Below are 242,845 nucleotides of genomic sequence, written 5' to 3'. Positions count from 1 at the left end.
AAAAACTACTTTAAAGTTCATATGGAACCAAAAAAGAGCCCGCATTGCCAAGTCAATCCCAAGCCAAAAAAACAAAGCTGGAGGCATCACGCTACCTGACTTCAAACTATACTACAACGCAACAGTAACCAAAACAGCATGGTACTGGTACCAAAACAGGGATATAGACCAATGGAACAGAACAGAGCCCTCAGAAATAATACCACACATCTACAACCATCTGATCTTTGACAAACCCAACAAAAACAAGCAATGGGGAAATGATTCCCTATTTAATAAATGGTGCTGGGAAAACTGGCTAGCCATATGTAGAAAGTTGAAACTGGATCCCTTCCTTACACCTTATACAAAAATTAATTCAAGATGGATTAAAGACTTAAATGTTAGACCTAAAACCATAAAAACCCTAGAAGAAAACCTAGGCAATACCATTCATGACATAGGCATGGGCAAGGACTTCATGTCTAAAACACCAAAAGCAATGGCAACAAAAGCCAAAATTCACAAATGGGATCTAATTAAACTAAAGAGCTTCTGCACAGCAAAAGAAACTACCATCAGAGTGAACAGGCAACCTACAGAATGGGAGAAAATGTTTGCAATCTACTCATCTGACAAAGGGCTAATATCCAGAATCTACAAAGAACTCAAACAAATTTACAAGAAAAAAACAACCCCATCAAAAAGTGGGTGAAGAATATGAACAGACACTTCTCAAAAGAAGACATTTATGCAGCCAACAGACACGTGAAAAAATGCTCACCATCACTGGGCATCAGAGAAATGCAAATCAAAACCTCAATGAGATACTATCTGACACCAGTTACAATGGCGATCATTAACAAGTCAGGAAACAACAGGTGCTGGAGAGGATGTGGAGAAATAGGAACACTTTTACACTGTTGGTGGGACTGTAAACTAGTTCAACCATTGTGGAAGACAGTGTGGCGATTCCTCAAGGTTCTAGAACTAGAAACACCATTTGACCCAGCCATCCCATTACTGGGGTATATACCCAAAGGATTATAAATCATGCTGCTATAAAGGCACATGCACACGTATGTTTATTACGGCACTATTCACAATAGCAAGACTTGGAACCAACCCAAATGTCCATCAATGATAGACTGGATTAAGAAAATGTGGCACATATACACCATGGAATACTATGCAGCCATAAAAAAGGATGAGTTCATGTCCTTTGTAGGGACATGGATGAAGCTGGAAACCATCATTCTCAGCAAACTGTCGCAAGGACAGAAAACCAAACACCGCATATTCTCACTCATAGGTGGGAATTGAACAGTGAGAACACTTGGACACAGGAAGGGGAACACCACACACCGGGGCCTGTCGTGGGGTGAGGGGAGGGGGGAGGGATAGCATTAGGAAATATACCTAATGTAAATGATGAGTTAATGGGTGCAGCACACCAACATGACACATGTATATATATGTAACAAACCTGCACATTGTGCACATGTACCCTAGAACTTAAAGTATAATTAAAAAAAAAAAAAGCATCAAACCACATATAAGGAAATCTCCATGAGACTAACAATGAATTTCTCAGCAGAATCTTTGTAGGTCAGGAGAGAAAGGAATAAAATAGTCAAAGTACTGAGAGAAAAAAAAAAAACTGTCAAGCAAGAATCCTGTGTCCAGCAAAGGTATCCTTGAAAAATGAAGGGAAAGTAGTCTTTCTCAGAAAAACAAAAACGGAGATAATTCATTACCACTAGACTAGCCCCAGAAGAAATATTTAAGGGAGCCCTACACCAGGAAACAAAAGGACAACATCTACCATCATGAAAACTTAACAAAAGTAGTAAAACTCACTGGTAGAGCAGATACACAAAACAGGAATAGGAATGTTGTTATTCTAAAAAAAAAACCAAAAAAAACCCACCAGATCATAAAAGAAAGTAAAAGAAGAATAAAGGAAGAAATGATATTCAGAACAATCAGAAAACAACAAAATGACAGGAAGTCCTCACCTATTAATAACAAGCTGGAATGTCAAAATTGAAGCTCCTGCAACTAAAAGATATAGACTGGCTGAATGGCTAACAAAAACAAGACCCAGATATATGCTGTCTACATGAAACTCATCTCACCTATAAAGACACATAAACTGAAAATGAAGGGATGGAAAAAAATACCTCATGCAAACAAACCAAAAGCATGCAGGAGTAGCTACACTTATATCAAAGGAAAGTTTAAGTCAAAAAAAGTGAGACAAAATTATAATAAAGGAATCAATTAGGCAAAAGGATATAACAATTGTAAATATCTATGCACCCAACATCAGAAAACAAAATAAATAAAACAAATATTATTAGAGCTGAAAAGAGAGGCTAATACAACAATAGTTGGGGATTTCACCACTCCCACATTCATCATGGAAGAGATTATCTAGACAGAAATTCAAGAAACATTGGATTTAAACTGCACTTTAGACCAAATGGATCTAACATTTAGAGAACATTTCATGCAACAGCAGCAGAAAATAAATTCTTCTCATGAACACATGGAACATTCTCCAGGATGGACCATATGTTAGGCCATAAAACAAGCCTCAAGAAAGTTTTAAAAATGGAAATCATATCAAGTATCTTCTAAGACCACAGTAAAAATTAGGAATCAACAACAGGAACTTTGGGAACAAATATGTGGAAATTAAACAACATACACCTGAATAACCAATGGGTCAATGTAAAAATTAAGAAAGAAAGTAAAAATTCTTGAAACAAATGAAAATGGAAAAACATACCAAAACCTTTGTGACACAGAAAAAGCAATGCTAAGAGGGAAGTTTATAGCAATTAACATCTGTCTATACCTGAAAAGTAGAAAGATATTGAGTAAACAACCTAAAAAATCCACCTCAAAAAACTAGAAAAGCAAGAATAAACTAAACCTAAAATTAGTAAAAGGAAAGAAAGAATAAAGAGCAAAGCAAAGCAAAATGAAATAGAAACTGAAAAAAACAATACAAAGAATCAACAAAATGAAAAATTGGTTCTTTGAAAATATAAACTCAATCAATAAACCACCAGCTAGTCTAACCAAGAAAAAGAGGATCCAAACAAATAAAATCAGAAGTAAAAAAAGAGACATGACTGGTCGCGGTGGCTGACACCTGTAATCCCAGCACTTTGGGAGGCTGAGAGGCAGGCAGATCACTTGAGGTCGGGAGTTTGATACCAGCCTGACCAACATGGAGAAACCCTGTCTCTACTAAAAATACAAAATTAGCCAGGTATGGTGGCACATGCTTGTAATCCCAGCTACTCAGGAGACTGAGGTAGGAGAATTGCTTGAACCCGGGAGGCAGAGGTTGTGGTGAGCCGAGACTGCGCCATTGCACTCCAGCTTGGGCAACAGGAGCAAAACTTCGTCTAAAAAAAAAAAAATTACAACGGATACAACAGAAATACAAAAGATCATTAGAGACAATTATGAGCAACTATAAAATAACAAAAATGGAAAACCTACTGGAAATATATACATTCCTGGACACATGTAACCTACCAACATTGAACCAGGAAGAAATAGAAAACTCAAAGATACCAATAACAAGTAATAAGATTGAAGCAGTAATAAAAAACTCTCCCAATACAGAAAAGCGCAGAACCAGATTTACTGCTAAATTCTAACAAACTTTTAAAGAAGAAATAACAGTGGCTTTGCAGGTGTCACCACTGGGAGCCCCGTATTATCACCCATGATCAACCCCACCATATTCTTTGACATCACTGTCGATGGTGAGCCCTTGAGGTGTGTCTCCTTTGAGCCTTTTGCAGACAGGTTTCCAAAGACAGCAGAAAACTTTCATACTCTGAGCACTGGAGAGAAAGGATTTGGTTATAAGGGTTCCTGCTTTCAGAGAATTATTCCAGGGTTTATGTGTCAGGGTGGTGACTTCACATGCCATAATGGCACTGGTAGCAAGTCCATCTACAGGGAGAAATTTGATGATGATAACTTCATCCTAATGCATACAGGTCCTGGCATCTTGTCCATGGCAAAGGCTGGATCCAACACAAACAGTTCCCAGTTTTTCATCTGCACTGCCAAGACTGAGTGGTTGGATGGCAAGCATGTGGTCTTTGGCAAGGTGAAAGAAGGCATTAATGGCCAGGCATGGTGGCTCACACCTGTAATCCCAGCACTTTGGGAGGCTGAGGTGGGTGGATCACGAGGTCAGGAGATTGAGACCATCCTGACTAACAAGGTGAAGCCCTGTCTCTACTAAAAATACAAAAAAAAAAATTAGGCAGGTGTGGTGGCAGGCACCTGTAGTCCCAGCTACATGGGAAGCTGAAGCGGGAGAATAGCGTGAACGTGGGAGGCAGAGCTTGCAGTGAGTTGAGATCACATGACTGCACTCCAGCCTGGGCGACAGAGCAAGACTCTGTCTCAAAAACAAAAACAAAAACAAAAACAAAAAAAAAGAAGGCATGAATATTTGTTGAGGCCATGGGGGACTCTGGGTCCTGGAATGGCAAGACCCGCAAGAAGATCACCACTGCTGATTGTGGACCACTCTAATAAGTTTGACTTGTGTTTTATCTTTTTGGTGTTGTTTTGTTTTGTTTTGTTTGAGATGGAGTCTCACCCTGTCACCAGGCTGGAGTACAGTGGTGCAATCTCGGCTCACTGCAACCTCCAACTCCCTGGTTCAAGAAATTCTCCTGCCTCAGCCTCCCAAGTAGCTGGGATTACAGACACACACCACCACACCCAGCTAATATTTGTATTTTTAGTAGCAACGAGGTTTCACCATGTTGGCCAGGATAGTCTTGATCTCCTGACCTCGTGATCCACCCCCCTTGGCCTCCCAAAGTGCTGGGATTACAGGCATGAGCCACTGTGCCCAGCCAACTTGTATTTTATCTTAAACACCAGACCATTCCTTCTGTAGCTCAAGAGAGCACCCCTCCACCCCATTTGCTCACAGTATCCTATAATCTTTGTGCTCTCGCTGCATTTACCTTTGGGTTCCATGTTTTCCTTGTTCCCCTCCATGCCTAGCTGGATTCCAGAGTTAAGTTTATGATTATGAAATAAAAATTAAATCACACACAAAAAAACACCAACTTTTATCAAACTATTCCAAAAAATTGAAGAGGGAGGAATTCTTCTTAACTCATTCTGTGATGCCAGCATTACCCTGATACAAAACTAGACATAACCAAACGAAAAATAAAACTACAGGCCAATATCCTTGATGAAAATAAATGCAAAAATCCTTAACAAAATGCTAGCAAACTGAATCCAGCAACACATCAAAAAGATAATACGATGATCCAATGGGATTTATCCCAGGGATGCAAGGATGGTTTGACATACACAAATCAATAAACATGATACATCATTTCCAACAGAATGAAGGACAAAAACCATATGATCTTCATATTAGTCCATTTTCACACTGCTATAAATAAACCTGAGACTGGGTAATTTATAAAGGAAAGAGGTGTAATTAACTCACTGTTCCACGTGGCTGAGGAGGCCTATGGAAACTTACAAGCATGGTAGAAGGCAAAGGGAAAGCAAGAAGCTCTTCACATGGCAACAGGAGAGAGAAGTGCAAGCAGGGGAAATGCCAGATGCTTATAAAACCATCAAGTCTCATGAGAACTCACTATCATGAGAACAACATGGAGGAATCTGCCCCCATGATCCAATCACCTCCCTCCCTCAACACGTGGGAATTACAGGTCCCTCCCTCAACATGTGGGGATTATAATTCAAGATGAGATTTGGGTGGGGACATAGAGCCAAATCATATTAATCTTCTCAATAGATGCAGCAATCACATTTGCTAAAATTAAACATCATTTCATGATAAAAACAAATTTGGCATAGAGGGAACATACCTCAGTGTAATAAAAGCCATATATGACAAACACAGCTAACATCATACTGAAGAGGGAAAAGCTCAAAGCCTTTCTTCTAAGAACTGGAACCAAAGTTGCCCACTTTCACCTCTACTAATCAATATATAGTACTGGAAGTCCTAGCCAGAACAATCAGATAACAGAAATTTTAAAAAGGCCTCCAAATTGGAAAAGAGGAAGTTAAATTGTCCCTCTTTGCATATGAATTGACCTTATATTTTAAAAACCTGAAGACTCCAGCAAAAAGCTCTTAGAACTGATAAATGAATTCAGTAAAGTTATAGGATACAAAATCAACATTAAAAATCAGTGGTGTTTCTATCCACCAACAATGAACTAGCTGAAAAAGAAATCAAGAAAGCAATCCCATTTACAATCACCATCCCCCCTCCCAAAATACCTAGGAATATATATACACACACACACATACACACACACACACACACACACACACACATATGGAGATAAAAGACCTCTACAAGGAAAACTATGAAACACTGATAAAAAGAAATTGTAGAGGACACAAACAAATGGAAAGACATCTCATGCTCATGGATTGGAAGAATTAACATTGTTAAAATGACCATGCTATGCAAAACCATCTGCAGATTCAATGCAATCCCTATCAAAATGCCAATCACACTCTTCACAGAAATAGAAAAAACAATCCTATAATTCATATGGAACCACAAAAGATCCCAAGTAGCTGAAACAATACTGAGCAAAGAAACAAAACTGGCCAGACATGGTATCTCATGCCTGTAATCCTAACACTTTGAATGGCTGAGGCAGGAGGATCACCTGAGCTGAGGAGTTCAAGACCAGCCTGGCCAACATAGTAAGACCCTCATCTCCACACACACACACAAAAATTAAAATTAGTGTGGTGGCATGCATCTGTAGTCCCAGCTACTCAGGAGGGCGAGGTGGGAGGATCATTTGAACCCAGGAGGTCAAGGCTGCACTGAGCTGTGATCATACTACTGCACTCCAGCCTGGGTGACAGAATGAAACTCTGCCTTAAAAAAAAAAAAAAGCTGGTGGTATCACTCTGCTCGAGTTCAAAATATACTACAAACCTATAGTAATTAAAACAGTAGCCAGGCATGGTGGCTTATGCCTGTAATCCCAGCACTTTGGGAGACCAAGGTGGGCAGATCACGAGGTCAGGAGATCAAGACCATCCTGGCTAACATGGTGAAACCCTGTCTCTAATAAAAATACGAGAAATTAGCCAGGCGTGGTGGCATGGCCTGTAGTCCCAGCTACTCGGGAAGCTGAGGAAGAAGAATCACTTGAACCCGGTAGGTGGAGGTTGCGTGGGCCAAGATCATGCCAGTGCACTCCAGGCTGGGTGACAGAGCAAGATTCCGCCTCAAAAAAAAAAAAAAAAACAAAAACCGAGCATGGTGCTGGTATAAAAACAGACATATAGACCCATGAAACATAATAGAGAATCTAGAAATAATTCCACATGTTGACAGCCAACTGATTTTTGACAAAGGTGCCATGAACATACATGGGAAAAAGGATCCCTCTTCAATAAATGGTACTGGGAAAACCGGATATCCATATGCAGAAGAATGAATGTAGGCCCCCTAATTCTCACTGTGTACAACAGTAAAGAGTTGGATTAAGGAGTTAAACATAAGACCTGAAACTAGCCAAGTGTGGTGACTCACACCTGTAATCAGGCAGGAGCATCGCTTCAGCCAAGGAGTTCTAGACTAGCCTAGGCAACATAGTGAGACATTGTCTCTGCAAACAAACAACAACAAAAACACCTGAAACTATAAAACTACTACAAGAAAACATAGGGCAAAGTCATATAGTCTTTTCCTAGACTGAACTCCTGGGCTCAAGTCATCCTCCTGCCTTGGCCTCCCAATGTTAACCCCACAAGAGATTGTTTATACAGCCACAATTTATTTAGATCTATGTCCGTTTTTACCATTGCTGCTTTTCATCCTTTCTCTTGAAGTTTTAAATTTTCATCTGAAATAATTTTTTCTTCTTAGACCAAAGAATATACTTTAATATTTCCTTTGGTTGGTCTGCTCTGGATGAATTTCCTCAACTTTATTTTGCCTGGTAATAAACAGTAGTTTTGCTGGGTATAGATATTTAGTTAGTTGTTTTTCAGCACTTTAAAGGTATTTTTCCATTGTCTTCTTGCTTCTGTCATTTCTATGGAAAAGTTAGCCTTATGTTTTGGTGTGTGTTTTTTCCACTAGCCCCTTTTTTTTTTTTTTTTTTGAGGCAGAATCTCCCTCTGTCGCCCAGGCTGGAGTGCAGTGGTGCCATCTTGGCTTACTGCAAGCTCTGCCTCCCGGGTTCATGCCATCTCCTGCCTCAGCCTCCCGAGTAGCTGGGACTACAGGCGCCCGCCACCACACCCGGCTAATTTTTTGTATTTTTAGTAGAGATGGGGTTTCACCATGTTAGCCAGGATGGTCTCGATCTCCTGACCTCGTGATCCGCCCACCTCGGCCTCCCAAAGTGCTGGGATTACAGGCGTGAGCCACCATGCCCGGCCTCCCACTGGCCACTTTTAATGATTTTCTTGTTGTCTTTGGTTTTTAGCAGTTTTACTATGATAGGCCTAGAGATGGTTTTCTGTGTCTTCTTCCTGGTTAGTGTTTGCAGGGCTCAAATCTGTAGCTTGATGCTTTTCATCATTTGGGAAATTCCAAGGCATTATCTCTTTAAACCTTTTTCTGCATCATTCTTTCTTCTTTGGAACTATAATTACACATGCTTTTAACTATATAGTCTATATTTACTGCTGTCTTCTCTATAATCTCTTGTATTTTTCTTATATATATTTGTCTCACCTATATTCCAGTTTACTATTTCTCTGATTTTGAGTTCTTAGTTTCACTATTGTACTTTTTGACTCTATAGTTTCTGTTTCTTTTCAGTTCTGCTATGCACTTTTTCAAATTTTCCTATTTCATGCTGATATTCTCAGACTTATTTTTTTTTTGAATCATCTTGAACATTTTAAACATAGAAACGGGCCGGGCGCGGTGGCTCACGCCTGTAATCCCAGCACTTTGGGAGGCCGAGGCGGGCGGATCACGAGGTCAGGAGATCGAGACCATCCTGGCTAACATGGTGAAACCCCGTCTCTACTAAAAAATACAAAAAAAATTAGCCAGGCGTGGTGGTGGGCGCCGGTAGTCCCAGCTACTCGGAAGGCTGAGGCAGGAGAATGGCGTGAACCCGGGAGGCGGAGCTTGCAGTGAGCCGAGATCGCGCGACTGCACTCCAGCCTGGGCGACAGAGCGAGACTCCGTCGCAAAAAAAAAAAAAAAAAAAAAGAAAGAAAGAAAAAAAGAACCAAACAAACATAGTTACATTAAGCTGTACATCTAATTAACTATTAATTTACAACCTATGTGTCTGTTTCTATTATTTCTGCTGACCCTATTTGTGTTGTCCTGTCTCATTTGCTTGCACGTTTATTTATTTATGTTGGATAATTACATCCGTGATAACTCTAATTTCAAGGACAGATAAACTATTTATTCTTATCCCTTAAGTACTGTTCTTTGGGGGTTCCTGCCCAAAATGTGGAAGTTTTGCTAGAGTATCCCAACCTTGGCATTCCCTTACCCTAATTTTTGTCTCCCCATCCCTTCAAGGCTGTTATAAGTACTGCTTAGACTCTTGACCTCCTGTTCTGGAATAAATAAACATTTCCAGGGTTAAGTGGTTCCAAATGCTTGGCTCATCTCTCTGGTTTTCCATCCTCTGCTACATCTTGGCTTAGATTGTCTTTTTAGCTTTATGATACCTTCAAGACTTTTTATATTTTGGCTTTTTTTTTTTTTAATGGAGTTTTGCTCTTGTCGCCCAGGCTGGAGTGCAATGGTGCCATCTCAGCTTATTGCAACCTCTGCTTCCTGGGTTCAAGAGATTCTCTTGCCTCAGCCTCCCAAGTAGCTGGATTACAGGTGCCCGCCACCATGCCCAGCTAATTTTTGTATTTTTAGTAGAGACGGGGTTTCGCCATGTTGACCAGGCTGGTCTCGAACTCCTGCTCTCAGGTGATCCGCCCGCCTCAGCCTCCCGAAGTGCTGAGATTACAGGCGTGAGCCACCACATCCAGCCTATTTTGGCCTTTTTTTTTTTTTTTTTTTTTTTTTGCAAGAGTTGTCAGCATTACCTTTTCCATCTTTTCTCTTACTCCCACTAACTATTCACCCACTTTAATATGGCTTCTGTCTCATTTCATTGAGCCTGATTTTGTTCATTTTCTCACCAACATCCTCCATGATGCCAAATCTAATAGATACATTTCGGTTCTCATGCTTGTCTCCTCTCAGCAGCAATTTGACACAGTTAACTATTCCTGTTTTATGCTTTCTTGCCTTGCCTTCTATTCTTAGGGTTTTCTACCATCTCAAAACACTTTTCTTTTTTCTTTCTCTTTTTTTTGAGACGGAGTTTCACTCTTGTTGCCCAGGCTGGAGTGCAATGGCGCGATCTCGGCTCACTGCAATCTCCACCTCCCGGTCAAAAACTCATTTCCTTTTCAATGTTTCACTAAGTCTTTCTCCTTTATCCAATTTTAATCTTTTTTTTTTTTTGCTTCTTATAAACAATTTTATGTAAATGCATAAATGTGATAACTGCTTATTTTTTAAGTGAAACCTTTTTTTTCTTGAATTTTGGATACTCCCCACCTCTCTCAATCAATCCCACTCCCATTCCTACTAGGCGACTCACGTCATTATACTTGTTTGCAACCTCTATTTCTCTCCATGCTTGTATAATCATATACAGAAAGAAAATCTGTAAAGACACACATACATACATTAGATAGGATGCTCTGCCATTGTTTTATAAAATTGTACTATATTATTTCTTGACTCAAAAATACTTCCTGGAAACCTCTCCAATTCATTCTTCTGAATGGCTGAGTTGTAACTCATGATGTATAATAATTTATTCAATCATTTATCTGTAGATGGGCATTTACAATTTCCAGTTTCTTTTCTCTCCCACTATGAACAATGCTGCAATAAACGTCCTTGTATATATCCTTATATACCAACACTAACACCTTTATTCTCATGGAATAGATTCCCAAGAGAAGAAGATATGTGGGGCATATTTTTTAAAACTTTATTGTAAGTACATTTTAAAATCTTTATTGTAAGTACATTTTAAAATCTTTATTGAAGTTTAACATTCTTTTAGAACATAACATAAAGATAAAAATCATATAGGAATATAGCTTATTTTTCACAAACTGAATTGTCTTTGTGACCAGCACCCAGATCAAAAATAGAAAATTACCAGTCTCAGAAGTTCCTTTCACACCACCTTCTAGTTACTAACTCCCCTGTAAAGTGCGCATTTTGTGAACTTCAAAGACTATATATATATTAGGTTTTGCCTGTTTTTATAAAATGGAATTTTATAAAATTCCTACTTTATCAAATGGAATGTTTAATACTGTCAGATTGGTTTCCTAAGAACTTTTAATACCTATTTTCACCATCAAAGTGTGAGGTGGGTACTCTTTCTACCACATCTTAGACAAAAATATATCATTGCTTCTTTTTTTTCTTTTTCTGCTGGTTTCATTGTTAAAATAATTTCCCTAACTACTAATTAACTTATTTTAAAAATTTGTTGGCTCTTTGGATTTCCTCTTCTATTTCTATGATTTGTCCATTTTGTGATTAGCGTGGCTTATCAATTTGTAAGAGCCCTTTATATGTATGTTGGCTCTTTTTATCTACATTGCAAACATTTTCCCCAAATCTATTGTTTGTATACTGGCTTTTTTAATGGTATATTTTGCCATACAAAATTCCTAGTCAAATATGTTTGTCTTTTGTTTTATAACTTCCAAATTTCCTGACTTAATTAAGGCTTCTGTTGGCCTTAGCCAGTCAGAAATGTTGTAGCTCTTTGGGGTTTAATTTTAAGTTCCCTTTCTACTTTCTTTACAAGCTCTCTAGTTGATCTTACCCATTTCCATAGCTTTAAATCTCCCGCATGTGCTCATGATGTCCACATGTATATCTCCAGCCCAGCCCTCTCCTTTGAGCTGCAGTAATATGAATCTCACTGCCTACCATCTATGAGGGGTATGCTAGGTCCTGGAGGAGACAGTGGTATGTGGTCCCTACCCTCATAACTCACTAAAGGAAGTAGGTACTATGTGTTAAATTGAAGGGATGCCTGGGAGACTTGATATATTGCATATTTCATATTGCTGTAAGGGAAAGGCAACAAAGGATTAGTTCTGTGATATATGTAGAACTACTAAAAATCTATTAGAAATTGTCAAACAACTCAACAGAAAAATAAGCAAAAGAAACAAAAAGACAATTCTCAGAAAAGGAAACCTGAATCGACAATAAACATGTAAGATACTAAAAAAATAAAATGAGAAAACAAAATGAGAAAAAATAAGATTAAAATGCAATATTGTTTAAACCCTCAGATTGGCAAAACTTTAAAAGCCTGACCGTATATCAAGTGTGGTGAAACTATTAGGAAAAGAAAACTCTACTGCTGGCCAAAGTATACAACAGCACAACTGCCCTGGAGGGCAGTCTGGCAAATATATAATAGTATTGAAGATGCACCCTTTGATTTAGCAATTCTGCTCCTCAATAGACCTGGAACAGTGCTTCTAAATCTTTGATGTACAAATCACCACGGGGGTCTTGTTAAAACACAGATTCTCCTTCAATAGGCCTGGGGAAGAACCCGCGATTCTTAATTTCTAACAAGCTCCCAGGTGATGTCATTGCTGTTGGTACAGGGGCACACTTAAAATACCAAGGCCCAAGAGAAACTCTTGAACATAAACTCAAGGGACATACACCAAAGATGTTCATTAGAGCCACTGATGTATTGATGATCATCTGAAAACTAGGGATATGTGCAGCTAAATTTGTGTGGTTGAATGCAAAAGTTAAAGAAACTGGAGATACACATACCAACCTAGATCAAAAAACATTGTTGAGTGGGGGAAAACCATGATGTAGGAAGGATACACAGAATGTGATAACATTTAAATTTTAAAATAATACTGTACTTTTTTGATATATATCAAAAGTAAAATAATACAAACTTGCACATGGGAATGATAAATATCAAATACACATTAGTGATTAGTTGCACAAGGGAGGGGAAGGGAACAGGGAGGGTATATGGGTATTCAGTTGCATTGGTAATGCTTTAGTTATTAAACTGGGTAATAGGCACACCTAGTTTAATAATACAGCTGGTATATTTTCTATTTTTTGTACATCTGAAATATCTAATTAAATAACTAAGACAAGTAATAGCCTCAAGTTTTAAGGTGAGGAAACTGAGGCTCAAGAACTTAACTTGCTGTGCCAAACTTCAGCTCTAGGCTATACTCTTTCCACATTATTATGCCACTTTGAATTAATAAAATGAAACAAACGTGGACTTGCCATGTCAAAGGCAAGACTCTCTTCCTGGGGTTGGTCTCCATAAAGACGGAATCAAACTGTACTCGCAAGTGTTTGCTTAGGTACACGACAACCACTGCAAATCACGGATTTTGACCTCTAATAACTACAGTTCAAAGACCAATGCCTAAAAATAATTGCTTTGCTTTTGGACATGACACAAAATATTTTTCTAGCAGATAAAATATGGCCATTAAAAGAAGACTTTTACTCAAGAAAAATGAAAACAAACCACAACCCCCAAATCCATGAAAGCAAACCCAAATGTGAGTTTAACAAGCCTCAGAGTCCCTGTTAGATTGTTTCCTGGTCTTCCAATGGCATTGAAGCAAAACTAGGGGGTGGAATGGGAAGACCAGGGAGGTTTTTTGGTAAAAATCTTTTATAAACTTAAATTTTTGTTTTGTTTTGTAGAGACAGGGTCTCACTATGTTGCTCAGGCTGGTCTTGAACTCTTGGACTCAAGCAATCCTACTGTCTCAGCCTTCCAAAATGTTGGGATTAGAGGCATAAGCCACCAGCCTAGCCTTGTAAACGTTTTTGTAAAGGTAGTACGCTGAGCTGCCAGTGGTAAAGACTTCAAAATAAAATAAAAGGTGTTAGAAGAAGGAAGGAGTCAAGGCTTTTCAATACACCCACCCTGCCGCCCTGCAACCCTGCATATTGTCTGCCAGGTCCTGGCCTCTCCAAAACGTCTTCTCTCACTGCTCTCCTGCCCCTCAATTTCTCCTTCCTGCTGTTAGAACCTGGTTCTGCCTCTGTTCTGCCCCTGTTCTGCCCAAAATCTCTTCAAAATATGTTAATGACAGGGAGATGATAGTAGTAAAGGGCCTAAGTCTTAGTATCAGAAAAACCTGAATTTAAAATCCTATGCCACAAATGAGCAACTCACTCAGCCTGAGACAGTCTATCTAGACCAGTGCTGTCCAACAGAACTTGGTGTGGTGACAGAAATGTTCTATATACTGTCTGGTATGATAGCCACTAGCCACACGTGACTGTTGAGCACTTGAAGTGTAGCTAGCGTGACTGAGAAACTGAATTTTTTATTGTACTTAATTTTAATTAACTTAAGTAGCCATGTGACTAGTGGCAACCATATTGGACAGAGCAAGTGAAAAAAATGGAGACTACCCCTTCACACAGAAGATCAGCAGTGATAACAGATGTGAAATGCCCCAACGTGGTCTACTATTAAACTATATCCTGCCTTGAAAGACTTTCAGAGTATTGAAATGACCAACCCTCAGGCACTTAATGTACTGACTTTGCTGGTCTTTGTAAGTATGCCTGCACAGGCCGATTCAGTCACAGAAGCACTAACACTGGCGCCACATCCAGGCACAGATACGCAACTCTGACTTTTTAAATACTGCCTGAGGAAGCACTTGATACAATCTGGTATAAAGGAGTTTGCTTCTTTTCCTTTTGGTTTATGTCTTCACCATGTTAATTAAACAAAACAACTACATTTTCAGAAACCCACATTTTAAATTAAATTCTTGCGACACCATCTGAAGTTTCCTTATGTTTCCAAATAAAAAAATGTTTCTCATTTTCTTCAGTTAAACTAATTGTATCATTATGTACCAACTGCTTTAAACTAGAGAGAAAACCTATCTGCACAGGTTAAAAACACATAAAGACTTACCCATACATATAAACACAAATCAAGCAGATTTTTTTAAAAGTATTTATTATAGTAAAGGTTACTGTTGTAAAACATTAGTGACTTTGGTCCATATCTTATTTGCCATTTGTCTTTAAAACATTTTACATTATTTGCATCATAAATTGTAATTTTTATGACTATACATAATTGGTTTTTTTCCTGACCCTTGGAATGTTACAGTTTCATGTAACTTTTTAAAAAATTAAAACACTGCAGACTAAATGTACTGATAAGTACATACTGAACACATTTAATTACCACAGTAATTAAAAAGTCCTGATCTTTACTTCTTAAGATTAAAATTCATTAACTTGCAATCTCTGGGATTTCTCTATTATCCACAATGAGAGTATGAATAATCCCTTCTTTCCGCTTCCCACTACTGACAGCCTTTATGTAACAGTCATGGTTCCCGATACTGAAGTGAGTTTCAGTCCCATCATCTACAAACTCACCCTGGAGCAACAAAAGAAGAAGGGATTAGTGGTGCAGAAACATTTATCTCTGTCTAGAGCATTCACACCATCTAAAAGTACTAGTAGTACAATAAAATAATGTATTAGTTAAACAATAAGCTTTGAAAAACAAAGTCTAAAGCTTGTACTTAGATGCTTTTACATTTCTGTTATGAATTGAAAGTTTCCTTTTTATAACCCCTACAATCCTTAAGAATCTTAAATTCTTGGGGGAGGAATATAAACCTCACGGCTATGTGTCTATAACATGTTTTCAAAAATAAAAATGATAAATATGACATTTATTAGTTATTTATAATATACCTCAAGTGATCTACCCACCTCAGCCTCCCACAGTGCTGGGATTACAGGTGTGAGCCACTGCATCCAGCCAGGGATGGAGTGTTCTTAGCCACTCTGAAAATTTGATTCCTCCAGGTATAAGGTGGCTTACAATAAAATATACATATAACAAAACCAAACACCACTAAATCTATACCTGTTCTGTTCAATACAGTAGCCACTGGCCACATGTGGCTATTGGGCACTTGAAATTGACTAGTCTGAAAATAGATATGCTGTTTAAATATAAAATAGACACTGGATTTAGAAGACCTAGTATGAAACAAAAAAAATGTATAAAATAACTTTTTATACTGATTACATGTTAAATAATATTTTTGGTATATTGATTTAAATCAAATATAATATTTAATTTCACCTAAATTTTTTTCAAATATGGATACTAGATAAATTAAAATTACACATGAAGGTCCTATCTGTGCCTCATATTATACTTTGATTGAGTAGCAGTGATCTAGAGTAAAAAGATTAGCACCAGGTAGCACAGAGAAGGAAGGAAGGAAGAAGAGGCTTAGAGGATAAAAAAAAGATTTATGCCAGAAAGCAAAGAAACTGAAAATCAGACTTAAATCCCCTGGCTATTAGCTTCCTGGCAGCCGAAGTAGATAGAACAAGGCCCCCCAGTTGACAATACCAAGCCAAAGAAGGCACAGGATGCCTCAGGGAGAGAAGCCTTTTCCTAGCTCTGGGAAGGATGTGGCCCGTGGCTCCTTATGGGAGGTGTGCTGAATACCACAAGCATGTCTTTGGGTGCAGTGTGTTCTTGTCCCCATTTTTAATATTGAGCCTTGAAAAAAGACTTCGGAACAAAGGGCAAGGGTTAGGTAATATAATCTATATAAGTAGCTTCTTGGCAATTGGACAAATATATAATTTTGGCACGATGCTTTGAGATAAAAAGGAGAAAATAAGCTGTAACTCACAGGCAACAAGATGAGTTTGTTGTGGGTACGTACAGTACTGGGGAAGGCTGCCTAGATATGGAGCTGCCCAAACTGCCCTGCAAACTAGGTTGTAGTTACAATGAGAAGGCAATTGTGTTATAAAGAGCTATTTTCCAAACACATGTAGTTTCCTGTTAATTACTACAAAACAAAGACATGTGGATGAATATTATTTTCACCTTTTTACAACCACAACAACATTCCTTGTGTATGTGTGTGACAGGGTCTTGCTCTTGCCACCCAGGCTGGAGTACAGGGGTACAACTGTAGTTCATTGCAGCCTTGAACTCCTGGGCTCAAGCAGTCCTCCTGCCTCAGCCTCCTGAGCAGCAGGGACCAGGAACACACCACCATACACAGCTAACTTAAAAAAAAAATTTATAGAGATAGGGTCTCATCATGTTGCCCAGGGTGGTCATGAGCTCCTGGCCTCAAGTGATCCTCCCATCTCGGCCTCCCAAAGTTATAACTGCATTTTTTTTTTTTTTTTTTTGAGACAGGGTCTCACATTCTGTTACCGAGGCTGGAGTGCTGTGGTGCAACCTTGGCTCACTGCAGCCTCAATCTCCCTGGGCTCAGGTAATTCTTCCACCTCAGCCTCCCGAGTAGCTGGGACTACAGGCATGTGCCACCATGCTCTACTAATTTTTGTATTTTTAGTAGAGACGGGTTTCACCATGTCGCCCAGACTAGTCTCTAACTCCTAGGTTCAAGCAATCTGCCCGCCTCAGCCTCCCAAAGTGCTGGGATTACATGCATGAGTCACCTCGCCCAGTACAACCATATTCTTAATACCATAAAACAGCATTCTCTTTCCATGTGCACTGGAGAATTTCTTCAGTGTGGGAGGAAATGAGATTCAAAGGTGCTGATTCCCTTATCTAGAGAATTCCAGGGTAGGAAAAAAGAACAGGAAGAGCCACCAGGTATGGCACTGGGCACACAGTAGGTATCTGATCCATGTTAGTGGTAACTGGAGTTTTTCCAAACGGGGCCATAAAACACTGAAGCACTCTCCAAGTCTCTCTGCATAAAAGAAGTCTCTATCAGTAGATTTAACCCAGAGAGCAGCTCAAGCACTCAATTTTGAGTGACCCCAAATTAAATTCTTCAGGACTCAGAAACAGAAAAGCATTCATCTTTGTAACTTTTAAATTTCAATTTATTGATTAATTTTTTTAGAGATGGGTCTCACTATGTTGCTCAGGCTGGCCTAAAACTCCTAGGCTCAAGGGTTCCTCTCACGTCAGCCTCCCAAGTAGGAAGCCACTACAGACCTGTGCTACCACATGTGGCTTCATCTTTGTAATTTTTGATTTCTGGCTTTGTCACCTCCTCAGAAACAACTATCAGACCAAGTAGGTTCTAGGTGGTCTTCTGAATGAATTAATCCCAGACCTCCTTTCCTCCAACTACCAAAAGCACCTTTTCTCACTGTCTTAAACCTATACTATACAAATGAGATAAAAGCAACTACAACATGCAAAATGTGACCAGAGAAGAGGGCTTCCGATGATCTCTAGCCCTGATGTTCACTTCTGGAGCCAGCAGGAAAGGTGGGTCCCAGGGATAGCACTCCCTGCTTGGCCCGCAGACCCCGTAAGACATGGGGATTACCACCCAGTGATTTCGGCTCCTAGTCCCACACTTTCTGTTTCCCACTCTCTCCCCTGTGTACACTACTACTGTTTCATTCCTGCTTGAAATTCACTCCTACATTCATCCCATCCACAGCCATAGTAATCCAAGCACCTGACAGCAAAAGCCAAACACACTGGAGTCTATCTAGATGGGGATTTCAGTGTGCCTGGCCACAGTGACTGGGGTAGCCTCTTTCTCCTCGCATTGGCACTGCTGGTCTAAAATTCCACTTGTCCTCTGGGGTTCGTGAGAGTGCCCTTTCCTGTTCGTCTACCTTCACGTCATCTGATATTGTATCACTCATTTTACAAAAATCTCGCTTTCAGAAAAGAACCATCTGCTTTGAGTGTATGGTATAAAGCATTCCTAAAGTGTGATCTGTGGACCAGTAGCATTAGCAGCACCTAGGGAAATGTTAGAATTAGCATTTTAACAAGATCCCAGGCAATTTCTGTGCATGCAAGTTTGAGAAGCAGTGATAACGCACCACTTCAAATGGATCAACACAAGAGGACACCAACCTTTGGGGATATAATTTTTTAACTAGGGGCTCTTTTTAGGTATTTTACTTGCTAGGTATTTTACTGGTATTTTACTTGCTATGCTAGAGCCTGGTCCAGGACAGGAAAGGGAGAGTATGAAGCTGGTGCCAGCTAAGAACATAAGTTGTTTCCAAACTCATGGTACCAGGCACCATCTGGCAAAGGTTTTCAGAATCTGGAGTCAGGAGTACTTAATCCCTTTTTTGTTTTTATCAAGAGGGCTTTGGTTCATTATAAAATCTCTATAATTAGGAAATGCAGCAACAATTCAATGGTAACTTAGACACATGGCACTTAGAGTCATCAAATAGTCAACTTACCGCTGTCTCCAATTTTTTACCATTGCACCATACGTCCATAGTATCTTTTTCTGTAAAAGTAACATAAAAACTTTAAGTTATAATTCTGTGATTTAAAGATAAAGTTAACTTTTCCTATTTATTACTTTAGGAAAGGATTGATATACCAGATCTCTAAAACTCCATTAATATTCCAAAACCCAACACTTTTTCATGGCTTTCATGGCTTGGAGACTCTCCTAAAATTTGAAGAAGCTGTGTTTGTGTTTTGTTCATAAAACTATAATGAAACAAAACAATCTTTTAAGAGAAAGTTAAGGTCCTAATACAAATTGATGAAGCCTTATGAAACAAAATGAATCCAAAGGACAATCTTTAAAGAAGGATGCATACAGGCCGGGCGCGGTGGCTCACACCTGTAACCTCAGCACTTTGGGAGACTGAGGCAGACGGATCACGAGGTCAGGAGATCGAGACCATCCTGGCTAACACGGTGAAACCCCATCTCTACTAAAAATACAAAAATTAGCCGGGCATGGTGGTGGGTGCCTGTAGTCCCAGCTACTTGGGAGGCTGAGGCAGGAGAATGGTGTGAACCTGGGAGGTGGAGCTTGCAGTGAGCCGAGATCGCACCATTGCACTCCAGCCTCGGCAACAGAGCAAGACCCCATCTCAAAAAGATAAATAAAATAAATTAATAAATAAAAAAGAAGGATGCATACAGATGAATGTGAGGAGGGACCTTTCCATACAAAATGCCCTTCAATATTGACCAGATGACTCCCCTGCCTCCCACACTCACCCAACTGGATGATGGCACAGAGATCACTGAAAGCAGCTGCCATGGGGTTTATATAGAACAGACAGCATGTCCGCTTTAGAAATCTAGTCCAGCTTCTTACTAGGTAGTACAATAATGTCTATTCCTTTTCATAATGGTTTCAGTTTAGAGAAAAATTACTGGATTACAAGTAAAAAATAGGTATAGCTGGTGGACTGCACACTAAGGAACAATATGGAACAAAATGCTGCCCCGACACACTTAAATGGATCAATTAACTTGCCCTAGCTCACCTCAGGGTGGAGGAGTCCCCAGAGCCCCTTGCAAATGTTAGTGTCCTGAGGAGTAGCAGGAGAGAAGACTACACTAATCAAGAAGCCGGAAGTTGAGCTTCGGGTATTATAGTGAAGAAGAGAAGGAAGTATGGCCTGTATGTACACAAGGAGTCCGGGGGTCAGGTTTGAGGCGCCAGTCCAGGGTCTGACTGCCTGGCCATCTGCTCCAGGAGCACAGTCTAAAGGGGGTTCTTTCCCTCCCCATACCTTGAGATGGGAGCCTCACTTAGAGATGGGAGAAAAGCCTTTGAGGTGTGCTAGATGGAAAAAGAGAAAGCCAGAGGGGTCCAGGAGATATGCACAGGGGTCACCTCACTGGCAGCCTTCGTAGAAAGCTGCTACATCACAGGTGCAGGTAAACTCAACTTGTCCCAAGACATGATCAGTGCACACAGTGCTATGATAAACCACGATGATGGTGGAAACTGGTATTTTACTTGCTATGCTTACTGAACATGTACGTGTACTCAGAGTTTCTACAATAGCGTATTAGCATGCCTCTGAAGAACACTACTAATCCAGAAGCCCTAAAAGAAAATGTATTAAATTTTGACTACATAAAAGTAAAAAAAAAAGGCCGGGCACGGTGGCTCATGCCTGTAATCCCAGCACTTTGGGAGGCCGAGGCAGGCAAATCACAAGGTCAGGAGTTCAAGACCAGTCTGGCCAACATGGTGAAACCCCATCTCTACTAAAAATACAAAAAATTAGCTGGACGTAGTGGCGGGCACCTGTAATCCCAGCTACTTGTGAGGCTGAGGCAGGAGAATTGCTTGAACCTGGGAGGCAGAGGTTGCAGTGAGCCAAAATTGCACCACTGCACTCCAGCCTGGGCGACAGAGTGAGATCCTGTCTTGGAAAAAAAAAAAAGTAAAAAAGCCACAGCACAATTGAAGAAAAATGTACACACATTAGCAAAGTCATGTAATAAATGACAAACTCGGAAAAAAATATGTCAAACTCACAGCATGAACAAAGGACTAAACTTACTAATGTGAAGACTATGAGAAATCAAGGAGAAAAAAACCAACAACCAAAAGAAAATGGGGCAAAGGGCATGAACAGGCATCATGAGAAAGGAAATACAAAAGAAACTTAAAACTAAGATGCTCAACCTCACTTTTGAAAAAGACAAAAACAATCCTGAAATACCATTGCTTCACCTAGCAGAATGCCAAAACATCCAAAAGTTTGGCTACATGTTCTGCTGGAGAACCTGGGGAAAACAGCTAACGGGGGTACAAAATGGTAAAAGTACCATGGAAGGCAAATAGGCAAAATCTATTAAGATGACAAATACAATTAGTCTTTGACCCAGAAGAAAAGAAGTCCTACTTTCCGACTTCCAGAAATGTATACTAATATAATATGTGTCCTGTTCCAAGAGGCATGCAAACAAAGCTATTCATGCAGCATTGCTTCTAACAGCAAAAGATTAGAAACAGCTCAAGTGTTCATCAGTTGGGAATGAGCTAAATACACCATTTACTATTGAAATTTACTCTGCAGCTATAAAAAATATGAAAAAGTTCTTTAGGTTCTGATATAAAAGGATCTTCGGAATATAATAAGTGAATAAGCAAGATGCTTTTATGTGATAAGACAGAATATGTGTATTCGCTTGAATCTGAATAAAGAAACACTAGAGCAACACTAAATGGTTATCTTGATGGGGGAACATGGCAGATGGGAACAGGGATGGAAGCCAAGACTTTTCAATGTGTCTTTTAATAGCATTTTGATTTCTGAATCTTGAGTATGTAACCTATTCAAAACGGTATGTTAATAAAAGGACATATCTAGCTGATAAAATTTCAAATCTATTATGACTCAGCAATGGATTTAGTGACTCATGGGAGGTGCTGCTGCATGTTCATCTTGGAGCATCTCCTCTTTACCTGCCTGCAGATTCCCTCAGCCGCATGAACAATAGCTAGGGACTTCCCAGGTGAGTCCTGAGCAGGTTATGTTCTGTAAATGCTATCAGAGAAGAGAAACTTTTCAGAACAGAAAGAGAATTTCCTTCCAACGTGAAGTTTCATATGTACTTTCCTCCTGCCAGCTTTATTTTCCTCCCATGGTATTCAGTGGTGTGGAGACTACAAGAGCTAAGAATGCTAACCAACCCTGTTTTCATTGCCCTTATATGCCTCACATTTTTGGGGTGGTGAAAAAAAATGCACATGATCTTTGAGGTCAGGTCTCAGCATCACTCTTTACTAGCAGTACCCTTTGGCAAGTCACCACCACTCTGAGCTTCCATTTCCTCAGGGGCAAATGAAGATGATACCACTTTTCCCATAGGCTGTTATAAGGGTTAGGAATAATTATATAAAGTGCCTAGTATAGTATCTGGCACATAATATGACCTCAGTAAATCATAATGTTTTGTTATTCAAAGCTTTTTTGTGGCCTTGCTCTAATTTCTCAATATAAAATTTAGCAAGTCATATAATATTGTTATTTGAAACTTGCCACATAACATATAAAAGTGAATTTTACCAGGAGACTCTAGATAAGCCCATTCTTTGCCCATGAGTAGTAATAATCGCCACAAATAATATTTTTAAATTATTATCAATTTTTTTTTGAGACAGAGTCTTGCTTGGTTGCCCAGGCTGGAGTGCAGTGGCGCAATCTCAGCTCACTGCAACCTCCGCCTCCCAGGCTCAAGCAATTCTCCTGCCTCAGCCTCCCAAGTAGCTGGGATTACAGGTGCCCGCCACCACGCCCAGCTAATTTTTGTATTTTTAGTAGAGATGGGGTTTCACCATGTTGGTCAGGCTGGTCTCGAACTCCTGACCTCAAGTGATCCTTGGCCTCCCACAGTGCTGGGATTACAGGTGTGAGCTACCACGCCCAGCCAAATTATTATAATTTTGAGGCAGGGTCTCACTCTGTCATCCATGATGGAATGCAGTAGCGCAATTTAGCTCACTGCAACCTTGAACCCCTAGGCTCAAGTGATCCTCTCGCCTCAGCCTCCCAAGTAGTTGGGACTACAGGCATGTGCCACTACACTCAGCTAATTTTTAAATATTTTGAAGAGACGAGGTCTCCCTATGTTGCCCAGGCTGGTCTTGAACTCCTGGGCTTAAGCGATCCTCCCACTTTGGCCTCCCAAAGTGCTGGGATTACGGGTGTGAGCCACTGCATCTGGCTGACAAATAATATTTTGAAAGAATTCACAATGTGAGAAACAGTGTTAAGTACTTTACATGTACTAAATCAATTCAACTTCACTCATATCACAACTCTGTGAGGGAGTTACATTATCCCCATTTTACACATGAGGAAACCAAGGTTCGGAGGTTAAGTCATTTGCCCATCACACAGCTCTGATCCTGGAGCCTGCATTCTTCATAACTAATCTGTAAAATGTAGGCTGTAGTCCGCATAGTCCAAAGTTTGATGGATCTTGGAAGCAGAAGTGCAAGCAATATCAATAACATATGCAATTTTGCCTTTACCTCAGTAAACAACTCTGGTCCCTTGTCCCTTTCAAACAGCAAAAGGGACAAGTTTGGGCTGAACTCTGTCTCATTTCCAGGCTCATGAGGGATTGCAAATGGATAGAGAAGAGTATAAAAGCAGACAAGGAGTAAAAGGAGAAAAATAGATTTTTTAAAGACCCGAAATAATTCACAAGTAGATAAGCAGGCCCCTGGACATTTAAAAAAGAACTAACTGTATGCTAGGCATAGCTCAGGTAGTCTCTTCCATTTCTCCTAGGAAAAGTTAATATCAATTGTATTACAAGTTGGCAAAGCAGCTGACTGAGTACCTAAAATTAATTTAAAGGCCTGGTTTCATCATCTGTTAAAGTCTCATATGTTCAAGTGTGTTGACACTAATCATCATCCTTTTAAAAACTAAAATTTCCATTATTAATGAGATCCAGTGGTTCTAAAACTTTATCGCAGGTTGAGTAACTACGTTCCTAAACATATCACTATGAAATTTGGAAATATAAGGGATAAGATGAGCTCCCAAAACCTTCTGGAAAGAAAAAAATGAGATTCAGATTGGCACAAAACTTTTCATTTAAAACAATGGAGAACAGAAGCTACTGGAATAAGGGTTTCAAAAATTCTGAGAGAAAGTGAGTTTGAAATTAAAACTCTGTACTGAACAAAACGATCCACCTAGCATGAGGATCAAAGTAATGTTTATTTCTTAGACACTCTTTATCAGGAGATTACCTAAGGATATATTCCAGTAAACAAAGATGAAAGCAGGAGTTGTGGGGTTCAATAACTGGAAGAACAAAAGAGTTCCATGAAAGAAAGCCTAGGGTGGCCACAAAGCAGCAGACTTGGATACTTAGAACAGGAGGGCAACGGACTCCCAAGAATATTGTTGTTAAAAATGAAAAGAAGGGTGGGCACAGCTGCTCACACCTGTAATCCCAGCACTTTTGGAGGCTGAGGCAGGAGGATCACTTGAGCCCAGGAGCTCGAGATTAGCCTGGGCAACATGGCGAGACCCTGTCTCTACAAAAAATTTTTTTAAAGTTAGCCTGGCATGGTGACATGGACCTGTGGTTCCAGCTACTCGGGAGGCTGAGGCTGGAGGATCACTTGAGCCCAGGAGGACAAGGCTGCAGTGAGCCATGTTCATGCACACCACTGCATTCCAGCCTGGGCGACAAAGTGAGACTCTGTCTCAAAAACATAAAAAAATGAAAAGAATTCCAAGCAATAGAGAACATGAGTAAAACTGCTAACAGACGTAGGAATATGGGCAAAGAAAAGATATATACCTGCTTCCCATAAGAAAAGAGAAACCCAAACAGGAAAGCCTGGAAAAACAAACAAAAAAACTCTTCAAAAAGTCCTAGACTTTGATAATTTTGATCTGATGCAGTCCTAAGCCTATTGTTATCTAGGAAAATATTGTTATCTAGGAAAATATTGCTTTCTTACTGATAAATCCTAAATTTCCTGATAAATACCTAAATTGGTATTACTGATAATACCTAAATTTCCTGATAAATACCTAAATTGGAAATTTAGGTATATCTTAAATATACCTTTAAGATATATTTATAAAGAGAAATACCAAATAATACCAAAATCTACATCAATATTACTTTTTTTTTTTTTGAGATGGAGTCTTGCTTTTTTTGAGACTGGAATGCAGTGGTGCGATCTCGGCTCATTGCAATCTCCGCCTCCTGGATTCGAGTGATTCCCCTGCCTCAGCCTCCCAAGTGTAGCTGGGATTACAGGCATGTGCCACTATGTCCTGCTAATTTTTGTATTTTTAGTAGAGACAGGGTTTCACCATGTTGGCCAGGCTGGTCTCAAACTCCTGACCTCAGGTGATCCACCCGCCTCAGCCTACCAAAGTGCTGGGATTACAAGCATGAGTCACTGCGCCTGGCAATATTACATTTTTTTAAAACCTAAATTTATAATCCTCAAATCCATCACTATAAAACCTGGCTTAAGATATCTTATATATAAAATGGTGGATTAAATGAATGCTTCATTTACTCAGCACACATTAGAAATACACCTGCTGGACAATATACACACCTGCTAGACAATCCCAAGCAGATGGGAAACAAAAAGTTTTTTTAATGTTTTTAAACAAATGAAATACACCTGCACTTACACTCCCTCTTGTTTTCAAACCTCCATAGAAGGTCTGAATAGTTACAGGAATTAAACAGACATTATTAAAAAAAAAAAAAAAAAGTTCTGCGGAAACAGGACTAACTTACCCAAAACAATTCTAAAGTTCTCACCATCCATGTGTAATACCCAAGTATTGGTGGTTTTTGATCTGTTCTCCATATACTTCTTGAGACTTTTCCCATTAATTTCCAGAGTATATTCATACGCAAAACCACTGATAGCGTCTATATTTATGGTCGCTTTTGTCTTTGCAGCTCCAACATAGAATGTTTCTTTGCCCACTAATTTGAACATCCACTCTTTTCTTATCTCTTCCTACATAATAAAATAGAAAAATATAAAACAAATGGAAGAAAAATTGATATCTAATTTTAGAAATAACATAAAGTGAACAAAGGCAATGCCATTTAGGTATAATTTTATTGCCGGGAGTGGTGGCTCATGCCTGAAATCTCAGCGCTTTGGGAGGCTGAGGCGGGTGGATCACGAGGTCAGGAGTTTGAGACCAGCCTGGCCAACAGTGAAACCCCGTCTCTACTAAAAATACAAAAAATTAGCAGGGCGTAATGGCAGGTGCCTGTAATCCCAGCTACTTGGGAGGCTGAGGCAGGAGAATCGCTTAAACACAGGAGGCGGAGGTTGTGGTGAGCTGAGACTGCGCCACTGCGCTCCAGCCTGGGTGACAGAGTGAGACTCCATCTCAAAAAAAAGAAAAAAAAAAGATGTAATTTTATTAATTTATGATGCCAAGGTTTTAGAAAATAAAAGCATTTTAAGTTTAAATATTACATGCTATATTCCATGAATTCTATAACTATGTTTGCTTTACACAGCAAAATGATACAGATAAAAAACATGACTACAAGAAAAAAAAGCCCTGAATTCACATATGAAGATGCTACTTTAACAAAATCAAGTTTCTCTATATATCATATTTTACAAAGTAACATATTTTCTTCCTACCTTTCCATCTACATATACTACTCGTTTGCCTGATGTAGTCCCATGTTCAAATTCAATCTTGTGGACTCCGTCACTTAAAGCAACATCCCAAACAGCTACGAGATCTGTCATTTTTTCTAGGCTGTAAGGAGGGCTAAAGGAATAAAATAAAGCAATTATAGTAGGCCAAAATACTAATTAAATAACCAATTAATCCTTCCAAGATGAAAATATTAGATTAAAACCTCTAAAATGTCAAAATATTAAAGTGACAGTACCTAAGAAATTCTACTCACAGTACATGTAACTATTTTCTCCCTCTTATTCACTCTTCCTTTAAGATACAACTACTATATATGGGTACATAGTCCGATTACTTCTAAAAAAAAGCCACCTTAATATTAATAGGATTAAGAATGTATCAGTTTATCCTGGTCAGTACTCTAGGTTAGGCTACAGTATAGTGCATGGAAAGGTCAGTAAAAAGTCTTTATTCTTCTCCCACCACCTCCCATGTAAAAACCATGGTATTTAATTTTATTTCTCTTTTTCAGGTCTAATCACTCTAAAACAAGAACTCTCCAAACCTCCCATACTTAAACTCATACTAGGGATTTGTTTTAACAAAAAGGTTCTAATTTATTATACTAAGACAGAAAAAAGTCATGGAAGAAATGCCCTATAATAAAGATAAAAATAATTTTTAAATGTTATGAAAAATATTCTTGGCATTATTACAGGAAATCTTATTTTAAAAAAATAAAGGACTTTGGGCTGGGTGCAGGGGCTCATGCCTGTAATCCCAGCACTTTGGGAGACCGAGGTGGACAGATTACTTGAGCCCAGGAGTTCCAGACAAGCCTGGACAACATGGTGAAACCCTGTCTCTATAAACATATTAGTCACACATGATGGCGCATGCCTGGAGTCCCAGCTACTTGGGATGCTGAGGTGAGAGAGCCACCTTAGCCCAGGAGGTTGAGGCTGCAGTGAGCCATGATTGCACCACCACGTTCCAGCCCAGGTGAAAGAGTGAGACTGTCTCAAAAATAAGAAATAAATAAAGGATTTTGGTTTGTCAGAGATTTCTGGCATATACTTCAACATATAGTTTTGATGTTAATATATCCTATGTGAATGACATAATACATATATAATATCTAATTAATATTTTGATATTGGTGTATCTTTTTAGCTTTGACAGAAGTATCATTTATTACAGTAATAATAATCATAGCTAACAGCTATTAAGTGATAACTATGTGCCAGTCATTGTTCTAAGAGCTTTAAATATATTAACTCACAGAATCACCATGAGATGGCTACTATTAGTATCCTTATTTTACAGATGAGGCTCAGAGAGGCTAAGGGTTTACCTAAGGTCACAATGACATTAAGTGGCAGAGGTAGGATTTAAACCTAGGATTCTGGCTCCAAAGCCTGTTCTCTTAACTACATCTTCCTCTTTGTTCACCCTAATCTCCTCTGTATGCTCTAAACTGAAGATGGTAAATGGATTTTATATCATTTTGAAGTGGTTGCCAAGAATTCTGTGCTGACAGAAATGAGGAGACCTCACATCGAGGCTCTACTGAAATGGATGCCATGTTACTGGTGGCTACCTCCACGCCAGGTATTTACTACTCCTGCTCTAAATCATACAAAAGCAAAACCATGTATTCTGCAATTTTACAAAATGTATTCTTAACAGAGTATCTTGGATAAATCACTCTTTTGAATGATAACAATCTTGAAAATGTCAAAGGCTAGTTTACTGAAATATAAGACATTTACCTTTCATCATCTTCAAAGATAGGACTGTCATCTCCAGATGCCATGGTTGGCAAAAACAGTCTTTAATCCAATTAGCAGCCAGGAAAGAAAAAAGCAGAATTGCAGCAAAGAAAGATTGAAAGCAACAATGATGACATCTACAAAGGGTTTTTCTAATTTTGCAATCCATTTATTAAATTACGTGGAGTTTCGGATGAAACAGCTTCTACATAAAATAGAATTGCAATCTTTAATTTTCAGAGAAAGATGTTACATCATGCAAATCAGTCAGTCATATTTTTCCCTGTTATGGATTTATAATTTCTTAAAGGCATACTTTATCAAAACTAAAGAACAAACTCTCCTTTGTTGCAAGTGTTATAGCATATCAGAGCTGCAAGAGACCTAAGAGATCCTCTGGGTCCTATGCTTCTCAAATTGAAGCGCAAGAAGCCCCAAGGCTATGAGTCAGGCAATACATCAAACTCCAGGACAAACACAATGTATCTTCTGGGAGCATCAATGTTAAAGTGGCAACTAATTTAAAATGTAATCTTTACTTTAGAAGGCTACACGATGGTGGAACATAACTTTCAAAATCTTTGTTTAGATAACTTCAAAGAACTGATGAGTTTGCAAGAAGCAGACAGGGATATGCTGGTCTGCCCTCAAAGAGTGAACTTAATTTATCCCCTCACTTAAGCCCATTTAATTTACTAGTGCCAATGATGAATCCACAAAAGTTATGTGGCTTGCTCATGTAACTGGCAGGATTCAACCCAGAACTAGAGCCCAGTACTATGCAATGAACTAAACAGTAACTGGGTTGCAGTGTTAATTAAGCTGTACTAAAATCAGAAGTGCACACAAATTCACATGCATAGGAAACCCTCACATTTGAAGATTTGGGATTAACAGTTTCACTCCTGCCAAAGTATCCTAAATTCAACTATTTTTTGCTTCCAAGATCTATCCTAGTTTAGCCCTTTCCTTAATTAGTGCCTGTTTCCTACAGATGCTCAAGAATGCTCTCTCCTGGTTAAAAATGGGAGACTGCTAATCCTTTCTGTCTGGAAACAGCCAGAAGTCACAAATTATTAAAAAGTTTTTTGTTTGTTTTTGAGACAAAGCCTCACTCTGTCCCCCAAGCTGGAGTGCAGTGGCATGATCTTGGCTCACTGCAACTTCTGCCTCCTGGGTTCAGGCAGTTCATATGTCTCAGCCTCTTGAGTAGCTGGGACTACAAGTGCATGCCACCACATCCGGCTAATTTTTTGTATTTTTAGTAGAGATGGGGTTTTGCCATGTTGGTCAGACTGGTCTCGAACTCCTGGTCTCAAGTGATCCACCTGCCTCGGCCTCCCAAAGTGCTGGGATTACAGGCATGAGCCACCACATACCCAGCCAAAAAGATATTAAAGAAGAAATTAGCACTCATAAAAGCAATCCAACGGGCCAGAAAAGCCAAGGATTTTAGAATAAAAACTAGATAAATATTTGTACCTTAAATAAATCTCTCTTTTATAAAATTAGCACCACACAAATTTGTGAACTTTTCTACTCTTAAGGATTATCCCCTATGAAACCAGAGGGTATCCTACAACAATAAAAACAAAAAGAATACATAGCAATATAATAAGCCAGCCAGGCATGGTGGCATGCACCTGTAATCCCAGCTACTGGGGAGGCTGAGGTAGGAGGATCGCTTGAGCCTAGGAGTTAGAAGCTGCAGTGAGTGGCTGCAGTGATCATGCCACTGCACTCCAGCCTGGACGACAGAGTGAGACCCTGTCTCAAAACAGGTATCTATATATATACTATATATAATATATAGTTACTATATACACTATATATACTAAATATACTATATATAATATAGTATATATAGTATCTATATTTATTATCTAATTAGATATCTAATTAGATCTATATAGATATAGATAATATATAGATATATACTACATATAAATAGTATGTATGTCCAAAATAATAATATATATTATACATAGTATATATAATAGACAGATACTATATACATACATATATACACACACACACATACATGTATATACACAATGTAATTATATGTACTCCAGCCTGGGCGACAGAGTGAGACCCTGTCTCAAAACATATATATATATAATATATATAGATATGATATATAGATCTATTATAGATAGATAGATAGTATAAGATAGTATAATTATATGTACTCCAGCCTGGGTGACAGATATAGATAGACAGATAGGTAGATAGGTAGATAGATAGAGATATATATAGATATACATATCTGTTTTGAGACAGGGTCTCACTCTGTTGCCCAGTCTGGAGTATATATAAATACTATATATATATTTATATACATATTATATTTATTATATATACATATTATATATAATATATATATTATACATACATATAATATAAAAAATAAGCCAAACAGCATAATATAAACTTTGATAAGGCATCCTTTGTAAATCAGAATGTATTTAAGGGTGCTACTCAAGTTTTGCTCTTCAATTTTCAGAGACTCTAGAAGGTTCAGTAATGTAGGCATTCAAACCTAAAACAATTGCTCTGTTTTCTATTATAAGGCATTCCAAATACTACTAAATCACACTAAGATACAACATCTTAATTATAATACCTTTTCATGGAGAAGTATAAAAGGCAATACCACCAATTATAAGAAAGATTGGAAATCATGATCACATTAAAACATTTTTTCTTCTCTAAACTATGAACAATCATTCAGGCATTCAACAATTATTTAAGGACTACCTAAAAAATAGCAATTTTTAATTCTCCAATAATTAAAAGTATACATGACAGGAGAGAATTATAAACAAAGATAAGAGTAAGTACTGAAGCAATTATCTGGCAAATTTGAAGCATTCTAATTCTACTTATATAACTATATATCAAAATTGATGTTTCTTCTTAAACAAAGTTACAAATCAATATAAAATTTGTTACTCTGCCTGTTTGTCTCTGATTAAATAAAATGCTGTTTTAATACAAAGTTAGTAATATTTCAATTTTCTTGTTCATGCTATCCATTATTTTAAGCAAAACACTAAAAAAACTTTTTATAAATGGTTAATAATTAAAAAATATTTTTATAATTACTCCTTGGAGTGTGCATGGTGGCTCATCCCTGTAATCCCCGCACTTCGGGAGGCTGAGACAGGAGAATCATTTGAAGCCAGGAACTCGAGACCAGCCGGGTCAACATAGTGACACCAAAAAGAATTAGCTGGGTGTGGTGGCATGTGCCTATAGTCCCAGCTACTCGGGAGGCGGGAGGATCGCTCGATTCCAGGGGTTTGAGACTGCAGTGAGCCATGACCATGCCACTGCACTCTAACCTGGCCAACAGAGCAAGACCCTGTTCCAGAAGCAAAAAACAACAACAAAACAAACAAAAGAAATTATTCTTTGGAACATTAAAAGTATATTCAGCTTATAAAAGGCTGAAATACTTCAAATTTTGTACCATTTTAAAAGGTAGAGATTAACTTTAAAAACTGCTTTCTATGCAAGGATTAAAGTGACCACTATCTTATAACAACAGCCTTAGCCAAAATATGAGAGAGTCCTACAATTTTCAGCACTGGAAAACAAAAAACAATAAAATCACCTGGTCTAGCCTCTCTCCTTCATTATGGGGAAATCAATAACACATATCCCTCCAAGTGCCATCTCCACTGCCAGTCCTGGGTTCTTATTACCTATCCAACTTTCTAACAAAGCTGTAGAGGGTGCCAATAATGCACACAGAGCAAAGAAGACTTTTCAAATGATCTTACCACAAACAATAATTCCCATCAACAAATCCTATCTAATGTTTAAGAAAAATGTCCAAAATCAACTCTGCCTCCTGCTTTTGGGCTTCTTTCCTATCTCCTATCCCAGCAGTTTCACTAGTCTTATGACCTCTGTCACTTTACACATTCCATTCCAATCTCACCACTTTAAAATTTAATTGAAATTGCTCTTCTGGCTCAAAAGCAGGAGAGCACACATAGAAAACACTCTTAATAGCCACAAATGCAACAGGTTAAAAGACTGACATCTGTTTTTTGGCCATTCATATCAGGGAAAATCATTAAAAACCACTAGTCAACTCATCAAATGCACGTAAAAATATGCCCACTAGTGAGTCTTTAGGGAAACATGAAATAAAATAGAGATTTAGGTTAGAGGTCTGAAAGGAAGTAAACATGAATAATTATTCTTAAAGGCACTAAAGCACAGAGATCAATGTTTACTTAAACAGACTTTAAGATACTTTGGACCATCAGCTGACTTTTCATTTTGAGAATATCCTCACACAAAAGTCAACTTACTTCCTCCGTAACTGGTGATTCTCTGGATGGTCTATACAAAGTAATATCAGAATGAGCAAATGGAATCCATTAACTCAACAAATAGTTAAATGCCCACCAAATGTTCTGAAAGCACTCCAAAGTCAAATACAGATGGTCCCCGGCTTACAATGGTTTGACTTAATGATTTTCCGACTTTAAGATGGTGCAAAAGAGATACGTGTTTGGTAGGAACCATACTTTGAGTACCCATACAACCATTCACTTTCACTACAGTACAAAAAATTACATGAGACAGCCAACACTTCATTGTAATGTAGGCTTTGTGTTAGATGATTTTGCCCAACTGTGGGCTAAGGTAAGTATTCTGAGGACACTTAAGGTAGGCATGATGTTTGATAGGTTAGGTGTACTAAACGCATTTTCGACTTATAATATTTTCAACTTGTAATGGGTTTATTGGGATATAACCCCATCACAAGTCAAGAAGCATCTGTACATGTTTTTGTTTTTGTTTTGAGATAGGGTCTTGTTCTGCTGCCCAGGCTGGAGTGCAGTGGTATACTCAATGCTCACTGCAGCCTCAACCTCCTGGGCCCAAAGGATCCTCCCACCTTAGCCTCCAAAGTAGCTGGGACCATAGGCATGTGCCACAACACCCAGCTAATTTTGTAATTTTTTGTGAAGATGAGGTTTCACCATGTTGCCCCAGCTGGTCTCAAACTCCTGAGCTCAAGTGATCCTCCCACCTCAGCCACCCAAAGTGCTGGGATTACAGGCATAAGCCACCATGCTCAGCCTGAAGAAAATGTTTCTGTCCTTGAAGAATTTGAGAGTTCAGAAATAAATCCACATATCTGTGGCCAAATGATTTTTGACAAGGGTGCCAACTCTAACTGGTGGGGAAAGAATAGTCTCTTCAACAGATGTTATGGGGAAAACTAGATTTTCATACACAAGAGAATTAAGTTGAACCTCACCTATCTCACACCATATACAAAAGTTATCTCAATGATCTAAATATAAGAGCTAAAGCCACAAAACTCTTAGAAGAAAACATAGAGGTAAATCCTCATGACCTTGGATTTGGCAATGGATTCTTAGACAAGACACCAAAAGGATAGCAGCAAAAGAAAAAGACAGATAAATTGAACTTCATCAAAAGTTAAAACTGACTGGGTGTGGTGGCTCACACCCACATTCCCAGCAATTTGGGAGGCCAAGGTGGGAGGATTGCTTGAGCCCAGGAGTTCAAGACCAGCCTGGGCAACATAGGGAGACCCCATCTCTACAAAAAAATTTAAAAACTAGCCAGGCATGGTGGTGCATGCCTGTAGTCCCAGCTACATGGGAGGCTGAAGTGGGAGGATCACTTAAGCCTGAGAGGTCAAGGCTGCAGGCGAGCTGTGATTGCACCACTGCACTCCACCCTTGGCAACAGAATAGACCCTGTCTCAAAAAAACAAAAACAAACTAAAATTTTTGTGCATCAAAGGACATTATCTAGAAAGTGAAACGACAAGGATGAGAGAAAATATTTGGAAATCATACATCTGATAGAGGTTTCATATTCTGAATATATAAAGAACTCTACTGCTCAAAAACACAAAAGACAACCCAATTTAAAAATGGGCAAAGGGGCCGGGTGCAGTGGCTCACACCTGTAATCCCAGCAATTTGGGAGGCCGAGGCGGGTGGATCACCTGAGGTCAGGAGTCCGAGACCAGCCTGGCCAACGTGGAGAAACCCCGTTTCTACTAAAAATACAAAAAATTAGCCGGGTGTGGTGGCAGGCACCTGTAATCCCAGCTAGCTACTCGGGAGGCTGAGGCAGGAGAATCGCTTGAACCCAGGAGGCGGAGGCTGCAGTAAACCAAGATCGCGCCAATGCACTCCAGCCTGGGCAACAAGAGCAAAAGTCTGTTTCCAGAAAAAAAAAAAAGGCAAAGGACTTCAACAGACATTATTCTAAAGAAGACATACAAATGGTCAATAAGCATATGAAAAGATGCTAAACAACATTAATCACGAGAGAAACGCAAATCAAAACAACAATGAAATACAACTTCACATCTACTAGGATGGCTATACTAAAAATAAACAGAAAATAATCAGTGTTGGCAAGGATGTGGAAAAACTGGAATCCTTCTACATTGCTAGTGGGACTGTAAAATGGTGAAGTTGTCATACAAAATGATATGACAGTTCCTCAAAACCTAAACAGAGAATTACTATATGACCTAGCAATTCTGCTGCTAGGAATACACTCAAAAAGTTTTGAAATCAGCCACTCAGACACCTGTATACTATTGTTCACTGTAGCATTTTCCAATAGCCAAAAGATGAAAACAACCCAAGTTGTCCATCAACATAAGAATAAACAAAATGCGGTAAATACACTCGATCTTAGCCAAAAGCCTGAGAAGTGATAAAATGCATATATATACAAAGGATATTCCTTTTTATTCTGCCGAAATAAGGAGTGATATTTTGACATATGCTATAACATGGATGAACTATGAAAACTTTACGCTAACTGAAATAGCCAGACAAGGCCGGGCACGGTGGCTCACGCCTGTAATCCCAGCACTTTGGGAGGCCGAGGCGGGCGGATCACAAGGTCAGGAGTTCGAGACCATCCTGGCTAACACAGTGAAACCCCGTCTCTACTAAAAATACAAAAAAATTAGCCGGGCGTGGTGGCGGGCGCCTGTAGTCTCAGCTACTCAAGAGGCTGAAGCAGGAGAATAGCATGAACCCGGGAGGCAGAGCTTGCAGTGAGCTGAGATCACACAACTGCACTCCAGCCTGGGTGACAGAGTGAGACTCCATCTCAGAAAAAAAAAAAAAAAAAAAAAGAAATAGCCAGACAAAAAATGACAAATATGATTCCACTTATATAAAATACCCAGAATAGGGACATTCATAGAGGCAGAAAGCAGATTAGATGTTCCCTGGGAATGGGGGAAGGGAACAAGGAGAAGTCTCAGTCTCTTTCGTGCTGCTACAAAGGAATACCCGAGGTTGCGTAATTTATAAAGAAAAAAGGTTTATTTAGCTCATGATTCTGATGTCTGGAGAAGCTCAAGATTGGGCATCTGCATTTGGTGAGGGCCTCAAGTTGCTTCTACTCATGGCAGAAGGCAAAGGAGAGCTGGCTGTGTAGAGAGCACGTGACCAGAGAGAAAGCAGGAGAGAGAGCGGGGAGGTACAGGCTCTTTTTATCAAACAGCTCTAGTGAGAACTGATAGAGCAAGAACCCGTTCACCTCCAAGGGAGGGCATTAATGTATTCACTGGAGATCAGCCCCCATGACCCAAACACCTCCCATTAGGCCCCACTTCCCAATACTGCCACACTGGGGATCAAATTTCAACATGAGATTTGGTAAGGACAAATATCCAAACCATAGCAGAGAGTTATTGCTTAATGGTTACTGTGTTTCTGTTTAAGGTATTGAAAAGTTTGGCAAATAGACAGTGACAATGATCGCACACTATTGTGAATGTACTTAATGCCCCTGAATTGTACACTAAAAAATTGTTAAAATGGCAAATCTATGTTGTATATATTTTACCACTTCAAAAAGTTAATTATATAAGAAAGAATTTGTATACTTTAAATGGGTGAATTATATGGTATGTGAGTTATATTTCAGTAACGTTGTTAAAAAAAAAAAACAAAAAAAGAAAAAAAATGCAGGTGTCCTGGCTGTAGTGTTTCTTGGGATGCAACTGCACCTGTAACCAAAAGATGATAACATCTGTCCTTGTCCCCAATTTCCACTTCACTCAGAAATATCTGTCACATAGATCTCTAAGTTACAAATTCAATTTAATAAACACATGTCATATTCTAAGTTCATCCAGCATACCAATAGTTATTGGGTACTTATGTACCAGGCTCTGGGCAGGGCACTAACCTCAGAGTGGGAGAGTCTGGAGAGACCAAGAGATGATTATACCACAACAATGGGAGTGTCCTTATAAAGGGAAGTAGCATAGGATAGAATGGGCCATAGAGGAAGGGTCCTAGCTCTGCCAAAGAAGGCTTTGGTTTAAAACTTTGGAGAAAGTGGCCAGGCGCGATGGCTCACACCCCGTAATCCCAGCACTTTGGGAGGTCAAGGAGGTTGGATCACTTGAGGTCAATAGTTCAAGCCAGCCTGGACAAAACGGTGAAATCCTGTCTTTGCAAAAATAGAAAAATTTGCCGGGCATGGTAGCGCACGTCTGTAAATCCCAGCTACTCTGGAGGCTGAGGCACAAGAATCGCTTGAACCCGGGAGGCAGAGGTTGCAGTGAGCTGAGATCATGCCACTGCACTCCAGCCTGGGCGACAGAGGGAGATTCTGTCTGAAAAATTCTGAAAAATAAAAAAATGAACCTTGGGAGCAAGAAGTTAATCCACTGTTGTTTTTAAACTCTTATGCATGTACTTAATTTTCAAGATTCTATGACCAAACTGGAAAATGATAAATACAAAAAAACTCTCCATTTTTGGAAATATTTTATTAAAATGTAAATTTAAAAACATGAAAAACCATATTCCACTTACTTTCACTGATGGAGATGATGCCAAGCACTTGAAATTTTTTACATGTCTTCAAAGAAAGCTTTTTGAATATCTCATACTTACCCATCAATCTTTCAAAATCCCTTCCCTAGCAACCCAACACCTAAGTTTCAGAGCATGACTTAAACACCAACATGTTGCCACTGTTCATCTAATCCACCTGAATTTTGCCTTAACTTAGGTTTATTCTTATTGGGGACTGAAATAGTTCGTTCAAGATAAACCGAAGTCAGTTTAAAAATTACTAGATGATAGTAGTTACTAAGATGCTCATAGTTCCCTTTTCAGCAAAAGTTCCCAAGTAGGGCCAGCCAATAATGCAAGTCACACTCAAGTGTTGACATCTTCATCTCTGGGCCGGCCCCTTATGAAGTGAAGGGGGTCTCCAGTAAAATCACTCACGAAGCTCCTCGAGCCAAGTATTCCCAAATGCTACTTACTGGAGGTACAAAAATGAGAATAACTTTTTTGAGGGCCATTTCACAATGTATAACAGAAGCCTTGTGGTATAGACCGTGGATTCTATCTTGTTTTAGAACGAATCTTGTGGGATTCATTCTACACAAATGATCATACTCAAAAACCCAGATGCAACGGTGCTCAATGAATTACTTTTTGCAATAACTAAAAACTGAAAACCACTTGTATGGTCACCATGAGGGAGAAACCACATTTAGTAAATCACAGTCCAAAGCCATGCCAGGAGTCAGGGATGGATGAGGTAGTCAACCTGACACACAGGAATGTACAGTCGAGAGAGAGAGAGAGCGAGAGAGAGAGAGAGAGAGAGAGAGAGGAGAGAGAGAGGGAGAGAAAGAGAAAGAGAGAGAGAGCGCGCGTTTCAGCACTTTATGATGCAGGTTCTGTAAAAACAAGCCCCGCTCAATATTACAAGGAAAAACCGTCTGGAAGAAAATACATCCTCATGTTAACCCAGCTTGTCTCTGGGGAGCAGCGGCACGGCTGCTTTGCTTGCTTCCTTGCTTTCTGTTCCACGTTTTCGACAGTGACAAGTATTATCTTTAGAGGTCGCGAACAGGCCAGAGGAGGGTGCGGCAGGTCGCGGGGCAGGGCTTCGCTAGGCAGGGACGCCCCCGCACCGCCCCGGGCTGGCCCCGCGCCCCGCGCCCCGCGCCCCGCCGCACCTCCACTTTTGCCGGCGGTGAGCGGGAGCCGGGTCCCGCCCCGAGGTCTGGGATCACCGGCGGGCCGGCTGGAAGCGTCCGGAACTCACCCAGCGCCTCACCCGTCTGGGTCTCACCGACCTCGCAGACACCGCCCGCCGCCGCCGCCGCCGCCGCCGCCCAGAGATGGCCGCCGCCGGCGCAGCAGGGCCGAGAGCGTGGGGACGCCGGGGGGCTGCGTGCAGGGGTTTCCAGGGTGCGGAGCGGGCGGGCCCGAGGCGTCCAGGCGGGCGCAGGCGCGACCCGGACCCCACCCGGTCTGCTGCCTCACCTGTGCTCTGTGGGCCGCCGGAGGCTTTGGGGGAGGTTTCACCAAACAACGGGTTGGTTCCGACTCGGCTACGTAGGCCGCGTGGCCTTGCTCCCCTGGCCGAGAAACAGGCGCAGACGGCGCGGAGGTTGAAAGCTCTGCAGGCGCGAGTACCAAACGCGCCGACTGTTTGTCGCGCCTCTCAGGTCCCCTGGGGCGCCCAGCGCAGGAGGCCACCCCTCCCGCCGCCACGGACCCAACCCCGGTCCTCTGCCTTAGCCGAAGGCCGCACCCGCCGCGCACAGGCCTTCCTCTGCCCCAACCCAGGACATCACCAGGTCCCGCAGTGCGTCCGGTCTTCCCGCCAGCAAGCGTGGGTAGGAGCCGGCCGCTGGCTCCGCGCTGGGCTAGACGGTGGGGACAACCTGGCGGGCAAAAACAGCCCTGTGCCTGCTCTGCAGCTATGGGGAAGGGAAACCTGTTCATGGCAGCAGTGGCATTCGCTCCTTAAAACCTCTTTATGGAGTCTCATTCCTTTTTTAAAGACCGAAACTACTTAAGGTGGGCATGAAGCCCCCATGTGTGATCTAGCCCCTGCCTGCTTGGCTTCATTTAGGTCCTTAAAGGATGCAGGTTTCTTCTCACCCAAGGCCTCTGCAAATGCTCTTCTCTCTGCCTGGACACTCCTCACCTCTTCCCTGTTGTGAGTGTTCTTTATATATCATTCTTAGATTACACTATCCTGGCCCGTAAGACTTGCAGCATTGCTGGGTGTGGTGGCTCATACCTGTTATCACGGCATTTTGGGAGGCAGAGTGGCGGATCTCTTGAGTCCAGGAGTTCAAAACCAGCCTGGGCAACATGGTAAAAAATAAAAATAAAAATAAATAAAAAATAAAGAGAGAGAGAGAGAATGAGAAAGAAGGAAACAAAATAATTAGCGGCTCAGGCCTGTAATCCCAGCTACTTGGGATGCTGAGGTGGGAGAATTGCTTGGGCCCTGAAGGGAGGTAGAAGCTGCAGTGAGCTGTGATTGCACCACTACACTCCAGCCTGGGCAACAGAGCGAGACCCTGTTTCATTAAAAAAAAACACACACACACAAAAAAACAGCCGGGCTCAGTGGCTCACGCCTGTAATCCCAGCACTTTGGGAGGCTGAGGCAGTCATGGCAAAACCCCGTCTCTACTAAAAATACAAAACTTAGAGGGGCGTGGTGGTGCATGCCTGTAGTCCCAACTACTTGGGAGGCTGAAGCAGGAGAATCGCTTCAACCTGGGAGGTGGAGGTTGGAGTGAGCTGAGATTGAGCTACTGCACTCCAGCCTGGGCGAAGAGCAAGACTCTGTCTCAAAAAAAAACAGCCAGGCACGATGGCTCATACCTGTAATCCCAGCACTCTGGGAGGCCAGGGTGTGCGGATTGCCTGCGGTCAGGAGTTTGAGACCAGCCTGGCCAACGTGGTGAAACCCTATCTCTACTAAAAATACAAAAATTAGCCGGGCGTGGTGGCATGCGTCTGTAATCCCAGCTACTCAGGAGGCTGAGGCAGGAGAATCACTTGACCTCGGGAGGTGGTGGTTGCAGTGAACTGAGATCGCCTCACTGTACTGCAGCCTGAGCCACAGAGTGATACTTCATCTCGAAAACAAAAACAAAAAAACACAAAGATTGGAGCACCAGGGATTCTTCTTCCTAGCCCCTTTCAGGGTGTGCAATAATTTGTATAATTTTTGCTTAATGTGTAACTGAACAGTAGACTGAGATCCATGAAGGCAGAGACCGTGGCTGCTTGGCTCTCATTCTTGTATGTCTCACATCTGCACCGTGCTGGCCCATGTTAGCTCTGGTAAATATTTATTAAATGAATGAATGAATGAAGAGCAGGCCTGGATAGTGTCTTAGGTGGCCTTGATTTTCAATTTAAGGAGGAGACAGTGTTGCCTACAGAGAGCGAGAAAAGTTGTTGAGTGGGCCATGTGAGGAGCAGTGAGTGGTCCCTGTGGAGAGTAGGCCCGGTCACAGAATAGAGACAAGTGAAGGGATTTTGGAGGGTTTTGAGGGCCCAGCATATTTGGGGGCTGCTATGGTTTGAATGCTGATATCTCCCCAAAATTCATATGTTGAAACCTAAGCCCCAACACATTCATATTAACAGGATGGGTCCTTTGTGGGGGAAATTAGTGCCCTTGTGAAAGAGGCTTGAGGGACCCTGTTTGATCCTTCTGCCATGTGTGGATGCTCTGAGAAGGCACCATGTTTGAAGCAGAGAACAAGCCCTCAGCAGACTGTGACTCTGCTGGAGCCTTGATCTTGGATGTCCCAGCCTCCAGAACTGTGAGCAGTACAATTCTACTGTTTATAAATTACCCAGTCTAAGTTGTTGTATTTTTGTTGTTGTTTTTTTTTTGAGACAGGGTTTTACTCCAGGCTGGAGCGCAGCGCAGCGGCATGATCACAGCTCACTACAGCCATGGTCCATGTCCTGGGCTCAAGCGATCCTGCTACCTCAGCCTCTAAAGGAGCTGGGACTATAGCTACATGCCACCACACCCGGCTAATATTTTAAAATTTTTTTATACAGACAGGTTCCCACTATGTTGCCCAGGCTGGTCTCAAATTCCTGGGCTCAAGCAGTTCTCCAACCTTGGCCTCCCAAAGTGCTGGGATTACAGGCATGAGCAACTGCACCTAGCCTTTCTGCTCCTCCTCCTCCTTCTTCCTTCTTCCTTCTTCTTCCTCTTCCTCTTTTTCTTCTTCTTCTTCTTTTTTGAGTATTTTTATCGTTGTTGTTGTTTGAGATGGAGTCTCACTCTGTCACCCAGGCTGGAGTGCACTGGCATGATCTTGGCTCACTGCAACCTCCACCTCCCGGGTTCAAGCAATTCTTCTGCCTCAGCCTCCTGAGTAGCTGGGACTACAGGCGCACGCCACCACACCCAGCTAATTTTTATATTTTTAGTAGAGATGGGGTTTTGCCATGTTGGCCAGGCTGGTCTCGAACTCCTGACCTCAGGTGATGCACCCACCTCGGCCTCTCAAAGTGCTGGAATTACAGGTGTGAGCCACCACACCTGGCCTTTTCAAGTATTTTGTTACAGCATTTTGTTACAACAGCCAAAATGGACTTAAGATAGGGACATCTAGGCCCTATTGTGTAATTTCTTTCTGCATCTTTATGTTAATGTAAAGAAGGACTGTTTCATCTTTGGGGTTTGTAGGATAGATGCAGTTTTTAGGTGCTAAGCAAATATGTGAGAGAAAGTAGTTAAGAGACAGTGGGGAACAACCTACTGATGAGGTTAACCAGTCTGCAAAGTGATAAACGCTGATTACTAAGCGAATTATGATACAAGGATTCTACTTAGTGAGCACTGCTTTCTTGTTTGCTACCCTTTACTGAAAGCTGCTGAAGACAAAGACTTCATATTTATATTTTCTTTTACAGCAGTGTTGTTTGTTTGTTTTTTGTCTTTTTTTTTTTTTTTTTTAAGACAAAAGTTTCATTCTGTCACCCAGGCTGGAGTGCAGTGGCATGATCATAACTCACTGCAGCCTCAAACTTCTGGTCTCAAGCAATCCTCCTGCTTCAGCCTCCTAAGTTGCTGGGATTATAGACATGAACCACCAACCTGAGCTGCTGCAGCAGTGTTTTGAACAGAGAGTTTGCAATAAATGATTGTTGAAATAATGAATTGGGGGGAAAGGTAAAAGGCTCCAGAGTGGAAATTCCCAGAGACGAGAAACAGCTAGCTGATTTCTCCTAGTCTTTATTTCTTCTGAGAAACAATCCTGAGTTGCTGGGCTAGAACCAGGAAACCCTGGTTGGGGAGCAGCTCAAAGACATTATTGAATGAAGGATATTTTCTTAAAAACTTGAAGAATCTGGATATCTTTTACAAGACCAATAAGGTGTAATTTATTAAATGCTTGTTATGTGACTTATATGCCATTGCCTCTAGTTCTCACAATAGCCCAATGATTCTATTTACCTCCTTTTACAAAAAGACCCAAAGCCCTTCAGAAGTTGCAGGGCCAAGATGGGGAGCCAGGCCTGTGGGATTGGAAAAGTTTATGTTAACAGAGCCTGTTATTAGAAAAGTATTGATTGTGCTTGAAGAAAAATCTGGACCTACTCTTAGAGGCCTTGGGAACCCCTCTGCCCAGGGGTTTCAGAGTACAGCAGAGTCTGGCCTGCCCATGAGGTACACCTGACTCTGCCCAGAATAGGGAAGGCAGTCCACGATTCCTCTATTGGCTTGTTCTGTGCCACTGTTTCCTCTCTAGGCATAGTTTCTGGGGTACCTGGAATTGAGGAACATACCAGTTTGGGCTGCACTTTCCACCTACCTATCCTACAAGCCCAGGACATCTGAGGTAGTATATCAGTTCATTTTCACGCTGCTGATAAAGACATACTCGAAACTGGGAACAAAAAGAGGTTTAATTACACTTACAGTTCCATATGGCTGGGGAGGCCTCAGAATGATGGCAAGAGGTGAAAGGGCACTTACATGGTGGTGGCAAGAGAAAATGAGGAAGAAGCAAAAGCAGAAACCCCTGATAAACCCATCAGATCTCATGAGACTTACTCACTATCATGAGAATAGCATGGGAAAGACCAGCCTCCATGATTCAATTACCTCCCCCTAGGTCCTTCCCACAACACATCAAAATTCTGGGAGACATGATTCAGTTGAGATGTGAACGGGGACACAGACAAACCATATCATTCCACCCCTGGCACCTCCAAATCTTATGTCCTCACATTTCAAAGTCAATTATGCCTTCCCAACAGTTCCCCAAAGTCTTAATTAATTTCAGCATTAACCCAAAAGTCCAGTCCAAAGTCTCATCTGAGACAAGGCAGTCCCGTCCGCCTATGAGCCTGTAAAATCAAAAGCAAGCAGCCAAGCATGGTGGCTTACGCCTGTAATCCCAGCAGTTTGGGAGGCCGAGGTGGGTGGATCACCTGAGGTCAGGAGTTCGAGACCAGCCTGGCCAACATGGTGAAACCCTGTCTCTACTAAAAATACAAAAATCAGCCAGGCAGGGTGGTGGGCACCTGTAGTCCCAGCTACTCTGGAAGCTGAGGCAGGAAAATCACTTGAACCTGGGAGGCGGAGGTTGCAGTGAGCCGAGATCACATCACTGCACTCCAGCCTGGGCAACAGAGCGAGACTCCATCTCAAAAAAAAAAAAAATTGACTGCCCTACTAGATTTCAGACTTGCACAGGCCCTGTAACGCCTTTGTTTTGGCCAATTTCTCTCATTTGGAACGGCTGTACTTACCCAATACCTGTACCGCCATCACTGTATCTAGGAAGTAACTAGCTTGCTTTTGATTTTTTTTTTTTTTTTTTTTTTGAGATGGAGTCTCGCCCTGTCACCCAGGCTGGAGTGCAATGGCATGATCTCGGCTTACTGTAACTTCCACCTCCTGGGTTCAAGCAATTCTCCCGCTCCAGCCTCCTGAGTAGCTGGGACTACAGGCACCCACCACCATGCCCAGCTAATTTTTGTATTTTTAGTAGAGACAGGGTTTTGCCATGTTGGCCAGGCTGGTCTCGAACTCCTGAGCTCAGGTGATCTGCCCACCTCGGCCTCCCAAAGTGCTGGGATTACTGGTGTGAGCCACCGCGCCCAGCCTGGGCTGTCAAATTTTAAAGCTCCAAAATGATCTCCTTTGACTCCAGGTCTCATATCCAGGTCAGGCTGATGCAAAAGGTGGGTTCCCATGGTCTTGGGTAGCTCCACCCCTGTGGCTTTGCAGGTACAGTCTACCTCCCAGCTGCTTTCGTGGCTGGCATTGAGTGTGGCTTTCCAGGCTCACGGTGCAAGCTGTCAATGGATCTACCATTCTGGGGTCTGGAGGACAGTGGCCCTTTTCTCACAGCTCCACTAGGCAGTGCCCCAGTAGGGACCCTGTGTGGGGGCTTCCACCCCACATTTCCCTTCTGCACTGCCCTAGCAGAGGTTCTCCATGAGGGCCCCGTCCCTGCAGCAAACTTTTGCCTGGACATCCAGGTGTTTCCATACATCTTCTGAAATCTAGGTGGGGTTCCCAAACCTCACTTCTCGACTTCTGTGCACCCACAGGTGCAACACCACGTGGAAGCTGCTAAGGTTTGGGGCTTCCACCCTCTGAAGCCACACCCCGAGGTCTATGTTGGCCTCTTTCAGCCATGGCTGGAGCAGCTGGGACACAGTGTACCAAGTCCCTAGACTGCAAACAGCATAGGGACCTTGGGCCCAGCCCATGAAACCACTTTTTCCTCCTGGGCCTCTGGGCCTGTGATGGGAGGGACTGTTGTGAAGGTCTCTGACATGGCCTGGAGACATTTTCCCCATGGTCTTGGGGATTAACATTAGGCTCCTTGCTACTTACGCAAATTTCTGCAGCTGGCTTGAATTTCTCCTCAGCAAATGGGCTTTTCTTTTCTGCTGCATCAGCAGGCTGCAAATTTTCTGAACTTTTATGCTCTGTTTCCCTTTTGAAATGGAATGCTTTTAACAGCACCCAAGTGACATTTTGAATGCTTTGCTGCTTAGAAATTTCTCCCACCAGATACCCTAAATCATCTCTTTCAAGTTCAAAGTTCCACAAATTTCTAGGGCAGGGGCAAAATGCCACCAGTCTCTTTGCTAAAACATAACAAGAGTCACCTTTGCTGCAGTTCCCAACAAGTTCCTCATCTCCATCTGAGACCACCTCAGCGTGGACCCTATTGTTCATATCACTATCAGCATTTTTGTTGAAGCCATTCAACAAATTTCCAGGAGGTTCCAAACTTTCCCACATCCAAAGTGTTCCAACCTCTGCCTGTTACCCAGTTCCAAAGTCGCTTCCACATTTTCGGGTATCTTTTCAGCAACATCCCACTCTACTGGTACCAGTTTACTGTATTAGTTCATTTTCATGCTGCTGATAAAGACATACCCGAAACTGGGAACAAAAAGAGGTTTAATTGGACTTACAGTTCCACATGGCAGGGGAGGCCTCAGAATCATGGGGGGAGGCAAAAGGTACTTCTTACATGGCAACAGCAAGAGAAAATGAGGAAGAAGCAAAAGCAGAAACCCCTGATAAACCCGTCAGATCTCGTGAGACTTATTCACTATCATGAGAATAGCACAGCAAAGACTGGTCTCCATGATTCAATTACCTCCCACTAGGTCCCTCCCACAACATGTGGAAATTCTGGAAGATATACTTCAGTTGAGATTTGAATGGAGACACAGCCAAACCATATCAGGTAGGAATAGTAACTTATTACCTGACAGGCAGGACTGTTAATGGAGAGAAACAAAGTCTGAACAGAACATTGTCGAAGGTATTGAACTTGAATATAAAATATACCTGTTCAGGCTGATCCTGTTTTTGAAGGTGATCTCACTCTCACATTGTTACCTTGTTTCCCAGGAAGTACCTAGATGCTGTTCTGACTTCATAAACTGCCTGTCAGCAACATCCCCATAGACACCACTGATTTATTTTAAGAGAGCAGCTAAGGCCGGGTGCGGTGGCTCATGCCTGTAATCCTAGCACTTTGGGAGGCCGAGGTGGGTAGATCACCTGAGGTCAGGAGTTCGAGAACAGCCTGGCCAACATGGAGAAACCCCATCTCTACTAAAAATACAAAATTAGCCAGGCGTGGTGGCACATGCCTGTAATCCCAGCTACTCAGGAGGCTGAGGCGGGAGAATCGCTTGAACCCAGGAGGCGGAGGTTGCGGTGAGCCGAGATCGCACCATTGCACTCTAGCCTGGGCAACAAGAGCAACTCCGTCTCAAAAAATAAAAATAAAAAAAGAGAGCAGCTAAAAGCACTTTCATTCACAATAGTCCATGTTTTCATTGGTCCTCCTTTTGAAAAGGGAATTGTTAATGGATTGACTGATTTTCTTTCTTTCTCTCTCTCTCCCTTTCTCCCAACCTCCTCCTTCTCTTCCTCTTTTTCTTTCTTCTTTCTACTTCCTTTCTTCTTCCCCTCTCCTTCTTTTTCTTTTCCTCCTCCCCCTCCTCCCTCCTTCTCCTCCTCCTCCTCCTTCTTTTTCCTTTCTTCTTCTTCTTTTCTTCCTCTTCTTCACAGGCTGTATTGCTTAGGCTAGTCTTGAATTCCTGGACTCAAGCAATCCTCCTGCCTCTGCCTCCCGAGTAGTGGGACTGTAGGCATGCACCACCTCCCTTAGCGTGGTTGATTTTCTGAGCTTACTTTTTAAACAGCATGGAGACCAAAATAAAAAGGAAAAGTTAATCTGATATCTACAAATTTAACATTTTCCATGTGCCCTTCTAGCATTGGTCTAGCATGACTGTTGGCTATGTGTTCAAGGAAGAGGCATTAGCACTTCAGAAACAAGCCCCAGGGCCCAGGATTCTGGCTGCTGCGCCCGCCTTAGAGGGTTGTGTGACAGAACCAGTGCCAGTAACCACAGTCTCCCAGTGCTGGCCAGGCTGCCGCTGCTTAGGCACTTCTCTCTCAGCACAAAGAGGCTGTGGCTCTCTCTACAAAAATACGGAAAGGGAACAAGCAGCCAAGTAAGGTGATTGTGTAGAACTTCAGACCAGAAAAGCTTGGACAATTTCAGGAGAAAATAGGTACTGGTCTGAGTTATCTGGAGACTGGAATTTATAGTACAGCCTTAATTAGAGCAAGAGGCAAAGGAAGGCAGTACAGACACGTGTTCCAACTGGTCAAGACCTTTTTTTTTTTTTTTTTGAGACAGTCTCATTCTATCACCCAGGCTGGAGTGCAGTGGTGTGATCTCGGCTCATTGCAACCTCAGCCTCCCAGGTTCAAGTGATTCTTCTATCTCAGCCTCCCGAGTAGCTGGGATTACAGGCACGCACCACCACGCCAGGCTAATTTTTTTTTTTTTTTTTGAGACGGAGTCTCGCTGTCACCCAGGCTGGAGTGCTATGGTGCGATCTCGGCTCACTGCAGGCTCCACCCCCCGGGTTCACACCATTCTCCTGCCTCAGCCTCCCGAGTAGCTGGGGCTACAGGTGCCCGCCACCTCGCCTGGCTAATTTTTTGTATTTTTAGTAGAGACGGGGTTTCACCATGTTAGCCAGGATGATCTCGATCTCCTGACCTCGTGATCCGCCCGCCTCGGCCTCCCAAAGTGCTGGGATTACAGGCATGAGCCATTGCGCCCAGCCATAATCTTTGTATTTTTAGTAGAAACGAGGTTTCACCATGTTGGCCAGGCTAGTCTTGAACTCCTGACCTCAAGTGATCTGCCTGCCTTGGCCTCCCAAGTGCTGGGATTACAGGTGTGAGCCACTGCACTCGGTCTGGTCAAGACTTTTAACATTTTCTATCTTGTTTGAGAAATTTTAAAGCTATAGAAAAATACAGCAAATAATACACATATTCCTGCCTCCCAGAATTGACCATCATTAAATATTGACTTAGTATTAAAATTTTAATAGAAGAAAATCTCAATACTATTACTCTTTTCTCCTTCCAAAAGGCCAATATTCCCTTGAGTTTGGTGTGTAGACTGTGTTAGACTTCCTAGTATAAATTATAGCCTTCATTAGCTGTTAAAACAGATCTTTTAATCTGTGTGTTTCTTCCAAGTCCACAGTCTATAATTTTATATACATGAATAAATGTTCATGATATTCTCCTGCTTTTAAAAATTATTTAAGTGGGTTGGACACAGGGGCTCATGCCTGTAATCCCAGTGCTTTGGGAGGCTGAGGTGGGAGGACTACTTGAGGCCAGGAGTTTGAGACCAGTCTGGGCAACACAGTGAGACCATGTCTCTGAAAGAAATATATAGCTTTAAATGGTACCATTAATGGCAACTGGGAATTTGTTTGGCAGTAAGAGAGGATTATAGGGAGCTCATCCTTTGGAATTCATATCACTTTCATCATTATATTTACTCAGTACTTATTGGTCATCTGTTATATGGCAGGTGCTGTGGCAGGGAATACAACAGTGAACAACACTGATCATTTCTCCCACTCATGACACTTACATTCTAGTGGAGGAGGTAGTCACAAAAATATGTACAAATAAACTGTGGTAGCCATTCTTCAAGATGGGCCCCAGGGATCCCCACTTCATGGTATTCATCTCCTTGTGTAGTCCTCTCACATTTTACCAGGGTTGGTCTATGTGACCAGTAGCATATGGCAGAAGTAGTGATATGTAACTTCTGAGATTAGGTTATAAAAAAGACTGCAGTTTCTGTTTTAGTTGCTCACATGCTGTCTTGGGCTGTGTACTCTGTGGGAAGCTGCCATGTTATGAGGACACTAAGGCAGCCTGGGGAAAGGCCCACTTGAGGAGGAATGAACTGAGGCTTGCCAATAACCTCATGAGTGAGTTTGAATGTGAATCCTTTAGCCCCACCTGAACCTTGAGATGACAGTAGCCCAGACCAAAAGGTTGACTGAAACCCCATGAAAGATCTTGTCCAGACCATCCAGCTAAGCCCTACTGTATTCCTGACCCACAGAAACATTGTGATGATAAATGTTTATTTTAAGCTGCTATGTTTTAGGGTAATTTTTATGTACCAATAGATAACTAATACACAGACATTAGCAATAATGACATTAGCAATAACTAATACACAGTAAATAATTGCAAATTGCAATAAATGCATATACCAATCTGATGGTAAAGCAGATGTCTATCACAAGAAGTGATATGGTCAAGTGATTAATGACATAGGCTTTGGAGCCTGAATGCCTAGGTTCAGATCCTGGCTTTGCCATATACTAGTGTATGACCTTGGCAAATCATTTCAAAATTTTTTGGCTTCTATTTCCTAACTTGCTCGTTTGTAAAACAGATAATAACAGTACTTATATTAAGGTTGTTGTGAAGATTCAACAAGTTAGAAAATGAAAGTGATTAGCGCAGAGCCTAGCACATTTTAAGTGCCCAATTAACATAACTATTGTTATTCTGTATAGATTATTGAGCATTTGTCATTAATATATTTGCCTGAGCTGTTTGCCTATTGTCCTTCACATTGGAAAATGACTACTGAAGGTGAATGCTCTGAATAAATTTGACTCAAATTTAACAATGTAGTTCTGAAGGAAGAGAAAGACCCTCTCATATTATTTTATATTGTTTTATACTGAGTACCTGTTTTAAGAAAAAACAACAAGGAAGTAAAACCAAAGACAGGCAGCCCGGTGCCAGGCCCGAAACCAGGCCTGGGCCTGCCTGGCCTAAACCCAGTAGTTAAAAATCAACTCATAACTTAGAAACTGATGTTATTCATAGATTCCAGACATTGTATAGAAGAACATTGTGAAATTCCCTGCCCTGTTCTATTTCTCTCTGACCACCAGTGCATGCAGTCCCTGTCACGTACTCCCTGCTTGCTCAAATCAATCATGACCCTTTCATGTGAAATCTTTAGTGTTGTGAGCCCTTAAAAGGGACAGAAATTGTGCACTCAGGAGCTAGGATTTTAAGGCAGTAGCTTGCCGATGCTCCCAGCTGAATAAAGCCCTTCCTTATACAACTCGGTATCTGAGAGGTTTTGTCTGTGGTTTGTCCTGCTACAGTTTAAAGCTGTGTTTAGCACCTACTGTGCACCAAGGAAGTATGCTAGCTGCAGGATGAAGTTTAGTAAGACGTGGTTCATGTTCCCAGGAGTTCAAATTCTCGTGGAAAAGGCAGAAACAAATGTATTCATGTAATAAAGGAATCTAAGTCTAAAAAACTTATGAGTTGAAGAATCTTTGAGAATTCATCATGAATTACCATTTACATATGATATACTCATGTTTTTCTAGGGAGAAATATGACAGTTCTATACCCAGAAGAAAATTTGAGAATCAGTTTAGAAGTTGAGAAATTAGGCCGGGCGCGGTGGCTCACGCCTGTAATCCCAGCACTTTGGGAGGCCGAAGCAGGTGGATCACGAGGTCAGGAGATTGATACCATCCTGGCTAACACGGTGAAACCCCCAAAAATAACCCCCCCAAAAAAATTAGCCAGGCGTGGTGGCAGGCGCCTGTAGTCACAGCTACTCCGGAGGCTGAGGCAGGAGAATGGCGTGAACTGGGGGGCGGAGCTTGCAGTGAGCCATGATCACGCCACTGCACTCCAGCCTGGGCAAGAGCGAGACTCCTGTCTCAAAAAAAAAAAAAAAAAAAAAAAAGAAGTTGAGAAATAAAAGATGTGTTTTAACTGCTAATGAAGGTTATAATTTATACTAGGAAGTCAAAGTACAGGGGAAAGCAGAAAGCTGAAATGATGACATGCTTGGCTTTCAGCTTAAGTGTCACTTCGTCAGAGAGGCCTTCTCCATAGCCCCTCTTCTCTTCTTTAATATCACTTATTATATTAATAATATATACTTAATTGCATTTGTTTCATATTTTCTCCCCAGTCAGACTATAAGATCCACGAAGGCAGGAATCACAACTGGGCCTACTTACTATTGTAAACTCCCCCACTTATAAATCTGACTCAGCATCTAGTTGAATCCCTGGTACACAACAGGTGCTTAACAAAATTTTTTTTGTTTTGCTCTTGTTGCCCAGGCTAGAGTGCAATGGTGCGATCTCGGCTCACCGCAACCTCTGCCTCCCAGGTGCAAGTGATTCTCCTGCCTCAGCCTCCTAAGTAGCTGGGATTACAGGCATATGCCACCACGCCTGGCTAATTTTGTATTTTTAGTAGAGATGGCGTTTCTCCATGTTGGCCAGGCTGTTCTTGAACTCCTGACCTCAGGTGATCCACCCACCTCGGCCTCCCAAAGTGCTGGGATTACAGGCGTGAGCCACTGTGCCCGGCCAACACATTTTTATAAATGAATGAATGTTAAATGAATGTTTAGAATTATTAGAATTCTATTGGGTCGATGAGGCCCATAGAAAACTCTTGAGACCAATGTAGCAGGATTCTCAGTGAAAGACTAAATTTGTGTGCAGGGATGTTTTCCTTCTCTAGCAAAGAGAGGTGCTGGAAAGGCTTTCATGGTCCATAAGAAGGGAATTGTTTTGGAGGGCAGTGCTATAGCACCTCTTCCCCTCCATTCACCACATAAAAAATTCAGTTAGAAAATAGAGAGGAATCAGCCTTCTTGTGCTTCGAAGACTGTGAAAGATACTGGTGATCATCCATCTAGCATCCATTTTCCTCTTCTCCTTTACAGGTCTCCAGTTTTATTCAAATAGCCATGTCTCCACCTTGCAACTCATGTGACTCAAAGAGCACTGACACTATTGCCAATTCCAATTGTCGTAGCTCCTTTTCACTTCTGGAACCCAGGCTTAAGCTGTCTGTACATTTCCCAGGCAGTTACTGGTAAAGAGGAAGAGTGTGTGCCTGTGTGACCTTATTGGCTCAAAAAACCAGAAGGAAAGGTTTTAGATGAAAAAGAAAGTATGTGGTCCTGATTTCTCCAAGTAGACATCTGGAAAATCACGTTAGTATGAATTTGAAGTCTGCCCTTTTTTCACAACAAAGCAGAGACTAATAGCAACTGGGTCCTTGTTAACTTGCTTAGCCACTGAATTAATCAAAGTCTCCCTTGCCTCTGAGCTTTCTGTTATGCGAGATAAGCAACTTCCTTATTTTTTAGGAAGACAAGTTAGCTCAGATTTTATATCACGTGCATGCAAAATAATCATAACTGACTCAAAGATGTTTGGCCTCTACAATTAGGGCAGCCATGCTCAGAAGAGTATGCAAGCGCACCCTATTATCTTGGAAAAGGGAAGCACTGAGACTATTAGCATTTTCAGAACTGAAAACGCAATCTGCTAACCATCGTTAGAGTGAATATCCAGGTATGGAAAGCACAGTGGGTAGGCGTAGGTTGGGGTAGGGACATGTTTGCATGGGGCAAACACAGAGATCTAACTTAAGTGTAGTCCCAGCTGCCTGGAAGAAGGCTAAGAAGGGTCTGAAAGTATTGAGCTCCAAGAGCCCTTGGATCTCCTGATGAGAGACCCTTGGCTGATGCCCTAGATGGGACATCCCTGTTGGCTACTGTGGGACCTGCATCATTTGACTGCAACACAGTCTGTTGCAACATTTGACTGTAACACAGACCTACATCATTTGACTGATTTGAAAAGACAAGTTGTCAACAGCGACACCATGTGGCTATAAGATACAATGACAATGGTGGACGGTTACAGCCTCAGGTAGGGCCTGACGCTTCGTCGAGATGTGGAAAAATGCTGAATGGGAAGATGAAATGTCATCAACAAATATTTATTGGGGTCCTCCAAATGTCAGCTGCTACAGTGGTCATTCAGGTCTGGAACATCGAGAACACGCTGACCCGTACCCCAGCAAGAGCTCGTAGTCGCGGCGGGGTAGGGGGCGAGAGAGAGAGAGAGGGCAGTCTCTGGTGGCCAGGTAACCCAGGCTTCACTTTCACCCACGGCCACAAGTATTTCTGACGTCTTCCGGGCAAATAAGGCTCCATGTAAGTGACAGGGCACCTAAAGAGTGCGTTGGAAGCGCCAGCGTGCCCGCGACCAGCACATCTCACCGACGCCTTCGTTTGCGGTAAGCCCCGCCCCCCGTAGTGAGCCAACCGGAGGGCGCGGGGCGGACCCAGCTGCCCGGTGAGGCTGGAGAGAATCGTTTGGGGACATTCGCAGGCCAAAGAGGGGCTGGCCCTCGATGCGCTCGGGCTCGATTGGCCGCCCTCCCCCGGCGGGGGTAACGGTCGCGGAGGCGGGGCCTGACGTAGCTGATCCCAGCCTAGCCTGGCCGGGCTGGCTGCTGGTGGGAGGCGGCGACTGAGTAAGGTGAGTGGCGTTCGGGGCTCTCAGAGGCGTCGGCGTGAGCCCCTTCCCGGCGTACCCCGGACTTGACCTCACCTGGGCCTAAAAGTGGTCAGACTGACCCTTGTCAGGGAGGAGCCGTCTGGGACAGGGTCGCGCCAATTAAAGATTCCTGCGTAAGGCTTTGGGGATCGGACAAACCTGCGTCTAGTCCCAGCTCCCCAGGCTTTGTGTTCTTTGGCTTCTCCTTTAATGTCTCAGCGCCTCCGATTCTTTATTTGTATACTAAAGCTGGTAATTCTTGCCTTACAAGGTGGTTGTGAGGGTTAAATGAGGCAGTAAGAATAAAGCTTAGAATCACATCGGGCACAGACTCGATTTAAGCTGTAGGTAATTACTCCATCCCCCAGAATCGACCCGGGCTGAAGCGCTAGTTTTGTGTCAAACAACCGCGAAGGTTGTTTGGGGAGTGAGGACTCGGAGCAGAAGGGGGCGATTAGGCGAATAGCACAGGTGAGTATCGCTTTCTCCGGTTTATTAACCTCATTCCGGATTCAGGGGACCTCTAACTTTATACAGGGCCTAATAGGAGTCTTTCAAGGTGAAAAATGCCAGAAGGCTAAGTCACCTGTAACAGAGAGACCAATCAGAGTTTCCTTTTTTACTGCCACTTTGTTTTTCAATCAATGATATTAAACAGGCCGGGCGCAGTGGCTCACGCCTGTAATCTCAGCACTTTGGGAGGCCGAGGTGGGCGGATCACCTGAGGTCAGGAGTTCGAGACCACCCTGGCCAACATGATGAAACCACGTCTCTACTAAAAATACAAAAAATAGCTGGGCATGGTGGTGTGCGCCTGTAATCCCAGCTACTCGGGCGGCTGAGGCAAGAGAATCGCTTGAACTCGGGAGGCGGAGGTTGCTGTGAGCCGAGATCGCGCCACTGCACTCCAGCCTGGGTGACGGAGCGAGACTCTGTCTCAAAAATATATGTATAATATATTAAACTCTGTGCAGGCATTACCCATATTGGTTTCAAGCCTCGGCATGAGTTTTGTACTTTAAATATTGCCAAGTAGACTCTGGCCTCCCCTGCCCCGCTTTTTGGGGAAGAGGTGGCTGACTTGGAGTTTTCCCTACAGCTTTTGCTTCAAAGCAGGGTTCTGCCCCTTCATGTCACCTCTCCTGAGACAGAATGATTTGGTTGAGATGACATTCCATTTTAACTCTTTTCTATTTGGGGTAGGTTCAGCTCTTTCTTAGGAACATTAAACAGCAAGTTGGGATATTTTTAGAATGGAGCTTTTGCGTTTAATAAGGAATAGAGACTTCGAAAGGGTTACATGTTCATTTATTGCAGTAATTTGAAGTATATACTTTTGAAGATGCTTACAGATTTTGGTGTGATTCAGTTGAGAAGGAACACTTATTGACCATGGTTTATTGTCAGCTCCCCTCCCCCATCCCAAATGGTGAAAAAATAATTAAATTTTAAGATATGGAGCATGTTACAAGGGGCTTCAGACCTATAAAGGGCAATTTGGCTGAAAGACTCGGGAAACCTAGAAAGTGCCAGAAGATACAATTATGTTTTTGCTTTTCTATGCTTGGCTTACTGTGCCATGTACAAATCAACTTCTACCCTCCGACTCCTACCCCCACAATCTTAATTTTAAGTGTGTTATGACACTAATTAAAGCTGTAGCTTCTGTTTTGGCCCTAGAAAGCATTTGGTCTCTTCCTGTGACTTTAAAAGTTCCAGACCTTTGTCCTGTCACAGCCTGTAGTGGGGAAAAGGCTGCTGCAAACTATTGGCCCGTTTATTTCACAGAATGGACCTCTGAAAAGGAGGGCTTGGTCACAGGTGCAAATGAGGAGTAGTTTTGTTCCTGTGTTTGCTTTTGTGATCAGTGGTAGTTTGTCTGAGGATGCTTCAGTTTAGTATCCTTGCAAATGAGAATATCCTACCTGTGGAGCCAGAAGTCAGAATTGATGATAGATGATGATAGATTTGGATACCCAGCTAAATGTTTTAACAAGGTAGGGAGAGGAAAGATAAGAAGGAGAGAGAAGAGAAGGGAAGAGGCATACGATGGTGAGCTGGGAAGGCCATTAGCAGTTACTTCAGTTGTGCCTGCTTTATCTATGATTACCAGTAGCTTGGATGCCTGCTCTGGGAGTAACACAAGACCATTCTTATCAGGAGGTTGAACATTTCAAGATTTTGTTCTTTTTATCTTTTTGAAACCTAGATGAAGATCCAGTTTCAGACATGAGACTCGTTGGGTGATCATTTCATTGAGATCAACCTGAATGACCAGGTGTAAAGTGCAAGAGTAATATGCTATGACTGAGGTATGTCTAATGTAACGGATGACTCCAGATGTTGGGAGGTCGTGGAAAAAAATCTGATATTTATTGAGTACTATACTAGGTTCATTACATATATTTCCTTTTGACTTCCTGATAATCCTATCAGGTAGATATTTTACAACTCAGCAAAGAAGCTGAAGCTCAGAGAGGTTAAGTACCTACTTAAGATAACACAGAAAGCTGATCACCAACTCTAATCACAGTCTCCATCCTCCTGTGTGCCAGGCAATGCTTTATGTTCTTTCTATATTAACTCTCCTAATCTTTAACTCGTGAGCTGAGTACTTTTATTATCCTCATTTTATGATGAGGAAATTGAAGCACACAGAGATTAGTACTGTACTCTCCTGGCTGTGTGGCAGAATCCATGATTTGAACCCAGACAGTCTGGCTACAGAGCTCTGCAGGTTGAGTATCCCTTATCTGCAATGCTTGAAACTATGTTTTGGACTTTTAGATTAAAAAAAAAATTGCAATATTTGTATATACATGAGGTATCTTGTTTAGAGTTGGGTAACTCTAAACACAAAATTCATTTATTGTTTCATATACAGCTTATACACACAGCCTAAAGCTAATTTTATACGTTTTTAATAGTTTTATGCATGAAATGAAGTTTTGACTGTGACCTGTCACATAAGGTCAGGTGTGGAATTTTCTACTTGTGGTGTCAAGTTGGTGCTCAAAAAGTTTTGGATTTTGGAGCATTTTGGATTTCAAATATTCATATTAGGAACGTTCAACCTGTACCAGCTTTCTTTTGGTTAGGTTAGCATTTCCTTTACTTTTCTATTTTTGTTATTTAACAAAATCTTTTTATCGTAAAATGAAATTTTTGTTATAAATCACATACCAAATGTATAGCTTAATAAATTATTGCAGGACCATACCATTCAGGTATGCCAGATCCCTTCCATTACCCTATCCCAGTCAAAACTCCTGTGTTCACATTTAGTCGCCATTCTTCTGGGTTTTATAGTTTTGTAGTAATCACTTCCCTGTTTTTTTTTTTTTTATTTATTTATGAGATGGGAGTCTCACTTTGTTGTCCAGGCTGGAGTGCAGTGGTGCGATCTCAGCTCTCTGCAACCTCTGTCTCCTGGGTTCAAGTGATTCTCCTGCCTCAGCCTCCTAAGTAGCTGGGATTACAGGCACACACCACCAGGATCGGCTATTTTTTTTTTTAGTATTTTTAGTAGAAACGGGGTATCACCATGTTGGCCAAGCTGCACTGTGAGCCTGGCCTCCTAGTTTTTGATAGCTTCCTTGTTATATAATATATTGAACAATTCCTATCACAGATACGAAATCAGCCATTTCTTTAAAATGCCCGGGTTTCATTTAGAGGGAAATAATATTTCAGTTACAGTCGGAATGCTAAAGATCCTGAGTTAGTCACTGTTTCAGGCATTTCAGTAGACAGAGCTAGGATACCTATATCTATCTATAGACACACATGTTAAAAGATACCTAATGTATTCTACTTCCAGTCTTCAGATTGAGACTACAGAGCTTTTACTTAACAACTTCTCTATCACAAGTGTAATTCCTTTTTTCCATACTGAGAATCATGATTCTCAAGAATATAGGAGAAAATGGAATATTCCATATTTACTCATTATTCTGTATTATACATATGACAGTATCAGAACTATATTTCTAAAATCACCATCAGTATGATTACTGAAAAATATTAAACCTTTTTTTTGCTTATGTTCTTCCTATTTTTTCTTCTCTCTCTGTTTTAACAGTTGTGCTTTATCTGCATTGTCAGAGTATATAGCCATTTCATGTTCTACTTTTTCCCTCTTAGCCTATTAGTTTTATTAATATATTTAATGTTTACCACCAGTGTTTATGCTGAGGTCTCTCTAGGCATTTTGGCTACCTGAAGCTAATACATTGTTAGATTCCTCAGGAAGTAATATTGTCTGACTTCTTATATATTGATCAAAGTTTATTCTTTTTATACTTCAAAGTCAATTTTGCAGATATAAAGTCTTTGGCTCACAGTTCTTTTCCTTGAATTTCTTAAATACATTACTCCTTTTTCTTCTGGAATAAAGTATTGGTATCAAAGTCAGATTATTATCTAATTTTTCTTCTTATAAGTCATGTGGGTTTTTTTCTTGTGGATAACCAAATAATTTGTTTTCTTTTTTTCTTTTTGAGATACAGTCTTACTCTGTCACCCTGGCTGTAGTGCAGTGGTATGATCTTGGCTCACTGCAGCCTCCACCTCCTGGGTTCAAGCAGTCCTCCCACCTCAGCCTCCTGAGTAGCTAGGACTACAGGTGTATGCTGCCACACCCAGCTATTTTTTTTTTTTTTTTTTTTGTTTTTGAGAGACAGGGTTTTGCCAAGTTGCCCAGGCTGGTCATGAACCCAGGCTCAAGTGATCCACCTGCCTCAGCCTCCCAAGGTGCTGGGATTACAGGCATGAGCCATTACGCCCAGCCAAATTTTTTCTTTTTCATTAAAGTCTGGTAATAATATTAGAATATATCACTGTGTTGGTTGTTTTGGGTCAGTATTCTCAGGTACTTCATGTTTTCTTTCCATTTGTAGTTTCAAATCTTTTTTTAAATTTCAGGAAAACTTTATTTTTAAAACAGCTTTATTGTGATATATTTAATATACAATAAGCTGCACGTATATAGTATAAAATATAAGTTTTGACTTACATATACACCTATGAAACCACCCCAATCAGGATTGTCAATATATCCATCATCCCCCCAAATTCCCTTGTTCTCGTTAATAGTCTTTGTGTCTAGCCTCCAATTCTCTCAGCAACCACTGATCTGCTTTCTATCACCACAGTTGGTTTTCATTTTCCAGAGTTTTATATAAATGGAATGTTATAGTATGTACTATTTTATGGCTGGCTTTCAGCGTAATTATTTTGACATTTATCCATGTTGCACATATTCTTTTTTATTGCTGAGGGGTATTCTATCCAATGGGTATACCACAGTTTGTGTGTCTGTTCACCTGCTACTGGACATTGGAGTTGTTTCCAGTTTCTGGCTATTATAGATAAAGCTCTTATGAACATTTGTGTACAGTCTTTGTGTGGACATAATGCTTTCATTTCTCTTGGGTAAATTCTAGGAATGGCATGACTGGGTCTTATGGTAAGTGCTTATTAACCTTTTAAGAAATAGCCAAAGTGATTTACAAAGTGGTTGTACTAGTTTAAATTCCCATCAGCAGTATATGAGAGTTCTAGTTCCCTCACATCCTCGAAAACACTTGGTATAGTCATTCTTAGCCATTCTAATATGTGTAGTGGTGTCACATCATGTGTTTGAATTTGCATTTCCCTCCTGACTAACAATGTTTAGCATCTTTTTATGTGCCTAGCTGCCATCTGTATGTCTTCTTTTGTGAAATGTCTGTTGAAATTTTTTGACCATTTTTAAGTTCGGTTGTTTACTTTTTGTTGATGTTAACTTCCTTACTGAGTTTTGAGAGTTCCCTATATATTCTGGATATGAAACTTTTCTGATGCCTGACTATTTTCTCTGAGTATGTGGTTTCTCTTTTCATTCTCAGAATGGTATATTTTAAAGAGCAGACATTATTTTTATGAAGCCCCATTTGTTCTTGAATTGTATCATGCTTTTGGTGTCATATCATAGACATGTTTGCCTAACCCAAGGCCATACAGTTTTTCTGTTTTTCTAGACATGTTGTGATTTTAAGTTTTAGATTTATGTCATTCGTTTTAATTTTTTTCTATATGGTGTGAGATATGGCTGAAAGTCCTTTTTCTTTCTTTCTTTCTTTTTTTTGTATATGGCCATCCCATTGTTCTAGCATCATTTATTGAAAAAAAACTATCATTTTTCCTGCTAAATTACCTTCATATCTTTGGTGAAAATTAGTTGTCCATATATGTATGAGTCTGTTTCTGGAATCTATTTTGTTTCATTAATCTGTTTGTCTATCTTGAGATCAATGCTATATTGTCTTGATTACTATAGCTTTATAAACCTTGAAATGATATAGTATTAGTCCTTCAACTTTGTTCTTCTTTTTCATTCATTCATTTATTAATTTAGAGATAGGGTCTTGCTTTGTCACCCAGCCTAGAGTGCAGTGGCACAATCATAGCTCACTGATTAAACTCCTGGGTTCAAGTTGTCTTCCCACCTCAGCCGCCTAAGTAGTGAGGACTACAGGTTCATGCCACAATGCCTGGCTAATCTTTTTTTTTTTTTTTTTGTAGAGATGGGGTGTTGCTATGTTGCCCAGTCTGGTCTTGAACTCCTGGGCCTCAAACCATCCTCCTGCCTCAGCCTCCTAAAGTGCTGGGATTACAGGTGTGAGCCACCATGGCCAGCCTGTTCTTTTTCAAAGTTGTTTTGTCTATTATAGGTCTTTTGCAGCTCTGTATGAATTTTAAAATCAGGAAAGTTTCCTGAATTATAGTTTTTTAAATTGGTTCTGTTGTTTTAGTTTTCTTTTTCAATTACCACTACTATTATGTGTATGTTTGAGCTTCTTTGCCTGTCTTTGTCATTTTCATATTTCTTCTTCATTTCTTTTTAATTTTTAAAATTGTTTTCCTTTTAATCTCTATTTCTCTTAAGGCATTGTCTGTAGTCTTTACTTATTCATTTTCCTTCTTTAATCTTCATTTCAGAAATAATTAGTTTTTAAAAGTTACTAATTTCTAGATTCTGTCAGCTCATTTCCAAGTTTTTCTTATTTCTAATTATGTTGTTCATGTCTTACAGAGTTTTACATGTATTTTAGTTTGTTTTAATATAGAGGTTATAGTTCCTATCTGTTTTGTGAGCATGTCTTTCTAGTATATTTTTCTTGTCTGTAGAGATATTCTCTTTTTTAATATGAACTTTTACAATTTAAAAATTTTTTAATTTCATGGGTGCACAGATGTGTATGTTTATGGGTTACATGGGATATTTTGATACAGGCATATAATATATAATAATCATATCAGGGTAAATGAGGTATCCACCATCTTAAGCATTTATCCTTTGTGTTAGAAACAATCCAATTATTCTCTTTTAGTTACTTAAAAGTGTGCAATTATATTATTATTGAATATAGTCAACCCATTGTGCTGGCAAATACTAGATCTTATTCTTTTTTTCTATTTTTTTGTACCCATTGACCATCCCCTCTTCCTCTCAGCCCACCTGTTACTCTTCCCAGCCTTTGGTAACCATCCTTCTACTCTCTGTCTCCATGAGTTCAATTGTTTTGATTTTTGGATCCCACAAATAAATGAGAACATGTGATGTTTGTCTTTCTGTGCCTGGCTTATTTCACTTAAAATAATGACTTCCAGTTCCATCCGTGTTGTTGCAAATGACAGGATCTCATTCTTTTTTTATGGCTGAGTAGTACTCCATTTACGTATATGTACCAGATCTTCTTTATCCATTTGTCTGTCAATGGACACTTGGGTTGCTTCCAAATCTTGGCTTTTGTGAATAATGCTGCAGTAAACATGAGAGTGCAGATATCTCTTTAATATGCTGATTCCCTACCAAAAATATAAAAAATTGGCTGGTGTGGTGGCATGTGCCTATAATCCCAGCTACTCAGGAGGCTGAGGCAGGAGAATCGCTTGAACCTGGGAGACGGAGGTTGCAGTGAGCTGAGACTGTGCCACTGCACTCCAGCCTGGGCAACAGAGTAAGACTCAAAAAAAAAAAAAAAAGTTATTTGAGATCCTTATACATCCTGGCTACTAACCCTCGTCAGATTTGTAGTTTACAAATATTTTCTCCCATTCTGTAGGTCGTCTCTTCACTTTGTTGTTTCCTTTGCTGTGCAGAAGCTTTTTAACTCAATGTGATCCCACCTGTCAATTTTTGCTTTGGTTGCCTGTGCTTGTGGTATATTACTCAAGAAATCTTTGCCCAATCCAATGTCCTGGAGAGTTTCCCCAAGTTTTTTGTAGTACTTTCATAGTTTGAGGGCTTAGATTTAAGTCTTGATTTATTTTTATTTGATTTTTGTATATGGTGAGAGATAGGGGTCTAGTTCCATTCTTCTGCATATGGATATCCATTTTCCCAGCACCATTCATTGAAGAAACTTTTCTTTCCCCAATGTTTGTTCTTGGCACCTTTGTCAATAATGAGTTCACTGTCAGTATATGGATTTGTTTCTGGGTTTTCTGTTCTGTTCCATTGGTCTATGTGTCTGTTTTGGTGGCAGTAGTATGCTGTTTTAGTTAATATAGCCCTGTAATATAATTTGAAGTCAGTTAATGTGATTCCTCCAGTTTTATTCTTTTTGCTCAGGATAGCTTTGGCTATTCTGGGTCTTTTGTGGTTTAAATTTTAGGATTATTTTGTCTATTTCTGTGAAGAATGTCATTGGTATTTTGCTAGGCATTTGCATTGAATCTGTAGATTGCTTTGAGTAGTATAGATATTTTAACAATATTGATTGTTTCAATCTATGAACATGGAATATCTTCATTTTTTGTGGCCTCTTCAATTTCTGTCATCAGTATTTTATAATTTTCATTGTAGAGATGTTTTACTTCATTGGTTCAGTTAATTCCTAGGTGTTTAATTTTCTTTGTGGCTATTGTAAATGGGATTACTGTTTTGATTTCTTTTTCAGATTGTCATTGTTGGTTTATAGAAATGCTACTGATTTTTCTAAGCTGATTTTGTGTCTTGCAGCTTTACTGAATTTGTTTACCAGTTCAAATAGCTTTTTGGTGGAGTCTTCAGGTTTTTCCAAATATAAGATCATATCACCTGCAAACAAGGATAATTTGATTTCAAATTTTGATGCCCTTTTTTTCCTTTCTCTTGTCTAACTGCTAGCTAGAGCAATTCCAGTCCTTTTTCATCTCTAGCTAGAGCAATTCTAGTCCTAACTAGAGCAATTCCAGTCCTTTTTCATCTCTGATTTTATTTGAATCTTTTTTCCTTCATTAGTCTGGCTAAAGGTTTGTCAATTTTTTATCCTTGTTCCGTTCTAGATCTTAGAGGAAAGGCTTTCAGTTTTTCCTGATTCAGTGTGATACTGCCTGTGGGTCTGTCATACATGGCTTTTATTATGTGGAGGTATGTTCCTTTTATACCTAGTTTTTTTAGGGTTTTTTTTAAAATCATGAAGGAATGTTGAATTTTATCAAGTGCTTTTTCAGTATCAATTGAAATGATCATATGGTTTTTGTCTTTCAGTCTGTTGATAATGGTGTATCACATTGATTGATTTATATATGTTGAATCATCCTTGCATCCCTGGGATAAATCCCACTTGTTCATGATGAATGATCTTTTTAATGTGTTGTTGAATTTGGTTTGCTAGTATTTTGTTGAGGATTTTTGCATCAATATTAATCAGGGATATTGGCCTGTAGGTTTTTCTCTCTCTCTCTCTTTTTTTTTTTTGATATGTGTTTGTCTGGTTTTGGTATCAGGGTAATACTGGCTTCATAGAATGAGTTTGGAGGTATTCCCTCCTCTTCCATTCTTCAGAATAGTTTGGGTAGGGTTGGTGTTAGTTCTTTAAATGTTTGGTAGAATTCAGCAGTGAAGCCATGGAGTCCGAGGCTTTTCTTTGCTGGAGGACTTTTTATTATAGCTTCAATGTTGTTATTGGTCTGTTCAGGTTTTGGATTTCTTTATCGTTCAATCTTAGGTTGTATGTGTCTAGGAATTTATCCATTTCTTGTAGATTTTCTAGTTTATTGGTATATAGTTGCTCCTAGTAGGCTCTTATGATCCTTTGTATTTCTGCAGTATTGGTTGTAATGTCTCGTTTTTCATCTCTGATTTTGAGTCGTTTCTTTTTTCTTCATTAGTCTGGCTAAGGGTTTATAAGTTTTCTACATCTTTTCAAAAAACCAACTTTTTGTTTCATTGTTCTTATGTCTTATTTGTTTCAATTTCATATTTCTGCTGTAATCTTTATTATTTCTTCTACTTTCAGTTTGGTTTGCTCTTGCTTTTCTAGTTCTAGTTCATTAGGTTGTTTATTTGAAGTTTTTCTTTTTAATATAGGCACTTAAAGCTATAAATTTCTCTCAGTACTGTTTTCACTGTATCCCATAGGTTTTGGTATGTTCTGTTTCCATTATCGTTTGTTTCAAGACATTTTTCAGTTTCCTTCTTAATCTCTTCATTGACCCACTGATGATTCAGGAGCCTATTGATTGATTTCCATATGTTTGAATAGTTTCCAAAATTCCTCTTGTTATTGATTTCTAGTTTTATTCCATTGTGGTCAGGGAAGATACTTTATATTATTCCAGTTTGTTTTTAATGTTTTAACATTTGTTTTGTGGCCTAACCTATGGTCCATCCTTGGGAATGAGGAGAAGAATGTGTATTCTTCAGCCATTGGATGAAACGTCTGTAAATATCTGTTAGGTCCATTTGTTCTATAGTGCAGATTAAGTCAGATGATTCTTTGTTGATTTTATGTCTGGATGATCTGTCTGATGAAAGTGTGGTGTTGAAGTCTTCAACTATTATTGTATTGAGATTTATCTCTCTCTTGAGCTCTAATAATATTTGCTTTATATATCAGGGTACTCCAGTGTTGGGTGTATAATATTTACAATTGTTACGTACTCTTGCTGAATTGACCTGTTTATCATTATATAATGACCTTGTTTGTCTCTTCTTGCAGTTTTTGTCTTAAAATCTCTTTTGTCTGATATAAGTATAGCTACTCGTGCTATACTGGATTCATTGGCCTGTAATATCCTTTTCCATTTCTTAATTTTCAGTCTATATGTGTCTTTATAGGTGAAGTGTATTTCAGTTCGGTCACTCTAGTGTTTTGATTGTAGAGTTTAGTCCATTTATGTTCAATGTTATTGACAAATAGGGACTTACTACTGTCATTTTGTTGTTCTGGTTGTTTTGTGGTCTTCTTTTTTCCTTCTTTCCTATCTTCTTTTAGTGAAGGTGATTTTTCTCAGGTGGTATGTTTTAATTTCTTGCTTCTTATTTTTTGTGTATCCATTGTATGTTTTTGGATGTAAGGTCACCTTGAGGCTTGAAAATACTATCTTATAATCCATTATCTTATTTATTTATTTATTTATTTTTATTTTTATTTTTTTGAGATGGAGTCTAGTTCTGTCACCCAGGCTGGAGTGCAGTGGCGTGATTATGGCTCACTGAAACCTCCGGCTTCTGGGTTCAAGTGATTCTCCTGCCTCAGCCTCCCGAGTAGCTGGGACTACAGGCACACACCACCATGCCCAGAGAATTTTTATATTTTTAGTAGAGATGGGGTTTCACTATATTGGCCAGGCTGGTCTTGAACACGACCTTGTGATCTGCCTGCCTCAGCCTCCCAAAGTGCTGGGATTAAAGGCCACCATGCCCGGCTCATTGTTTTATTTTTTATTTTTAAATTTTTTGAGATGGAGTCTCGCTCTGTCACCTAGGCTGGAGTTCAGTGGCGCTATCCTGGCTCACTGCAACCTCCACCTCCCAGATTCAAGCGATTCTCCTGCCTCAGCCTCCCGAGTAGCTGGGACTATGGGCATGTGCCACCACGCCTGGCTGATTTTTGTATTTTTAGTAGATACAGGGTTTCACCATCTTGGCCAGGCTGGTCTTGAACTCCTGACCTCGTGATCCACCCACCTCGGCCTCCCGAAGTGCTGAGATTACAGGCATGAGCCACCATGCCCGGCCTCTGTGTACTTTTTATTACCCGTGAGTTTTGTACCTTCAAATAATTTCTGCTCATTAACGTCCTTTTCTTTCAGATTAAAAAAACTCCCTTTAGCGTTTCTGGTAGGCCAGGTCTGGTGTTGATGAAATTCCTCAGCTTTTGTTTGTCTGGGAACAAACTTATTGCTCATTCATGTTTGAAGGATTCTAGGATAAAAGTTTTTTTTGCTTCAGCATTTTAAATATGTCATGCCACTCTTGGCCTATACAGTTTACACTGAGATGTCTTCTGCCAGATGTATTGGAGCTCCATTGTATATTATTTGTTTCTTTTCTCTTTCTGCTTACAGAATTTTTTTTTTCTTGACCTTGGGAGCTTATTAAATGCCTTGAGGTAGTCTCCTTGGGTTAAATTGGCTTGGTTTTCTACATCTGTCTTGTACTTGAATATTGATATCTTTCTCTGGGTTTAGGAAGTTCTCTGTTATCCCTTTGAATACACTTTCTTTCTTTCCCTTTTCTTTTTTTTTTTTTTTTTGGGACAAGTTTCACTCTTGTCACCCTGACTCAGGTGCGATCTCGGGTCACTGCAACATTCACCTCCCGGGTTCAGGTGATTCTCGTGCCTCAGTCTCCCGCATACCTGGGATTACATGCGTGTGCCACTGCACCTGGCTAATTTTGTATTTTTAGTAGAGACAGGGTTTCACCACGTTGGCCAGGCTGGTCTTGAACTCCTGACTACAGGTGATCCACCCATCTTCGCCTCTCAAAGTGCTGGGATTACAGGCGTGAGCCACTGCGCCCTGCCTGAATAACCTTTCTACCCCTGTCTCTCTCTACTTCCTCTTTAAGGCCAATAACTCTTAGATTTGCCCTTTTGAAGCTTATTGTCTAGATCTTATAGGCATGATTCATTCTTTTTTCTTTTCTTTTGTTTTTTTTTTTTTTTTTTGAGATGGAGTCTCACTGTGTCGCCCAGTCTGGAGTGCAGTGGTGGGATCTTGGCTCACTGCAACCTCCACCTCCTGGGTTCAAGCGATTCTGCCTCAGCCTCCCGAGTAGCTGGGATTACTGGCACACGCCACCACGCCCAGCTAATTTTAATTTTTGTATTTTTAGTAGAGATGGGGTTTTACCATATTGGTCAGCCTGGTCTCGAACTCCTGACCTTAGGTGATCCACCTGCCTTGGCCTCCCAAAGTGTTGGGATTACAGGCATGAGCCACCGTGCCCGGCCTGTTTTTTATTCTTTTTTCTCTTGTCTCCTCTGACCATGTATTTTCAGATAGCCTGTGTTCAGGCTTACTGATTCTTCTGCTTAATCAATTATGCTATGAAGAGGTCTGATGCATTCTTCATTATGTCAGTTGCATTTCTCACACTCAGAATTTCTGCTTGACTTTAAAAATTATTTCAGTTTCTTTGTTAAATTTGTCTAATAGGATCATGAATTCCTTCTCTGTGTCATCTTGAATTTCTTTGAGTTTCCTCAAAACAGCTATTTTGAATTCTGTCTGAAAGGTTACATATCTCTGTCTGTCTGGGATTGGTCCCTGGTGTCTTATTTAGTTTGTTTGGTGAGGTCATGTTCTCCTGGATGGTCTTGATACTTGTAGATGTTTGTTGGTGTCTGGGCATTGAAGAATTAGGTATTTATTGTAGTCTTTGTAGTCTGGGCTTGTTTGTACCCATCCTCCTTGGGAAGACTTTCCAGAGACTTGAGTGTTGTGATCAGAGTTTTTGGTCACTGCAGCTATATATCTGAGTTACGGGATACCCCAAGCTCAGTAATGCTGTGGTTTTTGCAGACTTGTAGAGTTACCACCTTGCTGGTCTTGGACAAGATCTGGAATAATTCTGTGGATTACCAGGCAGAGACTCTTGTCTTCCATTGCTTTCTCTGAAACAAATGGAGTCTCTCTGTGCTGAGCTGCCTGGAACTGGGGGAGGGGTGACACAGGCATCCCTGTGGCCAGCCCCACTGGGACTGTACTCGGTCTGGCCAGGGCCTGGAATCAGAATCCTTGGAAACCTACCTGGTGCTCTATTCTACTGAGGCTGAGCTGGTGCCACAACCATGAGAAAAGGTTCTTCCCATTTTTCCCTCCCCTTTCCCCAGGCAGAGAAGTCTCCACTTGTCTACCGCCACCACAGACCCATAGGGAGTACTGCCAGGGTACCACCTAGGTTCACTTAAGGCCCAAGGCTCTTTAGTCAGCTGGTGAACGCTACCAGGCCTGGGACTCACCTTTCAGGGCAGTGGCTTCTCCTCTGGCCCAGAGTAGGTCCAGAGAAGCTAAGAGCCAAAGCCTGGAATTGGGAACCCCAAGAGCTTTCTTAGTGCTCTTCCCCAGTTTGGTCAAGTTGGTATCTAAGCTCAAGAAAGTCTTCTTTACTCTTCCATCTACTTTTCTCAAGCAGAAGGGGTCTGTCCTCATAGCCACCACAGCTGTGAATGTGCTGGATCACACCTGAAGCCAGCATGTCTGAGTCTCACCCAATGCCCATGGCATATACTACCTGGTTCCTGCTGCTGATTATTCAGTGCCCAAGGGCTCTTTAATCAGCAGATGATGAATCCTGCCAGGACTGGGTCCTTCCCTCCAAGGCAATGGGCTCCTTTCTGGCCAAGGATGTGTCTAGAAATGTTGTTTGGGAGCTAGCGTCTGGAATGGGGGCCTCATAACTCTGCTCAATGCCCTATCCTACTGTGGCTGAGCTGGTATCCGAGTTGCAAGACAAAGTCCTCTTTACTCTTCCCTCTTGTCTTCTCAAGCAGAAGGAAAGGTTTACTTTTGGAACTGCAAGCTGCTCTGCCTGGGGTTGGGGGAGGGGTGATGCAAGCGCTCCTTTAGTTGCCCTGGCTGTTGTCTCACTAGGTCACATGCCCCTCAAGAGCACTGGCTCTGAGCCTAGCATAGCACTAGGATTTGCCTTGGAGTTGCAGTCCTTGTGGCCTATTCGAGTTTATTTAGGACCCCAGAGCACTTTAACTCACGTTGGCAAGGCTTGCTGAAACTCAAGTTCTGACTACTAGGATGGGTGATTCCCCTCTGGCTAAGACTGGTCTAAATGATCCCTCCAGTGGGTTGAGTTCTTCCTGGTGTTGTTGGTACTGCCTTTCAATGCAAAGTTCCACAGTCATTGCACTTTACTTCCCCCAAGTGCACAGATTCTCTCTCTGCGCCACATGGCTGGCCGTTACCTGGTGATTGGGGGGGAATGGTATTGGCAATTTATACATGTCTTTCCTACCCTCTTTGGTGCCTCTTTCAGCCATATGAAGTTAAAACCAGTTACTGTGATTGCTCACCTGATTTTTGGCTCTTATGAAGGTGCTTTTTTGTAAAGATAGTTCTTAAATTTGGTGTTCCTGTTGGGAGGACAATCGGTGGAGGCTTCTGTTCAGTCATCTTGCTCCGCCTTCAATATTAACTTTTGATGGGGTTAGACCTCAGTGCTTTTCTTTGCTCACTTTTATATAAAATTAGTTTTTCTGAACTTTTATAATGGTTGAGAGTTCAGGAAAGCTTTTCTAACATCTTGGACTTCTAATATTTTTGTGTAGTGTTTGAAAATATGGCAGTTTGTTTTCTGAGACTTCCTCCTTCTATTTTCTTCCCTATTTTGGTGTGGATCTTCCCTTCTCTCTTATCCTTATCTTGCTCAATTTTGATTCTATTCCCAAAAGTGTCTTCTCCTCATGGGCTCTGTCATGGAACTGTAACACGTCCATTTTGAGTGTTCACAGGGTTCCAGCATCTTCTGTTTTTCTTCTAGGAAAGGGTAAAACCCCTTCTGGTTTCACTTCCTGTTTCATGTTAGTGCCATAGTGAATATTAGCAATACCAATGAATTAGGGAGTTCTCTCATTCTCATAACCATCAGATACTGCCTGTAGCTTTTTTTTTCTTCCGGCACAGATGCTGGTACCATGCAGCTTTTATGGCCGTTAGTGGTTTGCCCTTCCCCACTTATATTTTAGTGTTCGTGAGAATAACTTTTCTTTCACCAGCTTTTGATATAAATAGTTAGCTCTCTATATCTGCGAGTTTTGTATCCACAGATTCAACCGACTGCAGATTGAAACCTGCAGATAAGGAGGGCCAATGGTACTACACCATTTTATTGAAGGAACTTGCGCATCCATGGATTTTGGTACTTGCAGGTGGTTCTGAAACCAATCCCCTACGTATAGAGAAGACCTGCTATTGCTTTTGGGTTTTTAGCTTTGCTCTCTAGTTGCTTCTGTTTTAATGTGGGATGCAGAGATGAAAAAACTAGGCTGTGGCCATGCCATCTTCCCAGAATTGTTTCTTTATTCTCTTACTTTTAACTGCTTTAATGTTTTTATTTTAAATGGCTTTTTAGTGTTTTAGAAGTCTTTTTTCGCTTCAACAGCATATAGCTTGATTTTTAAAAATCTAGTTTGACAGTCTTTCTCTTTTAACTGGAGCCATTCATGATTAATGTAATTACTGATATGGATTTAAATCTACCATATTGTCAAGTACCATGTGCTTTTCTCTTTGTTTTACCTCTTGTCTGCTTATGTTTCTGTTCTTTTGGGTTTTAAAAATTTTTTTTATTTTTTCTGAGGCAGAGTCTCGCTCTGTCACCCAGGCTGGAGTGCAGTGGCACCATCTCGTCTCACTGCAACTTCCATCTCCTGGCTTCAAGTGATTCTCCTGTCTCAGCCTCCCAAGTAGCTGGGATTACAGGCGTGAGCCACCACACCCGGCTAATTTTTTATATTTTTAGTAAAGACAGGGTTTTGCCATGTTGGCCAGGCTAGTCTTGATCTCCTGACCTCGTGATCTGCCCACCTTGGCCTCCCAAAGTGCTGGGATTACAGGCATGAGCCACGGTGCCCGGCCCTTGGGTTTATTTATTTATGTATTTATTATACTTTAAGTTCTAGAGTATATGAGCACAGCGTGCAGGTTTGTTACATATGTATACATGTGCCATGTTGGTGGGCTGCACCCATTAACTTGTTGTTTACGTTAGGTATTTTTCCTAATGCTATCCCTCCGCCAGCCCCCCACCCCATGACAGGCCCTGGTGTGTGATGTTCCCCTTCCTGTGTCCAAGTGTTCTCATTGTTCAATTCCCACCTATGAGTGAGAACATGCAGTGTTTGGTTTTCTATCCTTGCGATAGTTTGCTCAGAATGATGGTTTCCAGCTTTATCCATGTCCCTACAAAGGACATGAACTCATTCTTTATGGCTGCATAGTATTCCATGGTGTATATGTGCCACATTTTCTTAATCCAGTCTATCATTGATAGACATTTGGGTTGGTTCCAAGATTCTGGTACGTTGTGTCTTTGTTCTCATTGGTTTCAAAGAACATCTTTATTTCTGCCTTCATTTTGTTATTTACACAGTAGTCATTCAGGAGCAGGTTGTTCAGTTTCCATGTAGTTGTGCGGTTTTGAGTGAGTTTCTTAATCCTGAGTTCTAATTTGATTGCACTGTGGTCTGAGAGACAGTTTGTTGTGATTTCTGTTCTTTTACATTTGCTGAGGAGTGCTTTACTTCCAACTATGTGGTCAATTTTTGAATAAGTGCGATGTGCTGCTCAGAAGAATGTATATTCTATTGATTTGGGGTGGAGAGTTCTATAGATGTCTATTAGGTCTGCTTGGTGCAGAGCTGAGTTCAAGTCCTGGATATCGTTGTTAACTTTCTGTCTTGTTGATCTGTCTAATACTGACAGTAGGGTGTTAAAGTCTCCTATTATTATTGTGTGAGAGTCTAAGTCTCTTTGTAGGTCTCTAAGGACTTGCTTTATGAATCTGGGTGCTCCTGTATTGGGTGCATATATATTTAGGATAGTTAGCTCTTGTTGAATTGATCCCTTTACCATTATGTAATGGCCTTCTTTGTCTCTTTTGATCTCTGTTGGTTTAAAATCTGTTTTATCAGAGACTAGGATTGCAACCCCTGCTTTTTTTTGCTTTCCATTTGCTTGGTAGATCTTCCTCCATCCCTTTATTTTGAGCCTATGTGTGTCTCTGCACGTGAGATGGGTCTCCCAAATACAGCACACTGATGGGTCTTGACTCTTTATCCAATTTGCCAGTCTGTGTCTTTTAATTGGAGCATTTAGCCCATTTACATTTAAGGTTAATATTGTTATGTGTGAATTTGATCCTGTCATTATGATGTTAGTTGGTTATTTTGACCATTAGTTGATGCAATTTCTTCCTAGCATTGATGGTCTTTACAATTTGGTATGTTTTTGCAGTGGCTGGTACTGGTTGTTCCTTTCCAGGTTTAGTGCTTCCTTCAGGAGCTCTTGTAAGGCAGGCCTGGTGGTGACACAATCTCTCAGCATTTGCTTGTCTGTAAAGGATTTTATTTCTCCTTCACTTATGAAGCTTAGTTTGGCTGGATATGAAATTCTGGACTGAAAATGATTTTCTTTAAGAATGTTGAATATTGGCCCCCACTCTCTTCTGGCTTGTAGGGTTTCAGCCAAGAGATCAGCTGTTAGTCTGATGGGCTTCCCTTTGTGGGTAACTCGACCTTTCTCTCTGGCTGCCCTTAACATTTTTTCCTTTGTTTCAACCTTGGTGAATCCGACAATTATGTGTCCTGGGGTTGCTCTTCTCGAGGAGTATCTTTGTGGTGTTCTCTGTATTTCCTGAATTTGAATGTTGGCCTGTCTTGCTAGGTTGGAGAAGTTCTCCTGGATAATATCCTGAGGAGTGTTTTCCAACTTGGTTCCATTCTCCCCCTCACTTTTGGGTACACCAATCAAACATAGATTTGGTCTTTTCACATAGTCCCATATTTCTTGGAGGCTTTGTTCGTTCCTTTTTACTCTTTTTTCTCTAAACTTCTCTTCTCGCTTCATTTCATTCATTTGATCTTCAATCACTGATACCCTTTCTGCCACTTGATCGAATCAGCTACTGAAGCTTGTGCATGTGTCATGTAGTTCTCGTGCCATGGTTTTCAGCTCCATCAGGTCATTTAAGGTCTTCTTTAAACTGTTTATTCTGGTAAGCTATTCATCTAATCTTTTTTCAAGGTTTTTAGCTTCCTTGTGATGGGTTTGAACATCCTCCTTTAGCTTGGAGAAGTTTGTTATTACCAACCTTCTGAAGCCTACTTCTGTCAACTAGTCAAAGTCATTCTCCATCCAGCTTTGTTCTGTTGCTGGTGAGGAGCTGCGATCCTTTGGAGGAGAAGAGGTGCTCTGATTTTTGGAATTTTCAGCTTTTCTGCTCTGGTTTCTCCCCATCTTTGTAGTTTTATCTTCCTTTGGTCTTTGATGATGGTGACCTACAGATGGGGTTTTGGTGTGGATGTCCTTTTTGTTAATGTTGATGCTATTCCTTTCTGTTTGTTAGTTTTCCTTCTAACAGTTAGGTCCCTCAGCTGCAGGTCTGTGGGAGTTTGCTGGAGGTCCACTCCAGACCCTGTTTGCCTGGGTATCGCCAGCAGAGGCTGCAGAACAGCAAATATTGCAGAACAGCAAATATTGCTGCCTGATCCTTCCTCTGAAATCTTCATCTCAGAGGGGCACCCGGCTGTATGAGGTGTCAGTCGGGCCCTACTGGGAGGCGTCTCCCAGTTAGGCTACACGGAGGTCAGGGACCCACTTGAGTAGGCAGTCTCAGAGCTCAAACACCATGCTGGGAGAACCACTGCTGTCTTCAGAGCTGTCAGACAGGGACGTTTAAGTCTGCAGAAGTTTCTGCTGCCTTTTGTTCAGCTATGCCCTGCCCCCAGAGGTGGAGTCTACAGAGGCAGGCAGGCCTCTTTGAGCTGCGGTGGGCTCCACCCAGTTCAAGCTTTCCTGCCGCTTTGTTTACCTACTCAAGCCTCAGCAATGGCAGATGCCCCTCCCTCAGCCAGGCTGCCAAGTTGCAGTTCAATCTTGGACTGCTGCGCTAGCAGTGAGCAAGGCTCCATGGGTGTGGGACCCACTGAGCCAGGCATGGGATATAATCTCCTGGTGTGCCATTTGCTGAGACCATTGGAAAAGCGCAGTATTTGGGTAGCAGTGTCTGGATTTTCCTGGTACAGTCTGTCACTGCTTCCTTTGGCTAGGAATGGGTAATCTCCCTACTCCTTGCACTTCCTGGGTGAGGCAATGCCCCACCCTGCTTCGGCTCGCCCTTTTTGGGCTGCACCCACTGTCCAACCAGTCCCAATGAGATGAACCAGGTGGAAATGCAGAAATCACCCGTCTTCTGCATCAATCACACTGGGAGCTGCAGACTGGAGCCTTTCATATTCGGCCATCTTGGACGCCCTTGAGTTTATTTTTAAAAATGCATCATTATAGTCTTGTTTTTCCCCTTTACTAGTTAGAAAATTATATACTTCTGTTCAATTCTTCAGTGGATGTCCTAGAAATTCTCAAGCATCCTTAACTTATACAAAAGCCCAGTGTTAACAGATACCTTTACCAGTGACCACCTCCATTGTAACAAACTTAGAACAGTGTTACTCCATTTACCCTACTCTCAGCTAACATATTTCTGTTACTGTGCATTTTAATTGTACATTTTATACTTCACAAGATCTCATTATGTAGTCTGTGTTTAGACTCGCCCATTTTTTTGCTCTATTTTTTCTACATCTCTGCTTTTCCATCAGGGAGTCTTCTGCATGAAGCAGCTTCTTTAGAATTTTTTTTACAGAGCAGATGCGATGAACTCTCTCAGATTTATTTTGTGTCATGTGTTTGAAAATATATTACTTTTGCCTTTGTTATTAATGTTTTCACTGGCTTTGGAATTTTAGATAAGCAATTATTTTCTTTCAGCACATTGAAGATATTAGTGTCTAGGTATGACTGACTTTTTTTTTCTTTTTTCTTTTTTTTTTTTTTACTCTATCCCAGTTGCAATATGTTGGGTTTCTAGAATGTGTGGATTTACGTCTTTCATTGATTCTCAAATTTTTCTTAGCCATTAGCTCTTCAAATGCTCCTTCTACTCCATTCTTTCCTCTGTTCTTGGGTACCAGTTATGCATTCTGTGGTGGGGGGTTGGACAGGACAGCGTGTATGTGTGTGTGTGCGGTATATGTGTAAAATCCCAGAATGCTTTATTTCCAGAGGAGAACATTATAAGATAGGGTTTATTCAAATGAGTCTTACAATCAGCTATCTAAGAAGTCACAAAGTTTTGATGCAGGAATGACCTCAATTGCCCTGCAAGAGTAGTGGATTCTTTTAAATATACTTTTCTTTAACTCCTTTTGCACTTTTTGTCTTTTTTCATTTAGGCAACTCAAATTTTTTAATTGCCAATTTCTGTTTCTTTTGATTCTACAAAAGTAACTATGTTTCCGGTAGCCCCTAAACCCCAGGATTCCAGTCAAGCATCAGACAGACTCATGACTGAAAAACAGGTAAACTTAAAATATTTTAAGACATTGCTTCTCAAAATATGTGCCAAAGAATGCTACATCTACAAACAGGAAAATTTGACTTTGAAAGGATTTTTTTCTCAAATAATTTTGGGAAATGCTGGGTTAAAGACTATGAAATGGTTTAATTACTCTAAGACTTCACAATATTAGTCTCCAGAGGGAGGATTAGGATACAGCATTTCATACATACTTAACACTAGTTTGATGAACATTTCATTAGACTAGTGTTCTGTAGCATGTACTTTGGAAAATGCCATTCCCAGCTATTTTCAGAATTTACAATTACTTTATCTTAAAATGTAAGAGGTATCAGGGAACAATATATATAAGTTAATCATTCAAAATATGTGACTTTATTATGTATAGAGCATTTTGCTTTTATGAGTTACAGTAGAAGTTCTGAGACACTAACTCAGCTTTTGGCTCCTAAAACAACATCAATGATAATTTTAGTTGTGTCTACCACGTAGTTAAACTCTGTGATCAGAAAGACTAAAGCATAAATGAGGGAAAAGTTATGAGTGGGAGGAGATGTAAAAAAAAGGAGGAAAAAGTCAACAGTCAAAAAGAAAGACTTGTTTGACTTTGAGAGTGTCTTTCAGGGTGATTCTGTTAGAGTCAGTTATCCAGATGGATGGGCTCCTTTTTATAGTTAGACCTTGTCCATTTGACAAGGAGCTGTCTGAAATATTGGCTCCAACTAGTCAGGTATGTTTTGATTTTTCTGTGACCCTAGTCATTATGAAAGTGATACTTAGGGGCCGGGCGCGGAGGCTCACGCCTGTAATTTCAGCACTTTGGGAGGCCAAGGCGGGTGGATCACGAGGTCAGGAGATCCAGACCAACCTGGCTAATACAGTGAAACCCCATCTCTACTAAAAATACAAAAAATTAGCTGGGTGTGGTGGTGGGCGCCTGTAGTCCCAGCTATTTGGGAGGCTGAGGCAGGAGAATGGCGTGAACCTGGGAGGCGGAGCTTGCAGTGAGCCAAGATCGCACCACTGCACTCCAGCCTAGGTGACAGAGCAAGACTCTGTCTCAAAAAGAAAAAAAAAAAAAAAAAAAAGAAAGTGATACTTAGAAGTGACTCACCTTTTCTTTAGTATCCAGTTATTGTAGCCTAGTTTACAACTGTTTATTCTGAGCAGGGCTTGGTTTGGCTTAGTTAAATCTAAAACCTTAGATTTATTTGATTCACTGAAATTACAAGATGTTTTTGTTGTTGTTGTTGGTTTTGTCCATTGAGGCCTACATATGAGTATTCTGTATAATGCAACAATTTGTGCTTATTTACATACTTCTAGTCTATTACTAATTTTGCTAGAAACAATAAATGTGTTTTTTGGATATTATATATGCATAAACATTTATACTTAAAACTGTTGAAGAAAAAGTTCTATTCTGAAAATGCAGGAAATTATATATGAGAGAATTTCTTCACTTTATATCTAAAGTTAACCCTTTCTTCTCTTTCTGTAATTGTAGCAGGAAGAAGCAGAATGGGAAAGCATAAATGTGCTATTGATGATGCATGGCTTAAAACCTTTGTCTCTAGTCAAAAGAACAGATCTCAAAGGTAATTAGATCCTATTCTTGCTGCTTAAGGTAAAAAGTTTATTTTTCCTTAAAAAATTTTTTTTGCCTTTTATTTTTACTATCTGTATTATATACTTTTTAAATGTAGATCTCATCATTTTTGACAAACAGTCATCACAAAGGATGAGACAGAATTTGAAATTGTTGGTGGAAGAAACATCACGTCAACAGAACATGATACAGGAGCTTATAGAAACTAATCAACAGCTTAGGTAAGAAAACGGAAAGATTTCTTTTGAATTGTTTGTATGCATTCTAAAAATAACTGCCTTGAAAACAATCTCGAAATTTAATTTCCCATTTTGATTAAATATTAAACTAAAAAATATTTTTGTAGGTAAAATTTTAATAGGTAAATCTTTTGGTAATAGCTTAGCATAGATGTTTAATGGTACCCTATATTTCTTCTATTAGTTTCTGTTGCAGGATGAGCATCTCAAATCTGAAAATCTGAAAGGCTCCAAAATTTGAAACTTTTTGAGCACCAACATGATGCTTAAAGGAAATGCTTATTGGAGCATTTTGGATTTTGGATTTTCAGATTTGAGATGCTTAACTAGTAAGTATGATGCAAATATTCCAAAATCTGAAAAAATCTGAAATATGAATCACTTCTGGTTCCAAGAATTTTGGATAAAGAGAATGCAAAGAAACTTTAGAAAGTCAATACATTCTTATATGGATATGTTTGGTAATTCTATTTATTTTTAATACTAAGGGAAGAAATTGTATGTCTATTAACTTAGAAATGAACTGCAGCTAGAGCAAAGCCGAGCAGCCAATCAAGAACAACGAGCTAATGACTTGGAACAAATTATGGAGAGTGTGAAATCCAAAATTGGTGAATTGGAGGATGAATCACTAAATAGGGCTTGCCAGCAACAGAATAAAATAAAAGATCTTCAAAAGGAGCAGAAAACTTTACAGGTACTGAGTTATGAATTCTTAGATGATGGTTAGTTAGTATTAAAACAGCTCATTATGGTCCCAGGTGACTTCCGTGTTGTTTGATTCAGTGGTTTTTACCTTTTTTGGCTTATCACTGCTACCTTGAAATTCTCTTCACTTGGTTTCTAGAATGTCCTCTTTGTTTCCCTCTGACCTCACTGATCATTCTCTAATTTCTTTTGCTGTTTTTTTTTTCTCATCTCCCTAACCTCTTAGTGTTGGAATTCCCCAGTGCTCAGTCCTTAGATCTTTTCTCTTTCTTATATACTCTGATGACCTTGGTGATGTCAATCTAATATAGGATCCAAAATTTGTATCTGTAGCCCAGTCCTCTCCCCGAATTCCAGACTCGTATCCAGCTGCTTACTTGATATCTCTACTGGATATCTAATAGGCATCTACAACTTTGTTTGTTTATTTATTTACTTTTTTGAGACAGCATCTGGCTCTGTCACCCAGGTTGGAGTGCAGTGGCGCAATCACGGCCCAGTGCAACCTCTGTGTCCTGTGCTCAAGTGATCCTTCCACCTCAGCCTCTGGAGTAGCTGGGACTACAGGTGCATGCCACCACGCCTGGCTAATTTTTATATTTTTTATAGAGACAGGCTTTTGCCATGTTACCTAGACTGGTCTCAAACTCCTGAGCTCAAGTGATCCGCCTGCCTCGGCCTCCCAAAGTGCTGGGATTACAGGTGTGTGGCACTGCACCTGGCTGGCATCTACAACTTTTTATGTCTAAAACTGAGTTCTTCTTATAGAAATGACAATTTTATAACATTAAATAATTAACTCCCTAATTTTAAAAAACTATTAAAATTTGGGTGTTTATTGTGATTAAAAGAAATGAATCTTATGCTGGTAACCGATGTTTAGTTGTGTGAGTTGTTTCTGATCTTTACTAACATTATATCATTATAAACACTGAGTCCTTATTTTAGTGGTTTTGCTGACACAACACTATATATACCTTTGCATATGTGAGTTCAGGCTATCCAAAAGGGAGCGGTATTCATCAGGCAGGGTCTGGAAGTCCCCTCAGTGTATGCTGGCAGTATTGGAAGGATGAGATGAGTTAGTATAAATTCCATGGAGTCCGAGAGAATTAACCAGAGATACTAGGGGGCTCTAGTATGAGGATAGAGGCAGTTGGTTCTGACCTTGTTTATGTGCCAGCTTGGGGCAGGCAGTACTAGAGCTGCTGGTATTGACCATAGTTTCAGAGAAGACATTGTCTGACAAACTCCTCTACCATTAGAATGCCATATTTTTAGGTTGGCTTTGTTTTTTGTTTTTTGTTTGTTTGTTTGTTTGTTTTAAGACAGAGTCTCACTCTGTTGCCCAGGCTGGTGTGCAGTGGTGTGATCTAGGCTCATGGCAACCTCCGCCTCCCGGGTTGAAGCGATTCTCCTGCCTCAGCCTCCCAAGTAGCTGGGACTACAGGCATGCACCACCACACCTGGCTAATTTTCTGTATTTTAGTAGAGATGGGGTTTCACTATCTTGGCCAGGCTGGTCTCGAACTCCTGACTTCGTGATCCACCCGCCTCAGCCTTCCAAAGTGCTGAGATTATAGGTGTGAGCCACTGCGCCCAGCCTAGGTTGGCTTTGTTAACAAGGTTGCTTTCCTCATCAATAGTATATTTATAAAATCTCTCTAAATGAAGGGGTATTTTGGAAATACTTTCTATATGCATTGGTTTTGACCTTGCTTTTAGATATAGGGCATGTGGAAATCTGAAGCTCTTTAAATCATTGACTTATTGGTGTGAAAAAGCAGCCATTAGAAGCTGTAAAGGTGCTGTGCCGGGTCTTTGGCTGAGTGAACAAGTTGAGAGCAGGAAGACCAGTGGTCTTTGTTGGGGGAAGATATTTATTTATCTTTCAAAGAGGTTGAGATGTAATTAATAACAACATTAAATTATTAGAAATACAAGGCTTACAAATTTACCAGGGTTTTAAGCACTTCAAAGAACAGATACATGAGAGTTCATTGATAAGGGGTGACTTGAATGTAATGCCATGTATTTTCTATCAAATAGTTTCATCTGTCATAAATGATTTATCATGCCTTTAGCTCTTTGTTCCAGGTCCCAAAGATTTGTCGTGTAGCTTATAAGTTGGTACAGAGAAGGTTTCATGCTTCAGTCACCCATAGAAGGGGAAAGGCAAATAGGATTGAGGAGTGGATACCTGGGGTTGGGGAAGGCTATCTGTGCTAATATGATCAACTGAAATTAGTTGTTTGTTTTTTTAAGTCTCTGATGGATACTTTATAGAGTGTCAACAGAAATCAGCAAACCCAAGGAATTGCTGCCCCTGAATGTTGCTAAGTTGCCTCATTTCTATTACATACTAGTCAAACATCTCATTCTATTATAGAGAAGGAAAAAACATTTTTACTTCTACGCTTTCAGATTCTCAGTCAGGACTCTGTAACAAAAAACTAACAAGTGAAAAACAAATTTATGAATATGTTTATATCATATATACATGGGAGAAACCTGTGGATGTTGGGCTTAAAGAGGTTGCTAGAAGTTGGACTTCTATAGCATCTTAACAACAGCCACCACCAATAAATTTTCAGAGAAGTGGCAAGACAAAGGAAAAGGACTTTGAGTCTCTAGGGAAGCAGATTGTGGGAAGGTAAATATATCAGGGACTAATGGAAGATAAGGGCTAGTCAGTAAACTTGGTTATGTAGAGTCCTCTAGTGCCACCTCTGGGCTACTAAGGATCCAGGGTTGTCACTGGATTAATTTCTGTACAGATTTATGTCCTCCTTTAGGCTAATAAAGGAAGGGCAGAGAGCTTTTCTTGTGTTATCATCTTAGTTGCCTTCAACTCAGAATAATCCTTATGTGAAAGTGGCATGTTTTGAGGTGTCAACTTCTTCTATTCTTCACCATACTAATCAATCTTTGCTTTCTTGAGAAGATCAAAGTGCCTGTGGAGAATAATTATTTCATAGTTTAAGACACATTCTTCTATTTTTGGTATACAGTTGTTTCCAATTTTAGAATGGTTTAGTGCTGCATGTTTTGTAGTTGGGAGAAAGGAAACATTGGTTTTGTATGTATATGTAAAGAGCTCAAGGAAATTTGCAAATGTTTGAGGTATATTGAAAGACTTTTGGGAAAATACAATTCAGTTGGCATGGGCTATTACTATAATTGATATTCAGTTTTTTTCATTCAGCATTATTTCAAGATTACCCATGTAGTTGCACATATCCATAGTTTATTCCTTTTTATTGCTGAGAAGTACTCCATTGTATGGATATATCACAGTTTGTTTATCCATTCATCTGTTGATGGACATTTTAGTTTCTAGTTTTTGGCTATTACAAAGAAAGCTCTTGTAAACTGTATGTTCAAATATTTGTGTGGACATATGCTTTCAGTTTTCTTGGGTAGATACCTAGAATTAGAATTCCTGAGTCATATGGTAAGTATACATTTAAGTTTTTTTTTTTTTATATATATACTTTAAGTTCTGGGGTACATGTGCAGAACATGCAGGTTTGTTGCATAGGTAAACATGTGCCATGGTGGTTTGCTGCACTCATCAACCCGTCATTTACATTAGGTATTTCTCCTAATGTTATCCCTCCCCTAGCCCCCAACCCCCCGACAGGCCCCAGTGTGTGATGTTCCCCTTGCTGTGTCCATGTGTTCTCATTGTTCAGCTCCCACATATAAGTGAGAACGTGCAGTGTTTGATTTTCCATTCTTGTGTTAGTTTGCTCAGAATGATGGTTTCCAGCTTCAAAGTACATGCACTCCTCCTTTTTCATGGCTGCATAGTATTCCATGATGTCTATGTGCTACATTTTCTTTATCCAGTCTATCATTGATGGGCATTTGAGTTAGTTGCAAGTTTTTGCTGTCATGAATAGTGCTGCAATAAATGTGTGCATGTGTCTTTATAGTAGAATTATTTATAATCCTTTGGGTATATACCAGTAATGGGATTACTGGGTCAAAGGGTATTTCTTCTGGTTCTAGATCCTTGAGGAATCGCCACACTGTCTTCCACAATGGTTGAACTACTTTACACCCCCACCAACAGTGTAAAAGTGTTCCTATTTCTCCACATCCTCTCCGGCATCTGTTATTTTCTGACTTTTTAATGGTCGCCATTCTAAATGGCGTGAGATGGTATCTCATTGTGATTTTGATTTGCATTTCTCTGATGACCAGTGATGATGAGCTTTCTTTCGTATGTGTGTTGGCCACATAAATGTCTTCTTTTGACAAGTGTCTGTTCATATCCTTCACCCACTTTTTGATGGGGTTGTTTGTTTTTTTCTTGTAAATTTGTTTAAATTCTTTGTAGATTCTGGATATTAGCCCTTTGTCAGATGAGTAGATTGCAAACATTTTCTCCCATTCTGTAGGTTGCCTGTTCACTCTGATGGTAGTTTCTTTTGCTGTGCAGAAGCTCTTTAGTTTAATTAGATCCCGCTTGTCCATTTGGCTTTTGTTGCCATTGCTTTTGGTGTTTTAGTCATGAAGTCTTAGCCCATTCCTATGTCCTCAGTGGTATTGCCTAGGTTTTCTTCTAGGGATTTTATGGTTTTAGGTCCTACGTTTAAGTATTTATTCCATCTTGAGTTAATTTTTGTATAAGGTGTAAGAAAGGGGTCCAGTTTCAGTTTTCTGCATGTGGCTAGCCAGTTTTCCCAACACTATTTATTAAATAGGGAATCCTTTCCCCATTGCTTGTTTTTGTCAGGTTTATCAAAGATCAGATGGTTATAGATGTGTGGTGTTATTTCTGTGGCCTCTGTTCTGTCCCATTGATCTATATATCTGTTTTGGTACCCGTACCATGCTGTTTTGGTTACTATAGCCTTGTACTATAGTTTGAAGTCAGGTAGTGTGTTGCCTCCAGCTTTTTGCTTAGAATTATCTTGGCTATGCAGGCTCTTTTTTGGTTCCATGTGAACTTTAAAGTAGTTTTTTTCCAGTTATCTGAAGAAAGTCAATGGTAGCTTGATGGGGATAGCATTGAATCTATAAATTACTTTGTGGAGTATGGCCATTTTCACGATATTGATTCTTCCTATCCATGAGCATGGAATGTTTTTCCATTTGTTTGTGTCCTCTCTTATTTCCTTGAGCAGTAGTTTGTAGTTCTCCTTGAAGAGGTCCTTCACATCTCTTGTAAATTGTATTCTTAGGTATTTAATTCTCCTTGTAGCAATTGTGAATGGGAGTTCACTCATGATTTGGCCCTGTTTGTCTATTATTGGTATATAGGAATGCTTGTGATTTTTGCACATTGATTTTGTATCCTGAGACTTTGCTGAAGTTGCTTATCAGCTTAAGGAGATTTTGGGCTGAGACAATGGGGTTTTCTAAATATACAATCATGTCATCTGCAAACAGAGACAATTTGACTTCCTCTTTTCCTATTTGAATACCCTTTATTTCTTTCTCTTGCCTGATTGCTCTGGCCAGAACTTCCAATACTATGTTGAATAGGAGTGGCTCTGGCCAGAACTTCCAATACTATGTTGAATAGGAGTGGTGAGAGAGGGCATCCTTGTTTTGTGCCGCTTTTCAAAGGGAGTGCTTCCAGTTTTTGCCCATTCAGTATGATATTGGGTGTGGGTTGTCATAAATAGCTCTTATTATTTTGAGATATGTTCGATCAATCCTCAGTTTATTGAGAGTTTTTAGCATGAAGGGCTGTTGAATTTTGTCAAAGGCCTTTTCTGCATCTATTGAGATAATCATGTGGTTTTTGTCTTTGGTTCTGTTTACATGATGGATTACGTTTATTGATTTGCATGTGTTGAACCAGCCTTGCATCCCAGGGATGAAGCCAACTTGCTCATGGTGGATAAGGTTTTTGATGTGCTGCTGGATTTGGTTTGCCAGTATTTTATTGAGGATTTTCACATCGATGTTCATCAGGGATATTGGCCTGCAATTTTCTTTTTTTATTGTGTCTCTGACAGGTTTTGGTATCAGGATGATGCTGGCCTCAGAAAATGAGTTAGGAAGGATTCCCTCATCTTCTATTGATTGGAATAGTTTCAGAAGGAAAGGTACCAGCTCCTCTTTGTACATCTAGTAGAATTCGCTGTGAATCCATTGGTCCTGGACTTTTTTTGGTTGGTAGGCTATTAATTACTGTCTCAATTTCAGAACTTGTTATTGGTCTATTTAGGGATTCGACTTCTTCCTGGTTTAGACTTGGGAGGGTGTATGTGTCCAGGAATTTATACATTTCTTCTAGATTTTCTAGTTTATTTGCATAGACATGTTTATAGTATTCTCTGATGGTAGTTTGTATTTCTGTGGGATCAGTGGGGATATCCCCTTTATCATTTTTTATTGCGTCTATTTGATTCCTCTCTCTTTTCTTCTTTATTAGTCTGGCTAGCGGTCTATCTATTTTGCTGATCTTTTCAAAAAACCAGCTCCTGGATTCATTGATTTTTTTGAAGAGTTTTTTGTGTCTCTAGCTCCTTCAGTTCTGCTGTAATCTTAGTTATTCCTTGACTTCTGCTAGTTTTTGAGTTTGTTTGCTCTTGCTTCTCTAGTTCTTTTAAATGTGATTTTAGGATGTCGATTTTAGATCTTTCCTGCTTTCTCTTGTGGGCACTTAGTGTTATAAATTTCCCTCTACACACTGCTTTAAATGTGTCCCAGAGATTCTGGTATGTTGTGTCTTTGTTCTTGTTGGTTTCAAAGAACATCTTTATTTCTGCGTTCATTTCGTTGTTTACCCAGTAGTCATTCAGGAGCAGGTTGTTCAGTTTCCATGTAGTTGAGCGGTTTTGAGTGAGTTTCTTTTTTTTTTTTTTTTTTTTTTTAATTTTAAATATAAATTTTATTATTACAATTTTGAATTAAAGCTATAGTAAAGTTTTAAAGGCTGACATACAGTGCGGAAACAGTTTTCTTGGGCCGCCAGCTTGAAGGGATAATCCGAGGTCCTTCCGCTGCCCATTTGAGTGACTGAGGGTTGATCACTTCCACCCATGTGAGTGAGGAGCAAGATGTTTGGAGGGAAGTCTCATTTTTCTCTAACAGCGTCTTTTTTCTTCATTTTTATATTCTCTTTATGTCTGGATCAAGGATCATATATCATGGATGCTGTATGCGATTTTGGAATGTTTCCTCTTTTTGAAATTTTAAGGCGGCAAAGCTGACATTCTGTCTTTTATTCATCCTCACAAGATGTGAAAGATTTTCTTTTTTTTTTTTTTTTTTTCTTTTATTATTATTATTATACTTTAGGTTTTATGGTACATGTGCGCAATGTGCAGGTAAGTTACATATGTATACATGTGCCATGCTGGTGCGCTGCACCCACCAACTCGTCATCTCGCATTAGGTATATCTCCCAATGCTATCCCTCCCCCCTCCCCCCACCCCACAACAGTCCCCAGAGTGTGATGTTCCCCTTCTTGTGTCCATGTGTTCTCATTGTTCAATTCCCACCTATGAGTGAGAATATGTGGTGTTTGGTTTTTTGTTCTTGCGATAGTTTACTGAGAATGATGATTTCCAATTTCATCCATGTCCCTACAAAGGACGTGAACTCATCATTTTTTATGGCTGCATAGTATTCCATGGTGTATATGTGCCACATTTTCTTAATCCAGCCTATCATTGTTGGACATTTGGGTTGGTTCCAAGTCTTTGCTATTGTGAATAATGCCGCAATAAACATACGTGTGCATGTGTCTTTATAGCAGCATGATGTATAGTCCTTTGGGTATATACCCAGTAATGGGATGGCTGGGTCGAATGGAATTTGTAGTTCTAGATCCCTGAGGAATCGCCACACTGACTTCCACAAGGGTTGAACTAGTTTACAGTCCCACCAACAGTGTAAAAGTGTTCCTATTTCTCCACATCCTCTCCAGCACCTGTTGTTTCCTGACTTTTGAATGATAGCCATTCTAACTGGTGTGAGATGGTATCTCATTGTGGTTTTGATTTGCATTTCTCTGATGGCCAGTGATGGTGAGCATTTTTTCATGTGTTTTTTGGCTGCATAAATCTCTTCTTTTGAGAAGTGTCTGTTCATGTCCTTCGCCCACTTTTTGATGGGGTTGTTTGTTTTTTTCTTGTAAATTTGTTGGAGTTCATTGTAGATTTTGGATATTAGCCCTTTGTCAGATGAGTAGGTTGCAAAAATTTTCTCCCATTTTGTAGGTTGCCTGTTCACTCTGATGGTAGTTTCTTTTGCTGTGCAGAAGCTCTTGAGTTTAATTAGATCCCATTTGTCAATTTTGGCTTTTGTTGCCATTGCTTTTGGTGTTTTAGACATGAAGTCCTTGCCCATGCCTATGTCCTGAATGGTAATGCCTAGGTTTTCTTCTAGGGTTTTTATGGTTTTAGGTCTAACATTTAAGTCTTTAATCCATCTTGAATTGATTTTTGTATAAGGTGTAAGGAAGGGATCCAGTTTCAGCTTTCTACATATGGCTAGCCAGTTTTCCCAGCACCATTTATTAAATAGGGAATCCTTTCCCCATTTCTTGTTTTTGTCAGGTTTGTCAAAGATCAGATACTTGTAGATATGTGGCATTATTTCTGACGGCTCTGTTCTGTTCCATTGATCTATATCTCTGTTTTGGTACCAGTACCATGCTGTTTTGGTTACTGTAGCCTTGTAGTATAGTTTGAAGTCAGGTAGTGTGATGCCTCCAGCTTTGTTCTTTTGGCTTAGGATTGACTTGGCGATGCGGGCTCTTTTTTGGTTCCATATGAACTTTAGAGTAGTTTTTTCCAATTCTGTGAAGAAAGTCATTGGTAGCTTGATGGGGATGGCATTGAATCTGTAAATTACCTTGGGAAGGATGGCCATTTTCATGATATTGATTCTTCCTACCCATGAGCATGGAATGTTCTTCCATCTGTTTGTATCCTCTTTTATTTCCTTGAGCAGTGGTTTGTAGTTCTCCTTGAAGAGGTCTTTCACATCCCTTGTAAGTTGGATTCCTAGGTATTTTATTCTCTTTGAAGCAATTGTGAATGGGAGTTCACTCATGATTTGGCTCTCTGTTTGTCTGTTATTGATGTACAAGAATGCTTGTGATTTTTGCACATTGATTTTGTATCCTGAGACTTTGCTGAAGTTGCTTATCAGCTTAAGGAGATTTTGGGCTGAGACAATGGGGTTTTCTAGATATACTATCATGTCATCTGCAAACAGGGACAATTTGACTTCCTCTTTTCCTAATTGAATACCCTTGATTTCCTTCTCCTGCCTAATTGCCCTGGCCAGAACTTCCAACACTATGTTGAATAGAAGTGGTGAGAGAGGGCATCCCTGTCTTGTGCCAGTTTTCAAAGGGAATGCTTCCAGTTTTTGCCCATTCAGTATGATATTGGCTGTGGGTTTGTCATAAATAGCTCTTATTATTTTGAGATACGTCCCATCAATTCCTAATTTATTGAGAGTTTTTAGCATGAAGGGTTGTTGAATTTTGTCAAAGGCCTTTTCTGCATCTATTGAGATAATCATGTGGTTTTTGTCTTTCGTTCTGTTTATATGCTGGATTACATTTATTGATTTGCGTATATTGAACCAGCCTTGCATCCCAGGGATGAAGCCCACTTGATCATGGTGGATAAGCTTTTTGATGTGCTGCTGGATTCTGTTTGCCAGTATTTTATTGAGGATTTTTGCATCAATGTTCATCAAGGATATTGGTCTAAAATTCTCTTTTTTTGTTGTGTCTCTGCCAGGCTTTGGTATGAGGATGATGCTGGCCTCATAAAATGAGTTAGGGAGGATTCCCTCTTTTTCTATTGATTGGAATAGTTTCAGAAGGAATGGTACCAGCTCCTCCTTGAACCTCTGGTAGAATTCGGCTGTGAACCCATCTGGTCCTGGACTTTTTTTGGTTGGTAAGCTATTGATTATTGCCACAATTTCAGCTCCTGTTATTGGTCTATTCAGAGATTCGACTTCTTCCTGGTTTAGTCTTGGGAGGGTGTATGTGTCGAGGAATTTATCCATTTCTTCCAGATTTTCTAGTTTATTTGCATAGAGGTGTTTGTAATATTCTCTGATGGTAGTTTGTATTTCTGTGGGATCGGTGGTGATATCCCCTTTATCATTTTTTATTGCATCTATTTGATTCTTCTCTCTTTTTTTCTTTATTAATCTTGCTAGCGGTCTATCAATTTTGTTGATCCTTTCAAAAAACCAGCTTCTGGATTCATTTATTTGTTGAAGGGTTTTTTGTGTCTCTATTTCCTTCAGTTCTGCTCTGATTTTAGTTATTTCTTGCCTTCTGCTAGCTTTTGAATGTGTTTGCTCTTGCTTTTCTAGTTCTTTTAATTGTGATGTTAGGGTGTCAATTTTGGATCTTTCCTGCTTTCTCTTGTGGGCATTTAGTGCTATAAATTTCCCTCTACACACTGCTTTGAATGCATCCCAGAGATTCTGGTATGTTGTGTCTTGGTTCTCGTTGGTTTCAAAGAACATCTTTATTTCTGCCTTCATTTCGTTATGTACCCAGTAGTCATTCAGGAGCAGGTTGTTCAGTTTCCATGTAGTTGAGCGGTTTTGAGTGAGATTCTTAATCCTGAGTTCTAGCTTGATTGCACTGTGATCTGAGAGACAGTTTGTTACAATTTCTGTTCTTTTACATTTATTGAGGAGAGCTTTACTTCCAAGTATATGGTCAATTTTGGAATAGGTGTGGTGTGGTGCTGAAAAAAATGTATATTCTGTTGATCTGGGGTGGAGAGTTCTGTAGATGTCTATTAGGTCTGCTTGGTGCAGAGCTGAGTTCAATTCCTGGGTATCCTTGTTGACTTTCTGTCTCGTTGATCTGTCTAATGTTGATAGTGGGGTGTTAAAGTCTCCCATTATTAATGTGTGGGAGTCTAAGTCTCTTTGTAGGTCACTCAGGACTTGCTTTATGAATCTGGGTGCTCCTGTATTGGGTGCATATATATTGAGGATAGTTAGCTCTTCTTGTTGAATTAATCCCTTTACCATTATGTAATGGCCTTCTTTGTCTCTTTTGATCTTTGTTGGTTTAAAGTCTGTTTTATCAGAGACTAGGATTGCAACCCCTGCCTTTTTTTGTTTTCCATTTGCTTGGTAGATCTTCCTCCATCCTTTGATTTTGAGCCTATGTGTGTCTCTGCACGTGAGATGGGTTTCCTGAATACAGCACACTGATGGGTCTTGAGTCTTTATCCAGTTTGCCAGTCTGTGTCTTTTAATTGGAGCATTTAGTCCATTTACATTTAAAGTTAATATTGTTATGTGTGAATTTGATCCTGTCATTATGATGTTAGCTGGATATTTTGCTCGTTAGTTGATGCAGTCTCTTCCTAGTCTCGATGTTCTTTACATTTCGGTATGATTTTGCAGTGGCTGGTACCGGTTGTGCCTTTCCATGTTTAGCGCTTCCTTCAGGAGCTCTTTTAGGGCAGGCCTGGTGGTGACAAAATCTCTCAGCATTTGCTTGTCTGTAAAGTATTTTATTTCTCCTTCACTTATGAAGCTTAGTTTGGCAGGATATGAAATTCTGGGTTGAAAATTCTTTTCTTTAAGAATGTTGAATATTGGCCCCCACTCTCTTCTGGCTTGTAGGGTTTCTGCCGAGAGATCCGCTGTTAGTCTGATGGGCTTCCCTTTGATGGTAACCCGACCTTTCTCTCTGGCTGCCCTTAACATTTTTTCCTTCATTTCAACTTTGGTGAATCTGACAATTATGTGTCTTGGAGTTGCTCTTCTCGACGAGTATCTTTGTGGCGTTCTCTGTATTTCCTGAATCTGAATGTTGGCCTGCCTTGCTAGATTGGGGAAGTTCTCCTGGATAATATCCTGCAGAGTGTTTTCCAACTTGTTTCCATTCTCCCCGTCACTTTCAGGTACACCAATCAGACGTAGATTTGGTCTTTTCACATAGTCCCACATTTCTTGGAGGCTTTGCTCGTTTCTTTTTATTCTTTTTTCTCTAAACTTCCCTTCTCGCTTCATTTCATTCATTTCATCTTCCAGGGCTGATACCCTTTCTTCCATTTGATCGCATCGGCTCCTGAGGCTTCTGCATTCTTCACGTAGTTCTTGAGCCTTGGTTTTCAGCTCCATCAGCTCCTTTAAGCACTTCTCTGTATTGGTTATTCTAGTTATACATTCTTCTAAATTTTTTTCAAAGTTTTCAACTTCTTTGCCTTTGGTTTGAATATCCTCCCGTAGCTCGGAGTAATTTGATCGTCTGAAGCCTTCTTCTCTCAGCTCGTCAAAGTCATTCTCCGTCCAGCTTTGTTCCGTTGCTGGTGAGGAACTGCGTTCCTTTGGAGGAGGAGAGGTACTCTGGTTTTTAGAGTTTCCAGTTTTTCTGCTCTGTTTTTTCCCCATCTTTGTGGTTTTATCTACTTTTGGTCTTTGATGATGGTGATGTACAGATGGGTTTTTGGTGTGGATGTCCTTTCTGTTAGTTTTCCTTCTAACAGACAGGACCCTCAGCTGCAGGTCTGTTGGAGTACCTGGCCGGCCGTGTGAGGTGTCAGTCTGCCCCTGCTGGGGGGTGCCTCCCAGTTAGGCTGCTCGGGGGTCAGGGGTCAGGGACCCACTTGAGGAGGCAGTCAGCCCGTTCTCAGATCTCCAGCTGTGTGCTGGGAGAACCACTGCTCTCCTCACAGCTGTCAGACAGGGACATTTAAGTCTGCAGAGGTTACTGCTGTCTTTTTGTTTGTCTGTGTCCTGCCCCCAGAGGTGGAGCCTACAGAGGCAGGCAGGCCTCCTTGAGCTGTGGTGGGCTCCACCCAGTTCAAGCTTCCAGGCTGCTTTGTTTACCTAAGCGAGCCTGGGCAATGGCGGGCGCCCCTCCCCCAGCCTGGCTGCCGACTTGCTGTTTGATCTCAGACTGCTGTGCTAGCAATCAGCGAGACTCCGTGGGCGTAGGACCCTCTGAGCCAGGTGCGGGCTATACTCTCCTGGGGCACCGTTTCCTAAGCCCGTCGGAAAAGCACAGTATTCGGGTGGGAGTGGCCCGATTTTCCAGGTGCCGTCTGTCACCCCTAGAAGGGGAACTCCCTGACCCCTTGCGCTTCCCGAGTGAGGCAATGCCTCGCCCCTGCTTCGGCTGGCGCACGGTGCGCTCACCCACTGACCTGCGCCCACCGTCTGGCACTCCCTAGTGAGATGAACACGGTACCTCAGATGGAAATGCAGAAATCACCCGTCTTCTGCGTCGCTCGCGCTGGGAGCTGTAGACCGGAGCTGTTCCTATTCGGCCATCTTGGCTCCTCCCCCCCGTCTGAGTGAGTTTCTTAATCCTTAGTTCTAATTTGATTGCACCGTGGTCTGAGAGACTGTTATGATTTCTGTTCTTTTGCATTTGCTGAGGAGTGTTTTACTTCCAATTATGTAGTCAATTTTAGAATAAGTGTGATGTGGTGCTGAGAATGTATATTCTGTTGATTTGGGGTGGAGAGTTCTATAGATGTCTATTAGGTCTGCATGGTCCAGAGCTGAGTTCAAGTCCTAAATATCCTTGTTAATTTTCTGTCTCATTAATCTGTCTAATATTGACAGTGGGGTGTTAAAGTCTCCCACTATTATTTTGTGGGAGTCTGAGTCTCTTTGTAGGTCTCTGAGAACTTTACTTTATGAATCTGGGTGCTCCTGTATTGGGTGCATATATATTTAGGATAGTTAGCTCTTGTTGTTGCACTGATCCCTTTACCATTATGCAATGCCCTTGTCTCTTTTGATCTTTGTTGGTTTAAAGTCTTTTTTATCAGAGACTAGGATTGCAACCCCTGCTTTTTTTTTGCTTTCCATTTACTTGGTAAATATTCCTCCATCCCTTTATTTTGAGCCCATGTGAGTCTTTGCAAGTGAGATGGGTCTCCTGAATACAGCACACTGATGGATCTTGACTCTATCTAATTTGCCAGTCTGTGTCTTTTAAGTGGGGTATTTATCCGTTTACATTTAAGGTTAATATTGTTACGTGTGAATTTGATTGTGTCATTATGATGGTAGCTGGTTATTTTGCCTGTTAGTTGCTGCAGTTTCTTCATAGTGTCGATGGTCTTTACAGTTCGGTATGATTTTGCAGTGGCTGGTACTGGTTGTTCCTTTCCATGTTTAGTGCTTCCTTCAGGAGCTCGTGTAAGGCAGGCCTGGTGGTGACAAAATTGCTCAGCATTTGTTTGTCTGTAAAGGATTTTATTTCTCCTTCACTTATGAAGCTTAGTTTGGCTAGATACGAAATTCTGGGTTGAAAATTTTTTAAGAATGTTGAATATTGGCCCCCACTCTCCTCTGGCTTGTAGGGTTTTTAGAGAGAGATCTGGTGTTAGTCTGATGGGCTTCCCTTTGTGGGTAACCCCGACCTTTTTCTCTGGCTGCCCTTAACATTTTTTCCTTCATTTCAACCTTGGTGAATCTGACGATCACGTGTCTTGGTGTTGCTCTTCTCAAGGACTATCTTTGTGGTCTCTGTTTTTTCTGAACTTGAATGTTGGCCTGTATTGCTAGGTTAGGGAAGTTCTACTGGATAGTATCCTAAAGAGTGTTTTCCAACTTGGTTCCATTCTCCTCGTCACTTTCAGGTACAACAATCAAACGTAGATTTGGTCTTTTCACATAGCCGCATATTTCTTGGAGGCTTTGTTCATTCCTTTTCATTCTTTTTTTTGTCTTTTAAAATTGAATTTTCTCTAATCTTGTTTTCTTGCTTTATTTCATTAAGTTGATCTTCAATCTCTGATATCCTTTCTTCTGCTTGATCAGTTCGGCTATTGATACTTGTGTATGCTTCACGAAGTTCTTTTTTTTTTTGAGACGGCGTCTTGCATTGTCGCCCAGGCCGGAGGGCAGTGGCACAATCTCGGCTCACTGCAAGCTCCATCTCCCAGGTTCACGCCATTCTCCTGCCTCAGCCTCCCAATAGCTGGGACTACAGGTGCCCGCTACCATGCCTGGCTAATTTTTTGTATTTTTAGTACAGACGGGGTTTCACTGTGTTAGCCAGGATGTCTTGATCTCCTGACCTCGTGATCCACCTGCCTTGGCCTCCCAAAGTGCTGGGATTACAGGGGTGAGCCACCGCACCCGGCCAGCTTCACGAAGTTCTTATGCTGTGTTTTTCAGCTCCATCAGGTTTTTTATGTTCTTCTCTAAACTGGTTATTCTAGTTAGCAATTTGTCTAACCTTTTTTCAAGGTTGTTAGCTTCCTTGCATTGGGTTAGAACATGCTCCTTTAGCTCAGAGGAATTTGTTATTACCCACCTTCTGAAGCCTACTTCTGTCAGTTCGTCAAACTCATTCTCCATCCAGTTTTGTTTCCTTGGTGGTGAGGAGTTGTGATCCTTCGGAGAAGAGGCGTTCTGGTTTTTGGAATTTTCAACATTTTTGTGCTGGTTTCTCCCCATCTTTGTAGATTTATCTACCTTTTGTCTTTGATATTGATGACCTTATGATGGGGTCTCTGAGTGGACATCCTTTTTGCTGATGTTGATGCTACTCCTTTATGTTTGTTAGTTTTCCTTCTAACAGTCAGGCCCCTCTGCTGCAGGTCTGCTGGAGTTTGCTGGAGGCCCACTCCAGACCCTGTTTGCCTGGGTATCACCAGCAGAGGTTGCAGAACAGCAAAGATTGCTGTCTGTTCCTTCCTCTGGAAGATTCATCCCAGAGGAGCACCTGCCAGATGCCAGCTGGAGCTCTCCTATATGAGGTATCTGTTGGCTCCTACTGGGAGGTGTCTCCCAATCAGGAGACACGGGGTTCAGTGATCCACTTGAGGAGGTAGTTTGACCTTTAGTAGAGCTTGAATGCTGTGGTGGGAGATCTGCTGCTCTCTTCAGAGCCGTCAGGCTAGGATGTTTAAGTATGCGATGCTGTGCCCACATCTGCCCCTTCCCCCAGGTGCTCTGTCCAGGGAGATGGGGGTTTTATCTCTAAGCCCCTGACTGGGGCTGCTGCCTTTTTTTCAGAGGTGCCCTGCCCAGAGAGGAGGAATCTAGAGAGGCAGTCTGGCCACAGCGGCCTTGCTGAGCTGTGGTAGGCTCCATCTAGTTCGAACTTCCGGGCGGCTTTGTTTATACTGTGAGAGTAAAACTGCCTACTCAAGCTTCAGCAGTGGTGGATGCCCCTCACCCCACCAAGCTCAAGTGTCCCAGGTTGACCTCAGACTGCTGTGCTGGCAGCGAGAATTTCAAGCCAGCATGTCTTAGCTTGCTGGGCTTCATGGGGGTGGGTCCCGCCTACCCAGACCTCTTGGCTCCCTGGCTTCAGTCCCCTTTCCAGGGGAGCTAACGGTTCTGTCTCACTGGTGTTCCAGGTGCCACTGGGGTATGAAAAAAAAAAAAAAAACTCCTGCAGCTAGCTCAGTGTCTGTCCAAATGGCCGCCCAGTTTTGTGATTGAAACCCAGGGCCCTGGTGGCATAGGCACTGGAGGGAATCTTCTGGTCTGCAGGTTGTGAAGACCGTGGGAAAAGCGCAGTATCTGGGCCAGAGTGCACTGTTCCTCACGGCACAGTCCCTCCCAGCTTCCCTTGGCTAGTAGAGCAAGTTCTCTGACCCCTTGTGTTTCCCGGGTGAGGCAACACTCCACCCTGCTTCGGTTCGCCCTCTGTGGGCTGCACCCACTGTCCAACCAATCCCAATTAGATGAACCTGGTACCTCAGTTGGAAAAGTAGAAATCACCTGCCTTCTGCGTCGATCTCACTGGGAGCTGCAGACTGGAGCTGTTCCTATTCAGCCATCTTGGCAGCAATCCTCACATTTAAGGTTTTAAGAAACTGTCAGACTTTTTCAAAGTAGCTCTATCATTTCACATTCTGACCAGTGTATGAGAATTCTAGTTTCTTTATGTCCTCATCAACACTTGGTATTTGTCACCTTAATTTTGATGAATATTTTCACTGGGTATAGAATTATAAGTTGGTAGTTACTTTCTTTCAGCATTTGAAAATATTCCATTGTCTCTTGGATTCATTGTTTCTGCTGAGAATTCAATTGTCAATCTATTTGCTGCTCCTTTGAAGGCAATTTATAATATCTCTGACTACCTTTAATATTTTTCTCCTTTTTTTTTTTTTTGTTTGTTTTTTGTTTTTGGTATAGAGTCTTGCTCTGTTGCCCAGGCTAGAGTGCAGTGCAAGTGATCCTCCCACCTCAGTCACCTGAGTAGCTGGGATTACAGGTGTGCACCCAGCTAATTTTTGTATGTTTAGTAGAGATGGGGTTTCACCAGGTTGGCCAGGCTGGTCTTGAACTCCTGGCCTCAAGTGATCTGCCAGCTCTGGCTGCCCAAAGTGCAGGGATTACAGGCGTGAGCCACCACGGCCAGCTTGTTTTTGTTTTAAAGCATTTTTACTTTGTGCCTAGGCAAATTTTCTTTTGATTTATCTTCCTTTGATTTTGCAGCATTTCTTGAATGTGTAGCTTGATGTCTTTCATCAGTTTGGGTACATTCTTAGCTATTATGTCTTCAAATATTGTTTCTGCCTCATTTTCTCTTTTCAATTTGCCCAGGAGTCCAATTCCATTAGTATTTATCATTGACTACCCTATGTCTTTCATGTTTATTCTTTATGTTTCTTCCTTTTGTCTTTTTTTTTTTTCTTTTATTATTATTATTATTATTATTATTATACTTTAGGTTTTATGGTACATGTGCGCAATGTGCAGGTAAGTTACATATGTATACATGTGCCATGCTGGTGCGCTGCACCCACCAACTCGTCATCTAGCATTAGGTATATCTCCCAATGCTATCCCTCCCCCCTCCCCCCACCCCACAACAGTCCCCAGAGTGTGATGTTCCCCTTCCTGTCTCCATGTGTTCTCATTGTTCAATTCCCACCTATGAGTGAGAATATGCAGTGTTTGGTTTTTTGTTCTTGCAATAGTTTACTGAGAATGATGATTTCCAATTTCATCCATGTCCCTACAAAGGACGTGAACTCATCATTTTTTATGGCTGCATAGTATACCATGGTGTATATGTGCCACATTTTCTTAATCCAGTCTATCATTGTTGGACATTTGGGTTGGTTCCAAGTCTTTGCTATTGTGAATAATGCCGCAATAAACATACGTGTGCATGTGTCTTTATAGCAGCATGATTTATAGTCCTTTGGGTATATACCCAGTAATGGGATGGCTGGGTCGAATGGAATTTCTAGTTCTAGATCCCTGAGGAATCGCCACACTGACTTCCACAAGGGTTGAACTAGTTTACAGTCCCACCAACAGTGTAAAAGTGTTCCTATTTCTCCACATCCTCTCCAGCACCTGTTGTTTCCTGACTTTTTAATGATTGCCATTCTAACTGGTGTGAGATGGTATCTCATTGTGGTTTTGATTTGCATTTCTCTGATGGCCAGTGACGGTGAGCATTTTTTCATGTGTTTTTTGGCTGCATAAATGTCTTCTTTTGAGAAGTGTCTGTTCATGTCCTTCGCCCACTTTTTGATGGGGTTGTTTGTTTTTTTCTTGTAAATTTGTTGGAGTTCATTGTAGATTCTGGATATTAGCCCTTTGTCAGATGAATAGGTTGCGAAAATTTTCTCCCATTTTGTAGGTTGCCTGTTCACTCTGATGGTAGTTTCTTTTGCTGTGCAGAAGCTCTTGAGTTTAATTAGATCCCATTTGTCAATTTTGGCTTTTGTTGCCATTGCTTTTGGTGTTTTAGACATGAAGTCCTTGCCCATGCCTATGTCCTGAATGGTAATGCCTAGGTTTTCTTCTAGGGTTTTTATGGTTTTAGGTCTAACATTTAAGTCTTTAATCCATCTTGAATTGATTTTTGTATAAGGTGTAAGGAAGGGATCCAGTTTCAGCTTTCTACATATGGCTAGCCAGTTTTCCCAGCACCATTTATTAAATAGGGAATCCTTTCCCCATTTCTTGTTTTTGTCAGGTTTGTCAAAGATCAGATACTTGTAGATATGTGGCATTATTTCTGACGGCTCTGTTCTGTTCCATTGATCTATATCTCTGTTTTGGTACCAGTACCATGCTGTTTTGGTTACTGTAGCCTTGTAGTATAGTTTGAAGTCAGGTAGTGTGATGCCTCCAGCTTTGTTCTTTTGGCTTAGGATTGACTTGGCGATGCGGGCTCTTTTTTGGTTCCATATGAACTTTAGAGTAGTTTTTTCCAATTCTGTGAAGAAAGTCATTGGTAGCTTGATGGGGATGGCATTGAATCTGTAAATTACCTTGGGAAGGATGGCCATTTTCATGATATTGATTCTTCCTACCCATGAGCATGGAATGTTCTTCCATCTGTTTGTATCCTCTTTTATTTCCTTGAGCAGTGGTTTGTAGTTCTCCTTGAAGAGGTCTTTCACATCCCTTGTAAGTTGGATTCCTAGGTATTTTATTCTCTTTGAAGCAATTGTGAATGGGAGTTCACTCATGATTTGGCTCTCTGTTTGTCTGTTATTGATGTATAAGAATGCTTGTGATTTTTGTACATTGATTTTGTATCCTGAGACTTTGCTGAAGTTGCTTATCAGCTTAAGGAGATTTTGGGCTGAGACAATGGGGTTTTCTAGATATACTATCATGTCATCTGCAAACAGGGACAATTTGACTTCCTCTTTTCCTAATTGAATACCCTTGATTTCCTTCTCCTGCCTAATTGCCCTGGCCAGAACTTCCAACACTATGTTGAATAGAAGTGGTGAGAGAGGGCATCCCTGTCTTGTGCCAGTTTTCAAAGGGAATGCTTCCAGTTTTTGCCCATTCAGTATGATATTGGCTGTGGGTTTGTCATAAATAGCTCTTATTATTTTGAGATACGTCCCATCAATTCCTAATTTATTGAGAGTTTTTAGCATGAAGGGTTGTTGAATTTTATCAAAGGCCTTTTCTGCATCTATTGAGATAATCATGTGGTTTTTGTCTTTCGTTCTGTTTATATGCTGGTTACATTTATTGATTTGCGTATATTGAACCAGCCTTGCATCCCAGGGATGAAGCCCACTTGATCATGGTGGATAAGCTTTTTGATGTGCTGCTGGATTCTGTTTGCCAGTATTTTATTGAGGATTTTTGCATCAATGTTCATCAAGGATATTGGTCTAAAATTCTCTTTTTTTGTTGTGTCTCTGCCAGGCTTTGGTATCAGGATGATGCTGGCCTCATAAAATGAATTAGGGAGGATTCCCTCTTTTTCTATTGATTGGAATAGTTTCAGAAGGAATGGTACCAGCTCCTCCTTGTACCTCTGGTAGAATTCGGCTGTGAATCCATCTGGACCTGGACTTTTTTTGGTTGGTAAGCTATTGATTATTGCCACAATTTCAGCTCCTGTTATTGGTCTATTCAGAGATTCAACTTCTTCCTGGTTTAGTCTTGGGAGGGTGTATGTGTCGAGGAATTTATCCATTTCTTCTAGATTTTCTAGTTTATTTGCATAGAGGTGTTTGTAATATTCTCTGATGGTAGTTTGTATTTCTGTGGGATCGGTGGTGATATCCCCTTTATCATTTTTTATTGCATCTATTTGATTCTTCTCTCTTTTTTTCTTTATTAATCTTGCTAGCGGTCTATCAATTTTGTTGATCCTTTCAAAAAACCAGCTTCTGGATTCATTTATTTTTTGAAGGGTTTTTTGTGTCTCTATTTCCTTCAATTCTGCTCTGATTTTAGTTATTTCTTACCTTCTGCTAGCTTTTGAATGTGTTTGCTCTTGCTTTTCTAGTTCTTTTAATTGTGATGTTAGGGTGTCAATTTTGGATCTTTCCTGCTTTCTCTTGTGGGCATTTAGTGCTATAAATTTCCCTCTACACACTGCTTTGAATGCATCCCAGAGATTCTGGTATGTTGTGTCTTGGTTCTCGTTGGTTTCAAAGAACATCTTTATTTCTGCCTTCATTTCGTTATGTACCCAGTAGTCATTCAGGAGCAGGTTGTTCAGTTTCCGCGTAGTTGAGCGGTTTTGAGTGAGATTCTTAATCCTGAGTTCTAGCTTGATTGCACTGTGATCTGAGAGACAGTTTGTTACAATTTCTGTTCTTTTACATTTATTGAGGAGAGCTTTACTTCCAAGTATATGGTCAGTTTTGGAATAGGTGTGGTGTGGTGCTGAAAAAAATGTATATTCTGTTGATTTGGGGTGGAGAGTTCTGTAGATGTCTATTAGGTCTGCTTGGTGCAGAGCTGAGTTCAATTCCTGGGTATCCTTGTTGACTTTCTGTCTCGTTGATCTGTCTAATGTTGATAGTGGGGTGTTAAAGTCTCCCATTATTAATGTGTGGGAGTCTAAGTCTCTTTGTAGGTCACTCAGGACTTGCTTTATGAATCTGGGTGCTCCTGTATTGGGTGCATATATATTGAGGATAGTTAGCTCTTCTTGTTGAATTAATCCCTTTACCATTATGTAATGGCCTTCTTTGTCTCTTTTGATCTTTGTTGGTTTAAAGTCTGTTTTATCAGAGACTAGGATTGCAACCCCTGCCTTTTTTTGTTTTCCATTTGCTTGGTAGATCTTCCTCCATCCTTTGATTTTGAGCCTATGTGTGTCTCTGCACGTGAGATGGGTTTCCTGAATACAGCACACTGATGGGTCTTGAGTCTTTATCCAGTTTGCCAGTCTGTGTCTTTTAATTGGAGCATTTAGTCCATTTACATTTAAAGTTAATATTGTTATGTGTGAATTTGATCCTGTCATTATGATGTTAGCTGGTTATTTTGCTCGTTAGTTGATGCAGTCTCTTCCTAGTCTCGATGTTCTTTACATTTCGGTATGATTTTGCAGTGGCTGGTACCGGTTGTGCCTTTCCATGTTTAGCGCTTCCTTCAGGAGCTCTTTTAGGGCAGGCCTGGTGGTGACAAAATCTCTCAGCATTTGCTTGTCTGTAAAGTATTTTATTTCTTCTTCACTTATGAAGCTTAGTTTGGCAGGATATGAAATTCTGGGTTGAAAATTCTTTTCTTTAAGAATGTTGAATATTGGCCCCCACTCTCTTCTGGCTTGTAGGGTTTCTGCCGAGAGATCCGCTGTTAGTCTGATGGGCTTCCCTTTGATGGTAACCCGACCTTTCTCTCTGGCTGCCCTTAACATTTTTTCCTTCATTTCAACTTTGGTGAATCTGACAATTATGTGTCTTGGGGTTGCTCTTCTCGAGGAGTATCTTTGTGGCATTCTCTGTATTTCCTGAATCTGAATGTTGGCCTGCCTTGCTAGATTGGGGAAGTTCTCCTGGATAATATCCTGCAGAGTGTTTTCCAACTTGTTTCCATTCTCCCCGTCACTTTCAGGTACACCAATCAGACGTAGATTTGGTCTTTTCACATAGTCCCACATTTCTTGGAGGCTTTGCTCGTTTCTTTTTATTCTTTTTTCTCTAAACTTCCCTTCTCGCTTCATTTCATTCATTTCATCTTCCAGGGCTGATACCCTTTCTTCCATTTGATCGCATCGGCTCCTGAGGCTTCTGCATTCTTCACGTAGTTGTCGTGCCTTGGTTTTCAGCTCCATCAGCTCCTTTAAGCACTTCTCTGTATTGGTTATTCTAGTTATACATTCTTCTAAATTTTTTTCAAAGTTTTCAACTTCTTTGCCTTTGGTTTGAATATCCTCCCGTAGCTCGGAGTAATTTGATCGTCTGAAGCCTTCTTCTCTCAGCTCGTCAAAGTCATTCTCCGTCCAGCTTTGTTCCGTTGCTGGTGAGGAACTGCGTTCCTTTGGAGGAGGAGAGGTACTCTGGTTTTTAGAGTTTCCAGTTTTTCTGCTCTGTTTTTTCCCCATCTTTGTGGTTTTATCTACTTTTGGTCTTTGATGATGGTGATGTAAGATGGGTTTTTGGTGTGGATGTCCTTTCTGTTAGTTTTCCTTCTAACAGACAGAACCCTCAGCTGCAGGTCTGTTGGAGTACCTGGCCGGCCGTGTGAGGTGTCAATCTGCCCCTGCTGGGGGGTGCCTCCCAGTTAGGCTGCTCGGGGGTCAGGGGTCAGGGACCCACTTGAGGAGGCAGTCAGCCCGTTCTCAGATCTCCAGCTGCGTGCTGGGAGAACCACTGCTCTCCTCACAGCTGTCAGACAGGGACATTTAAGTCTGCAGAGGTTACTGCTGTCTTTTTGTTTGTCTGTGTCCTGCCCCCAGAGGTGGAGCCTACAGAGGCAGGCAGGCCTCCTTGAGCTGTGGTGGGCTCCACCCAGTTCAAGCTTCCAGGCTGCTTTGTTTACCTAAGCGAGCCTGGGCAATGGCGGGCGCCCCTCCCCCAGCCTGGCTGCCGACTTGCTGTTTGATCTCAGACTGCTGTGCTAGCAATCAGCGAGACTCCGTGGGCGTAGGACCCTCTGAGCCAGGTGCGGGCTATACTCTCCTGGGGCACCGTTTCCTAAGCCCGTCGGAAAAGCACAGTATTCGGGTGGGAGTGGCCCGATTTTCCAGGTGCCGTCTGTCACCCCTGGAAGGGGAACTCCCTGACCCCTTGCGCTTCCCGAGTGAGGCAATGCCTCGCCCCTGCTTCGGCTGGCGCACAGTGCGCTCACCGACTGACCTGCGCCCACTGTCTGGCACTCCCTAGTGAGATGAACACGGTACCTCAGATGGAAATGCAGAAATCACCCGTCTTCTGCGTCGCTCGCGCTGGGAGCTATAGACCGGAGTTGTTCCTATTCGGCCATCTTGGCTCCTCGACACGCCTTTTGTCTTTTGATACTTTATTCTGGATATTTTCTTTTGGTTATTGTATTTTTCAGTTTTAGAATTTCTAGTGTCTTTGCTTTGGTTTCCAGGTTTCTACTGAAATTATCTGTTTTGTGTCTCTGAATATACTAAATTCACTTATTTTAAAATCTGTGTCTGATTTTGGGAACAAGATAGAGGTGGTAGTTGCATAATATTGTGAATGTCCTAAATGCTGCTGAATTGTTCACTTTAAAATGGTTAATTTTATGTTATGTGAACTTCACCTCAATTTTTAGAAGTCAGCATGTCTGATAATTTGACTCTCTGGTTCTCAGTGGATTACTTTTTATAGCCTGCTGTTTTTGTAGGTCTCCTTTTGTGCTGTTTTTACTCCTGGTGTGCCTGGTTGTTTTTTACTGAGTGCTGAGCTTTGTATAGGAACAGTTGTAGAAATAAGTTGAGATCTACTGTGGTGTTATTTTACCCTAGAGGTAATCATGATTGCTTCTGGTAGACATCTAGGTGTACTAGTAATCTGGGATCATCTTAATCCAGCTTTAGAGATTGTGATGATTTGAAATATGCCTCAGTCCCAAAGAAAACTAGTGTATTTCTAGTTCATCATTATTCCTAGGGTGTAGTGTGAGAAGTTTCCTAGGACCTTCCCTTCTTTGTTAGGCCTTTGTGTCTAATTTTTGTTTCATATCCCTGCCAGGCATAAGTGAAAATATCTTTGGTCACCTTCTTAGCTTCTGACACCTTTTGAGGTGTCTGAAAACACACTTGTGGGAAATGTAGCTCCAAAAGCTAGACTTGCTACTTTGAGTTTCCTTTTTCTTTTCTTTTTTGAGACAGAGTCTTGCTCTGTCTCTCAGCCTGGAGTGCAGTGGTGTGATCTCAGCTCACTGCAACCTCCACCTCCCAGGTTCACGTGATTCACCCACTTCAGCCTCCTGAGTAGCTGGAATTACAGGCGTGCACTAGCACGCCCAGTTAATTTTTGTATTTTTAGTGGAAACAGGGTTTCACCATGTTGGCCAGGCTAGTCTCGAACTCCTGACCTCAGGCGATCCACCTGCCTCGGCCTCCCAAAGTGCTGGGATTACAGGCATGAGCCACTGTGCCTGGCCGGTTTTCTTTTTTCTCCAGAATCATGGTCCTGTAATTTTCATTTCCTTGTTAGCACTTTCAAACAGATTTAAAAATTTTTTGATCATCTTTTTAAAGTTTTTCTCAGTAAGAGAATTAGTCTGAATTACCTAGTCTATTATTTACGGAACAGGAATTCTCTTTTATTTCCTTAAGCATAGAAGCATAGTTTTAAAATTGTCTGTGTCTGATAATTCTAATATTGGATGTTCTTTGTGGGCTTGATCTGTTATGTCTTGTTTCTTTTTTAAAAAATTTTTATTTCCATAGGCTTTGGGGTAACAGGTGGTATTTGGTTACATTTATAATTTCTTTAGTGGTGATTTGTGAGATTTGGTGCACCAAGCAGTATACACTGAACCCAATTTGTAGTCTTTTGTTCCTCACTCCTTTTTCACCCTTTCCCTCTGAGCTCCCAAAGTCCACTATATCATTCTTTGTTGTGGGAAGTCAGGGACCCCAAATGGAGGGATCGGCTGAAGCCATGGCAGAAGAATGTGGATTGTGAAGATTTCATGGACATTTATTAGTTCCCCAAATTAATACTTTTATAATTTCTTATGCCTGTCTTTACTGCGGTCTCTGAACATACATTGTGAAGATTTCATGGACACTTATCACTTCCCCAGTCAATACCCTTGTGATTTCCTATGCCTGTCTTTACTTTAATCTCTTAATCCTGTCCACTGAGGAGGATGTATGTCACCTCAGGACCCTGTGATGATTGCATTAACTGCACAAATTGTTTGTAGAGCATGTGTGTTTGAACAATATGAAATCTGGGCACCTTGAAAAAAGAACAGGATAACAGCAATGTTCAGGGAATAAGAGAGAGAACCTTAAACTCTGACCCCGGTGAGCCGGGCGGAACAGAGCCATATTTCTCTTCTTTCAAAAGCAAATGGGAGAAATATCGCTGAATTCTTTTTCTCAGCAAGGAACATCCCTGAGAAAGAGAATGTGCCCCTGAGGGTGGGCCTCTAAAATGGCCCCCTTGGGTGTGGCCGTCTTCTATGGTCGAGACTGTAGGGATGAAATAAGCCCCAGTCTCCCATAGCGCTCCCAGGCTTATTAATGAGGAAATTCCTGCCTAATAAATTTTGGTCAGACCGGTTGCTCTCAAACCCTGTCTCCTGAAAAGATGTTATCAATGACAATGGTGCCCGAAACTTCATTAGCAATTTTAATTTTGCCCCGGTCCTGTGGTCCTGTGATCTCGCCCTGCCTCCATTTGCCTTGTGATATTCTATTACCTTGTGAAGTACGTGATCTCTGTGACCCACACCCTATTCGTACACTCCCTCCCCTTTGAAAATCACTAATAAAAACTTCCTGGTTTTACAGCTCAGGAGGCATCACGGAACCTACCGACATGTGATGTCTCCCCCGGACCCCCAGCTTTAAAATTTCTCTCTTTTGTACTCTGTCCCTTTATTTCTCAACCCGGACGATGCTTAGGGAAAATAGAAAAGAACCTACGTGACTGTCAGGGGCAGGTTCCTTGATAATTCTTTTTTTTTGAGACAGAGTCACTCTGTCACCCAGGCTGGAGTACACTGGCGCAATCTCAGCTCACCACAACCTCTGCCTCCCGGGTTCAAGCAATTCTCCTGCCTCAGCCTCCTGAGTAGCTGGGACTACAGGCTCCCACCACCATGCCCAGCTAATTTTTGTATTTTTAGTAGAGATGGGGTTTCACCATATTGGCCAGGATGGTCTCGATCTCCTGACCTCGTGATCCACCCACCTTAGCCTCCCAAAGTGTTGGGATTACAGGCGTGAGCCACCGTGCCTGGCCCGTTGTATCTTTCTCATGCCTTTGCATTGTCATAGCTTAGCTCCCACTTATAAGTGAGAACATATGTTCAGTTTTCCATTCCTGAGTTACTTCACTTAGAATAACAGTCTACAATCCTGTCCAGATTGTTGAGAATGCCATTGATTCATTCATTTTTATGGCTGAGTAGTACTCCATCGTGTATGTATACCACAGTTTCTTTATCCACTTGTTGATTGATGGACATTTGCAATTGTGAATTGTGCCTTTGTATAATGTTATACATTATATGAATTGTACATTTGTGTAATGACTTCTTTTCCTCTGGGTAGATATCCAGTAGTGGGATTGCTGGATCAAATGGTAGTTCTACTTTTAGTTCTTTAATGAATCTCCACACTGTTTTCCATAGTGGTTGTACTAGTTTACATTCCCACCAGCAGGGTAGAAGTTTTCCCTTTTCACCACATCCACACCAACATCTACTGTTTTTTGATTTTTTGATAATGGGCATTCTTGTGGGAGTGAGGTGGTATCACATTGTGGTTTTGATTTGCATTTCCCTGACCATTGGTGATGTTGAGCATGTTTTCATGTGTTTGTTGGCCATTTGTATATCTTCTTTTCAGAATTCTCTATTCATATCCTTAGCTCACTTTTTGATGGGATTATTTGTTTTTCCTGCTAATTTGTTTGAGTTTCTTGCAGATTCTGGGTATTAGTCCTTTGTTGGATGTATAGGTTGTGACGATTTTCTCCCACTCTGCCGGTTGTCTGTTTGCTGACTGTTCCTTTTGCTGTGCAAAAGCTCTTTAGTTTAATTAAGTCCCACCTATTTATCTTTGTGTTTCATTTGCTTTTGAGTTCTTGGTCATGAAATCTTTGCCTAATCCAATGTCTAGAAGGGTTTTTCTGATACTATATTCTAGAATTTTTATGGTTTAGGTCTTAGATTTAAGTCATTTAAGTCCTTGATCCATCTTGAGTTGATTTTTTTTTTTTTTTTTTTTTTTTTTGAGATGGAGTCTCAATCTGTCACCCAGACTGGAGTGCGATGGCGTAGTCTTGGCTCACTGCAACCTCCACCTACTGGGTAGAAGTGATTCTTCTGCCTCAGCCTCCTGAGTAGGTGGGATTACAGGTGCCTGCCACCATGACCAGCTAATTTATGTATTTTTAGTAGAGACAGAGTTTCACAATGTTCGCCAGGCTGGTCTTGAACTCCTGACCTCAGATGATCTGCCCGCCTCCCAAAGTGCTGGGATTACAGGCATGAACCACTGCGCCCAGCCAGATTTTTTAATTGTATTTTTGTTTTATAGGTCCTGTGAGATTTATGCTTTGAAAAGCTTCTGTATTGATGTGTTTTCAGGATTTGTTTAAAGATTTAGAGCTTTTTTAGTAGTTCTCATATTGCTGGCTTGTTAGTGGTGAATTCTCTCAGCATTTGTTTGTCTGAAAAAGACTGTCTTTCCTTTGTGAAGCTTAGTTTCGCTGGATACAAAATTCTTGGCTGATAATTGTTTTGTTTAAGGAGGCTAAATATACGGCTCCAATCCCTTCTAGCTTATAGTTTTCTGCTGAGAAATCTGCTGTTAATCTGATAGGTTTTCCTTTATAGGTTACCTGGTGCTTTTGCCTCACAGCTCTTAAGATTCTTTCCTTTGTCTTGACTTTAAATAACCTGATGACAGTGTGCCTACACAATCTTTTTGCGATGAATTTCTCAGGTGTTCTTTGAGCCTCTTGTATTTGTATGTCTAGGTCTTTAGCAAGGCTAGGGAAGTTTTCCTCAATTATTTACCCAGATATGTTTTCCAAACTTTTAGATTTCTCTTCTTCCTCAGGCATGACAACTATTCTTAGATTTGGTCGTTTAACATAATCCAAACTTCTTGGAGACTTTGTTCATTTTCTTTTATTCTTTTTCTTTGTCATTGTTGGATTGGGTTAATTTGTAAACCTTGTCTTATTCTTCTTATGTTCTTTTTTTCTTTGTCATTGTTGGATTGGGTTAATTTGTAAAGCTTGTCTTCAGCTCTGAAGTTCTTTCTTCTGCTTGTTTGATTCTATTGCTGAGACTTTCCAGAACATTTTGCCTTTCTCTTTGTCCTTTATTTCTTGAAGTTGTGATTGTTTTTTAATTTATGCAATCAGCCAGGCACGGTGGCTCACGCCTGTAATCCCAGCACTTTGGGAGGCTGAGGCGGGCAGATTACCTGAGGTCAGGAGTTCGAGACCAGCCTGGCCAACATGGAGAACTCTCGTCTCTACTAAAACAAAATTAGCCAAGCGTGGTGGCACATGCCTGTAATCCCAGCTACTCAGGAGGCTGAGGCAGGAGAATCACTTGAACCTGGGAGGCGGATGTTGTGGTGAGCCAAGATCACTCCATTGCATTCCAGCCTGGGCGACAAGAGCGAAACTCTGTCTCAAAAACAACAACAATAACAAAAAAAAATGTATGTAGTCTTTTCACTGAAGATTTCTCTCCTCATTTCTTGTATCATTTTTTGAATTTTTTAAAAGTTGAACTTCACCCTTCTCTGGTGCCTCCTTGATTAGCTTCATAATCACCCTTCTGAATTATTTTCAGATAAATCAGGGATTTCTTCTTGGTTTGGATCCATTGCTGGTGAGCTAGTGTAATTTTGGGGGAGTGTTAAAGAGCCTTGTTTTGTCATATCAGAATTGTTTTTCTGGTTCCTTCTCATTTGGGTAGGCTATGTCAGTGGGAAGGTCTGGGGCTCAAGGCTGCTGTTCAGATTCTTTTGTCCCACGGGATGTCCCTTTGGTGTAATACTATCTCCCTTTTTCCAGGGATGTGGCTTCCTGAGAGCTGAGCTGTAATGATTATTTCTCTTCTGGATCTAACCACCCACCAGGGCTACCAGGCTCCAGGCTGGTACTGGGGGTTATCTGCACAGAGTCCTTTGATGTGAACCGTCTTCATGTCTCTCAGCAGTGGATACCAGCACCTGCTCTGGTGGAAGTGGCATGGGAGTGAAATAGACTCTGTGAGGATTTTGTTTTGGTTGTTTAATGCGCTATTTTTACACTGGTTGACCTCCTGCCAGGAGGTGGCACATTCAAGAGAGCATCAGCTGTGGTAGTAAAACGGGGATTAGGCAGTAGGCAGGGCCCTAGAACTCCCCAGAAAATATGCCCTTTGCCTTCAGCTACCAGAGCGGATAGAGAAGGACCATCATGTTGGGCCAGGGTTAGGTGTGTCTGAGCTCAGATTCTCCTTGGGCGGGGCTTGCTGCAGCTGCTGTGGGGCATGGGGGTATGGTTCCCAGGTCAGTGGAGTTCTGTTCCCAGCAGGATTATGGCTGCCTCTGCTGTGTCATGCAGATTGTCAAGGAAGTTGGGGAAAGCAGGCAGTTATAGGCCTCACCCAGCTCCCATGCAATCCAAAAGGCCGTTCTCACTCCCATCATGCCCACCACCCTGCCCCACCCAACAGCACCAAGTTTGTTTCCAGGCAGTGAGTGAGCAGAGCTGAGAATTTGCCTTAGGCTACCAGCCTCCCAGCTGAGAAAGCCAGCAGGGCTTCTGTGCCTCCCCGCTTCTCAAATCTGCACACTAGATTCATGCCCTTCCCTGAGTTCGGCCAGGAAGCTTCACGTCCGGTTGGAGTTGTTAGAAAGTTCAGCTGGAGGTTTCCTTCCTGTATGGTCTTTTACCAGTTCCTCTGTCAGCCCTCCCAAAGGACCCCTGTGAGACAAGTCAGAAATGGCTTCCCAGGGGACCCAGAGAGCCCACAGGGCTTTTCCCATTCCTCCCTCTACCCCTTTATTTTGCTCAGCTCTCTAATTTGACTCAGCTCCAGGTAAAGTCAAATCCTGTCCCGTGAGCTAGACCTTCAGGTTCCCCAGTGAGGGTGTGTATTCAGGGGTGGACAATCTCTCCTTTCCTACTTTCATAACTTGGGCATTCACAATATTTGGGGTGTCTCCTAGGTCCTGCAGGAGCAGTCTGCTTCTTTCAGAGGGTCTGTGGATTTTCTCAGCTTTCCTGATGTATTCCTGTAGTAGTTTTGGAACAAAAGTTCATGATGTGAGTCTCCATCCACTGCTCTGTTCGTCTGAGTGGGAACTGCAATCTAGTCCTGCCTCCTATCTGCCATTTTCCCCTAGAATTTCCATGTCTTGTTTCTTTACACTGTAGTTCATGGTGTCTTGTTTCCTTATGTGCCTGCTTATCTGCATATGCAGGGAATAGTATTTTAAAAAGTATTAATGGGAATTATTTGAAGCCTGAGTTAAGGCATCTTATTCCAAAGAGTAAGCAGGGTCACAATCTGGTTTCTAATCTCCTGGATATAACCAGGGAACCTCAAGCCAATATCTTAGTTTAAGGAGTTGGAGAAATGATAGTTTATATATTGCATTTTACGTAAAATCAAAATCCTCTTTGGAGGAAGATGCTGTGCACATACCATGATCTTAGAAAGGAAACCCAAAGAAGTGAGTTTAGCTTTGGGGGCTAAAGTTTCCCCAAGAGTGTTTTGGGATTTTTGAAAATTGAGATGATTATATGGCTTTTTTCCTTTATTGTGCTAATGCGGTGTATTACATTGATTGATTTTTTTGTATGTTGAGCCATCTTTGCATTCCAGGGATAAATTCCACTTGGTTGTGGTATATAATCCTTTTAATATGCTATTGAATTTGGCCTGCTAATACTTTGTCGAGGATTTTTGCATTCATATTCATAATAGATATTGGTCTGTAGTTCTCTTCTTTTTGTAGTATCTCTGGCTTTGGTATCAGGATAATGTTGGCCTGATACAATGAATTAGGAGATATCCAGCTGATTTTTGTATACAGTAGTTCCCCCTCATCCATGGTTTTGCTTTTTGTGATTTCAGTTCTCTGTGGTCAGTCAATTGCAGTCCAAAAATATTAAATGGAAAATTCCAGAAATAAATAGTTCATAAGTTTAAAATTGTACACTATTCTGAGTAGCGTAATGAAATCTCACACAATCTTGTTCAGTCCCATTCAGGACATGAATCATCCCTTTTCCACCTTATCCACACTGTATGTGCTACCTGCCCATTAGTCACTTGGTAGCTGTCTTGGTTATCAGATCTACTGTCATAGTATCACAGTACTTGTATTCAGGTAACCCTTATTTTACTTAATAATAGGCCCAAGGTGCAAGAGGAATGATGCTGGCAATTTGGATATGCCAAAGAGAAGCTGTGAAGTACTTCCTTTAAGTGAAAAGGTGAAAGTTCTTGGCTTAATAAGGAAAGAAAAAAATTGCTGAGGTTGCTAAGATCTATGGTGAGAACGAATCTTCTATGTTATCCTGACAAAGGAAAAAGAAATTAATGCTAGTTTTGTTATCACGCCTCAAACTGCAACTGTTATGGCCACAGTGAGTGATAGTGCACAGTTAAGATGGGAAAAGGCCATTAATTTGTTGGTGGAAGTCATAAGTAGAAACTCGTATGTTCCAATGGATGGCAAGTGGGTTCAGTACTATTTGAAGTTTTGCACATCCACTGAGGATCCTGGAATGTATCCTCCATGGATAAGGGGGACTACTGTATTGCTTTTCTATCCTACAGTTTTGTAAAACTCAATTTCTAATTCTAGTTCATGGCTTAACTTGTAGAAACAGGTGAGACTGACACCCTCATCACTTGGCTGCAGAGGCCCTGCCTGGCTTCTAGGGAGGGCTGAGGCAGAGGATTCCTTCTGGATGTAACCCATGGTACTAGAGTAGCCACGGGTCACATCCATTTTTTATTTCATTTCAATTTAATTATTTCATTTCAATTTCATTTCATTTCATTTTTCATCTTATAAGATGAAATAGTTCCAGAAGCTGAGAACTTTTTTTCCTCTGAGGGTTGCTAAGTCTCAGCAAACATTACACCATGGGCACATGAACATGTGCTTAGACATGAGTGTCCTGTTCTGTAAGAGATTTGTGTCAGTATTGTACAGGCCAGGTAGGGAAAAGGGTTTTCATTGAGTCTTTTTCATTTACGAAAAGTATATTAATAAGGGTGATAGTGTTTTTTGTTTTTTTTAATTTGTTTATTTGTTTTGAGATGGAGACTCGCTTTGTCGCACAGGCTGGAATGCAGTGGCATGATCTTGGCTCACTGCAACCTCCACCTGCCGGGTTCAAGCAATTCTTGTGCCTCAGCCTCCTGAGTAGCTGGGACTACAGGCACCCACCACCATGCCCAGCTAAGTTTTGTGTTTTCAGTAGAGACGGGGTTTCACCATGTTGGCCAGGCTGATCGCGAACTCCTGACCTCAAGGGATCTGCCCACCTCGGCCTCCCAAAGTGCTGGGATTACAGGCATGAGCCACCACATCTGGCTATGATAGTGCTTTTTGATAATGAGCTTTAAAAGGATACTGAGGGATAGAAGCTAGAGAATAAGGGGAAACCAGGCAAGTGATATCTTGCTGATGACAAGAGAATAAATTGTTGAAGATACATATTCCTTTGTATAAATCTTAGGGTACATACTGACTCTTTTTTATTGATACATACTAGCTATACATATTTTCTATCGGGGGAACCCGCCCCCAGTATTTCAACATAGGTTCTTTCTGTTTTCCCTAAGTGTTGGCTGGTCTGAGAAAAAAGAGAAAGAGTACAAAGAGGGGAATTTTACAGCTGGGCCTCCGGGGGTGACATCACATATCGGTAGGTCCATGATGTCCTGAGCCGCAAAACTAGCAGGTTTTTATTAAGGACTTTAAAAGGGGAGGGGGTGTATGAACAGGGAGTAGGTCACAAAGATCACATGCTTTAAAGGGCAATAAAGATCACAAGGCAAAGGGCAAAGCAAAGATCACAAGGCAAAGGGCAAAATTAGTATTAGTAATGACGGTCTGTGTTCAGCTGTGCACATATTGTCTTGATAAACATCTTAAACAATAGAAAACAGGGTTGGAGAGCAGAGAACTGGTCTGACCTCAAATTTACCAGGCTGGAATTTCCCAATCCTAGTAAGCCTGAGGGTACTGCAGGAGACCAGGGTGTATTTCAGTCCTTATCTCAACCGCATAAGACAGACACTCTCAGAGAGGCCATTTATAGACCTCCCCTCAGGAATACATTCCTTCCCCAGGGTATTAATTATTAATATTCCTTGCTGGGAAAAGAATTCAGCGATATACTTGTACATCCATTTATAGGCTCTCTGAAAGAAGAAAAATATGGCTGTATTCTGCCTGACCCTGCAGGCAGTCAGACCTTATGGTTGTCTTTCCTTGTTCCCTGAAAATCACTGTTAAATTCTGTTCTTTTTCAAGGTGCACTGATTTCATATCATTCAAACACACATGTTTTACAATCAATTTGTACAACAGTGGTCCTGAGGTGACATACATTCTCAGCTTACAAAGATAACAGGATTCAGAGATTAAAGTAAAGACAGGCATAAGAAATTATAAGAGTATTATTTGGGAACTGATAAATGTCCATGAAATCTTCACAGTTTATGTTCAGAGATTGCAGTAAAGACAGGTGTAAGAAATTATAAAAGTATTAATTTTGGGAACTGATAAATGTCCATGAAATCTTCACAATTTATGTTCCTCTGCCCTGGCTCCAGCTGGTCCCACCATTTGGGGTCCCTGATTTCCCGCAACAATTTTCATGCTACATGAGATATTTTGACATATTCATATAATGTGTAATTATCAAATCAGGGTAAATGAGATATCCATCACCTCAAATATTTATTTTTTTTTTATGTTGGAAACATTAGAATTCTTCTCTTCCAGCTATTTTGAAATATATAATAGATTATTGTTAATATAGTCAACCTACTGTGCTATCATATACTACATCTTATTCCTTCTATGTATCTGTATTGTTGTACCCATTAATCAACCTCTCTTCGTTTCCCCCTTCCCTCCTACTTTTTGTAGCCTCTGGTAACCGCTGTTTTGCTCTGTCTTTCTGAGATCTGCTTTTTTGGTTTCCACATTTAAGTGAGAATGTGCAATAGTTGTCTTTCAGGGCCTGGCTTATTTCATTTAATGTAATGACCTCCATTTTCATCCATGTAGCTGCATGTGACAGGATTTCATTCCTTTTTATGGCTGAATAATATTCCATTTGTGTACATATACCACATTTTCTTTTTCCAGTCATCCATTGATGGACACCTAGGTTGAATTCATATTTTGGCTGTTGTGAATAGTGCTGCAATAAGCAAGAGAGTACAGATACCTCTTCAATATGTTTATATATATAATATGTGTGTATATACACACACACACACACATACATACATACATACATACACATTCAGTAGTGGGTTTGCTGGATCATATGGTTTAGTTTTTTGAGGAACCTCCATACTGTTCCATAGTAGTTGTACTAGTTTTCATTCCCACCTATAGTGTACCAGGATTCCTCTTTCTCCATATCCTCACCAGTATTTTTTTTTTTTTTTTTTGTCTTTTGAGTAATAGCCATTCTAACTGGAGTGAGATAATATCTCATTGTGTTTTCTTCCTTTTTTACTGTCTTCCTTTGTGGTCAAGTGATTTTCTTCTTTTTTGGTTGTTTTAATTTTTTGCTTTTTTTTAGTGTACCTGTTTTATTTTTGCTTTGTAGTTACCATGAGATTTACAAAAAAACATTTTATAGATGTAACAAGTTATTTTTTAAGTTAAGGAGTTTTTAAAAGAGATGGGGATCTCACTATGTTGGCCAGGTTGGTCTTGAACTCCTGGCCTCAAGCAGTTCTCCTGCTTTAGCCTTTCAAAGTGTGGAGATTACAGGCGTGAGCCTGTGCCTGGACAACAAGTTACTTTAAACAGATATCTTGCCTTGATCACAAATAATAGAAACAAACAAAGGAAAAACTAAAACATTCTACACTTTTACTCCATCACATTATGACTTTTTGTTGTCTCAGTTTACATCTTTTTATATTACCTATACCTTAACAAGTTGCTGTAGTTATTTTTTGGGGGGAGCTTTTTGTTTTTGTTTTTGTTTTGAGATGGGGTCTCACTCTGTCACCCAGGTTGGAGTGCAGTGGTGCATTCTCAGTTCACTGCAACCTCCACTTCCCAGGCTCAAGCTATCCTCCTGATAGAGGTGGCAGCAAATCTGAAGCTGCTGCTGCAAGGAAGCCAGCAGTGGAGGAGGTGCAGCCGGGGTTGCGTGCTCCATGGAGCTGTCAGGACCTAGGAACAGGTGATCCCAGTGGGGACCCTGTTCTCCCAGGCACAGCTGCATCTGCCCAGCCACAGCTTGGGACTTGGGCATCCCTGTGCTCTTATGGGCCTGGAAAGCCCCCTGCCCCCTCAGGCTTGGAAGTACTTGCTCCCACTGCCTGGCCTCTCTTCACTCCCAGTACCCACTCTGGTGTAGAGTGAAGTTGTGGCTAAGCACGGGTGCTGTCATGACCCAGTCAGGTGTGTACACACTCAGGGCAATGCTGACATGCCAGCCCCCTACTGCCTTGGCTCCCCCAAGACTTTGGATGCCGACGAGTGCAGAAAGGAGGTCAGGAGGTTGAGGGCAGCTTGGCGTGGGCCTGTGAGTGCCCCTCAGTGCAGACAGCCTGGGCACTGCAGATGGCATGTTGATGGCGGTGAGAGGCAGACAGGTTCCTAGGCAGAAGGGGCAGGTCCTCAGTGAAACCTCACCTTCAAGCCAAGGACAGCCTGAAGCCTGGAGGCCAGGCTGCCAGTGCCAGGTGGAGTCCGCAACCTGGAGTGAGAACTTCCTTTATGCCTTTTGGCCAATTGGATGATGGGACAGCCTTCCCATGGCTGTCCATGGACCAGTCAGCACATACTTCCTCCCTTCTGAGCCGGTAAAAACCCAAGGCTCAGCTAGACTCAGGGACTCATCAACTCATTGGGACTACCTGACTGTGGATAGGAGCTGCCTACTTAGGGTCTCCTCTTTACTGAGAGCTGTTCTGTCACTCAATAAGGCTTCTCTCCACCTTGTTCACCTTCCAGTTGTCTGTGTAACCTCATTCTTCCTGGACACAGGACAAGAACTTGGGACTCACTGAATGGCGGGAGTGAAAGGAGCTGTAACATGTTCATGGCTGACTCGCCGGGCTGTGGGTGGTGACACACACATACTGCGTGAGTGAAGAGTGGTGACCTTTCTAGGGGCCCAGACCTCAGGATTCCTGAGCCAGAGCTGCTGTCACACCATAGGCCTCCCACCCTCCACTGGCACCTGGTGGCTGCCCCATGCAATGGGAAGCAGCTGTGGGGCCAGGCCAGCCCAGGAGCCACTGGCCAGAGCAGGGTGGTGGGACTGAAACAGCTGTAACACAAATGGGCTGAAACATGTGCCACCTGAAACACATCCACTGACTTGCTGTGCTGCGGGCGACAAGGAGAGAAGAGTTGTGACTCTTCTGGGATCCCAAACCTCAGGGCTCCCAGAGCCAGGGCTCTGACACACTATAACACCCTCTTTGGGCCTCTGTGGTTCCTGGCATCTCTGAGCTTTCAGGCGCCACTGCATTCCCCTTGTCCAGACATTGGTGCCCACAGCGGAAGTTGCTTGCAGTACATCTGGTCCGGCCCCAACCTCACATGGAGCCAGTGTCTGTGCTGGTGGCTGGAGCTGCCTGCCTCACTGCAACAGCCAGTGTGTGCCTGGCTGTGCACGTAGTCGGACCCCACATTTGCTAACTCACACACCCCTCACTGCTCTGCACCTGGCTTGCCATTGGCAGGCATGGGGTCTGGGCTGGTAGCACAAGCTGAGTGCAGCCTGCCAGGCCGAGTGGGCGGAATAAGCCCAGCAGGTGTGAGCAAAACTCAAGCAGAGGTGCCACTGGCCACAGAGGTTTCTGGCTGGTGAAGCAACACACTAAGGATCCTGTGATGCTCCCACCTCAGCCTCTCAAGTAGCTGGGATCATAGGTGCGTGCTACGACACCCAGCTAACTTTTTGTATTTTTGGTAGAGATGGGGCTTTCCATATTGCCCTGGCTGATCTCAAATTCCTGAGCTCAAGCAATCTGCCTGCCTCTGCCTCCCAAAGTGCTGGGATTATAGGCATGAGCCACTGTGCCTAGCCTATTGTTTTAAGTAGATTTGTCTTTTAGTATTCATACTAGAGATATGACTGGATTACACACCACAATTATATTATTAGAGTATTCTGCGTTTGTCTGTATACTCACTTTTACCAATGGATTTTATACCTTCAAATGTTTTTTTGTTTTTGCATGTGGTGTCCTTCTCTTTCATAGTGAAGAACTCCCTTTAGCATTTCTTATGAGCCCCTTTCAAGTGTTTGCTTGTCCTGGTAAAGGCTTTATCTCCTTTGTATTTCAAAGATAGCTTTGCTGAGAATAATATTCTTGGTTGACAGGTTTTTTTTTTTCTTTTTCTTTTTCTTTCAGCACCACTTTGAATATGTCATTTCACTCCCTCCTGGCCAATATGCTTTCTGCTGAGGATTCTATTGCCAGATAAATCAGAGCTCCTTTATATTTTGTTTTCTTCTTTTCTCTTGATGCTTTTAGGATCTTCTCTTTGTGCTTGACTTTGACAATGTACTTATTTATTAAACTTTTAGATTTGGGTAAATGTGAAGGTTTGTTACATAGGTAAGCTTGTTTCACTGGGGTTTGTTATACAGATTATTTCATCACCCAGGCATTAAGCCCAGTACCCAATTGTTATCTTTTCTCCTTCTCTTCCTTCTCCCACCCTCCATCCCAGTGTCTGTTGTTACCTTCTTTGTGTTCATAAGTTCTCATCATTTAGCTCCCACTTATAAGTGAGAACAAGTAGTATTTGGTTTTCTGTTCTGCATGAGTTTGCTAAGGATAATGCCCTTCAGCTCCATCCATGTTCTCGCAAAAGACATGATCTTGTTCTTTTTTATGGCTGTGTAGTATTCTATGGTGTATATGTACCACATTTTCTTTATCCAGTCTACCATTGATGAGTATTTCAGTTGATTCCATGTTTTTGCTGTTGTGAATAGTGCTGCAGTGAACATTCATGCATGTGTCTTTATGGTAGAATGATTTGTATTCCTCTAGGTATATACCCAATAATGAGATTGCTGGGTCAAATTGTAGTTCTGCTTTTAGCTCTTTGAGGAATTGCCATACTGCTTTCCACAATGGTTAAAATAATTTACACTCCCATCAACAGTGTATAAGTGTTCCCTTTCCTCTGCAACCTTGCCAGCATCTGTTATTTTTTGACTTTTTAATAATAGCTTTCTGACTGGTGTGAGATGGTATCTCATTGTGGTTTTGATTTGCATTTCTCTAATGATCAGTGATATTGAGCTTTTTTTTTTTTTTTTTTTTTTTTTGACATAGTCTTGCTCTGTTGCCCAGGCTAGAGTGCAGTGGTGTGGTCTTGGCTCACTGCAACCTCCCGGGTTCAAGCGATTCCCCTCCTTCAGCCTGAGTAGCTGGGACTACAAGCGTGCGCCACCACATCTGAATAATTTATTTTTAGTAGAGAGTGGGTTTCACCATGTTGGCCGGGCTGGTCTTGAACTCCTGGCCTCAGGTGATCCACTTGCCTCAAACTCCCAAAGTGTTGGGATTACAGGCATGAGCCACCGCGCCCGGCCTAAGCTTTTTTTTTATATGCTTGTTGGCTGCATGTATGTCTTCTTTTGAAAAGTGTCTATTCATGTCCTTTGCCGACTTCTTAATGAATTTGTTTTTCTCTTGTAAATTTAGTTACTTATAGATGCTTGCCGTTAGACCTTTGTCGGATGCATAGTTTCAGATGTTTCCTCCCATTCTGTAGGTTGTCTATTTACTTTGTTACTTTTGCTATGCAGAAGCTCTTAAGTTTAATTAGATCCCATTTGTCAATTTTTGCTTCTGTTGTGATTGCTTTTGGTGTCTTTGTCATGAAATCTTTACTCATTCCTATGTCCAGTATGGTATTGCCCAGGTAGGAATTTATTATATGCCTTGGGGTAGGCTTATTTGAATTGAATCTGTTTGGTGATCTCTGACCTTCCTGTTCATGGATATTTATATCTTTGTGTAAATTTGGATACTTTTCTGTTACTATTTCTTTGAATAAGTTTTCTACCCCTTACTCTTTCTCCACTCCTTCTTGAAGGCCAATGATTCTTAGATTTGCTCTTTTGAAGTAATTTTCTATATTTTGTAGGTATTCTTTTTTCTTTTTTCTTCTCTGTTTACTTTTAAGTAGCCTGTCTTCAAGCTCACTGATTCTTTCCTCTGCTTGATCCATTCTGCTATTAAAAGCCTCTAATGCATTTTTCAGTTCAGGGAATGTATTTCTCAGTCCCAGGATTTCTGTTTGATTTTTTTAAAGTTATTATTTCAATACCTTTTTAAAATTTCACTGATAGATTTCTGAATTGATTCCCTGTGTTATATTGGAGTTCACTGAGTTTTTGAATCCTGGGCAGACAGGGATTAGGAAGAAGCAATGATTAAGGAATATAGAGATATAACTTGAAAATTCTTTAACAATGATAAAAAGGGCTGGGCATGGTGGCTCACACCTGTAATCCCAGCACTTTCGGAGGCCAAGGCAGGAGGATCACTTGAGGTCAGACCAGCCTGCCCAACATGGTGAAACCCTGTCTCTACTAAAAATACAAAAATTATCCAGGTATGATGGTACGCACCTGTAATCCTAGCAACTCGGGTGAGGCAGGAGAATCACTTGAACCCAGGAGGTGGAAGTTGCAGTAAGCTGAGATCATGCCACTGCACTCCAGCCTGGGCGACAGTGAGACTCTGTCTCAAACAAACAAACAAAAACAATGATAAAAGAGATTTAACATCACTGAAAGTTGTAAGGAAGTAAACCCTAAACCTCCACCCCTCCATTAAAACAATGATTATAAGACTATACTTTGAACAATTATATGACAACAAATTAGCTAACCTAGATGAAATGGACATATTTCTAGCAACACAGAAATTGCCAAAACTGGCTTAAGAAGAAGTAAAAAACTTTAGTAGATGTGTAACAATGGATTATGTCAATAATCAAAACCTCTGAACAAATAAAGGCCCAGAACCAGATGACTTTAAAAAAAAAAAGAGAAAAAGAATAAGGATTCTTGATCTGAAGAATCTCACATCACTGTCTCATTAGGGTCAGTCACTGGCTCCTTTTTCCATCTGTGGGGGTCATGGTTCTTTGTTTGCTGTTGTTTCTTGTGGACATATATCTATGTCTTCTCATTGAAGGATTAGTTATTTCAGTTTTCACTGTCTGGCTTGTTTGGGTTTTTCTTGGATATGTTTACATAGAGGTTCTTTACAATTCACCTGTTGAATTTCCTTTGTGCTAGGTCACTGCCTCCTTCTTGGTACTAGATGGCGGCTCATGTCCAGGTTTGCCACTGCTCTGGCAAGTGTTCAGAGTGCTGATGGTCCTAGGTTGGGGAGATCCCAAATGGGATACCCCAGCTGTGTGGAAAAGCTGGCTAGGGTTTCATACCCAGCGAACCTGTAGAGTGTATCTCCTACAGTGTGGTGCTGCTGAACAGCCACTCTGATTTAGCATCTTCTTTGGCTGAGATGCCAAGCAGATTTTGCAGGCTGGAGTTGCTGCTATTCCCACCTTCCATCTTTGTCTTTGGTTGCTCTCAGTTTTTCTTCCTATAGGCACTTGTGATGCTTTCTGTGGGTTGAGGCAGGAACAGTTCTCCTGCAAGGAACCCAAGATAGTGGGGAAGTTGGTCTTGATCTCACTTTTTCCAGTGTAGAAACTGAGTCTGGGGAAAATTTTCCACAGGCAGTTCCTTGCAGATTAGGGGAGAGGCATCACAGTTACAGAAGTCCGATTCTCTTACCATCTGCTTGAAATTTTTTCACTTCTTTGTGGTCCCGGGGATTGTCCCATCCTCAGATTTGAGTTCTGGGATATTGCTGATAATAATCTTGGCATTGGATATTGGTTTTTGGTTTTCTGTTGGGGGAAGTGAAGCCAGATTGCTTCAACTCTGCCATTTTGGTGATGTCATTCTCCCTGATTATTTCTTGATGATAATTTCCTGGTTATGGACTTACTGTGAGTTCGCAGTCGCCCACATTGCATGAATGCCTAAGTTGACTACACCATTTGCAGTCCCCAATTAATATTGATTCTTTCCTGATTATTGTTTTAATGTAAACTTAAACATAAAATTATACCAGTTTTATGGAAATTCTTGAGTTCCTTTACTTGGTAAGAAATGTCTTGAATGCATGCAATTATGAACTGTAGTTTCCCCATTTTATAGCTATTTGACTTATATTTTTTCAGGTTTATGATATATTAATGTTCCTGGAGTTTATACTCATTTAAAAACAGCCTCAATACTGAAGTTCTTGAATGAAACAGCTCAATAGAAACTATGAAGATGCCTTTGTGTACAATATTGTTAGGATAGCATGTCCTAGATGTACATATCATAATCATGTTTTTAAAAAATATCTTATAGGTGAAGTGCCAGCATTATAAGAAAAAACGAACGGAGCAACAAGAAACTATTGCTTCTTTGCAAATGGAAGTCTGTAGATTAAGAAAGGAGGAAGAAGATCGCATTGTCACTCAAAACAGAGTGTTTGCCTATCTGTGCAAAAGAGTTCCTCATACCGTCTTGGATAGACAGTAATTTTGCTACATAAATTGATATGTAGCTAGATTCATTGTTTTGTTTGTTTGTTTGTTTTACCTGATATTATCTTGGGGGTGGTTACAACTCTTATAAACTAGAAAAGCCTCTCCCTCCTCCTCTTCTGCATTGTTTTTCCCTGCTCATCCTGTTCTTTTTTTTTTTTTTTTTTTGTTCTTGAGGTCCTTTGAAGAATGGAATTGAACATTTACTAAAAATAACACTAAACTTTTAAATAATTTCATAATTAATCAGACATTTCTCAAAACAACTGATTCTTTTAGTGAAGAATAATATTGAGAGATCACTGTATGGGTTTTGGGGTTGCTTAGTTTTATTATGTTATTGATTTTAGGAGTTTTTAATGGAAAGAACCAGGGACTATATATTTTGGAGGGAAAAAAAAAAATCATCATTGATTTTTTTTTTTAACCCAGCTGAAGTTAAGATAGTATTTTTATTTAAATTCTGATTTTACATTTGTAACTGTTGTCTCTTCTACTGAAAATCATTCTTAAGAACAATATTATAATTATTTGCTATATCCTATAATACATAAAAATAGTTTCAAAATAATAAAACTAGAATTACTAACAATAAGCCTACTGAATGAAATTTAAATTTCTAGGCAGCTCTCTTTGATATTAATATATTCCAGTATGTATGCAGTCAAGATGTATATTTCTAAAATATCTTGAAATACTTGTTTCTCTGTGTGTTTGTGTCACCAAATTATAATGCAGTTAGGTTTGTTTCTATTTGTTTTCAATTTTCAGGGATTGCTTTTTAAATTTTTACTTTTGAATATGTAAACATTTATATAATTGCAAAATCAGAACTATTCATTATTTATATTCAGAGAAGTTGTGTTGTCATTCCCGTCCCCTTTATTCTTACCTCCCCTATAGGTAATTGATTTTAAATGTTTAGTGTTATTTTTAGCAATATAAGTGATATGGATATTATGTACATATTCTCTCTTGTTTACGTACTAGCACCTTTTTTTCTCTTAACAGTTTAAACTGATTGCATTTTAAGCAGTATTATATGTTTACCTAGTAGGACTGGAAATCTTGAATAATTAGATGTTTCTATTTTACTATAAAAATAAATGAGGTCAGATATAAAGTAAAAACAAGTTAAAACTATAGATTTTTTGATAATTATTTGAGAGATAATACACAGATATACACATATATAATTTTCATCCTCTTGAAGGAAAAGTAAGGACAAACACATAAAAAAACAACATAAAAATGTTAGTGAGAGGCGTGAATAAATAGAAGAGGGAGGCGAGGTAAGAAAAATAGGAGAGGTAAGGAAGAACAAAAAGGAGAGAGGTGAGGGAGAGAGAACTACAGTGGGAAGAAGAAGAGAGAAATTGGAAGGGAAGAATGAAAAACAAAAAACAGTTAAGATGACTGGGTAAGAGGGTGAGAGAAGCACTGAGAGAACTTGCAATGTACCAGATGAAGTCAGGCTAATTCAGGTATGAATTTGTCCAGTGGGCCAGAGATTTTCCACTCTGTTTGATTTTTATCAATGCAAACTTGCAGTTTGAGACACTGAAATGAAAAATTGTGAATTAAACCTATTGGAAATACATGAGTTGTAGCCACTACAGATACTATTAAAAGTTAAATGGGTACTGGGCTAAGTAATAGGGCACACACAGATGAGGAAAGCCATGATTCCTGCATTCAGTGACCTGATAGTCTAGTTGGGTAGATAGACACATATGCACGTAAATAAAATATAAAGCAGATAGTGGTATGTACTATAAGGTGAGGCAGATAGGATACTAAGTGGGTGTGACATAGGGAGAAATTAGTGAAAGGTAAGAATGACTACATAGGCTTCATGAATGAGTTATCTTTTTAGCTGGACTACTAGGAACTACAGAATATTAATAGGCAGAGGTGAGAGAAAGGATGTTTCAATTAGAGAAATATGATAACAGGAAAAGTGAATGTGTTTGGGATGTCAAGAGTCCAAGAGGTCTGGAGCATAGGATACATGAGATTCTGGGAAGAGTCTTAAGAGACAACATGACAATATGGAAAGTGTGCTGTAACTCTGAGAGACTTAAATTGGCCAAAGAGTTTGAGTTCTACTTTCTGTGTGGCAGGGAACATACCCAAAGATTCCTGAGCAAGGAGATTAAACCTAGAGACAGAAAGACAAGTTAGTAATCAGTTGTAGTAGTAGAGGGCTAATGAAGGTCTTAACTAGGACCAAAAAAAAAGGGAGAGACACTGCAAAGATGAACAGGAGTTGTCCAGACGAATTGGCTATAGATGTTGAAAGGAGTGGAGGAGTCAAAGATGGCCAGTTTTTAAACTACATTTGAAGGAACAGGGAAGAAACCGATGAATTCATTTATGGGTATATACTTAGGCATCTTCAGTCATCCATGTAGACATATCAGGCCTGTTGTTAAAAGGGCCAAACTCCAGAGAACTTCCAAATTCCATATAGAGAAAGAAGAGGCAGAAGAGGAATTGTGTTTGGGTATCATGATAACCAAGGAACAAAAGTGTTTCAAGGAGAGGGTGATTGGCAGTGTTGCATGCTTCCTCATTGGTTAACTTGTTTACTTTCCCACTATTTTATTTGCTCAGAATTCCCAGTACTTAACATGTAATAAGTCTTCCCTAAAACTTTATTGAAGATAATTGGTTACAATCACTCAGAATGAATGAAGTTTTTTTATGAAGGAAAATATTAGAAATAGAATCATAGCATAAGGGGGAAGTAGGTCAAGAGGATTTGTGCAGGATATAAAGATTAAAGCATATTTTCAGGATAGTGTGAAAGCTGGTATATGTTAAGATGCAGAAAGCTTGAAGAGAAAAAGAGTAATTGGGGAAGGGTTGAAGAGAAAAAGAGTAATCTAGAAAGTTGTGACATTAAGAGCACAATTGGCTGAATTATTTCTGAAAAGGGAGGTGGGTTGGTAATGTTTTCCCAAGATAGGAGGGAAACAGTATATTGTTCCTTTAAAAAGAATAACACATGAAAGCATAGTATTATTTTGTTTTTCTCTCATTTTTTAAATCATAAAAGCAATAAATGTTTATAAAAATTCAGGCCGGGTGCGGTGGCTTACGCCTGTAATCGCAGCACTTTGGGAGGCCAAGGCGGGCGGATCACGAGGTCAGGAGATCGAGACCATCCTGGCTAACACGGTGAAAACCCGTCTCTACTAAAAATACAAAAAATTAGCCGGGCGTGGTGGCAGGCGCCTGTAGTCCCAACTACTTGGGAGGCTGAGACAAGAGAATGGAGTGAACCTGGAAGGTGGAGCTTGCAGTGAGCCAAGATCACGCCACTGCACTCCAGCCTGGGGGACAGAGCGCGACTCCATCTCAAAAAACAACAACAACAAAAAACCAAAAAATAAAAATTCAAACAATATGAAAGTGTATATGGTAAAATGTAACAAATCTGCTTGCTTTCCTAATCCCCACATCCCAGAGATAACCTCCTCTCCTAACAATTTGGTGTGTGTCCTTCCTACTGTTTCTCAAAAGGAGTGCTGTTGGCATTTTGAGTGAGACAGTTCTTCTTTGTGTATTGTTGTGTTGTTCACTGATGAATTTTTAGCATTCTGCCCCCTCTCCAACTAGTCAATATGGCAACATTGCCCCTTCATACACCTGCTAGCTTACAATATTATTCCCTGGTTAAGAACCCACAGAGTTCTTTTTCAATATATATACATATTCATATCTAACTTTTTTCTTTTCTTTTTAGACAAAAGTAAAAAATATACATTTGATTATGCAACATTAATTTTTTCCATCATCATTCCTTGTTAAGGACATACAAAGTTACATTATTTTTTCTACTTCTCCATTATTTTCTTTTTCTTTCTTTTTTTTTTTCTTTTTGAGACGGAGTCTTGCTCTGTTGCCAGGCTGTAGTGCAGTGGTGCACTCTTGGCTCACTGCAAGCTCCGCCTCCCGGGTTCCAGTGATTCTCCTGCCTCAGCCTCCCAAGTAGCTGGGACTACAGACACTCGCCACGACGCCCAGCTAATTTTTTGTATTTTTAGTAGAGATGGGGTTTCACCATGTCGGCCAGGATGGTCTCGAACTGCTGACCTTGTGATCCGCCTGCCTCGGCCTCCCAAAGTGCTGGGATTACAGTCTTGAGCCACTGCGCCCAGCCCATTATTTTCTATAGTATGGATGTGCCATTATTTATTTAACCTTTCTCCTGATGGAGAGTTAAATTATTTCTGGCTTTTCACTGTTATAAATAATGGTGCAATGAACGACTTTGTTCATATTGAGTTGCATCCTTTGACATACTTCTGTGGGAGATATTGCTAGAGGTAGAATTGTTGGGACAAGGAGGATATGCATTTAATATGTTGAGATATAATGTTTATAGTTATTTTTAAATCTATACTTTGAAATTAATATAACATATGACTTAGTATAGTATTTGCTTTCTGGTAAGAATCACTTAAATTTTTTAAAGCCTGCCAGATAATCTGTACTTACTTTTACACTGTAATTTGAAATTATGTGGCGAAATTAGTAGATGCTGTAATACCGCATTTTGAAAATAATTCAATATTCTGTTTTCTAGGTTGCTTTGTCTAATTGATTACTATGAATCTAAAATTAGAAAAATTCATACACAAAGGTACGACTAATCCTGTATTACAGTTTTTAAAGTTTTTAATCCAGTAGTCACACCAGAAGTTTCTGTAGCTTTTGAAACTTTAAATGTGCTATGGAAATCCACCTAATATGTCACTGTGAAGTTCTTTTTTATAAAGAACTTGAAGACTGTATTTTACAACTTAAGTCACGATGTATTGTTGTATTTATGTTAAATTATGTATACTTAATTATCACCAAAGTATTGGTCACAGCAGAAATGGTATTTCCCTTTATTTTCTTGAAGTATTATAATTTTTTCTACTGATGTGATCTAGCCCCTGGGTAGTTACCAAGTATATCTACAAAGTGCATAGAATTAGATTGGCTGCCTACCAAAGTGTAACCTAATTAATATGCAGATTTATGTGACATAAAGATAAAATGTCAGTGAAAAATCAAGCTTATAGATTAAAACACACTTATCACCTGATTAAATAAGCATAGAGATAAATGGTCTTTGGCTAAACTAAAATAGCTGAAAGATATCTAAGATATAATCTAAAATGCTTTAATGTAAGGTCACTAAAACAGTAGCTAATCTTTTTATTATTTATAGATGGAACAGTTCTTTTAACAAATATTTATTTGAGCACCTATTTTGTACCATGTTCTAAGTAATTAGGATCCCATAATAAAGCAGATAAATTCTTCACTTTTATGAAGCGTATGCTCTAGTATTCTTGCCCCAAGAATAGTGACTTTCCAAAATCTTGGACAGAATAATGGCAGAGCTCTGTGGGTTGCTGGTTGCTGATTATCTGTAGTACTGTGGGGACTCCAAAAAAAAAAAAAAAAAAAAAAAGGAAAAGGAAAAGAAGAAGGAAGGAAGGGAAGAAGAGAGCAACTAATTAAAAAGCAACTTCTTGCTTTATATTCTTTTCAGAAAGCAGCATTTTATCAAGTAGCTTCAGGGACCTTCTGACTTCCAAATGAAACTGTCGTTTAGATGGTGGAGATTCTACAAAGATAGGACAACTACTCAACTCGGCTGTTGTAGCACGAAATCAGCCACAGATAATATGTAAATGAATTGGCACAGGTGTGTTCCAATAAAAATAGTTACAAAACCAACAGCCTGCTGAATATAGCCTGCAGACAGCAGTTTGCTGACCCCTGATCTAGATGATGAAGAGAGAGGATTTGGGGTTTTTAGTAAGAGTAGAAAAGATTTAACATAACATATCCATCAGGAAATCTTTTGTGTAGAATATGATGTGAGAGGTACTTGTAGAGTTCTGCAAACGGGGTTCTCTGACTAAATATGATAAAAAGGATTGAGGCCATTGGAGTGGTGGTGTTGAATTCAGTTGTCATGAATTTGTAATGAAAATCTGGAGCTGAGGAATGAGTGACTTGGAAAAGAAACACTTTTTAACTTAAAAAGCGTTTTCATCAGTTGTCTAGCTGAAGTAAAGTATTTTGGCCTATACAAATTATCCTTGGGTCAGATATTTGGATTGGATGTCTTATTGAGGGAAGTGGAGGATAGGAAGAAAATAGGAGATACATTAATAAATAATATTCTACAAATGAGAAAATTTGCAGCAATAAAGAGTCTCCTAAGGAGGGGGTTTTTCAGGATTCATTGACTGAGTGGAGTTTATATTATAAACTCAGTCTCCTTTCTAAGAGTAAGTACTAACTTGAAAGTGAGATTCTGGCAATTTCAGGATAGATTTTGAGATCTACAAATAGGATATAGGTATCACCTAAAGAAGTAGGAGTACTGTAACAGGAGGATGTAACAATTCATTGACAAGTATTACATTAGTAAAGAAGAAAGAGAAGAGGGGGGAAGACAGGCCAAGATTTGGAGGCCTAAGTAGGATAAACAGGAAGCAGAGGAGAAGAGCTATGACCCTGTAGAACTGAAGCAGCAAGACCAAAGGAAGAAGACAGGTGGGACATAGGCCTCTCGCAGTGGCAAAAGCTTCTCTGCTTGTCCATTTTTTGAAGGCCAGTGTTGTCCAAAGTTTTTTGTTGTTGTTGTTTTTATCATCAGACTATATGCACATGTGTAAAATAAACACATTGGGAATAAATAAATCATTTGAACGGAATCAATCCATTGATACTTACTAGACTGGTGATATGTTTATGTGTAATACTAGAAATCATGCATGTACCCAGTGCACACTAGGCTACAATAGTAATACTTTATGTGATACAACAGTTAAAGTGAAATGTAGTCCTAAACAGTAAAGTTGTGTTTAACAGAAAAGTATTTTATACTACTTCAATTTTTAAATTTAAGATATAATGAAATTAAAAGTTTAGTTCCTTGGTGGCATTACCCGTATTTCAAGTGTTAAGCGGTAACCACTAGCTCATGTAGCTATTGGTTACCATATAGGACATCACAGTGATAGTTAATCAAGATTGCTAAAAATAATCATACTTATTTGCTAGCACTTTGCATTTCACAGAGTCCTTCAGTATCTTTCATTTGCTTTTTACACCAGTCCTGTAAAATAGATGTGACAGATACTGTTTTACAGACGAGAGAATAAATTCTGAGAGATTGACTTATTCAAATAATACAACTAGTTAGTGGTGTTATCAAGGCTTGAACCAAGACTATTAAATCTGTTGCTTTTTCCACTTATGATCTACATTTTCTTCATATAGGTTTTTTGGTGACCTAAATATACTAGAAGGAAAAATAGTATGTGGAGAATGCATTTTTTAAAAGAACATGGATGTTCCACCTATGTTTCGTTTGTTTATTCAGCAGTGCTTTTTCACCTCCTCTTATATTCCATACTTTTTCTAGGCAGTGAGATACAGTGGTGAATAAGACAAAGTTCTGGTCCTCATGGATCATATATTCTAAGTAAAAAGAGAGTAAATGGATACTGTATGTACTATAATATTAGATAGTAGTAGTGTTCTAATACCATTCTCTATGAGAACAATTAGGAAATTTGGATTAATTTTAATTCATGTTTAGATTATCAAACCCTCATTACATTGGTTTAATTAGTTTTTTTTTCTTTGAAGATAGATTTTTCATAAGTATACTGCATACATATTTTCATAGGCAATATAAAGAAGATGAAAGTCAGTCAGAAGAAGAAAACGACTACAGAAATCTGGATGCCTCACCAACTTATAAAGGCCTTTTAATGGTATGGGGACTGCATAAGTAATAAATACTTTTTAATAAAGTAAGTAAGAAAGTTAATTATTTTTCTGTGAAATGTGTTGCAGTCATTACAGAATCAACTCAAGGAATCAAAATCTAAGATTGATGCACTTTTAAGTGAAAAGCTGAACCTCCAAAAAGATTTGGAAACCAGGTGAGAGAAACTTAAGTAATTTTTTTTTTTTTTTTCTGAGACAGGGTCTCACTCTGTCATTCAGGCCAAGTGCAGTGGTGTGATCACGTCTCACTGCAGCCTTGACCTCCAGGGCTCAAGCAGTCTTTCCACTTCAGCCTCTTAAGTAGCTGGGGCTATAGGTGCGAGCCACCACACCCAGCTAATTTTTAAGATTATTTATTTTTAATTGAGACAGAGTCTCACTCTGTCACCCAGGCTGGAGTGCAGTGGCGCGATCTCAGCTTGCTGCAACCTCTGTCTCCCAGGTTCAAGTGATTCTTCTGCCTCAGCCTCCTGAGTAGCTGGGATTACAGGTGCACACCACGACGGCTGGCTATTTTGTGTATTTTTAGTAGAGATGAGGTTTCGCCATGTTTGTCAGGCTGGTCTCGGACTTCTGACCTCAAGTGATCCTTTCTCCTTGGCCTCCCAAAGTGCTGGGATTACAGGCATGAGCCACCATGCTCAGCTTCTAATTTTTTAATTTTTTGTTTGGTAGAGATGGGGTCTCCCTGTGTTGCCTGGGCTGGTCTTGAACTCCTAGGCTCAGTGCCAGAATTCCCAAAGTACTGGAATTACAGGCATGAGCCACTGCATCCGGCCAATTTTTCTTCATCCTATGAAAAGTAAACATACTGGAATTTGGAATATTAAATGCACCACTCTAGCTCCTTTGCTCTAAAGCTAATCATGAGTACATAATATTCTTATACTCACTTCAGTCAGTTCTTTCCCATGATAATTTATGAAAGGAACAAGAGCACATGGGTAGGCAAGGGAAATGAGAAAATAGGAGTCCACAGTGAAGAAGACAAAACTAGCTAAGAACTTCAAATAAGCTGGGCATAGTGGCTTTCGCCTGTAATCTCAGCACTTTGGGAGGCTGAGGCAGGTGGATTGCTTGAGGCAGGAATTCGAGACCAGCATGGGCAACATGGCAAAACCCCTTCTCTACAAAAAATATAAAAATTAGCTGGGTGTGGTGGTCTGTGGCTGTAGTCCCAGCTACTCCGAAGACTGAGGTGGAAGGATCACTTGACCCCAGGAGGTCAAGGCTGCAGTGAGCCATGATAGTGTCACTGTACTCCAGCCTGTGTGACAGAGCGAGACCCTGTGTCAAAAAAAAAAAAAAAAAAAAAACTTCAAATAGATTGAGTCTTTTTTTTTTTTGCTTTTAAAAAATAGCTTTAATGAGTTACAATTGATGTACAGTACACTGCATATATGTAAGGTACACAATTTATTGAATTTTGATATGTGTATACACCTGTGAAACAGTTATAATCCAGATAATCACCCTAACAATCACAGTCAAGATAATCACCTTGGAGGCTAGGTGCAGTGGCTCATGCCCATAATACCAGCACTTTGGGAAGCCCAGGTAGGAGGATTGTTTGAGGCCAGGAGTTCGAGACCAGCCTGAGCAACATGTGAGACCTCATCTCTACAAATAATTTTAGCCCATTGAGATTTTTTTTTTTTTTTGAGGCGGAGTCTTGCTCTGTCGCCCAGGCTGGAGTGCTGTGGCACGATCTCGGGTCACTGCAGCCTCTGCCTCCCGGGCTCAAGTGATTTCTCCTGCCTCAGCCTCCCAAGTAGCTGGGACTACAGGCGTTCACCACCATGCCTGGCTAATTTTTTGTATTTTTAGTAGAGACGGGGTTTCACCATGTTAGCCAGGATGGTCTCTATCTCCTGACCTCGTGATCCGCCCGCCTTGGCCTCCCAAAGTGTTGGGATTACAAGTGTGAGCCACCGTGCCCGGCCTACAAATAATTTTAAAAATTAGCCAGGCCTGCGCAAGGATGACACGCAAATTCATGAAGCGTTCCATATTAAAAAAAAAAAAAAAAAATTAGCCGGGCATGGTAGCGTACTCCCGCAGTCCCAGCTACTAAGGAGGCTGAGGTGAGAAGATCGCTTGAGCCCAGGAGGTCAAGGCTGCAGTGAGCTGTGATCACACCACTACACTCCAGCCTGGGCAACAAAGACCCTGTCTCTTAAAACAAAAAACCCTAAAAGTTGTCTCTTGCCCCTTTTGTAATCCCTCCTGCCCCTCTTTGCCTTTGCCTGAGGCAACCACTGATTTGCTTTCAGTCATTATACATTAGTTTATATTTCCTAGACTTCTTATGAGTGGAGCTATACAATATTTACTCTTTTTTGTCTATCGTCTTTCTCTCAGCATGATTATTATCTTAAATTTTTATTTTAATTGCTAATTGACAAATTATAGCTGTATATATTTATGAAGCACAAAGTGATGTTACGATTCATGATTATAATGCAGAATAATTAAATCAAGCTAATTAACATATCCATCATCTAATAACCTTTTGTGGTTGAAAACATTTGAAATTTACTCTTAGTGATTTTGAAATGTATAATACATTAATATTTACTGTATTAGATTCAGTCTTATGCCAGCGGAGTTCTCATTCTCAAATTATACTAGAATGCCTTGTTATTCTTATTCCTGTGCTATGGGATGAGAAGAAAAGTAAAATTTATAATGGCACACAACAGAAAGGTATATCCAGCATAGCTACAAAAGGATGACAGTCTCTATGTTGACAGTAATAAAGAATAAACATTGTTGAGCCTTTTTTCATTCAACAAATATTTGAATACCTATAGTAAGTTAGACACTGTCCCAAACTCTGGGGTGAAGAAGGGACCAAAACAAATTTCCTGTTCTCAATAAGCTTATATTTAATGGCTGGGTGCGGTGGCTCACGCCTATAATCCCAGCACTTTAGGAGGCCAAGGCAGGCCTCCTGAGGTCAAGAGTTTGAGACCAGCCTGGCCAGCTTGGTGAAACCCTGTCTTTACCAAAAAAATACAAAAATCAGCCAGGTGTGGTGGTACGCATCTGTAGTCCCAGCTATTCAAGAGGCCAAGGTGAGAGAATAGCTTGAACCTGGGAGGTGGAGGTTGCAGTGAGCTGAGCTTGTGCCACTGCACTCCAGCCTAGGTGACAGTGTGAGACCCTGTCTCAAAAAAAACAAAAAAAAACAAGAAAAAACTTATACCTTAATGGAGAGAAGGACCTGATACCTAGCATAAGCCATTTATATAAAATGTGAAAACCTTGAACACAATAATATGTAAATTTATGATTATGTAAATATGTAGTAAAAATTTAAAAACATACATGGGAATAATGAACAATGAATTGAGGATAGTGGTTCTCTATGGTATGGGAAGGAGAAGAATGACATTAATAAGGGAATTTTAAGTGTATGTGTAAAGTTTGAGTTAAGATTTGAATCAAATCTGTTAATATTCAAATTTGATAAAGCTAGGTGGTGGATACACCAGGATTTGTTATAATGTTCTCTGTTTTTGTCTATATACTTGAAATATTTCACTATAAAAACAAGTAACAGATTAGCAGCAAAAAACGACTAAAAGGCTTTGAATAAGGGATTACAGAGAAGAAGAAATCTAAATGGCCAGTAAACTCCAAATTAGCAGTCATGAAATATTTTCAGAAGTTTAATAAGTATATTTGTGACAAGTAACAAAGTATTGTATGTCGTTTATTTAAGTACCTTTATGGTTTTATTCAGTAAATTGAATTAATTTATCATTATTTATTTTCCACAGGCCCACGCAGCATGAATTAAGACTTTATAAACAGCAGGTGAAGAAGCTGGAAAAAGCCCTTAAGAAAAACATCAAGTAATTATATTTTTACCAAAATTGCTTCTTTTATTAGGATTTTTTATTTTATTTATTTTATTTATTTTTATTATTTTTTTTTATTATACTTTAAGGGTACATGTGCACAACATGCAGGTTTGTTACATATGTATACATGTGCCATGTTGGTGTGCTGCACCCAGTAACTCATCATTTAACATTAGGTATATCTCCAAATGCTATCCCTCCCCCCTCCCCCCTCCCCCCACCCCACAACAGGCCCCAGTGTGTGGTGTTCCCCTTCCTGTGTTCATGTGTTCTCATTGTTTAATTCCCACCTATGAGTGAGAACATGCAGTGTTTGGTTTTTTGTCCTTGTGATAGTTTGCTGAGAATGATGGTTTCCAGCTTCATCCATGTCCCTACAAAGGACATGAACTCATCATTTTTTATGGCCGCATAGTGTTCCATGGTGTATATGTGCCACATTTTCTTAATCCAGTCTATCATTGTTGGACATTTGGGTTGGTTCTAAGTCTTTGCTATTGTGAATAGTGCCACAATAAACATATGTGTGCATGTGTCTTTATAGCAGCATGATTTATTATTCTTTGGGTATATACCCAGTAATGGGATTGCTGGGTCAAAGGGTATTTCTAGTTCTAGAACCTTGAGGACTCGCCACACTGTCTTCCACAATGGTTGAACTAGTTTACAGTCCCACCAACAGTGTAAAAGTGTTCCTATATCTCCACATCCTCTCCAGCATCTGTTGTCTCCTAACTTTTTAATGATTGCCATTCTAAGTGGTGTGAAATGGTATCTCATTGTGGTTTTGATTTGCATTTCTCTGATGGCCAGTGATGATGAGCATTTTTTCATGTGTCTTTTGGCTGCATAAATGTCTTCTTTTGAGAAGTGTCTGTTCATATCCTTCGCCCACTTGTTGATGGGGTTGTTTGTTTTTTTCTTGTAAATTTGTTTGAGTTCATTGTAGATTCTGGATATTAGCCCTTTGTCAGATGAGTAGATTGCAAACATTTTCTCCCATTCTGTAGGTTGCCTGTTCACTCTGATGGTAGTTTCTTTTGCTGTGCAGAAGCTCTTTAGTTTAATTAGATCCCATTTGTCAATTTTAGCTTTTGTTGCCATTGCTTTTGGTGTTTTAGACATGAAGTCCTTGCCCATGCCTATGTTGTGAATGGTATTGCCTAGGTTTTCTTCTAGGGTTTTTATGGTTTTAGGTCTAACATTTAAGTCTTTAATCCATCTTGAATTAATTTTTGTATAAGGTGTAAGGAAGGGATCCAGTTTCAGCTTTCTACATATGGCTAGCCAGTTTTCCCAGCACCATTTATTAAATAGGGAATCATTTCCCCATTTGTTTTTGTCAGGTTTGTCAAAGATCAGATGGTTGTAGATATGTGGCATTATTTCTGAGGGCTCTGTTCTGTTCCATTGGTCTATATCTCTGTTTTGGTACCAGTACCATGCTGTTTTGGTTACTGTAGCGTTGTAGTATAGTTTGAAGTCAGGTAGCATGATGCTTCCAGCTTTGTTCTTTTGGCTTAGGATTGACTTGGCAATGCGGGCTCTTTTTTGGTTCCATATGAACTTTAAAGTAGTTTTTTTTCCAATTCTGTGAAGAAAGTCGGTGGTAGCTTGATGGGGATGGCATTGAATCTATAAATTACCTTGGGCAGTACAGCCATTTTCACGATATTGATTCTTCCTACCCATGAGCATGGAATGTTCTTCCATTTGTTTGTAGCCTCTTTTATTTCATTGAGCAGTGGTTTGTAATTCTTCTTGAAGAGGTCCTTCATATCCCTTGTAAGTTGGATTCCTAAATATTTTATTCTCTTTGAAGCAATTGTGAATGGGAGTTCACTCATGATTTGGCTGTCTTTTTGTCTGTTATTGGTGTATAAGAATGCTTGTGATTTTTGCACATTGATTTTGTATCCTGAGACTTTGCGGAAGTTGCCTATCAGCTTAAGGACATTTTGGGCTGAGACGATGGGGTTTTCTAGATATACAATCATGTCATCTGCAAACAGGGACAATTTGACTTCCTCTTTTCCTAATTGAATACCCTTTATTTCCTTCTCCTGCCTGATTGCCCTGGCCAGAACTTCCAATACTATGTTGAATAGGAGTGGTGAGAGAGGGCATTCCTGTCTTGTACCAGTTTTCAAAGGGAATGCTTCCAGTTTTTGCCCATTCAGTATGATATTGGCTGTGGGTTTGTCATAGATAGCTCTTATTATTTTGAGATATGTCCCATCAATACCTAATTTATTGAGAGTTTTTAGCATGAAGCGTTGTTGAATTTTGTCAAAGGCCTTTTCTGCATCTATTGAGATAATCATATGGTTTTTGTCATTGGTTCTGTTTATATGCTGGATTACATTTATTGATTTGTGTATGTTGAACCAGCCTTGCATCCCAGGGATGAAGCCCACTTGACTATGGTGGATAAGCTTTTTGATGTGCTGCTGGATTTGGTTTGCCAGTATTTTATTGAGGATTTTTGCATCAATGTTCATCAGGGATATTGGTCTAAAATTCTCTTTTTTTGTCGTGTCTCAGCCAGGCTTTGGTATCAGGATGGTGCTGGCCTCATAAAATGAGTTAGGGAGGGTTCCCTCGTTTTCTATTGATTGGAATAATTTCAGAAGGAATGGTACCAGCTCTTGTACCTCTGGTAGAATTTGGCTGTGAATCCAGCTGGTCCTGGACTTTTTTTGGTTGGTAAGCTATTAATTATTGCCTCAATTTCAGAGCCTGTTATTGGTCTATTCAGAGATTCAACTTCTTCCTGGTTTAGTCTTGGGAGGGTGTATGTGTCAAGGAATGTATGCATTTCTTCTAGATTTTCTAATTTATTTGCGTAGAGGTGTTTATAGTATTCTCTGATGGTAGTTTGTATTTCTGTGGGATCTGTGGTGATATCCCCTTTATCATTTTTTATTGCGTCTATTTGATTCTTCTCTCTTTTTTTCTTTATTAGTCTTGCTAGCGGTCTATCAATTTTGTTGATCTTTTCAAAAAACCAGGTCCTGGATTCATTGATTTTTTTGAAGGGTTTTTTGTGTCTCTATTTCCTTCAATTCTGCTCTGATCTTAGCTATTTCTTGCCTTCTGTAGCTTTTGAATGTGTTTGCTCTTGCTTCTCTAGTTCTTTTAATTGTGATGTTAGGGTGTCAATTTTAGATCTTTCCTGCTTTCTCTTGTGGGCATTTAGTGCTATAAATTTCCCTCTACACACTGCTTTAAATGTGTCCCAGAGATTCTGATATGTTGTGTCTTTGTTCTTGTTGGTTTCAAAGAACATCTTTATTTCTGCCTTCATTTTGTTATGTACCCAGTAGTCATTCAGGAGCAGGTTGTTCAGTTTCCATGTAGTTGAGCGGTTTTGAGTGAGTTTCTTAATCCTGAGTTCTAGTTTGATTGCACTGTGGTCTGAGAGACAGTTTGTTATAATTTCTGTTCTTTTACATTTGCTGAGGAGTGCTTTACTTCCAACTGTGTGGTCAATTTTGGAATAGGTGTGGTGTGGTGCTGAGAAGAATGTATTTCTATTGCTTTGCGGTGGGGAGTTCTGTAGATGTCTATTAGGTCTGCTTGGTGCAGAGCTGAGTTCAATTCCTGGATATCCTTGTTAATTTTCTGTCTCATTGATCTGTCTAATGTAGACAGTGGGGTGTTAAAGTCTCCCATTATTATTGTGTGGGAGTCTAAGTCTCTTTGTAGGTCTCTAAGGACTTGCTTTATGAATCTGGGTGCTCCTGTATTGGATGCATATACATTTAGGATAGTTAGCTCTTCTTGTTGATTTGATCCCTTTACCATTATGTAATGGCCTTTGTTGTCTCTTTTGATCTTTGTTGGTTTAAAGTCTGTTTTATCAGAGACTAGGATTGCAACCCCTGCCTTTTTTTGTTTTCCATTTGCTTGGTAGATCTTCATCCCTTTATTTTGAGCCTATGTGTGTCTCTGCACGTGAGATGGGTTTCCTGAATACAGCACACTGATGGGTCTTGACTCTTTATCCAATTTACCAGTCTGTGTCTTTTAATTGGAGCATTTAGTCCATTTACATTTAAGGTTAGTATTGTTATGTGTGAATTTGATCCTGTCATTATGATGTTAGCTTGTTATTTTGCTCATTAGTTGATGCAGTTTCTTCCTAGCCTCAATGGTCTTTACAATTTGGCATGTTTTTACAGTGGCTGGTATCGGTTGTTCCTTTCCATGTTTATTGCTTCCTTCAGGAGCTCTTTTAGGGCTGGCCTGGTGGTGACACAATCTCTCAGCATTTGCTTGTCTGTAAAGGATTTTATTTCTCCTTCACTTATGAAGCTTAGTTTGGCTGGATATGAAATTCTGGGTTGAAAATTCTTTTCTTTAAGAATGTTGAATATTGGCCCCCACTCTCTTCTGGCTTGTAGAGTTTCTGCCAAGAGATCAGCTGTTAGTCTGATGGGCTTCCCTTTGTGGGTAACTCGACCTTTCTCTCTGGCTGCCCTTAACATTTTTTCCTTCATTTCAACTTTGGTGAATCTGACAATTATGTGTCTTGGAGTTGCTCTTCTCGAGGAGTATCTTTGTGGCGTTCTCTGTATTTCCTGAATTTGAATGTTGGCCTGCCTTGCTAGATTGGGGAAGTTCTCCTGGATAATATCCTGCAGAGTGTTTTCCAACTTGGTTCCATTCTCCCCATCACTTTCAGGTACACCAATCAGACGTAGATTTGGTCTTTTCACATAGTCCCATATTTCTTGGAGGCTTTGTTCATTTCTTTTTATTCTTTTTTCTCTAAACTTCTCTTCTTGCTTCATTTCATTCATTTGATCTTCCATCACTGATACCCTTTCTTCCAGTTGATTGCATCAGCTACTGAGGCTTGTGCATTCATCACGTAGTTGTCGTGCCTTGGTTTTCAGCTCCATCAGGTCCCTTAAGGACTTCTCTGCATTGGTTATTCTAGTTAGCCATTCGTCTAATTTTTTTTTCAAAGTTTTTAACTTCTTTGCCATGGGTTTGAACTTCCTCCTTTAGCTGGGAGTAGTTTGATCTTCTGAAGCCTTCTTCTCTCAACTTGTCAAAGTCATTTTCCATCCAGCTTTGGTCCATTGCTGGTGAGGAGCTTCGTTGCTTTGGAGGAGGAGAGGTGCTCTGATTTTTAGAGTTTCCAGTTTTTCTGCTCTGTTTCTTCCCCATCTTTGTGGTTTTATCTACCTTTGGTCTTTGATGATGATGATGTACAGATGGGGTTTTGGTGTGGATGTCCTTTCTGTTTGTTAGTTTTCCTTCTAACAGTCAGGACCCTCAGCTGCAGGTCTGTTGGAGTTTGCTGGAGGTCCACTCCAGACCCTGTTTGCCTGGGTATCAGCAGCAGAGGCTGCAGAACAGCAGATATTGGTGCGCAGCAAATGTTGCTGCCTGATCATTCTTCTGGAAGTTTTGTCTCAGAGGAGTACCTGGCTGTGTGAGATGTCAGTCTGCCCCTACTGGGAGGTGCCTACCAGTTAGGCTACTCGGGGGTCAGGGACCCCCTTGAGGAGGCAGTCTGCCCGTTCTCAGATCTCCAGCTGTGCTGGGAGAACCACTACTCTCTTCAAAGCTGTCAGACAGGGACATTTAAGTCTGCAGGGGATTCTGCTGCCTTTTGTTTGGCTATGCCCTGCCCCTAGAGGTGGAGTCTACAGAGGCAGGCGGGCCTCCTTGAGCTGTGGTGGGCTCCACCCAGTTCGAGCTTCCTGGCCGCTTTGTTTACCTACTCAAGCCTCGGCAATGGCGGGCGCCCCTCTCCCAGCCTCGCTGCCGCCTTGCAGTTTGATCTCAGACTGCTGTGCTAGCAATGAGCGAGGCTCCGTGGGCATAGGACCCTCTGAGCCAGGTGCGGGATATAATCTCCTGGTGTGCCGTTTGCTAAGACCGTTTGAAAAGTGCAGTATTAGGGTGGGAGTGACCCGATTTTCCAGGTGCCGTCTGTCACCCCTTTCTTTGACTAGGAAAGGGAATTCCCTGACCCTTTGTGCTTCCTGGGTGAGGCAATGCCTCGCCCTGCTATGGCTCACACTCGGTGCGCTGCACCCGCTGTCCTGCACCCACTTTCCGACACTCCCCAGTGAGATGAACCTGGTACCTCAGTTGGAAATGCAGAAATCACCCGTCTTCTGCATCGCTTACGCTGGGAGCTGTAGACTGGAGCTGTTCATATTTGGCCATCTTGGCTCCACCCCTATTTATTTTTATTTTTTATTTATTTTTCGAGATGGAGTCTTGCTCTGTTGCCCATGCTGGAGTGCAGTGGCACAATCTCAGCTCACTGCAAGCTCTGCCTCCTGGGTTCACGCCATTCTCCTGCCTCAGCCTCCTGAGTAGCTATGACTACAGTCACCTGCCACCACCCCTGCCTAATTTTTTTTTTGTATTTTTAGTAGAGACAGGGTTTCACTGTGTTAGCCACTGTGTTGATCTCCTGACCTCATGATCCACCCGCCTCGACCTCCCAAAGTGCTGGGATTACAGGCATGAGCCACTGCGCCTGGTCTTATTTTATTTATTTTTATTACATGTCAGCTTATGCTACCAAGCTTTGACTTGGACCTACCAGGCTGATGTGGAAAATGACATTAAAAGGGGTTGTTTCCGGTTTCACAGTTTAAGAGCAATTTCTACTATGCTGGATTTGGCTATATATTAATCTTAAGTGAGAACAAAAAAGGTAGTTGCCTGAAGTAACAAAGGACAAAGATTTTAAATAGAAAATTATCTTGGGAAGTAATGGAAGAATTGCAAGAGAATCAACGAAATTAGAAGTGACAAGCCTCCAATTTTTGCTGTTGGTAATTATGATCTGACTGTTTTAAAGTGAGCCTTATCACACTTTAAAAGTACCAGAAGGAATGCAGTGAGCCGTTTATATCTACTGCTTGTACCCTTCCTGACTTTGAAAAGCAAGTGCTCAGTGTTTCAAACAGTTGATCTCAGTGATTGTGTTTTCTGAAGATTATCTATGTGTACTCTTTGATTCAAGGGAATGGGATTTGAGAAAGTGGGGAGTGTTGGGATGAAATATTTTGAAAGCTATGAGTTAATATGTGCATTAAATGTATTAAGTCAGTTGTATTAGCATATATGATTCAGTTTTCAGTGACAGCTGTGTTTCCTCCTTCCTATGGCAACACATAACACAGTGACAGGCAAGTATCATGAGTATCCAGGAATTACATACTGGGTTAAAATAATAGGGGCCAGGTGCAGTGGCTCACACCTGTAATCCCAGCACTTTGGGAGACTGACGCAGGAAGATTGCTTGAGTCCAGGAGTTTGAGACCAGACTGGGCAATGTAGTGAGTCCTTGTGTCTACAAAGAATTTAAAAATTAGCCAGGTGTGGTGGTACTTACCTGTAGCCCCAATTACTTAGGAGGCTGAGGTGGGAGGATTGCTTGAGCCCAGGAGGTCAAGGCTGCAGTGAGCTGTGATCACACCACTGCACTCCAGCCTGGGCAACAGAGCAAGACCCTGTCCCTCCACCCCCCCGCCCCCCAAAAAAAAGATAATAGAGGAGGAAAACTAAACAAGAAAAGAGAAGTGGAAGGTTCAGAAAGGATGCATGCATATTCAGTGAATAATTATTCCCTTCCTACTATTCCTTGATATTTTGTGTACTTACAATTCTTCTTACATCTGTTTGGCATTCTAGGCACTGGTTGCAGTGGTAAAGAAAATAGAAAAGGTCCCTGACCTCATAGAGATTACATGAAGGGAGAAAGATAATGAAAAAATAAATAAGACAATTTCAATATGCTATAAGTACTAAACGTACAATCGTGGGAGTATAGCCATTGTATGAGTTTGGAGAGGAGATGGTAGTAACATGGTCAAAGGTGGAAGTAGTGGAGGTGATGAGAAGTATTTGGAATTGGAGAATGGAGGTAGAAATAATAGGACTTCATGATGGGTTGAATATAGGGAGTTGTGGGGAAAAAGGAAGAATCAGATGTCTCCCGAGTTTTAACCTTGAATAACAAGGTGGTTGTCAGTGCCATTAATGAGATAGGAGACTGAGAGAGAAGCAACTAGGAGAAGGAGGATGTAGGGAAGTAAAAAGAGAAGGCAATAATGAGAATTGACTGTTGACTCTAAAGCAAGTGTATAACATACACACACACACACACGTACACATGTGTATGCACTTACGCATACATAGAGATAGATAGTCTTCATTATTAATAGATTCCATGTTTATGAATTTGCCTACCTGCTAAAATTTATTTGTAATCACAAAATCCGTACAGCACCTGCAGTCATTCATGGACATGTACAGAGCGGCAAATAATTTGGGTCACCCAACACACACATGTTTAGTTTTCTTTTTTTTTTTTTTTTTTTTTTTTTTAACGGCAACAGATTTGAAAGATTTTATTCTTGGTATCAATGAGTCACATAGTAAATTTCATTTCAATTATTCATGATGATGACATTTCTTTATATTGAAAATTCCATGTCTGCATAGATGATGTTTTCTGACCTATAGTAAAATTAAACACTATTAAATCTGTTGTCAATCTATAATTCAGCACAGTTAATTCCACTCTGAAGTTACTGTTGATGATCTTAAGGTTAGAGAGAGAATTAGCTATGTTTCTGGAGCTAATTTTGTGTCTGGTAAAAATAATAGGAGTTGAGGATACAAATTCTAGTAAGGTCATAAATTTTCTTGCCTTTGATGAAAAATTGTTTTATTTATTATCTCATGAATTTATACTACCATTTTTCTGCCTATTATAGCTGGTGTTATATTCAGTAATGATTCTTTACAACAACCGCTTTCCAAAAGATCTTTCTGCTTTTAGCTATCTAATTGAGAAGTTATTCTAGGATTTCATGAATCTTAAAGGAAGCTCAACTCATGTTATCTGTTTTTCCTAGTCTTTAGCATCCAGAAATTGTACCTAGAATACCAATCAGAACTGAAATCTCAGCATTCCAGTAGAGCTTAGATTGATAATGAATCCATAATTATAGCTCTAAGATAATGACCAGAATAAGTTGAAGCACTGTTTTGTCCATAACTCCCAAATTGTAAATTGTGATATAAACTTTTATTAATATATAAGGATATTTTAAATTTCCAAAGGAAATAAAAATGTTGGCATTATTCATTATTGCGGCATTATTCACAATAGCAAAGACTTGGAACCAACCCAAATGTCCAACAATGATAGACTGGATTAAGAAAATGTGGCACATATACACCATGGAATACTATGCAGCCATAAAAAATGATGAGTTCACATCCTTTGTAGGGACATGGATGAAATTGGAAATCATCATTCTCAGTAAACTATCGCAAGAACAAAAAACCAAACACCGCATATTCTCACTCATAGGTGGGAATTGAACAATGAGAACACATGGAGACAGGAAGGGGAACATCACACTCTGGGGACTGTTGTGGGGTGGGGGGAGGGGGGAGGGATAGCATTGGGAGATATACCTAATGCTAGATGACGAGTTGGTGGGTGCAGCGCACCAGCATGGCACATGTATACATATGTAACTTACCTGCACATTGCGCACATGTACCATAAAACCTAAAGTATAATAATAATAATAATAATAATAATAAAAGAAAAAAAAAAAAAGAAAAGTGAGAGCCCTAAAGGCGATAACTTTAGATAACTTTCCCACTGTTCAGTAGATTATGCATATTTAAAATATGATATGATTTTTAAAGCTGCCAAATAATTTAGTTGTATAAGAATCTAATGACCATTTGAGAGATATGAAGCTATTTCTAGAAATTAATTTAAGGAGAAGATTAACATACATAATTCTTAGACCAAAGCAAGTTCCTTAAGTATGCTATAGCAAATAGGATTTCACTCTACAATAGTGAAACATTTAAACTATGTGTAGCAATTAATAAAAATTATTGGAAAATGTATTGAAAATATCAATAGCCTAAAGTGCAAGCAGGATATAACATGTTTAGTTTTCTTTTTTTTTTTTTTTTTATTTTTTTTATTTTTTATTTTTATTTTTATTTTTATTTTTATTTTTTTTATTTTATTATTATTATTATTATTATTTTTAATTTTCTTTTTTTTTTCTTTTATTATTATTATTATTATTATTATACTTTAGGTTTTATGGTACATGTGCCCAATGTGCAGGTAAGTTACATATGTATACATGTGTCATGCTGGTGCGCTGCACCCACCAACTCGTCATCTCGCATTAGGTATATCTCCCAATGCTATCCCTCCCCCCTCCCCCCACCCCACAACAGTCCCCAGAGTGTGATGTTCCCCTTCCTGTCTCCATGTGTTCTCATTGTTCAATTCCCACCTATGAGTGAGAATATGCGGTGTTTGGTTTTTTGTTCTTGCGATAGTTTACTGAGAATGATGATTTCCAATTTCATCCATGTCCCTACAAAGGACGTGAACTCATCCTTTTTTATGGCTGCATAGTATTCCATGGTGTATATGTGCCACATTTTCTTAATCCAGTCTATCATTGTTGGACATTTGGGTTGGTTCCAAGTCTTTGCTATTGTGAATAATGCCGCAATAAACATACGTGTGCATGTGTCTTTATAGCAGCATGATTTATAGTCCTTTGGGTATATACCCAGTAATGGGATGGCTGGGTCGAATGGAATTTGTAGTTCTAGATCCCTGAGGAATCGCCACACTGACTTCCACAAGGGTTGAACTAGTTTACAGTCCCACCAACAGTGTAAAAGTGTTCCTATTTCTCCACATCCTCTCCAGCACCTGTTGTTTCCTGACTTTTTAATGATTGCCATTCTAACTGGTGTGAGATGGTATCTCATTGTGGTTTTGATTTGCATTTCTCTGATGGCCAGTGATGGTGAGCATTTTTTCATGTGTTTTTTGGCTGCATAAATGTCTTCTTTTGAGAAGTGTCTGTTCATGTCCTTTGCCCACTTTTTGATGGGGTTGTTTGTTTTTTTCTTGTAAATTTGTTGGAGTTCATTGTAGATTCTGGATATTAGCCCTTTGTCAGATGAGTAGGTTGCAAAAATTTTCTCCCATTTTGTAGGTTGCCATTTTTGGGAGGCCAAGGCGGGTGGATCACCTGAGGTCAGGAGATTGAGACCAGCCTGGGCAACATGGTGAAACTCCCTGTCTACTAAAAAAAAAAAGAAAAAAAAATACAAAACTTAGCTGGATATGGTGGCGCATGCCTGTAGTCCCAGCTACTCGGGAGGCTGAGGCAAAAGAATCACCTGAACCTGGGAGGCAGGGGTTGCAGTGAGGTGAGATTGTGCCACTGCACTCTAGCCTGGGTGACAGAGTGAGACTCCATCTCCAAAAAAAAAAGAAATACTGTGTTAGGACTAATGACATGGAGAGTTTTGAATGCTAGCCCAAGGAAATTAGATTTAGCACATAAAGCAATGAGAAATCATTGATTGTTTTTCAACAGGAAAATGACGTGATGGAGTTTTACTATTCTATTTTACAAACAGCAGGCAGAGCGCATTGTTAATAAGTCATAGAATCAGTTCAGTGGGTTGAAGTCTCAGCAGGAAACTGATGGCATACTCAAATTGAAGAGGGGTAATTTGAAGGATTATTAAGAGACTACAGTAGTCCCCCCTTATCAGTGGGGGATACATTGTTCCAGGATCCCCAGTAGATACCTGAGATCTCAGAACCAAACCCAATTGCCATCAATTGGAACACATTTCTGTCCATGTCTTCCACCCACAAATTTAATGCTTTTTCCATCTTTTTTTTTTTTTGAGACGGAGTCTCGCCCTGTTGCCCAGGCTGGAGTGCAATGGCATGATCTCAGCTCACTGCAACCTCTGCCTCCTGGGTTCAAACAATTCTCCTGCCTCAGCCTCCCGAGTAGCTGGGATTTTAGGCACACGCCACCATGCCCAGTTTTTGTTGTTTTTTTTTTCTTATTTTTAGTAGAAACGGTGTTTTACCATGTTAGCCAGGCTGGTCTCGAACTCCTGACCTCGTGATCCGCCTGCCTTGGCCTCCCAAAGTGCTGGGAATACAGGCATGAGCCACCATGCCCAGCTGCTTTTTCCAGCTTAACTAAGCATGTATCACACACTGTGGCTGTAACTTTTGCAGTTTGAGGTCCAACAGCAAAACTAGCCCAGATTTCTTATTCCTTCTTCACAATTTCACAGATAGAATATTCGTTCTTACTGTATATCTTAGCAACCTCAGCATACACTTTTTCTTAAGTGGAGAACTTTCACCTTTTCACTTAAAGGATGCACTTTATGACTTCTCTTCGGCATATCCAAATTGCTAACATCACTACTCTTGCATTTTGGGTCCATTATTAAGTTAAATAAGGGTTGTTACTTGAACATAAGCACTGTGGTACCCAACAGTTGATCTGATAACCAAGATGGCTACTAAGTGACTAATTGGTACGTAGTGTATGTATACAGTTACAGCATGAATAAGCTGGACAAAGGGATAAATCACATCCTAGGTGGGATGGAGTGGGACAGCATGAGATTTCATCACACTACTCAGAGTAGTGAGCATTAAAAAAATAATAAAATAAAACTTATTTATTTCTGGAATTTTCCATTTAATATTTTTGGACCCTGGTTTACTTTGCGTAACTAAAGCCATGGAAAGTGAAACTATGAATCAGCGCGTACTACTGTACTGTTTTCAAAGGCATGAGGAGGAAGAAGAAAGATTATTACAGCCTGCCTTCTAGATATTTGGAGAAGGACAAGTGTTTGCTACTAGGTGGATACACTTATACATAGTTGTATTTCTGGGTGAAGAGACTCTCCTTTCCCCTAGCATTCTAGCAGCCACCTGGAATGATGGTCTCTTGGATCTCCATGCCCTCTTGACTGGTCCAGGCATTGCCATTGTCTGTTCCTTGCCGCTGGTAGAATACAAAGAGAGAGGGACCAAACGTCTAGCCGTTCCTGCTACAGTACCCAAACCAATGGCCCTTCCCATGCTTCCTGCTCCCTTTATCTATAGTCTGTAAGCTTGGAGCACCTTGGATGGAAGTCGCTTCCATCCTTTGTTGTATTTCTCTCTTGTGCTGTCTTTTGTGGGTGTTGTGGGGGTGGTTAGAACTTTCTTCTTCAATCTGATCTCTTCTGTCTTCAGAGATTCCTTCTAATTTGCGATTTATTGAGAGGGCCTTCTTGTTTTCCAGTGACAATATGATTTAAAAATGTTTAAACTCTGGCCGGGCATGGTGGCTCACGCCTGTAATCCCAACACTTTGGGAGGCTGAGGTGGGCGGATCACGAGGTCAGGAGATCGAGACCATCCTGGCTAACGCGGTGAAACCCCGTCTCTACTAAAAATACAAAAAATTAGCCAGGCATGGTGGCGGGCACCTGTAATCCCAGCTACTCGGGAGGCTGAGGCAGGAGAATGGCGTGAACCCTGGAGACAGAGCTTGCAGTGAGCTGAGATTGCGCCACTGCACTCCAGCCTGGGTGACAGAGCGAGATTCTGTCTCAAAAAAAAAAAAAAAAAATTAAACTCTGTATATGTATGTGTTTATACATATACATATACACAAATACATACATGTGTGCACACACATATAAGTAAAGTGATATAAGGCTGTTGGGAGGGTGGCTGGATCATTGACTTAGTTTATCATCTTGGTCCAGTGTCTAGGAAATAATTTTGTATTATCTTGATTTTTTCCCCCTTTTAGATTACAGGAGCTTATTAGTCATAAGAAGGCTGAGGACACAGAGAAGAAAGATGAGCCCAGCAAATATAATCAGCAACAGGCCCTAATTGACCAGAGATACTTTCAGGTATTTAATTGATTTTTCATGACAAAAAGACTGATGTTTGTCATGAATCTTGGTTATCAGTTGTGGTGTAATAAATTATCAGTTGGTAAGGAATACTTGCACCTCATATTTATGTGTACTTATTCTGTCTTGTCTTTCCGTTACACAACTATTTGACTAAAAACATTGTAGAATTCGTCTTACTACTTAAAGGAGACTCTGGCCTAGTTCAAAGGAGGTTAGTAAGGAGCTTTATGATTTTTAAAAGATTTCATAATCCTTTTCCCTACTTTCCCCATGTAAGCCATTTTCCCTCGTATTGTTTCTGTTGCCATTATTATTAAGTAAATCTATTTTCTTAGGGTCCTTGTATGGCTTTTGTTTTTGTTTAGAGACCTTAGTTCATCTGAAATTTAATTTTCTATATGGTGTGATATAGGGAATCTCACCTTCCTAGTTTTATAGATCATTTATTGAATAGCTGAGCAGTTAAACCTGGTAGTTTAGTGACTGAACTGGACTTTCACTCACATTTTATTGGGTACACATAAGATTTTTAAGTTTTAGATTATTCATTGTTTAAAAAATTAAGATATTTTATTTTTTCTAGGCTGCTATTTCTAACTTCTCCTAAAAAGTCAGAAGATCTGGCAACAAATTCCTGCATGGTTATTATCACAGCAGAATTAGGCCTTTCCTTTGTCAGATATGAGCATGTGTTCTATAGTTAGCAGTCCCTATTCATCCTTACGTCACTCATTTATACTCGTACCTGAATTCTCTGGACGTTTGTGTTTGCAGTCTCTAAGACGCTACTTTTTTCTCTACTTTATTGAAATAACATTTTATCATAGATCATATTCCTTTATATGCACAAATTTGTTTTTAGATTCTCTAGTCTGTTGCATTTCTCAACTATTTCCATATTTTAATTTCTATAGTTAAAAGTTTTAATAGCCTTTGAGGCAAGTATCCTATCATTTAAAAAAATTTTTTTATTGGCTACATTTTTAGCATATTTAATCTTCTGGATGAACAGTTTTTCAAATTAAAAAATAAATCCCATTGAGATGAACTAAAATTGAATTGACTTTATAGATTAATATTTGGAGAAATGACACCTTAACCTTTTTGAATCATCACATTCAGAAATATGTACTTTCATCAGGGTCATCTTTTATAGTCTTCAATAAAGTGTTGTGTATTTTTAAATTTAGCTTTTGCATATTTCTTGTTAGGAAATACCTTGTTATTTCCTAGGTATTTTATAACTTTTATTGCTATTGTAAATGGGAACCAAGCACCTTTCTGAAAACTGTTTTGTTTTAGATAACAAATACCAGTATATAACTGGATTTCTTGTACCAGTATATAACTGGATTTCATTTTGTTTCTGAGACTCAATTTGAAAGGCTTTGTCCTTTAAAAGGGGAATTCAAGCCGGGTATGGTGGCTCATGCCTGTAATCTTAACACTTTGGATGACCGAGGCAGGAGGATTGCTAGAGGCCAGGAGTTTGAGACCAGCCTGGGCAATATAGTGAGACCACATCTCTAGAAAAAAAAAAATTAATTAGCTGGGCATGGTGGCTTGTGCCTATAGTCCTAGCACTTGAGAGGTTGACATGGGAAGATCACTTGAGGCCAGGAATTCAACGCTGCAGTGAGCTCCGTTCACACCACTGCACTCCATCTTAGGCCACGGAGTGAGACTCTGTCAAATAAATATATAAAACAAATATACATACATCAATTTGAAGTGAAATATTGAAATATACTAATTTGGACTTAAAAAGCTTCTAAATAAACATCTGAAGTAATAAACATCTTAAGTCATATTACCAGGAGGCCTATTAGTTATATCTTGAAGTATCACCAGGGACAAAGATTCAAGAGTAAAATGCTATCTTTATATTGTGAAACTTTTTATTAAGTAGGCTGAACTTGATGGTGGTAATAGGAAATGGCTTTATTTTTCTCTCTTTAAACATGCTTTTTGAGGCCTCCCTTTTTTTCCTTGGATGATATGTAAGGTAGAACTCATCACTTATGGGGAGAGGGTTATAGTCAAATAGTATACTATCTTAATATATTAAGATATTTAAAATTCAATCCAGGCATCAATGATATTATTTTTGGAGACATGGTCTTGCTGTGTTGCCCAGGCTGGAGTGCATTATCATAGCTCACTGCAGCCTTGAATTCCTGGGCTCAAGTGATCCTCCTGCCTCAACCTCCCAAAGTGCTGGGATTACAGGCATGAGCCACCACACTCAGCCTGGGGATTACTGTTAATTTCCTTAAATAGTCTGATAATGGTCTTGTGAGTTTGTAGGAGAATATGCCTACTTTTAAAAGATGCATGCTTTATTATTTGAGGGTGAAGAGTTTCTTCAAATGGTTCACCTAAAAATATAGATAGTGAGCAAATATGGCAAAATACTAACAATTTTTGAACCTAGGTAGTGTTTGTAATAGTTAATTTTGTTTCAACTTTACTGCGGCATAGGATGCCCGATATTTGGTTAAACATTATTCTGGATGTGTCTGGGAAGGTGCTTCTGGATGAGATTGACATCCGAATCAGCAGACTTTAGTAAAGCAGACTGCCTTTCCTAATGGGGTGGGCCTTATCCAATCATTCAAAGGCCTGAGTAGAACAAAAGGCTGAATAAGAGGGAGCTCCTCCTCCCTGATTGCTTTCAAGATGGGGCACTGGTTTTTTTCTTGCCTTCAGACTCAAACTGAAACATTAGCACTTGCAGGGGTCTCAGTATGCCTGCGTTCGGACTGCAAATATCCATTACCTTTTCTGGGTCTTCGCTTACTCACTGCAGATCTTGGGACTTGTCAGTCTTCATAATTGCATGAGCCAATTCCTTATGATAATTCTCTTTGTATATTTAATGAAATATATGTATATAATATATATAGACATAAAGCACTCCTTTAAAATATATAACTTTGTAGGCGTAGGATAAATATTTTGACTATATACACTATGTTTTTTTAAAGGTGCTGTGTAGCATCAATTCAATTATCCACAATCCAAGAGCTCCAGTAATAATTTATAAACAGAGCAAAGGGGGAGCCCAAAATTTTAATAAAGATCTTGTTCAAGATTGTGGATTTGAGCATCTTGTTCCTGTAATAGAAATGTGGGCAGATCAACTGACATCCTTAAAGGTAAGGGGTTGACTATGATTATATGCTTTGAACATCTATTGGACTCTATGTGCTTTATTAATAGGACTTAATTTAGGGCTAAAAATTAAATAGGGTTTAATTTTTTTGTTTGTGTGTTAACCCTAAAGCTAAAAAAGCTTATTATCTAAAACTGAAATCTTCCTACTTACATATCTATTTTAGGTACTGTCTATTTGATGTTGTCATTACTGTAAGCTTTACCTCCTCTAAGGTTCTACCAAACAAGAAATTTTGGGGTTAGTTTCCTTATTGAAAATCTATAGTGGGTCCACTTTGTACTTCTAGGCCCTTCCCTGTTCTACCTTCATCTGCCTCCTTTTGGTGTCTCCATGCTGTGATTTTCCTGGCCCTTATCCCTCTTCGGATATAATGTCTTATCCTTCATTTTATTATAATTGGAGATATTTTCTCTCTCTTCACACTTTATTTTCTGTCTCTCAGAACTGAACTTGTCTCCATTTCTGCTTATTCTCTAGAACAGATAGTAAGCTAGCAACCAACCCTACCCTTCCTATCCTATGTATTCATGGAAGACTACATTTTATTTACTTTATCGAGTTATTGTGTATTTATGGCATAGCTTCAGGTTTTTTCAGTTTTTGTTAACTAGTGCTGAAAGGTAAATAGTTGAAATCAGGAGTATTTAACTTCTTTACCCTTTAAACTTTAGATTTCTTAGTAACTAATATAATACATAGCATATGCCTGTTAATGAAAATGTGATTCAATAACAGTGTTTGCAACGTAAGTCTTATTACATGAAGTACAAATGATGCAGAAGATATCTGTTAAGAATGTATAAGCTCCATGAAGACGGTGTTTTTATTTGTTCTGATATGTCCCCAAGATCTTCCTGATGAATGAGTGCTCAATTAATATTTGTTAAAAGGAATGAAGCAGAATATTATATTCCAAGATAACAAAATTGGGGGTGGTGATGTTAATTTTTTTTAAATTTCGACTTCCCTTTTTATATAGGGCTCAGACAGAGCTATACAATACATAAACATTTTGATTGAGTGACAGTGCTGGATTAATATACTTACTTTATAGACCAGAGTTCCTCCAGTCTGTATCTCAGAAGAGTGTAAAATAATTAGTAATAGTGTAAATCGTGGTATTTCCTCAATCATTGCCTGTCAGAGGGTTCTCCCAGTAGGAGGAAACAGTGCTGACTCCACCTTTCTCCTTCTCAGAAGGGATGGACTAGAAAAAGCCCTAGCCTTCCTAGAAGAAAAGACTAGAAGAGGAAGAAGACAAAGGGAAGAATCACACTAATGGATAGTTATTGATCGTTTATCATGCTAAGCCATTATGGGATGAACACAAGATTCAGACTAATTAGACAAAATATACTAAAAATTATGAAACAAAATGTAATCATTTATATCATTAAAAGAAATGAGTGACATAAAAATAGATTACCTGTTGAAGTTCTGAGTGAATGATGCAGATAACTTGTGCTCTAGAGTGTGGAGGAGAAAGAGAACACTCTGATTATAGCCCCCAAGAAGGGCTTTGCCGTGGTGGTGAGTTCTTGCTATTGTATAGTTTTCTGAGGAGGAGGAGGAGGCAAGGAATTCGCTTTATAATTAGAATATTCTGAGGACACCCAAGAGGAAATTATTAAGAATTAGTTACTTCTGCCATTGGAGTAACTCATGGATTTTGAGCAGTGCTTCAGATATTAATACTACAGTTTCAGGGTCCAAATTAAGAAACTACATGAGATTCTCTGAGGCCTCATAGCAGAGGTTATTTGACATGTAGCAACCTCTAAGTTTGGGACAACCATCTTCCCAGATTAGTTTTTTCCCTCAGGTTAAATTTGGCTTTAAAGAGTAAGATAGGTTTGAGGGATGAATGGATAAGCAAAATGTGGTATATACATATATTACAATATTTTTCAGCCATTAAAAAGAAAGAAATTCTGACCCATGCAACATGGGTGAACATTATGAGGACATTATGCTAAGTGAAATAAGTCAGTCACAAAAAGATTCCACTTATATAATTCCACTTGTATGAGATACTTAGTGAAAATCATAGAGACAAAGTAGAGTGGTGATGGCTAGAGGGAGGAGGGAAATGGGAAGTTATTGTTTAATGGGTATAAAGTTTCAGTGTTACAAGATGAAAAGAATTATGGAGATGGATGGTGATGTTGGTTGCACAACATTATGAACATATTAACACTGAACTTACATTTAAAAATGGTTAAGATGGTGAATTTTATGTATATTTTACTAGTTTTAAAAATTGGAAGAAAAGAAGGCTGAGAAAGACATGGAGCCAGCTGCCTCCAACCTTGTGTCTTTTTTCTCCTGCCTTTCCAAGAAAGGTGAACTACAGATGTTGTAGCTTTCCCCAACCCAGTACACTCTTGAATACTTTCGCTTTGCTATTCTCCAGTGCTTCAGAGGCCAGACATACACAGTAGGCTGGTCCATGGTGGTACTTCTACATCTCCACAACTGGGCAATGTGAAGAACCTAGGAGACCCTCTTATATTTTTCAGAGCTTACTTGATGGACTGTGCTACAACCATCCTGTCACTGCTTAGGAGACCAGAACATCTTTTCTTCTTAGCTTTGTAATACTCTTTTATTCTGAAGCAAAAGTGTATTAGATTGGGTATGCTTTTTACCATAGATTACTTTATAAATGTGCCTTGTTCCTGGAGCATTGGTTAATAAAGGTATCATTATGCTGTTACTTGCTTTTTTTTTTTTTCAAATTCTAGTGGCATTGATTGTAAAACATTCATTTGACATGGAATTTATTGCTATGAATTACTAAAATAGTAACTGCCTTCCTACTAATTGAAAGGTTAAAGATACCAATATGTGAAGTCTGAGCCTTAAGTGGAGAGTGTCAAGTGAAGTACTAAAATAAGTTAGAAAAAGGAGGAGCTTCTTGTACTTCTTTCTTTTCTCTAGAGCTGTGCTGTCTAGTATAGTAGCCTCTAGCTGCATGTGGTTATTGATACTTGAAAGGTGGCTAGTCCTAATTCAGATGTGTTATAAGTGTAAAATATGCATACACTGGATTTAGAAGACTTTGTATGGGAAAAATTAAAATATTGATTTTATATTGAAATGATAATATTTTGGATATATTGGGTTAAATAAAATATACTATTACAGTTAATATCACATGTTTCTTTTCACTTTCCATACTCTATGGCCCTAGACAACTTAAAATTACTGTGGCTCACATTACATTTCTTTTGGACAGCGTTGTTCTAAAGGACCAAGCGCTGTGCCATACACATATGGATTGAGTATCCCTTATCCACAGTGCTTGGGCCTAGAAGTATTTTGATTAAGAATTTTTTCAGATTTTGGAGTATTTGCAGAATATATGCCATTTGAGCATCGCTGATCCAAAAATCCGAAATTCAGAATGCTCCAATGAGCATTTCTTTTGAGTGTCATGTTGTTGCTCAGAGTTTCAGATTTTGGAGCATTTCAGATTTTTGGATTAGGGATTCTGAATATTTGTCGATTGATCAGTCTAGAGCTCTAAACTTTCAGTAGCCTTGCCCATTATGCACAGTTTAAAATCAATTAGGGCACCACAACTAGGCCAAGAAAACTAAGTGGAGTATTATAATGTAGAATAAATTTAGGGAACCTTTCACATTAAAAACTTGCCTGGAGATACATGTTATAACATGGATAAATCTCAAAAACATTATGCTAAGTGAGAGAAGTCATTCATAAAAGACTACTTATTGTATAATTCCATTTATGCAAAATGCCTAGAATAGGCAAATCCATAGAAACAGAAAATAGTTTAGAGATTAACCCTAGGAGCTGCAGGGAAGGGAAAATGGGGAAGGAAGGACTCTGAGTGGGTCTGAGATTTCTTTTTGGAGTAATGGATATGTTCTGAAATTGGATAGTGCTGATGTTTGTACATGTGTGAAAATATTAAAACTACTGAATTGTATACTTAATGAGGGTAAATTTTATGGTATATGAATTACATCTCAATAAAACTGTTATATAACATATTCAAAACCAAAATTCAAGGGCAAGTTTATTCTTTGTGTATCAACAATTCAAAATAATGAGATATTTTGGAACAATAATAAATAACATAAAATTACTTAGAGCACTCAGATTCAGAATAATCAATATATAATGTTTTCTGTAAAGCCTGTGTTTACCTGGAGAAACCTAATTTTAACTGACTTGTTCTAAATTGGTAATAGTATTTTTATTAAAAAATAATGATGGTTACATATATATTTTTAACCTGTGTAGTTATGTTTTATTAATTTTATAAAACATTATAAAACATAATTTTACTAATTATGTTCTATTATGTTACTATAGAAATTATTTAAATCAATAACACCATATAGTTTCTTTTGTTGTAAAGGATTTGTATAAGTCCTTGAAAACACTATCTGCAGAACTGGTACCTTGGCATAATTTGAAGAAGCAGGATGAAAATGAAGGTATCAAAGTTGAAGATTTGTTGTTTATAGTAGATACTATGTTGGAAGAAGTTGAAAATAAGGAAAAGGTAATACTTACATAAATGGTCACCTTCTAACGTTCTCTTATCTCAAAAACTGATAAATTGATGTGGATGTTAATATTTGTTCTACTAGAGTTCTATTTGTCTTTTAAAAGTTTTTATTTGGGATTATTTTAAGATAATGGACTCTTTCTTTTTTACCTCTTTTTTGGACAGGACAGCAATATGCCAAACTTTCAAACTTTGCAAGCTATTGTTTCTCACTTCCAAAAGTTATTTGATGTGCCTTCTTTAAATGGAGTCTATCCCCGAATGAATGAAGTTTATACTAGGCTTGGAGAAATGAACAATGCTGTGAGAAACCTCCAAGAACTCTTAGAATTAGGTGATGACCTAATTTGTCATTTTGGGCCCCCATTTAAAAATTTTTAATAAGTTAACAAAAAGTAGATTAAAAAATGTTTAAGTGAAAAATTGAGGATAACTGAAGCATGAAATGTTTGATGTATGTAATTTTGAAAATTCTCTGTTAAAATATCCTTTTATTTCTCTTTTGCAGATAGTTCATCCTCATTGTGCGTGCTAGTAAGCACTGTTGGAAAACTCTGTAGGCTGATTAATGAAGATGTGAATGAGCAGGTTATGCAGGTATTAGGACCTGAAGACCTCCAGAGGTATTTGTTTTAAAAGTTTACAAAGTATCATCCAGAATGGCCGGGTGTGGTGGCACACGCCTGTAGTCCCAGCTACTTGAGAGGCTGATGTGGGAGGATCACTTGAACTCAGGAGTTTAAATCCAGTCTGAGCAACGCAGTGAGACCCTGTCTCTAAACAATAAAAATTAAAATAAGTATCCAGAATTCCTGGAGGGGTGAAATTAAAGACTTTCAAAACTTATTTACCTTCCCTGTTTGGAATAGCATCTTTTCTGTGTATGTGTGACTGTAAGCACATGCCACCACGCCCAGCTAATTTGTGTGTGTGTGTGTATGTGTGTGTGTGTGTGTGTATAGAGAGATAGAGACAAGGTTGCACCATGTTGCCCAGACCAGTCTCAAATTCCTGGGCTCAAGTGATCCGCCTGCCTTGGCCTCCCAAAGTGCTGGGATTACAGGTGTGAGCTACCATGCCCAGCCTTGGAATAGCATCTTTTAAGTAACTTGAAAATGTAAGATAATCTCAAACCCTTAGGGATGGAGGAAATGCCAAATATTTTCAAGATAAAAATAGATTGTAAGGCCTATAAAGAAGGTCAGGTACTCTTCAGCATAAGCCTGTTTTCAGGAAATATTATATATGGAGAAATTCAAACCTTGTTAGCAACATCATGTAAGTTCTGATCGTATCAATAAGTTCTATTTTTAGGACACTACCATAGACCACTGAATAATCATTAATAGTATATTTATTTGATTAGAAGATAAACGTTGAGGATTTTTTAAAAGACTAGGCATCTATAACATAAAACCTGGTATTTTTAGAAAATATCAAGACATTGTAGCTATAGTTAAAGCAACTTTCGCCACACCTGACCCCCAATTTTATATTACAGCATATGTGAAGGGAAACACACAATATATACCACATAAACCATATGTTTTGCAAGTTTTCCTAGAAAAACCCTTACATAATCTGATACTTGGTGCTTTTAAAAGGAACATATATCTTGCTATTGGCCTATTTCTTCCTTCCCACAGTTTTACTGACTACTGATTTTTTTTCTTTTTTTTTTTTTTTTTTTTGAAACAGAGTCTCACTCTGTTGCCCAGGCTGGAGTGCAGTGGCTCAATCTCAGCTCACTGCAACCTCCGCCTCCCAAGTTCAAGCAATTTTCATGCCTCAGCCTCCTGAGTGGGTGGGGTTACAGGCATGCGCCACCACGCCCAGCTAATTTTTGTATTTTAGTAGACGTGGGGTTTCACCATGTCGGCCAGGCAGGTCTTGAACTCCTGACCTCAAGTGATCCTCCTGCCTTGGCCTCCAAAGTGCTGGGATTTACAGGCATGAGCCGCTGTGTCCAGCCTGATATTTTTTCTTAATGTTTAATAGGATACTGGGTGTAAAAGCCAATTATTTTTAGAAAATGCTGTAAAAGCATGGTCTAAGAAGCCTTGAGCTTAATGGAAAGTTTGCCATGTTAAGAATGTTATATATTGGCCGGGCGCGGTAGCTCACGCCTGTAATCCCAGCACTTTGGGAGGCTGAGGTGAGCAGATCACAAGGTCAGGAGATCGAGACCATCCTAGCTAACACGGTGAAACCCCGTCTCTACTAAAAATACAAAAAATTAGCCGGGCGTAGTGGCAGGCACCTGTAGTCCCAGCTACTTGGGAGGCTAAGGCAGGAGAATGGCGTGAACCCGGGAGGCGGAGCTTACAGTGAGCCGAGACAGCGCCACTGCACTCCAGCCTGGGCGACAGAGCAAGACTCTGTCTCAAAAAAAAAAAAAAAAAAAAAGAATGTTATATATGAATTTAATAAATTTTACATTGATATTGAAATGCTTTTTTAAGAAAAGTGATATTAGGTTAACAAAAAGCTCAGAAAGAAAGGACTGTAGTAAATGATCATTAAGTTTATATTTAAATTAGCAATATAGTTTCTATTTTGAAAATGTTCTGTTTGCAATCAGATGCAAGAACCCTAAATTAGAAATCAGGTTTAAATTGTGCATTTTTTAAACAGCATTATCTACAAATTGGAAGAACACGAGGAATTTTTCCCAGCATTTCAGGCATTTACTAATGATCTACTTGAAATCTTAGGTAAGATCTCTGGTGGTGATGGTTAAATTTTGAGTCTTAAAATGTCAGTGCATTTAAGAAAAGGTTGTTCCTTAGTCACTGGATTAGTATTTTTACCTAGTGGTTGGAAACCACTAACAGTTCTGGAAACACATTCCTTACAAGCAGTTAGAGTTTGTTGGAATTAGTCCATAGAACAGAAACATAGACCCTTAACAGCAATAGGAACTACCTTTGTTGGAGGACCTTATCATGAGAGATGGCATCATTCCGGCCATGCCTAGTTTAACCCTGGCTCTGTCATTGTCTAATGAGAAATATTCTTAGGATTTATGATTTTAGAAGGTCTTCCTTCCTCTTTTTTTTTCTTAAGATACCACCTATCTACAAAATTTTTTAAATATACAAATAATATTTCCTTTCTGGTGATATGAAGTAACATAAAGTCATAAATATCTGTGGAAAGGAAAAGATGAAATATTACACTTGTACTGAGGGTCAGATTGAGGGCTTCATTAGTAGTAGTGTTTCCTAAAAGGAAAAAATTTGCTTAGGAGTCATAAGGCAAAATAGAGACCTTATCTAGTTTAAATATAATTACATATGGCTATAAAATTATTTATCTTACTATTAAGAATGATTTTTAAAGTTTTAAAGTGATTTATTTGCTAGTGAATTCTTTTTTCTGTATAGCTCATTTGAAAGATTTTTTTTTTTTTAAAGAATGGTTCTTTGCTTTTAGAAGAGGAGATGAAGCTTGGTATGAAAATAAGGGAATGAGTCAATGAAAACTTGATAAGAAGAATAAGTGAAAGAAGTATCTAATTAGAATATATAGCCTAGTGAACATAAAGGAAGTTTTGTGACCAGTCTTATGTGCACTGGGGAAGCAAGGGAGACAATGAGTGAGCATGCTTTAGGCTTGTCCTCATATTTAAAAAGATCACAGCAAGTGAAAATGTAATTTGAAAGTTAAACTTGAGATGAGGTATGAAACTGTATAAGTGTGTTGTCCGATATCCTGAAGAGCCTGGTTTCATAGAATAATATGATTCTACTTGCTTTGGGATTGCTATTAACTTAAGCAGTGATGTTCTCATCATTCATAAATATTTGGCACATTAATAAACATATTTTAATAGGGTGTGCTGGTAACACTTGTTTCAGAATGCTTCTATAGAAACTTCCTTTCAGATATTATGACACTCAGCATGGTTCATAAAGATCATTTGCTTCAGAAAGCCAGGTTTCTCTGGAGATGAATTCTGTATTTTGGTCAAAGTTGAAATTCTGGGGTTAAACATTAACATTGGGAAAGTTAAATCTGGCAAACATGATGGTTTTTTTAATTAATAGGTGTCACTAAGCATGTAGGTGCAGGGTGGCATACTGAGTAACAGACATAGAGAGTACCTTTAGCGAGTAAAAAAACAATCCATTCTTTTTCTCATGTAAGTGGTGTGATTGACTGAGGAAATTCCCATATCAGCCAAGGTCCTTTGCTGTGAGGTTCATTTGTAAGGCAGGTTTCTCACTTAATGAGAAAACAGGTGTAATTTCAGAATGGGCAGGGGACAGAGTCAGGGAATACCTTGATCTTGTACCTTACCACAGTGTAAGGGAATTGTAAACAAATTCTCTGTTGTAGGTTTGCTTATATTGTTTCTGTTCCCATATCTTGATGCTTTGTTAGTGGGTTCAGACAAGTATTCTGACTGAAGTCGGGAGCTTAAAGAACTAAATGAATAGTAGGAGAGCATGGGCTATGTGTGTAGGCTAAATGAAGAGCAACCAAGATCCAGCTACACAATGGAGAGAGTTGGAATCCAAGAAAGCACGTTTTATGTAAAGGAACGCGTTTATTAACGATGGCTTAACAGAATAAGCTAGAAAAAAGTGTGGGTATCTAGAGAACCTGCCATTGTGGCCTACCTTAAGTAGGGCTGGGATCTAGATAATGAGAAAAGATTTTGCTCCCTTGGTGGCCAGGAGCTTCAGAGAGTGAATTCTAACTTAGGCTGGTTGGAATAAGATAGTCTTAGGAAGAAAAATCAAATTCAGAAAGAGCCTGTCAAAAAAGAGCCTGGATTGGTTTATCTGGTAAGCTGGACCAGGCTAAGCTCTATAATACATTGCACTTGAGGTTTGTACACTCGATGAGGCTCTCTTTTTGATTAGGCAGATAATTGTTTTTTTGAGACATAGTCTTGCTCTCTGTCACCCAGGCCAGAGTGCAGTGACGCAATCTCAGCTCACTGCAACCTCTGCCTCCAGGGTTCAAGCAATTCTCCTGCCTCAACCTCCCAAGTAGCTGGGATTACAGGTGCCCACTACCACACCCAGCTAATTTTTGTATTTTTAGTAGAGGTGGGTTTTCACTGTGTTGGCCAGGCTGGTCTTAAACTCCTGACCTCAAATGATCTTCCCGTCTCGGCCTCCCAAAGTGATGGGATTATAGGCATGAGCCACTGCATCAGCTGGCAGATACCTTTCATCTTAGAATGATCCATTACTAAGAAATCTTCCCAAGAAAATTAAAGAGGACAAGACTGTTCTATGAGAAGAAATTCCTAAGTCCTCACATGGAGACCCAGGGAGGAGACGCCACTACCTGGGATTTCATCATGTAGATGCACCCGTGTAGTGATACAGATCTAATGAGACACTAACATATCACACATGTGGGCAGTTGGATCTGTTAATAAGGGCATGCTGCTAATGAAGTTAATACTAGAATCAGAGGGTACTTGTGGGTATGTGGTAACTTATGTAAACAGAGCCCCTGTGAAGCATCTGTATCCGAATCAGTGATAATCTATCATCACTATCGGAGAAAAACTTCGTGTACACAAAAGCACCAGTATTATTGCCTTTATGTTTGGGGTTTGCCTTTGCATATAGGTTCTTGTTTCATGTGAGTTTACCACTAGAAAAAGTTACTCTTTTTTATTATTACTGTTTTTGTATTACAGAAATTGATGACTTGGATGCCATTGTACCTGCAGTAAAGAAATTAAAAGTACTTTCATACTGAAAACAAATCAAATCATTTTTACTGTGTAAATTGTATTCTTAACATTTTTGTATTTTGTAGGATTGATCTTATTTTGAGACAAGGGTTGTAAAATGTATTTGCTCTCAGAATTCATCCCCTTCTTAGTATTAGGTCATTCTTCATCTCTATAATTTTTATTAACTTTGAGATTCTTATACAGAAAATAGTTGCAAGGGTAAGGTAATTAACTTTAGATCCCTTCATTTCTTAAGCAATTATTGAGTGCTTAAAATTTAAGGTTGTTTTAGAGTGGAGTTTGTGAGTAAAAGAGGAGCCCAGGGAGACAGATGGCAAGTAGTAGGTTGCAATCTTTTAGATTCAGGTTGTAGTAATCTTTGAGCCACACCAAAGAATGCCAAGGGCTCTCTAAATTTAGCCAGTAGGAAGCTACTGCTCTCCTGGCAAGGATTAATTGGCACATTCTGTTAAGGTACCCCTCATGGCAGTTGCCCTTTCAAAGCAGGAGGAAGAAAAGGAAGAAAGAAAAACTGTTTCATCATTTCTGTTAGGGTAGGAAATGCATCATAGGGTAAAATGGATGAGTAGATAGAAGTCTCTCATTTAAAAAGTGTCTTTTGCAATCTTGATGTAACGCACTTTTTATAAGGACTTGAGATCTCAAATAAAATTTTTGTAAAGAATTTCCAAACATAAGTGTCCTCAGTGATATGCTTGTATATTACTGACAAATAATGAGTCATATTCTCTTCCTAGGCTGAACCTTCCTTGGGCAACTTGTACATCCTTGCTGCATTTTCTGCAAGAGTACTTTACTTGCTGCCTTCTGTTTGTTCTGTATTCTCAATATTTAGTCACGTTTTCTTAAGGGTCAGTGTTCTGCCTCATACCCATGAGTACAAGCCACTTTGGACTATTCTTCTCCACTTTTATAAGCAGCAGGTCTAGGAAGATTTCTCTGTCATTCTGGTTGGTGGGCATATAGACGATTATAACACATTTCCAGGAAGCAGCATGGTGGAATGGTGAGTAAATGTCAGCAAACAAGCATCCACATCCTTGGTGTTATGACCTTAGGGATCAGACATAAGATAATAGCCTCCTTCTAGATTTAAAATTCTTTGTCATGATAGCCTGCAGTTACATTTCTAAACACTAACTTACAATTTGTGGAAGAACTTGTGTCTTGAGGGTTGGATACAAAAAGTATTTGGATATTCAATAATGTAAATACTATGAATTGATTAAATTAGTCCAAGAAATTGATGGCAGGGCAAGATGGCAGAATAGAAGCCTACACTATTGATCCCCACTGCAGGAACACCAAATTTTAGCAACTATCTACACACAGAAAAGCACCATCACAAGAACCAAAAATCAGGTGAGCAATCACAGTATGGGTTTTAACTTCATATTGCTGAAAGAGGCATTGAAGAGGGTTAGAGAGATAGCTTTGAATCACTGATGCCACCCCTCCCTGACTCCCTGGCAGTGGCTGCACTGTGGGGTCTGAGTCTGTGCACTTGCGGGAGGGAGAGCACAGCAACTGGGGCACTTCACATTGAACTCAGTGCTGCCTTGCCATAGTGGAGAGTAAAGCCATGCTGGGCTAAGCCAGCGCAAATGCATGGAGGGAGCATTTGGACCAGACCTAGCCAGAGCAGAATTGTCCATTCCAGCTATCAGAACTTGAGTTTCTTGGCAAGCCTTGCCACCGTGGGCCAAAGTGCTCTGGGGTCCTAGGTAAACTTGAAAGGCAGTCTAGGACACAAAGATTGCAGTTAATTCCTAGGCAACTCCTAGGCTGGATGGGCTCAGAGCCAGGGGACTAGGGTGATACATGACCTAGGGAGACACCAGCCAGTGCAGCTAAGGGAGTTCTTGCACCACTCCTCCCCCAACCCCAGGCAGGCAGCAATGAAAGTGACTCCTTGCTTCTGCTTAAAGAAAGGAAAGCAAAGAGTAAAGAGGACTTTGCCTTGCATCTTGGATACCAGCTTAGCCACAGTAGGTTAGGGCACTGGGTAGAGTCACAAGGCCCCCATTCCAGCCCCTAGCTCATGAACATTTCTAGGCACACCTTGGGTCAATAGGGAAGCCACTGCCTTAAAGGGCAGGACCTTGTTCTGGCAGGATTCATCACCTACTGACTAAAGAGTCCTTGGGCTGTGAATTACTAGCAGCAATTCCCAGATGGTATGCTGTGGGCCTTGGGCTCTGAGACATGCTGACTTCAGGTGTGACCTAGCACATTCCCAACTGTGGTGGCTATGATGAAAAACTCCTCTTGTTTGAGAAAAGCAGAGGGAAAAGTAAAGGGGACTTTGTCTTGTCATCTTAGGTACCAGCTCAGCCACAATAGAGCTTTTGGGGTCCCTGAGGCTTTTGGGGTCCCTGAATCCAAGCCTAGGCTCTTGGACAGCATTTCTGGACCCTGCCCTGGTTGCCCACTGCCCTTCAGGGTGAGTCCCAGGCCTGGCAGCATTCACCACAAGCTGGCTGAGGAGCCCTTGGGCTTTAAGTGAACATTGGTGGTGGCCTAGCAGAACCCCCCGTGTGCCAGTGGTGGTGGTGGCCACAGAGAGAAGCCCCTCTGCCAGAGGAAAGGGGAAGGAAGAGCAGGAAGGACTTCATATTGTGATTTGAGTGCCAATTTGGCCACAGTAGAACAGAACATCAGGCAAAATTGTATGGTTTTTGACTCTAATCCCTGGCTCCCAGACAGCATCTCTGTACTTGCCCAGGGCCTGGGGAAACTTGACACCCTGAAGGGAAATACACAAACCTAGTTGGCTTTGCCACCTGCTGATTGTAGAACTCTAGGGCCTTGAGTGACTGTAGGTGGTGGTCAAGTAGTGGTTACAGCGGGCCTTGGGCAAGACCAGGTGCTATGCTGGCTTCAGGTCTGATCCAATGCAGTCCCAGTGGTGGTGGCCATCGTGGGACAGAGAGAGAGGTAGGTGGTGGTCAAGTAGTGGTTACAGTGGGCCTTGGGCAAGACCCAGTGCTGTGCTGGCTTCAGATCTAATCCAATGCAGTCCCAGTGGTGGTGGCCATGGTGGGGCGGGGTGGTGGGGGGTGCGTGGCTGGAAGAGATCAACCGTAGAGTTTTTATTTTATTTTTGCTTGTTTATGCAATCAGTGTTGTCATCAGTTTAAAATATTGAATTATAACTTGCAGTAAGCCTTTCAGTAACCTCAAATCTAAAAATAAATGGATTCAAAAAATGTAAAAAACAAGAAATTAAATCATACCACCAGAGAAAACCACCTTCACTAAAAGAAAGACAGGGAGGAAGGAAAGAGGGAAAAGAAGACTACAAAACAACCAGAAAACAACAAAATGGCAGGAGTAAGTCCCTACTTATCAATAATAACATTGAAGGTAAATGGACTAAACTCTACAATCAAAACACAAAGAGTGGCTGAGTGGATGAAGAAACAAGACCCAATGATCTATTGCTTGCAAGAAACACATTTAGCCTATAAAGATGCACATAGATGGAAAACAAAGGAATAGAAAAAGATATTCCATGCTATTAGAAGCTAATAAAGCAGGAGTGGCTATAATTATATTAGACAAAATAGATTTCAAGGCAAACACTAAGACAAAAATGTCATTATATAATGGTAAAGGGGTCAATCTAGCAACAGGATATGCTTGTAAATACTTATGCTAATACTGGAGCATGCAGATATGTAAACTAAATGTTATTAGAGCTAAAGAGAGAGAGATCCCAATACAATAACAGCTGGCATCTTCACCACATCACTTTCAGCATCAGACAGATCTTCCAGGCAGAAACTCAACAAAGAAACATCAGATTTAATCTGCACTGTGGGACAAATGAATCGAATAGATATTTACCAAACATTTCATCCAAAGGCTGAGGAATACTGAAAATTATTCTCCTCAGCACATGAATCATTATCAAGGATAGAGCATATGTTATGTCACAAAACAAGTCTTAAAACATTCAAAACATTGAAATAACAAGCATCTTCTCTGACCACAATGGATTAAAAGTAGAAATCAATAGGAATCTTGGAAACTATACAAACACATAGAAATTAAACAGTATGTCCCTGAATGACCAGTGGGTGAATGAAGAAACTAAGAAGGAAATTGAAAATTTTCTTGAAACACATCTCAAAACCTATGCGATACAGCAAAAACAGTAGTATGTATGACAGGAATTTATAGCTATACGTGCCTACATCAAAAAATAAGAAAAACTTCAAATAACCTAATGATGCATCTTCACTCTTTTCCCATTTGCCCTGAGAATACTTGCCAGGGGTCCTTACAGCTGCAGTGTTTACCTTAAGATAACTTTGCCATGAAATAGCTCATTTTTATTATTTTCACATTGCTGTAATATATTTACTTTGGAAACAAAATATATCATTATAACATTCTGTTTTTAGTAGTGGTATTTCCATTTACAAAATGCAATAATTATCAGCTGCTGAAATTGTCAAATCCTAGAAAATGTAGCATTCCTACAGGTGATGTTAAGATCATTCTCAAACAGGTGTTGGCTGAAGATTTGTTTGACGAATCTGATTTTTCTGAAATAGATGATTCTCATGATTCCAATGATTCTGACATTAGTTTTGTTTAGAAACAACTACAAGAACAGTTTTTATATTTTATTTTCACATTGAAAATCAGTCAGATTTGCCTCAGCCTCAAAGAGCATGTTTATGTAAAATGGAATGAGCACTGGCAGCGAACTGCACTTTTTTTTTTTTTCTAAACAGGAAAAGGTTAAAGAACTAGAAGAGCAAGAGCAAACTGAACCCAAAATTTGTAGAAAAATAATAAACACAGGAATATATGAATTAGAAATGAAGAAAACAATACAAAAAATCAATGAAACAAAAGTTGGTTTTTTGAAAACATAAAATTGACAAAACCTTTAGTCAGACTAACAAAGGAAGACTCAAAATCAGAGATGATGAAAGACATTACAACTGATACTGCAGAAATTTAAAGGATTATTAGTGGCTACTGTGAGCAACTATGTGCCAATAAATTGGAAAATCTAGAGGAAATGGATAAATTCCTAGACCCATACAACCTCCGAAGATTGACCCATGAACATGAAATCCAAAACCTGAACAAACCAGTACAAGTAATGAGATCTGAGCTGTAATAAGTCTCCCAGTAAAGCCTGAGAACCACTGGCTTCACCGCTGAATTCTACCAAACATTTAAAGAAGAACTAACACTAATTCTACTCAAATTATTCTGAAGAATGGAGGAGAAGGGAATACTTCCAACCTCATTCTGTGAGGCCAGTATTAACCTGATAGCAAAACCAAAGACACATCAAAAGAAAACTAGGCCAGGTGTGGTGGCTTCACACCTGTAATTCCAGCACTTTGGGAGGCTGAGGCAGGTGGATCACTTGAAGTCAGGAGTTTGAGACTAGTCTGGCCATCATGGGGAAACCCTGTCTGTACAAAAAATGCAAAAATTAGCCAGGCATGGTGGTGTGCACCTGTAGGCCCAGCTACTCGGGAGGCTTAGGTGGCAAAAAAACAAACAAAAAAAAACTACAGGTCAGTATCTCTGATGAATATTGATGGAAAAATCCTCAACAATATCTAGCAAACTAACAACACATTAAAAAGATCATTCATTGTGTTGAAGTAGGATTTATCCCAGGGATGCAAGGAAGATTCAACATAAGCAAATCAATCAATGTGATACATCATAGCAACAGAATGAAGGGCAAAAACCATATGATCATTTCAATTGATACTGAAAAAGCATTTGATAAAGTTCAAAATCCCTGCATGATTAAAAAGAAAACCCTCAAAACATTGCGTGTAGAAGGAACATACCTCAACATAATAAAAGCCATATATGACAGACTCACAGCTAGTATCATACCGAAAGGGGAAAAACTGAAAGCCATTTCTCTAAGATCTAGAACACAACAAGGTTGCCCACTGTTTTTCAAAATAGTAGTAGAAGTCCCAGCTAGAGCAATTAGACAAGAAAGAAAGAGCATTCAAATTGGAAAGGAAGAAGTCAAATTATCCTTATTTGCAGATGAATATGATATTTGGAAAAACCTAAAGACTCCACCAAAAAACTAGAACCAACACATTCAGTAAAATTGCAGGATACAAAATCAACATACAAAAATAAGTAGATAGCCGGGCGTGGTGGCTCATGCCTGTAATCCCAGCATTTGGGAGGCCAAGGTGGGTGGATCACGAGATCAGGAGATTGTAGCCATCCTAGCTAACACGGTGAAACCCTGTCTCTACTAAAAATACAAAAAGAAATTAGCCAGGCGTGGTGGTGGGTGCCTGTAGTCCCAGCTACTCGGGAGGCTGAGGCAGGAGAATGGCATGAACCCAGGAGGCGGAGCTTGCAGTGATCCCAGATCGCGCCACTGCAGTCCAGCCTGGGTGACAGAGCAAGACTCCATCTCAAAAAAAAAATAAATAAGTAGACTCTGCCTCTCCCTCCCCCTCCCCCTCATCTCGACGGAGTTTTGCTCTTATCGCCCAGACTGGAGTGTAATGGCACAGTCTCGGCTCACTGCAACCTCCGCCTCCCAGGTTCAAGTGATTCTCCTGCCTCAGCCTCCTGAGTAGCTGGGATTACAGGCACCCACCACCATGCCCAGCTAATTTTTGTATTTTTACTAGAGACTGGGTTTCACCATGTTGGCCAGGCTGGTCTTGAATGCCTGACCTCAGGTGATCCACTCACCTCGGCCTTCCAGAATGCTGGCATTACAGGCGTGAGCCACTGTGCCAGGCCAAAAAATAAGTAGACTTTCTATATGCCAACACTAAACAATCTGAAAAAGAAATTGGAAATTTACTCTTGTAAATCCCATTTACAAGAGTCACAAATACAATTAAATAGGGATTAACTGAACCAAAGATGTGAAACATCTCTATGATGAAAACTATAAAACACTGATGACAGAAATTGAAAAGGACACCAGAAAATGGAAAGATATTCCATGTTCATGGATTGGAACAATTAATATTGTTAAAATATCCATACTACCCAAAGCAATCTACAGATTCAATGCAATCCCTATCAAAATACCAGTGACATTCTTCACAGAAATAGAAAAAACAATGCTAAAATGTATTATGGAACCATAGAAGACCCAGAATAGCCAAAGCTATCCTGAGCAGAAAGAACAAAACTGGAGGAATCACATTTCCTGACTTCAAATTATGCTTCAGAGCTATAGTAACCAAAACAGCATGGTACTGGCATAAAAGCAGACACATAGACCAATGGCACAGAATAGAGATCACAAAAACAAATCCACACACCTACAGTGAACTCATTTTTGATAAAGGTGCCAAGAAGATACAGTGGGGAAAAAACAGTCTCTTCAATAAATGGTGCTCAGAAAACTGGATATCCATATGCAAAAGAAGGAAAATAAGCCCCAAACTCTCACCTTATACAGAAATGAAATAAAAACGAATTAAAGACAAATCTAAGACATCAAAACTATGAAACTACTACAAGAAAACATTGGGGAAAATCTCTAATGCATTGGCCTGGACAAAGATTTCTTGAGTAATATCCAAGAAGCAGAAGCAACCAAAGCAAACATGGACAAGTGAGATCACATCAAGTTAAAAAGCTGCTCCACAGCAAAGGATACAGTCAACAAAGTGAAAAAACAAACCACAAAATGGGAGAAAATATTTGCAGACTACCCTGTTGTGGGAAGTCAGGGACCCTGAACGGAGGGAACGGCTGGAGCCGTGGCAGAGGAATATAAATTGTGAAGATTTCATGGATATTTACCAGTTCTCAAATAATACTTTCATAATTTCTGACACCTGTCTTACTTTAATCTCTTAATCCTTTTATCTTTGTAAGCTGAGGATGTACGTCACCTCAGGGCCACGATGATAATTGTGTTAACTGTACAAATTGATTGTAAAACGTGTGATTGAACAATATGAAATCAGTGCACCTTGAAAAAGAACAATAACAGCGATTATCAGGGAACAAGGGAAGACAACCATAAGGTCTGACTGCCTGCAGGGTCGGGCAAAATAGAGCCATATTTTTCTTCTTGTAGAGAGCCTATAAACGGATGTGCAAGTAGGGAGGATATTGCTAAATTCTTTTCCTAGCAAGGAATATTAATAATTAATACCCTGGGGAAGGAATGCATTCCTGGGGGAAGGTCTATAAATGGCCGCTCTGGGAGTGTCTGTCTTATGCAGTTGAGATAAGAACTGAAATACACCCTGGTCTCCTACAGTACCCTCAGGCTTACTAGGGTGGGGAAAACCCCTGCCCTGGTTAATTTGAGGTCAGACTGGTTCTCTGCTCTCGAACCCTGTTTTCTGTTGTTTAAGATGTTTATCAAGACAATATGTGCACCGCTGAACATAGACTTTTATCAGTAATTCTGCTTATGCCCTTTGCCTTGTGATCTTTGTTTTTGCCCTTTGTCTTATGATCTTTGTTTTTGCCCTTTGCCTTGTGATCTTTGCTTTTGCCCTTTGTCTTGTGATCTTTGTTGGACCCTTATCAGGAGTTTTTGATTTTGTCCTTAGAAGCATGTGATCTTTGTTTTCCTTTTTGCCCTCTGAAGCATGTGATCTTTGTGACCTACTCCCTGTTCTTCCACCCCCTCCCCTTTTGAAATCCTTAATAAAACTTGCTGGCTTTAAGGCTTAGGTGGGCATCACAGACCTACCGATATGTGATGTCACCCCCGGAGGCCCAGCTGTAAAGTTCCTCTCTTTGTACTCTTTCTCTTTCTCAGCTGGCCGACACTTAGGGAAAATAGAACCTACATTGAAATATTGGGGGTGGATTCCCCCGATACTACCCATCTGACAAGGTGTGTCCAGAATTGGTGGGTTCTTGGTCTCGCTGACTTCAAGAATGAAGCCACGGTCCCTCACGGTGAGTGTTACAGCTCTTAAGGTGGCGCGTCTGGAGTTTGTTCCTTCTGATGTTCGGATATGTTTGGAGTTTCTTCCTTCTGGTGGGTTTGTGGTCTCGCTGGCTCAGGAGTGAAGCTGCAGACCTTTGCGGTGAGTGTTACAGCTCTTAAGGCGGCGCGTCTGGAGTTGTTCATTCCTCCCGGTGGGCTCATGGGCTCGCTGGCTTCAGGAGTGAAGCTGCAGACCTTCACAGTGAATGTTACAGCTCATAAAAACAGTGAGCAGTAGCAAGATTTATCGCAAGGAGCAAAAGAACAAAGCTTCCACAGTGTGGAAGGGGACCCGAGCGGGTTGCCACTGCTGGCTGGGGCAGCCTGCTTTTATTCTCTTATCTGGCCCCACCCACATCCTGCTGATTGGTAGAGCCGAGTGGTTTGTTTTGACAGGGTGCTGATTGGTGCGTTTACAATCCCTGCGCTAGACACAAAGGTTCTCCACATCCCCACCAGATTAGCTAGATACAGAGAGTCAACACAAAGGTTCTCCAAGGCCCCACCAGAGTAGCTAGATACAGAGTGTCGATTGGTGCATTCACAAACCCTGAGCTAGACACAGGGTGCTGATTGGTGTGTTTACAAACCTTGAGCTAGATACAGAGTGCTGATGGGTGTATTTACAATCCCTGAGCTAGACATAAAGGTTCTCCAAGGCCCCACCAGAGTAGCTAGATACAGAGTGTCAGTTGGTGCATTCACAAACCCTGAGCTAGACACAGTGTGCTGATTGGTGCATTTACAATCCCTGAGCTAGACACAGGGTGCTGATTGGTGTGTTTACAAACCTTGAGCTAGATACAGAGTGCTGATTGGTGTATTTACAATCCTTGAGCTAAACATAAAGGTTCTCCAAGGCCCCACCAGACTCAGGAGCCCAGCTGGCTTCACCCAGTGGATCCTGCACCAGGGCTGCAAGTGGAGCTGCCTGCCAGTCCCACGCCGTGCGCCCAAAGTCCTCAGCCTTTGGGCGGTCGATGGGACTGGGTGCCGTGGATCAGGGGGCGGCGCTCATCCGGGAGGATCCGTCACACAGGAGCCGATGGAGGGGGTGGGAGGCTCAGGCATGGCGGGCTGCAGGTCCTGAGCCCTGCCCTGCGGGAAGGCAGCTAAGGCCTGGTGAGAAATTGAGTGCAGCGCCGGTGGGCTGGCACTGCTGGGGGACCCAGTACACTGTCTGCAGCCGCTGGCCCAGGTGCTAAGCCCCTCATTGCCTGGGACCGGCAGGGCCGGCTGGCTGCTCCGAGTGCAGGGCCCACCAAGCCCATTCCCACCCGGAGCTCCAGCTGGCCCGCAAGTGCCACGCGCAGCCCCAGTTCCCACTTGCGCCCCTCCCTCCACAGCTCCCTGCAAGCTGAGGGAGCTGGCTCCGGCCTTGGCCAGCCCAGAAAGGGGCTCCCACAGGGCAGTGGTGGGCTGAAGGGCTCCTCAAGTGCCGCCAAAGTGGGAGCCCAGGCAGAGGTGGCGCTGAGAGCGAGCGAGGGCTGTGAGGACTGCCAGCATGCTGTCACCTCTCAAAGGGATTAATAACCAGAATATATAAGCTGTATGTCCAAACACCTCTATAGGAAAAAAATCTAATCCAATTAATGGGCAAAGATTTGAAGAGACATTTGTCAAAAAAGAAGTGATAAATGGCAAACAGGCATATGAAAATGTGCTCAACATCATTGATCATCAGAGAAATGCAGATCAAAACTACAATGAGATATCATCTACCCTAGTTAGAATGGCTTTTATCCAAAAGACAGGCAATAATAAATGCTGGTGAGGATGTGGAGAAAAGAGAACCCTTGTACACTGCTGGTGGAAATCTAAATTAGTACAACCACTATGGAGAACAGTTTAGAGGTTCCTCAAGAAACTGAAAATAGAGCTGCTGTAAGATCCAGCAACCCCACTGCTACATATCTACCCAAAAGAAAGAAAATCAGTATATCAAAGAGATAACCTGCACTCCCATGTTTGTCCACAATAGCCAGTATTTGGAAGCAACTTAAGTATCCATCAACAGAGGAGTAGATAAAGAAAATGTGGTACTCATACACAATGGAATACTATTCAGCCTTAAAGAGAATGAGATCTTGTCATTTGCAACATGGATGGAACTGGAAGATCATTATGTTAAGTGAAACAAGTCAGGCACAGAAAGACAAACATCACATGTTCTCATTTATTTGTAGGATCCAAAATCAAAATGATTAAATTCATGGATGGTTACCAGAGGCTGGAAAGGGTAGTGGGGGTGAGGATGGAGGGGAGGTGGGGATGGTTAATGGGTATTAAAAAAATAGAATGAATAAGACCTACTGTTTGATAGCCCAACAGGGTGACTATAGTCAAAATAATTCAGTTGTACATTTTAATATAACTAAAAGTATAATTCGATTGTTTGTAAAACAAAGGATAAATGCTTGAGGAGATGGCTACTCCCATTTTCCATGATGTGACTGTTACACATTTGCAGACCTGTATAAAAATATCTCATGTACTCCATAAATATATATACCTATGTACCCACAAAAATTGAAAATTAAAAATTATTGGCAGTATCAAAGTTTGCATGTATCTCCAAAAAAATTATTAGAGGAAATTGCTATGAGACTATTTGGAAAGAAATGTAATTTAAAAGTTAATGTAAATTTTGTCAGCCGGCTTAAGAGCCTGTGGTGTGGTTAAGACTTAGTTTAAAACAGAAGTTTTCAAACTCTTCTTCAGAGGGCTAGGGCTTTATTGAAGGTGCCTCAAGGGCCACTGAGAAGGATAGTGCCACTAATAGAAATAGCTTTAGGCTTTCCCTATCAGATCCACTTTTATCCAATTTTTATTATTAAAAATATAAATAAGAATAGTGCAGTTATTAACAATATTTAAAATGTAAAATGTTGATTTTAAAAGTTTTATTGATGTATCCTTGACATATAATAAACTGTACATATTCAAAGTATACATACAATTTGATAAGTTCTGATATATACTATACACCTGTGAAATCATCACCACAATCTAACAGACATACTCATCATTCCAAAAGTTTTCTTTGCCCCTGGTAATCCTTCCCCACCTTCTCCCCTCCCTCCTATTATCCTGACTTTTATCACTTCCTTGGTTTTTTTTCCAAATAGCTCTGCCACTTTTGTGTGTCTGTATATGCCTAAACCAATGTAGTTTTGACTGTTTTTATAAAACTGGCATCATATTGTGTATATTAAAAATATTTATTTCGTTCAGTATTACGTTTGTACTGTGCATCCATGTTGTTTTTGTTAGGTTCAGGTCATTTGTTTTCATTGCTCTACAGTATTCCATCTATGAATATTCCACAATTCATTTGTTCTACTAGAAGTTGGCATTTGGGTCATTTTCAGTTCTTGGCTACTGTGAATAGTACTGCTATCAACGTGCATCGTCATACACTTGTATACAGGTTTTCTAGAGTATATATCCAGAACTGAGATATATACAACTGGGTCATAGGGGAAACAAAGGGGAAATGTGTATAGTCATACAGGCCATGTACTACTGTACAACTTGAGGCAGTAGCATTTCTATAGATAACAACGTGAATGAAGCTTCTGGAGGTGTACAAAGTGGTGACTTTGGTAGGGAATGTTATCTTCAACTTCAGGAGAAAATGCAAAACTATTTTCCAAAGTGGTTGTACCCATTTATACTCCTCCCACAGCAGTGTATGAAACCTCCCACTTTTCCACATCCTTTTTGCCAATGTATAAAGCTATTATTGTCATTTTAGTATTTATTTCCCTGATCACTAATGAAGTTAAGCAACTTTTCCTTTGTTTATTGGACTTTTGTATGTCATTTTTGAAGTGCTTCTGTGTCTTTTGCCCATTTTTCTATTGGATTGACTTAGTAATTTGTAAAAATTACTTATATATTCTGGACATGAGCCCTTTGACAGCTATATGTGTTACAAATGTCTTCTTCCATTCTGTGACCTATCTTTCCATTTTCCCATAGTGTTTGTTTTTTTTTTTTGTTTGGTTGGTTTTTTTTTGAGACATGCAGTGGCAGGATCTCGGCTCACTGCAACCTCCGCCTCCCAGGTTCAAGTGATTCTCCTGCCTCAGCCTCCTGAGTAGCTGGGACTACAGGCACATGCCACCATGCCCGGCTAATTTGTTGTATTTTTAGCAGAGGCAGGGTTTCACTGTGTTAGCCAGGATGGTCTCCATCTCCTGACCTCGTGATCCACCTGCCTCGACCTCCCAAAGTGCTGGGATTACAGGTGTGAGCCACCGTGTCCGGCCCTCCCATAGTGTTTTTGTTTTGTTTTTTAAAGAGATGGGATCTCGGCCGGGCGTGGTGGCTCATGCCTGTAATCCCAGCACTTTGGGAGGCTGAGGCAGGCAGATCATGAGGTCAGGAGATCGAGACCATCTTGGCTAACACAGTGAAACCCCGTCTCTGCTAAAAATACAAAAAATTAGCCTGGCGTGGTGGCACGTGCCTGTAGTCCCAGCTACTCAGGAGGCTGAGGCAGGAGAATCACTTGAACCCAGGAAGCGGAGGTTGCAGTGAGCTGAGATCATGCCACTGCACTCCAGCCTGGGTGACAGAGCGAGACTCCATCTCAAAAAAAAAAAAAAAAAAAAGATGGGATCTCACTGTGTTGCCCAGGCTGGCCTTGAACACCTGGGCTCAAGTGGTCCCTCCCACCTCGGCCTTCCAAGTAGTTGGGACTACAAGTGTGTGCCACCACACCAGCCTATAGTTTATTTTTATGAACAGAAGTACCTAATTTTCACGGAGAGATGTGTGGTCTTTTAGTTAGTGCTCTTTGTGTGTTATGAAATCTTGCCTTAGTCACAAGTTGTGAAATTATTCTCCTATATTATCTTACAGCTGTATAGTTTTGCTTTACACAGTCTAATATACCTGGAGTTGATTGATTTTTGAATGATATGAGTAAAGGACCATTTCGTATTTTCTCACATGAATATCCAATTGTCCCAGCACCTTTTATTGAAAGGTCTATCTTTTCCCTTTGTTCACAGTGCTACCTCTGTCATAAATTGAGTATCTATTTGTGAATGGGTCTGTTTCTGGGCTCTTTTCTGTTCTTTTGGCCCAGTTGGCTCCCTGCACTAGTACCATTCTGTCTTAGTTATTACAGCTTGAAAATGAACTTTGGCGTTGAGTAGGCGGCTTTCTACCCTTTGTAGTTCCATGTACATTGAATCTGCTTATCAAGTTACACACACAACCTGTTGATTTGTTGGGCTTTCATTAAACATATAATTAATTTGGAGAGAAATGGCATTTGTTGGGTTTTCCAACCTCAAATGTGGCATAGCTCTCCATTTTAGGTTTACTTTAACATTTATTTAAAAAATTTTAGTTTTCTTATAGGGGTTGTTGAATGTATTCATATAGATTGATATTTTTATGCACTTATTTTCTCTTAGGGAACAGAACTACAGTTTTTTTTAACATTGTATCAAGCAAGCTTGCTGAAGACTTTCTGGTTAATTCTAGTAATTTAGATTATCTTGGATTTCATGCTCATGATCATATCATCTGCACATAGAAGTTTTGGTTAGATGTACCTCTTTTTGCCCTATTACTCAGGCTGCAATACATTGTTGAATAGAAGTGGCAATAGGGAGCATCTGTTTCTTAATATGTTTGCTGCCATTAATATAAACAGAAATCTAAACGATTCTTGGATGAATCTTTTAATCTTTTTACTTTCAACATTTGTTTGATGTGAACCTCTTATAAACAGCATATAACTGCTTTTTACTTTTATTTGACATTCTAGATTTTAATAGTGTTTATTGTAATTACAAATATATTTAGAAGTCTCTTGACCATCTTTTGTATTGTCTAATTATGTCTTTCTTTGCTTTCCCCTCCTACTTTTTGCAGGGTTGATTTTTCTTTATAACCTTTTCTTCTTCACTGCTAATTTGGAAGTTGTATATATCAACTTTATTGGCTTTCTGCTATTACTCTATTTTCATAGTTATCTTGCAATTTTGAATACATACTTAGGAGACAGAAACCACATTGCACAGGTAACCAAACATGAAAAACTTAACCACCTTTTACTAGTTAGCAATTCTTATATTTACTACTAAATGGGGTAGAAGTGGACTCTAGGGGATACAGAATATCAACTTCGGGATGCAGACCCTTCCCCCCAGGGGTAAGGGAGAGTGAACAAGAAAGGAAGTTAGAAATTAAGTGCCTCCCTACCAGGCTGAGATTTAGACTTCCTCTGGCAGCCATAGGACCATGCAACCCACTTGTGGCTAAGGAACTTGCCAAAAGGTGTTGCCTGCTGATAAAACATGAAGGCCATAGTTCTTAGGGCATGAGCCAAGGGTAAACTGTGGGGTACTTAGGTGATTGAGAACAGCTCTGTATGCCAATTAGCTAGCAGCCATGGAAAACATCAGAAGAAAAGCCCCTTCTTCCTGATATAGAGTGTCCTTCCATATTGGCAAAGCCAAACATCAAGCCCGCCGGGAAAGGAGCAAAGGAGACAGACGTCAATTTGAAGCTGAGAGGTAATGAATTAGTGACTCACACAGAGTTATATTTTTAAGATAAGTATCTTTAGCTTCCTAAATAAGATACGGTCTTGAATACTTTCTTCTGAATCAGGCTAGCTGCCCTTTCTTAGTTGTTAGTACTAACATTTTAGTTCTACTATGTTTCTGAACCCTTGCAAAAATCTTTGGTTATTTGTTTATATCTTGTGAACAATCATCAAAACTTGCTTAGGTTTGCCAACGTATTTTGTGGATTTCTTTGCTCTCCACTGCCTCTCACATGCTATTTCTGCCTTACTGGTACACTTTCCTTCTTGCTGAAATATTATCTATGGCTATTTTTCAGTTTGATATTCCTGTGTACTTTATATTTTTTTAAAAGTCTGTTTTTGTTTTGTTTCATAATTTTTGCCCGTGAGTTTCCGTTTAGTGACAGCCGTCTGCTGCAGTTGTCGCACATGTGCCCTGGATGGGAGTGGCAACCCTGTGGGGCCAATTTTATGGTTGCCTCCATCAAGGCTTCACAGGATTCCAAGTTCTAAACTAATATTCACATTCCGTCTTAGGTTTGGGGGTTTCTGTACCAAGATGATGTTAACTAACTTCAGACCCTATGCTCCTGCATATTAGCTTACTGTTTCCACCCATTGCTGAAAACCAATTCTTGTCCTCAGTGGCAGCCAAGGTATTAACAACTTTTCAGGCTCCCTGCCCCTCACACAGTGCCTATATAACCTTGCCTCCTGTCTGGTGTGTACTAAAATTCTGGTTCCCTTCAACATTTTAACTCCTCTTCAGACCATCACCAGGTATTTACCTGTGTTGCCTGACACAGGTAAAAACGGTTCAATTGACCATGTTTAAAATAAATGTATGTGGTTTAAGTTTGGAAGAAGAGGGGTAGGTTTTCACTTAACTGCCATTTTGATTAGCTGTTTTAGGGTTGCTAATGTTTCGATGTACATATGATACATTCCCTTTTTTCTCTGGTGCTTCTCCATTTTCAAGGCACTTGTCTATTTAGGGAGCAATTAGAATGCCATCATAAGGTAGACAGGGTAGGCATCAATGCTCCATTTTATTATGAGAATTTGCCATTTAAAATAGAAACCTCAGCAGAAACATTTCACCATGCATCTTCTATGTACTTAACACGGTCTTGGATGGTGAGGGTGAAAAACAATTCGAGTAGCTTGAATTGTTCCCTACTGTTCAGTTGGAGAGTAAACAAATATTAAATACCAAATACAATATAAGTAGCTGCTTAGCATGTAACCTTAGCAGGTGCCTAATCAACATATTTCTTAAAACTTAGTGTTGTAAAGGCTGGGAACTATTAAAATGGAAAATACTCAGTATCAACAGTAAATGCTACAGGCAGTGGGAAGAGTCCATTTCACTATGGATTGACTGACTTAATAGAGGAAATAGGTTTGAGACAGGACTTGAGTCAGCAGAGCACAGTATTTGGACTATTCTGGAATAGAACATCTGCATGTGAATAAGGTGGCAGTAAACTGGAATAAGAGTAACATGACAAAAACTTTGTTCTCGAATGTTGCCCTGCTTCAGAAAAGTGGCAGTGAAGGCAGAGGCAGAGACAGAAAACTGACGGCAGGTAGTGTCGTCTGAGTTGGTAAGAGAGAAGAGGAGGTCCAGGAATGTTAGAGGGGATGAGAAGTATGTTTGGTCTTGTAAAGTCTGAAATGTAAAAGAGGTGCTTGTTTAAGTACATAATTTCCATATTTTGCTTTTAACATGTTATTTAGGTGAACCAACCATCTCTTTAGAAAAGGTGAATAGCCTAAACTTATCTGAAAGCTTCCTTTTCTCTGATGGTGACACTCTTCAGCAGTATCCAGTGCTTTGCTATGAGAGTCAGACATAGACCTGGGTTTGGAACTTGGTTTGCATTTTCCTATGGAAGTAATGCTACATGCTGGAGTTTGGCCCTTAGACTACACAAGAGTATTTAACTCAAGGTATTTAAGTATATCAGTATAACATTTTTGTCAGTAGGGAAACACATTTTTAGCTCCAGGTCAAATAAAAGAACAAATCTCCAGGCATACAAGTACCACAGGTGGCAGCCAGAAGGGCTTTGGCAGTGTTAGCTCTTGGCAGTTTTGAGTTGGGTCACTTTCTATTTCCATAAAAAAAGTAACTTCCCTTTGGCCAGTCACTGCCCAGGAATGCTGGTAGTGGCTCCAGAAACAGACCTCCCCCAGCCCCTATGCCAGAGGCAGGACACTTTCTGGTACATACATTCAGGTAAGTCCTAAATCAGATGGTATATAATTACCTACTAAAAAGTGGCACTTGTTTTAAGTATATAAACACTGAGGTTTGGATAATTTAGTAGGCACAAATATAACATTTCTTTCTGGACTTGAACAAAAAAATCCAACCAAAAAAAAGTAGTTCTTGCTTTTAAATAACCTCTTCCTTATGCTATTCAGTCATGGAGTTAAATTCCACACAAGAATTATATGTATATAATTTCAAGTGGTGGTTCTGATTTAAATGACAAAATATACATATATTTGATGTAAGTGATCCAAAGGAAAAAATATATACATATATATACATTTTAATATAAAGGTGAGTGATAAGGATTCTCATCATCAGCTTCTGGGCTGTCCATCTGGAGTCAGCTCATACCTGTAAGACAGTTAGGTTTGGACTTAACGTTAGTAATGGCAGTGTGTTGTGGTAACAGGACAAACTGCCTAGTCCTGCCTGCCTGGGCCTCTGTAAGACCAGCAGAACCTGTCGCTCTGTAAGTTGGCCAGCCAGGGTTCAGGGTTAAGGCTAGAGTTTACAGGTGTCTTTTAGGGTATCAGTGAGATCTGCAGGCAGTAAAGCCTTAAATAAAGGTGTTCATCTCCCACCCTTCTGGATAACCAAAGGAGCTGAAACAGTACTGAAAAGCGAAAACTGTCTTGAATAGCAGGATAACAGTGATAAAATGGAAGGGCACACTTACCATTGTGAAAAGCCCTTAATCAGATCTTCTTTTGATAAGTCAATCAGTACCTAAATAATCACAAATAATTAGTTCCCCTCCAAAACACTGCATTAAGGAAAGAAATTGGGATAAGGCGAATTGATCATAATCTCCTTGGTATATCAAATATCTCTTGTACTTACTTTTCCTAACTCCTTTCTTCTGTGTGAGCCAAGTGGCCTACTATTTTTCACTGCAACGTCTAGTGACCTCTTCTTTACTTCTTCCATGGGAACAAAAAATTCAAATCTTTAGGAAGCAAAAAGGAAGTGAGAATTATGCATTTCATTCAGTTTTCTTGAAAATCTAAAGTGCTTCATCCATTTCCCTACTAAAACAGAAGGTACAGACTATTAGGAGCACCTAGAGCAGGACTGGCTCATAACTACTCACAATGTATCATTATTACAGATAATCACTGTCCAGTGTTGTTCACAAAACCCAGAAGTATTAAGAGGCTGTTTGCCTAGAAGTGCCTCAGACTGCTGTGGCTTAGTTTGCATCTATCTTTCTCCAATTCTACCCCTTGCTACCACTCTTCTTTTTGAGACGGAGTTTCGCTCTGTCGCCCAGGCTGGAGTGCAATGGCGCCATCTTGGCTCACCGCAACCTCCGCCTCCTGGGTTCAATCAATTCTTCTGCCTCAGCCTCCCGAGTAGCTGGGATTACAGGCATGCACCACCACACCTGGCTAATTTTTTGTGTTTTTAGTAGAGACGGGGTTTCACCATGTTGGTCAGGCTGGTCTCAAACTCCCGACCTCAGATAATCTGCCTGCCGCTGCCTCCCAAAGTGCTGGGATTACAGGCGTGAGCCACCATACCCACCCCTGGCTACCACTCTCTTAGCTGGCCCTCCTCACCCTGAACAGTACCTATTCATAGGACCACCTCAACCCCCTTCTCAGTTTTTTTCTTACCAGCTAAGGGCTAGAACACTGAACAGTTAGGTTTGCTGCAGTTGCATGGAAAATAGTGGCCACCTCCTATGGAGTAAGGCAGAGGAAACCTCTTACTTTTAGGTTTATTTTTAGGGTGGAGGTTGCCAACTCTGCCTTCCAGATAGTCCAGGCTTATCTTGCTGTCCTACTTTTGAGAATTAGTAACAGATTTAGGTTTGTCACAAAAGTCAAATGTTACACCTCTTCCCTCATATATTCCCACATAATTTTTTTAATCCCTTAGCCACGTAGTAGCTACCACACCACAATTTTGACATCTTTTTATAATTATGTCAGAGCTCCCTTTGAGGGCAAAATCTCTTACTTGTGTGGCTCTAGAGTATAGGATGCTGCCTGGCATAAAGCATTCAGTAAATGTTGAATGAATAGTCTGTCTTCCTCATACCCTTTTCTTGATACTGATGAACTCAAAGTGTAGCTCTTGAAGGAACATAATAGTTCTTAGACATGGCCCAAAGAGGACTCAGTGTAACCCTTTTTAAAAAAGTTATTGGCCAGGAAAATTATGAAATGTAATATTTTCCTAAGCTGGCTAGAAATGTCTTTTTAGAACCCTGAAGCAGAAGGTACACGCTGATGAGATTCAGACTTCTAAGAGTAAAAATATTTGGGGTAAGACTTGCCACCACTGGCCTATCAAAAGCAATGAATGTGATTAGAGTCACCCTTGTCCCCAAGGACATAGGTGGACAAGCCTTTGTGGAGAAGGGGAGGGCATCTCCTCTACCCATCACCTATGTTTTGTTGCAGGAGGGAAGACAGGCCAAAGAGCTTCAAGCTTTAGAGGAAACTTTAGGTCCTCAGGCTCAAGGAATGTTTAACTGCTGGAATTAAAACAGATCAAAAAAATACTTGAACATTCAAATCTTTTTACTACCAGAGAGACTTCATTTAAACAGAAAGAGTAGGGAACACTCCATATTCAGGAACACTTTAGCCTCTATGAGCAGTAAATGTAGGTGGCCATTTTGATAAACTTCTCTGGCACTCCACTTTTCCCACTAAAGTACAGAAGCTTCATGAAGTCATAGACTATGTTGTCTTGTTCAGCCATAGCCCCTTCCAGCATCTGGCAGGCTGCCAGGCAACATAACAGGTACTTGGCAAATACTTGAATGGGTGAGGCACTCTAGGCAGGCCACCAGCCCACTTACGTCTCATCAAACAGGGGTTCCAAGGTCTTCCGCTTCACTGAAGTCTTCTTACGACATGCCCACTTCCTTTCTGGCAACAAGTAGACACGGACGTAGGGATCAGCTCCACTGCTGGTACATGGTGTTAGGTTTCTGATTTGGTGTCAAATACATTAGGAAAAAAAAAAGGGCCCTGGTTTTCAAACACTGAAACATTTGAAAGTTTCAGTGTTTGAGAGTTTCAAACACTTCAGACATTTGAGAGGCTATATTAGCCATTCAGCATTAGATACACTTGAGGATAAAAATGCTCAGTGGTCCTGATGATCAAAAGTAATAGTGTGTAGAATTTAGAGGACAAAATATCAGACGCATGGTTTTGATAACACGCATCTTTATAATGCTTGGAGTAAAGCAAGTACTTTCCTTCTAAGGGAAGTTTGAGATTCTCACTTGGAAAATGTACTGGCTACCAGCCACTCCAGACAGTCTTGCAGTGGTTGCGTCTGAGCAAAGCCCTTGGCTCTTGAGCCCATCAGCACCACTGAAGAATGATGGCCAAAGTGCCCCTTTGAGGACTTGATTACAGCGTTCAGGCCTTCAAACCTCATTTTTCCCCCAAAGTGTTAATTTATCTTGGGACTATGTGCCCTTTTCATTGCTCTGAGTGTCCCTACTCTGATTTATGGTCACCTGATGCTCCCAAAGGACCTCCCTGGCCCTAGAATCCCTTTACCTGCAGCCATTGATTAGCACGCTGAGGCAGCGCCGCAGACACACATAGCGCACTGTGAGCTGAATCTCGCCCAGCTGCCGTCGCCTGAGGTCCCCACCTCTGTAAAGAAAGAGCCCATCACTTCTCTCGCCATAACAAGCATTGGTCCTCTTCCGCCACCCCCAAAGACAAAGAAGCATTCCTGCTTGAGGAGCATAGAGCCATGTAGGATAATAATTCGCAGTGAGTTTACTTTCAGTTGGAATTCAGTTCTATCCAGCATTCATGTATAATTATCCTACTTCATAGTAGGAAGAACGGGAACCCTGAAGTGGGATCTGCCTTTGTATCATGATTCCTTTTGGGACCTTGAATGAATTTATTAAACTTTTATGATAGTTCCATCTTGTAGGGTTATTGTGAAGGTTGAATTAAATCAGGTAACATGCTAAGCCCATAGTAAACCCTTCATAAATGACAGCCATTTATTACATAATTCTACATATTAAGCTTTCCATGTCATCCCAGTATAACTCAATGGTTCTGCTGGAAGGGACCTTACCAACCAGAGTCCAGCATCTATTTTATAGTCAGTACGCAGCTAGAGCCATAAACAGCCTGTTTGGCTCTCTCTCCCTTGTCCTGTGTTCTTTCTACCACACCATGCTGCCTCTTAGGAAGATATTTTGTGAAAAAACAACTTGCACAGAAATGTAAGTTCATATCTACTTTTCCATCCAGCGAGGTATTTTTCATACAGGCGATTTTAGAAAAGATTAAGCAGAGAGGTGCATACTCAATGTTGAGGCTGATATCTGCCAGGTCAAAGCAAGAAGAGGCCAAGGAGTTGAGCGAGGACATGCTGGGAGCCAGCCTCTTGGGCGGCCATGCGAATGGGGAGGCAGGGCATTTCATGGGTCTGGGTGACTTGATGGGCCCTGGAGAGTGGGGACCTGGGACAGTCAGGAAGATGGTGGCTGGACTCTTCTTCTCCCCCATGGGCTCACAGAACCTTTTGGCACTGTCCTTGCCTTTAGGCTCTGGGCCTGTCTCTTGGGGTGTGGGTTCAGTGGCAACGGTGGTAGCACTGGTGGTGGCTGTGGTACTCCTGGATGCGTCCTTAGTATCAAAAGCAGGGTCTGGGGGACATGGCAAATCTGTAGGGCCTTCTTCCTGAGGTTGGGCTTTGGGACCCTGGTTGGTAGCCACTTTCTTGATGAGCAGAGGGCCTTTCTTTAGGGCTTCAGGTCCAGTGTATGGGCTCCCCAGCTCTCGTTCCTCCACTTGCAAGAACTGCAAGCAGATAACAGGGTGGCTTATGAGCTGAGTCACCACTTCCACAACCTCAGCCATTGTTTCCCATTCCCCCTTCCCCCTCAGTTGTGAATTATAAAGACCCTTCCTAGGGAACTTCCATTTCCAGTAATACATATGATGTTCCAAATATTCTGAAAAACTTGTTAGAAATGTCAAATAAAATGAAGCAAACATCCTTTGAAATGCATAGCCAAATTCACAAGAAAATAAGGATAATTCTGTTAAAAAAAAAAAAGAAAAAATCTGAAAAATAAAAGTTAAGCTTTCCTAGGGTTGTATATCAACCTTGGAATTCAGGGAGTTAGAAGAGGCTGTGAGGCTAGGAGCTGAAAGGAAGACCCATGAAGGCGGGATCTCTTTAGTTAAAAAAGTAGTTTGGGATAAAAATTATTCTGCCTACCGGCAAAGACTTGATGACAAGAACATGTGTTTGTCACAGCCTGTACTCTGGTTGAGGGGACAAAGTCTTTCCTAAAACATGGCACCTCGTAGGCCTGTCCTCATATGAATTTTGAGTATAAATACGAGCTACCTATGGGATCTTGAAACCCAAAGTTAAGAAATATACATAAAAATGGATTCAGGTTTGTAATGCACCTGAGGTGCTGAGCTGCAGCAAAAGCAGAAGCTCCTTGGAAGAGAACAACCTCAATCCAGGTCATAAAGGAACACTGAACATATGTTTGCAATCCAAGTTATAAAACAGAAATGAGTCACCGTCAAAAAACATCAACAGACAAAACAAACATCAAAATTTAACTCCCAAGATCTTCAAATAATAGAACACACATATTAATACATTGTAACATATTTTCAAATGACCAAAGATGGAATATAAACATGAGAAGATAACAAAATTCTATGAGAAAATACCAGATAGATTTGGAAAAGATAAAAATAGAAATGAAAACTCACCATTGAAAAAACCATGAACAGGTTAAACAGCAAACTAGCCATAGCCAAAGAATTAGTGGCCTGGAAGATAGCTCTGAGAGAATTAGAATGTACCACCATGAATACAGAGATGGGAAATATTTAGTTGAGGTCAAGAGACATGGAAGATAGATGAGAAGGTACATTATAGAAAATTCTAGAGAGAGGAATTTAAGAAGAATGGAGGAGAGGCAATATTTGAAGAGCCTGTATCTCTTCAAATATTGACTCGCTCCCATTCAGTATTTCAAAATTGATGAAAAACATGAATCCATCTCCTGGCTTCTTCCAGGCACACAGCAGGTGCTTAGTGCTGGGGCAGTTCACCCTGCTCCATTGCCAGAGCTCTATTCCTCCCCTCCCGCAGGGGACCGGAGAGATTTACCCGAAGCACCAGCCTCATGGAGATGAGGCTGTCCAGGCCTGAGTGGTCCAGCTGAAAGCGCTGCTCAAGAGTGAGGTCAGCATAGGGGAGGATCTGGCACAGGGGGACCTCCAGCATTCCCAGAGCACACTCCTGGTCATCATCAAGCACCTGGGCAGTGGTCCAGTCACAAAACAAGAGGATAACCAAGCCCCACCACTCCACTACTAGTATCTGAGCCCCAGCCGAGTTTGGGTTTACTTCAGTCTGTACTGTGCTTCTATGGACATCTGGTCCTATTCTGTAAACTAGAATGGGATCAGGCCAGACCTGGTCCTTGTCTTCTGTCAGGGAAGACAGTGACTCAGAGTAGAGGCAATTATGATCTGTATGAGCTAGTCTGTTAAATGCCCAGAGCCAGGGGGCTTTGGGGATTGATGAGCTGTGCTGCTCTCCAGGCAGGGCTCAGGGCCCCAAAAGATCCCAGCTCCACCACTTGTTGGTCATGAGATCTTGGACAAAACATTGTTTTTGCCTCTCTTTGCTTACTCTACAGATCTTTTGTGAAGATTAAATGAAATATATATTTTTTAAAGTGTACCATTATTAATGTCCTGTGTAGATAGGCTACTCTGGGTACTGTGTAGCAAATATAAAGACCCCTTTGCAGGGAAAGTCAAGGGACTTGAGGATTTATCCTCCCACATCCCCCTATACAATGACCTCAGGCACTAGCCTTAAGGAGATGAGGCCTTGTGGGGCCTCAGTGTTCTCTCTCACATACAAGGGGCTGACTTTAAACACTGCCAGGAGAACCTGCTCAAGGTGCACTTCAAGCTTCCCAGCCCGCCTGGCTTAGAAACCTCTTAACTCTGGTTTCAAGAGCCCTTCTTCCAGCAAACCTTCAGATGGAGCTGCTCAGTGGCCACATTGTGCACAAAGAAGGAGAACACCTGGCTCCACACAGGGTCCTTGTTGTGGGGACAGGTCTGGGAACAGAAGAGGGAGAGATCACTGAAGGGTTAGGTTGGGCAGAGCTGGATACCGGCACCCTCTGCTATCACTCTGGCCACCGGGTACCATTGGGAACCTGACCTATATGCCCTGGGATCAGACCCAAACACGCTACAGCTAGTGGGAGGCACTAGGACGGGACAACCACACTCAAAGGCAGGGAGTGGTTTGCCAGGAAGTTTTACGGGGGAGCTGAAAATCATATTGGCCTTAGAGCTCACTTCAGGAGAGGAGAGGCCAGCAGGATTTCTGCTGCTGGACTGAGAAAATTCATGATTGGTGGAAAGGACACGGGCTTCAGAACCATGCCCAAGCTTGAACCCTAGTTCTGTGTCCTTGGTCAAGTCATTTATCTCTGATCCTCAGATTCTTGAATTATAAAACTATTTTGTGAGGTTATTTTGAAGACTAAATATAACATCAAGTGCCTACTAGGCATTCACCATAAGTTAATTCCCCTCCCTTTTGCCTCTCTCCCTGAGAAGGGCTGGGTCCTTGTTTCCTTACCCCAGGGCTACACACCAAGCTATCTTACCTTACTTGTATGTGTCTTCTTGCCTACAGATAGTTTGACATAGGAAGAAGGGTCTTTGCTGACCTTGTTCTGTGAGGAATCAAATCCATAACAGTGAAGGTGGCATAGTCAGTATCAGCTTGAGACAGTCCTACCCCCAACCCCCAGGAGCATCTGGGGGAACTGGGGCCACCCAGTTACTTCTCTTTGAGAGAAAGCTACTCTAATGCCCCAGTCCCCCTGGGCTGTCATTACTGTGCAAGCCCCAGGACAGGACCGACCCCAGAAAGCAGTTCCAAAAGACCAGAAGCCAGAGCTGGGCCTGGCCAGGCACAGGCTCTTGTTCCCTGGGGCTATGAAAACAGAGTGGAATCTGGCTCCTCCTCTTAGCTGTGTGACCCAAAAAATGATAATAAAAATGAATGACAGTCATCATGAGACTCAGGGATAACAAATGTGGGGGATGAGTTGCCAAGCCTAGTGCCTGGCACACAGTAGACTCCACAATCAGCACCTCTTGTTATCCCCAGGCTGTGTGTGCACAGACTGTGGCCCAGAAGACATGGGGTTGTGGTTACTCTGGGGAGAGAAGCTGTGATTTGCCCTCCCTGGAGTTTTTAGCCACATACTCACTCACTCTGGCAAACCTGGAGAGTTTTTTGGCTCGATATTCACCATTCAGGTAGTCAAAAGGGTTTCTCTGCAGCACAGGAATAACGGGGTTAAAGCAACACAGGACAATTTGAAAGTGACGGGCACTTTGTTGCGTTTGTGTGACACTCTGGACATGTCACCAACTCACCGGCAAGTTGCAGGCACTCTCCAAGAAGACCACGAGAATGGCAGTGGAAAGGCCACCATGGTCCTGCAAACAGACACAGACCCTCACTGGGTACTCCCAGCAGCAGGACAGAAAGACTGATTTTGGAGAAGCCTATCATGGCAGAAGAAAGCCAGCTAGCCTTCACACTCCAGACTAGCTGCCGGAGGACCTCTCACAACCTAGCATTTTGTTGAGGTTAAGAATATAACTGGTGCATGACAGATTCAAGTTAGACACTGAGTGGATTTCCCTATGAACTGGGAGGACAGGCATTGACACAGAGTTCTAAGGACCCCATCATCTAAAGATGATGGAGATGCTCAGAGGACATTTGCTGAGAGCCATCAGGAGCTGCCCTGTGTGGAGATGGGCTGAGTGACATGTTCTTCAGGAGGTGAGCAAGAAGGGGGCATCATCTCCCTCCCTTCCTCCACCTGCACACATCTGGCACGTGTGCTCCTCCACCTTTCTGCAAGGGAGCCCTTGACACCCCACACTCACCTCAGTCAGAGCTTCTTGGTCAGTAAGCAATGAAAGCCACTCCAGCCGCAGGTGCAGCCGCCCGCTGGTTGTGTCATTCAGGACAAACCACTGTGGGGTAGGGGCAGAAGGCTCAGGGAAAAGGGCCAGGGAGATGCTACTGATGCTCTCTGGGCAGCCCAGTCTTGAGACCTGGTGTCCTAGTAGGGACGGGGAAACCCGTCCTGGTATGGGAAAAGGTGGACCAGCCCAGAGAGGGTATGCTCTGGGCTCAGAGGGACTGGGAGATGTGGTTATAGGAAGACAGAAGTGCTACACTGTGGGATTAAAAAAAAACCAGGCCCAGCCTGCCCTCCCCTATAATGTGACTGTCCCCTGCTGGGGTCCTTAATCTGTGGGTATTTCCCAGGGAAACTTCTTCCAGCCAGGGCCCTGGAGAATACCCTGGAGCCATCTGTGCCTCACCCAGCTCTTGCCCTGAGGATGGACATGTGTGCAGCCTAGCACAGAGGGGGACCACAGCGTAGGAATAGCTGGGCTGAAGCAAGCTGTTGGAGCTGTCCACAGGAAAGGGCTACCTTGAAACTCCCCCGAGGGTTGCAAGCACCAACTGTACCTCATCTACCACTCTGTTGGTCATGACATCTCCAAGGCAGATCTGCAGGCTGGAATATATAGGGAGAGGGGATTGGGTCAGCTCAGAGGAAGAAAGCAGCAGAGGGCATGGAGGCCCACACTGGACTCTGTTTTCAGATATCTGAGCGCGGCCATTAAGACAGAGGCTCTTACCCCAAAGAACCAATGGGAGACCAGCATCAGCTCGAGTGAAGGAAAGACTAACTACCATCAGGGCTGCTCCCATTGGGTGTGCTACCTGGGGAGGAAGGGGGCTCCCATCCCCAGAGGGGACAAGCAGAGGCTGCTGGACACATAACCTCTGGATTTCTCAGTGACAGTGCAACTAGCATTTTGAGTGGGATGATTTTTCCTTGTGCAAAACTACCCATGCATTGCAGGAATTTGGCCTCCTGGTCCTGTGCCCTTTAAATGCCAGAGGCATCACCTCTCACAGTCATGTTAATAACTCCAAATGCCCCTTCATTTCCAAATCTACCCCAGGTGCCCTACAAGGGAAAGTATAGTTGGCATGTGATGTAGTTTGGATGTCTGTCCCCTCCAAATCTCATGGTGAAATGTGATCCCCAATGTTAAAGGTGGGCGGGGCCTAGTGAGAGGTGTTTGGGTCATGGGGGCAGATCCCTCATGAATGGCTTGGTGCCCTCCCCACAGTAATGAGCTCATGCAAGATCTGGTTGTTAAAAAGCTGGGACATCCTCACTCCTCTTGCTCCCTTCTCTCTTGCCATGTGACATACCTGATCCCCCTTCACCTTCTGCCCTGAGTAAATGCTGGCACTATGCTTCATGTACAGCCTGCAGAAGGCTGTGAGCCAGAAAACCCTCTTTTCTTTATAAATTACCTGGCCTCTGGTATCCTTTATAGCAATAAAATATGGACTAACACAGCATGTGTGTGTGAGAGGAGGTAACACCCACACCTCAGCTTGCCCCTAACTCACCCTGAGCCAAGCCCAACCAGAAGGTCCTGACAGCCAGAGGGGAAAATGTAATTCTATATAACTGTAAGAAACATGCTTAAGCTCAAAACACACCTGAAATCAGTTACTAATACATAAAGCATGACCCACAAGCCACACTTCTAATCTGCAACATCACAAAAATTGCAACTGTTTTTATTAAGATAAAAATAAAAAATGATAAGCAACATCTGGTGGTGAATCTATGTGTATTAACATCTAGGCTAATACACACAGATTCTGCTTGTTTCTGAAACTGTCAGATTGTGCCCCTCTCTGTTTGTTTTGTTTCTTCTTTTCAAACTTACATGATCTTGGAAACAAGCTAAACAACACAGGAATCTGAAAATTTGGGTAAACCTGCCTTTTCTGCTTCCTCATCTGAGATAAGCGGTGTTAACAGCCTGCCTTTCTCTGCTAACATGAACACGTGCAAAAATACGCATTCAAGGTTCCTCTCCCAGATGATGACTCAAATGACATGTTATACCCAGCTGCTCTCCCCCACTTCATAATGGGTGTCCTCCAGGTTAATACACAGAGATTCCACTTGTTTTTCAGAGCTGCAGAATATTCTGTAGTTTGGCAATGGAAAATTTATTCAAACATTCAGCCAGTGTTCTCTGAGGTTAGATATTCATTTAGGGGATGGGGGTGTTGTTTTTCTTCTATGGATAGTTCTGCAATAAACATTTCAGATACTAGGGCTTTTATTTTATAGGAGATCCTGGAAGTGGGACTGCTGGACCAAAATACATGTAAGTTTTAAATTTTGATAGCCAGCCCCACCCTGATCATTTTAGTCCTCTCATACCCCTGAAGGGCTGGGTTCTACCCCCTAGAGCATGGCCCAGGGTTCCTTGGGACTGAGCATCTGGCCATCCATGCCAGCCTTGTCTACTACTCCAAATGGGGACTTGGTACATTATCAGGAAGACAAAAAGCAGAGCCATAATATACAAATCTTGGGGTCCTCTCTGTACCCCCAGGGCCTAGGTCAAGGTTGGGCACTTGGGAGACATCTGGGAAGGTTTGTGATAGGAATGTAGAATGGTGAGGCAGGTTGCCTGGCACAGTCACCATGTCAGGGTGACCAGAGAGGGTTGCTAGTCATTAAGTGGTAGGAGCAGGGTATCTAGCCCAGCACCCCGCAGGGAGGGAAGGCTGCCTCCAGGCCCAGCTGTGCGCCCTCCTCACCTGCCCAGGAAGTCATCCCTGTCGGTATCCTCATCATACAGGTCTACCTCCAGGTCCTGTCCAGGGACTTCGTACACCATGAACTGGAAGGAAAAAGAGGTGTCTTGACCTGCAGGCAACAGTTGACCTTATGTATGACCTAAGGGGAGCCAAATCATGGCTCAGAACGCTAGCAGGTTCCTGACCTCCTCAGTGCCTCAAGAACCCCACCCATAAGAAGGGAGTGAAGCCCCTCCCCTGCAGGGGGAAGAGATGATTAGAGAAAACATGTGCAAGCCATGGCAGAGCAGATGCCCAGGGGACAGTGGCTGTTTGTTCTGCATAGGCCATGCGGTGTCCTGAGCACCTGTTCATTACATTCTCCTGGCCCCCCGTGGGTCTGCAATATCAGGAAGCCCCAAGCTGCCTTTTAGCACCCCTGCTTTCACTGCCTCGCCCCAAACGTAACAGAGCATCCAGATGGTATATTGGGAGGGGAAGTTGAGAGGGGTCACCTAGGATGTGGCTCCTGGAGCGTGTAATCTGGGGGCCTTAACAGGCTGTGGGTTCCACCCTTCAAATAGTAGGGATTGTGGTTGAACTTAAGGAAGAACTTCAGGCTCTTGGTGTTTGGCTCTGACAGGGGAAGCTGAGAGGAGTGGAGCAGAAATGCCTCTAAGGCTCTTTCTCTTTGATTTGGAAACTTCTAACAAAGTTGGAAGGGGAAAGGAGGTAGGAATTTGCCTTCAGGCTGGCCCTTTAGTCGGGCCAGAGTAACCCAGTCTGGAAGCCTGGTAGATACGGGAGCGGGAATTCCACAGACTTGCCTGTCTCCAAGGCCCACTCCCTGCCTAGTGTTGCCCCTGGATTGCCTCTGCCCGGCATGACTCAGAGTGAAGGCTAGAGGGCATCAAAGGATTCCAGGAGCAGCCAAGGAGACCCTTACCTCAAACACTTCGTTCCAGGTGGGGTTCAGGTTCCTGTAGATGGTCCTACTCCGGAAATGCTGTAGGCCGATGCTCACCTTGGCGTAGGGATCTGACTTGCCTCGGAGCCCCAGAAAATTGTCCTTCTGGGCCAGCTTCTCTGCCTCCAGCAAGTGCACTCTGATCACCCCCTGGAAAATGTCCAAGCCCAGGGCTCACAGCTGCTTCCTGGGGCCTCCAAGTCCTGGAGTATCAGAGCTAAAGCCATCAGAGATCACTGGTGCCCCCAAACTGCCCCCTCCACGGTCTGGACCGGGAGATAGAAGCCAGATACGGCAGTGACCTGGCCAAGGCCACACAGCAAGTGATGGCAGGGCTCTCTCTATCAGTATGCCCTGCCCACAGCCCTGGCCTCCCCACTTCCTGCCTCCAAACTGCCACATGAATGGCTTATTCAACTGCAGCTATTTGTCTCCCTCCTGTGCCAACAATCATGACACCTATGGAAGCTTCCCTCTTTTACTCCAGCCCCCTCTGTTGTGTGTCCTACATGTAGCCTCCTACAAGGGAGTCCTAGCATCCCTTCTCCTGGCCCCTGTGGGCACTGCCGGCTGCTGACAGTAGGTACCTGCACTCCTAAAGGCCCCAACACTGAGCCTCATCCCCACCACATTCTGGACTGTACTATAGGGCAGACCCCCTCCCCACACTTGCATGAATAGATGTTTAAAAGGAAATGAAAGAGATATAACTGTTAATAAAGACTGGAGCACAGGAATTAGGAAAGGCATAGTTCATGGGCTTTGAGGTATATCGCCTTCCTAGAATTTTTTTTTTTAATATTAGTAAATACACATGCATTTACTCTTTGACCCAGAAATCCCACTTCTAGGAATCTATCCCAAGGGCATACTAGCAAAAATATAAAAAGACATGTATGCAAGGCTCTTCATTACACTACTATTTGTAATAGTGAAAGACCCAACAAAACATAATGTCCATCAATAGGAACTGTGTTGAATAAATTCAGTACATTCCCATAGTGAAGTACTTTGGAGCTCTTAAAAAGAATGTGGAAGAGCTCTAATCTACACTGTCATAGCATGATCCTCATGACATACTCAGTGTTAAAAGCACACTGGGGGCCGGGTGCAGTGCTCACGCCTGTAATTCCAGCACTTTGGGAGGCCAAAGTGGGCGGATCACCTGAGGTCAGAAGTTCGAGACCAGCCTTGCCAACATGGTGAAACCCGGTCTCTACTGAAAATACAAAAATTAGCCAGGCTTGGCGGCGTGCCCCTGTAGTCCCAGCTACTCAGAAGGCTGAGGCTGGAGAATCACTTGAACCTAGGAGGCAGAGGTTGCAGTGAGCCAAGATCATGCCACTGCATTTCAGCCTGGGCCACAGAGCAAGACTCCTCACCACCACCTCCCCTCGCACCCACTGCCCAAAAAAAAAGCATGCTGGGGAAAACTGTACTATGCTGCCAGCTATCGAAGAAAGGGGGAATTTGAATATAAGCAAATATGTGTCATACGACCATATATATGTATTTCTTCATATTAAGTAACAAAGGACAGGTGTGGTGGCTCATGCCTGTAATCCCAGCACTTTGGGAGGCTGAGGCGGGCAGATCACTTGAGCCCAGGAGTTTGAGACCAGCCTGGCCAACGTGGCAAAACACTGTCTCTACAAAAAATACAAAAATTAGCCAGGCGTGGTAGTGCACGCCTGTAGTCCCAGCTACTCGGAAAGCTGAGGTAGGAGGACTGCTTGAGCCCAAGAGGTGGAGGCTGCAGTGAGCTGTGATTGTGCCACGGCACTCCAGCCTGGCTAGGCAACAGAGCAAGACCCAATCAATCAATAAAATGGAAGGATAAACCATTACTTATAAGTGAAGGGTGGGGAGTAGGTGGAGAGAACAAGGGATAGAAGCCAGACTCCTTAAAATGTAATTTGTTTTTTAATTGGACTTTGGAAACACACAACTACTTTACATAATTGTAAAAGGAAGTTAAGGTAAAAAACCCTAAAAATGGAGAATAGAATGAAACAAGTCAATGTAAATATTCATGGCCAGTTGTCACAAACAGAGGAAATATTCCAAGTAAGTTTAGAATGCAGTAAATTTGACACTACCTCCCAAGTGGGATACACCCCAAGGACAAAATGTCTTTAGTAATTATGACGTGGGCGATGGTGTTTGTACCATTACCATTATTCTGGGACTGTCAAGCATTAGTGTGAAATAAAGCCAATGCACCACATGTGAAGGCTGAGAGGATATTTGCGCTGCCTCCCAGCAGGCTGGTCTGTGGCTAGTACTGGGCACTCACACAGGGCAGAGGGAAGCGCAGGTTGGTCAGATCCAGCCCCTTCTTCACAGGCACAGTCACACGGTTGGGCAGCACCAGGTGGGCGGCAATGAGGTCCTCCAGCAGGCTGTCTGACATGTCACTGGACACAAGGCAGGACCAGCTGTGGAGGGGTGGCACTGCCTCCCCCATGCCACCTGCCACTCCATCCCTAGCAGGAACCAGGAGTCCAGCTTGGTAGGGTGGGCCCCACCTAGAGAACAGCCCTGACCCCACTTGCCTGGGTAGGGGTGGGTGTGCTTATACATCGTGACAGCCCCTGACATTCTATCTCAACAGCAGTCCTCCCACCTACACGTCCCCGATTCCCTCTGCCTCCAGGCTACTTTGTTCTTGGAGGTCACACAGCACAGTGGCTAAGAGCAAGGCTGAAGCCTGTGTTAGAATCTCAGCTCCACCATCGACTAGCTGTGTAGCCTTGGCAAGTCGCTAACCTCTCTGGACCTCAGCATCCTCACCTCTAACCTGGGGCTAATAATGCGTATTCCTGGGGTTGTTTGTTCGTTGCCTGACTCCACCTCCTGGTACCGGGGGACAGGGATGGTGCCTGGAACAGGGCTGGCACGGTGTAAATACTTTTTGAATAAAAGAACGCACGCCTGGATTCCCTTTGTCCAGTGTGGGTGAGATCCATGCAGATGTCAGTGAATAAGCAAGTCAGCGGCCCTCCCCTGAGTCTGACGAGCCAGCTGGTGCCAGCCCTGACCAGTCCAAATGTCCCTTCCTCCTGGGGAGGTGTGTCCAATGGGGCTGGTGCCTTTCTCTGCTCCTCTCATGGGGCCTGGGGCTCTGAGAGCAGCCTTCACTTGCCCCCAGATGGTGAGATCTCCAGGACCAGCTACTCCTCACTGGCCTCTGCTGCGACAGTGCCCCTTCCATGCCTATGTTTGTGACCATGGTCAGGGGAAGTCACATAGGCTTCTCACCACACACTTGGTTTGGAAGGGGTGCAGTGAGGAAGAAAGGACACTCGTGTGTCCACACCCAATGTGCCGCCACCACACAGCTGAGTGTCCTCCGAGGGACCCAAGGCAGAGGAACCAGGCTCCCCTTTTACTGAGGAAGAGCCCAGAGAAGTGAAGCAACTTCTCCACATTCACTCAGTTGCTCAGTGACAGAGCCAGGAGCTGGCTGCCTCTGGTTTCAGAGCCACACAGCCTCCCCTCAGACCACATCTCAGCAGACAGAGCCACTCTCCCCCTGCACCAGGACGGGGACCTGAACGTCAGCCCAACATTCAGCAAAGCACTTCTTGCCCACTACATGGGTGTGGGGTGTGGTGTGTGGTGTGTGTGTGTGGTGTGGGTAGGGGGTGTGCTGGGCACAGTGCCCACCCACAGAGGCCACACAACACCGTTAGCCTCCCACTCCAAACAGACCAATGCTTCTCCCTCTGCAGAGAGCACCAGGAGGGAAAGCACCACCATCGTACAGCTCCCGTCACTGGCTGCAGAGCCCTGGAGGCCCCCAAACTTACGATCTCCCTCAAGGCTCTCCCAGGCACCTACTTGATTCCCGGCGCATCTAGCAGGTTGGTCAGGCCAGTCCAGTTGATCTGTAGGTGCTTCAGGGGCAGAGGGAAGCTATTAGGCTGGAAAGGGTTGGGAGCCCAGGGCTGAGAACCCCCTGCCAAGAGCCTCACACCCATGTGAATGGAGAACCCAGCCTTCCAGGGTGGGGGTTCAGAGGAAAGCAGGCAGAGAACCCTCTGCCAGGGTGTTAGGCAGGCGAGGCCACCTCCCAGCCCAGCTCAGGCATCTAGCGGTATCGAGGGCCCAGGCCTCAGCTCAGGATGGGAGTGGAACCTGCTGCTTCCCAGGCTGAACCCCTACAGGAGTGGGATCGTCCACATGGCCACAGGCTGGCCTGAACTTTGAAAGCTCAGAGTTTGAGCCTCGGCTCCAATTCAGACCATCTGTGTGACCTTCTCTGAGCTTAGCTGCCTCATCTTAGGGAGGGCAGAGTCTAGCTCAAGCTGCCTTAAGGATTAAATGAGATAAGGGGTATGACTCCCCAGGTCTCAGTGGGCTTGGACAATGTCCATTCTTGGACTCAAACCCAATGTCTAGGGCCCGGCAGACCAGTGCCTACTCCCAGGGAGCAGCAGGCTTACCGCAGTCCTTGGGACTCACCGGCTTCTGAAGGAAGAACACAGTCACGGCTCCCACAAAGGGCTTGTCCACTAGGAGGGGCTCCAGGATGACCCGCAGGGTGCCCTGCAACTGGATAGGCACAGAGGGCCCGTGAGGGGCCCAGGCCTCCTTTCTCCCCGTGCCTGCTGGGCTCAGCTGAGGCCATCTGCTGCCTCATTTCATGCCCATGCCACCCCACATGTCAGGGCCACCTGCCCCAAGCTGCCTGCTCTCACAGCAGGAACCGTACGTAAGGTGCTGAGGCCTGGACACAGCTGCCACCTCTTGCCAGCTACCAAGGGGCCTTGAGCTGGCCCCACTGCCTTCCACAGGTGTGCTGGCCTGAGAGACCTATAGCCTTTGCCAAGTTTTGGGCTGGCCCAGCCAGCAGGGACCCAGGAATGATTTCCAGGCCCAAATCAGCTCTTCTACTCCAGCCGAGAGTTATTTTCACCTCCTGGGTCCACCTCAGTCTCTAAGCAATGGCTTTCCATCGCTCCATGAACACCACCTCTCTCCTCGCCAGGCAGCCAAAGCCTCTCCCAGGGCCTTTGCAGTCAGATGAGGCTGGGGTCTCTAGAGCACAGTAGTGGGTTGGTGAAGCCCAGCCACCACTTCCTGGCCATGTGACCTCAGGCCTACAGCTCCTCTGTAGTCACCATCCTCTGTGTTTAGTGTTGCCACCACCTTCTGCGGCCTACTCTGGCATGACCTGGCTTCCCCTTCCCTGATCCCCACCCTGGGGGCTGGAACAGAGGCAGCCCCACCGGGCTCCACGCACCTGGATCCCGTTCACACCAGCCTGAATCTTCTGCAGCTCCACACTGATCTCACAGTCCCCGATGTAGCTGAAATGGGGGGTGGAAAAGGAAGATGGGGAGGAGGGGTAGGTCCACTTGCTCAGAGAGGTTGGGAAACTTGCCCAGTGTCACACAGCCGGAGCCCAGGCAGCCAGTTGCTGACCCTGAGCTCTAAGCACTGGGCACATGGCCTAGTAGCCTCAGCCTTTCTCAGCTCTGCTCAGACCTGACCCAGACGCTGATCCAAGCCCAGACCCCAGGAGGCAGCCCCTGTGGGTCCCTGCATTCAGGTATCCCAGGCATATCCTCATCTCTGACCATGAGAGCAGTGATTCCAGGCACTCATCTCACCCAATGATACCCTGAAGATGAAAAGGAGGGGCTCTTGGTAAACACACTGCCCACCTTTCCACCCCTGCTGTCCCCCTGTCCCATCTCTGCCCAGGTGTCTTTCATGGGGACACAGAAGCAGTCCCCACTGCTTACATCCCAGGTGCTGCTGGGGCTGGTGGAGGTGGGCAAAGGTAATGAGGTGTCAGGCTTCAGCATAGAAGCCCAAGTCCACCCAGTGATGGACACAGGGAGCCCAGAATGGGTGCCCTTGAGGGTAAAGATCAGCAGACCCTGTGAAAGCACTGAAGGAGACTCAGGGGAGGGAGAGGGGCAGCCAGCACACATGTGCAGGGCACAGGCAGAGGAGCCCAATGTTACAAATCGCAAAAACCAAGTGCCTCTTGAAAGGGCAGGAGTGAGCCGGACGGGGAAGATGGGGACCCCGGGGGCTGCCTGGGCAGCTGAGTGGGCCACACAACCTCGATGTGCCCTAACTGTTCCTACAAGGATCTTGTGGCAGAGCCCCAGGGGCTGGGAGCACCTGATAGCCTGTCACCATCCCAACCCACTTGGGACCAGCCCCTAAATGGTGATGGGTGGTCCGAAGAACTAGCTCCTATCTTCCCAACATGCTGTCAGTGCCAGCCTCTAGGCTAAGGGCAGAATGAGACATGGGAAAGGAATGGCAACACTCTGGATCCTCAGGAGTTGGTCCTTTGTCTTTTAAAGTGCAATTCAAATCTTGCCACTTCCAGGAAGGCTTCCTGGACTGAGCCTCCCTTCTTCCTGACTCACACCCATTATGAAACTCATTTCAAAGAGATATCCTTGCCCAACCCCCTGAACTAGTCACTTATGTGTCTTTGCATTCTCTATTTTCCTGAGGTGCCGCAGAGCCCAGGTCTCCAGCTGACCTCTCACAGCCTGTGCTTGGAACTCCCTGGGCCTCACCAATGGACCTCACATCTTCTTATCACACTTGCTCCCACTAGACACATCCTCTCTGAGGCAGCTGGTCTGACCCTCCAAGTGACCCAGGCCTGGCTTCCAAGAAAGCTCTGCTGCCTGGGTCTTGGAACCCAGAGTATGCCAGGGGATGGGAGAAGCTGGGAGGAGGGGAGGGTCCTGTGAGGGGTTCCACATCCCAAGTCAGAGTGTATATATACTACTCCATCTTCAAACTGGCTGTTCCCACAGTGTCCCCTGCACACTGAAGCCCATACCCGGCCCGACAGAGCTCACCAGATCTGCAGGTCCACAGTCACACGTCTTCGGTTGCACGTGTTAGTGTGTGCCTTGACACCGTTGACCCTGGGACACTGGAAGAAATGCCAGAAGGGCTAGGTCAGAGGCTTCTGGTAGCAGGGGACAGCTGCCAGCTCTCCCCCCAGCACTGGGCTTTGTCAGCAACAAGCATGACCACCATACTTCCCCAGGATGAGGCACAGACATGTAAATCTAACCTGCAGCCCAGAGACTTCCCTCCCTAGAATGTGCCCCCTCCTTCCTCTCCCCTCCTGCCCCCACTCACACAGCCACACAGAGCGGCCCTGACGCCAGGCCTGTTGTTCATGCCCCATAGCAAACTCTGGAAGTGGGTCCTTTCCCTTTCCCTTTCCACGTGAGGAAACTGGAGCTTAGAGAAGTCAAGTCACTGGCCCCACAGCACAGGGTGGAGCTGGGCATAGGCACGGGAACTACAGGAAGCTGGCAATACTCACAGGTGTGAATGAATGCTTATGGCAGCTGAAAAACATTTTTTAAATGTTCATGGGTGTGCGAAGAAAGTGGGTGTGGTGAGTGCACTGGGTCCTGGCCAAGCCCAGGAGGGTCGTGTGAGGAGCCCTCTGTGACCCCATGATGGAGAGGAGGGGACATGTGGGGAATGGGAGAGCAGAGGGAAGGGGGGTGGCCAGGACATGAAGAGCGCTGAATACCAGGATCAGGAGGCAGGTGTTTCTCCTGCAGGGCTGGGACATCTGTTCAGCCTGCAGCTTCCCCCTCCAGGTTCTTCTGATACGGTAAATATCATTTCTTAGGATCGCTTGCCAGCAGTGCTACATCCCACAGACCAACGGTCCCCAATCTTTTTGGCACCAGGGACCAGTTTCTTGGAAGACAATTTTTCCACAGAGCGGGGGTGGGGTGGGAAATGGTTTTGGGATGAAACTTTTCCACCTCAGATCATCAGGCATTAGCTTCTCATAAGGAACATGCAACCTAGATCCCTCACATGTGCAGTTCACACAGGGTTTGTGTTCCTATGAGAATTTAATGCCGCCGCCAATCTGACAGGAGGCGGAGCTCAGGCAGCAATACTCACCCCGGCTGCTGACCTCCTGGTGTGTAGCCTGGTACTGAGAGTTGGGGACCCCTGGCATAGATACAACCACCAGAGGAGCAGCCTGACTGAGCAGGCTCTGCTGTGAACACAGCACCCTGCAAGCTTCTTGGCTCCTAGCCTGCTGAATTCTTCAAAAGCCAACTTAGCCATCACCTTTTCCTGGAAGTCTTCCCTGACTCCCACAGCCCCTCCACCCCTCCATTTCTGAACTCGCATTCCTCTGCCATCATGCACGCAGACACTGCCATGTTGTCATCCACCGGTTGATGTGTTCCTCCCACAGGAAGGGGTGCAGCCACACCCAACTCTATGATGCCCAGCACACAGCATGTGCTCAGTAAGTTACAGGTGAATGAAACAAGAAATGAATGCATGAACCAACAGATGCTGGCACAAGCCAGTTTGAATGGCAGAAATCCCAATCTCCAGGGCTCAGGCCTGCCTAATCCACCCCTGCCCAGGGGCTAGCCAGGAAGGGGTGGCAGACAGCTCTCAGCAGGCTGGCCTGTACTTGGACACCTGCTCGTTGCTGGGAAGACCGGATGCCAGTGCCTCTCATTTACTGGGTCACAGTCGTCTCTGGCTGGGGGATACATTTCGGATGATCAAAAGATTCAAGTCACTAGGGGCACTTCGAGGCAGGAGGAGTAGGGCACCAAGGCTGAAACAGGAAGCCCAGTCTAGAACAGGGACCATGACATTAGGTGTGCTGACACAAACTTCGTTGGCCACAGACCATTTCATCCTGGGACACCTGCTGATCTTCACAGAACTAGCGTGGACTCATAACACTGAGTGCCGTAACAGCCAATTAGTGGAGAATATAAAGCGCTAGGTGGCACCGACTATCCAAACTGTGAGCATGTGTTCAACGGCACTGAGGTTAGCAACTGATTTCCATCTTTGTATCTGTCTGGCTACCACCATGGCGTGTCTTCAAAGTTTTCCTTAAGAAAAGTGGAAATATCTCCCACCTGTCCTTTCTGTTCCCTCTGAGCCAGGCTTCCTTGGAACCTGGGGAGATGATGGTACAGGGATGTGGGGGAAGGGTGTCTACGGAGGCTGACAGGCTAGGAAATGCAGGTGGTGGTGGTGGGGGGTGTTCCCCTGTAAGGTCCAGTGGGATCTTTGCAGTCATATGACTGACCTGGGTGGGAGAAAGGTGGGAGGAGAGGGAACAGAGAAAAGACTGCACAGCCAGTCCAGGCTGACCCTCCCAAGACACACCCACCTTCTGTCCAAAGTAGAGCTTGGTAAAGGTAAAGGTCCTCAGGTGGATGCTCTTCTCTCGGATCTTGGGCTCAAGTTTCTCCCGGAACTTGCTTTCCATGATCATGCTTAGGTAGGGCCAGGTCTGAGAGATGATCTGTGAAGACGGGAAGAGGCTCTTGGTAGTCAGGTCTGTACCCCCACTGCAGACCCACAGCTGCATGGGACAAGGTCCTGATTCTCTGCAGCCTGGTCTTGGGGTGGGGGTTCCTATGCTGCAGCACTCACCTGCCTGCCTGCCCACCCATCTGCTCACCTGTTCATCTGTCTGTCCGTCAAACATCTGATAACTACAGCCGTGGTTCCCACTGTCATGCAGGCAGCAGGACACCAAGATATGGTGCAGAGCACCATGAAATACTCATTCACTACATTTAATATTAGGAAACCCTTTAGTTCTGTGCTAAAACATAACCTCATTCTACACTGTGGTTTAAACGAAAAGTAGCAGATGCCAGAAGTTTAAGAAAAAAATTACAGAAGAGAAAGTTAAATTGTTTCCTGTGGATTTAATTTTCTAGCAATCAGAAAAGGCAGCCTTTGCCCGATTTCTGCAGCAGAACGACTCACTGTGCTGGTTTGGGAATGAAGTGCAGGGCCTGGGGAGAAGGAAGATGGCAGAGACAGGGGAGGATGGTGGAAATCAGAGGGGAATGGAGGGAAGGCCAGCCAGTAGGTACGTTCTGTTTGCGGCAACGCAAGATGGAGAACCATCTTCTTTTTCTTTTTTTCAAACGGAGTTTCGCTCTTGTTGCCCAGGCTGGAGTGCAATGGCACGACCTCGGCTCACTGCAACCTCCACCTCCTGGTTCAAGTGATTCTCCTGCCTCAGCCTCCCAAGGAGCTGAGATTACAGGTACCTGCCACCACACCTGGTGAATTTTTTTAAATTTTTTAATTTTTTTTTTATTTTTAGTAGAGACAGGGTTTCACCATGTTGCCCAGACTGGTCTCAAACTCCTGGCCTCAAGTGATCTGTCCGCCTTGGCCTCTCAAAGTGCTGGGATTACAGGCGTGAGCCACAGCACCTGGCCTTCTTTTTTAAGACAAGGTCTCACTCTGTCGCCCAGGCTGGAGTGCAGTGGCATGATTACAGCTCACTGCAGCCTCGACCTCCCAGGCTTAGGTGATTTCCCACCACAGCCTCCTGGGTGGCTGGGACTACATGCATGCACCACCACGCATTTTAATGTTTTTGTAGAGACAGGGTCCCCCTATGTTACCTGAGCTGATGGATGTTGATCCAAGATCGCTATTTTCACATTACCAGAAGTGTCATTGCTAAATGCGTCAAAAAGCATTCCCTAGCCGGGCATGGTAGCACACACCGGGGTCACAGCTCCTTGGGAGGCTGAGGCAGGAGGATCGTTTCAGCCCAGGAGTTCAAGGCCAGCTTGGGCAACATAGCAAGACTCCATCTCAAAAACAACAGTAGCAACAAAAGAACAGAGAACATTCTCAGCCTCTGGGTAAATTTGGAAGAAGCAGGTTGCTGCTTTAAGAGGAGTGACTGGGTTTCTGGGGATTCATGCAGGACCCAGTGCCTCTGGGGCAAACCTTGTAGAGTTCCTCCTGCATTATGTTAGCTGGTTCACGCACCTCTGCCTGTGTTACGTCTTTCAGTAATACACAGAGGCCTACACAAGGCACTGGAGATATAAGACTGTATCTTTCCTGTGGGCTTGGGCTTCAGTTTAAATATGCATTTCCTTCCTCCATGTGCCCCTTCCAAAGCCATCATTGGAGGAGCCTAAAGGCTGTGAGATTTTAGGGCTCATTGTTCCCATCTCTCTCAAAGGCCTCTCCAAACCCCAGGTTCTACTTTCTTGGGTCTGGTCTCATCTTCCTGTCTCGCTGGTTTGTCACTGGCCAAGTGCCTCCTGAGTTTAAAGCTCGTTAGGACACACTCGGTGCCCTAGTATGTGGTTTACCTACACAACTGTCTCTGTCTCCCCATCCAAGATGAAGGTGGGATCCTCATATCCCAACAGTCTTATATCTCCAACGCCTTGTGTAGGCCTCTGTGTATTACTGAAAGAAAGACGTAACACAGGCAGAGATCCACGGACCAGCTAACACAGTACAGGAGGAACTCTACAAGGTTTGCCCCAGAGGCACTGGGTCCTGCATGAATCCCCAGAAACCCAGTCACTCCTCTTAAAGCAGCAACCTGCTTCTTCCAAATTTACCCAGAGGCTGAGAATGTTCTCTGTACTTTTGTTGCTACTGTTGTTTTTGAGATGGAGTCTTGCTATGTTGCTCAAGTTGGCCTTGAACTCCTGGGCTGAAGCGATCCTCCTGCCTCAGCCTCCCAAGGAGCTGTGACCCCGGTGTGTGCTACCATGCCCGGCTAGGGAATGCTTTTTGATGCACTCAGCAATGACACCTCTGGTAATGTGAAAATAGCAATCTTGGATCAACATCCATCAGGAAGTCCTTTCTTATACCTAACCTAAGTCATTCCTGCTACAGGCTAAGCCTCCTCCCAGAGGCAAGGTTTGTATTAGAAACATTCCTCCATCAGGAGATTTGAGCTGGGGACTGCCATGGAGCCCTCACAGTTAGGGACAGGTCTGGGCAGATCAGGGAGGGGCAGGCCTCCGGTTCGTCCTCTGTGAAGTTGGGATTCCTGCTGGGGAGGGCTCGGCCAGGGGTCATCATCCAGCAGGAGCCTCCTTGGGACATCTGGCAGCAGAGTCCAAGGGGAGTTCCCAGGGGTGACCTAACAGCAATTACAGTAGTGATGTCAGTGAATCCAGCTAGGGTAAGGACTCTATTCCCATTTTATGGATGAGGAAGCCAGCTCAGAGGTGTTAGGCAGTCTGCCCAAGACTGCGCAGCAATGGTGTTGGATCTAGGCAGGAAACCAGGCAGTGTCCAGAAGCTGTTGTCTAATTAATGTCTTCCTCTCCCTAGGAAAGTACAGCTCCTGGCCTGGTGGGCCAGTGGGGATTGTACTTTTCTCTATACTTCTCTGTATTTTCTAATTTTTCTGCTGTGACCACGTATTAATTTCAATTTTTGTTGTTAACAAAAGCAAGCCATTCTGGTGAAAGAAGAGGGAAAGGGAGCATCCCTGCCCGCGTCAGGCAAGGAAACTGCCGCGAGGCCCCCATCAGGCTGTGGGGGTGACAGCCGCGGAGAGGACGAAGCTGGCATGCATCCGGCCCTGCTAGGCCCTGCCAGCGGCCTTACCTTGTTGGCCCACTCGACCCGCTCCACGTCCGGGAAGTGGATCTAGGAAAGAAGCCCCGAGGGGAAGTTAGACTTGAAGCTGCACACCCCCTGGGAACCAAGCAAGCCAGCCTGACGGGCTCCCCACTCGCCCACGCACTGCTCCTCAACCCTTCCTCCCCGCTGCCTCCACGTCGGTTACAAGTGTGCTCTCCACACCCACTCGGCGCCCAGCCCTGGTAACTCGGAACCGGTCCTGCCCTCAGCGCACCATCCGGTGAAGCAGGCAGCAAATAAACAGACAACGAGCTGGCACTGATTCCGCAGTGCAGCCCAGCTCCAAGGCTCGCGTGGGCGTTTCTGGGCACGCGGTGGCGGGCAGGACAGAACTCCACGCGGTTTCACCCTTCCCCTCCACCCCAGCCCCACACGGAGGCCGAGGTAGGAGAGGACGTGGAAGGCGAGGAGGAAAGGGAGGGCTGGAAACTGTTTGCACACGCAAGTAAATCCCCACTCCTGGGAAGGCACAGGACCCCCAACCTGGACGCCCCAAGGATAACACTCGGGTTGCTCCTTGCAAATTCCATCCCCCTTATTCGTTTCAATGACACAAACAATATGCAGTCTCCGTAGAAATATTAGAAAATGCAAACATCAGCTAAACAAAAAGAAAAAATATTAGGGAATTCTACCACCCAGTGATAAGTACTTAACAGCTTGATGCTTTCATGGACAATTAAGGAATGGGGTGCTGTGGGGCGCCCCTCCCACCTCGGCTCCCAGAAGCCCCTCCCAAGCCTCCTCCCTTCCCTTTAGGCCCTTCCTATAGTCACATAGCTTCCAACTACGGGGTCACAACCCCTAGCCACTCCAGCTTCACCTGCTGGGTGAACCCCAGTGTGGGAAGGGGGAACAGTGGAAGGTGGGTGGAGTAGTGGAGGGACAGTCCTGTTGGCTGACCTGTGCATGACATAATTCTGAGGGTGCTTAATACCCCTCCAGGAGTCTCAGTCTCTGCATCCGTCTGCTGAGCTTCTCATTCCCCCAGGAGTTTTCTTACAGAGGAGTAGGTGTGGACATGTACAGGGTACCTGCACGAAACACTGTTCACCAAAACGGCAGCCACAGCCATCACTGTGCCCATGCCCCAAGTCCCCTGAGCATGAGGCTGGCTTGGGGTCAGATTCAGAGTGGGCCTGGGACCACCCACAGTGGGGAAAGAGCGTGCCCCCTCTATGTGGGAGCTCAGAAAGGCCACTGTCCTGGGACTAAGTAGATGTGTCCCTGCAGTTCGCACACCTACCAAGTGCCAGGTCCTGAGCCAGCTTTGGGGTTGCCCTAAAGACTCAAACACATGCCCTGGCCTGCAGCACTCATTCAGGATCACAGCCATTCCCAAAGTGGGGGACAGAGAAATTCAATTCTCCTGGAACAGTTTTTAACAGCCTTGATTGGTCAGAGGAGTTTAGTGCTTCTGAGACTCTTGGGACACCATTCTCTCTTGGGATATTATTCTCCCAGCCTCAGTTTCCCTTGCTCTGGGCAGTGGCCTATACTAACTCAGAAAAGTTTATATTTCCAGGTACGGAAGAGAAAATACGGCCTGGTTCCCAGAGGTGCAGCTGGCCCAGCCCACAGAAACAGAAGAGATCGACGCGGGAAGGAATTGTGGGGAAAGTGAGCAGGAGCTCAATTCAGTGGGGGTGATGCCACCTGCTCAGCACACATTCCCTGCAGCTACCCTGGGTCTGGTCTCAGCTGGGAACCAGGCAAATGGAAGGCAAGACCTTTCTGTTTCTTCCTATTACACTGCCCAGTACTAAAGTAGAAATTCCTACACATGGGCCTAGAGAGGAGACCCAGCTCATGCCATGGCCTCATCACCCACTCCCACCGGTCCCTTTCAATCCAACCACCTTTACCTTTTCTGTTCCTACCAAAGGCCTGCATGCGTCATTTTGTGTGTCTGAAACAGTCCTCCCTACTCCCCTTTGATTGACTCGTTCGTCACTATCTTAGACTTCACTTGCAGGAAGCCTCTCTGGGTGTCCCAAGTTGGGGATAAGTGAGGCGGCCTGCTGGTTCTCCATTGCAGCATTTGATAAACTTTACTAGAGCTGCCTGGTCTTGCTGCCTACCTCCCTACACACTGGAAGCTCTAGGAGGGCTGACTGGGCCTCACCCCTATTAAAGCCTGTTTTTAACATATGAAGGTCTTAATAAATATTTGTGGAATGAATGAATGAAGCATGGTCCTTGCCCTCAAGGAACTCACAGGCAGGCAACTAACAGATCACTCTGATACAGAATCAGTACTAAGGTGGGAAGAGGAAGCATTCTCAGAGGAACTTGCTGACCTCACCAGTAGCTGTCCTCCTTCCAGCCCAAGCATCACACTTCCCATCCCACACCTTTGGCCCAGGTTGTTTGTGACTTCAGGAGCTGAGTAGTTCTGATCTCTGGACCCCGAAAGGTGATCCTGCTTGGTGGGTCCAACCCTGGCCACTCTTGGGAGTTAGTCAAATGAAGATTCCTGAGCTGCCTCATGCCACTGAATCAGAGTATATCAAGGGTGGGGCTCACAAACTTATTTTTCACAAGCTCCTGGTATGATGCTGGAGTTCAGTCAGGGTTGGGATCAATGACCAGCCCACCCCTTGCCTCAGGGTGACCCACATGCATCCTGAAAATGTAGGAAGCAAGGCCAGGAACTGTGTCTCATGCCTATAATCCCAGCGCTTTGGGAGGCCGAGGCAGGTGGATCACTTGAGCCCAGGAGTTTGAGACCAGCCTGGCCAACATGGCAAAACTCCATCTCTACTAAAAAATATAAAAATTAGGTGGGCATGGTGGCACACACCTGTAATCCCAGCTACTCAGGAGGCTGAGGCAGAAGAATTGCTTGAACCCTGGAGGCACAGGTTGCAGTGAGTCGAGGTCACACCACTGCACTCCAGCCTGGGCCACAGAGTGAGACTCCATCTCAAAAAAAAAAAAAAAAAAAAATTGTAGGCAGCAACAGAATGACCAAGGCCCACACTGATTAAGCTGTCATGGTTTCTCTCGATTACCCACACCTGTATTTGAGGCTCCTCACCAAGAGGATCCATCATGGATGAGTCTGAACCCCTGAAGAGAGCAACAATTCAGTCCAAGAAAATAAGAGACCTCAAGTCTCCTATCCTGCCTAGGGACCTGAAGGCCCTCCCTCAGCCTGAATCTCAGCACCTGCCTTCATTCCCAGTGAGCCGAGGTGCAAGAGCCAGACCACATTCCTTGCGACTGCCCCTGAGTAAGTCTGGAGCAGGGGATGAAATCATAGAGACTGATTCTTAGGGAGCAATGACTCATCCTCAGTGCTTTCCCATTTTGACATCAACAGATCAATCTATTTTTCCATTATAATTGGTCTTTTTTTGGAACTTGAAGAAATCTTTTCCCACCTCACATTCTCAAAGTTACTCTGGATTTTTGTCTGTTGGCTTTCATGTTTAGGTCTTTAATCTCTCTGGATTTTTTTACCTAAGGTGAGACAAAGATACAATTTTTTTTCTCCCGCCATACTTTCACTAAGGCAATTTTCAACCAACACATAAAAAAAAAAATCCATCTTTTTCCTTGACTTGTGAATCTACTTCACTCAAAAACTAGCTCCTCATATGTACTTTGGTGTGTTTCTGGACTTGCCATTCAACTCCATCAGTCGGCCTATTCCAGCACCACGTGGTTTTAATCACTGTGTTTTTGCCAAATGACCTAGGGTAGGGTGAATCACCTCCCCTGCATTTTTTTTTTTTTTTTTTTTTTTTTTTTTTAAGATGGAGTTTCATTTTTGTTGCCCGGGCTGGAGTGCAATGGTGCAATCTCGGCTCACTGCAACCTCCACCTCCTGGGTTCAAGCGATTCTCCAGGTTCAGCCTCCCGAGTAGCTGGGATTACAGGCACCTGCCACCACGCCTGGCTAATTTTTTCTATTTTTAGCAGAGACAGGGTTTCACCATGTTGGCCAGGCTGGTCTCGAACTCCTGAACTCCTGATCCACCAGCTTTGGCCTCCCAACGTGCTGGGATTACAGGCATGAGCCACCACACCTGGCCGGCGATTCCCCATTTTGCTTTTCTTTTTCACACTGATTTAGATAATAGTAGATATTTATTGTTCTGTATGAATTTTAGAATCAGCTTGTCCATCCACAAAAAAAAAAAATCCTCCTGAGATTTCAATTGTTATATTTTTTAAATTATAAGTTAACTTGTGAGCTAACTGACACGGTTAAATATTGCATCATGAACACCCTTTATTTATTCACATTTTCTACTCACATTGAGGATCAAACTTTCTGACTCTTTTTCTATAAAAGTCCTGTATATTTTTTGTCAGATTACTGTGTGGCATTTCATTTTCTGGGCAACTTTGCTGAAATTTGTTAATAGTTCTAATTGTTCATTGATTCTCCCAGAACTCTTTTTTCTTTGATTTAAATCTGTTGCTCTTTTATGTTTTTAGAGTCGAACTTCATGAGTTTGGGGAATATCATTTATTTTCCATTTTTGTTTTGTAATAAATGAATTCAAAGGTATAAATTCCTCTAGTTTTTGACACAATAAATTGCTATTCTGGTCTCATTTTTCTATTCCCATTATGACTTCCTCTTAATGAGTTTTCAAAATAGTAATGTTTTAAAATATCTAGACATGTGAGATTTCAAGATATATATTTTTGCTGTTTTCTAATAATAATTTTATTTCTTTGTGGCCTGAACAGTCTGTAGGACTGTCAATTCATGGGAATATGTTGATAATTCCTTGTGGCCTAGTACATGATTAATTTCCATGACTATTCCATGTGTGATCAGGTTATTAATCACGTCCTTCTAATATGCTTTATCCTTGCTTAGTCTTTGCCTGCTTCATTTATCATTTTCAGAAAGGGATGTATTAAAAGTTTCCAAGCCCAACTGTTGATTTATCTACTTCCTCATGTCAGTTGTTGATTTATATTTCAAGTTTATATTATGTAATACATATATGTCTGTGATTATCATAATTATTGAGACAAGGTCTCACTGTGTCACCCAGGCTGGAGTGCAGTGGTGTGATTTTGGCCTACTGTAGCCTTGACCTCCCAGGCTCAAGCAATCCTCCCACCTCAGCCTCCCGAGTAGCTAGGACTACAGGTATGCACCACCACGCCTGACTAATGTTTGTTTGTTTTGGTAGAGACGGCATTAGGTCATGTTACGCAGGCTAGTCTCAAACTCCTGAGCTCAAGCTATCCGCCTGCCTCAGCCTCCCTAGTAGCTGAGACTACAGGTACATGCCACCATGTGTAGCTAATTTTCTAATTTTTTTGTAGAGATGGGGCTTTGCCATGTTGCCCATGGGGTCGTGAACTCCTGGGCTCAAACCCATCCACCTGCCTCAGCCTCCCAAACTGTTAGGATTACAGGTGTGAGCCACCAAGCCCAGGTATATCATTATTGCCCTTTACAAGCATATAACAACCTTCTTTGTCTTTGAGTTCTATTTTGTCTAATATGACAATTGCTACCTCAGCTTTCTTTTGTTTCAGACTTGGCCAGTTGCGTATTTTCCATCCTATTTTCAACCTTTTTGAGTTCATGTCATCTCATGTCATTTAATACTCACCTAATCCCTTGTTTGCCCCATTTTACAGATAAGGAAACTAAAGTTCAGAGAGGTTACATGACTTATAATCTCCAGTACTGGAGTGCTAGAACAGAGACCCAAGCCTGGGTCTGTCTGACCACAGAGTCTGTGCTTTTCCACTCCGTCCACTACTCCTCCTAAGAAAACCTCACACAGCATCACGTAAGGTTTTATAGAAACCTCTTTTATAAAGTCTGGGATTTAGGAGGCAACTGCCCTTATGGGGCTTTAGCCCTGATTGGTAGAGGCCACGCCTTATGACTTACAAAGGGCATTCCATAAACACTTTAATTTGATGCTCCCAACACTCTATAAATCATTATTCCCATTTTACAAATGAGGAGACTCAGAGACTAGTTAGTACTTAACAAGATTACCCATGTGATAAGAACCCAGATCTCACCTGCATATGATTTGAGCCCAAGGCTCAAATCTTCTCATCCATTTCCTCTCCTCCCCATCCTCCACCTGAAATGTCAGCATTTGAAGTCCATTCCTTAGTGTTTTTCTAATCTATTCCTTGTGTATTTAAAATTCCACCTCTGTAAGCCTCAGTTTTCTCATCTGCGAGATGGGTACAATACTGCCAACTTCACAGTTCCTGAAAAGACTAAATGCATGGATGATGCTCGGTATCCTTCCTGGATCAGAATAAGCGTTCTGGAAGTGGTAACTCTTGCTGGAAGTTGTACAGACCTGGGAGGTGCAGGCACTCTGACCCCTCTGACCTCAAGTACGTGCAAGAACAAGGTCACTTGAGCTATGTGTCCAGTTCTGCCTCACCCAGAGCGCAGCAAATTCTCTGCTGAGTTTCCTAGTGCCTCTGGCCACCACTGCAAGGGGAGAACAGAGAATGAGGAGGGTTTACAACACAGTGCAAGTGGTTGAGATGGAAGAAGGAACACGGTTGGTGTTTCCCTGGCCTCACTGACTGGCCCAGGGATCTGTGGCTCAGATAAAGACAGCCACAGAGAGCTGGGCCCAATGCCTGTCAGGCGCCCATGTGAAACTCTGCCCAATGGGGCGCTGCATAGTGAAGCTTGGCAAACGGACCCAATCCGAGCCTCTGCCTTGTGTCTTTCCTCACCAGGGAAACAAAGAGAGGGCTGAAAAATAAGATGGGTGGCTCACACTGAACTGAGCCCTAAAATCACTGAGCTTTTGTTGCAGTTTCCCACAAGGATGGGAGTCTCTGGGACCAGCTAGTGGGGAGTCACCCACACCACCTGGCAGTGCAAAGAGCTCTGCAGCGACTCTCAGACTTCTGTGTTCAACAGTCCCACCTGGAGAGCTCGCTACAGTACAGCTGCTCAGTCAGGGCCCACAGAGACTTTGATTCCAGAGGACTGGGGCAGGGGCCTGGAAACCTGCGTCTTTAACAAGCTCCTGGTGGTTCTGATCTTAGCAGAGGGTGTGGAAGAATGAGTGGACAGGGCTCCCCAGGCTGGAGGGCTTGCTCAGGCCCTGGAAGAAGGTGGCTCCTCTGCCTCCGGGGGGTTCCTGACTAAGTTTGAAAGTCACAGCCTGGGTTTCCAGCTGCCACTCCTAGGAGAACACTGCTGTGTCACCAAATTCTTATAGCAGCCTACAAACCTCAACTCCTTTATAAAGGGAATTCTTCCACAAAGAGCAAGGGGAGGCCAGAGCCAAAAGGCAAAAAAACAGAATATTATGATTTCCCTGGCTCCAGGCCTGCTCTGCCCTCTAAAAGGTGAGCCAGCCCCACCTCATACCTGCTTTCTGTAGCCAGGCAGGAGGAAGAGAAGGAAGTGCGCCCAGGGACTTGGAACGCAGGGTTTTGGTCTTAACTCCTTTCAGCCTCAGGTTTCTTGCTGATTAATAAGTGGGGCTGTTAATTCCTGTTCTTCCCAGATCCACGGAAACAGTGGACTACTAAATGGTTTGGTGTTAGGAGACAAATCCAGCTCTCTAGCAAGCTTCATCCCCATAAAACATGTACACTATCCTCACTGATGTATTATAGGTGAGAACATTTCCCCAAAGCAGGCCTGGAAAATGCCAAAGATGCCCAGACACATGGTCAAGTCACCAGGATCTCCGACGTCTGCTGTTCTCCCTGCAGTACCCATCAGTGAAGTGTAAATAGTTCACAACCCTCCACCCTCCCCACGTGAGGCCTCCCTAAACTAACATACCTCTTGATGCTGTTAGTGTACTTGAGCCGACATGTTCCAGGCAAAGTGAGCTAATATTTTAATGACAGTGTTTTAGGCATTGTCAACGGAGTAGTGGTGATGAGAGTTTAGAGAGAAGAGGTAAAGCAAATTCAAGTCTAAGTAGAATTCCACGCTAGACAGGCCACCAAAGAGGCCCATATCAATAATCCATATTTAGGTGGTGATGTCTGTGCATTATTTCTTAAACCCTTTAGGAAAAATGATTCCACAGCAGTGAGAAAATGGAGCCAGAATGACAGCTGCCTCCCATCGGAGCCAAGGTTTTGGTGGGGTCCACACAGATGGGTCTGGGGTTGGGGTGGGAGGCCTTGACAAGAGCTTGGGCCTCCAGACCCTCTTGGGAGGCGGAGGGACTAAGGAGCCTCACTTAAAGGGCCTCCCTATCATTCGGTGAATTCTGCCAACTCCCTCACACAGGGTGGCAGCTCTCCCACGGAGCAGCCATGTAGTCACACACACACACAGAGATGCACAAACACAGATATGTGGACATACACGCAGACACACACACACAACTACACAGACACATCCGCAGACTCACACACATGTGCAAAGACACACACTGTTTCCTAAAAATAGCCTCATGGCTCTTCCCTACTCCAAAGGACATTCTTACAGACAATACACCCCTGCTAACTAACTGCTGAGAGGAGACCCACTCATTCTGAGTGTCCTACAGAGATGTCCTACAAAAAGAGGGCATTGGACTTCAGGCTGGCTCCTGTCTTCCCAAGATCGGCTGCTGCTCTGTGGCTGCCTGTTCAGTGGTTCCTGCTTTACAAGCCAAGTGGTCCTTTGATTTCACTTTTCTCTTGATGCACAGCCTTTGTCCTTTTTTTCCCTCTGTTCTTGGAAGGCAAACATTTAACCATTAAAACTACTTTTAAATCTTCCAACCCTTCTGCTTTAAATTACCCAGCTCAAGTACTTTGAGGGAAACAATTGCTTTGCCAATTTGAAAATCTGTCTGGCACTGTTCTGTAATCCACAGCTCCTTAACACACACAGCCAGCAAACTGGCCTAAATCAGCTGAACCCAGCAGAACTGAGCAGATGAAATTCCACTGGTCACAGTGATGAGAACACTGACACTGAACACTGTCACTCTTTGCTAAGGAATAAGGGCTCAAAGCAGAGGGGGGTGGCCCTGAGCTGTCCACAGAGTAGTTTTTTAAAGGGGACCTAAGCGATGATAGTAAGTTCAGAGAGTTCAATGATCCAGTTAGGGTTGGTAATTCCTAGAAGTTAAAAAAACTTATCCTCTTGCTTATCAAACTAGCAAAGGCCCCAAAAGATAATATTCAATGCTGATAAGACCACAGTGAATGGGCAAAAGTGTCTTTAAAAATCTTCATAAGCTTCTAGGAATCCATACTAATTAAATTGAGAAATGTGGACTAAGATTTACACGGCAGGCATTCACTGTAGCATTCATTCAGCAGATTTCTATTGAGTCCTTACTATGAACTGGGCACTGAGCTAGCAGCTGAAGCTACAGATATGTACAAGACATATACCTTATCTTAAAAGAACTTTCAGCCTAGAGGAAAAGTTAGCCATAAAAATAGGTAGGTTACAAATCAGTCTGGGAGGCAGAGTGACAGACACATGCTCAGAGCTCTGTAGGAGCCCATGGAGAAGAGTCCTTGGGGTGGGGCCTGAGCTTGGACTTGAAGGATGAGTCACAGAATCTAGATGCACAGATCAGAGGCAGAAACAGCGGACAGAGGAACCACCACTCACCTCCGCTAGCCATGTGACCAGGAAAGCCTTGAAGTAACCGATATAATCAAGGTTAGAGAAACAATTACAGAACTTGTGGTATACTCATATGAAGGATATGATCGTCCTTAGAAGTTTGTTTGGAGAATGTAATATAAGAACATAAAAAATAAGAAAAGAAAAAAGTACAAGTTTTTAAGAAACTGTTTTCATATATTTTCTATATAAAGGAAGCACACCCAAACATACTGTATCTCTGGGTGGAGGGATTATAAAATGCTTATCCTAATTTTAACTTTTAAGCCATTTCCAAATATTCTCCAATGAGAATGTTTACTTTCATGGCGAGAAAAAAAAACACATTTTTAGACAGTGTATAACCAGTTATGTTAAAAAGTAAACACAACATGGGCAAAGGAATAGAGTGGATGATTCTGGGGTCTTGAAACTTCCTCTAGCCTAGACAATTTCCTTGGCTTTTTGTTCTGAGATTTCCAAGGCTCATGACTCATGACACACTGCCACAGGGCTTCTCGGCCTGCCCTCCCACAGAGATAGGGCTTATGGGACCTGGGTTCTGCATCCCTCTGTGGCCTGAGGAAATCAAGTCTCATATCCTTAGCTTGAAATACACAGCACCTTAAAAAAAAAAAAAAAAAAAGGTGCTTTGTCTCTTTAATAATTCTCAATGAGGCAGAAAAACATCTTAAATCCGTCTTCAATATTTGCAGTCGAGGAGGAGGAGGAGGAAAAGGAAATCACTTGCCTCGAGCACATGTGAGCACTTTTGTGCTATAAGCTCCAGGTTCCCAGAGAATTAGAAATCCCTGAACTCTGCTGGGAGGAGTGGGAGGGCAGGCAAAGGAGCAAGGCAGGCCAGGTCTCAGCCCCTGCTCCCTGAGGTAGCTGGGTTGTGGCCCTCTCCGGTCTTCAGGGGGCAGCTCACACCTCCCAGAGCACCCTCCCCAAAGTCACCAGAGACATTCCCACAGAAGTGCCATCTCTGCCTGCCACCAAGACTCTGGGCCAGGATCCATTGGGAGCCGGTGACCATCTCTCCCCACCTTCCTGCCCACTGGAGAGGGGGCTGCAACACAGGACAAAAGGGCCTGTCCCTACTCATGGCCCTGATCCTCATCCACCATGTAACCTCTCAGTTACTCAGGGCCTCAGGCCCCTGGCTGAGAAAAGGTTGCCTGGACACTCCTGTCCCAGAAAGATTCAGCCCCTTGTAAATGAAGCAGTGAGCAGTCTCATGTGAGCTCAGGTATCATACGTTGCTGTCCCAGAATCTGCTCACCCCAAGATGCAATAATGAGCTCAACTGACCTAACCTGTAAAAGACTGTGGGCTGAGTCCCCAACTCCCTACCACAGCCAGCAATACCATAGTGCCTCTTCCTCCAAGAAGGCTTCCTGGGCCACTTCCAGCCGAGGATAGAGCCCCTCACCCATGCTTTCTCGGAGCCACCTCAGAGAACTGATCATGCTCTATCAGACCCTCGCAGGTCTGAATCTCCATCTAGCTCATGGGTTCCTCAAGGGCAGGGGCCGTGTGTACTCATGCTGCCCCGCCTGCAGCTCTGTGCCTGACACACTGCAAGTTCTCGATAAATGCTTGCTGAGTGAGTATAGGAATGAACATACGGATGCCTAAGATCCCTCTGTCGGGTTTGGAGGAAAGAAGGCCCATACTCTGTCACTCATATTGCCCAATCCTGGCCCAGGACATGATAAGTCCATGAACCATCATTAAGACATGGGGCAGAAACCCCAAAGGCATGACTAAAAATTTATCTGCCTCTTCCTTCCCGAGGACAGGCCCGACTCCAAGCCATTTGAATAACTTCACAGGGCTGCAGGGACCTCAAGGGTAAGAAGTCTCCCTAATTCCAAGCAGCGCTCAACCAGTCCTGATGTTTAAAATCAGGTTCCATGGCCCTGGCTCCAAGCATCAGGCTTTGTGATCTAATCTGAGAGTGCCCAAGCTAGCTCAGAACTGTCACTGCATTTACTTCCTCTAATTAACTGAAGTATCTCAGGACAGACCCTGACAGCCTGGGTCCTGGAAAGACTGCTCCAGCCACAGAAAGAGTGTCAAGCTCTCAGCACTAGGTAAGCAAAGCACTCAGCCCTTGGCTGTCTGCCTAAGTGGCTGGCAGAGAGGCTTGAAGGGGGCAATCCCAGGGACCACTGCTCTGCGCCTCAGAATGCCCATCGCTTTGTGTGAACTGCTCACCTTTTTCCCCTGGTGTTTGCTTCTGCCGGCAGCCCCAGGGCACACCCAGTTAGATGGGGACAGGCATGAAAGGCAGCGAGTGGGGTCCTGTGGGGTATGTGTCGCCAGAGAAAAGCTGGCTCGGAACTGGTTAATGATGGCAGACCCTACAGCTATGAAGACTCTATAGAACACCTCCTAAAATGTCATGATTTTCAGAGAAATCAGAGGCCTGAGAGGACAAGGGGCTTCTCAAGATCCCTCCATGAATGACTCCAATGACTTCCACCACTTCACATCACGACCACCTCACCAGCAGACACACATGAGTTAACTGCCCCTCACAAAGCTGCCAACTGATGTAACCGATTGCTACCAGCTGAAAGGAGAGCCAGCCTGGCTAGAAACCACAGATAGACAAAATGCCACGTTTTCTCACAGCTCTTTCTCTTCTCTACACTGCCTCAGGCTATTTTCCTACTACCAGCTCTCATTCCCCCAACCTGGCGCGATGTGAGGATTTCGAACTTCCCTCCTCACAGGGGCCCATTCATGGCAGGGGCAAGTCAATATCTGATAAGCAACCCAATCATCCAGTTGAAGCACTGATCAATGGCTGAATGAGTAAATGGAAATTCACGGGTCAGTGAAGGGCTGATCCGTGCACAAATCCAGGAGTGAAAGCTGCAGAGCTCCACGCAGGGGCCCCTACCAAGGGAGGTGGGCAGCGAAGCAAAGCAGCAAAGGTTACCCCGCAAAGGGTCTTAGGAGCCCGGAGCACGAAGGGCGGGCTCTGAAGATCAGAAGGCAGCTCTAGCATGGGCAGCACAGCTGGGACTCCGAGAACCCACAGGAGCAGGCTCCGGGAAGAGCCAGGGTACAGGGGGTTCCACAGAAGTGCTCTGTGCCTCCCTTCCACTCGCTCCACCCCTTGACAGTCATCCAGATGCTGGAAAGATGAGCTTGCCACTGGGACACTTGGGCATTCATTTCATACTAGGAAAAGGTAGTTAGGAAGCCCGGGAAACAGAGGAACATAAAGGGACAGCCCCACTGGGCATTCGCTTGTGTCTGGCTCTGTGCAAGCAGCTTTTCAAACAGTCAACTCACCACAACCATGTGTGGCAACAAAGCTTTTGTGGCTTGCCGAGGCCTACAATCAAATGAGTAACATCAAGGGCTCCGTGCTTGTCACTGTGCTATACACAATCCCCACCCGACAAGGACAGCTGACTGCGGCGGCTCTTAATTCCTTCAAAAGTACACATAAACACTGTGTGAGAGGAGCATCCACATGTAAACATGCAGCCTCTTGAACCCTCTGTTCATGGGTGAGCTGCGGGGGCCACCCTGCCTTCTTCCCCATGTGGTCAGGCCACATTCACAAGACAAAGGGGATCCACAGGTTCTTCCTTCAAAGCTTCTAGTAAGGAGAATTCTTCCTTCCAGCTATATCTCCCATGGCTGGGGACCTGGAGGAGAAGCAGGATTGTCTGAAGTTTGACTAGAAATCAGACATCAGGGCCAAAATGACTCTGAAAGACCATCCAATACAACCTCCTTTTACAGGTGGGGAAACAGGTTCAGCCAGGGAAAGCAATTTCTATGATCACCTGGAGGCAGCATCTTGGAGCAAAATGTTGAGACGGAGTCTAAGACCAGGCAGGAAAGCCGTGCATGACTGAGGACTGGCTGACGATGGCTGCCTTGGATGGCAGTGGGGAAGGATGGCATCCCCGCCTCAGCTCAGCCAGGCCTTGGCCTCCACCCCTTCACAGGGAGTTGGTGGAAATTAGAAAAAGTTGCCCCTTCTAAGCAGCATACAGCTTGACAAGCAGCAGGTGGCCGGATATCCATCCCTCCCCACTGGGGGCTAGGGTACAGGGCCAACTCACACAACATGCAACGCGGGTCTGAGTGTGGTGCCCTTGAGCTGTTCAACTTTTCTTCAGTCCCCCAACTACTGATTTGCCATCTGTTAACTTATAGAAATATTTCTTGATACCAAAGGAGGTCATAAGCCTCCTTTCTCTTTCACACAGAGAAATCAGTTCTCAAGAGGGAAGGCTTGCTAAAAGGTCAGCATGTGATGATGAAGAGATCCATTCATCCGTGACCAAAATCTTGTGCAAGGGGCCGTGCTGTCCCCACCACGCCCAGAGCCCTGTCTCTCTTTGCCTTCAGTTTGTGTTCCTAAAGAGGCAGAGAGAAGAATATTCAACCAGGTAGACTCCAGGTTTTCCATATCATCACTGGGCGTGGAAACCTTCACGAGGCGGTTGAAAAGCCCACACCTGCATCTATTTGTATGCACTTCACACATGTTCATACAGGCAACCAACCTCCCCAGACCTGTTTCTCATCCTGGAAGCCAATCACAGTAATGGTCAACCAGCTCCCTAAACCAGAAAGCACCCTGGAAGACCCCTGGATCCCCCTGCAACCCTACTCTAGAGGCCACCACGCATCTAAAGTCCCACTCCCACGCATCTCCCACTCTCCTCCCTCATTACTACCGTCCTGGCTGAAATCACCTTCCCAACTGGCCTGTCTCCTCCAGCCTTCCTTGTCCCACCATGCTGCTTTCTGAAGGGCCTTCCAGAAGCATCCAAGGCTCCTTCTAGCCTTTAGAACAGGGCCAGCCTCCATCAAGTCCGCCTCAACCTGACCCTGTCACACATCAACCCCTACCACACACTTCAGCCAGGCCCAGCACACAGCACTCCCTCATGCAGTGGCCATGTCACACCTCCATGCTGTGCTCACCACCTCCCTCAGCCAGAATGCCCTGTGCCGCACCAATGGCTCAATCCAACAGGTTATCCAGGCCCTGGTCCTCCAACCTGGCCAGCCAAGCCAGCCAGGTGAGTCTGCAGAACGTAGGCTGAGGCCAGCCTTTCCCAGGTCCTTGTCAAGGAGAAAGGGGGCTGTGATTCGGGGACAATATGATATGGAAACCTGGTAGGGTGTCCTTCATACCAGGCCTTCTACCTGACTAGACCCTGTTCCGACTCCTGGCTCCAATTCTCCTCGACGGCAATGACCTGTTATGCATCTGTCCCCCACCCGAGACTGCCCTCTTGGTAGGAGAGAGCGCATCACCTTCCTCTGAGTGTCCCTCTACTCAGCTGGGTCAAGCCTGGGATATGGGTTGTGGGGTGAAAACCCAGGAGGTGCCTGCTTGAGTTCAGGCTGAGCTCCCTGTTGGCTAGGTCCATGTTGCTCCTGGGGTCTGTATCCCCAACAGAGGCCAGAACTCTCTCTGTGGTGTATGTGGGAGAGAGGCAGGGAGGGTGTTCATGCCCCTACATGATCTGATTTTTGACCCAATTTCAGAAATACTGCCTTTACATATAGCTAAGTGTCTAGAGGCTTCCCTGATACAGAAGGGGAGAAAAGAAGGAGTGCTACTTGGTGAAGACTCACAGGCCCACCCTCATGGGCTAAGGCCACCAAGGGGGACAAAACAGAGATCTGACAGGTGGCCTGGACTCCCTCAACTGTGTGCAAGGGGTGTGGACAGGTCGAGCCTGCTTGCTGGGTCCACACCTTTCAGAATCACAAGCTCCACAGAACCATCAGGATGACCAAAGTCTGTGGGAGTCAGGCCCCATGCGCTACCCCTATGGCTACTACCGTAGAAAAGTGTGCACCCTTATCAGGAAGAGTCTTTGGCCCCTCATCCCCCATATATGTAAGCTATTTACAAAGCTTTACCATCAAATTGTACATTAAATATTAAGTGTTATGAAGTGTATGCCCACTTTGAAGTGCTAATTCTCAGTTCCTCTGAATGTGATTCTATTTGCAGGTAGGGTTTTTAAAGTGGTAATTAAGTTAAAATGAGTTCATTAGGGTGAGCCTTAATCCAATATGACTGATGTCCTTCTAAGAAGAGATTAGGACACAGAAGGAAGACGGTGTGAAGACAGCCAGCTGCAAGCCAGCAGAGGCCGCAGGAGAAACCAACCCTGCTAACACCTTGATCTTGGACTTCGGGGCTCTAGAAAGGAAAGGAAAAAAGTGTCTGCTGCTTAAGCCACGCAGCCTGTCGTACTCAGTTATGGCAGAGTAATACAATAAGACTTCATTTCTCTTATAAGATAAACTAAATGGGCCTTATATTTTTTTTCTCACACCCCACTTTGGAGACTACTGTCAGGAGGAACCTATGGCCCTGCTGGACTTTACAGGCCACAGGCTAGAGACAATGAGGGGTCTGGCGGCCTCCCCCGTAGGCATGAGAGTATCTGGAAGAAATCTGAGAACGCAGAGCCCCAGCACCGGAGAGACAGCAAGGGTTTGCCGCAGACCAACCCTTGGACGGAACACCCCTCTTGCCGGTGTTTCCCAAGCTCACCTAATCATAAGAATCACCCAGGGTACCTCTGTGCCACCCTGGGAGTTATGCGATGGGGCCCAGAACTTGGGTTTTGTTAGGTAAGCCAGGACCAGAAGCGTTTGAGGAATCGTAATGCCGCCCATGCCACCCCAGGAGATGGGTTTGTCGGGGCAGTGTGCGTGTGCCCGCATCCCTATCCGGCGGAGGGAGGGAGGGAAGGAGACCCGGGGCCCGGCGCTGTCGGTCTCCCAGCCGTACCCGCCACTCCACCTCCAGCCCCGCGGAGCCTTCCCCCTCCCGCAGTCCAGGCCTCGGCCGAAAGCAACTGGACCCGCTGTTTCTGTCACTGCGGTATTTGCCCATCTACGTTTTGCGTCCGGCGTTCATTCTCTGAATCAACAGGCGGGTGGAAGAAAAGCCTTCTGATTCCAACCCGAGTAAGTCTGCGAAGTCCCAGACGCCCTTGTTTTTCTCCTGCGGGTGTGGCCTGCCCGTGACTCTCCTCTCGGGCTCTGGGGCCTTAAATGAAACCCAGGTTCCCCGCTCCCACCGCAGTCGGACCAGAGGTGGACGTGAGGGTGCTGCGCGCCGCGGGAGGGGACGGTCACCGCCCCCAGGGTCTGCGCGCCGGGAGCGGTGGGGAACGCGGTGTGCGGGTCGCCGGGCTCCCGCCCTCCCTCGGGTTTGCGCGCACCAGCTCCCCGCTGACCGCAAGTTCCTCCGAAACTCGAAAGGCATCTCCCCACCTCCGACCCCCGCCCGGCTCGGCTCACCCAGGCTGGCAGGTGCTGGCCCCGCAGCTCGCGGCTGATGAACTCGCGTTCATTGTCAAGGAATTCGAAGGCGGCGGCCAGGCGCCCGAGCTTCCCGCGGCGGTTCCTGCGCCACCACATCCACAGCAGGGCGCCGAGCAGCAACCAGGTTATGCTGAGCCCCAGGTAGCCAGCTAGGTAGACAGGCCCCAGGTAGAACAGCACGCGCACTACGAAGGTACAGAGCTCCGGCAGTAGCTGGCTGGACAGGCGCAGCTCAGGGCCCTGCGCGCGCTGGGCTCCCGGGGCGCTGGGGGCCCCGGGGGCGCAGGGCTCCTCTGCTCGCATCTCGTCGCCGCAGTCTTGCCCTTCCCGAGAGCTTCACCCGAGCTTAGGTCCTCATGCCCCCATGCCCATAAGCATCTGTCTCCCAAGCTCGAGGACCAGGACGCCGCGCCCCCTTGCCCTGCTGGGACTCTCGGCGCGCCGAGCTCAGGGTTCTTTGCGGCGGAGAGCGGCGCCGCCCCAGCTCTCCACTCCAGTGAGTCCGCAGCTCCGGAAGTCTCCGCCCCAGGGGGGCGGGCCGCCCGCCTGGCTCCTGCCCGCTCTAAAGAGCAACCAGCTGGTGAGCTCGGCCTCCGACCCCAGCACGTGGCGCAGGCGTCAGCCGGAGGTGTGCACTCGCCAGTCTGGGTGGACCAAGTGCTGCCCTAGGTGGTTAATGACTCACAACACCTGTGTACAACTGGCTTATCATGGATAAACATCACCTAAAACCTGTTTCCTACACGCGGTCTATAATACACAGTAAAGTCTGGACTCAGCTGGCATTCGAGGACCTCCCTGGACAGGCTCAGCCAGGCCTCCCCAGCCTCAGGTCCTGCGTCCCGGCCCTCCAACTGGCCCCTAAAGCCTGCAACGCTGCCAGCTCCTCTGGCATCTGTAAAGCTTGGACCTAGCCCCCAGCCTCATCGAGCCGAGCTCAGGGCCCCTCCTGCGGCGCCACAAAACCCTCTGCCCCACTCTCCCCACCCTCTCTTCTAGGTGTCAGTTTGGATCGTCATTCCTGCATCATCAGACGGGGAACTTCCGGGGGCCGGCCCGTCTTGGCCATCTGTGGGGCGCCCAACAAGGGCAAGCGACCGGTGAATAAAAGGAAAGATGAAGAGGAAGCCCCGAGGTGCCTAAGAGTCAATGGTGAAGCCTATGGTTTCTAACCCTTTAATGATCAGAGCAGGTGGAGCTCCGAATCTCTTAAGTTCGGATAGTAAATCGTCTTGTGGATAGCATATATTTCAGGCGGCCACATGAAAGGGCTCATATCAATTACTGGAATGTGATTTTGGAGTTGACAAATGTACCGGAGTGATTTGGAATGACTCTATACTCTTTCAACAGCTTGATCGAAAGGCTGGAGCTGATGGATAGCAATCAAAATATTCTCTTCTCTTTCCTTTTCTCTCTCTCTCTCCCTCCCTCTCCCCCCCACCCTCTCTCTCGTTCTCGTTCTGACCCTTGCTCTCTCACTCTCTTTTTCTCTCTCTGGCTTTATCCTCTCTCTTGGATAAAATTAGTTACTGCAATGAGTTTTTTCAACAATAGGTGAGTTCCTGGCGGTCACAATACCTGGACCCTTCTCTATTGTTCTTGGCTTTCCAGGACTCAGCCAAAACAGAGGCTGAAAGTCCCCCAACTTAACATTCTCCCAGTGTAGCCTGGGAAATCAACGGAAGAAATGCTGCTCGCTGGAGTTCCTTCTTGAGAGTTGCATGTACACAGTCCTAGTAAAGGCTCTGAGAAGTCTTTCAGACAAAAAGTTATTAAATTCTACTTAACACAGTGTTTCCAAGATTATTTGACCACAGAATTCTTTCCTCAAAATATTTCTCTATTGGTTAACCCAGGTCTGCTGAAGCAAAGGAGAGTGTACAATAGGGATACTGGGAATTCTCCTGGAAGCTGAGACAGAATGTGTCTGGCTCTCAGGATGGACGGACCAGGAAGCTAACTGCCAGAACTGTGCTCCTCATCCTTGTGGCCCTCACTGCTGACCTGCCTGTCTGGTTGAAGTGCAGAACACAGCACTTTCCCCCCAACATCCAGAGATGGAGGACACAGGTCTCACCAATCCAGAGAGACTGCCTTGACCCTTACCCTGTCCCAATTCCAAATCCCTTGGAGACAGGATCCAACTGAATCTATCATCCCCTTCATCCTTCACACACAGCAGGTCCACACCTCAACCTGGGTTAGTTTGGGAGGGGGTGTGGAAGGTAGTGAGTTTGTGGGGGGATTACTAGAAAAAGGAAGGTTGTTGGTTTGTGAACTGGATGGACACCCACTGAGACAGATACCCAGCCTCAGACCTGTGGGACATTGCCATCCCCAGCTGCATCGCCTTTCTTTCCTTGAACACATCAAGCTCATTTATGCTGCAAGGCTTTTGTACTTGCTGTTCTCTCTACCTGGAATGTTCCTCTTCTAAAACTTCTCCAAAGTATGTTAGGATGATGGGATTATGATTTCACCCCTCCCTTTTTAAATTTATTTTATTTTATTTATTTTTTGAGATGGAGTCTCACTCTGTTGCCCCGTCTAGAGTGCAGTGAGGCAATCTCAGCTCACCGCAACCTTGGCCTCCCGGATTCAAGTGATCCTCCTGCCTTAGCCTCCTGAGTAGCTAGGATTACAGACACCTGCCACCATGCCCAGATAATTTTTGTATTTTTAGTAAAGATGGGGTTTCGCCATGTTGGCCAGGCTGGTCTCAAACTGACCTCAATCCACCCACCTCAGCCGCCCAAAGTGCTGAGATTACAGGTGGGAGCCACGGTGCCTGCCTCCCCCCTTTTAAAACCTTATTTATATCATTAAATTACTCTCACAAATTAAATATATGAGAACATTGAGAATATGGCATTGAAAACGCTATACCCTACCTGGGATGGAATCTGTGCCTAGAACACTGAGACTTTATTTCCCTTGACCTGGACATCTAGTTACTACTATCAGCAAAAAAATATTTTATAGATGGTTTGATCACAGCAAAACCTGGGGAGAATAATGCCTTCCAGAGCCTTTGCCTGAACACATTTGAGAGTGTATCCTATTACATACCAACTATTCAAAGAACAGTAGCTCAAATAAATATTCGTTGGTCACTAGTGTGGACTGAATTGTGTCTATGTTGAAGTCCTAACCCTTGGTATCTATGAATGTAATCTTATTTCAAATAGAGTCTCTGCAGATGTAACCAAGTTAAGATGAGATCATACTCAATTAGGGTGGGCCGTTAAGTCCAATGACTGGTGTCCTTATAAGAAAAGAGAGATTCGGAGATAGGGACACAGAGGAGACACAGGAAGGGAAGGCCATGTGAAGACACACATAGAAACCGGAGTGGTACAGCTACAGGGGAGGAATGTCAAGGATTCCTGGCACCCACCAGGAGCTGGAAAGAAGCAAGGAAGGATTTTTCCCTAGCGCCTTGGGAGAGAGCTCAGCCCTGCTGGCCTCCAGAACTGTGAGAGAATACATTCCTGTTGTTTTAAGCCATCCAGTTCGTGGCACGTCATTACTGCAGCCCTAGGAAATGAATACAGCCTTCTACTGAGTGCCAGGCACTGTTCCAGGCATAAGAGATTCAGGGTGAACAGAACTGACAGGCTCACTGCTCTCATGCAGCTGACATTCTAGTGCAGAAAGACAGACATCAAAATTTAAACAAAGTACAAGAAAACAGTAGGTAAGGAAAGGTGCTCTGCAGATAGTGCAGTGAGTGGGCTGAGAGAGAGTGACTGGCATGGTGGGCAGGGCTGTTTTAGCCAGATTGATTTAGAAAGTTAGGTTGAGACCTAAATTAAAAAGAAGACTGAAAATGTACATACAATTTTATTATTATTATATTATATATTATTATTATTATTATTATTTGAGATGGACTCTCACTCTGTCCCCCAGAGCTGGAGTGCAGTGGCGTGATCTCGGCTCACTGCAAGCTCCGCCTCCCAGGTTCACGCCATTCTCCTGCCTCAGCCTCCCAAGTAGCTGGGACTACAGGCGCCTGCCACCATGCCCGGATCATTTTTAGCATTTTCATTAGACACGGGGTTTCACCGTGTTAGCCAGGATGGTCTCAATCTCCTGACCTTGTGATCCACCTGTCTTGGCCTCCCAAAGTGCTGGGATTACAGGCGTGAGCCACCGCGCCCGGCCTTATTTATTTATTTTTGTTTTGAGATGGAGTTTCCCTCTTGTCGCCCAGGCTGGAGTGCAGTGGGACAATCTTGGCTCACTGCAACCTCTGCCTCCTGGGTTCAAGCAATTCTCCTCCCTCAGCCTCCCGAGTAGCTGAGATTACAGGTGTGTGCCACCAGCCCCGGTTAATTTTTTTTGTATTTTTAGTAGAGATGGGGTTTCACCATTTTGGCCAGGCTAGTCTCGAACTCCTGACCTCAGGTGATCCACCCTCCTCAGCCACCCAAAGTGCTGGGATTACAGGTGTGAGCCACAGCACCCAGCCTAATTTTATTATTTTTAAAAACTTAGTATCTCACAAAATCATCTCTCCTTTGGAACAGAAAGATAAATGTCCTCTGCTATGTAGGTGTCATTAGTTTTTTGTTTTTGTTTTTGTTTTTGTTTTTAGATGGGGTCTTATTCTGTCGCCCAGGCTGGAATGCAGTGGTGCAATCTCGGCTCACTGCAACCTCCACCTCCCAGGTTCAAGTGATTCTCCTGCCTCAGCCTCCTAAGTAGCAGGGATTACAGGCATGCACCACCACGCCCAGCTAATCTTTTTGTATTTTTAGTAGAATGGGGCTTCACCACGTTGGCCAGGCTGGTCTCGAACTCCTGACCTCAAATGATCCGCCTACCTCGGCCCCCCAAAGTGCTGGGATTTTAGGCGTGAGCCTCCATGCCTGATGGTGTCATTAGTTTTACTTTTGTATTTCCATACAGAGCTAGAGTAATTTTCTGTGTTTGTTCCCTCTGTCTGACGGGATTCTTTGAGGGCAGCAGCTGTATCTGATACATCTTTCTGCCTCAGTGCCTGGGTTTGAGCCTGACCTACAGGAGGAGGCTAGGGAGCATGGGGTAAAATCAGAATCTCCAGCATTTGTTTGGGTTTAAATCGAGACTCAAGCACTTACTGACTCTGGAACTAGAGAATCTGCAGTTCCGTTTCCTTATCTGTAAAATGCAGATCATAATATTTATATCACAGAGTGGTCATAAGGACTGGGTCAGACACAATGTGTGTAAGGCTGTATATCCAGATGGGGAAGTTTTCAAGGAAGAACTAGGGTTTTGTTTGTATTGTTTGACTCTTTTTTTTTTTTTTTTTTTTTTTGAGACAGAGTCTTGCTCTGTTGCCAGGTTGGAGGGCAGTGGCACGATCTTGGCTTACTGCAACCTTCGATTCCGTGGTTCAAGCGATTCTCCTGCCTCAGCCTCCCGACTAGCTGGGATTACAGGCATGCACCACCACGCCCGGCTAATTTTCATATTTTTAGTAGAGACAAAGTTTCACCATGCTGGCCAGGATGGTCTTGATCTCCTGACCTCGTGATCCGCCCGCCCCAGCCTCCCAAAGTGCTGGGATTACAGGTGTGAGTCACCACGCCCAGCCTTGTTTGACTTTTTACAACAAGAATGTGTTTGTGTTTTATCTGTATAATTTTAAAAGCTTTTTATTGTTGCAAAATAACATACAATATTTACTATCCTAACCATTCTTAAGGGTACAGCTCAGTGGTATTAAGTACACTCATATTGTTGTGTAACCATCATCACCATCTCCAGAACTCTTCTTCTTGCAAAACCAAAACTTTATACCCATTAAACAATAACTCCCCATTCCCCTCCACACCCTCCAACTACCCGCAACCACCATTCTATTTTCTGTCACTATGATTTTGACTTAATTGATATTTGAAGGACTCTGTACAACCAAATGGCCAACCACCTTCTTTTCAAGGGTATATGATACACCTTATAATAGTCCAGATAATTAAGGGGTCTGAAACTATGGAGAGTATATTCTCTGATCACAGTGGAATTACATTAGAGCTTAAGAAAAATCAGATAATTAGAAAAAACCAAAATATTTGAAAATTAAACAACACATTCTGTATAATCCATAGGTCAAAAGAGAAATCACAAAGGAAATTGGAAAATATTTTAATCTAATGATAACAACATATTAAATTTTATCAGATGCAGCTAAAGCAGTGCTAAGAAAAAAATTTATAGCTTTAAATGTTTGTTTATATTAGAATGAAGAAAAGTCTAAAATCAGTGATCTGCATTCCTACCTCAATAAATTGGAAAAAGAAATGTCAATTAAACCTAAAGTAGAGGAAAGAAAATCGTAAAGACAAGTACAGTAATTAATTAAATAAAACATAGATCAACAATAGAGAAAACCAATGAAATAAAAAACTGGGTCTTTGAAAATATCAACAAAATTGATAAGCTTTTAGCTAAACTAAGCAAGGAAAAAAGAGAAAAGACAAAGTATTAATATCAGGAATGAAAGACGGGACATAACTATGGCCTCTACAGATATTAAAAGGATGATAAGGGAATAGAATATTATGAACAACTTCATGCAAAATAATTGAACCACCTAGATGAAACAGAAAAATTTCTTCAGGGACACAAACTACCAAAGAAGAAACAGAAAATTTGAATATCTTTATATTAATTCCAAATATTGAACTTGTAATTTAAAATGTCCCACAGAAGAAACTCCAGGCCCAGAAGGCTTTACTCATGAATTCAATGAAACATTTTTTTTAACAATAATAATACTATACAAACTTTTTTTAAATATGGAAGTATAGAACACTTCCCAAATTCATTTTATGAGGCCAGTATTACCTTAATATGAAAACCAGATGAAGACACTATAGGAAGAGAGAACTATAGACCAGTATTCTTCACAAACACAGATGCAAATTTAAGTAAAATTAAATGTACGTACCCATGTATCTCTGTCCATCTGTAAATATGTATGGAAAGATACCTGAAATGATGTTTACCTGATATTAATGATGACTGTTTCTTTCTTTCTTTTTTTATGAGATGGAGTCTGGCTCTGTCACCCAGGCTGGAGTGCAGTGGCGGGATCTCGGCTCACTGCAACTTCAGCCTCCCAGCTTCAAGTAATCCTCCCACCTCAGCCTCCCTAGCAGCTGGGACCACAGACCTGCACCACCATGACCGGCTAATTTTTTTTTTTTTTTTTTTGAGACAGAGTCTTGCCCTGTTGCCCAGGCTGGAGTGCAGTGGTGCCATCTCTGCTCACTGCAACCTCCACCTCCCTGGTTCAAGCGATTCTCCTGCCTCAGCCTCCTGAGTAGCTGGGATTACAGGCGCCCACCACAATGCTCAGCTAGTTTTTATATTTTTAGTAGAAGACTGGGTTTCACCATGTTGGCCAGGCTGGTCTCGAGCTCCTGACCTCAAGTGATCTGCCCACCTCGGCCTCCCAAAGTGCTGGGATTACAAATGTGAGCCACGGTGCCTGGCCAATTATGACTGTTTCTGGTTGGTGATTTTTTTTAACTTTATTGTTGTACTTTTTTATAGTTTAATTATTTTTAATAAACGTGTATTATGCAGCATAATAATTTTTATTTAAAAAGCCATAAGCAAATAGCCAAATTATTAGTTCTAGGTGATGAAAATATGAGTGATTTTTGTTTTTCTTTGTACTTTTCTGCATTAAAAAAAATAGGCATGGCCGGGCGCGGTGGCTCACGCCTGTAATCCCAGCACTTTGGGAGGCCGAGGTGGGCGGATCACAAGGTCAAGAGATCAAGACCATCCTGGCCAACACAGTGAAACCCTGTCTCTACTAAAAAGACAAAAAATTACCTGGGCGTGGTGGCGCATGCCTGTGGTCCCAGCTACTCAGGAGGCTGAGGCAGGAGAATTGCTTGAAACCGGAAGGCGGAGGTTGCAGTGAGCCTAGATCGTGCCACTGCACTCCAGCCTGGGCAACAAGAGTGAAACTCTGTCTCAAAAATAAATAAATAAAATAAAAATAAATAAAAATTAAAAATTTTAAAAAAAGACATGAGTTGCTGGTTTCGGGTACACAGTCTTTAAAATGTTAGGTTGTTTCTTTATTTTATTTTACTTTATTTTATTTATTTTATTTTATTTTATTTTGGAGATAGTGTCTCACTCTGACCCCCCAGGCTTGAGTGCAGTGGCGCGATCTCTCACCACAGCCTCGACCTCCCGGGTTCAAGCGATCCCTGCACCTCAGCCTCCTAAGTAGCTGGAACTACAGGTGTGCCCCACCACACCCGGCTAATTTTTGTATTTTTTTGCAGAGACAGGGTTTTGCCACATTGCCCAGGCTGGTCTCGAACTCCTGAGCTCCAGCAATCCACCTGCTTTGGCCTGCCAAAATGCTAGGATTACAGGCATAAGCCATTGTGCCCGGCCTGATTCCTATTTTATACAGTGTTTTCTATTAGGAATGTATACTGAATTTTATCAAACGTCTTCCCAACATCTACAGGTATGATCACATGGTTTAAAAAGTATCCTAATACTGAACCACACTTGCATTCCTGGTGGAACCAGTTTGTTGCACAAATGTCTACTCAGTAAGGTGCAAGCAGAAAGTGAACTTTTCCCATTGCTTTCCAAGCCCACCGGGGTGTGGTCTTCCTCCACGGGATGAAAACATGGGCCGCTTTCAGAGTTTTTCCAATCATTTGTTGTCTAAGAACAGTTTCATTTTAGTAATAAAAAGCCCAGTTCAATCCAATATTAAACAATATTAAAACTCCAGTCTTTTATCTAACTTAAATTTCTCCTCTCCCTTAGTGCTGCCTTCAGCTGGGAAATCTGTGATGGGGACAGCAGCTTCACCTCTTTCTTTTTTGAGACGGAGTCTCACTCTGTCACCCAGCCTAGAGTGCAGTAGTGCAGTGGCACAATCTCAGCTCACTGCAACCTCCGCCTCCCGGGTTCAAGGGATTCTCCCACCTCAGCCTCCCAAGTAGCTGGGATTACAGGTGCACGGCCACCATGCCCGTCTAATTGTGTGTGTGTGTGTATTTTTAGTAGAAACAGGGTTTCACCATGTTGACCAGGCTGGTCTCGAACTCCTGACCTCAAGTCATCCGCCTGCCTCAGCCTCCCAAAGTGCTGGGATTACAGGTATGATCCACCGCGCCTGGCCACACCTCTTTCCTAAGTGCTATTTTGGGGGCTGGATTAGTCAGGGTTCTCCAGAAAAACAGAATCATTGAATGCACAGAGAGACAGAGACAGAAATTTTAATAAGGAATTGGCTCATGTGATTGTATCAGAGGTGTTTGAACCACAGCAACTCCATCTTGAAATAGGGGCTGGGTAAAATGAGGCTGAGACCTACTGGGCTGCATTCCCAGATGGTTAAGGCATTCTGAGTCACAGGATGAGATAGGAGGTCAGCACAAGATACAGGTCATAAAGACCTTGCTGAGAAAACAGCTTGCAGTAAAGAAGCCAGGCAAATCCTACCCAAACCAAGATGGCCGTGAAAGTGACCTCTGGTTGTCGTCACTGCTACACTCACACCAGCGCCATGACAGTTTACAAATGCCATAGCAACATCAGGAGGTTACCCTATATGGTCTAAAAGGGGAGGCATGAATAATTCACCCCTTGTTTAGCATATAATAAATAAATAACCATAAAATGGGCATCTAGCAGCCATCAGGCTGCTCTATGGAATGGCCATTCTTTTATACCTCTACTTTTTAAATAAACTTATTTTCACTTTACCCTATGGACTCACCCTGAATTCTTTCTTACACAAGATCCAAGAACCCTCTCTTGGGGTCTGGGTCGGGGCTTCTTTCCTGTAACAATTATGGAGGCTGAGAAGTGCCACGGCGTGCCATCTGTAATCTAGAGACCCGACAGAGCTGGTGATGTAGTTCAGTCTGAGTTTGAAAGCCCAAGAACCAGGGGAGCCAATGGTGTAAATCCCAGGCCCAAGGCAGGAAACTGATGGCCAAGCAGTCAGGCAGAGAGAGTGAATTCTCCCTTCCTCTGCTCTTTGTCCTATTCAGACCTGAATAGATTGGATGATGCACCACTACAGTAGGGAGGGTCATTTGCTTTACTCAGTTTACCAATGCAAATGCTAATCTCTTCCTGAAACCCCCTCACAGATACACTAAAAAAAAGTGCAACAAACTATCTGGGCACCCTGTGACCTAGTCAAGTTGGTGCATGGAATTAACCATCACAGGGGCCCTCTAGGAGAGAGGAGAGATGAGGAGCAGGAAGTCCCTACTAGTTTGGTGCCACTGTTAGTTGGTGCTGGCACCCTCAGTGGGTGTTGCACTTATAGTTACTGAGGGGGACCCAGTCCCCAACACTGAGGCTCCCTCTCTTACAGAACCTTTGATCCAGGCAACACCTCCTCAAGTTGGCAATGTAGACTTCTCCCTCAGCCTCCTGGCTGTTCTTTTGCCAAGTGTGGGGATCCCTACTAAATACCACTCCCTTCCACGGTGCCCACAGGAAATATGCACATGCTGTTACCCAGTGAAGGCTGGAAATGCAGGCCTTCCTTCAGACAGTCCTCACCCACGATCTGCCACTACAGACGGGCAGCTCCAGCCACAGCCTCTTACCTTGAGTTTGTATTAGTTCTTCTGTTCCTCAGGTCTCAGGAGACCCTCTTTTGACTTGAGGTGGGAGGGGAGGCAGAAGGCCAGATGGAGTATGCTCATTGACAATGCTATCCAAAGAAGTCCTCACTCCCACTCCAGCCTCTGAAGGAAACCTCAGGGTCTGGAGGGCCCTCTTGGGCTGGCACAGAGGCCAGCTGTCTCCCTCAAGAATGGGAGGACTTGACAAGCTCGCTCTTGTTCTTGGCCTGGGGTGTTGACCTAAAAAAAAAAAAAACAAACTGAGACAAACTTTATATAAGTAGAGAGTCATTTGGGCCAAGTTTGGGGACTGCGACTGGGGAACATAGATTCAAGTTGCCCTAAATATACGCTCTGATTAGCAGCAGTGACTAGTGGGTTTTTATTTTTTATTCTATTTTATTTATTTATTTTGAGACGGAGTCTCACTTTGTCGCCCAGGCTGGAGTGCAGTGGTGCTATCTCAGCTCACTGCAAGCTCCGCCTCCCGGGTTCACGCCATCCTCCTGCCTCAGCCTCCCGAGTAGCTAGGACTACAGGCGCCCACCACCATGCCTGGCTAATTTTTTGTATTTTTAGTAGAGACGGGGTTTCACTGTGCTAGCCAGGATGGTCTCCATCTCCTGGCCTCGTGATCTGCCCGCCTCGGCCTCCCAAAGTGCTGGGATTACAGGCGTGAGCCACCTCGTCCAGCCGATTAGTAGGTTTTGAAAGGAAAAGAAGAGGCAGTTCCTAAGTCGTTTACCAAGAATTTACATTAAAATAACATAAGCTACTGATTGGCTGCTATACACTGTTCTTTGTTATCACAGATTCCAAGAACATGAAGATTAATGGATGAGGCAGCTAGTTAGGAACAAAATGCCTTTAAATAATCACTCCAGGTGGGCATGGAGGCATGCACCCACCCCCTTTGTGTGACTGAAGCCCCATACTTATGTCTCTCTGGGCCTGGTGAATTTTGCAAACCTCACATAGCTCACACTGCTCAGAGTTATTTTTCTTTCCTCAGGGGCTTCTGCCAAAACTCAGATATGAGGAAGAACTGCTTTCAATATGGCAGATTATTCCTTTTATATGCTGTCAGATTTATTAGTGTTATACTTTAATGTTTACATCTATTTTTATAAGTGAAATTTCTCATTTATTTTCTCCGCTTGCTTTACCAGACTTTGATGCTAAGGTATTTCTAGTCTTACTAAATGACTTTGGGACTTTTCTTGCTAGTCTTTTATAGTTTGAATAGTAAGAGAATTGTTTCTTTGGGGAAGTTAAGTAAAATTTAGCTGTAAAATAATCTCAGCTTGGTGCTTTGTGAAGTGATAAATCTTTAACACATTTTCCACATTTTTCTATTATTGCTGAACTGTTCAAGTTTTCTACCTCTTTCTGAGTCATGTTTGGCAATATAAAATGTTATCAGAGAATCATCTGTCTTCTTTCTAGACTTTCAAATTTTGAAACCACCTTTGCAAAAATTATAAGAGTGAGAAAAATTATAACAGTGAGCTGAGTTAACCCCTCCCCTGCCCTCTGGCACCCATCTTGCCTTTCCCTAATTGTTCCTGGGCTTTTGGGCCCAGCTAACTTTGAGAGATGTTTAGGTTATAGTTTAAATGATGATAGCCTTTCCCCAAAATTCAACCACCTTTGTAAAGCTAATGAAAGACCATCAGCCTAGGGGGCAGAGAGGAGGCTGATTCTGCTAAGGTGTAGACATAGATCGTCAGCCATTCCTGCACATCACACCACTATTGTAGATTTGCCTTTTGCGACACCTTTTCAGGTTTTTTGCATGTCTGACACCCATGGCTCCACCTGGAACCACCAATTCTGCTCCTGTGGCCCCACCCAGAAGTGATTCAGTGCCTAGGAGGACAGCTTTGACCCCTATAATTTCATCTCTACTCCAACCAATCAGCAGCAAGCCTAGCCACCCCCACCCCTTCCCCCAGACTGCCTTTGAGAAAGGAGCTTTGGATGAGATTGATTTGAGTACTAACTCCATCTCCCACGTGGTATGGCCAGCCTCATGTCTACTAAACTGTTTTCTTTACTGCAATGCTGTGGTCTTTCTTTGTGCAGCAGGCTGGAAGAACCCCTCAGGTTACAATTGTTGCCACAAAATACCACATCATGTTCTTGAGTTAGTTTCCTGGGATTGTTGTAACAAATTACTGCAAACTGGATGGTTTAAAACCACAGAAATTTATTCTGTTTTGGAGGCCAGATGTCCAAAATCAAGGTGTTGGCAGCATGGATCCTTCTGGAGGCTCTGAGGGAGAACCCACTCTATGCCTCTTTCCTGGCTTCTGTGGCTTGGCAATCCTTGGCATTTCTTGGCTTGTAGATGCATCACTGACACACCTGCCTTTGTCTTCACAAGGTATTCTGCTCTATGTGTTTCCAATTTCTCTCTTCTTTCTCTTGTAAGAACACCAGTCATTGGATTTGGGGCCCACCATAAATCCAGGATGATCTCATCTTGAGATCCTTAATTCTATCTGCAAAGACTCTTTTTCCACGTAAGGTCACATTCCTAGGTACTGGAGGTTAGGATCTGGGCATATTTTTGAGGAAAGAAAAGGACTCTCAGCGGAGGAATGTGAGCTCTTTGAAATTATTAGGCCCAGAGAAGCATTCAAATAAGACAGCAATCACTCCCTACTCCCCACTTTGAGCTGTGTATGTGTAAACCAAAAATAAAATTCTAAGCTCCCAAACCAACTGAATGGATCCCTCCTCTCAGCAAAAGGCATTCCAAAGTCAGTCTGAAAAAGTAGTTCAGGCCATGATGGGAAGGGTGGGTCGGGCATGCCTCACTATACCCTCCCCTCTTTGGAATTCAGGCACAGCCAATCAGCATTAACCTTAAAACAGAGATATTAAGAGTGACAAAACAGACTCTTTGTAGCAATAAGATACCAAATTCCAAACTGACTCTAGTATAGCATCACATGACAGATAAAGGCCCTGAAAGAAATCGAAGTATTTTACCCCAAAAATATATTTCTTTGACATTTTTTTTTTGGGGACAGTTTCACTCTCGTTGCCCAGGCTGGAGTGCAACAGCATGATCTCTGCTCACTGCAACCACCACCTCCTGAATCAAGTGATTCTCCTGCCTCAGCCTCCCAGTTAACTGGGATTACAGGTGTCCGCCACCACACCCGGCTAATTTTTGTATTTTTGGTAGAGACGGGGTTTTGCGATGTTGGTCAGGCTGGTCTTGAACACCTGACCTCAGGTAATCCACCTGCCTCGGCCTCCCAAAGTACTGGGATTACAGGCGCAAGCCACCGCGCCTGGATTCTTTCACATATTTTGAAATAACCCTGCAAAGCTGTCTCTTGTGGTGAAAATCTACATTCTATAGAATCCTCTTTCCTTTCCAGGTCTTTTCCTGATCCAGGAGAGATTAACTAAGAGTCTGGCACCTTTTTAGTTCTGATTAGAGACATTTACCAGCTATTCTCTCTGAAACCTGCTACTTGGAGGCTTTGTCTGCATAATAAGAACCTTGGTCTCCACAATCCCTTCTCTTAACCCACTTACTCCCTTCTATTAATTGCAGGTTTTTAGATAATAACTCTTTCAACCAATTGCCAATCAGAAAATCTTTGAATCCACCTGTGACCCGTAAGCCTTCTCCCTTCAAGTTGTCCCACCTTTCCAGACCAAACCAATGCATATCTTACATGTATTGATTGATGTCTTATGTCTCCCTAAAACATATAAAACCAGGCTGCAGCCTGACCACATTGGGCACATGTTCTCAGGATCACCTGGGGCTGTATCATGGGCCTTGGTCACTGACATCTGGCTCGGAATAAATCTCTTTAAATATTTTACAGAGTTTGGCTCTTTTCATTGACATTCATCTCTTGAAACTACTTGCTAGGGCCACAAGTAGCTATAAATTAACTATAACCTACACTCCATAGCTTAACAATGTATAGCCAATCGTTAATCAATGTTATTTCTGTAAGCCAGTGAGAATTCCTGTCATCACCCAATGGGTTCTTTCTGCCCATTACACAGACAAAACCAATTCACTGAGACTATGGAATTGCAATAAAGAAAGAATTTAATTGACATGAGTCCAGCCACACAATATGGGAGATGGAGTTATTACTCAAATCAATTCTCTGAACGTTTGGAGGCTAGGATTTTCCAAAGATAATTTGGTAGGCCAGGGAATGGGTGCTGCTGATTGGTTGGGGATGCAATCATCAGGGTGTGGAAAATGGTCTTTGTGCATGCTCAGTCAACTTCCGGGTGGGGGCACAGGACCAGTTGGAGGGTCTAGGTGGAGCTATCATTTGTCAGAAATGCAAAAACCTGAAAAGACATCTCAAAAGGCCAATCTTAGGTTCTATAAGAGTGATGTTATCTGCAGGAGTAACTGGGGAAGTTGCAAATCTTGTCACCTCTAGAATAATGGCTAGTAATTGTTTACGTTTATACCTTAGCAGAAGTCAGGTTCCCCTCATCCTCCTAACCTGGTGGTCTTTCACTAGCTTTACCAAGGTGGTTTAGTTTTGGGAAAAGGTTGTTATAATTTAAACTATAAACTAAATGCCTTCCAAAGTTAGTTTAGTCCAAGGCCAGGAATGATTAAGGGCAGTTGGGAGGTAAAAGGGAAAAATGGAGGTTGGTTAGGTCAGATCTCTTTCACTGTCATAATTTTCTTACTGTTATAATTTTTGCAAAGGTGGTTTCATTCCTGACAAACAACTTTGTACAGTCCACTCCCTGTCCCCTATTTTGCCTTCAAAACTCCACTTGCAATTACTGCTAATTGGAGTGTGTATTCAGGGCAACTTGAATCCATGCTTCCATGTTGCAATCCTCAAGCTTGGCCCAAATACACTCTCTACTTATATTAATTTTGCCTCAGCTTCTTCCTTTTAGGTCAACATCTTCTTGGGGCCACTGTTCAATCCACTACACTTCTATTTATAGAATCATGACAATTTGGTTGACAGTTTCTGAGAAACATACAAGTTTACTTGTAATTACAAAAAATTAATTTTCCAGCAGCTTCCAGCATCAAGAGAGACTTGTTTACATGATGCCACCAGATGCATTTTCACAGGAAATAAGTCTGTCTTTTCTCCCTTACTCTGCGTATGGAGGATCTGGATAGCAATTCTGAGTTCCATGAAACTCTTTTCTTGGAGGGGAGTGGCAGGGAAGGGAATTAACTGTTCACACTTTCTGCCAAAAGCATATCTGTCCATTCGAGATTATGAGCTTCCTAAAGTATGGGCTGTACCTCTCAATCCTCCAGGTACCACAGCTGCTCCCATCCCAGGCCTGGTCCTTCTTCAGAGCAAGGGCTCTCAGTGACATTGCATGTGTGTGCGTGCATGCATGCGTGTGTGTGTGTGTGTGTACATCTGCATCTCTTTCTCTCCCCTCTATAACAGGATCACCTCAATGTCTCCTCCTGCCTTGGAGGAGAAAAATATTACAGCTGTTGGAAACAAGATAGCTCATGTAACTTGATATTTTGTGGAGACAGCTGCCACAAGTCAGGGTTCTATTTGCTAAGCAACTGTAATGAAAACATTACATATTTTCATCGAGATTAAAAACTAAGACCACAATAGCTTTGAGCACCATCATATTGGAAAAATATGGACCACAACTGTGTCAGGTGGTGCACTACATCAGCCACCAACCACACCACTCTTGGAGATGATGAGTTAGACCCACCGGAGTGCTGGAGGGAGAGATTTGGCACCATCTGCAGAGACGAATCCTGCAGCCACAGAAGGGAAGAGGGCAGGCCAGTGGGTCTCGTACTTCCCTGCGCAGCAGCTTCACCTAGAGGGTGTATTAATGCGCAGCTTGCTCCACCCCAACCCAGGGTTTCCGATTCAGTGGGAGTGTGGGGAGAATTTGCATTTCCTCTAAGTTCCCATGAGATGTATTACCCTTGTCCTGGAACAGCACTTTGAGGACCACTGGCCCTAGGTGAGGCTTTGGAAGCCACCCTTTTAATAAGCTCCATCTGTGATCTAAGGCAGCAGGCCCTCACACGACATGGCCAATGCCGGGTGCAAGTGAGCAGGCCAGAGGCCAGAGGTCAGGGTTTGGGGTCTCCCAAGGTAGAGGCCGTGGTAGGACTGTGTGTGTGTGTGTGTGTGTGTGTGTGTGTGTGTGTGTGTGTGTGTGTATGAAGCCTGTGAAAATGGAGCCAAGAGAGCCTTTCTGAAAGCCCTTCCTGGGGACCCCACAGTCCTTGTGTCTACGTGGAAGGCCGGAAGCAGATGGAGCAGCCAACCCCTAGAAGGCACTGGAGGTCAGCCGGGAGGGGTTTGGGGTGGCTTTCAGCAGGAAGCACCCAGAAAGAGCTGGACCTTCGCTGGGGTAGTTTAGACTCAGCGGGTTCATCAGACAGTTCCTGAGAAGTTTCCTCGGCCTGGTGCTGTGCGAAGCATTTGGCAAATACAAATGGTGAACTTGCGGAGATCCAGACCCTGGGCCCCCAGGGTGCACATTTATCTGCATATGGGCAGTCCTAGGGCAGGAAATCCTAGAGAGCTGGGCCGAGAACAGCGGCCGGTGGGTGAAGGAGCCTGACTTCTGATATCCTGCTTTGGAGGAGCTGCTGGTTCTCTCCCGGGCCTCTGGGGAAGCTGGAGGGCTTCCCTACAAATCCTGCGCACAGAGGCAGCTAGAAAGGGCCTGTCCGTTCTGCGATGCTGCCATCTGGTGGACGAGAAAGGCACTGGTCCTGCTTCCCAGGTGTTGGGTTGGCAGGGAAACCTCAACCGGGATATTATCTACTGCTGCTGCTACTAGAGTAATAATGCTGATAATGCTTAAGCATTTTTTTTTAAAGCAACTGTGAAGGAGCGAGCACAGCTACTATTCTAAGCTCTTTGAATGTGTTAACTCATTTAATCTTCACAACATCTCAAAAGTAAGTAGGATGTCCATTTTTCAGAAGAGGGAACCCAGGCCAATAGAATTGGAATAACTTGCCCAAGGCCACATGGTGAGGAAATGTCCTCTGATCCTTGTCTAGGGTTGGCATGGAATGGATCAGACACATTTGGGTCTGAGTCCTCGCCTTGAAGATCAGTTTCTTCCTCTGAGAGAATTTTACTGTCCCCAACAGGATGTAGTGAGGATTCTCAGCATGTACCTTGGCTGCTGTGAGGACCAGCAGGTGCCCCTCACACAAATGTCACGTCAACAGATCCCCCCCCGGGCTGTGCAGCCACGTGGCCCTGCCCAGCACATAGTGAGCCCTCACTCAAAAAGTTGCATTTCAGCTCTTTGCCTAAGAAAAAGAGGCATCACCTATCTCCTTTCCTAATCTTTGATACTATGCCCCTCGCAAAAATGTGTGTTACGTCTGAAGAACTTCCTTGCAGAAGTGGGTGTTACGAAGGGAGAGACATTAACACTGCTTGAGCTTCAGATGGAGGTTTGGCCTTTACTTGGGAAGACAAGTAAGTTTGGTAGACAATGGTGAGAAAGCCTGGCTGGATATTTCCCAAAGGGAGGGGAGCACCCTACCCCTGTCACCACCACCCAGTGCAGGATGGAGGCACTGTTTTCCTCTTGGCTCCTACCTGGGCATGCTGGCCTCGGCTGGGGGTGGCAGGGGGCTTCGTTGTTGACCTTGACCCAGCAGATTCCGTGGGCTGTGGCACCAGGGTGGTTAGAGAAAATGGGATCTCAGTAGCCCCAGGGGAGAAAGTGAAAGAAAAAGAAGGAGGGTTTGTGGAAGGACTGAGGATACAAAACTCTTGTGAAAATTGGCCATACAAATTGTATCGTTCTTGTCATACCCAACTAAATCAGAGTAGAGAGTCTGGGGGAAAACACACCCAGGGAATATAATGTTGCTCCAAAAATGTAATTCTCTGCAAGCCTGGCTGCTGAAACTGCCTGTTCTCATAAACTGAAACCAGTTTTGTCTAATGGCTACTGAAACAGCTTGCTGTTATTCTAAGACTAGTTTTAACCACTGCCATCACTCACCAATCAGAACTTCCCCCTGAGACAGGGTCTCACTCTGTCTCCCAGGCTGGAGTGCAGTGGCATGATCATGGCTCACTGTAGCCTCAACCTCCTGGGGCTCAGGTGATCCTCCTACCTCAGCCTCTCAAGTAGCTGGGACTATAGGTGTGCACCACCACATCCAGCTAATTTTTAAATTTTTTGTAGAGATGGAGTTTCATCATGTTGCCCAGGCTGGTCTGGAACTCCTGGGCTCAAGCAATCTGCCGGCCTTGGCCTCCCAAAGTGCTGGGATTACAAGTGTGAGCCAACACATCCAGCCATTTCTCCTTTTTATAAAACCTCTAACCTTCTCTTTGTTCTTCGGAAGTTCTGAAGATCACTGGCCCTGAATTGCAATTCTTGCTTCCCAAATAAAATGTTAAATTTAGAGATTTATCTCTATACTTTTATTTTGACTTTGACAGCCTGAACTTGGGCTGGGAAAGGAGAGAATAGTCAGGCTGAGTGTGTTTGGCTCCACACCCTATCCTTAGGAAATCCATGGTGAACTTAGCATAGGGAAGAGTACTAGTGAGAGGATGAGCAGGGAATTTGGGAATAGCCTCCTCCCCAGCTCATAGCTCTGTGAAGGGAATTCCCCATGTGGCTCAGAATCAGCAAAAAGATTGCATTCCAGCCACAGGCTTTTTGATGAGGTCAGGGTATATTATTGAAAAAGTGGTGTTGGGACAACTGGCTTAACACAAAGCTAAAACATCCTTCACACCTCACTCCAGAATAAATTTCCAATGAATTAAAGTTAAATTAACAATAGGCTAACCATGACAGAAACGACTATGTGCCAGTTATTGTTTCTAAAGCTTTCCATACATTAGTTTACTTAATCTTCAATACAATGGCATGAGGTATAGACAATTCCATTCCCTTGTTTTATGAATAGAAAGTCATCTGGGTCAGGCATGGTGGCTCATGCCTGTAATCCCAGCACTGTGAATAGCTGAGGTGGGAGGATCCCTTGAGGCCAGGAGTTGGAGACCACCCTGGGCAACATAGTGAGACCGTCTCTAAGAAAAAAAAAAAAAAATAGCTTGGTGTGGTGGCACATGTCTATAGCACCAGCTACTAGGGAGGCTGAGGCAGGAGGATTGCTTGAGCCCAGGGGTTCAAGGCCACAGTGAGCTATGATCACCACTACACTCCAGCCTGAGTAACAGAGCGAGACCTTGTCTCTAAAAGAAACATTAAAAAAAAAAAAAAAATTTAAGGTGTAACCCTGAAGGTATTTGAAGGAAATAATAATAATACTTGGATGAGAAAGGATCATATTAGCATTGTACCAAAGACAAAAACGATAAAGGAGTAAATAATAGCTTTGGACATTTAAAATTTTAAACATCTATAGTATAAAAATAAATCAGTAATACAATGAAAAAGGAAACTACATTCTAAGGGAAATTTTTGCAATAAATATGACATATAAGTGGTCAATAAACTGAATACATAAAACCAATAAATAAGAAAAATGAAATTAACAGAAAATTGAAGAGGGCATAAATAGGCAGTTTATAAGGAATAAAAATGGACAAGTCTTCAAAAGTCCATCTTTACTGGGGTCAAAGAAATAAAAATAAAGTAGAAACTAGATGCCCTTCTTTTGTGTTTCCATTAAGCAAAGATTTTTAAAAAGACGCTACCATCCAAGGATGATGAAAATGCACGAAACAAACATTTCTTCTGCTGTTCACGTTCGTGGTATAATACTTCAATACATGGGTACAGCATCATTTATCTAATCATTCTCCAATTATTGCTCACTTAGATCCTTTAACATTTTGTATCTTATGAATGTGAAGATCACCTTTGTTCATCATTCTTCGCATCTTTGATTACTTCTTTAGGAGAGGGTCCTAGGAGTGGCATTTTTAGGAAAGAGGATTTTAAACCTCTTGATACCAGATGCCAAATTGCTTCCTGTGAAGGCTGAATCTGTTTTGATTGACAAGGGGAGCTGGGCAAGAGCAGAGCTCAGAGTAGCCCTGGGACCCAGGAGAGGAGAAGGCAACAGGAGGCTGTTTTTTGGGTAAGGAGCATCTGAGGGAAGGAGAAATGAGGCAGGCAGGGGAGAGGTGGCAGGGCAGGGGCTATGGTCAGAGGATGGGGGAGGCTAAGCCTCCCTGCTGAATGCCCAGCTCAGGGCCTGCCCCACAAGGGAGGCAGAGGGGGTACCGCTGGACAGGCCAGCTTGGCCTAGGAGACGAGCACCCCACTAACTAAAGGGGATGTGCTTGGGCAAGTCACCTAGCTCCTCCAAGCCTTAAATGACATGACCCGTGCAAAGCACAATGACTGGTACATGCTGTTTGAGTAAATGGTGGCTGGAGTTACTAGTAGACACTTCAGAAGCATTTACGGATTTGATTTTGGAATCCTGGCTAACATTTAAATAGAGTTTTGATGTGCCAGCCACTATTTTGAAAGTATATGCAGTCATGTGTTGTTTGATGATGGATATATGTTCTGAGAAATGCATCCTTAGGTGATTTCATCATTGTGTGAACATCATAGAGAGCACATACACAACCCTGGATAGTAAAGCCTACTACACACCACGGCTCTATGGGATAGCCTACTCCTTCTAGGCTACAAACCTGGACAGCATGTTACTGGACTGAATACTGTAGGCAACTGTAAGACAATGGCAAGTATTTGTGTATCTAAACATAGAAAAAGGACAGTAAAAATAGGGTATTTTAATCTATGGAACTACCTTTGTATATGTGGTCTTCCCTTGACCAAAACATCCTTATGTGGCACGTGACTGTATCTAATTCAACAATAGCTCAATATCCCTAAAATAAGTATGTTATCATCAATCCAATTTGACAAATGAGGCAATCAAAGCATAGAGAGCTTGGACAAGTTACCAAAGGTCATCAGCTGGCAGCATTGCTGGGCCAGACCTAGGCAGCCTGTGTTCTTACCACACTCCACACATCCTCTGTGCACCAATAATACCAGAAATCTCAGCAATGCCAGCCACAAAGAAGGAACTAGAAGTTTGGATGGTTTGGAGGAGTAGGGGTGGTGGGGAAGAACTGTTATATTAACAAGAAAGTCAGTTGTAGTGCCTTGCATCACAGGGTCCATTTCCAGCAGCCTCAGCCACCAGGCTGACTCTAAGGAAGCAGGGCCAAGGTCAGGGCCGAGGTGGCTCCCAGCTGTGGGTGCTCCCCTGGGCTGCAGTCCAGAAGCCCCCAGACTACACATGAGGCCTCCTGGGTCTTACTCACTGGGCTAACTGCTGGGTTGTCCTGGCCTCGACTTCTCAGATGGAGCTGGGAAAGGCAGCTGGAGGAACAGAACTGGAGGTGGTGTCCAAGGCCACAGCTCAGGCTGCCCCTGGAGGGGGCCCAGTGCAGACACTCTGGAAAATGACTGTCACTGAAGTTCAAAATGCTGCTGTTGAGTCATGCAGAGGAAGTTGATCTGCATTCAGCTCACTTGGAAGAAGGCAGGGACGTGTGAGACGCATTGAAAGATTTTCCTCAAAGTTAAAATTAAAAAGGGGCGGGGCAGCTAGCTGGGCCTAGCTCAGTCCTCAGTGTGGCCGGGGTGCTGGTGAATGGCGCATGGGCTTCCAAGTCAGAATTGGGTGCACGTGCAGGCTCAGTCACTTCTGGTTGTCCCTGGACCTCAGTTTCCCTTTCTGTAAAACAAGCATCACATCACCTACCTCCCAGGGAAGCCATGAGGTTTAAATAAGGTAGTATGTAGAAATAGCAGGGTGCCTGGCTTACAGTAAGTGCTCAACAAAACGTTAGCTGATAACTAGTTATTATTGTGCATTTATTTACTGTATGCCAAATCCTCTGTTGAATGTGTAATGTGGATTACCTAATTCAGGGTTCTTGAAGTGTGGTCCCAGACTAGCACTATCCCATCAACTGGAAACTTGTAAGAAATGCAATTTCTCAGGCCCCAGACCTGCTAAATCATAAAAGCCTGTGTTTTAACTCCCAGGTAATTATGATGATGATGATTGCTAGGTTGAGAACCGCCAGCTAATTTATAGTTCTTAGTACCATTATTATAGAACAAGGTGAGAATTTTATTCTTACCAGCAAGGTGACCAATGGTCCCGGTTTGCCCGGGACTGTCCTGGATTTAGCAATGAATGACTAGTGTTTCAGGAAACTCCTCAGTCCTCAGCAAACTGGTTTTGGCCATCCTATTAAGAGCTGAAACCATATTTCATTCTAGGAAGAGATTATGGGATTATGGCTAAAGAAAGCAAATGAAGTTTAGAGAATCTAAAGGGATGGGTGTTTAGCTCACTGGGTGGCTGGTGCTGGAGGAAAAGACAGGTTGGTGGAGGGTCTGGCATGGGGTGAAGGCCAACTGAGAGGGCCTGACAGCAGAGGGACCGTCCCTGTGACCCCCAAGTCCCCAGCAAAACTCAAGAATGGTTATTTATTTTTTCAAGGGACAGGGTACTGCTAGGTTGCCCAAGCTGGTCTCAAACTCCTGGGCTCAAGCAGTCCTCCTGCCTCAACCTCCCTAGTAGCCGGGATTACAGGTGCAAGCCACTGCACCTGGCTAGGAATGTTTATTGAGAGTGAGTTTTCTTTGTAGAAACTGAGGCAGGGGCTGAACGTCAGAGTGAAATGGACAGAAGTGGAGGTTGCTGTGAGAACCTGACTTTGGAGAACTGTGTGAAGTCTTCAGTGGGCCTCGGGACTGCCACAAACCATAGGCTTGGGAATGGAGAAGGATAGTTTGAGCCAATCTGATTTAGGTTTTAAGGCATGGAGGCCCCTGCTGAGATCTGTAATAATTATTAATTCATTTGATAAACATTCAGTATTAACTTTGTATCACCAGGCCCTTCCCTGAGTTATGGATATAAAAATGGAAGAGATGTGGACAAATGAGATATCACAGTGGACTGTGACCAGAAAACCAACAAATCAAGCCAGACTCTGAGGGGACCCACTTTAATGAAAATATAAGAATCCCCTATGGTCAAGTGTCCATTTACACATCAAGGGCTGGGAAACTGATCCATTATAGGAGTGGCTTTATAGACAGTGGCTACTCCAGGCAGCTGTTTTTTGATTAACCCATGATCACCGAAGGGCATGGTATTCAGGAGATGAGATTAAAATGCAGCCCAGCTAGTGGTCTCAGCTCTGGCTGCATAGTAGAATCACCTGGGAAGCTTTAAAGTCTTGATGTCCGGGCCCCAACCTAGACCAATGGCACCAGACTCTTTGAAGGAGTGGTCTGGGAAGCAGAATTATTTTCCAGGCTCCCTGAGTGATTCTATTATACAGCCTGAGTTGCGAACCACTAGTCTAGGTGGTTACAAATTCAAATTCGAGTCGATGGCATTTGCCTTCAAGTGCTTTCTTGACATTCCTCCCGTCTCTCCTCTGCTCCCGTTGCCCAGCTGGGCTCCCATCCTAGTGATGGGTTGCCAAGTAGTCCTGGAGCTGCCACAGCACCCTGAATTTTCTTTGCTCTTTGCTGGTTTTGTACCAGGGTGTTGAGGGCCAGAGAGGCAGGGGGTGTTAACCACAGCAGGG

At 42.4% G+C, this 242,845-nt stretch overlaps 4 protein-coding genes across 25 annotated transcripts; 2 read left to right on the top strand and 2 right to left on the bottom strand.

The window, feature by feature from the left end:
* Nucleotides 1-3,538: 3,538 nt before the first annotated feature.
* LOC129034012 (peptidyl-prolyl cis-trans isomerase A-like) lies at nt 3,539-4,554 on the top strand. Its single transcript, XM_054483334.2, has 2 exons — nt 3,539-4,137; nt 4,470-4,554. Exons 1-2 carry the CDS (start codon nt 3,728-3,730, stop codon nt 4,552-4,554), a joined length of 495 nt encoding a protein of 164 aa, XP_054339309.1. The 5' UTR covers nt 3,539-3,727.
* Nucleotides 4,555-11,034: 6,480 nt separating this feature from the next.
* Nucleotides 11,035-39,258, bottom strand: FAIM (Fas apoptotic inhibitory molecule). 6 transcript variants are annotated; one of them, XM_063662209.1, is made up of 6 exons: nt 39,123-39,249; nt 28,786-28,845; nt 27,013-27,145; nt 26,136-26,364; nt 19,313-19,362; nt 11,035-15,503 (listed from the first exon to the last, which is right to left on the bottom strand). In XM_063662209.1, exons 2-6 carry the CDS (start codon nt 28,827-28,829, stop codon nt 15,354-15,356), a joined length of 606 nt encoding a protein of 201 aa, XP_063518279.1. In that variant the 5' UTR covers nt 28,830-28,845; nt 39,123-39,249; the 3' UTR covers nt 11,035-15,353. The 6 variants fall into 6 exon arrangements, with proteins under 6 accessions (XP_063518279.1, XP_054338861.1, XP_054338858.1 ...); XM_054482883.2 differs by lacking the exon at nt 39,123-39,249 and adding an exon at nt 38,902-38,990 and having other exon boundaries at nt 15,059-15,503; XM_054482886.2 differs by lacking the exons at nt 28,786-28,845; nt 39,123-39,249 and adding an exon at nt 37,015-37,433.
* Nucleotides 39,259-53,750: 14,492 nt separating this feature from the next.
* Nucleotides 53,751-159,523, top strand: CEP70 (centrosomal protein 70). Of its 12 annotated transcripts, none has more exons than XM_063662220.1 (18): nt 53,751-53,858; nt 56,086-56,188; nt 75,174-75,229; nt 76,736-76,826; nt 76,935-77,058; nt 77,593-77,773; nt 119,752-119,921; nt 124,525-124,581; nt 127,642-127,729; nt 127,812-127,900; nt 131,531-131,605; nt 145,294-145,399; nt 148,393-148,563; nt 152,974-153,120; nt 153,292-153,460; nt 153,635-153,749; nt 155,761-155,840; nt 158,792-159,523. In XM_063662220.1, the coding sequence occupies exons 3-18, from the start codon at nt 75,215-75,217 to the stop codon at nt 158,851-158,853; spliced, it is 1,740 nt and encodes a 579-aa protein (XP_063518290.1). In that variant the 5' UTR covers nt 53,751-53,858; nt 56,086-56,188; nt 75,174-75,214; the 3' UTR covers nt 158,854-159,523. The 12 variants fall into 12 exon arrangements, with proteins under 12 accessions (XP_063518290.1, XP_063518289.1, XP_054335730.1 ...); XM_063662219.1 differs by having other exon boundaries at nt 75,156-75,229; XM_054479751.2 differs by having other exon boundaries at nt 53,856-54,347; nt 75,156-75,229.
* Nucleotides 159,524-173,727: 14,204 nt separating this feature from the next.
* On the bottom strand, nt 173,728-219,205 carry ESYT3 (extended synaptotagmin 3). 6 transcript variants are annotated; one of them, XM_054479748.2, is made up of 23 exons: nt 218,623-219,205; nt 201,723-201,764; nt 198,490-198,624; nt 196,157-196,233; nt 194,563-194,629; nt 193,782-193,871; nt 193,158-193,213; nt 191,611-191,731; nt 189,294-189,464; nt 188,369-188,451; nt 186,191-186,239; nt 185,596-185,685; nt 185,074-185,136; nt 184,909-184,971; nt 184,293-184,361; nt 183,646-183,732; nt 182,765-182,914; nt 180,926-181,422; nt 180,151-180,249; nt 179,436-179,567; nt 177,464-177,569; nt 177,300-177,349; nt 173,728-176,974 (listed from the first exon to the last, which is right to left on the bottom strand). In XM_054479748.2, exons 1-23 carry the CDS (start codon nt 218,947-218,949, stop codon nt 176,938-176,940), a joined length of 2,661 nt encoding a protein of 886 aa, XP_054335723.1. In that variant the 5' UTR covers nt 218,950-219,205; the 3' UTR covers nt 173,728-176,937. The 6 variants fall into 6 exon arrangements, 5 of the variants coding, with proteins under 5 accessions (XP_054335723.1, XP_063518285.1, XP_054335725.1 ...); XM_063662215.1 differs by having other exon boundaries at nt 191,611-191,800; nt 218,623-219,141; XM_054479750.2 differs by lacking the exons at nt 173,728-176,974; nt 177,300-177,349 and having other exon boundaries at nt 177,465-177,569; nt 179,436-179,505; nt 218,623-219,165.
* Nucleotides 219,206-242,845: the final 23,640 nt, after the last annotated feature.

Source organism: Pongo pygmaeus, chromosome 2, assembly GCF_028885625.2.
Source record: "Pongo pygmaeus isolate AG05252 chromosome 2, NHGRI_mPonPyg2-v2.0_pri, whole genome shotgun sequence".
NCBI lineage: Eukaryota > Metazoa > Chordata > Mammalia > Primates > Hominidae > Pongo > Pongo pygmaeus.
This window is presented reverse-complemented; position numbering and strand designations above follow the sequence as displayed.

Bases quoted from the DNA above. Each gene is read 5' to 3' on its own strand.
- CEP70 (XM_063662219.1), top strand. From the start codon at position 75,161: ATGTTTCCGGTAGCCCCTAAACCCCAGGATTCCAGTCAAGCATCAGAC. The intron at 76,827-76,934 runs GTAATTAGATCC...TTTTAAATGTAG, and splicing joins CAAAAGAACAGATCTCAAAG to ATCTCATCATTTTTGACAAA. The intron at 148,564-152,973 runs GTAAGGGGTTGA...TTTGTTGTAAAG, and splicing joins ATCAACTGACATCCTTAAAG to GATTTGTATAAGTCCTTGAA.
- LOC129034012 (XM_054483334.2), top strand. From the start codon at position 3,728: ATGATCAACCCCACCATATTCTTTGACATCACTGTCGATGGTGAGCCC. The intron at 4,138-4,469 runs TGGCCAGGCATG...GAAGGCATGAAT, and splicing joins AAGGTGAAAGAAGGCATTAA to ATTTGTTGAGGCCATGGGGG.
- FAIM (XM_054482886.2), bottom strand. From the start codon at position 37,094: ATGCTACTTCCCTTTATAAGGACACTCCCATTGTTGTGGTATAATCAT. The intron at 27,146-37,014 runs GTTAGTGCCCTG...TTATTCCTTTAG, and splicing joins CCAGACTCTCCCACTCTGAG to CCCTCCTTACAGCCTAGAAA. The intron at 19,363-26,135 runs GTAAGTTAGTCC...TTACTTTTACAG, and splicing joins GAACTTTAGAATTGTTTTGG to AAAAAGATACTATGGACGTA.
- ESYT3 (XM_063662215.1), bottom strand. From the start codon at position 218,949: ATGCGAGCAGAGGAGCCCTGCGCCCCCGGGGCCCCCAGCGCCCCGGGA. The intron at 196,234-198,489 runs GTGGGTGTGTCT...CATTTCTTCCAG, and splicing joins AGCTCTACTTTGGACAGAAG to TGTCCCAGGGTCAACGGTGT. The intron at 188,452-189,293 runs GTAAGGGTCTCC...TTTTCCTTCCAG, and splicing joins CCTGGAACGAAGTGTTTGAG to TTCATGGTGTACGAAGTCCC.